The 288,358-nt window shown below is 45.6% G+C and overlaps 11 protein-coding genes, 1 long non-coding RNA gene and 8 pseudogenes across 29 annotated transcripts in view; 13 read left to right on the top strand and 7 right to left on the bottom strand.

Moving 5' to 3' along the window:
* LOC117192949 (putative nuclease HARBI1) overlaps positions 1-462 on the top strand; it is a 1,835-nt gene extending 1,373 nt beyond the window's left edge. For both annotated transcript variants that reach the window (XM_033397674.1, XM_033397673.1), the window contains exon 4: positions 1-462. This exon is cut by the window's left edge. In XM_033397674.1, the coding sequence (XP_033253565.1) occupies positions 1-10 (10 nt within the window). In that variant the 3' untranslated portion in view covers positions 11-462.
* LOC117192952 lies at positions 35-1,240 on the bottom strand. The gene is made up of 2 exons (XM_033397678.1): positions 568-1,240; positions 35-509 (listed from the first exon to the last, which is right to left on the bottom strand). The coding sequence occupies exons 1-2, from the start codon at positions 593-595 to the stop codon at positions 235-237; spliced, it is 303 nt and encodes a 100-aa protein (XP_033253569.1). The 5' UTR covers positions 596-1,240; the 3' UTR covers positions 35-234.
* Positions 1,241-1,564: 324 nt separating this feature from the next.
* LOC117192950 (putative nuclease HARBI1) lies at positions 1,565-4,129 on the top strand. 2 transcript variants are annotated; one of them, XM_033397676.1, is made up of 4 exons: positions 1,565-2,637; positions 2,700-3,099; positions 3,172-3,274; positions 3,362-4,129. In XM_033397676.1, exons 1-4 carry the CDS (start codon positions 2,452-2,454, stop codon positions 3,675-3,677), a joined length of 1,005 nt encoding a protein of 334 aa, XP_033253567.1. In that variant the 5' UTR covers positions 1,565-2,451; the 3' UTR covers positions 3,678-4,129. The 2 variants fall into 2 exon arrangements, with proteins under 2 accessions (XP_033253567.1, XP_033253566.1); XM_033397675.1 differs by having other exon boundaries at positions 1,566-2,637; positions 3,356-4,129.
* On the bottom strand, positions 3,878-4,580 carry LOC117192951. The gene is made up of 2 exons (XM_033397677.1): positions 4,235-4,580; positions 3,878-4,176 (listed from the first exon to the last, which is right to left on the bottom strand). Exons 1-2 carry the CDS (start codon positions 4,260-4,262, stop codon positions 3,902-3,904), a joined length of 303 nt encoding a protein of 100 aa, XP_033253568.1. The 5' UTR covers positions 4,263-4,580; the 3' UTR covers positions 3,878-3,901.
* Positions 4,581-25,741: 21,161 nt separating this feature from the next.
* LOC108160796 lies at positions 25,742-111,279 on the top strand. Of its 3 annotated transcripts, none has more exons than XM_017295013.2 (6): positions 25,742-25,825; positions 28,649-30,630; positions 54,851-55,669; positions 108,915-109,507; positions 109,591-109,748; positions 109,807-111,279. In XM_017295013.2, exons 2-6 carry the CDS (start codon positions 29,410-29,412, stop codon positions 110,985-110,987), a joined length of 3,972 nt encoding a protein of 1,323 aa, XP_017150502.2. In that variant the 5' UTR covers positions 25,742-25,825; positions 28,649-29,409; the 3' UTR covers positions 110,988-111,279. The 3 variants fall into 3 exon arrangements, with proteins under 3 accessions (XP_017150502.2, XP_033253784.1, XP_033253783.1); XM_033397893.1 differs by having other exon boundaries at positions 25,782-25,820; XM_033397892.1 differs by having other exon boundaries at positions 25,782-26,035.
* Positions 111,280-120,188: 8,909 nt separating this feature from the next.
* Positions 120,189-121,232, top strand: LOC117193394. The gene is made up of 3 exons (XM_033398143.1): positions 120,189-120,347; positions 120,406-120,586; positions 120,643-121,232. Coding segments are annotated over exons 1-3 (630 nt in total). The 5' UTR covers positions 120,189-120,345; the 3' UTR covers positions 121,090-121,232.
* Positions 121,233-122,540: 1,308 nt separating this feature from the next.
* Positions 122,541-123,907, bottom strand: LOC117193395. Its single transcript, XM_033398144.1, has 3 exons — positions 123,412-123,907; positions 123,173-123,353; positions 122,541-123,116 (listed from the first exon to the last, which is right to left on the bottom strand). Coding segments are annotated over exons 1-3 (408 nt in total). The 5' UTR covers positions 123,414-123,907; the 3' UTR covers positions 122,541-122,891.
* A 64-nt stretch (positions 123,908-123,971) lies between these two features.
* On the top strand, positions 123,972-125,797 carry LOC117193396 (annotated as a pseudogene).
* A 7,843-nt stretch (positions 125,798-133,640) lies between these two features.
* On the top strand, positions 133,641-180,453 carry LOC117185778 (matrix metalloproteinase-14-like). Of its 12 annotated transcripts, none has more exons than XR_004474456.1 (7): positions 151,179-151,612; positions 152,210-152,437; positions 175,277-175,680; positions 175,740-176,658; positions 176,736-176,814; positions 179,460-179,807; positions 180,087-180,179. XR_004474456.1 is itself a non-coding variant. In XM_033397570.1 (6 exons), exons 2-6 carry the CDS (start codon positions 152,264-152,266, stop codon positions 180,245-180,247), a joined length of 1,833 nt encoding a protein of 610 aa, XP_033253461.1. In that variant the 5' UTR covers positions 133,641-133,729; positions 152,210-152,263; the 3' UTR covers positions 180,248-180,453. The 12 variants fall into 12 exon arrangements, 10 of the variants coding, with proteins under 10 accessions (XP_033253461.1, XP_033253459.1, XP_033253458.1 ...); XR_004474455.1 differs by having other exon boundaries at positions 180,084-180,176; XM_033397570.1 differs by lacking the exons at positions 151,179-151,612; positions 179,460-179,807 and adding an exon at positions 133,641-133,729 and having other exon boundaries at positions 176,736-176,907; positions 180,084-180,453.
* Positions 134,341-134,917, bottom strand: LOC117192815. Its single transcript, XR_004474457.1, has 3 exons — positions 134,833-134,917; positions 134,561-134,676; positions 134,341-134,490 (listed from the first exon to the last, which is right to left on the bottom strand). It is a non-coding gene; the product is annotated as an uncharacterized LOC117192815 (long non-coding RNA).
* A 6,930-nt stretch (positions 180,454-187,383) lies between the features above and the next one.
* Positions 187,384-189,395, bottom strand: LOC108160138 (protein painting of fourth). Of its 3 annotated transcripts, none has more exons than XM_033398083.1 (4): positions 189,020-189,395; positions 188,058-188,957; positions 187,769-187,981; positions 187,384-187,679 (listed from the first exon to the last, which is right to left on the bottom strand). In XM_033398083.1, the coding sequence occupies exons 1-4, from the start codon at positions 189,300-189,302 to the stop codon at positions 187,543-187,545; spliced, it is 1,533 nt and encodes a 510-aa protein (XP_033253974.1). In that variant the 5' UTR covers positions 189,303-189,395; the 3' UTR covers positions 187,384-187,542. The 3 variants fall into 3 exon arrangements, with proteins under 3 accessions (XP_033253974.1, XP_033253973.1, XP_017149434.2); XM_033398082.1 differs by having other exon boundaries at positions 187,423-187,709; XM_017293945.2 differs by having other exon boundaries at positions 187,423-187,709; positions 187,769-187,978; positions 189,020-189,394.
* Positions 189,396-189,615: 220 nt separating this feature from the next.
* LOC117193365 lies at positions 189,616-191,847 on the top strand (annotated as a pseudogene).
* A 2,973-nt stretch (positions 191,848-194,820) lies between these two features.
* On the bottom strand, positions 194,821-196,356 carry LOC117193593 (annotated as a pseudogene).
* Positions 196,357-207,245: 10,889 nt separating this feature from the next.
* On the top strand, positions 207,246-208,621 carry LOC117192522 (annotated as a pseudogene).
* Positions 208,622-209,286: 665 nt separating this feature from the next.
* LOC117194123 lies at positions 209,287-211,258 on the top strand (annotated as a pseudogene).
* Positions 211,259-216,390: 5,132 nt separating this feature from the next.
* On the bottom strand, positions 216,391-228,399 carry LOC117193348 (CCR4-NOT transcription complex subunit 1-like). Its single transcript, XM_033398070.1, has 10 exons — positions 227,690-228,399; positions 226,128-226,334; positions 225,493-226,068; positions 224,938-225,421; positions 223,619-224,872; positions 222,701-223,477; positions 220,027-222,632; positions 218,762-219,933; positions 218,331-218,690; positions 216,391-217,915 (listed from the first exon to the last, which is right to left on the bottom strand). Exons 1-10 carry the CDS (start codon positions 227,789-227,791, stop codon positions 217,807-217,809), a joined length of 7,647 nt encoding a protein of 2,548 aa, XP_033253961.1. The 5' UTR covers positions 227,792-228,399; the 3' UTR covers positions 216,391-217,806.
* A 678-nt stretch (positions 228,400-229,077) lies between these two features.
* On the top strand, positions 229,078-231,386 carry LOC117193349 (annotated as a pseudogene).
* A 13,170-nt stretch (positions 231,387-244,556) lies between these two features.
* On the top strand, positions 244,557-249,843 carry LOC117193352 (cathepsin L). The gene is made up of 4 exons (XM_033398071.1): positions 244,557-244,665; positions 245,565-245,677; positions 248,795-249,009; positions 249,074-249,843. Exons 2-4 carry the CDS (start codon positions 245,579-245,581, stop codon positions 249,783-249,785), a joined length of 1,026 nt encoding a protein of 341 aa, XP_033253962.1. The 5' UTR covers positions 244,557-244,665; positions 245,565-245,578; the 3' UTR covers positions 249,786-249,843.
* Positions 249,844-252,876: 3,033 nt separating this feature from the next.
* On the top strand, positions 252,877-254,609 carry LOC117193351 (annotated as a pseudogene).
* Positions 254,610-258,389: 3,780 nt separating this feature from the next.
* On the top strand, positions 258,390-260,122 carry LOC117193350 (annotated as a pseudogene).
* The last annotated feature ends 28,236 nt before the right edge of the window (positions 260,123-288,358 follow it).

Raw genomic sequence — 288,358 nt, 5'->3', positions numbered from 1 at the left:
AAGGTCTTGATAGCCACCACAAAAATAATAGCGCCATAATAATGAGCTGTTGTATTTTACACAATATATTAAATATGCACAACAGCGCGATTAATGAAAATTGGGAGGTTGCAACAAATGAGCAGCGCGAACAGCACGATACCAGCAACAGTTCTGCTGACTTTAATCAGTCAGCAGAACAGATACGATCTGCAATCGCAAAATATTGTGTAGACCGTAATGAAAATTAAAAACTTATTTATTTTTATTTTTCAAAACTTCTAATAAGTCGTTCTGGAATTTTGTTTGGGTGCTAATCAAGTCCTGCACCATCTTCTCCTGCCTAACGTCGTGCTCCTCCTTCTTTCTGTGGTGGTCCTTTTGTTGTTCGAGACGCTCCTGGGCGATCTCTGCCAGCCACGAAATGTCGGTCTTTTTCTTTTTCTTTGGCGGACGCCCAGACAAGGTGCTGGAGCTACAAGATCCGTCCAGGTCCATCTCAATAATATCCGAAAAGTACTCATCCGGATCTGCAATGAACACCTTAAATGAAATATATTTTCTTAGCAATAAATTAATAAAACTTACTGTCGTTGTCCAATGTGCTCTGCTCCATGTTGTTTGCACTCAAGATGCCAAATCAGTGAACTTCAGTTCAGCGCCATGAATGTGACGGTCAACCGGCGGTAATCTGATATCTTGCACATGCCGCAAGATCAGCATTATCGCTTATGCCAAGTCGGCTTACCGACTGTAGCTTTGTAGCTCTAAGTACATATATTTTGGAGCTTTGCATTCTTTGGCAATTAAATACTTTTGATTCGGCTTATGCCCCAGCTTGCTGGTGGCTCCTAGTTTTAGTTCTGTTCTTATAACGAAAGCTAACGCTTGTTAATAAACCTTGCTCCGGCAACCAGCCGTAAACACTTTGAATTATTAATTCTATACCACTGTACCACAAGGCCAGTGATAAGAGAGACAGTTATCTCTCCAACATAATCTTCATAAAGGATTCTATACCACGGAACCCGCACCGGACCACCGCATCAAGCAGCTAAGGCTACTTGGACATACGGACAACTTAATTTACACATGTGAATTTTTGCGTGGTCCGCGCAAATCTTCAATTTTCTCCTTCCATATGTCAATCAGCAGGCTCTCAAGCGCGGCACTCCATTTCACCCTGCCGCCTGCTGTTGTTCTCTTGTTTGCTGCATTGTGTAATAATATTATATATTATAAACAATAAAAAACAAATATATCTATTCAACGTACCACTGTAGGAGTTTCTGGCACTAAATCCATTTTATTAATAAGTTTTTCGAAAATTTGGTCTGCTGTCCTTCCGAGCTGTTCTGTTGTTGTTTTTGTTTTTTGTTAATTTTGTCACAATCTTTGTTTACGTTTTCGCGTGAATACCATTTTTCCATTGTGAATGACAATTATTCAGAGTTGCATTTGAAAACCATCGGCTAACTATCGCATAGAAACGTGCGGTTTAGGAACATCCAAAATGGATGGTGGACTAACTGGGAAATTTTCGGAACGGCAAAACCTTACGAACCATCCCCGAAATGGATGGTGGATGGTGGATGGTCGTCAGTGTGAATAGCCTATTAGATTGTTGAATTGGTTTCTGTGTGTTTCTCTTTCGTCAATCAACAGTTCTGTTCTAGCAGTTTTATTGGCTACTTAATTTATGCAAATAATGTTGACAAATTACTTCTCTACGCGTGCAAAATTACAGTGAAATTATGCTGTCACGCCTTGAGGACACGTTCCGTGACACCAGCACGCACACACAGCACTGTTTGGTTGGCTGTAAATGATATTGAAATACACAGTTGATACTCGAGATTTACTCCAGAGACAAAGACATCGCCTTCGGCGGGACACATACAGGCCGACAGATAACCGCATAGGCCTGTCTTTTCCCAGACAGGACGGACACACAAACATCCCACCGCATACTTAGGGCTCAGTTTCACTTTCATCACTTCGAACCCGATTAAGCACCTCATTTTATGTCTTATTTATCTACTGATTGGATGATGATAAAACGCCCGGCAGACACTCGCAGTGGAGCCCAAGCGCAGACCTCCCTGCCGCCCAGATGGGTAATACTAGAACCTGGCCAGGAGTGTGCGGGTGCTGGTTGTGTATTGCGTATTTTGCAAAAATAAGCGTCTAAATGCCACAGCGGTAAGAAGTTTAGGGATTTCCAGAACCTTCGCACCACTGGAAATCATGGAAGGGTGGGTATAGAATCGTGTGGGTCGACTTCCATCGCAAGACCTCACGCCCGCGAGAGTTTGGAACACGCCAACGAAAGCCCCTAGTACTTTTTTGACAGATGTGAAACTCCGATTCACACTGCCACCATCCACCATCCACCATCCGTCAAAAACAGCTGATGCCAATAACAAGTTCATTAAATTTGCGCGGAAGATTTATTAATTCTTGGTTCTTATAATGGATGATGAAGATATAGCAATTATTTCGGCTGTGGTTCAACAGCAAAATATTTTCTTGCACCAACTAATAATGTTGCTGTCAATGAATAATGATGATGACGATGATGACTTTAACATTGACGAGGATGAGATGACCCAGATGACTGCCATAAAAACACAAAAGCCAGGAAGATTATGGTCGTTTGTGAGTACTTCTACTAACTTCAACCATAGTTTAAACTACAAGGACATATTTTATGGTTTTAGAAGCGGTTCGGGACATTTTGGGAGAAAGATGTACCAGAAAACAACGAGGCGTTTTTCAAAGAGAGTTTCCGAATGGAGAGGCCCTGCTTTGATATTTTAGTGAATCGGCTTGAAGTGCTGCGAAAGAAGGACACCAACTGCCGATCTGCAATTCCTTTGGAAAAGCGCATCGCCATTGCGCTATACACTTTGGGCTCGTCCTCTGAGTACCGAACAGTTGGCAGGCTTTTCGGTGTAGCTCCAAACAGTGTGTGTAATATCCTGCACGAGTTTTGCAGAGCACTTATCGACGAGTTTTCGAAGGAGTACATGTCGCCCAATTACCTAACTTCCGACAAAATTGATGAGTGCGTAAAGGGATTCGAGGCAATTGGGTTTCCTCAGTGCCTAGGTGCAATTGGTAGGAAATCAATAAGAACTTCAGCAATATGTTTACATATAAATTGGTTTTTAAACTTCCTTTTTATTCTAGATGGATGCCACATCGAAATAAAACCACCAGCACCTGAGGCAGTAGACCACCATAACTATAAGGGCTGGTATTCCACAGTCTTGTTTGCCCTAGTGGATTATAGGTATGCAAATATCTTGCACAAAAATATGTATTTAGCAAGTTGGTTTAATGTCCTAAATTATTTAAATCCGATTCTTTTTAGATACAGATTTACATATGTAAATATCGGCTCTGCAGGAAGGTGCAATAACTCGATGATATACCAGAAGTCAAGCCTTGCAAAACATATCGAAGCATCGGCATTACTCCAAGAGAAAGCCAAGGAAATAAGCGGAGTAAACGTCCCTGTAATGCTTATCGGGGACTCGGCATTTAGGTTTTCTAAAAAGCTGATGAAACCTTACCCGTTTTCCACAGTCGCCTCTTTGGAACAGCGCACGTTTAACTACAACCTTTCCAAAGCTAGGCGAGTGGTGGAAAATGCATTTAAAAGCCAGATTTCGAATAATCGGAAAAGGTCTTGATAGCCACCACAAAAATAATAGCGCCATAATAATGAGCTGTTGTATTTTACACAATATATTAAATATGCACAACAGCGCGATTAATGAAAATTGGGAGGTTGCAACAAATGAGCAGCGCGAACAGCACGATACCAGCAACAGTTCTGCTGACTTTAATCAGTCAGCAGAACAGATACGATCTGCAATCGCAAAATATTGTGTAGACCGTAATGAAAATTAAAAACTTATTTATTTTTATTTTTCAAAACTTCTAATAAGTCGTTCTGGAATTTTGTTTGGGTGCTAATCAAGTCCTGCACCATCTTCTCCTGCCTAACGTCGTGCTCCTCCTTCTTTCTGTGGTGGTCCTTTTGTTGTTCGAGACGCTCCTGGGCGATCTCTGCCAGCCACGAAATGTCGGTCTTTTTCTTTTTCTTTGGCGGACGCCCAGACAAGGTGCTGGAGCTACAAGATCCGTCCAGGTCCATCTCAATAATATCCGAAAAGTACTCATCCGGATCTGCAATGAACACCTTAAATGAAATATATTTTCTTAGCAATAAATTAATAAAACTTACTGTCGTTGTCCAATGTGCTCTGCTCCATGTTGTTTGCACTCAAGATGCCAAATCAGTGAACTTCAGTTCAGCGCCCTGAATGTGACGGTCAACCGGCGGTAATCTGATATCTTGCACATGCCGCAAGATCAGCATTATCGCTTATGCCAAGTCGGCTTACCGACTGTAGCTTTGTAGCTCTAAGTACATATATTTTGTAGCTTTGCATTCTTTGGCAATTAAATACTTTTGATTCGGCTTATGCCCCAGCTTGCTGGTGGCTCCTAGTTTTAGTTCTGTTCTTATAACGAAAGCTAACGCTTGTTAATAAACCTTGCTCCGGCAACCAGCCGGAGATAAGAGAGACAGTTATCTCTCCAACATAATCTTCATAAAGGATTATATACCACGGAACCCGCACGAGGACCACCGCATCAAGCAGCTAAGGCTACTTGGACATACGGACAACTTAATTTACACATGTGAATTTTTGCGTGGTCCGCGCAAATTTTCAATTTTCTCCTTCCATATGTCAATCAGCAGGCTCTCAAGCGCGGCACTCCATTTCACCCTGCCGCCTGCTGTTGTTCTCTTGTTTGCTGCATTGTGTAATAATATTATATATTATAAACAATAAAAAACAAATATATCTATTCAACGTACCACTGTAGGAGTTTTCTGGCACTAAATCCATTTTATTAATAAGTTTTTCGAAAATTTGGTCTGCTGTCCTTCCGAGCTGTTCTGTTGTTGTTTTTGTTTTTTGTTAATTTTGTCACAATCTTTGTTTACGTTTTCGCGTGAATACCATTTTTCCATTGTGAATGACAATTATTCAGAGTTGCATTTGAAAACCATCGGCTAACTATCGCATAGAAACGTGCGGTTTAGGAACATCAAAAATGGATGGTGGACTAACTGGGAAATTTTCGGAACGGCAAAACCTTACGAACCATCACCGAAATGGATGGTGGATGGTCGTCAGTGTGAATAGCCTATTAGATTGTTCAATTGGTTTCCGTGTGTTTCTCTTTCGTCAATCAACAGTTCTGTTCTAGCAGTTTTATTGGCTACTTAATTTATGCAAATAATGTTGACAAATTACTTCTCTACGCGTGCAAAATTACAGTGAAATTATGCTGTCACGCCTTGAGGACACGTTCCGTGACACCAGCACGCACACACAGCACTGTTTGGTTGGCTGTAAATGATATTGAAATACACAGTTGATACTCGAGATTTACTCCAGAGACAAAGACATCGCCTTCGGCGGGACACATACAGGCCGACAGATAACCGCATAGGCCTGTCTTTTCCCAGACAGGACGGACACACAAACATCCCACCGCATACTTAGGGCTCAGTTTCACTTTCATCACTTCGAACCCGATTAAGCACCTCATTTTATGTCTTATTTATCTACTGATTGGATGATGATAAAACGCCCGGCAGACACTCGCAGTGGAGCCCAAGCGCAGACCTCCCTGCCGCCCAGATGGGTAATACTAGAACCTGGCCAGGAGTGTGCGGGTGCTGGTTGTGTATTGCGTATTTTGCAAAAATAAGCGTCTAAATGCCACATAAAACAATACAAAGAATAATAGGCTACAATTTTTCACCCTCGGCCCCACAGCACAGCCCGCTACCACTCCCGGACCACACCCACAGCCCTCATCCTCTGCCTCTGCTTCTTCCGCATGCCCTCCTCCTCAGTCAGTCAGGCAGCCACTCAGTCGGCGACACCTGTCAGGCTCCTGTCCTCTACCCCCATGTCCTGTATGTGTATGTGCGTAGGCATAAAATAAATAAATAAAAAATTGACTACCAGACAAGGAGGGAAGTGAAATGCAGACTGGAGGACGGAGGCCGGAGGAGTGCTAACAGGGACACAGTGGGTGCCCTGGCCCTAGCTCTATATCACCACACCCGGACTAAGACCAAGACCTCGACCGAGACCGAGGAAATAATATTATGTCGACCCATTGAGACGAGCATGATGTAATTTTCTTTTCCGTTAAGTTTCATTCGCTTTCTCTGCTGCTGGCGAAAAAATGAAAGTGGTTTTCCCTTATTGGCAATGTGTGGAGTAGGCTTGTGCCAAGTGCTTTCCCTCTCGTGCCACAAATTTTGGCTGGGCTGGAGCCCGATGGTAGAGTAGGTGGTGCAGGGTAACCGAAGGTAATTTGCAATTGTAAATTGTATGCGACAGCAATTCGATGTGTGCGTTCTAAATGTATGTACATGCTCGTACATGCAGCTTGCCATAATTCGCGGATGGATTCAATTATACTGTCATATTACATAAGCCGATTACAGCGATGATAACAAAGCATTAAACTCATTAGGCGGCCACTCAAAAAAACGTCAAACGGTGATATCGACGGGGGAAGGAAACGAGTGCGATTAAGAGTGCGGAAGAGAAAGCCACTGTCTGGGTACGAGGTCCTTACCAACAGAAATATATAGCGCTAATAAAAGCTAGGTGCCGATGCTTGAGATACCCTTTCAGATAGATTTTTTTTTTCTCAGCCATATCATATGCGGAGATACTAAATCACATAGATCATGGTAGAATCTGATAGAAATTACATTTTGCTGAGTTGAGTTGCTGCGGAGACCGCAACTCTACATTTATACCCGATACTTAGTCAGTACGGCTCTCCTCCGGCAGACGCCACTAATATTAAAAGACACGATAAAGAGTGCGTGCGAGAGAGACAGAAAATCAGTCTGAGCGTGACGTCGGGCGCTGCGTAGCCACTGCAAATAGATTTGTTCCTTTTGGCTATAAAAATGATCCGATCTGATCCAGATTCAGCAATCTGATAGATATGGTTATTATGTATGATTCTGCGTTTTTAGTTTTCTCGTATCCTCAATATTGTGGATGAAACAGATTTTCGTTTTTTGTGGGGGCGGAAGGGGGTGTGGCGAAATTTTGAAACAAACTCGTCTCGGTCCGATATATTAGGAGAGCGGATACCAAATTTGGTTGCTCTAGCTTTTATAGTCTCTGAGATCTTGGCGCTAATGTTTTACTCTAAGCAAAGCCGGCTATGCTACGTGTGTGTTAGAGAGAGACAGGGCGAGAAAAAATGAATTTGTTTTCTTGATGTTGGCTATAATAATAATACGATACAATTAAGATTCTGCAGTCTAAAAGATATAGTCATTCTCTACGATTCTGCGTTTTTGGTTTTTTCGTATCTTTAAAATTGTGGATGCCACAGATTTTCGTCTTTTGTGGGGGCGGAAGTGGGCGGGGCGAAGTTTTGAAATATTCTTGTAGCAGTGACATATCACAGAAGTCTGGATCCAAAACATCGTTGCTCTAGCTCTTATAGTATTTGAGCACTAGGCGCTAATAGGGACGGACAGACGGACGGACGGACGGACGGACGGACGGACGGACGGACAGACGGACAGACGGACAGACAGACAGGGCTTAATCGACTCGGCTATTGATGCTGATCAAGAATATATATACTTTATGGGGTCGGAAACGATTCCTTCTGGACGTTACACACATCCACTTTTACCACAAACCTAATATACCCCAATACTCATTTTGAGTATCGGGTATAAAAAGAATAAATACTTTTTTCATCGTACTCTATCAAATTTGACTTAGTTATGTAGATGGGATATCATTAAAATAATCTTGGTTATTTATTTTTACTAAATTCACTTCAATGACAAATAAATTGTTTTACAACCGATAGCTCTAGATATTTCATATGTATAATATTCATATAAAAGCCAACATTTAAAAAAGAAAGTTGAGACAGATGTATAGTTCCTATGGAAACTGTACGGTGTATGGCATTTATGGAATTGGATATGGATGTTTATTAGGAGTCTAGAGAATCCATGGTGTATGAAATGATTCGTTCCCTGCGTTGTAAGTGTCTAGGAAAGCACATAATACCCTCTTAAAGAGTATCCAAATGAAAAGCAAGCTGTTGACGCCCCTTAATAGAATATAGAATTAAATTACTTTATAAAGATTAACAATTTGAATATTTGAATTAATATGTAAATATTACTAAAATTGTGAATTAATTTGAAGTTGGCGCGTTACATTATGTACATATAAAGAAGCGCAATCGATAGTATCAATAGTATCGAGCCAAAACGATGTGAATTATGATCACTAGATTTAAGAGACATACGAAATAAAACGAACGAGCAAGGAACTACATCGAGCGGATTAAGGAAGGTATTAATTGTGTAGACGGATTCCACTGGAAAACTGTTGGAGGGACTTAGCTCGTACATTTGGCGCCCGAGCAGGGACCTTTGGAGAAGGTTCAATTACCGGATGGAGTTCACGACTGGAACTCAATAAATATTTCACCCTGAGTCTGGCTGACGGCGAGTGCGACAGCGGCTTCGGTATCGAATTGTGAGTGTGAACTGCTTTGAGCATCTAATATTTCTTGCAGGCATGTTTAGTTCCAATTCGATGTGTGTGAATAATCTTAAAACAATACAATTGTTTTAGTGTCAAGTGGTCGCGGCTTTGAGACTTCTGCGCTTTAATTGTTCTGTAAGCGGGGTCTCGTGTAGAAAGCAGATTACAATTACAGTTAGCTTGAGCGCTTAGGTATCTGCATACACACATACAGCCTATTGCGTGCACTGCTATACGTTGAAGCAAGGCACATACATACTTGCATATATATGCAGTTACAAGCCGGCACCTAAAGAACAGTAATTGCTATTTGACATTGATTTAACTTTGTAGTCGTTTCTTCTTTGCCTGCCGGTTCGTTGGGGCGCAAGTACACATTTTGGTACAGTGGCGCACAGTGGTCAATTGTTGATCAATTATTGAATTGGGCAGTGTAGTGAGAATTTAAAGTTAGCCGATTATTGAATAGAGTGGCTAAACTTGGAACCGTGTTACTTACTCATGCCAATATTGAGTATTTTTTATTGTTAAATTGTTAAGGGTAACACCGGTGTAAATAGTCAGTGCAAATGGCGCCTAGAAAGGGTAAGGCTGCGGAGGTGCTCACTTCTCGAACGGCGTTAATGAATTCCTTTGTCCGTAACAAGGTCTATATCGAAAAAAATAGCGACTCCATGACGGCTGCGGAGCTGGAAGCCAGGTTAAGTCTAATTGAGACAAACTTTAATCAGTTCTGCAACATTCAGGCTAAAATTGAACACGATAGCGAGGACGCCAGCGAATATGAAAGCCGCTATGAAGCTGAGGAGGTTTATTGCGAATTAAAGGCCAAGTTACTAAGCTGTCTTGGAAATAGGGGACGGCGGCAGTCCAATGTAGGTGATCTTCTAAATAGCACACAGGTGTCTCGTTCATCGAGACTTCCCAACCTAAAGCTGCCTGAGTTCGCTGGAAAGTTTACGGAATGGACCAGCTGGTACAACACCTTTGCTACTCTAATAGAATCAGACTCTGAATTGGATGAGTTGTCTAAATTTATTCATTTGAGATCATCGTTAGGAGCTGGACCGTTAAGTGCGATTGAGGGTTTGGAATTAACAGGGCCTAATTATCGCAAGGCACTACGATTATTGAAAGATCGCTATGAAAATAAGGCAGTTATTCTGCAATCACATGTACAGGAGCTATTCAACTTAAGGCGGCTAAAAAGACCCGACTCAGAGGGACTGAGAGTGCTGGTAGACAATGTAAATGCCCAATTAGTAGCACTCAAGTCGTTAAGCGACGATAAGGAGATTCTGGATGCAGTAATTTTCCATCTGATTCGTACAAAGCTTGATGAAGATACAATGTATAGGTGGGAAGTTGAGTGGGATTGCCAAAAGTTACCGTCGTGGTCATTGTTATCGCAGTTTCTGATAAACAGAGGAGTCAATATGGCAAATAGGGAAGTTCGGCGAGGCAATGGAGCCCGACCCAGTGGTAAAGGTGAGATGAAAAATGCGACCTTAGCTGCAACAATAGGCAGCAATGCCTGCTACGTTTGTCCTGGGACCCATGGATTGAAAGGGTGTCAAAGGTTTAACGAACTATCACCAGTACAACGTTACCATGAGGCGAAGAAGCATTCGCTGTGCCTGATTTGTTTTAGCAAGCGACATACAACTAGAAACTGTAATGGTCCGCGATGTACGATTTGCAGCAAGCCGCATCATGAACTTCTGCATCGAGAGATACCTAATGTTGCCAATGAGCCGGGGCTCAAAGGGCAGGCGTTGCAAGAGCCAAAGTCACTGCATAGCTCCCTATTGTCTAGATCATCCACCAAATTTCTTGCGACCGCTGTAGTTCAAATCAAAGCTATAGACGGAGCATATCGCAATTGCAGGTGCGTGTTAGATTCCGGTAGTCAATTAAATTTTCTGACGGCTAGGATAGTCTCGGCCCTGGGCCTAGAAATGCGCGACTCAGTCATACAACTCAGTGGTATTGGAAATGCAACATCTCAAGTTATGGGAGAGGTGCAAGCGACTTTTAAATCTAGAGTCACCAGATATATGACTACCGAGGACTTCTGTGTGCTGAAGGAAATAACTCAGTATAACCCAACAAGCTCAGGAATTTGTTCGGAGTGGGTTCCACCCAAGGGAGTTACGCTGGCCGACCCTACATTTCAGTCCGGGGATGATATTGACATGCTAGTTGGAGTCATATTGTTTTTCAAGCTTATTGTAGCAGGGCAAATAAAACTAGGAGCACACCTTCCAAGGCTTCAAAAGTCTCTGTTAGGCTGGGTCGTCGTAGGGGAATTCACGAAATCTTCTGAAGTTGCACTGTTAGCAACTGACATTGAACGTAAGGTGTCGAAAAATGATCAGCTGCAAGAGCTCGTACAAAGGTTTTGGAAGTGTGAAGAAGTCCCTGAAACAGTAGATAAGTTCACTGAGGAAGAAAAACAATGCGAAGATTGTTTTGTGACGCATGTTAAGCAGGAGGCCTCAGGACATTTAGTGGTAGCTCTGCCCTTTAAGAATCCTAAAGTTGAGTTAGGCGAAACTTATCAAATCGCACTTACCAGGTTCTTGAATTTAGAGAAGAGGTTAAATCGTAGCCAAGCGCTGAAGGAACAATATGTTCAATTTATTGAAGAATATCGCCAGTTAGGGCATTTAAAGGCAATAGAGCCCGCCGTACAAGAAAAGGTCGAATACTTCATGCCACATCATCCGGTTATTCGCCCAGAGAGTTTGACGACCAAATACGAGTCGTATTTGATGCCTCATGTAGGTCTAGTAGCGGCAGGTCACTGAACGACGCAACCTTGGTTGGTCCAACGTTGCAGCCTGATCTGTTCGAGACTTTGACCAGGTTCCGTTTCTATAGATACGCCCTTACGGCCGACATAAAGAAAATGTACCGTCAAATATTGGTTGCGGAACCACATAGAAACTAACAATGCATTCTATGGCGATGCAACGTTTCGGATCCTATCCAGGTGCTACGCCTAAACACGGTCCCTTATGGAACAAATTCGGCGCCGTTCCTGGCAGTACGTTGCCTCTATTACTTGGTCGATAGGTACGCGGAAAAATTTCCGTTAGCTAGAGAGGCAGTAAAGCGAAGTTTCTATATGGATGATATGCTGTGTGGAGCCGAATCAAAAGAGGAACTGACAAAGTTGAAAGAACAAGTGACCGAGTTATTAGGGCTAGGAAAGTTCGAGCTGCACAAATGGCGCAGCAATTATCAAGGAATGGACAACAACACCAGCCTAGAGCCCCTGATGCTAAAAACAGAGGACGCAGCTAAAACTTTGGGGATATATTGGTCAAGTCTAGAGGACAAATTCCAATTTTGCTTTAACCTAAAGGTCTCCCCAATCGCCACGAAGCGATCAGTGCTGTCCGAATTGGCTCAGGTGTTTGATCCGTTAGGGTTCTTGAGTCCCTTGCTGATCTTGGGCAAGATCTTTGTTCAGGAACTTTGGCTTCTAAAGCAGGATTGGGACGAGGAGTTACCAGCAAGCTACGCAACTCCATGGCTTCGATATAGAGAAGAACTGAAACTAATTGACAAATTTTCAATTCCGCGATCCTCAATTCCAATTACGGCCGACCCATGCACTTTGCAACTGTTTGGTTTCTCTGACGCATCCAACAGAGCTTACGGCGGCGTAATTTATGCTCGTGTTAGGGATGAAGGGGGAGGAATTTCGGTGCGACTGGTAACGGCCAAGTCCAAAGTAGCCCCAGTTAGGGTAACATCATTGCCACGCTTAGAGTTACAAGGGGCATTGTTAGTGGCCAAGCTAATGGCAAAGGTATGCGCCTGTACCAGTAGAGAAGGTTAACTATTTCACGGACTCCACAATTGTGTTAAATTGGCTGTCGTCACATGCTAGTCGATGGACCACCTTCGTTGCCAATAGGGTGGCTCAAATACAAGAGCTCACACATGTACAGGATTGGTTCAAGGTCGACACCAAATCAAACCCTGCAGATATTGTATCTAGGGGATTATTGGTAACCGAATTGAGCAAGTCAACGATGTGGTGGAACGGTCCAGAATTTTTAATGGACGCAGCAGATGACTGGACCAAATTTAATTGGAGTGAGGAAATACAAACAGTTCCAGAGGAGAGGAAATGTAAGTTCTCGCTGACAGTTGGAAAGGTAGAAAGTAATGAGAAGTTAGATGTCGTGGGGAGATGCAAATTTGCAAATGATTTCCTCAAATTGCAGCGAGTTTTTAGCTATATTTTTCGCTGGCATAGAATATCGTTGAGATCAAACTCAAATGAAACAGGCAACCTTACTGCAGCTGAAATGGAGGGCGGATTGCGCTATATTGTATATAATGTGCAGCAGTTGAGCTTGCATGAGGAATTCATTAAGCTTAAAGAGGGAAAGGTGATCAAATCAGCGAGAATTCAGAGTTTAAGCACGTTTTTACAAGAGGAAGAGGGAATAACTATTATTCGAGTCGGCGGAAGGTTGTCCAATGCCGAATTGCCATTTGACACAAGGCATCCCATCTTAATGCCGAGCAACCATAAAGTGGTAGAGGCGCTTGTTGAACTCACACATCGAAAGAATTTACATGCCGGGGCACAATCGTTATGTGCCTTTTTGCGACAGAGATATTGGGTAATCAATTGCAGGAAACTTGCCCGCAGGGTGATCCGTGGCTGCATACCATGCTTTCGTCGTCGGCCGCTCGCTGCAACACAGCTGATGGGAGCGCTGCCAGCTAACCGAGTGCGAGGCAATGTCTACCCCTTCGAGCGCGCTGGACTGGACTTTGCTGGACCAATATGGATGCACTTTCACATGCGAGGAAAACGCCCAGTAAAGGTGTATCTGTGCATATTTGTATGCTTTGCAACAAAGGCCTGCCATATAGAGATCGTGTCGGACTTAAGCTCAAATGCGTTCATCGCGGCGCTAAAACGGTTCTTTGCAAGACGTGGATTGAGTTCTGACCTATATTGCGACAACGCCACCAATTTTGTAGGTGCGTCACGAGAGCTCAACAGAGCTTTCGACTCGCCAAGTCAGAAGCTCATTGACGACGAACGCAGCCAGCGAGGAGTCAGGTTTCACTTCATCCCCCCACGCTCCCCTCACTTTGGAGGATTATGGGAGAGCGCCGTGAAGGTGGCCAAACAGCTGCTGGTGAAATGCACCAACAGCACAGCACTTAACTACGAAGATCTTGCGACTGCCATCACACAAGTAGAAGCGGTGATGAATTCTAGACCTCTGCATCCCTTGTCATCGGACCCTAATGACTTCGAGGCGCTAACTCCCGGTCATTTCTTGGTTGGCCGACCCCTGAACGCGTTAGTAGAACCAGTAGACGACGCACTGTTGAAACTGTCGATGAGCAACCATTGGAAACGCATTCTAATGGTACACCACATGTTCTGGCACCGCTGGTCGTCGGAATATTTGACGTTGCTGCAGAAGCGGACAAAGTGGAGCACTGTAGCCAACAACATTCAACTTGGTACACTGGTCCTTATTGCGGAAGACAACGCTCCGCCCGGACAATGGGTGCTGGGAAGAGTTGCAGAGTTACACCCAGGAGCTGATGGTGCAGTTCGGGTTGTAACACTCCGGACCAAGACTGGATTATTTAAGCGCAACGTACATAAGCTCTGCCCGCTGCCTACAGATGCCGATGAACTTAATGTTGGAAGGAGCTTCCAAGGTGGGGAGAATGTTGACGCCCCTTAATAGAATATAGGATTAAATTACTTTATAAAGGTTAAAAATTTGAATTTTTGAATTAATATGTAAATATTACTAAAATTGTGAATTAATTTGAAGTTGGCGCGTTACATTATGTACATATAAAGAAGAGCAATCGATAGTATCAATAGTATCGAGCCAAAACGATCTGAATTATGATCACTAGATTTAAGAGACATACGAAATAAAACGAACGAGCAAGGAACTACATCGAGCGGATTAAGGAAGGTCTTAATTGTGTAGACGGATTCCACTGGAAAACTGTTGGAGGGACTTAGCTCGTACACAAGCAAAGAATAGCGGAAAAGTCGGAACAGAGAAATGTGCTCCACACCCCCCGCAGCGACAGCAATAGCAGCGGGGGTGGCGGAAGGGGGGCAAAACAAAAGAGAAAGACAATAAAGGCAAATAGAACATAAATTGAAGCAAGCCGCGCCAAATATCAACAAAGCTTGGACAGTGGGTGGGAAAAATACAGAAAAACAGAGAGAAAGGACGAGTGAGCGCGAGAGAAAGAGAGAGAGAGAGAGAGAGAGCGACAATAAAAAAGAGAGCGGTCGCAAAAAAAACGCTATCGCATATCAAGAAAAATCACAACGAATGACCCCAAAAAAAAAGAAAAACCGAATTAAATGTCCCCAGCGGACACACAAAGGAGAGAAGGATGCCTGGGATGGTGGGGACAGGGTAGGGAGGGGATGTGCGGAGCACAGCAGAGAATAAAAGAATGGGAAGCAGAGACAGGGTGGTTTACTGGGGGCTTACGGGGGTGTCTCAGGGCTGGAATGAAAAATGATTGACTTTTATGGTGTAGCGTATATTCGGTCTTTAACATAATATTTGTCATAAAATTAAGTGGAGCCCCAAGAAGAGAGAGAGAGAGACAGGAGCTCTGACATTGTCATAAAAAATTTGCCAAATGTTGATGCCGGCAGGAAAGAGAACGAGGGGGAACGTTGTGAGTTGCAGCGGACACCGCAACTCTACAGTTATACCCGATACTAAGTCAGTATGGCTCTCCTCCGGCAGACGCCGCTAATATTGAACGACACGTGCGAGAGAGACAGAAAGTCAGTCTGAGCGTGACGTCGGGGGCTGCGTAGCCAGTGCAAATTGATTTGTTTCTTTTGGCTATAAAAATGATCTGATCTGATCCAGATTCAGCAATCTGATAGATATGATCATTATCTATGATTCTGCGTTTTTAGTTTTCTCGTATCCTCAATATTGTGGATGCCACAGATTTTCGTCCTTTGTGGGGGCGGAAGTGGGCGGGGCGAAGTTTTGAAATATTTTTGTAGCAGTGACATATCACAGAAGTCTGGATCCAAAACATCGTTGCTCTAGCTCTTATAGTCTTTGAGCACTAGACGCTAATAGGAACGGACAGACGGACAGACGGACGGACGGACAGACGGACAGACAGACATGGCTCAATCGACTCGGCTATTGATGCTGATCAAGAATATATATACTTTATGGGGTCGGAAACGATTCCTTCTGGACGTTACCCACATCCACTTTTACCACAAATCTAATATATCCCAATACTCATTTTGAGTATCGGGTATCAAAAGGAAAAGTTCATGCAGTTCACGAAATTTCGCACACGTACGCAGGACACCCATCCGTGCACTCCCCCTACACGGACACACACACACTAACAATACAGCATACACATATGCGCACATTTCCGGTTAAAATAATAATGCCTCTTATTGAAGGGTGGGGAAGGGCGACGGGTAGGAAGGACGGTAGCTACCAACAAAAGCAATAATTATGGCAAACTAGTTTGCCTCGTCTTACGCCTTTTGTCGCCCATTTTCCTGCTTTGACATAAGCCTTAACCTACAAAGATGTCCTCCTACCCATATACACATACCCATTCACGCCCCCCCCACACACACAGTCGCACTCATACTGTGAGACACGCACACACACAGTAACGCTCACGCACAGAGCTTGTGCTGTCATGTACAAGCAACAAAAGCAATCGAAGCTACTACCCATTCTCCAGCTCCTCCTGTTCCTGCTGCTTCTCTGGCACTGCTGACTATTGTTGGCCAAGCCAACAGCTACCAATTCCCCGCTCTCCTCTCTGTCCCTGTCCCAATATCCCTCTTCTCTCACTCTCCCTGTGGGCCAGTCTCGATATCTCTTTCGCTTTGTGTGCAGGAAATTTCGTTTTATGCGTAAGACAAATCGCACCTTATTATGTGAGACGCTCATGTATGGGTGCGTGGGTGTTTGGGTGTTTGGGGCGTGTGCAGACATTCAATGCTTGGTCTGTGTGCTTGTACGAGTATGTGTGCATTTAGACTTTGCGACGAGCCATTATCCACACTCATGCACCCACGCTATATCTATATATCTATGGCTTTATCGCCCAACAACAGAAACACACACACACGCACTCAAAGGAATTTACATTTTATGTGCTGCATATACATACAAGTATGTTTGTGTGTATGTGTGTATGCGTTTGGCCAGTGCTACAATGCCACTATGATCCGAATGACCACTTTTGTTGGCCAAAACCTAATTTTTCAAAGTCAAAGCTGAAACCTGCTTTTGATCGCTCTGCATTCGAAAAAGATGGACCGTTAAAGCTGCGTACCAGGAATTTCCATAGATGGCGCCACATTCGCAAAATCAGCTGTGCAACCCAACTGTTTTTATACCCGATACTCAAAATGAGTATTGGGGTATATTAGATTTGTGGTAAAAGTGGATGTGTGTAACGTCCATAAGGAATCGTTTCCGACCCCATAAAGTATATATATTCTTGATCAGCATCAATAGCCGAGTCGATTGAGCGCTGTCTGTCTGTCCGTCCGTCCGTCTGTCCGTCTGTCCGTCCCCTTCAGCGCCTAGTGCTCAAAGACTATAAGAGCTAGAGCAACGATGTTTTGGATCCAGACTTCTGTGATATGTCACTGCTACAAAAATATTTCAAAACTTCGCACCGCCCACTTCCGCCCCCACAAAGGACGAAAATCTGTGGCATCCACAATTTTAAAGATATGAGAAAACCAAAAACGTAGAATTGTAGGGAATGACCATATCTTTAAGACTGCGGAATCTGAATTGGATCGTATCATTATTATAGCCAGCATCAAGAAAACAATTTCATTTTTTCTCGCCCTGTCTCTCTCTAACACACACGTAGCATAGGCGGCTTTGCTTAGAGTAAAACATTAGCGCCTAGATCTCAGAGACTACAAAAGCTAGAGCAACCAAATTTGGTATCCACACTCCTAATATATCGGACCGAGACGAGTTTGTTTCAAAATTTCGCCACACCCCCTTCCGCCCCCGCAAATATTCAAAAATCTCAGAGACTATTAAGGCTAGAGTAACCAAATTTGGTATCCGCACTCCTGTTAGATCTTACTATAAAACGTGTATCTCAAAATTTCGCCCCACCCCCTTCCGCCCACACAAAGGACGAAAATCTGTTGCATTCACAATATTGCACATTCGAGAAAACTAAAAACGCAGAATCATAGATAATGACCATATCTATCAGATTCCTGAATCTGGATCAGATCAGATCATTTTTATAGCCAATAGGAACAAATCAATTTGCAGTGGCTACGCAGCGCCCGACGTCACGCTCAGACTGATTTTCTGTCTCTCTCGCACGCACTCTTTGTCGTGTCGTTTAATATTAGCGGCGTCTGCCGGAGGAGAGCCATACTGACTTAGTATCGGGTATAACCGTAGAGTTGCGGTGTCCGCAGCAACTGACAACGTTCCCCCTCGTTATAGTAAAGCACGTGAAGGGAAAAAGTGCCAAATTAATAACCATTTTAGATCTCTCAAAAATTGAAAAACGCCAAGAAGTGATGAAATTTTTTTGATGAATCTTAATCTGTCGGGTTCTTACTACGTGTTTTGAGTTTTTAACTGTCTCTAGTAGTTATGATGTCTTCGTAATTGAAGGTTAAAGTGAGGCCTTCAACATGTGCCAACTTGTAATGAAAACTAATTTTTGAAAAGGTGTACAAAGTGAGTCCTACCTAGTCCCACCCTGAAACCTTTTGTGTGTCGTGGATTAATAAATTCTTTTTGAAATGTACATATATAGTAAGAAATGCCACTTTTCACCACAATTCTTTAAATTTGCATTAATAGATCATTACCTCAAATTCAAAAATGCAGAATTGTTTGCCTTATGGCATTCAGAAAAGGGTAAAAAAAGCAAAAAGGAAATTGTGGTACTGGAATTTTTAAAATCAGCACTTAATGGTGACATATCAGAAGAAATGACCACAGAATTTGTTAAAACCAGCAAAAAAATTTGTTATCGGTTGACAACAAAATGGAAAATATGCAGGTCAAATATAAAGATGTTTCAACGGAAATATGTGGATTGGCTTGATCAAAAAAACAAGTGTAGCCGTCCCAAAAGCCTTAAAGTCAGTGGGACGCCCTGCGACCAAAAAAGGTCGCAGAGCACAAAGAAGGCAGGCTGCAGATCTTGTTACATCAGAGAAAGGAAACATCAATTTATTGATTCAAGCGGCAAGCATTGCCGCACGAAAGCGAGGCAAACACGACCTCGCTTTTGTGCTAAAACTTCTCTCTGTATGCCCAGAGAAGGCCAAAATAGTTCGCAAGGCTGTGCAGGACCCAGTAGGAAAGCAGACCCCGATCTTCCCTGACGAGGCGTTAGCCCTGCTTCTCGACAAGGATCTTAGCAAAGAGCAGTACTGTGCAATAAGGGAGCAAACAAAACGGAAAAATTGCGACATATACCCTTCATATCACAAAATTTTGGACCAAAAGAAAGACTGTCGGCCGAATAACATTTCCACAGTGGAGACAAAAGCAGAGGTCCCGCTTCAAAGTCTTCTAGACCAAACTGCAAGTAGAATTGTTGCATTACAAGATGAAGTTATTTTAAATGTAATGGAAGAACAAGGCGTGAAGTTTTTGACTGCAGATTTGACTTTGAGTTATGGTTTCGATGGTAGCTCTGGACAATCAAATTACAACCAAGGTTATTCTGGAGGTGAAGCATTTGATATGGACTCCAGCATTTTAGCCACAACAGTTACACCATTAAGGCTAGTAGATTCATCCGGAAACATACTGTGGAACAACCGAACACCTCAATCTATTAGATTTTGTCGGCCCTTAAGACTAGCCTTTATGAAAGAGACCAAGGAGTGCATATTAAAAGAAAATTCAGACTTAAAAGAAGAGATAAAACACATGCAACCCTGCAAAATGATTATGGAAGACGGAAAATTTGTTTATATAAGTTTCAATTTACAACTAACAGCAATCGATGGCAAAGTGCTTAACGCCTTGACAGGCACAAAGTCAACACACGCCTGTCCAATATGTGGTGCATTACCTTCCGATTTTATTAATAATACAAATTTCCAATGTGAAAAGTTTTTGCCCGTTTTAAGTAATTTGAAATATGGATTAAGCCCTCTACACTGCTGGATTCGCATGTCTGAATTTATTTTACACGCTGGATACAAGTGCAATATTAACGAGGGGGAACGTTGTGAGTTGCTGCGGAGACCGCAACTCTACATTTATACCCGATACTTAGTCAGTATGGCTCTCCTCCGGCAGACGCCGCTAATATTAAACGACACGACAAAGAGTGAGTGCGAGAGAGACAGAAATCAGTCTGAGCGTGACGTCAGGCGCTGCGTAGCCACTGCAAATTGATTTCTTGCTTTTGGCTACAAAAATTATCCGATCTGATCCAGATTCAGCAATCTGAAAGATATGGTCATTATCTATAATTTTGCGTTTTTAGTTTTCTCGAATGTGCAATATTGTGGATGCAACAGATTTTCGTTCTTTGTGTGGGCGGAAGGGGGTGGGGCGAAGTTCTGAGATAAACGTTTTATAGTGAGATCTAACAGAAGTGCGGATACCAAATTTGGTTACTCTAGCCTTAATAGTCTCTGAGGTTTTTGGATGCCCCAGATTTTCGTCCTTTGCGGGGGCGGAAGGGGGTGTGGCGAAATTTGGACACGAAACGGTCAAGGTCCGATATCACAGGAGTGTGGATCCCAAATTTGGTTGCTATGGCTCTTATAGGTTCTGAGATCCTTGAACTCATATTTTGCAATTGGCAAAACAGACCATGAAACCTGTGTGTTAGAGAGAGACAGAGCGAGAAAGAATGTAATTGTTTTCTTTATTCTGGCTATAACAATTATACGATCTGGTTGAGATTTTACACTCTAGAAGATATAGTCATCCTCTGTGATTCTGCGTTTTTGGTTTTATCGTATCTTTAAAAATGTGGATGCCACAGATTTTCGTCTTTTGTGGGGGCGGAAGTGGGCGGGGCGAAGTTTTGAAATATTTTTGTAGCAGTGACATATCACAGAAGTCTGGATCCAAAAAATCGTTGCTCTAGCTCTTATAGTCTTTGAGCACTAGGCGCTGAAGGGGACGGACAGACGGACAGACGGACGGACGGACAGACGGACAGACGGACGGACGGACAGACAGACATGGCGCAATCGACTCGGCTATTGATGCTGATCAAGAATATATATACTTTATGGGGTCGGAAACGATTCCTTCTGGACGTTACACACATCCACTTTTACCACAAATCTAATATACCCCAATACTCATTTTGAGTATCGGGTATAAAAAGTGGAAAATATGCAATCAAAATAATAAAATGGAAGTCGATAAAAGAAAAAGGCATATTCAAGACCTGTTTTGGGTACAACTTTCTCTAAAAGTTGATAGACCGAAAACTGGCGGATTTGGCAGTACAAATGATGGAAATACAGCCCGCCGTGAATTTAGTGACCCAAAAATATTTTCGAAAATCACTGGCATTGATGAACAGCTTATTAGCAAGTTAAGGATTGTGTTGATATGTCTTTCATGCCAATTGCCAATAAATGTTTCAAAATTTAAACAGTTCTGCTATAAAACTGCGGAAATAATTATTGACAAATACCCTTGGTTACCAATGACTGCAACAGTTCACAAAATTCTGGTTCATTCAAGTGATATTATGGAAAGCACTGTTCTTCCTGTAGGATATTTTGGAGAGGAGGGCGCTGAGTCTAGAAATAAACTGTATAATTCTGATCGGTTACATCATGCACGGAAGTGCAGCCGAATGCATAATTTTACAGACGTGTTCCACCGAGCAATGGATACATCAGATCCTATTATTTCATCGTTAAATCTAGATAGACGTATTCAGAGACAAAACAGAATAAACCTTCCAACTGAAGTTTTGGAAATGTTATCAAGCGAAGGTAGCCCATTAGAAGACCACGGTCGGAATGAAGATGATTATGATGATAATTTTGGATTGCGATGGAGTAAGGAAGTGGAAAACGAAGAGCATGAGGCTTAAAAACATGTAGGTGTGTATAATCTGGTAAACTAACTAACAGCACAGTTAGAACAAATGTAAATCTTTTATATTTCAGAGCCCCTTGACAAAAGCAGCCTTTAAACAATTATTTTTTTGACTTAGATCACAATTTTTGTTTATATTTAAGTAAAAAAATTTCTTTTAGGCATCCAACGCCTCTTTTTTTAATAAAGATGTTGAAAATATGCTCAAGACTTGTTTTTCACTATAACTAATAATTTAAATATGCATTATTAAAAAAAGGGGCGGTGCCACACCCATTTTTTTTCTTAAATCCACTTCTTATTGATTATATAAATCCAATAAAAAAAAAATTAGATTAAAAAATCTTGTTCCGTTCGGGAGTTATTAATTTTGGCCAACAAAAGTGGTCATTCGGACCATAGTGCAATGCTACACGCTACACAGCAAAAGCGTTGCATAGTTTTGACATACATAAATTGATGCAAAAGTTAAGTGAAATATTTCCACGAATTGTCATTTGTAAACATCAAGCAATGGATCAGTTTTGTTCTAGTGTAACCTATCAGCAGGCCCTACCATTTCCGGTTGGCGTTTATGGCACGAATTTAACGGTATCTTCAGTGCCCACAGACGATTATCAGACGGCCAACCCCGAACCCCCAGCCCCCAGCCACCAGTCCCTTTGTGGGTCAACCAAAAGCGTCGCTGCCGCACAAAACAGAGCCAAAGGTGAATCGCGTCTGAGTCAGAGTTGAAATCGGAGCCTTCAACGTCTCTGCCGTAGTCATCGTCATCATCGATAAACATCGGGCATTAGTTTAGTTTCCCTTTTGCCTTCCAGCGATTCCAGGAAGGCAGCGGACACCACGCCCGCTACAAAACCAACAGCAGTACAAGTTGAAGAGAAAGAACCAAGCGGAACTCCAACAAAATCGGAGCTCTATTTTGTTGTATTTTTTGGCGGCATTGTTTGCTTTTGCTTTTTGGGAGCTCTCTGTGCATACGCTTGCCGCGTGACTTTCCCGAGGGAGTGCGAGACGTCCTGCCTGTCCTGCCTTGTCTCCCTGTATAGTACATTGTTGGGTCGCTTTGTGCCTGCGCGAAATTTCATTCACAAAACTCGTCTTTGCCTTTGCCCCTTGCTCGCGTCCCTGGTCTATGCCTCTGCTTTTGGCTCTGCCTTTGGCTTCTTCGTGGTGCGTGTTCCAAAAGAGTAGAATAACCTGGTCGCAAGGACTGAGGACTGAGGGCTGGGCATCCACAACTGCGCAAAATCCTAGCTGCTTCCTTTCGTTACCCAGTTTTGCTTCGCTTCGTTTCGACTCGTTTCGTTTGGTCATGCAGGCGGCGGCGGTGGCGGCGTCCTTGTAACGGTTATCTGAAAAGCTGTGCAAAGTCTGCGGCGCTACCTTGGCTCCAATTGTAGTATGTTGTATGCCAAATAGGCATATGCCCACCGTATTGTAGTGTATACAATATGTCAAGTGGTCATATGCCTAAAGTTAATGTAGAGTATCACGCTCATAAACATAAAGACACTTTGTCCCAATGTTTACGTAACACAACCACACTCAAGAGCCGTAATACGATCAGTCCCTTATATGTGGACTGGCCTGCAGCGTGAGAACTGCAGTGTCGGCAATATATTCCAAGTGGTCAAATGAGCATTCCAATGTATGTATATGCCTTCTGCATGTGCATTCATACAAAGATGCATACACCAATATACTTACACATAAATATAAGCCATAGATATAAGCATTGCATGTTTCGGGTTAGCTGAACCCAACATGAAATTATAAGAATCATTCGGAATAAAGTAACACTGCGGAGCAGACGCTCCAAGAATTGAAGTTATCTTATTATCACATTATTACTATTATTATCACACTTATTACACAATGCTCCAGATGAAACTGAAGCCGCAGCCGACAGAAAGCGGTTGCTGCCATGCGATGCGAGCCGATGTGATGCCCAACTTACAAGACTGTCAGATGGCGTGACGATAATGTCGAATTCGCCGTCTGCCCATCGAGACTGCTCTTTGGAGGTGGTCTGCTCCAAGCAGGCTCCCCCGCATGGCCTCCACACGTACTGGATACTCGGAAATCAGAAGGATTATGGCGCCTCTTAAGTAGAATGTGATATTAGGGGATCGATATGGCCAGTAGCAATTGGCACTTCTGCAATGTTTCTGGGTATAGATTATAATCGATAATTTATCTAAACTTTAGCGATAGAAAGTTAAGGGTATTCCCGACTCGTTCAGTGAAGGCAACTAACTTTCTTCTCCCAGTAGTTGGTGTAAGCATTTTTTTCTTATTTGTGCAGGAATTTGGGTTTTGTTTTCCACTCTTTCGCACTCTGTCTCTCTCGATTTTTCCCTCTTCTAGACACACACACACACACATACACAAGGCACTCGAGGGTTCTGAGCCGCAAGTTTTCTTTCTTTTCAATTTCAGCGAGCACACCGACACACAAAGAGCCACAGTGTGCGTGTGCCAGTGTGTCTGCATCTGTGTGGGTGGGTTGTGAGCTCACATAAGTTGACGACACAACAAGAACAAACTCAAGCACAAGCCAGCAACGGCAGTGGCCGTCCCCTTGCCGGGCAGGGCAACGGCAACGGCAACCTCTTCAGCATATCTTAGCACTTTCACTCTCTCGCTCGCCTTGTTGCTGGTACTGCTGGTGGTGCTTCTGGGTGGGTCCTTGTTGTCTTTGCTGATTGCATGTGTCACAGTTATTGATTGGAATGCGCATAAATTGAGGCAGACTGCTCTCCCAGCCAAATGATGTGGGATTTTCCCTAGTTTCCCCTAATTCCCTTTTTCCGCTTTGCCGTTCTCCGAGTTTTTGTTGTGCTCTTCCACTTCTCCCCCGATCGGATAGGGTGTGGCTAATGCTGGCACGAAGCCGGACCTCCCTCTGATTTGTAGTCGCGGCTACTTAAGTTAATTACCAAAAAAAAAGGCCAACTTAATAATTCAAGTGGCAGAGGCACCAACTGTCCAACCCTTGCCTCCACCTCCACCACCGCTCCGCCCATCCAACACTATTGAGTGAGTGGCTGCTGCCAGAGCTGTGGCTGCTGCTGCTGCTTCTTCTGGTTCTGCTGCTGTCGAGTGCCTGCTCGAAGGTCGGCCTGGCCTTGGCTTGCCCCAGTTGCCGCATTTGAACAGTCAACGAGCCAGCGCGAGTCATCCGCGTGGGTAGTGTCATATTGGATTACTTCTAATTGGCACAACAGTTTAAATAGCGAACGCCAGTGCCCGTGTCCGTGCCAGTGCCATAGAGGGTGCCTCATGATGCTCCACTTTCCCGATGCGATGCGATCTCCTGGGCCACCTGCCCAGGACCAATGGGTAATTACGATCCCATCCACTGGCCGACTTTCCCGTCAGCTGCCAGACCAAACTAAAACACGCTAAGTGGGATTAAACGACATTATAGGGTATTACACATTTAGGCCAAGTAAGACAACGACAAAACGCCGTAACGAAATGCCACAGAAAATACAACAAAATGGAAAGGGGAAAGAGCGAAAAACCAAAAGCAAAAGTACGAGTAAAGGTAAAGGCAAAAGCGAGGATGAGGACGGGGTGGGAGCGGAGCGGAGCACAGGCCGCAGGCGAGTGGAGTGGAACGGGTGGCTCCTGAGCGAGTTTTAGACTCCCTCTTTTAGGGTGCCTCTCTCTTTGGGGCAGTGTGATTGAGTGTCCTGCATCAAGTAATTTTTCTTACTTCAACTCGAACTGGCATCCGAATAGAGTTCGAAGGCGCTGCTGTTAGGGCACTGTTAGCCAACATCCTGTACAGCGCTGCCTGGAAGTTCGAAACAGCCGGAAAAAGAGCGCGAGAGCGAGAGAGCGCGCTGGCAGAAGAGAGAGTCGACACGACGCGGTCTGTCCGGCTCTCTCTTGTCAGCTGCTGCTGATTTCGCGGCCACCCACTCGTGCTCGTCCGCTCGCTCGTGGAGCTTTCGGGTTCGGTTCGCGGTTCGCGGCTCGCTCGGTATTCCAGTTAAACGCCATCTGCAATTGTGGCACAGTCAGTGCTTTGGGGCCATCAGCAAGAAGCAGGATTGTACGGTATATATCCTGCGTCGTCGCGTCCACCACTCACACAAAGAAAAAAAAAATCAAATCAAATCGAATCAAATAATACCAAACAAAAAAATAGAAAGAAAAGAAAAGAAAAGCACCCCAGAGGACCACATCAAATGTCTTCGTGTTAGCCGCAAGTGAAGAAATCAAAGTGCAAATCCCCCGGAATGTGTACGGGAAATGGAATAAAATATAGTATGACTCGAGAAATGCCAATCGGGCTAGTCTAGTTGGTGGGGTAAAAGGAAAAAGGGTGGAGGAGGAGCAGGGAAGCGGAGCAGGGCAGAGCAGAGCGAAAAGAAACGAAACGAAAGAAACCCAAGAAAATCTGCTAAGCCAAGCATAACTCTCGAGCACTGCCTACAACGCCCCCAACCTGCCGTGTCCCCGCCCACACGCGAACGAACCGTTACGGCAGTTGATGCTGCGCTCTCGGAAGAACACCCATACACACACACTGCCTTATATACACGACTATATAGGTACAAGCATAGGTACATCAGTATATAGTTAGTGTATTGTTCGGTGCGGGAACGGGCACGGGCACGGTAACGGTAACGGTAACTCGAGAGCCTTCCCCCAACTTTCCCCGGGGAACATTCACCCCCGTGAAACGGTCTAAAAACAACGAAAACCCCCCGATTGAGAAAATCAAACCTTAACCAATATTGTTCAGCATTTGTGCCTAAGTCGTTCAGACTATCCCGGGAATAGTATAGACCGATTCATCGGAATCGAGACAAATGCTTCAGAGTCTTGTGCTACGTTCCGGGCTTATATAAGCGGCTGTTGTACTGAATGAATCCAAAAGCACCAGCACCAGCAGCAGCACACGCACCACCAAAAAATAAAGAGAAATTCCCTGTACATATACACCTCCATATGGGTGTGTGCGTGTCTCTCAGTGTGTGTGTGTGCGCAGTGTCAACGCAGCAAATAAAACAAAAGTGAAAGTTAACACACAGAAAGCAGAAGAAGACACACTCCAGTTGGGAGCAACAAAATGAGGAGTGGAGCACAGGAAGCTCGGGGTCAGGGGACAAAGAAGAATTTAAATAATACAACCGTAATCAACAAAGAAAAGTGATTTCCTTTGTGATACACACGCAGGCGAAATCCTCCAAAAGATCTCAAGGATTCCATTGAAATTATCCTGAGCAAAATAAAATACCAAATGATTAACAAGAGAGGGAAAGATTTCAGATTCATGTGTTTTTTTTTTTTGTTTTTGTTAAATATGCTGCGCTTTGTACTTCTTGGACTTTAGCACCAACACTAATGCACACATACACACGAACAGAGAGAGCGGGGGAGACACATGGGCAATCTTACCACCAATACTAGGATAGAAGGGCTACAGTGACGACCCCAAATACGAGATGAGGGCTACTCGGCTTCTGCTTCTTTGCCTTGCCTTTGCCTTCTCCTTCTACTTCTCGCCCAACTTCTTCTTCGTCTTCTTCTACTAACAAAAATGGCATGCGGAGTGCTTGCCTGGCTGCCCTAAGTAACTACTCACACACATATGTACGCCTGCAAGCTCTCAGCGAGAGAGAAGCAGACGCTTACACGTACACCCACGAGTTCGTTCTCGTTCTCATTCTTATTCTCGTTGTGCTCGTGGTTGGGGATCCATCCATCCGCTGTTTTTGTGTTTGCAGCGCCAGCAGCAGAGAAACAGAGAAAAGCGAGCAGCAGCAGAGCAGCAGCAGAAACAGCAGCAGCCGCAGCCGCTGGCTGCGAATTATATAAATTTCTTTGCGCTCTGTGTCTCTATGTTTGTGTGAGAGTGTGTTAGATATACGAGAATTCAACGACAATTTTTTTCGGGTTTCTTTTGTGCGGTGTTCGCGTTGGCTGCTGGCTGGCTCGGGCCATGATGCAATTATACAAGGTGGTCTCGTCGGGAGCCGAAGTTCGTTCGTGTTGTCCCTTATCGTCAGTGAATGCTTGCTTGTTGATGATGAAGGTTGTTCACGGACGAATTCTTTGATATATTCTTAGCCCTTATGTCCCGACAACAACAAAATTATAAAAAGCATATAAAAAAAAACCACAGAATTAGAAGTAATCTTTATATATTAAGTAAAAGAACATTTTAATATAACTAAAAATGTTGAAGAAAAATTATTAATGGCTGCATAAAATTTAAATATTAATATATCAGTAAAATCATTTTATTTTAAAATTTTAAAACCACGGGCCTGTTAAGGGTTAATCAACATCAACATATACCGTCTCACTCACACTCACTATACTATGTGCCCTTCACTCGCACTTATTGCTAGCATACGTTAAGGGACTAACTTTTGCCGACGAGACCACCTTGTATAATTGCATCATGGCTCGGGCCAGAGCTTCGGGTAAACGAAGAGCTAGTCTCTCTCTCCATCGCATCGCTCCCGCTCCATTTCCTTCCAACTATTTCTATTCAGAAACAGTCGAAAACCCAAGAAATAAAAGCAGAATCTTGGCCAACTTTAGTTAAATATGTTCTGAAAATACGTAACAATTATTTTTCTCAAGCATTTTCCCAGGGGTTTTCCCAAAAATTAACAAAAAGTAGGAGTAAGAGGTAGAGAGAGCCAGGGCAGAGAGCAAAAAAGGAGAGCGCTTTTGGGGAGCTAAGAGCGTGAGCGCACAAACCATTTTTGAAACAATTATTCCTTTTTTTTTTAACTAGCCCAAAAATAACCCCAAAAGAATGGATAGGTTGTCAAAGCAAACAATATTCGATAATGTTTAGCCGCAAAATATAAATGGAACCCTAACAACAAATCTGTAACAACAATTTCTCTGTCTGTGCAGATTTCTAAATAATTATGTGAGCCCAAAACCAATTCAACGAAGCAACCGAATTTCCACAAATTTCCAATTTCAAGGTTAATGTGCAGCCCCAACAACAAAAATAACAACAATAACAACAACAACAACAACAAAAGCAACAATAACAACACCATCAATAACAGCTGCAATACCCATAACCCATAAGCTACATATCTAATGAAATTCCACAAATAGTCCACAGTCCCCAAAGTAAAATACAGTGCAAGAAAACGTGTGAAAAGTATATGAAAAGTTCCAAAATATATTTGTGTCAAACATGAGCCGAGGATACCCCCCATACCAAATAACCCCTGCAGCCGAGGTTAACTGAATGCGATCCAGCGGCCTGGAGAGCAGCGGGACTTAGCTTAGGGGTCACTGTTCGGGCAGTTCGGAGTCTTGAGGAGAGCTCAGCCAGGTCAGGATTCATGCCTCTAGCAGCAGCAGTCAGAGCCGAAGTAGCAGCAGCAGAAGAACCAGGTGCAGGAGCAGGAGCAGGAGCAAGGAGCAGATCTGTTCAGCAGGCACTGAAACTGGCGTCGGATCGGGATACGGATACGGATCAGGAGCAGCAGCAGCAGCAGCAGCAGCGGCCGCAGCTGGATCTGAGCACACCAAATCCGAATCCCACACTTCTGATGATGATGGGGCCATGAGCCCATCATTACTCGCATTGAATTGGAGTCGCAAGCGCGTCTCAAGCGGGCCTGCACCATGCTAGAACCGCCGAACCCGAGGTCAATATGCGGCCAGGACCCGGGCTGGTCGTGATGGCGCTTGCGTTTATTTCGGGGGCTCGGCGTGGCAGCAGCAGCAGTATCAGCTCAACGACGACGACGACGACAGCATCCACATCAATAGGAACAACATCAGCAGGAGCAGCGGGAGCAGGAGGAACTGGAGCAACTGCAGCAGGCACAGAAGCAGGTGGACCAGGTGGATGTGGACTGGGAGGAGGTCACAGAGGTGGAGGAGTTGGAACTGCGTTACCGTCCAGAGGCGAGTCGTCGTCATTCATTAGCAGCTCTGGCTCATATCTGCTGCCCATCTTTCGGCCCACGCCCCAGGCCATCTACCAGCTGCCACCCACTTACCAGCACGCCCACGACCACGACGATCCGCGTGCCCGCACCGAGGCCCTCAGCGCGAGGCTACAGCGTCGAAGGCGACGCGAGCGCAGCCTCAGTAGCGATATTGTTGGCAGGGCTGGAGGGACAGGGAGTGGAGCGAGAGCAGGAACGGGGACGGGCACGAGGACTGAGTCCAGCAACGAGGAGGAGGAGACCGAACAGGAGCCAGAGGACAGCGGTCTGCCAGTACAGTATTCATCCTCACAAGCGTTAGACGAGGACGAGGACATCTTTGCCCTTGTGGCCGATGACGATTTGCTTTTCGAAGAGTCCTTCGATCGCTTGATAAAGCTCAACGAGGACGTGGACGAGGAGGATAAGCTCACGGAAGAGGATTACAATATCCAGCAGCAGCCACATCAGCAGCAGCACGAGCCAGTCCAAGAGTTGGAGGCGGATACCGGGACCGGATACCAACAGCAGCGGGACGAGAGCAGCCTGATTGATGAGAGTGTCCTGCAGCACAGCGACAACAACAGCCCGAAGGAGTTTCCTTCCACCAACAGCAACAGTAAAAGCAACAGCAACAACAATAATAACAATAAGAGAGAAGCTACCGGCAACATCCTTGATGTCCAGGCGGCTCAGCTGATTGGTCACAAGGATAACAGCTGGTCCGGCGGCGCCTTTAGCGCCACCGCTGCAGTGGCCGTAGCCGGGTCAGCGGCAGCGGCAGCAGAAGCCAGAACAGCAGGAGGCGGGACAGCAAGATCCCTGCCAGACCCCGTGGAGCTGAAGAAGAGCATACTCGGCACTGCGTCCTCATTAACACGCCTTAATCCTTGGATATCAGCCTGTGATCTGGCACAGCCGGGCACAGGCACCGACTTGCAGGTGAGTCCCCACACCCCCAGGGACACTCTGTGAACTTTAATTTGCCCCTTATTCTACATTATTCCGTAGCCAGAAGCAGGGAAGTACAATTATACGGCATCCCTTTGGTCTTCTCTTCGGGATAATGGCCTTGAGCGCAAGCCTCAATCAATTCCGTACTTGGTGCGGGCATCGCGGCTATGTAGGCTGCCCTCCTCCCAACCGACAACAGGACAGGGATTGCTTGTCCTTGGTTCCCTGTTGCAGCCACACTCACTCAAACTGTCAAGAAATTGACAACAATGCACAGCATAAGTGCATACAAATACTCACCCACACTCAAACAGAGCGTGAGGAACAGGAGGGGGGGTGGCGGGTGAAACACCCACAAAGACGTACTCAAATACATGTACAAATTGTATGCATTTCAAGGGATTCCTATGGCGAAACGACTTGAAGGGGTCCCTCTGTCCCGACTCAGCAATATTGAAAGCTGTGTCAATTGTTGTTGTCCCTAAACCTTCGCTTTTATTTCCAAAGAAAGTTCAGCAGAACCAAAACCTGCGGAAACTGCTTCCAAGAGATTTAGACTTCTGCGAGAATTGCAAAGAGCATGCTCATAGATGCATTACTTGTATGGCTACCCGCTGCGAAATTAATTAAAAGTCATTGCCTACTTTTGCGAGCGATTCATCGATGAGAAAAAATTTGATTAAACCCTGGAATATGTATGCAATTTTTTAAGTTGTACTAAAATTGAAAAGCTATTATTATTATATTATGTAGATGTTAAGTTTAGCAGGCGGAAACTTTAACTTTTGCCGAGGGAAACGGAAACTCGAACAAAGGCGTTTTTTATACCATTATTATTAGGGGGGTTTCTCGCCATCGAGCCAGGCACTTTTATCTTGTTGGCTTGCCACTCAAACTGGCAAAGGAACAAGTGATTTTCGGTTTTTCTTCGTTATTTTCCTTATGACAATTGCGGGGCCCCCAGCTAGGACCACTTCAGATTCCACGACATTTTCATCATCATCGTCGTCATCATTGCCTGTGCTGGCAGCTGGCAAAAACGAGCTGCAAATCAACGAAAATGCCTTTGCGATTGTGGCAGAGTGAGACAGAGAGGTAGAGAGAGAGAGAGAGAAGAAGGATATAGAGTGATAGAGACCATCCATCGGGCCCTTTCAAATTGATTCTCTTTTCTTTTTGGTCTTATTCCTTTTTGGTTGTCTGCCAAAAATCCTTGCTTACCACTCACCTATGGAATGCAATTCCGCTGCTGTTCCACTTCCACCAGTCTCCACTTCACTTCGCTCCACACTCAATTTAATATTTATTAATGTATTCTTGCAACTGCCATTTGCCCAAATGCAAATTTAATTGAATTGAAATTGGCCAAACTTTCGTTTCTTTTTTTGTGTTTTTTCTTCTCAGGAGATGCCGCAATCGGATGAGGTTTTATTTGTTGCTCTGCTCCCCGACTGACAAACAATTAGCCCCAACCTCGAATTCCAATTACTTGGGACTATTGATTTTCCCGTCATCAGGTGGCAGGAGAGAAAGTTCTTTTCCTAGCCAAGTGTCTGTCATTCTGCCAGCCTGCCGGCAATTAAATAATTAAGTCAATCAGACCATTTGAAGGCATTTAAGTAGAACAGCCGCCAGAACTTGCCTGGGCACGTGGTTGGGCAAAGTGAAAAATAATTCAACTTATCGCATCTATTTGATGGCTTTCCACGAACTATGCAGCAGACTGGAGGAGCTCTCCTCCTCTTTACATTAGAAATCAAGTTTTTGTGGGGTATATTTTTTCCTTTTAAAGTCCGTGTGGAGATAATGTTTTTTATCCCCAATCGGCCGACTAATTATTTCGAATTAAATAAAACTCGGCGCAGAAATAAAATTACGATATGTTCTTTAATGCGTGACATCCAAATTGCAAGTGAGGCTTGCCTGCCCTTTACATTGCCGCTCCGATCGCTAAGCGCAGCTTCGCTCGGCCGACGTCGGTAGGCAGACGTAAAGCGGTGAAAGCGAAGAGCGAGCTGGCAGAGAGCGTTTAGCACTGCAAGCAAGCGCAGAGCTTTAACAAAAAAATGAGTGACATAGACATAAGTAACAAACAAAATAAGCGGCTGAGGGCCAAGAATTAGGTGCTATTTGGCAAGCAGCTAGTCGGCTGGGTTCTGCTCCGAACATTCACCCCCCTTTGGAAGGCAAAGGCTTTCAACAGATCAATCCTGAAGGGGCAGAACAGCTATTTTTCCAACGGCCCTCTTGAAAAGGCCTTTTTGAGTGCGGATGACGGCTACTCTGATGGTTCCATCCTTTCCTGGGATAACGCTCTCAATGCGGCCAAGCGGCCACCTTAATGGTGGCAGCGTTTCCTCCTTGATCATGACGAGCGCTCCTAGCTTGATGTTTGGAGACGATGACCGCCACTTGCTCCGCTCCTGAAGAATCGAAAGATACGCCGTGCTCCATTTTCTCCAAAACGCCTGCTTCATTTGACACAGCCGCTGCCATCGACTAAGTAGGTTGACCCGGAGATGCGCCACATCTGGCTCGTCGAATACAGCTTTCGGGGCTCCATTGAGAAAGTGGTTTGGCGTGAGCACATCTAGATCATCGGTCCCGACGATGCGATGAAAATGATATTTAGCTGCTTTAACAGCCGCCTCCCACAAACCCCCAAAATGAGGTGAGCGAGGGGGTATGAATTTCCAGTCGATTCCTCTAGAAACGCAGAGATGTGACACAGCCGACGTATGAGGATCGCTGAGGAACATTTGCCGAAGCTCCAAAAGCTCATTTTTTGCTCCTACAAAATTTGTAGCGTTGTCTGACCAGATGATTCGAGGTTTGGGACGTAGACTTATAAAACGCCTTAATGCTGCCAGAAAGGATTCTGTAGATAGATCCCGAACGACTTCCAAATGAGTTGCTTTGGTGCTAAAGCATACGAAGACAGCGATGTAACATTTGATAGGAGGCCTGCTTCTGACTTCCGACTTGTGATAAAAGGGTCCGCAAAAATCAACGCCCGTTGTGTGGAATGCTGGATTAGTCCTTACGCGATCCGCAGGCAAGTTTCCCATGATATGTTCCCTCAGAACTGGCTTCAAACGAAAGCATCTAACACATTTGCGAATGATTCCCGCAACATATTTGCGTCCACCAATAGGCCAGAATTTTTGCCGAAGCAGTCCGAGCAATCCTTGAGCTCCTGCGTGGAGAAACCTTTCGTGAAAGAAGATAATAATAGAGACAGTGACAGGATGTCCCTTAGGAAGCAGGATCGGGTGCTTCGCGTCGTAGTCCAATTCGGCATTTTGGAGGCGGCCTCCAACACGCAGCAATCCAAAGCTATCCATAAATGGATTCAGTGAGGCCATCGTGCTTTTTGGGGGTAGGGCCTGTTTGCTGGCGAGGGCCCTTATCTCTTCCGAAAATTATTGCTGCTGTATTGCCCTTATGAGCAAATGCGTACCATTTTTGATGTCGATTACGGTAAGTTGACCCTTCGACCGCGCTATGCCTTTGTCCTTGAGAATGTAGAATCGATATATGTAAGCAAAGACGCGCTGCATGGATCCGAATGAGTTTTGAAATTTGCAATCGTACGATACATCCCTTTCGTTTGAAACAACCAATGCTGCATGATGACGTTCTGGTACATCGGTCGGCAATTGCAAGCCTGCAGGCCACTCTGAGCTCTCAAGACGCAAGAATGGTGGTCCAGAAATCCAAAGGCTGCTATCCATTAGTTCAGCGGGGGTGGATCCACGTGATATGATGTCGGCAGGATTCAACTTTGTGGGCACGTGATGCCAAGTCATTCCAGCGGTGAGCTCCTGAATCCGCTGAACTCGATTAGAAACAAATATATTAAAATTCAATGGTGATTCTCGAATCCAGGCAAGGGCTATGGACGAATCCGACCAGCAATGTATTTGGCATGGAGCTGATAATCCCTTAACTATGGTGGACACTAGTTCGGCTAATACGAGGGCAGCGGACAGCTCAAGCTTGGGGATAGTCATACTTTTCAAGGGCGCGACTCTGGATTTAGAGCATAAGAGATGACTTTGCACAATGCCAAGAGCTTCCGAACGCATGTATACACAGGCGCCATATGCTGCTTGGCTCGCATCACAAAACGCGTGCATTTCTAATCTGGCTTGCTGCCGAAGCACGTAACGTGGAAACTTAAAGTTTTTAACCATCGACAACTGCGAAGTCAGCTCAATCCAAGTCGTATGTAGATCCTGGGGCAGGCTTTCGTCCCAATTCAACTTTAGGCTTTCGTTCCATAGCGACTGCATAAATATTTTAGCTTTTGTGATGATGGGAGAGATGAGCCCTAGAGGATCGTAGAACCTTGCTAGTGTAGACAGGACCGAACGCTTCGATATTGGGCCTGCAGCGGTTCCGACGTGAGCGAAGCTAAACAGAAGATTGTTCGTGGTGGCATCCCAAACTAGACCAAGCGCCTTGGTTACTTCAGTCCCGTCATGAAAGGTAAGGAACTTTTCGCGATCCGCCTCCGATACGCCTTCCAAAGCAGCGGGTTCATTGGAACACCATTTACGTATGGGAAAACATCCTTTCGAAAGTAGCTCCTTTACCTGCTGACGAATCTTGATGACAGAATCAATGCTGTCCCCTCAAGATATGAGATCATCGACATAGAAATCTCTTCGAACAACATCAGCGCCAAGCGGAAAACGCAACTCTTCATCATTTGCGGCAGGTTTGGTTCCGTAAGTAACAGTCTCCAACTTGAACACCTGAATCTCCTCCTTCGGGTCATTGCGCCATAGGATGCACTGCACGTGCGTATCGGGATGGGAAACGCGTACACAGCGGTACATTTTGCAGATATCGCCACACAAGGCGACTTTAAACGAGGGGGAACGTTGTGAGTTGCTGCGGACACCGCAACTCTACAGTTATACCCGATACTTAGTCAGTATGGCTCTCCTCCGGCGGACGCCGCTAATATTAAACGACACGACAAAGAGTGCGTGCGAGAGAGACAGAAAATCAGTCTGAGCGTGACGTCGGGCGCTGCGTAGCCAGTGCAAATTGATTTGTTCCTTTTGGGTATAAAAATGATCCGATCTGATCCAGATTCAGCAGTCTGATAGATATGGTCATTATCTATGATTCTGCGTTTTTAGTTTTCTCGAATCTGCAATATTGTGGATGCCCTAGATTTTCGTCCTTTGCGGGGGCGGAAGGGGGTGTGGCGAAATTTGGACACGAAACGGTCAAGGTCCGATATCATAGGAGTGTGGATACCAAATTTGGTTGCTCTGGCTCTTATAGGTTCTGAGATCCTTGAACTCATATTTTGCAATTGGCAAAACCGACCATGAAACCTGTGTGTTAGAGAGAGACAGAGCGAGAAAGAATGAAATTGTTTTCTTGATTCTGGCTATAATAATTATACGATCTGGTTCAGAATTTGCCCTCTAGAAGATATAGTCATCTTCTACGATTCTGCGTTTTTGGTTTTATCGTCCTTTGTGGGGGCGGAAGTGGGCGGGGCGAAGTTTTGAAATATTTTTGTAGCAGTGACATATCACAGAAGTCTAGATCCAAAACATCGTTGCTCTAGCTTTTATAGTCTTTGAGCACTAGGCGCTGAAGGGGACGGACAGACGGACGGACGGACAGACGGACAGACGGACGGACGGACAGACGGACAGACGGACAGACAGACATGGCTCAATCGACTCGGCTGTTGATGCTGATCAAGAATATATATACTTTATGGGGTCGGAAACGATTCCTTCTGGACGTTACACACATCCACTTTTACCACAAATCTAATATACCCCAATACTCATTTTGAGTATCGGGTATAAAAAGCGGAAACGAAGCAGAGTTATCAGAATTTTAGGTTGGATGGTGGGTCCAGCCATAAGCGCATCATTCAGTGATACTCCAGACGCTGTTTTGGCAGATCCATCGAACACTACGCGTAATTTGGTGGTTGTACTATCCTGCTTGTGGACGCAATGGTGTGGCAAGAAGTACTGCGGGAGGTCTGACTGCCGCGAAGCTGGCGACATGTGTCCTAAATCACGATATTCCTGAAGAAACTCCATATATTTTGCCTTAAGCTGTGCATTTTTTGCTAGCTTCCTCTCCAAATTGAGAAATCTACGTAGCGCTTGCTGATACGATTCTCCTAATTCCTCTAGACTGAATTTGGTTGTCAAACGCACGGAGTAAGCTCCGGACTCTAGGCGAATGCAGTTTGTGACGAAATGCTGTTTGCAATGAACATCTTCCTCCGAAATTGATGAGGGCGAATAATCTCCATCGACTTCCCAAAACCGCCTTACAATATCGCACAAATTAGTCTCGCAAGCGGAGATGACAGGGGGATCTACAACGGCTGCTAGCGCTGCACGGGCTTTCTCAGAGTTTTTAATACTTCCTGACACTATCCAGCCAAGTTTCGTCTTCTGCAATGTTGGCAATTGGTCTGACAGTCGAATCTGTCCAACGCACATTAATTCGAAGAACAAACCAGCACCTATCAACAGATCGACACGCTGGGGCTTGGCGAAATTAGGATCAGCCAGTTTTAGATTATTTGGCATTGGCCAATCCTTTGCGTCTAGGCCGAAGTTAGGCTGCATTCCTGTGATTGAGGCAGTGATAATTGCAGAGAGGAAACCGCGATAGCTTTCGTCTTGAGATTGCAGGACGATGTCCACAGCCTTGCTGGATGGTAGAATTGACTCTCCAATACCGGCGATTTGAACGTGAGACGGGTGAGGATCTAACTGCAGCTGATTGGCGAGTCTCGATGTTATAAAGTTAACCTGAGAAGCGGAATCTAAAATGGCACGACATGGAATAAGTGATCCAAAACGGCCCCTGACATATACGATTGCAGTAGCTAGCAGCACGTTTTGGCTAGGCAGAGATTTTTGACTCGAGGGGGGAGGGCTAATATATTTGCTTGCTACTAGGGCACTTGCAGGATCATGCTGGGTCGATTCCGTGCTCGGCGACGGCAACTCAGCGTCGGCGCCCGACTGCATGTGGAGCAGTGTGTGATGCTTGGCTTGGCAATTTCTACATGCCCCTGACTTGCAGCGTTGCAATGAATGGCCTTTGTTGAGGCAGTTTAGACATAAATGGCGCTTCTTCACCTCCTTGTATCGAGAAAAAACAGGGAGATCTATAAATGCCTGGCATCGGGATATGTAGTGATCGGAGGATTTGCAATACTTGCATGTTGAGCTATTATGATCGTTAATGGAGGGGATTAGGGTGTTATGTTTACTTTCTCCCACCTGCTGGCTAGGAATTGTTACCATAGCCAATCCCAAATTTTCCAGCATCCGACATCTTGCTTCCAAGAATGAGGCCATGCTTGACCATTGAGCCCATTTCTCCTTGGTCTTGTGGTCCAATTTCGTGCCTACGATGAAAATCAGCAACCCATCGGAAATCTCCTGCGGGGTCGCCAAGGTCTGAAGTGCATGCAAGTGCGAATAGATTTTATCGCTGAGTTTATTAGTTTATTATCGAATCGCAACACTAGTAAATTCAACGCCTTGTCGTAATTCTCCTCAGAAAGTTCCAAGGAACGAATCGTATCCAGCGCAGCACCATCTAGACATTGGAAGATATTGGAATTTTTCGATGATTGGTATACGATGGTCTTTGTGCACCATTGTCGAAAACATCGCGTGGAATTCTGGCCAATCCATGTAGCTCCCACCGAATCGCGGAAGCTGCAACTCGGGCATTCGAGAACGGCGAACAACGACGAATTCCCCTCGAGAGTATGCCGAGCCGTTGAATTGGCAACATTTACCGTGCGAGCAGCCATCAACTCCCGCGACAGCCTGGACCTAACCTTGACATAAACATTCGAAAAGTCCAGCCGGGCATCATGGGCTAACTGCAGGAAATCCAGCCTTTCAAGGCTCGTTTGAGCGGCATCGAAATCCGCATTCATTCGCTCGATCTGCTCTAAGCGAGCTTGAAGTTCTGCCTCATCTAACTCGGCAAGCTCTTCCTTGGTGAGAAAGCGATCCATGGCCTTTAGTTGGCGCGCGATGGACTCGGCCTTGTGCTTGTAGAAATCTACAACACTCGGCATTGCTGCGTTCGCGACATTGGTATGCTCAGGTGCTGCCATGTTGAGGTTTTAAAAGAGTCACTCAGCACGACCGAAAAAGACACCCTGTATACGTATAAACGTGGGAACCGAAAGCAAAGGGATTACAGCTAATGCCTTTAGCTGTGCGGCTGTGCGAGCTGTCCGATTCCGCTTTGTACTCCGCTTGTGTGTATTAGTGAGTTCGCTGCACTGCCTACCGCACTGCACTGACCGAATTGTCGCGACAGAGAAATTAATAGCCAGCAATGCGTGTATGTAGGTGTATGTAAGTGTGTTTTAGCACCGAATTGTGCTTAACCGCCGAAAATTTGCTAGGGCTAACGAATGTCGATCGCGAATGATTATTAATTGACACTGCAACTCAGAGATCACGTCGGGGTCACCAAATTTTATGTGGAGATAATGTTTTTTATCCCCAATCGGCCGACTAATTATTTCGAATTAAATAAAACTCGGCGCAGAAATAAAATTACGATATGTTCTTTAATGCGTGACATCCAAATTGCAAGTGAGGCTTGCCTGCCCTTTACATTGCCGCTCCGATCGCTAAGCGCAGCTTCGCTCGGCCGACGTCGGTAGGCAGACGTAAAGCGGAGATAGCGAAGAGCGAGCTGGCAGAGAGCGTTTAGCAGGGCAAGCAAGCGCAGAGCTTTAACAAACAAATGAGTGACATAGACATAAGTAACAAACAAAATAAGCGGCTGAGGGCCAAGAATTAGGTGCTATTTGGCAAGCAGCTAATCGGCTGGGTTCTGCTCCGAACAGTCCGCTTTTACGGAAAGAATTTCATCTTGAAGAAATATTTTTTTTTTTTTTTTTTTTTTTTTTTTTAGGGTTTAAGTTACCAGGCTACCCGTGAGTAGCGTGGGATTATTTGGCCGCCCGCCTTTTGAAGGTAAATATTTTTTTTAAATAACAAAATACTGTTTATTCAACTATAGGTTCATTTCCATTGCAAGTAGATACGAGAGGAGCTCTTTAATAGACAGGTCCGCCAGATTCAGCGCCTTCATCTCCGCTGCTGTCTTTTCCCCTTGACTGATTTTCTCTCAACAGTGTCATAGCCTCTAACAGAGTATGAAGCATGGGAAAGCAAAGAGCAAAGGTCTGATCTGGATCAAAGTACATCGCAAAGACCTGTTCACCAGCGAGTGACAGCAGCGATTTTCTCAAACAATTTAAATTTGGCCTTGACCCCGGGGCAATTCCGGCTGGTTTAGAGCTGCAAATTAGCAAACATTTCTCCAATTTCCATGTCAGGAGTGGACAAAGCCCTTTCCCTGCCATCACTCCCCCGTTCGACTGCCCCCTTTACTCCCTTTCGAGAATGTCCTGCCTCAGAGTGCTTTGCAAGAGCCAGTGCAGAATTTATGATGAGGCGAATGGCAAGTGGCAGCATTCAGGCTGTGGCCTGTTGATGTGTTGATGCCACTGCAGAGGCGGCGGCAGCAGCAGTGCCAGCCTGTCCTGTCCCCCACTCGTGTCGAGTGCTGGGCCAGGGCCTTAAAGGGCTTACGACGGAGGGAGTCTGTCCCGGTCCCTGCTGCGTGGCTGCAATGCATAGTGAGGCATGGCTGCTGTGGCACTCAGGACCTGCCACGAGTGCTTGCCAAGTGCGATTCGAATTGTGGCTCAGTTAGCCAGTGGAGTAGCAGGAGAGTGTGAAGGAAAAGCCATGTTCATCAGATCGCTGGAAAGTGGAAAGATCTCACTTCACGATACACTGGTTGTAAGATAGTTGTGCTTTGGTACAATTCAAAGCATTGCTTTCTCCATGTCGCGTAATCGCCTCTTTGTCCAGAGTAATCTCCATGTCGAGCATTTTGCTACCTTTTATTGCGCTCCGCTTTATGATCCACTGCTTTTGCTCTGCCTTTTTTTTTTTTGTAGCTCTGGAGTGTAGGATGGGAGTGGAAATTGCAACTCAGAAAACAGAAAATAGCAAACAAATTTGTATTGGTTTCATTCAACTCTTAGCTAGCTCCAATTTCAGTTTCAATCCCCTTCAATTCAATTAAAACAACCTCTGCCTTTGTTGAATTTAATACGAAGTTCTATGGAACACGCACACCTATGTGCATATGTTTGTGTGCAGTTGGCCCGACCGCCCTTATGTTGGTTAAACTACTGCAGGGACGGTTCCACAGCCCCCGGCCGTAGCATTGCAGGTCGGATCAGGGCGACTGTTTATTTGTGTCAAGGATGTGTACAAAATCAATTATTTTGTAAGCAGTTGACGGCTGTTGCTGGTACTTTTGGTGCTGTTAGTGCTGCCGGTGCTACTGCAAGTTGCTGCCTCCGATTACATCATGCCCAGCAACACCACCCAGCCAGACCAAGTCAGACACAAACAAAGCCGAAAACTGTCATAAACTGTCCGCCTTCGGGCAAATGGTTTCCAGAACTAAGGAACTGAGAAGTGCTGTCTGCCATCCAAAGAGAGCTCCCCTCCAAATGGTTTAATGTAACAGCGTGGATTTCCTTGTTTTAGCTTCATATATAAATGAATTAAATATAAATGGATTAAAATTACAATAAACAAATTCAACCAATCCATCGATTTCTCAGTAGCGTTTTCCACTTCTCCGAAAAGAATCGTCTATAAAGCTGGAGCTCAAATGGTGACACATTAGTCGGTGCCAGGGACCGGGACCGGGACCGGGACTTGGACGGGGACCGAGCTCAATTTGTTGGCAGCACAATTAGCCCGGCTAAGATGTCTGCTGCTGCTGCTGGTTGCGGCTCACAATCGCCTTCCAGTTGGTTCGTGCCTGAATCGCTTGTATGTTAATTGCCCGCAATTTGCATTTTGAGCCTGTCAAATGGCAAATGAGGCAGGAACTTTGTGCAAGTCGAGACGGCCAGAGTGAGAGGTGCATTGATTGGCCCATTAAGGAAAAAGAGGTAACAGAACGTTCGGTGTCCCTTTGTGATACTTGAATGCAATGTCCAGGCTAAATACACAAAACAATTAAATTAGCCCCCAAAGGGTGGCCCAAAGGTCGGGGCCTGCTAACGGGAGCCCCATCATCCAACACGGGGCTAATGCAATTATGCGCTGCGTCGACCCGGACTCTCGCTTTGACTCTGCCTCTGGCTCGGGGTTCTCTCAGCACGTCAAGTGCCAGGGGAATGGAGCACGCACTAAGTGGAGCACTGCAGTAGTGCATCCCCAACCACATTCCCAGTCCCCATCCCCATCCCAATCCCATTTCCTTCTATTTCATTTGGGTATCTCATTTCTGCCGGCGCTGAGCGTAAATTATTCAATGAGCATTGTTTGAGTAAAAGTTGCAAAATGAATTTTTTACTCAAGAATTTCATTACGAGTTCGAAAACAAGCAAGTACTGAATACAGAAGGGGATCTAGAGTGGTGAAAGATGGAGTGAACGAAAGGGAATATAGACAATGCCCAGGGTCCCCACCGGTGGGCCCAACACCTCCCCAGCCCCCTACTAGCCCAGGGCTTCTTTTTGTTGCCGCCTGTCCGCAGTTGTCCACATGTTTACATCTCATTTCATTAAATTCATTCAACTTATTGTTGTCATTAGAGAGGGTAAGGGGAAGTGATAGAGAGAATACCCCACACATACACAATACACCTCCTATACACATGCAAAGCGCCGGTGAACGTTTGACAAATTAATTTTGATAAAATTGTATGGAATAACGACAGGCGCCGGCCCTTTCTCTTGTGAGTGTGTGCGAGCGTGTGTTAGCCAAACAAATATGTGCGTCCCTGAATATCCCTTTTGATACCCCCCACACCCCACCCTTCACTCTACCATATTTTTTTCTGGGCGCGGTTTTTTCCCGAATTTTCGCCGTTGTTTGCCCGATAATGGGGGCCTTGTGGCCGTATGGATGGATTGATATATGCATAAATAATGAGTGATAAATACACGAGACGCTGTTTAAATATGATTAAATTGATGGGCGCCCGGCAGGTCTGCCCCTCTGACACCCCGTCACCCCGCCAAACCAGCCACCCCGCCAACCTCTTCAATCTACTGCCTGCCTGCTGCTCGAGTTGATCGATTGCCTTTGATAATGGGGCACAAAACATAATTTCTGCATTATTGCATTACCTTCAAAGCGTAATCAGGCATCTGTTCGAGCGTACCTGTGTGTGTGTGTGTTTGAAAAGGACATAAGATGCGTAAATATTTGCCCCGATAAGGAAGCGGCTTGAATGTGTAGAAGTTTAAACGTTCAAAGAAAACAAAACAAAGCAAAACACTGAAGTTGGTAATTGCCATCAAATCAGATCCAAGTCCATGGAAAATTGTCCCAAATCTCGGCAAAAAACACTCCATAAGGACCTGCACACTCCGACTCTCTGTTTAGCTGTCTTTAGTTGCGTGCTGAAACACTTTGTCTCATTCGAGTAGACCTTGGGGAGTATTCCCAGAATTATGCACGAACTGTAATTGTCCCGAGTGGAAGTGCTGACAAGACGCTCCGGCTCGCTCCTGCTCGGGATTCCCCATTTCATTTGTATTTCTTTCTTTCTTCTTCTACTCTCCCACATACACACTAATTTGACGGCTCACAAGTGCCAAGAGAGGACCAGCAAGAGTAGAGGTGCCTTGGTGTTGGTTGGGCAAACAATTTCCGCTTTATTTGCATTAGATTTCCGCTGGTGAAAACGTTGCTTTTCCCGTTTTCCCTTTTGCCTGCCAATTGCACATTGAAAATTGTTGCATAATTGTGGAGAAGACCCACTGAGTGGAGGGGTGCAGCGGTAGAGCTCCTGAGCTGCAGGATTACACTTGTTATGCAAAGCAATGCAGCTGGCAAATGCGTGCAGAGCAGATCGACTATGTGCAAAACAATGCTAAATGGCTGCCACTGCAACTGAATCTCAACGAGCAGGCGGCAACAGAGACTGAGAGGGAGAGAGAGACAGAGAGAGAGACGAAAGGCATGTGCCTACGAGTGGGTTGTGGGGGCGGTGTGGCCAGGCCTCGGCCTGGTGCCTGTTTATGATTTTGACAACAAAACGGCAACGAATCCAACGAGCATCAAGGTGAAATGACAAGGGAGGTTTGGGGAAGTACTAGCACTGCCATGTGACTAACAATTTGCCTACGCCCTATGTCTTCCCGGCACTCCGCCCCCCAGCCACGCCTGTCCCGTGCGGCCTGCCAGCCACGTCAACGCGGCCATGTGTCTGTGTCAGTGTCTGTGTCTGTGTCTGTGCCTTTGCCTGTCGTGTGTGGGTGTGTGTGCGTGCCCACTCTTTCTATCTCTCGCCCCCAGTATCCGTGTCGCCTGTCAAATTTTTACGCTTCTACACAACACATCTACACTTCTTGCGCTGACACTCTGCATAAATACGTAAGGGAACTGTCGGACTAAACGAATATTTGATACCTCCAAGGGACTGTTCACAGTTCTGACTGGCGGGGGGCTTGTTTGCCTCGCAACTCTCAACAGTAGATACAATCCAAATGCATGCCGATTTATCGATCATTAGCTGTTCGCATCGTATCGTAGCCGCTGAACATGAGCCAAAGGGACAATGATTCTCCAGCAAACAATGCAAAGCTGCTCTTTTTCCTCAAAGAATGTTATACCCTGCTAATGCAGGGTGTCTATCGCACACATTTGTATGCATGCATTTGAAATTTTGAGTGCTGCCTGCGACATGTTCTTGGCCTGTTGTTGTTTCCATTGGCGTTGCCGTTGCCGTTGCCGTTGCGTTGCGTTGCCGATGCAGTTGCATTCTTTTTTGCCCCAGCTTGAATTGTTGACAGGCGTTATGACACGTTGACACGCTCGTATGAGTGTGTGTGCGAGAGTACATTGTTTGAATTGCCCCTCGAGGTTAAGCTGTAACATTTAAAGTGTTGTCGGTTCCGTTTGTCGTTTGCCGTTTGCCGCTTGTTCTGGTTGCTCCACTCGCAGATGCTGTAAATGTTGCAGTTGTTGTAACAGTAACTATAGCTATAGCTGTGTAGCTGTTGGTGTTTAGCTGAAGTGCACTTTGGCCCCAGAAGTTGACGTTCCTGTTGTTGTTGCCGCGTGGAAAGCCGTGGACCGGCCAGATTTCTATTGCCTTCAAGCCAGCGCCTTTGCTTTGAATAATATTTTCCCTGGGCTGTGCAGCCCTTGTACACCTCTCCCTTCGGCGGAGTGTATACATATGTATGTATGTGTATTCCCTAATCAAGGCAGTACATGCTTAAGCCATGTAAGGGTGAAAGGATTGGTGGCCCAGAGGCAGCGACGGAGACACACATCCATCTGAATACATTTGTACGCTGATTGTCGCTTGGCCTAAACTGTCATGGGTCAAGTGGTACAGCCACATCTCCTCTTGCTGCAACAGATCAGGCCCCCATCCGACCCGTTCTTGCCTGCGGCTGACATCATTGTTAGGCCAGTCCGTTTTCATTGTCTAAGCATTTAGGAACTCGGGTCGGGCCGGGCCGGGCCGGGCCCCCTTCGTGGCTTATTAGACATTGTGGCCGCGCCTCTTACAACCTGCCACAAAGAATCACAGCCACAAAGGCCATGCTCAGCTATCTACACATATGTATGAGTGCCTCTGTGTGTCGTCCGTGTAGTGGTAGGCGTGGGCCATTAGCCATAATGCATACTCCATTATGCCAGGTCTTTGTTTAAGCTTTTTGCTCCTCCTACTCCTTCTCACTTTTTATTTGGTGTGTGCAATGTCCTACAGAGAAGAGACAGACCAGCAGGCGGGATTGGAAAAGCCTCTCATGCAACTTGTTGTTTCGGCTACAATGGCATCCCCCGGCTGTCCGTCATTTTCAGGTCCACAGCAAAGTTAATGACAACTTGAAAAGGAATACTTTGGCCCATGATAGAGAGTGAGGGAGAGAGAGTGATGGCCAAAGCCAAAACCAAAGGAGAGGACGAGAGAAATGCGCTGACCTGGACTCATGAATGTTTCATTCTGCGGCCATGTGCACTTTGCCATTCCTCTGCACCCGTCCAAGGCCCATGTCCATGTTCATGCTGTTCTCTGCTCTGCTCTGTATTGAAATTCCTGTTGCAATTTCAGTTATCCCCAGACCGGATATGAATATTTCATGTCCTCCTTACTGACATTCCAACTGCATTCAATATGCTCCACGTGTGTGACTGTGGGTTTGTTTGTGGGTCTCTCCGGGCTGCAGGACCAGTTGCATGAAACAATATATTAGGGCCTGCCTGAATAAATACTGATGATGATACTTACGAGTATGTTGGAGGGAATTCAAAATTCAGCAGACGCCCTTCAGCGGGCTCTTAGACTGCTCTGCACTTCCGAGAGATAAAACAATGCCAACTCAATCTATAAGTCCCCTCTTCTACAGAAATTATCTCAGCTTTCTCTTGTTTTTAAATGGAATATTCACAGCTTAATTATACCCGAAACTCAAAATGAGTATTGGGGTATATTAGATTTGTGGTAAAAGTGGATGTGTGTAACGTCCAGAAGGAATCGTTTCCGACCCCATAAAGTATATATATTCTTGATCAGCATCAATAGCCGAGTCGATTGAGCCCTGTCTGTCTGTCTGTCTGTCCGTCTGTCCGTCTGTCCGTCTGTCCGTCCCCTTCACCGCCTAGTGCTCAATGACTATAAGAGCTAGAGCAACGATGTTTTGGATCCAGACTTCTGTGATATGTCACTGCTACAAAAATATTTCAAAACTTCGCCCCGCCCACTTCCGCCCCCACAAAAGACGAAAACCTGTGGCATCCACAATTTTAAAGATACGATAAAACCAAAAACGCAGAATCGTAGAGGATGACTATATGTTCTAGAGTGTAAAATCTCAACCAGATCGTATAATTATTATAGCCAGAATCAAGAAAACAATTTCATTCTTTCTCGCTCTGTCTCTCTCTAACACACAGGTTTCATGGTCGGTTTTGCCAATTGCAAAATATGAGTTCAAGGATCTCAGAACCTATAAGAGCCAGAGCAAACAAATTTGGTATCCACACTCCTGTGATATCGGACCTTGACCGTTCCGTGTCCAAATTTCGCCACACCCCCTACCGACCCTGCAAAGGACGAAAATGTGGGGCATCCACAAATCTCAGAGACTATTAAGGCTAGAGTAACCAAATTTGGTATCCGCACTTCTGTTAGATCTCACTATAAAACTTATATCTCAGAATTTCGCCTCACCCCCTTCCGCCCCCACAAAGGACGAAAATCTGTTGCATCCACAATATTCGAGAAAACTAAAAACGCAGAATCATAGATAATGACCATATCTATCAGATTGCTGAATCTGGATCAGATCGTATCATTTTTGTAGCCAAGACGCTCAGACTGATTTTCTGTCTCTCTCGCACGCACTCTTTGTCGTGTCGTTTAATATTAGCGGCGTCTGCCGGAGGAGAGCCATACTGACTAAGTATCGGGTATAAATGTAGAGTTGCGGTGTCCGCAGCAACTCACAACGTTCCCCCTCGTTTTTAATCGGTTTTAGTGGAGCTTCAATTTGAAATGATTCTCATTACGAAGTTTTGCATAATGAAGTAGAAGAGAAAGTTTTAGAAAGTTTTCCAGAAGAGTGGGAACCGTCAAAAGAGAAGGGGCTGGACGCTGAGACGGGGTTCGCTGATAGGCTACGCTGCGCAACCTATGTCCATTCCCTGCCAGTGGCCTCTTCCGTCAGCCATCCGCCTATCCCCTTCATGGGGCCGCATTGTTGTACATTGGGCCACAGCTGGTCGGCCATTAAATCAACAATGGCTGCCTGTACTCGTGCTCCTCTCTCTGTCGCTCTTAATGTTTGCGTGAGTATGTATATGTGTGTGTTTTTTTTTTTTTTATGGGGAAAACAATATTAACAATAGTGGGTTGGGGGGGGGGGGGGGGGGTTATGGGTTGTTGGAATGGGAATGTTGAGGGTAGGTCCGCTCCCGCGGGACTGCCGCTAGGCATTACTTCGCGGTGCGGAGCTTGGTGTCTTCTATGGCTCTAGTTGGTTCGGCATCGCTCCAGCCTACGCAGCTCCCTTATGACGCTTGCTGCCATATTGGCAGCCGCGTGCCACGTCTGCTCGTCGGCTACCATCCGCTCGGTGAGGGTGTCTGCGCTTACTCCTGGGCTCGCCTCTCCTAGCATCTCTCGTTCCCGACGAAAGCGGGGACAGGAAAAGAAGACTTGCTCCGCGTCTTCATCTACTCCTGGCCCGCAGTAGCTGCAGTGCGGGTCATCGGCGTGCTTGAAGCGGTATAGGTATTTCTTGAAGCAGCCATGCCCCGTTAGCAGTTGTCCGAGGTAGTGGTCAATCTGGCCTCTCTTCCGCTGCATCCATGGTCTCAGCTGGGGGATTAGCCGTCTCGTCCATCTTCCATTCTCGGCTTGATCCCATCGCCGTTGCCAGCGTGCTATAGTGCCCTCGCGGCGTTCGCTACCGACTGCCATGCCGCTCTGCCGCTCGTCCGCCAGGAGGTCCAGCGGGACCATGCCTGCCACCACAAGTGCGGCGTCCTCTGACACCGTCCGGAAGCAGCATGCAACCCTGAGGGCGCAGCGTCTGTATGCGCCTCTGCTGTCCCTGCTGTATGGCGGCACCCTCATTGCTGGTGCCCACACAACCGATCCATATAGGATTATGGAGGTGACAACTCCGGCGATGAGCTGTCTGCTGCGTTGTCTTGGCCCTCCAGTGTTGGCCATCATCCTACTGATGGCCGCTGTTGCTGTGGCTGCCTTCGCGCTTGCGTACTCCAGGTGCGCCTTGAATGTAAGTCGCTGGTCGAGTACTACCCCTAAATATTTTAGGGCGGGCTTGGTCCTGATGGCAGTGCTGCCAACCATCACGCACGCCTGTTCGACCACCTTCCTGCTACTTATGAGCACAGCCTCCGTTTTCTTCTCCGCTAGGGACAGTCCGTTCGCTGTGAGCCATGATGTTATTTTTCCCACTGCTGCGTTGCATCTACAGAGCTTTCCCATGACCAGCTTGTACGCCCCTCCGAAGGGTTCTGCATCTGCCGCCTCACAGAGCTGCTGGAAGCATTTGGCCTTGCTGCTTCTAATGGCGTCTCTAAGGGCTCTCCGATTTGCCTTGAATGCCGCCCCTTTGATCCCAAACTGTGGTGTATCTCTAGATCGCTGGTACGCGCGTCGCGTTGCGCAGCACTCCCTCCTTGCTTGGGCGATGTGCTCGTTCCACCATGGTACTGGGCGGTGTCTACTTCCTCCTAGCTTCCTTCGCTGCATAGCTGCATCACATGCCGCTACGACGGTCCTGGAGATGGATCTCGCGCTTGTTTCGGCGTCCCCGGAGGCAGCTAGGTTCTCTGCTGCTGTTAGAAGCGCGTCTGTATCCAGCGTTGCTTCTTTGTAGCCAGTCAATTGCGCTCGTTGCCCCCTTGTTGCATTCCCGATGGCGGCTGTGTCGGTCATCACAGCCAGGTGGTCGCTGTGCGTGTACGTGCTCAGGACTTGCCACTTTGCGTGGCGAGCGATCTCCGGGCTTGCAAAGGTGAGGTCTGTGATAGACACTCGGCCTGCTTTGCTGTATGTCGGGGTGCTTCCTGCGTTCAGGAGACGGACGTTCAGGCTCGCGAATTCCTCCAATAGCGATGTCCCTCGGGGCGTGTTCCTGGCACTGCCCCAGGTCGTAGCCCAGGCGTTGAAATCGCCCGCTATTATGACCGGGGATCTGTCCTTGGCGTCGTTGGCTTTGTCCCTGATGACCGCCTCGTATTCGCTCTGTGTGAATCGGGGGGCTATGTAGCAGCTGTATAGGTACGTGCCATTATGTTTGGCTCTCGCATAACCCACCCTAGCCGCTCTATGTGTGAGCTGGCCTGGTTGGGGGCCACAGCTCCAGATTGCCGCACCGCCGTCTGTGCTTTGGTGCCAGATCGCTTCGCTTCTTTCCTTATAGGGCTCACTGAGGAGCGCTACATCGATCTGCTGCTCCAGCACCGTTTGCGTTAGCAAGTCCTGGGCAGCTTGGCAGTGGTTGAGGTTCAGCTGGAGTAGCTTAACCATCTAGCAGCTGGGAAAGGGCTTTCTTATACTCGGGACAGCTGCGGCTGAGGACCGAGTGGGCTGTTGAGCGAGCGTCTCCGTTGTTGCCCACGCACAGTAGGCACTTTAGGGGGTTGGTGCATTTGTTTTGTACATGCCCCTCTCCGCCACACCTGAAGCAGGTATCCTTCGCCACTGTACGTTGGCTTCTGCATCTCGCTGCCGTGTGGCCGTAGGCCATACACTTGAAGCAGCGTGTTGGCGCGATCCGTCTTCGCATGCGGCACACCACCCAGCCGATTCGCACCTTGCCAAGCTCCAGGAGCTTCTGTGCAAGGGAGGGCTGGAGGTTTAGTGTAGCCACCTGCGTGGCACCATCGCTTTCCGCATCGTCGGCTTTGTTGCTTGTGTCAAGTCCAGGTCGGTCGCTGCTGTAATTGCTTCCAATACCTCATCGCCTGTCGTGAGCTCGTCTATGTCGAGCACTTCGACCGCGACTGTCTCCTGAATGGCCTTTACAGCTGCCATCTCTCCTATCGCTGCCTGTATTGCCTTCTGCAGTTCCTGTGTGGCAGGGTCAGATGGTTGTTGCATCCTGAGGAGCAGCTCGCCCGAGGCAGTCTTCCTTATGGCCTGGACCTTGCTCTTCAGGGCCTGGAGCGTTGGCGCTGCCTTCACCACCTTCAGGATGTCGGCATATGACTTTCCCTCGGTGCACTTCACCAGTACCGCGTCCGGCCGGGCTGTCGGCTTGCGCTTCGCCCGTCGCCCTCTGACCTCGTTCCACTTCTGCGCGGGGTCAGTGTTTTGCGTGCTGGTCGTCGGCTTCTTTGTCGCATCTTGCCGGTTGGCACCGTTGTTTTGCGCTGTCCGGGGCTTACGGCTTGCGCTTTCCTCCTTCATACTGGGTGTTGTCCCCTTCCTGCGAACTCCTGGCGTCGTCTGCGTCTCCTTTGTCGATGTGGTCTTCGCATCGCCTGGGTGGGGGTTAACTAGCCTGGGGGTAGGTTCTGCGGTGTGGCAGTGGCATTGACATTCACCCATCGCTACCTTTCCTTCCGCTGGCGCCTTCAGCTGGGACCTTACCTCCAGCTGCAGCTCCTTCATGCGCGCCATCATCTTTTTGATGGCCATGTTAATGGACCTCTGTCCCTTCTCGTTCATCTGGTACAAAAGATCGTCCAGAATTGCGCCAATCTCATCGATGTCCTGCACGCTGGTCCTGCTTCTCTTGGGCGGCGTTTTCCTTCCGCTACTCGATGGGGTAGGGGGTCACGCTCCCTCTTTGGGGTGTCGGAATCTCTGTTGCCATCCTGTGACGGCCCGCTGGCAACGCCGTGTATTTTGCTCTGTTTCATGTGCAGGGCTGGGGCTGCTGGCTGCTGTGGCGGTGTTCTTGCCACTTTCGAGGCTTTTTGGAAAGCCGTTGCTTCGATGCTTGTAGTCATACTTGCTTCGCCGGCCAAGTGTGCCACCGGCGTAGCAAAGTTGGGGAAATGCTTCTTGGGGCCTCCAGAATCCGTGCCCCTTCCGCGGGATTGCTCCGCGCGGGTGGATTTCCACCTTGTGGGCTTCCACCTGGAGTAGTTATGTTTTTCGAGTACATTTCTTTCCATTTCATGCGCATTTTATACCTACTGCCAGGTTGTTTGCATTTTATACCTTCTGCCAGGTTATTTAACTGCCGATCACTGTGATACAGACGCAGACCAAGCAGCCGCCCACTGTGGGTCAGACGCTGCTTGGGTTTGGTTGGATTGTAGGCCCTTTGGGGCGTCCATCGGTGGTCAAGAAGGGAAGTGGTTTCTTTCCTTCTTTCTAGTGCGGGCCCCGTTTTGGGGTGCGCCGCCTAGACGGTGGGGGTGTCTGTTGGCCTGCTCCATGACCTTTGACCCCTATTGTTCCGTGTGTTCCGCTAGGTGTAGGGAGCCTTTGAGACTTTGGCACGGGCCTTGCCCTGCACCGTAGTGTCTGCTGGCGCCATCTGTTGGTCAGGTTGCTGCGGGCGATCGGGCTTTCGCCCTCTACCGGAGCTTCCCTGTGGTACCTTTCGGGTTTCTCCGCTGCCTAACTCTGTTAAGCAGCTGATATCTAGATCAGCTGGCATGACAAGTGCATTTGCAGGGAGAGTGGAGCCGGGAGAGCGACCCTAAGTTACAGCAATTGTAAATGCAACAAGAAAGAAGAAGGCACGGATAGTGGGAGCGCAGAGGGCACTCTCAGAGGGGAAATTTCTCACCCCTCACCCCTGGCCTTGGTCATCGTTCTGCATCAAGGGCCTCCGGAGCTCGTGGATGTGGCAACTCCTATGCTTAGGCATTCTCCTGGGTATGTACGGACTCCAGTGTTGTTGTAGTTACCCATCTGGTTTCGTTCCCCTGCAGATGTCGCAGCTATAGGCTGCCCGCCCGGGAGCACCAAGGAAACGCGTCCGCACTTGTTCACACTTATATGTGTGTGTGTGTGTGTGTTTTTTTTTTTTTTCCATGGATACGCCACGGCGGGTGAGAATCTCTAAGAGACGCGACCGGCCCGTACCAGTCAACGAACTGGACTACCCCTTCGGGGCTTCCCAGCTAAACTCACCACCACGCACAGCTGCACACCTCATTCCCCGCGGGATCACCGCAAAGTATTACTTCGCGGGGATGGGGTGCCTACGTTAGGCATTCTCCTCTACGCGTCGCTCCCTTTCGCATCTTCTCAGATCGCTCTGGATGGCTATTAGGGTGTTTCTAACGCGCTGCCAGTTCTCGTCGGACTCCGTCATGAACGCCATTAGCTCCTCTGGTCGTGGGAAATACTCTGCACTTGAGCGGTACCTCGTGCAGTGGTAGATCACATGCTCCGGATCCTCGCTCTCATTCGAACACTCAGGACACTCGGGAGAATCCTCGTGTTTGAACCTATGTAGATACATCCTGTATCCTCCGTGACCCGTCAGGAATTGGGTGAGGTGGTAGTTCATCTCTCCGCTTCTCCGCCCTATCCATGACTCAATGTCCGGGATTAGTCTATGGGTCCACCGTCCATTTGTGGCCGTGTCCCATCTTGCCTGCCATTTTTCTATCGACGCCCGCCTTTCCGACGCACGGATGGTCTCTAGCGATGCATTAGTTCGCATCCCTGCGCGCGCTTCATATACATGCGTCATCTCGAGCGCTAGTATATCCACCGGTATCATGGCCGCGAGGACCAGGGCTACGTTATCCGACACCGTCCTATATCCCGACACTACTCGAAGAGCGCAGAGCCGATATGGCACTGACATCTTTCTTCTTAGACTCATGTTGCCGGATAGGGTTGAAGACCACACCGGCGCAGCGTACAGTAGGATCGAGGCCACTACTCTCGCCAGGAGTATGGGTCCACCAATATTGGGGAGCATCCTTGCGAGTGCTGCCTGCATCCGGAAGGCTTTTTGACTCACGTACTCGATGTGGGCCCGGTAGTTCAATCGGTTATCCAGCATCACACCTAGGTACCGGATTGACTCCTGCGACTTAATAGTCGTATTACCCACGCGAAACGTCGCGTACTCCCCCTTCTTCCGACTCGTGATGAGTACAGCCTCCGTTTTGTGGCCAGCCAGGTCCAATCCCGCGTTTTCCATCCAGTTGGATACGATCCGGATTGCCTCGTTGGCCGTCGCCTCGACATCTCGGAGCTCTTTGGCTACCACGACCAGGGCGAGATCGTCAGCGAAACCGACAAGCGTGCATCCCTGCGGGAGCTGGAGTCTCAGGACGTCGTCGTCAGAGCATTCCCAGTGACCGAAGGAGCAGAGTTGATGCTGAACAAGCGGCTTTCGTTGCTCCGAAATTCTTCATCTATACACATCAATTTTGAGTGAATGGATTTCGTTTCCTTATAAGGAATACCACTATTTTATTCTTTCCCGCCAGAGGTTATTGCATGCTTGATTTTAATTGTCTAAAAGCAGTACTGTGTCCATGGGCTCGTTGAGAGTTGAGTAAATTGTAAATAAATTGGGTAATCCGGATAATTTCCAGGCCATCAGCCTGCTGTCATCATACATACATAAGGATGCAACAAATTCCTGGGATTACAAACTTCGCCCCTCCCCCACTTCCCACCCCCACCCCCTTGGGCTCATAAATATGCATGACCCGGTGAGGTAGCAGTTTAAATCGGAAAAAAACTTGTAAGCTCCTTCTGCTGCAAGCAGCTCCTTCGCATCCTTCTGCTGTCTGTTGCCTTTCAATATTGATAGTAAATGCCGTAAAGTATTTTACGAAAATTCTTCTATGGCTCCTGCCTCCTCCCCCCTTTTATGCAAGGCTGTGGAAAATTCCAGCGAAGTGCGGTCATTTTAATAACGAAAAACATCAGCTCTTTATGCACTCATTGCTCCTCCTCTCCTCTGCTCTCCCCTCCTGTCCTGTTGTGCCTTTTTGTTGTTTCGTTCCTTGCCGTGCCCTCCCTTCCCAGCTTTAGCTTCTATTTCCCATTGTTGTTGCTCTCCCCCTTTGTTGTTGCACTTTATGACTTTCGCTGTTGTTGTTAGTCGTGCAAAAGTTTTTCAATATACCAGAGTACTTTTTGTTTTTGCTGCTGCTTTTGTTTTGCTCTTACTGTACCGCCCAGTGCCTGGGGGATTCCCCCCCCATAGTGAGTGGGTGTGTCTGTGTGAGTGTACATATCACAGTTGGATGGTTTAATTTGAAAATCACACAAAAACAGTTAATTTTGGACGTGGATGCCAGGCTGCAGTAATTGGCACGAAACTGCGAAATAAATGGGAAAATTCGACAGAAATTTATGCAAATATTGTAATTATCTGCTTGGACAATCGAATCAATATCGTACAAACAAGAAATGCCAGAACAGAGGCAGCTAGAAGGCTCCATTCATTACGAAATTTTCAAGAAATCTCAGCATGCAGATTGTCCTGCTGATCTTTCGACATTATTTCCTGGAAATGCCATAACATCACGAGACTCGTTCGACAGACTAAAGAGTTTTATGAGTAATGAAAATCGGACTCCTTCATTTAAAAATATTCTCTGAATAATGTACTTTGAGGAAGGCTTTCATTGAGTGCACTTTTGTAATTTTTCAAAATCGTTAAAACTCCATTTGTTTTGCTTCTTTGCAGGGTCAGTGCTCGGCTGGCACACTGCCCATGGCCTGGGTCGATGAGGGACCTGGGCCCCCAACGTGTCCGCGTTCCTGCGCCGAGCAGCAGCAGTCCCCACAGAAACGGACCGCAGCGCGAGAGGGCTTCATGTCGAAGAGGAGCGTCACCAGTAACAATAAAGCCAAGTATTTCGTAAACTATAAGACATCCCAGATGCGCTTGGGTCACAGCAGTCGAGTCATGTCGCGTGTGCGCAGGGAGCGGTATCGCAGCGAAGGGGATCCTCCGGTCACGGACATCCCCACCACAACAGAGGCCGACCAGGACCTGGAGCTTGAGCTGGGGGAGAGTGCAGCTGCTTTCTCCACCATGGCCAGCCCCAGCACCGAGGACATGGATGCGGCGGCAGCGCCAACGTTGTCCTACAGCCACCTCCATGCCCAGCCACAGATTCACCTCGACGCAGCGGACCAGTCGGAGCAGGGGCACGCTGGAGCTGGAGCTGAGGATGAGCAACAACAGTGCCTTGATTATCTGGGCGATGCCGCCGAGTCGAGTCCGCAGCATCTGTGCGGCCTGGAGTCACCCGCGGAGCTGCTGAAGCGGCTGCGGACGCTGCGCCTTCGAAACTGCTGCGAGAGGAGTGTGTTCAGCGCTCTGCACACGCTGGCCCTCAACGCCACCCTGTCGGACCGAGGCGAGTGCGTCCGCATCCTCAGCGACCTGCTGGACGTGGATGCCCTGGCCAATCGCATCACCTGCGAGCTGGCCGAGATCCTCTTCCGCTTCGACTGTCGGCAGGTCTACTCGTTGATCAACCAGTGCGACGACTGCAAGGTGAGTTCCCTTTTCTAATTAAATGGTGGCCAGCGACCTCTCAAAGAGTGAGTTGGCCCCGTTGACCCAGCCCCAACCCCAATCACCTTCTATAGTCATTCTCGGCCAGGCCGGAACATTTCCGCACCGCGTGACATTTGCGTGGTTGCTCATTAATTATTAAAGTTGAGCCACCAGAAAGAGGAAAAAACCCCTAAAACAGTAATCTGCACTGAGAGAAATGGAAACGGCCAAGTATACATTCGGAGTGTTCCGATTTCGTTGCCCCTTGCCTTTCGCCCAGTGCACAGACACTGGTACTGGCACTGGCTCGGGCTCATTGAGAGCTCGTTCTGCAGAGCCAGGACTCGCTTGTCCAGGGTTTCGCATTTCAGAAGCGTAATTATGAGGATGCCAGGGAGGACAGGCAGGGCCAGTGCCAGCAACCGCAAAGTGTGAGCAAGGCGGAGACGGACCAGGAGCAGGAGATTGCGGTTAATTTGTGGCACTTAAGACTGGCTGCAGCTGTCGCATGCTGTGAGCGAGAGAGAGAAAGGGGGAGGGAAATTTCGGCTGCATATTTGATGTCTGGACCATATAATTGGTAATTATTTGTCAAGTGCTGGCCAAAGATTCCTTGCCTTAACCTGAAAACGTGAAAATGCCGAATGGGGAGGCGGTGTAGATGTGGGTGTGGGTGCGGGTGCGGGGCCCAGGCCAGAAACAATGACTACGCTAATGAGGGTGTCTGTACGCAAAGGAAAAACCTTTTGAATACTGCAAAATCTAAGAGAGAGAGAGAGAGAGAGAGAGAGAGAGAGAGCAGGACGAGAAGGAGGTGCCGAGGGCATGATAAAACGAGGGGGAACGTTGTGAGTTGCTGCGGACACCGCAACTCTACGGTTATACCCGATACTAAGTCAGTATGGCTCACCTCCGGCAGACGCCGCTAATATTAAACACGACAAAGAGTGCGTGCGAGAGAGACAGAAAATCAGTCTGAGCGTGACGTCGGGCGCTGCGTAGCCACTGCAAATTGATTTGTTCCTATTGGCTATAAAAATGATCTGATCTGAATCAGATTCAGCAATCTGATAGATATGGTCATTATCTATGATTCTGCGTTTTTAGTTTTCTCGAATGTGCAATATTGTGGATGCAACAGATTTTCGTTCTTTGTGTGGGCGGAAGGGGGTGGGGCGAAATTTTGAGATACACGTTTTATAGTAAGATCTAACAGGAGTGCGGATACCAAATTTGGTTACTCTAGCCTTAATAGTCTCTGAGATTTTTGAATATCCCCAGATTTTCGTCCTTTGCGGGGGCGGAAGGGGGTGTGGCGAAATTTTGAAACAAACTCGTCTCGGTCCGATATATTAGGAGTGTGGATACCAAATTTGGTTGCTCTAGCTTTTGTAGTCTCTGAGATCTAGGCGCTAATGTTTTATTCTAAGCAAAGCCGCCTATGCTACGTGTGTGTTAGAGAGAGACAGGGCGAGAAAAAATGAAATTGTTTTCTTGATGCTGGCTATAATAATGATACGATCCAATTCAGATTCCGCAGTCTTAAAGATATGGTCAGTCTCTACAATTCTACGTTTTTGGTTTTCTCATATCTTTAAAATTGTGGATGCCACAGATTTTCGTCCTTTGTGGAGGCGGAAGTGGGCGGGGCGAAGTTTTGAAATATTTTTGTAGCAGTGACATATCACAGAAGTCTGGATCCAAAACATCGTTGCTCTAGCTCTTATAGTCTTTGAGCACTAGGCGCTGAAGGGGACGGACAGACGGACAGACGGACGGACGGACAGACAGACAGGGCTCAATCGACTCGGCTATTGGTGCTGATCAAGAATATATATACTTTATGGGGTCGGAAACGATTCCTTCTGGACGTTACACACATCCACTTTTACCACAAATCTAATACACCCCAATACTCATTTTGAGTATCGGGTATAAAAAAGAAATGTGAATTGCGCTGATTAACAAAACTTGAGGCAAATGCTAAGCAGACAGCAGCAACAACAACGTTTCAGGCCAAAAATACACATGATGACGGCGTGGAGAATTGCAGCGGGGGGGCAGTAACAGGCAATGGTTAGCTGACTGTGGGATGTGGGTTGGTTGCAAGTGCTGGCAGAAGCAGACATATGTACACACACAAATTTAAATTTAAACGAGGGGGAACGTTGTGAGTTGCTGCGGAGACCGCAACTCTAAATTTATACCCGATACTAAGTCAGTACGGCTGTCCTCCGGCAGACGCCGCTAATATTAAACGACACAAGGAGTGCGTGCGAGAGAGACAGAAAATCAGTTTGAGCGTGACGTCGGGGGCTGCGTAGCCAGTGCAAATTGATTTGTTCCTTTTGGCTATAAAAATTATCTGATCTGATCCAGATTCAGCAATCTGATAGATATGGTCATTATCTATGATTCTGCGTTTTTAGTTTTCTCGAATGTGCAATATTGTGGATGCAACAGATTTTCGTTCTTTGTGGGGGCGGAAAAGGGTGGGGCGAAATTCTGAGATATAAGTTTTATAGTGAGATCTAACAGAAGTGCGGATACCAAATTTGGTTACTCTAGCCTTAATTGTCTCTGAGATTTGTGGATGCCCCAGATTTTCGTCCTTTGCGGGGGCGGAAGGGGGTGTGGCGAAATTTGGACACAAAACGGTCAAGGTCCGATATCACAGGAGTGTGGATACCAAATTTGGTTGCTCTGGCTCTTATAGGTTCTGAGATCCTTGAACTCATATTTTGCAATTGGCAAAACCGACCATGAAACCTGTGTGTTAGAGAGAGACAGAGCGAGAAAGAATGAAATTGTTTTCTTGATTCTGGCTATAATCATTATTCGATCTGGTTCAGATTTTGCACTGTAGAAGATATGGTCATCCTCACCGATTCTGCGTTTTTGGTTTTATCGTATCTTTAAAAATGTGGATGCCACAGATTTTCGTCCTTTGTGGGGGCGGCAGTGGGCGGGGCGAAGTTTTGAAATATTTTTGTAGCAGTGACATATCACAGAAGTCTGGATCCAAAACATCGTTGCTCTAGCTCTTATAGTCTTTGAGCTCTAGGCGCTGAAGGGGACGGACGGACGGACGGACAGACAGACAGGGCTCAATCGACTCGGCTATTGATGCTGATCAAGAATATATATACTTTATGTGGTCGGAAACGATTCCTTCTGGACGTTACACACATCCACTTTTACCACAAATCTAATATACCCCAATACTCATTTTGAGGAGAGCCATACTGACTTAGTATCGGGTATAACGAGGGGGAACGTTGTGAGTTGCTGCGGAGACCGCAACTCTACAGTTATACCCGATACTAAGTCAGTATGGCTCTCCTCCGGCAGACGCCGCTAATATTAAGCGACACGACAAGGAGTGCGTGCGAGAGAGACAGAAAATCAGTCTGAGCGTGACGTCGGGCGCTGCGTAGCCACTGCAAATTGATTTGTTCCTTTTGGCTATAAAAATGATCTGATCTGATCCAGATTCAGCAATCTGATATATATGATCATTATCTATGATTCTGCGTTTTTAGTTTTCTCAAATGTGCAATATTGTGGATGCAACACATTTTCGTCCTTTGTGGGGCGGAAGGGGGTGGGGCGAAGTTTTGAGATAAACGTTTTATAGTAAGATCTAACAGGAGTGCGGATACCAAATTTGGTTACTCTAGCCTTAATAGTCTCTGAGATTTGTGAATATCCCCAGATTTTCATCCTTTGCGGGGGCGGAAGGGGGTGTGGCGAAATTTTGAAACAAACTCCGATATATTAGAAGTGTGGATACCAAATTTGGTTGCTCTAGCTTTTATAGTCTCTGAGATCTAGGCGCTAATGTTTTACTCTAAGCAAAGCCGGCTATGCTACGTGTGTGTTAGAGAGAGACAGGGCGAGAAAAAATGAAATTGTTTTCTTGACTCTGGCTATAATAATTATACGATCTGGTTCAGATTTTGCACTCTAGAAGATATAGTCATCTTCTACGATTCTGCGTTTTTAGTTTTCTAGTATCCTCAATATTGTGGATGCAACAGATTTTCGTTCTTTGTGGGGCGGAAAAGGGTGGGGCGAAATTCTGAGATATACGTTTTATAGTGAGATCTAACAGGAGTGCGGATACCAAATTTGGTTACTCTAGCCTTAATAGTCTCTGAGATTTGTGAATATCCCCAGATTTTCATCCTTTGCGGGGGCGGAAGGGGGTGTGGCGAAATTTTGAAACAAACTCGTCTCGGTCCGATATATTAGGAGTGTGGATACCAAATTTGGTTGCTCTAGCTTTTGTAGTCTCTGAGATCTAGGCGCTAATGTTTTACTCTAAGCAAAGCCGGCTATGCTACGTGTGTGTTAGAGAGAGACAGGGCGAGAAAAAATGAAATTGTTTTCTTGACTCTGGCTATAATAATTATACGATCTGGTTCAGATTTTGCACTCTAGAAGATATAGTCATCTTCTACGATTCTGCGTTTTTAGTTTTCTCGTATCGTCGAAATTGTGGATGCCACAGATTTTCGCCCTTTGTGGGGGCGGAAGTGGGCGGGGCAAAGTTTTAAAATATTCTTGTAGCAGTGACATATCACAGAAGTCTGGATCCAAAACATCGTTGCTCTCGCTCTTATAGTCTTTGAGCACTAGGCGCTGAAGGGGACGGACAGACGGACAGACGGACGGACGGACAGACGGACAGACAGACATGGCTCAATCGACTCGGCTATTGATGCTGATCAAGAATATATATACTTTATGCGGTCGAAAACGATTCCTTTTGGACGTTACACACATCCACTTTTACCACAAATCTAATATACCCTAATACTCATTTTGAGTATCGGGTATAACGAGGGGGAACGTTGTGAGTTGCTGCGGACACCGCAACTCTACAGTTATACCCGATACTAAGTCAGTATGGCTCTCCTCTGGCAGACGCCGCTAATATTAAACGACACGACAAAGAGTGCGTGCGAGAGAGACAGAAAATCAGTCTGAGCGTGACGTCGGGCGCTGCGTAGCCACTGCAAATTGCTTTGTTCCTATTGGCTATAAAAATAATTTGATCTGATCCAGATTCAGCAATCTGATAGATATGGTCATTATCTATGATTCTGCGTTTTTAGTTTTCTCGAATGTGCAATATTGTGGATGCAACAGATTTTCGTCCTTTGTGTGGCCGGAAGGGGGTGGGGCGAAATTTTGAGATACACGTTTTATAGTGAGATCTAACAGGAGTGCGGATACCAAATTTGGTTACTCTAGCCTTAATAGTCTCTGAGATTTGTGAATATCCCCAGATTTTCATCCTTTGCGGGGGCGGAAGGGGGTGTGGCGAAATTTTGAAACAAACTCGTCTCGGTCCGATATATTAGGAGTGTGGATACCAAATTTGGTTGCTCTAGCTTTTATAGTCTCTGAGATCTAGGCGCTAATGTTTTACTCTAAGCAAAGCCGCCTATGCTACGTGTGTGTTAGAGAGAGAGGGCGAGAAAAAATGAAATTGTTTTCTTGATGCTGGCTACAATAATAATACGATCCAATTCAGATTCCGCAGTTTTAAAGATATGGTCATTCTCTACAATTCTACGTTTTTGGTTTTCTCATATCTTTAAAATTGTGGATGCCACAGATTTTCGTCCTTTGTTTTGAAATATTTTTGTAGCAGTGACATATCACAGAAGTCTGGATCCAAAACAACGTTGCTCTAGCTCTTATAGTCTTTGAGCACTAGGCGCTGAAGGGGACGGACAGACGGACAGACGGACGGACGGACAGACGGACAGACGGACAGACAGACATGGCTCAATCGACTCGGCTATTGATGCTGATCAAGAATATATATACTTTATTGGGTCGGAAACGATTCCTTTTGGACGTTACACACATCCACTTTTACCACAAATCTAATATACCCCAATACTCATTTTGAGTATCGGGTATAACGAGGGGGAACGTTGTGAGTTGCTGCGGAGACCGCAACTCTACAGTTATACCCGATACTAAGTCAGTATGGCTCTCCTCCGGCAGACGCCGCTAATATTAAACGACACGACAAGGAGTGCGTGCGAGAGAGACAGAAAATCAGTCTTAGCGTGACGTCGGGGGCTGCGTAGGCAGTGCAAATTGATTTGTTCCTTTTGCCTATCAAAATGATCTGATCTGATCCAGATTCAGCAATCTGATAGATATGGTCATTGTCTATGATTCTGCGTTTTTAGTTTTCTCAAATGTGCAATATTGTGGATGCAACAGATTTTCGTCCTTTGTGGGGGCGGAAAAGGGTGGGGCGAAATTCTGAGATATACGTTTTATAGTGAGATCTAACAGAAGTGCGGGTACCAAATTTGGTTACTCTAGCCTTAATAGTCTCTGAGATTTGTGGATGCCCCAGATTTTCATCCTTTGCGGGGTCGGAAGGGGGTGTGGCGAAATTTGGACACGAAACGGTCAAGGTCCGATATCACAGGAGTGTGGATACCAAATTTGGTTGCTCTGGCTCTTATAGGTTCTGAGATCCTTGAACTCATATTTTGCAATTGGCAAAGCCGACCATGAAACCTGTGTGTTAGAGAGAGACAGAGCGAGACAGAAGGAAATTTTTTTCTTGATTCTGGCTATAATAATTATACGATCTGGTTCAGATTTTACACTCTAGAACATATAGTCATCCCCTACGATTCTGCGTTTTTGGTTTTATCGTATCTTTAAAAATGTGGATGCCACAGATTTTCGTCCTTTGTGGGGGCGGAAGTGGGCGGGGCGAAGTTTTGAAATATTTTTGTAGCAGTGACATATCACAGAAGTCTGGATCTAAAACATCGTTGCTCTAGATCTTATAGTCTTTGAGCACTAGGCGCTGAAGGGGACGGACAGACGGACGGACGGACAGACGGACAGACCGACATGGCTCAATCGACTCGGCTATTGATGCTGATCAAGAATATATATACTTTATGGGGTCGGAAACGATTCCTTTTGGACGTTACACACATCCACTTTTACCACAAATCTAATATCCCCCAATCCTCATTTTGAGTATCGGGTATAACGAGGGGGAACGTTGTGAGTTGCTGCGGAGACCGCAACTCTACAGTTATACCCGATACTAAGTCAGTATGGCTCTCCTCCGGCAGACGCCGCTAATATTAAACGACACGACAAGGAGTGCGGGCGAGAGAGACAGAAAATCAGTCTGAGCGTGACGTCGGGCGCTGCGTAGCCACTGCAAATTGATTTGTTCCTTTTGGCTATAAAAATGATCTGATCTGATCCAGATTCAGCAATCTGATATATATGATCATTATCTATGATTCTGCGTTTTTAGTTTTCTCAAATGTGCAATATTGTGGATGCAACAGATTTTCGTCCTTTGTGAGGGCGGAAGGGGGTGGGGCGAAATTTTGAGATAAACGTTTTATAGTAAGATCTAACAGGAGTGCGGATACCAAATTTGGTTACTCTAGCCTTAATAGTCTCTGAGATTTGTGAATATCTTCAGATTTTCATCCTTTGCGGGGGCGGCAGGGGGTGTGGCGAAATTTTGAAACAAACTCGTCTCGGTCCGATATATTAGGAGTGTGGATACCAAATTTGGTTGCTCTAGCTTTTGTAGTCTCTGAGATCTAGGCGCTAATGTTTTACTCTAAGCAAAGCCGGCTATGCTACGTGTGTGTTAGAGAGAGACAGGGCGAGAAAAAATTAAATTGTTTTCTTGACTCTGGCTATAATAATTATACGATCTGGTTCAGATTTTGCACTCTAGAAGATATAGTCATCTTCTACGATTCTGCGTTTTTAGTTTTCTCGTATCGTCGAAATTGTAGATGCCACAGATTTTCGCCCTTTGTGGGGGCGGAAGTGGGCGGGGCAAAGTTTTGAAATATTCTTGTAGCAGTGACATATCACAGAAGTCTGGATCCAAAAAATCGTTGCTCTCGCTCTTATAGTCTTTGAGCACTAGGCGCTGAAGGGGACGGACAGACGGACAGACGGACGGACGGACAGACGGACAGACAGACATGGCTCAATCGACTCGGCTATTGATGCTGATCAAGAATATATATACTTTATGCGGTCGGAAACGATTCCTTTTGGACGTTACACACATCCACTTTTACCACAAATCTAATATACCCTAATACTCATTTTGAGTATCGGGTATAACGAGGGGGAACGTTGTGAGTTGCTGCGGACACCGCAACTCTACAGTTATACCCGATACTAAGTCAGTATGGCTCTCCTCCGGCAGACGCCGCTAATATTAAACGACACGACAAAGAGTGCGTGCGAGAGAGACAGAAAATCAGTCTGAGCGTGACGTCGGGCGCTGCGTAGCCACTGCAAATTGATTTGTTCGTTTTGCCTATCAAAATGATCTGATCTGATCCAGATTCAGCAATCTGGTAGATATGGTCATTATCTATGATTCTGCGTTTTTAGTTTTCTCGAATGTGCAATATTGTGGATGCAACAGATTTTCGTCCTTTGTGTGGGCGGAAGGGGGTGGGGTGAAATTTTGAGATACACGTTTTATAGTTAGATCTAACAGGAGTGCGGATACCAAATTTGGTTACTCTAGCCTTAATAGTCTCTGAGATTTGTGAATATCCCCAGATTTTCATCCTTTGCGGAGGCGGAAGGGGGTGTGGCGAAATTTTGAAACAAACTCGTCTCGGTCCGATATATTAGGAGTGTGGATACCAAATTTGGTTGCTCTAGCTTTTATAGTCTCTGAGATCTAGGCGCTAATGTTTTACTCTAAGCAAAGCCGCCTATGCTACGTGTGTGTTAGAGAGAGAGGGCGAGAAAAAATGAAATTGTTTTCTTGATGCTGGCTACGCAGTTTTAAAGATATGGTCATTCTCTACAATTCTACGTTTTTGGTTTTCTCATATCTTTAAAATTGTGGATGCCACAGATTTTCGTCCTTTGTTTTGAAATATTTTTGTAGCAGTGACATATCACAGAAGTCTGGATCCAAAACAACGTTGCTCTAGCTCTTATAGTCTTTGAGCACTAGGCGCTGAAGGGGACGGACAGACGGACAGACGGACGGACGGACAGACGGACAGACGGACAGACAGACATGGCTCAATCGACTCGGCTATTGATGCTGATCAAGAATATATATACTTTATGGGGTCGTATACTTTATACCCCAATTTTGAGTATCGGGTATAATTACGCATACGCCTGGGGGCACACATTTAATGCGCTGTGCAGCCACAACAGCAACAACAAGCATCAGGGTAGGGCTTTAATGTATAGGTCAGAGGGGGCTGGGTGGATAAGGGTACGGACGCAGAGTGAAAGGGAGGGCAGTCTTAACATGATTCTAGTTCGAAACATTTCTGTCTCTAGCTCTCTCTTGGCTCTTGGCTGGAGTGCAAATCAGGTGAAAGCAGAGAGCCACAGATGGAGCAGATTTTCCAGCAGTGGCTGTGGAAAGAGCGGCTCTCTTTCTCTCAGTGTCAGCTGTCAGCAGAGCTCTCTCACTCTCTCATAAATATGACTGAAGGCTCTTGAATATTCTGCAAACTTTTCCGTAGTTTATATAAGTTTCGAAAAGTGCACTGATTCGGTTTAATTTCCGACAAAATCCGCAGCATTTAGTCAGGTTTATGCAATGAAATTTGCATTTTGTACAATTTATGCACTAACCAAAACGAAACGAGGGGGAACGTTGTGAGTTGCAGCGGACACCGCAACTGTACAGTTATACCCGATACTAAGTCAGTATGGCTCTCCTCCGGCAGACGCCGCTAATATTAAACGACACGACAAAGAGTGCGTGCGAGAGAGACAGAAAATCAGTCTGAGCGTGACGTCGGGCGCTGCGTAGCCACTGCAAATTGATTTGTTCCTTTTGGCTATAAAAATAATCTGATCTGATCCAGATTCAGCAATCTGATAGATATGATCATTGTCTATGATTCTGCGTTTTTAGTTTTCTCGTATCCTCAATATTGTGGATGCAACAGATTTTCGTTCTTTGTGGGGGCGGAAAAGGCTGGGGCGAAATTTTGAGATATACGTTTTATAGTGAGATCTAACAGGAGTGCGGATACCAAATTTGGTTACTCTAGCCTTAATAGTCGCTGAGATTTGTGAATATCCCCAGATTTTCATCCTTTGCGGGGGCGGAAGGGGGTGTGGCGAAATTTTGAAACAAACTCGTCTCGGTCCGATATATTAGGAGTGTGGACACCAAATTTGGTTGCTCTAGCTTTTATAGTCTCTGAGATCTAGGCGCTAATGTTTTACTCTAAGCAAAGCCAGCTATGCTACGTGTGTGTTAGAGAGAGACAGGGCGAGAAAAAATGAAATTGTTTTCTTGATGCTGGCTATAATAATAATACGATCTTATTCAAATTCTGCAGTCTAAAAGATATGGTCATTTTCTACGATTCTGCGTTTTTGGTTTTCTCGTATCCGTAAAATTGTGGATACCACAGATTTTCGTCCTTTGTGGGGGCGGAGTGGGCGGGGCGAAGTTTTGAAATATTTTTGTAGCAGTGACATATCACAGAAGTCTGGATCCAAAACATCGTTGCTCTAGCTCTTATAGTCTTTGAGCACTAGGCGCTGAAGGGGACGGACAGACGGACAGACGGACGGACGGACAGACGGACAAACAGACATGGCTCAATCGACTCGGCTATTGATGCTGATCAAGAATATATATACTTTATGGGGTCGGAAACGATTCCTTCTGGACGTTACACACATCCACTTTTACCACAAATCTAATATACCCCAATACTCATTTTGAGTATCGGGTATAAAAACTGATTAAATTTATTTTATTTTTATTGATTTCATTTTGGAGCTCCTGTGCCAAAAGTTTGATAAACGAACCGATTCTGATTTCCAGCCGAAATTTATTTCAAATACTTCAACTGCGCGCGCTTCTCTCCTCTCTCTCGCTCTCGCTCTCTGGCCATTCAGCAAGAGCATTAACTTCCAAGTTGTAGCCAGCCTCGGGCCGCAAACAGATTCCAGCTTGCTCCTTCGGCCCGAAACACGTTTTCGCATATGGCCAGCAGACCATGCTGAGACTCCTGGGCAGTGTCAGAATCAGGACTCGAATCAGATGCCGATCAAGCAGTAGTTGATTTAAATTAATTAGGTTGACTGTTCCCAGAGATGGCCATAAGAGCTGGGCCTCAAGATTGGCCCATGCACATAAATAGCCGCACTTATTTATTATGATTTATGTGATATAACCACAACTTTGTCTAATTAGTCGCAAAAGGCTTGACATTGTGGCCAACCGCAAAGGGAATCTATCTGTTCCGGACCTCACCACAAGGCCACGTTTGTCTTGCTTGCGGTCGGGAAATCATTTTCTGTGGAAAGAGGCTCTGCCCGAAATAAGGCTCCTCACGACCCAAGGCCCTTTTGATGGTCTCATAAATGCGGTCATTCGATTATCCTGGACGGGACATATTCCAGTAAATTTCAATCATTTTCATTGCACCACAGAATGGAGTGGCAGAAATTCATTTCCGAATTTGTCTCCTAAGGGCAGATTCTGAGAAGGCCTAGCACGACAGAACTAATTCGCATAAAATCTGGCTTGAGGCTGGGAAAGACTGGAAAACGGGTAAGAATTACAGCAAATAGCTGGGAATGGCAGGTGGAGGAGAATAATAATTAGCCCGAAAAGGATGCAACAAAAAACAGATACAGAATTCAAAGAAAACATAGAAACCATTATTTTGATAGTGACTTATTGTTAGGTATTATATTAATATCTATATACGGTCACACCATCCAAGGGATATAGAATAAAAGAGAATCTTGAAGACAACGCGTGCTTAAGTCTGAGTGTCAATACACTACATAATTGGCGACGAGGATAAAATAAAACGTATTAATATACATACACATGTTAAAAGTCATATAATATATGAATAGCAACATGACGAAAAATGAAGCACCAACATTCTATCAAATGGCAACAATTGCTGAGTTTTCGCCACACCAAGAAACGTTCTGCATTTGGAAGGAAAAATTCGACATACATTTGTGCGAATTGAATGAGAAAGAGAAAAACACAAAAAAGGCAGTTTTGTTGAAGTCGATCGGTACAGCGGCTTACACTGTACTACATAGTTTGTGCAATCCGGTATCACCCGTATCAAAAGCATACAAAGAATTATGTGAAATTTTAAAAACACACTACACACCACCTACACTCATATTCAGAGAAAGAAAAAAATTTCACATGTCCACAAAAAGTGAGGATGAGACTGTAGCGGAGTGGTATGCTCGAGTTAAACAATTGGCATTGGAATGCAAATTTGGCTCAAATCTGGAAGCGTTTGTATTAAACCAATTTGTGATGAGCCTTCCCACCCCTATATATGAAAGAATATGTGAAGAAGACGAAAATCTAACTCTGGCTGATGCACTCAAGAAGGCGATGATCATGGAGACGAAGATCAGCACAAGGAAGACAGAACACAACGTCAACTACATGCATCAAAAGAACGGGACTAGTCAATGGCAGAGGCAAAGAGGCGAGAACAGAGATCAAGCAAAGAGCAACGGCAGAAGTCATTTCAAGGGCAACCGAAACGTGAGTTACAGAGGCGGCAGAAGCGACGGTGACGGCGACGGCGAAAACGACTGCGACGCTGGCAGAGAAAAGAAGCAGCAGCCATGCACACACTGTGGCTGGCGAAATCATAACTCAAACAATTGCAAGTATAAGGCATGCAAATGTCACAGCTGTGGAAAAATAGGTCACTTGGCGAGCATTTGTAAAAATAAATCAAAAAAATCCGTAAATTATGTATCTCAAACAAAACATGACACCTATTCTGATAATAATTTTGATAATGATAATTATAACTTTTCTATCTATAGAGTTGATACAACCTCAACTAGTGGAGTATATTATTTACCTGTAAAAATTGATGGAAACATAACGAAAATTGCTTGCGACACTGGTGCACCGTGCACATTGGTTCCAAAAACATTTTACGAAAGCTTAAATACCAGCAGACCACTTAGAAAATGTCTAGTTCCATATGTAGATTACAATGGAGATTTAATCAAAGTTATTGGTGAGTACGATGCAACGATCGAATATCGAGGTCTAAAAAAACAAATTGTTGTTGTTGTAACCAATGCAGTGAGTCCACCTTTGCTAGGTAGAACATTTTTGAGAGCTTTTAATTTTGAGTTAATGCAGGTGAACAATGTGTACGTAAATGAACCAAATTCTGTAATTACAGAACAGATTAAATCGGAGTTTGCTGAAGTTTTTGAGCCTCGTTTAGGTTCATATACTACGAATACGATATCGTTACTATTAAAAGAAGATGCAAAACCAATATTTTTCAAGCCTAGGTCAGTACCATTAGCATGGAAAGAAAAGATTGAAGTGCAGTTACGAAAATTCATAGATGATGGAATTTTAGAGCAAGTTGTTAGTTCTGAATGGGCAACACCTTTGGTACCGATTTTAAAACCAAACGCTGACATACGAATTTGTGGTGACTATAAGGTTACATTAAACCGGTCTTTAGTCGACGTAAAGTATCCACTACCTCGAATAGACGACATTTTTGCAGCGCTTGAAGGGGGTACACTGTATTCAAAACTTGACCTGTCAAATGCTTACAATCAGCTAAATTTAGATGAGCAATCTCAAAATTTGTGTACTTGGAGCACACATATTGGACTATTGAAAGTTAAACGCTTACCATTTGGTATAAAAACTGCAGCAGCTATTTTTCAAAAAACAATGGAAGGGTTGTTTCAGGGTATGCGAGGAGTTGTGGTTTATCAAGATGACATAACAGTTACAGGACGAGATCTTCAAGAACATATTTCAAACCTAAAAGCTGTACTTAGAAAACTGAAATCAGTTGGACTTAAATTAAATGACAAGAAATGTGAGTTCTTTAAATCCAAAATTTGTTACCTAGGATTTTCAATTGACAGGATAGGACTGAGCAAAAACAATGATAGAGTTGCGAGTGTATTGTTTGCACCGGCTCCGGAAAACGTATCACAGCTTAGAGCTTTCATAGGAATGGTAAATTATTATTCAAAGTTTATCAATAATTTCGCTCAGATAATGAGTCCTTTATATGCATTATTAAAGAAAAATACAAAATTTAATTGGACACGCGAATGTCAGAGTGCATATGAAGTGGTAAAGAAAGAAGTAACTTCTGAACAAGTTTTAGTTCACTACAACCCAGATCAACCGTTAGTATTAACGACTGATGCTAGCAGTCATGCAGTTTCAGGTGTTTTATCACATAAATGCAATGAAGATATCAAACCAATAGCATTTGTATCAAGAGCATTATCCAAAAGCGAGCATAATTACAGTACAATCGAGAAAGAGGCCCTGGCTATAGTGTTCTGTGTGAGTAAATTAAGACAGTATCTTTTAGGAAACAAGTTCATCCTTCGAACAGATCACAAACCATTACTAAGCATATTTGGAGACCTGAAAGGACTTCCATTGATGGCCTCTGCACGAATGCAAAGATGGGCACTGACTTTGTCAGGTTTTCAATATACAGTTGAACACATAAAGGGGACCTTAAATATAGCAGATGGACTCTCAAGAATGCCTCAATGGGAAACGGCTGTACCAAACGAAGACTATAATTACATACATTTTATACAGTCCGAAAAGGTGTTCAAAATTAGCTTCAAAGAAATAGCTCGTGAAACACGACGTGACCCAATATTATCAAAAGTTTTTGAGGCAATTAACACTGGTTCGAAGACAAGATTAAAAGGCAGCGAGTTTTCTGCCTACATCTCTAAAACAAATGAACTTTCAGTGGAATATGATTGTATCTTATGGGGACACAGAGTAGTAATTCCAACCAAACTGAGACAAGCTATTTTAGCAGAATTTCATGCATCGCATTTGGGAATAGTAAAAACCAAAATGTTAGCACGTTCTTATGTGTGGTGGCCTTGCATGGATTCTGAAATTGAGAAATTAATTCGAGATTGTATTCCTTGTCAGGAACTACAATCAAGTCCAGAAAAGAGTCTGTTAATACCGTGGAAATCCACAGGAAAGGCTTGGAGTCGAGTACACATAGACTTTGCAGTACCAATTAGAGGTTTTCATTTATTGGTTATTATAGATTCTTATACAAAATGGGCAGAAGTATTCAAAACTAAGGAAATAACTTCATTGTTTACTATCAACAAGCTTAGAGAAGTATTTTGTCGATATGGTTTACCAGACGTGTTAGTTAGTGACAATGGACGACAGTTTACTTCTGATGATTTTAAAACGTTTATGAAAAACAATGGTGTTAATCACATTTTTACTGCTCCAGGACATCCAGCGACTAATGGTCAAGCAGAAAATTTTGTAAAGACTGTTAAGAAATCACTATATGCAAACATATAGGCTAATGAAAGACAAGATTTTAATACAATTTTAAATAGATTTTTGATCGATTACCGAAATACGATTCATTGTACTACGGGCGAATCTCCTGCTAAATTATTTTTTGGTCGTACACTAAAAACAAGATTTTCGTTGTTAAAACCACCTACGGTCGAAAGCATAATAAATAAAAAACAGACTGAGTGTGTTGTAAATCACAAAGGTAGACGAAGCACAGAATTTTTAAAGGGTCAAAAAGTTATGGTTAGGGACTACAAAAATCCTAACAAAGCAAGCTGGACTCAGGCAACTGTAAAACAACAACTGGGCCCGCGTTCGTATTGTTGTATTTTGGCGAACAATAACAGAGAAATAAAACGGCACCTGGATCAAATTAGAAACCAAAGCACTAACAATCATACATCGCCTAATGCGAAAACACCTGATGTCGAAAGCAATTGTTCAGTAGATGACAATTCCAAAACCAACAATGAACAAATAGTTTCTCAACCAACACCCACCAGGAGAGAGTTGAGACCACGTGAGGCAGGGAAGGTAGTAAAGCGTATTTAACAATAAAATAAGATAAAGAAAGGAATTATGAAATCAAATTATGTACAAATTAAACACTGAAACAAATACTAAACAGATTAAGAAGAAAGAAAAATACGAAATCACATAAATTTTATATACGCTAATTAGATTAAGTACACAAATCAAATTGTTATAAGAAAATAGATTTGTAAATGACATGTATATTAAACATCTAAGGAGAGGCGTGTTAGGTATTATATTAATATCTATATACGGTCACACCATCCAAGGGATATAGAATAAAAGAGAATCTTGAAGACAACGCGTGCTTAAGTCTGAGTGTCAATACACTACACTTATAGTTCTAGAGGACAGACAGTTGATGGTACACCCATATAGGCTTCTAACCTGATCAATTCCGTTCGGATACCATTTACATAGATACGTATCTACTCCCTATTAAATTCCAGTTTGTGAAACTTCAAGCTTTAGTTCCTGTTTGTTGTTGGCCCCCAGGCAACATTTATACACCTCCGCCTATATTTATACTCATACATACAATACATCCAATACATCCATATGTAGAGAAGTATTAGTAAGCGCTTCAACCACGAGACAGAGGACTGGTGCCCCGAGTGTGGCACAGGCATAGAGGAGGACGCTCGCCACGTCCTCTTCGACTGCCACAGGTTTGACCTCGAGCGTCAGACATTGGAGACAGCAGCAGGGTCTAGGGTCAGCACCGAGACTCTGGTGCCGCTGATGCTGGCAGACCCGAAGGTGTGGGAAGCGGCCGCGGAGTTCGCCTCTAGCTTGATGCGAACGCTTAGGTCCTTGGAGAGAAGGCGGAAGGAGCAGACGGAGTAGGTGTCCACGCCACTGCGAAGCAATGCTTTGCGGCAGTACCGCAGTCCGCGGGGCCCCTAGTCCCAACATACTCCTGTCCGTTAAATTAAGTTTAATATAAATTGTATAGTATATATTATAGAGCAAATAAATAAGTATATGAATATAAAAAAAAAAAAACTCACAGCCAGACGCTACGAGTACAGGGTCACCACCAGCCGGTTTACTGGTGGAACCAGCAGATTAAGGATTCGCGACGGAAATGCCTGCAGGCCCGCAGGCAGTACCAGAGAGCGCGTGGCCGGGCAAATTATACGCAACTCCAGGGCGAATACACAGCTGCCCGCAGGGACCTGAACCTAGCCATCCGGGATAGCAAGCGGAAGTGCTTTCTGGAACTCTGCGACTCAGCGGAGCATGACATCTGGGGAAGGGCCTACAAGGTGATAATAAAACAAATGAATGCCCTGAAACCGAAGGCACCGGTTGAAGCAGAGAAAATGAAGAATATCGTGGAGACTCTGTTCCCCCGTATGTCTCAGGAGGGCATCCCACCAAGGCAGGAGTATGCGGAGAACCAAAGTGAGCTAGAGCAAATTAGCGATGCAGAGGTCAAGGCCGCAGCTAGGAGTATCCCAGTTGCTAAGGCTCCGGGCCCAGATGGTATCCCAAACAGAGCACTAAAGACGGCCATTATGCTCCACCCGGAAATGTTCGCAAGGATGTTCAGCAGATGCTGGGCGGAAGGAATCTTCCCGGAGCGGTGGAAGCTACAGAAGCTAGTGCTGATCCCGAAGCCAGACAAACCGCTAGACGAGCCCTCGTCCTACAGGCCGATATGCCTATTGGACACCGCGGGGAAAATCCTCGAGAAGATCATGTGCACAAGGCTAGAGCGAGCCAACCAGCGAGGGGGCGACCTGTCTCCAATGCAATTTGGCTTCCGCAGGGGCCACTCCACACTAGACGCGCTATCAACGGTGGCAGACATTGCAGCAAAGGCAATCGAAGGCACCCGTTGGAAGGGCGGTGCCAAAAAATACTGTATAGTGGTGACACTAGACGTACGAAACGCGGCCGTAGCAAAAAATCTCAAGGATGCGGAAGGCAAATGTGACGCCTCAATAAGGAGAATCAGAGAGTGGCTGGGCTCCGCTGGGCTACAACTGGCCGACCACAAAACGGAAGTAGTCCTGATCAGCAGCCGAAAAAAAACCGAAACATCGCTGGTGAACGTGGGATCTTGCAGGATAGAGTCCGTGAGAGCCATACGGTACCTGGGAGTGATGCTTGACACACGGCTATGCTTCCGTGAGCACCTCAGCCAGGTGAGCATAAGAGCTGCGGCACTGGGCAGGGCACTAAACAAAATAATGCTCAACACGAGGGGCCCGAAGCAAGGACTGCGGCTCCTACTACACAACGTGCTAAAGGCTACAATACTATACGGTGCAGCGGTCTGGGCGAAGGCGGCCAACACAAAAGCCTATATGAGGAAGATTCAGGCAACATATCGGCTGGGAGCCCTGCGAGTATGCAGTGCTTTCCGCACGGTATCCGACGACGCGGCTCTGATCATTGCTGGGACGGCACCAATCGACCTTTTAGCAAGGGAGGCGGCCAAAATATACTCGCAGCGAAGAGATATAGCGCCGGCGGAGCCAAATAGGGACGCAATCGGACAACGGGAGCGGCAGCAAACAATGGCCGAGTGGCAGCGCAGATGGACGGAGTCAACGAAGGGGAGATGGACGCACACCCTAATCCCAAGAGTCGAAGAGTGGTGCAAGCGAAGTCACGGGAGTGTAAACTTCTACCTGACGCAACTTTTAAGCGGCCACGGTTGCTTTAAAGAATACCTGCATAGGTTTGGCCACGAAACAGACGGAGAGTGTCCTGCCTGCGACGGAACGCCAGAGGACGCGGAGCACATACTCTTCAACTGCGCGAGATTCGCAGCGGAGAGAGAGAGTATGGAGGACTGCTGTGGAGAAAGGCTGACAAAGGAAACACTGGTGAGAGCGATGCTGGAAGACACGCGCAAATGGGAGGCTGTATGCAACTTTGCGTGCGTAGTAATGCGTAAGCTACGCGAGGCCGAGCGCGCCAGAAGACGGCAGACAGGAGGGGCATAGAGTGCCCGCCCGGGCCCTGCGACGCAATACTTGACGGTCGTCCCGCAGGAGCACCTGGCAAACCAAACCTACCTACTTAAACACCTTATACATCTTTCTATACTACTAATTCTATCCTGCTGTATATATCATGTAAAAGCTTTTCCCTTCCGTTTTTCACTACCTAATAAAATATGGAATTAAAAAAAAAAAAAAAAAACACTCACACCCACGCAGGGCTTTAGTGTGTGTAAATTTGCATTTGACATATACAGACACACACACACACACACATATCACATAGACGGGACATAGGGACATAGACGAAGTGTCCACCCAAGAGGAAGTCCTAGCGGAACTCAAAGCGCAGGCAGGGGTGGAAATCTGCGAGGCCGCAGCCATCTCCATCAGACCAGCCTATAGGAGCACGCAGACCCTGACTCTGAAAGTTCCACCGGCTATAGCAAAGCCCCTCCTGGAGAAAGGAAGAATTCGCCTGGGGTGGGGGTATTGCAGAATACGACCCAAGTCAACTCCCCGAAGATGCTACAAGTGCATGGAATTTGGCCACATCGCGCCTAATTGTAAGAGCAGCCAAGACTTCACGAAGTGCTGCTACAATTGCGCAGGAGCCGACCACCAGGCCAAAGATTGCAAAGACGAACCAAGTTGCATTCTTTGCAAGCGCCCCCGGGTGAAGGACCCGAAGCACCAAACGACGAGTTCGAGGTGCCCGCAGTACCAAAAGGCGATGCAGCAAATGAAGGATAGATGAAAATCATCCAACTAAACCTCAACCACTGCGAGATGGCACAGCAGCTGCTGGACCAGACCATAAGGGAGCACCGTATTGATGTAGCAGTCATAAGCGAGCAATACCGGAATCGCAACTCGGGAGAGTGGATTGCTGACTCGAGCAAGAAGGCAGCGATATGGAGCTGTGCGAGTCCCACACAGCAACTACTGCAAACATACGTCGGAGACGGATTCGCCAGAGCCCGGATAAATGGAGTGCACATATATAGCTGCTACCTACCCCGAGCCTCAGCCTACAGCAGGCGACGCAGGCACTGGAAAGGATTGCTGAAGATGCGCGGGAGAAACACCCTACGCTCATAGCCGGCGATTTCAACGCTTGGGCGACGGAGTGGGGATGCCCGAGAACGAACCCAAGGGGACAGGCGCTCTTAGAATGCTTTGCGACGTTGGATGCCGTACTGCTGAACACAGGCACACAGCAGACGTTCGGCAGAGCTGGAACGGGGTCTATAATAGACCTTACGTTCGTGAGCAGCAGCCTCAGCCGCAGGACAACGTGGGAAGTTAGTGGCTTATACACCGGGAGTGACCACCAAGCCCTCATATGTGAAATCCAGGAAACGGGCGCACCTAACCCGTTCATTGGTAAGCAGATCGGTTATAAGACCGAAACGCTAGAGCCGGATATAGTCCGGGCCATGTTTGAGGACTACGAGACCAACGGTACGGCTGACGAGAGAGCACGCCAACTGGCTATACATACGCTGGAAGCATGTGATGCCTCCATGCTAAGGAAAAGAAGAAGCCTGAACAACCGCAGGCCAACGTATTGGTGGAACGCTGCAATAGGTAGCGCCAGGCAGGAGTGCCAGCGGAAAAGACGACTATACCAGCGTTCGAGAGGTTCCCCGGAATTCGAGAGGCTCCAAGGAGAATATAAGGAAAGCAGACGCTGCTTGAAAAGGCAGATCAAGGATGCCAAGCGCAAATGCTTCGAAAAGCTCTGCGATGACGCAGATGCGAACCCTTGGGGCTACGCATACAGGCTGGTAATGAAGAGACTGCGAGTGTTCAGTCCCCCGCCGCCAATGTGTGCAGATCTGCTGGTTAACATAGTAGAAACCCTATTTCCAGAGAAAGTGGCAGCCCAGAGGGTGATGGATAGAATACCGCCACCGGAAATAGAAGCCACCACGGGAGCAGAAGGCCTCGAAGCTCTACAACGGATCAAGAACGGCAAAGCACCAGGACCTGATGGGGTCCCAAATGCCGTTCTCCGCACGGCTATTGAGACCAATCCACAAATGTACGTGGATTTATTCAATGCGTGCATGTCCGAAGGGACCTTCCCCAGACCATGGAAGCGACAGCGGCTAGTCCTCTTACCCAAGGGGAACAAGCCGACCGAGGAGCCATCATCCTATAGACCACTCTGCATGCTCGACACAGTGGGTAAGATCCTCGAGCGCATAATCCACACCAGGCTGGAGAAGGCAGTAACGCGTCAGCTCTCACCGAGACAGCACGGGTTTCGCAAAGGCAGGTCCACGGTGGACGCAATCGGCGAGGTATGTGAGATAGCAAAGCGAGCTATCGATGGCACCCGATGGATGTACGGGACCAAAGAGTATTGCATAGTGGCAACACTCGATGTCCAAAATGCATTCAACTCTGCCAATTGGGATCACATACTAGAAGAATTGAGAAACTTTCAAATACCGCCGTATCTGCAGAATATCATCGCGGACTACCTAAGAGACCGAGTGCTCATATATGAGACGGATAAAGGGACACGTGAGCACCAAATCACGGGAGGAGTTCCCCAAGGATCGGTCCTCGGCCCGCTGCTGTGGAACATCATGTATGATGGAATCCTCAAGATGGATATGCCAATGGGCGCTACGGTGATAGGCTTTGCCGACGACATAGCAATAGTCGTAGTGGCAAAACAGAAAGAAGCGGCGGAAGAAATCTGCAACGACGCGGTAGAGAGAGCCAGAACATGGCTATCAGGGAGGGATCTCTCATTAGCCACCCACAAAACGGAGGCGGTGCTCATAAGCAGCAGGAAAGTAGTGGAGACGGTCACGATCCGAGTAGGAGACTGCACTATTAGCTCCAGTCCAAGCCTGAAGTACCTGGGGGTCATGATTGACCACAGACTCAGCTTCAAGCATCACATGGCGTATGCAAGCAGCAAGGCAGGAAAGACGGCAGTGGCCCTATCCCGCATCATGGCCAACACCGGAGGCCCGAAACAGCCAAGGCGAAAGCTACTAGCGAGCGTAGTTGGCTCAACGCTAATGTACGCTGCACCAATATGGGTTGATGCAATGAAGCATAAAACATATGCCCGAGAATGCAACGCAGTCCAGAGGCTGTGTGCCCTGAGGGTGTGTTGCGCATTCAGAACGGTATCCCAAGACGCCGCACTTGTGGTCGCAGGAATGATTCCCATCCATCTGCTGGCAAGAGAAGCCGCAGGAATCAGGGCACAGCGAACCCTGGGGACTACGGACCAGGACACCAGAGGTGCCTTAAGGCAGCGCACAATCCTGCAATGGCAAGATTCGTGGGATAACAGCAGCAAAGGGCGATGGACCCATAGGCTAATCCCAGACCTGAAGAGTTGGCTGAACCGTAGCCATGGACAAGTGGAGTATCACCTGACACAACTGCTGACAGGACACGGTTGCTTTAAAGCCTACCTGCATAGGTTTAAGCACGAGGACGACCCCTTCTGCGTGGTCTGCGCAGGGGTCATCGAAGACGCAGAGCACTGCTTCTTCGAATGTCCAAGATTTCGGCAAGAACGAGAGGATCTAAGCAACAAGCTTGGAAGAATGCCAGCGGTGTCAAACCTGGCAGAATGCCTGCTGGAGTCGGAAGGAAACTGGGCCTCGATTAGATTCATGGCCGTAACTATGGCTACCAAACTGCGTCGCGAAGAAAGAGCACGCAATGCAAGGAGATAAAGGATAAAGGAGATTATTAAGAGAAGAGCCCTACGGGCATCTCCCCCGGCGAAGTAATATCTCGCGACAGTACCGCCGGGATCCGGGCTAGGTGTGGTTGGGTTTAGAGCGGTTAGAGTCCCTCACTTCGGCTTCGGCTGAGTCGGCATGAAGCTTTCCTGTAGTCACACAACAAAAAAAAAAAAAAAAAAAAAAAAAAAAAAAAAAAAAAAAAAAAAAAAAACACACATATCACATAACCTTACGTCATCGGGGAAGTGAGTGGGAGTGGATGTTATTGGTGAGGGGAGGAGCGTTTGTCGTTGAAAGAAAATTGTCAAAAGCGGAAGTAGCGTAATTTCATAAATGATTGATTACACAGACCTTACACGCATTCTCACTTATGTACAACACCCTCACACAGGGACACCCACACATGCACACACTAGAACACACACTCTTCAATCTCATATTTGCTTAGGTGTTTGGGCCATAAACGCTTTGCTGCTGCCGCTGCTGTTGTCGACTGGCGACAGCTGACAACACCGAGCTATATAACACTACAGCGACGTTTTGTTGGCTCCACTTTCCACTCTTCAAGCCCCACTCCTTGCTACTTGTCCTCGCCGTCGCCATCCCCGCCAACCATTCACATTCTGCGGCTGGACACATGTGCGAGACGACACAGCCAGAAACAACAGCAACAGCAGAAAAAACATGGAAAAAGAAGGAAAAAACTTTCCGGTATTCCAATAATATTTTTTATACCCGATACTCAAAATGAGTATTGGGGTATATTAGATTTGTGGTAAAAGTGGATGTGTGTAACGTCCAGAAGGAATCGTTTCCGACCCCATAAAGTATATATATTCTTGATCAGCATCAATAGCCGAGTCGATTGGGCCCTGTCTGTCTGTCTGTCTGTCCGTCTGTCCGTCTGTCCGTCCCCTTCAGCGCCTAGTGCTCAAAGACTATAAGAGCTAGAGCAACGATGTTTTGGATCCAGACTTCTGTGATATGTCACTGCTACAAAAATATTTCAAAACTTCGCCCCGCCCACTTCCGCCCCCACAAAGGATGAAAATCTGTGGCATCCACAATTTTAAAGATATGAAAAAACCAAAAACGTAGAATTGTAGAGAATGACCATATCTTTAAGACTGCAGAATCTGAATTGGATCGTATTATTATTATAACCAGCATCAAGAAAACAATTTCATTTTTTCTCGCCCTGTCTCTCTTTAACACACACGTAGCATAGGCGGCTTTGCTTAGAGTAAAACATTAGCGCCTAGATCTCAGAGACTACAAAAGCTAGAGCAACCAAATTTGGTATCCACACTCCTAATATATCGGACCGAGACGAGTTTGTTTCAAAATTTCGCCACACCCCCTTCCGCCCCGCAAATATTCAAAAATCTCAGAGACTATTAAGGCTAGAGTAACCAAATTTGGTATCCGCACTCCTGTTAGATCTTACTATAAAACGTGTATCTCAAAATTTCGCCCCACCCCCTTCCGCCCACACAAAGGACGAAAATCTGTTGCATTCCCAACATTGCACATTCGAGAAAACTAAAAACGCAGAATCATAGATAATGACCATATCTATCAGGTTGCTGAATCTGGATCAGATCAGATCATTTTTATAGCCAATAGGAACAAATCAATTTGCAGTGGCTACGCAGCGCCCGACGTCACGCTCAGACTGATTTTCTGTCTCTCTCGCACGCACTCTTTGTCGTGTCGTTTAATATTAGCGGCGTCTGCCGGAGGAGAGCCATACTGACTTAGTATCGGGTATAACCGTAGAGTTGCGGTGTCCGCAGCAACTCACAACGTTCCCCCTCGTTTTGTTTGTATTCTTTTTCCCTTTTGGTAAGCTCAACTTTGGTTTCCACCTTTTTATACCCGATACTCAAATTGAGTATTGGGGTATATTAGATTTGTGGTAAAAGTGGATATGTGTAACGTCCAGAAGGAATCGTTTCCGACCCCATAAAGTATATATATTCTTGATCAGCATCAATAGCCGAGTCGATTGAGCCCTGTCTGTCTGTCCGTCCGTCCGTCTGTCCGTCCCCTTCAGCGCCTAGTGCTCAAAGACTATAAGAGCTAGAGCAACGTTGTTTTGGATCCAGACTTCTGTGATATGTCACTGCTACAAAAATATTTCAAAACTTCGCCCCGCCCACTTCCGCCCCCACAAAAGACGAAAATCTGTGGCATCCACATTTTTAAAGATACGATAAAACCAAAAACGCAGAATCGTAGCGGATGACTATATGTTCTAGAGTGTAAAATCTCAACCAGATCGTATAATTATTATAGCCAGAATCAAGAAAACAATTTCATTCTGTCTCGCTCTGTCTCTCTCTAACACACAGGTTTCATGGTCGGCTTTGCCAATTGCAAAATATGAGTTCAAGGATCTCAGAACCTATAAGAGCCAGAGCAACCAAATTTGGTATCCACACTCCTGTGATATTGGACCTTGACCGTTTCGTGTCCAAATTTCGCCACACCCCCTTCCGCCCCCGCAAAGGACAAAAATCTGGGGCATCCACAAATCTCAGAGACTATTAAGGCTAGAGTAACCAAATTTTGCATCCGCACTTCTGTTAGATCTCACTATAAAACGTATATCTCAAAATTTCGCCCCACCCCCTTCCGCCCACACAAAGGACGAAAATCTGTTGCATTCACAACATTGCACATTCGAGAAAACTAAAAACGCAGAATCATAGATAATAACCATATCTATCAGATTTCTGAATCTGGATCAGATCAGATCATTTTTATAGCCAATAGGTACAAATCAATTTGCAGTGGCTACGCAGCGCCCGACGTCACGCTCAGACTGATTTTCTGTCTCTCTCGCACGCACTCTTTGTCGTGTCGTTTAATATTAGCGGCGTCTGCCGGAGGAGAGCCATACTGACTTAGTATCGGGTATAACCGTAGAGTTGCGGTGTCCGCAGCAACTCACAACGTTCCCCTCGTTTTGTTTGTATTCTTTTTCCCTTTTGGAAAGCTCAACTTTGGTTTCCACCTTTTTATACCCGATACTCAAATTGAGTATTGGGGTATATTAGATTTGTGGTAAAAGTGGATGTGTGTAACGTCCAGAAGGAATCGTTTCTGACCCCATAAAGTATATATATTCTTGATCAGCATCAATAGCCGAGTCGATTGAGCCCTGTCTGTCTGTCCGTCCGTCCGTCTGTCCGTCTGTCCGTCCCCTTCAGCGCCTAGTGCTCAAAGACTATAAGAGCTAGAGCAACGTTGTTTTGGATCCAGACTTCTGTGATATGTCACTGCTACAAAAATATTTCAAAACTTCGCCCCGCCCACTTCCGCCCCCACAAAAGACGAAAATCTGTGGCATCCACATTTTTAAAGATACGATAAAACCAAAAACGGAGAATCGTAGAGGATGACTATATGTTCTAGAGTGTAAAATCTCAACCAGATCGTATAATTATTATAGCCAGAATCAAGAAAACAATTTCATTCTTTCTCGATCTGTCTCTCTCTAACACACAGGTTTCATGGTCGGCTTTGCCAATTGCAAAATATGAGTTCAAGGATCTCAGAACCTATAAGAGCCAGAGCAACCAAATTTGGTATCCACACTCCTGTGATATCGGACCTTGACCGTTTCGTGTCCAAATTTCGCCACACCCCCTTCCGCCCCCGCAAAGGACGAAAATCTGGGGCATCCACAAATCTGAGAGACTATTAAGGCTAGAGTAACCAAATTTGGTATCCGCACTTCTGTTAGATCTCACTATAAAACGTATATCTCAGAATTTCCCCCACCCACACAAAGGACGAAAATCTGTTGCATCCACAATATTGCAGATTCGAGAATCATAGATAATGACGATATCTATCAGACTGCTGAATCTGGATCAGATCGGATCATTTTTATACTCAAAAGGAACAAATAAATTTGCACTGGCTACGCAGCGCCCGACGTCACGCTCAGACTGATTTTCTGTCTCTCTCGCACGCGCTCTTTGTCGTGTCGTTTAATATTAGCGGCGTCTGCCGGAGGAGAGCCATACTGACTAAGTATCGGGTATAACTGTAGAGTTGCGGTGTCTGCAGCAACTCACAACGTTCCCCCTCGTTTTCCATTGCCTTTTTCCGCTTGCACGTTTTTGTACTCTTCTCATTTCGTTTGCTTTCATTTTCAATCTAATAATTTATCGACTTTTGTGTGGGTGCTGGATCCTTCAGATAATCCCGAGAAAGGTGGAAGCATCTGGCGACAGATTCCAGATTGATGGAATCTACTTAGGATCAGGGGGATTAAAGATGGGTTGACTCTCCATACATACATAAATAGATGCGGATAAGTGTTGTGGTTCATGCCACAAGTACAACACGGTACTCGTAGAAAAGGCCGAAAGGATTCTGTATTCTTTGCCCGAAGGTGGAAAGGTTGTATATCTGGAATCTATAAATATTTTTGAGGCATTTCAGACTGATTGCTTGGACGTAGTTGATCGATGTTCACAGGACTTTCAGGAGATTCCAAATGGTAGAAAGATTCTCCATTCTCGTAGTGTACACACTGTTTCAATCAGTTCAATCACATACATACACTACACCGTAGTTGAGCAGGAAAGATCTCGGAGTATTACAACGGAGCACAGATGATGGCATTCGCCATCTATTTGCTTGGGAAAGGAAACTATCGATTCGTAATTGAATCGTTTTCCCGGAAGCCCCTAAAACAGCCCCCAACCCGAACAGACATCATCTGGGTCCCCCTTTTCTGACCTCAAAGTTTCACCCCTCTCCTACCCTCTCCTTTCATTCAAAGAAACTTTCTTTCTCTTCCACCCTCCAATAAAAATTGCGTATCCGCTGCGAGGGCAGTGGAGAAAGTTCCTGTTAAAGCCCACAAAATGGATGGAGCAATGCAGCGCAAAATTGGCCAATTGGTTGAAGAAGAAGTACTCCTTGCACAGCATAAAGAACAGGGGGCAAAAAGAAGAAGAAGTGGTCGAAGAGGCGCTAATGTGACCAAAAGCAGAACAAGAAGCAGCAGCAGTTGGCAAAGTAGCAGCAAACGATTAATCAATAAAACGAAGCGCCTGATGAGCAGGGCCCAGACGGTCGGTTGGACGGACGTACAAACAGTAGGAGTGAGAGAGAGAGACAGAGAGAGAGAGAGAGAGAAAAAGAGAGTTCTTAGATAAAGGGTAGCAGGGGCAGCAGCTGCTTCTGGGGGACTCCTACCTCCTTCTGCGTTTACTGACAATTCTTTGTCCAAACAGACGCACCATCACAGATATACACACACACACACACACACAGAGAGAAAGAGAGGGTCGAAGAGTCTCGTTGCTGACACAATATGAAAAATGTTTTTTTTCCCTCATTTCAGGGATCTGTGGCGGGAGGGGGACGAGGTTGAGGGTGAGCAGCCAGCGGTACCAGCATGGGGATAGAGGATAGCCATGCTCGTAATCCACAATCGACAAAGATAAATCGCTTTTAGTGTGCTTCAAAGCATTTATTTAAATTTAAGCTCTGTCTCGTTCGCTCTCTTCATCTCTCTCTCTCTCTCTCTCTCTCTCTCTCTGTATCCTCTCTCTATTCTATCCTTCTCTCTTTTTTCCTTTCCTTTGTCTGCGCTCTGGCAAAAGTGAAAATCGAACCCAAAAACTGAACCCCAAACGAGACAAAGGCAAATGAATTATCTATCTGCTGCATAGGCTGACGTCATAGATACACGCCACACCAAGCACTGCCCTCTCCACCCCCACCGACTCCACTCCACTCCAGTACCCCGCTGGCATCTCTGGCTACATTCGGTTGGGTCTCTTCTCTTCTTTTGGCGGCCAGCATGTGAGATGCCACAAAAATTATGCCACACCCACTCTTCGGGTCTTTAATGAGCTGCCAATGACTCAGCCTCGGTCGCAGCTTAACGAGCAAATTAGTTGGTTTTAGCATCGTTCCGCCTATGGCTTTCTCTCCTGATGGTGGCCATATTCCAAAACTATTCACGGACTATTTTGTATAAGTTATTAAACATATTATCACATCTTTAAAGCAGAGAGTGTTAGCATGGCCATACAAATGTACACGAAAGCATATGTTGAGCTGCTCAAGGATGTGAATACCTGACCACTGCCGGTGTAGTGGTAACACTTTCCATCTCGAACATCTTCCCAGAAAAATGAACATTTGAATGTACCTGGGAAGCTCTGCCGGTGGACATGGTTGATTGGTTCAAGTTCCCATTTAATGTTCACATGTTGCATTTCGGGTTGCCACTATATATTCCTCCCTGCCCGCTAAGTACATGGACATTGTTCGATGGGAAATGGCGCGACTTGTTTTTAATTAAACTTTCGATTAATATGTTCCGTCACTTAAGCGGCTTTCAAGGAATTGCGGACGCTGCATAACTGAAACGTGAAGCAAGGCCCTGCCGCCATCCAACATGGCTGAATTGAATGTCTTTTAGTCCATTGAAAGAGCTGGGCTGGCCTGGCTGCATTCTAATGGGGTAAGAGGAAAATGTTGCAGACGTGGCTGCCACACAGCCTCACAGCCACACACACACACGCAGGGACAGCCATAGACATACAGGAATTGACTTCCAGGCCAGGACATCGCATTTGTGTATTTACTTGTATGTATGTGCCACTGGCATGCATTGTATTTGAATTGTCAAATCAGTAAAAGGGGGCCCACTGGATGGGCTGCAGAGGCAGCAGACGTCGCCGGCGATGGCAATGGGAAGTGCGCAGACAACCAGGCGGATCCGACTCGGCTCTGCCTCGTGCTACGCCCCTGCCCCTGTCCGTGTGTGTGCATCAGTACAGTCAACGCCTGACTGACTCGACCGGACGGAAGCTGCAAAATAAACTAAACATTGCATTTAGCTAGGATACTGGGGGACGGGGCTCCTGTCCTTGGGGTAGTGGACAGGGCGCAAAAACTAGCATCGAAGAAAGATTAAATCTGAAAAGATCTCCCTAATACGTGGGTATCTCTGGAATGCCAGAGCTTGCGTAATTAGTCATAATCTCCCAGACAAATGGAGACCCTCTAATTAAGTGCTAACTAATGTGTGGACCCCCAGCTGAGCCGAGGTCCAGCTCGGTTATGGACCAACGCTCGGATCGTAAAGGAGAGACTAAGTGCTAATTAGAAAATGTTTTGAAATGAAAATGCTTTTGAGATGCCCCGTGCACTGCGCCAAAGGAAAAATAAAAAAAAACACACGCTCGTATGTTTTTTCTCCTGAAAATGGAAGCCAAACCAAGTGGGTGTGGACACACAGAATTCCAGTACCTTTGAACAGCCAAACCTAAAACCGCAGAGAGAGATGATCTTGAAATGTCATAATTAAATATTCGAATTTTGAAGACAATTCAATAGACTCAACTTTGATTTAAATATAATTAATTAAATTGGTAGGAAACAAATTTAATTTTAATTTGATAATAGTTAATTTATTTATAAAATATATTTAAATCAAATATTTTCATATTAATTTCAAAATTTAAGTGAAATTCTTCGATTCGATAGCATTCATATTTTAATCTAAGTATAAATATTCGGTAATCAGTTCTGTTCTGCCCGAACAGTATCTGGAAACTAGATTTGAAAAGCCCATGCCAAGAGACCTTTTTATTTCCCTCAGTGTACACGAATGCGGGACTAGATGTGTGCGTATGTTTGTGTTTGGCTTGTCTGTGTCTGTGTACATAAATTTCAACACTTGTCAGCCAACATATCCGTCATAAACATTCCACATCAGCCACAACATAAATTTCACTTAAATATGCAAATTTTCCTCACCCGCCCACCAGCCCTTTCCCACGACAAAGACCGAGCGGCCTGGACAGATTGGACACTTTCGCGTTGCATAAAAAAGTATAAACCAAAATTAAAGGAGTAAAGTCGACAGCCACGGGCTCAAAGCAAACATGTTAATTGAAAAATTTACCCACAATCTGTGGAAAAATGGTGTAAAAAATAGATGTATACATATGTGTACCTACCTCATATATTGCATGCACAATGCGAAATAAATGCTTTTGGCGAGCCTTGACAGGCAATTAAAAATTCACTAGGGCGGCATTTTGTTGCCCAATTAGCCAGACACAAAAAGGGATGGAACGAGGCGGAGAAAAAGAGCCGCCGATAGATGAACAGCAATATACAGTAGTGGACAATAGACAATTATGAGGGCATAGCAGGACAGCGGACAGCAGCAAGCAAATGTGCCACAAATGTTTATGATTATTTCCACTGACACCCTTTTTGAACAACTCTCTCTCTCTCTGTATCTCTTAGCCCTGTTAAAGCGCCAACAGCTTTTGACATTTTGTTATAGGATTTTGTGGTGTGAAGGCATAAGCCTCCACAAAAGAGAACCAACACGAAAGAGAGACGCATACTACGCAGCAAAGAGAGCCAGCAGGGAAGAGAGCGAAGCGGCAGAGAAGCCGTCGATCGGTCTTACGCCCACGCAGCCGAGGGAGAGAGCCGAGGCCGGCAGCCGAAAGCTGCTCAGCAGAGAAGCTGCAAAAAAAAGAAATGCAGAGGCCTGGCACGGTCCAGCGCGGGCCAGGCTCGGGAGTGATCTCCGAGGGCTGAACCAGAACGGTTGGGAAAAATAAACAGTGCCCCGACCCGCGAGAAGTGAAAAAAAGTATAAGTCGTGACCACCGTGACGAGGACCGGCCGCCGGACCCAAGGAAGGGAAAACAAGGGTGAGCCACCTCACGTATGTGAGCTCTGGGGGGATAGATCGGTGCAGTATGCAGGGTGTAAGCTGAGGAGTAGAAGTTTCCCAAAATGTTAAATGCGTATCGATATCCACATGGTAGCTATTAAATTTTTGTCGTTTATTCCCCCACAATAAAGACACCCACCTCAACCCACCGGTTTCAGAACTTTCGCCCGTATGAGTCCCTCAGCCCCTCCCCCTCTCTTCACTATTCCCTGGGGCCCGGCGAAGTGGATGTGAGTCGTGGATCATGCGGCATCCACCAAGCTGGGCTTCCCTTTCCCATACCTTTCTCCCCTGGGGACCCGGCGACGCAGATGTGAGTCGTGGATCATGCGGCATCTGCTAAGCTGGGCTCCCCTCTCCCCTACCCTTCCGACCCCTGACACAAACCCCCCCCTCCCGCCACGCATGACGCCCAACGCACGTCTCTGCAGCTCTCCAAGCACGGGTTCACCCACGCCTCGATCCACCCCACGGGTGCGCTTTCGCGGCGAACGGCTCTCCCCTTATTTTGCTGTGGGGAAGGACCGGGCCCTGGACAGACTGAGAAGCTGTACCTCGGCCTGAGAACTTCCTTACAGATGGCGCCCGAGCAGGGACACACGAGGGGAGAGTCCGTGAGCATAGGGGAGAAGTGAAAAGCAGTGAAAAGTGAAAAGGGGACTAAGCAGCAGCAGAAAACTTCAAATCAGGGATTAGCAGCCCAAAATCAGAGCCCCGGCGAATAGCCAGCACCAATCTTTGATCCCTCGACTTGTGTACAGCTGAGGCTGGTTTACCTAATACCCCCCCAAACAACAGCCGCCGGCACGTGTCCCAGACGAGCCGGCGAAAACCACGCGGAAAACCACGCAGCCAGCCACCTACGCAGTAGAAGGAGACGGGGAGAGACGCCGAAAACACTGCGTGCCGGGAGAAAATGGCCGCGGACGGCGCGCGACGGCGACAAAGCGGCACCAGCGACAGAGCAGCAAAGCAGCAGCGACGGAACAGCGAGACAGCGGCGGAGCGGAGAAGAGCAGCAAAGCAGCCGCGACAGAGCAGCGAGCCAGCGGCAGAGCGGAGAAGAGCAGCAAAGCAGCAGCGACAGAGCAGCGAGACAGCGGCGGAGCGGAGAAGTGCAGGAAAGCAGCGGCAGCGGCGCAGCGACAGAGCAGCAAAGCAGCAGCGGCGTCCCAGCGACAGAGCAGCGAGGCAGCGGCAGAGCGGAGAAGGCGCCGCGACAGAGCAGCGGGACAGTGACAGAGAAGCCAAGCAGCGAAGCAGCGGTAGAACAACGGAGCAGCGAGGGACAGCCGGCGAACGCAGAGGAGCCCTCGGTCACAAAGGGATGGCCACGGCCAATATAAGGCGGAGTAGGAACACGAGTCAGGGAGTCACTACCGAGCAGTCAGGGAGTTACCACCGGACAGTCAGGCAGTTAATACCGAGCAGTCAGAGGGAGATTACCGACCTTCCACAGGGAACCGTTCCCTGTACCGTGCCATGTATCCTTCGACAGGATCATCCAACCCAGTGCTGTGTATCCTTGTACAGGATCACCAATCGAGTACCGTGCCGCGTGTCCTTCGAACAGGACCCCCCACCTCAGTGCCGTGTATCCTAGTACAGGAGCCCTGACCCAGTACCGTGCTGATAACGACTCACACCGGTGCCCCGATTAGTGGAACAGGATCAGGATGAACATCCGCTGGATAGCGTCCCGCAGGAAGGACGAGCTGCAGAGCCTGGCTAAGGAGTTTGGACTGGGAGAAACCGGGACGGTGGAGGATCTACGGAGCCGGATCACCGCATTCATCGCACGCCCTGGGCACCCCGAAGCCGTGCAGGCAAGGCTGGATGAACTGGCTACGCACTTTGGGAACATACCGAGCCCCAGGGACCACCGGAGCCCAGCCACGTCACCCTGGCCAGGGAGCCGGACGAAGATGGAAGACAGCAAGGAGTGACCAAAACTGCGATTGATTATACCCGAGCTGCCCAGCACGAGCCAAGGATCCACCCACGGATACCGCGAGACAGCAACCGAGACACCGGCCGCCCAGGACGAGCAACCACAACGAGCTACCCAAGGACCACTCCAAGGAACCAGACCAGAGGCGTCCAGCAAGAACCACGAGCCAGGACCCACTACCACTGGACCCCTGGCCACGCCTAGCCACCAGACAACCACGGAAGGAGAACAGCCACGTTTTCCTCAGGGACATCGGGTCTCACGCCCCGGAGGGGGTGAGATCTCGTACTCGTTACTGGCGGACAAACTCCGAAAATGGGGATTTACTTTCGACCACTAGCATTCATCGAAAGGCTCGAGGAGCGAGTGGAATCATACGGCGGGAGCCCCGAGCAGTTGCCGCGAGACATCTCCGGTCTCCTTACAGGTAAGGCCGAAGGATGGTTCCGAACTTTTCAGATGCAGGGACAGAATTGGACAGACTTTCGGAAAGAATTCATAGAATTCTTCCTGCCCCCCAGATACTTCCAGCGGCTGGAAGACACCATACGAAGTCGGGAACAGAAGCCCAAGGAATCCTTCCGGGATTACCTTATCGAATTACGTCTGATGATGCAGCGAGCCCAGTACACTCGGGAACAGGAACTCGAGCGGATCTACGAAAATCTCCGCCCGGAGTATCAAATGTACATGCGCAGACAGGATTTCCGATCCCTCACAGAATTGACCCAGCTCGTCTCTGCCTACGAAACCGCTCGGGACCGAGAAGCACTCCGCAGCATCGGGACTGCACAGAACCATCGACCCCGTGCCGCCTTTACCGGCAATGGAACCAACCCCCAACGGGGCAACACACACGAGACACCCGGGAAAACCGAGATCGCCAACCGAGGAATCGGCCAGGAGGAAGAGCAAGCGATCGATGTACAACGAGCCTGCCGGAACTGCGGGGAAAACGGCCATTTCAGTGGTGTGTGCACAAACCGACAGAAGCTGTTCTGTTGGGAATGTGGCCTCCGAGGGGTCCGGACCGTCAACTGCTGCCGGAAACCCGCGTCGGGAAACGGATCGGGTCAGGAACAGGAGAAACCCACCCATTAAGCATGACCGGAGGAAGGATCGCTGTGGTGGACATCAATGGGAGAGCATTTGCTGCCATCCTCGACACTGGAGCCACACGATCCTTCATCAGTGAGCGGCTGGCGAAGGTGATAGGGACGACCAAGAACAGGCGAGAGGTGAGGACCAGGATCCGTCTGGCAGATGGAACCAGGAAGGAGATCAACCAAGCGATAGAAGTCACCGTGCGCCTGGATCAACAAGAAACACAGGTGTCTCTTCTTATACTCCCCACGGTATTAGACGACTTCATCTTGGGACTCGACTTCCTCTGTGGACGGGCATATCTCCAGCTGAAGTTGCAGCAGAAACCCGCCGGGACGATACCATCATGCACCGCCCAGCCACGCCCACGGGCCGTCACGTTTGCGGACTCCACTGCCATCCGAGACCAGCCCCAGACCAACACCCCACAGCCAACCACGAACCATCCAACCGCCGCGACAACAAGACCTTACCAGACAAGATCAAGCAACAACCCCAGGACTACGCCACCACAACAGGACACGAAGAAAGATACGACGGAAAGAACTGCGCACCGATGGATCCAACCATGGCGAGTTCCCCGGCACGAGTCCCGACACCAACAGGACAACGCACTGGATCAATCCAGGGCCAGCTCGTCGAACCAGGAGTCACCAACAGGACACAGCAGGAAGCAAGGGACTTTGGCAGAGACAGCTACGGCTCCACTGGATCAATCCAGGGCCAGCTCGTCGAACCAGGAGTCACCAACAGGACACAGCAGGAAGCAAAGGACTTTGGCAAAGACAGCTACGGCTCCACTGGATCAATCCAGGGCCAGCTCGTCGAACCAGGAGTCACCAACAGGACACAGCAGGAAGCAAAGGACTTTGGCAGAGACAGCTACGGCTTCGCTGGATCAATCCAGGGCCAACTCGTCGAACCAGGAGTCACCAAAAGGACACCGCAGAAAGCAGAAGACTTCGGCAGAGATAGCTGCGGTTCCGCTGGACCAACCCAGGGCCAGCTCATCGAACCGGGAGTCAGCAACAGGACCCAGGAATCACCAGGATACTCCAGCAAAGATAGCTGCGGCCCCGGGGGATCAATCCAGGGCCAGCTCACCGAACCGTGAGTCACCACGTAGTAACCCAACACGACAGACATCACGCAAGCCACGAACCCCGATACCACAGGACGAGATCACAGAAACCCCGACGACGGACTACCAACTGGAGCCATTAGCCGACGCCGAGATAGCTCGGGAACGCAACCCGTTTCGCCCAGCCGACTCGGATGACTGCGAGGACGTGACCTTGGCCACCATTACCGCCCTGGAACTGGAGGACCTATCGCCGTGGCAGCAAGCCCTATACCCCACAACAAAACCCCACGGAACGAGCCAACAGGACGATCAAAACCATGATCGCCCAGTACATCGATGTCGCTTTATTTTCACCACACTTTCTGTGGTGCAATGTGGATGGATTACTTCTATACATATTGGACGGTTTTCTAAGGGTTAAACTACAAAGAGAGTGAGAGCGCTCTAACTGCTATTGCCCACTCGGAGAACGGCGTCGTTTCATGCTAGGGCGGCGTAACCTCGTCTCCGATCACCATGAAGAGTCTTCGTTTGCGTGTCGACGAAATCACAACGACAATTAGGAGTTGCAGCCGAGTTGCAGCCAACAGCCGCTATCTCTCGCACGAAGCAGGGACAAAGAAGACCAGACGATAGCTCTGCGCCTGGACAGTAGCACACAACAACAACACAAGCCGACGGTTAGACAGCAGCCTCTCTCTCGTGCAAAGCAGAGACCAAGAGACCAACGAGCGTTCTGTTGCTGCACATCATCTCTAGACACAAGGCCTCAACTCAACGCTCACAGTAGCACAGTTTCTGCTCTCCGCTCGGACAACACCAACAACAACGACTCGCAAGTTCTCTTAAGCTACGCTTTAAGCAAAGAGAAGCACTCCCGAGTACCAGAGTAAGTGTTTCGTTGTGGGTATTTTGTACAAGGTCAAAGAGAGTGCAACTAAGGGTGAGAAAGGTACATACACATATAACAGCAACATGTCAACAGCCGAGTCCCACGACCTCGAAGCCGATCCTCAGGTGGAGATCGACAATCTCAGTGTTATTCAGACAAATCTCATTGCGAGGGTTAATCAAACGGTGCGTAATTTCAGAAAGGATGGCACAGATCGGAAAACAAAAGCTTATTTTCAAACGCGCTTACAAACTTTGCAACGGTTCTTAGGTGAATTTGAGCAAAATCATCAACGTTTACTAATACTTCGGTGTCCAAGTACGCATAGTTATGTGTCCAGCGAAGTGGCCTTTCGCTTTGATGAAGACTATACAACGGCATTCAGCATCATATCAGAGGCCTACGAAAATGTATGTCCAAGAGCACCACCGGTACAGCAGAATTTGGAGCCAGCAAATCCATCTGTATCATCAGTGCAATTGCCCAAGCTACCTGTACCGACATTTACAGGCAAGTTTGTGGATTGGCCGGCATTTCACGATGCATTTGTTCAACTCATCCATAACAACCAGAAACTGTCCGACGTCCAAAGGTTTCATTTCCTGAAGCAAGCTCTTTCCTCGGATCGCGACGAGGATATTCAGCAGATGGCGCTTGCGGGAAATAACTATGCAACAGCTTGGAGTCTCGTCCTCAAGCGATACGACAACAAACGGCTGCAGTTTATGTACCATATGAACGGTTTGTATGACTTGCCACAGTTGACAAAGGAGCAGTCTGCTGATATAAAACATATGCTTAATGTTGCGACGGTTTGTCTCAATGCTTTCAAGAATCTAGATGTTCACCATTGGATGGCTCATCATCTCACTTCCAGACTGCAATGCACGACACTGCAAGCTTGGGAGCTCCATCTCGGTAGCTCTGCCGAACTTGCCACATTTTCTCAGCTACAATCATTTCTCAACGACCGTCTCGTCAGCATCGATGTGTTCGAAAATCGAGGCCACTCCACGACGCGGACACCTGTGCCGCAGCCTGTCAATCAAAGGCACCCGAAGAAGTCAGTTGGCAACGTAACATACAAGGGCAACAGTTTCCACGTCAAGACTGCGGTTGCCGAACACACTCGCTGCCCTCACTGTAGCGACAGTCACAATCTTCGGCATTGCCCGGACCTTTTGTCCAAGGACTGCTTTGCAAGGAAAGCCATCGTCGATCATGCAAATGCATGCCTCAACTGCCTTTGCCGTTCCCATGCACTTTCAAAAAGTACCAGTAAAAGGAACTGCACGCAGTGTGGTCAAAGACACCATACACTGCTGCACTTCCCAACTCCTGCTCAGGTGGCCACACAGCCTCACGCAGCCTCCCATAGCGCTCGTTCCGGTAACTCCTGGCAGTATACAACGAGCGACTCATCTGGCAGGGCTACACCTACGCAACTCTACGCTAGGACCCCACTTCCTACTCAGAGCACTGCACAGGCTCTCCCAGTTGTTCCCAACACTAGTTCCGGTGGTCATCCACAGTCTGCAGCGACCGACTCGTCTGTGAGAACACACTCTGCGCAACTAGTCTCCGCTACGGCAACGCATCACGGACCCAGCACTGTCCTTCTGCCCTGGTCACAATCCACAACCCCCACACTGGCCAATCAGCTGTGGTACGTGCGTTAGTGGATTCAGGCTCGGAAGGAACCCTCATTACAGAGCACACAGTGCAGGCTCTCAACCTCAAGCGGCATACAGTTTCGGCAGAAATTGCTGGAGTTGGGACCACCTCCAAGAACAGGTGTACCTACACTACAGAATTGTACTTCGCAGTTTTGTACTACCATTGATACTGCGTTTATACTTAAAACGCTTACATCGCAATTACCTTCAAAATCCATCAAATTGCAGCAATATCCTCATTTGAACGGAATAGAACTCGCCGATCCCAGGTTCTACAAATCACAACGGATTGATCTTCTGCTGGGAGCGGACGTAATCCCACAGATCCTGCTTTCAGATATCCGCAGAGGAAAGGAGAACCAACCAATTGCACAGCACACCCAGCTTGGCTGGATAGTCTTTGGTCGAGCCACTTCCACACGCTTACACGCTGTCACCATTAGATGTCACCACAACAGGCTAGAGAATCTCGTCCAGAAATTCTTCGAAATGGAGCATCTCGGTTCTGCAAAACAGCTCACACCAGAAGAGCGATGGTGCGAGGAGCATTTTAAACGAACTCACATCCGTCAACGAAACGGCAAGTATTTGGTACGGTTACCACTTAAGCGTATGTTTGACCCTTCGCAGGGGCTAGGCAAATCACGTCAAATCGCGATTAATCGATTCCAAATGCTTCAACGAAGATTCCAAAGGCAGCCGGAGCTGCAAGCCAAATATTCGGAAGTCATGAAGGAGTACTTTCAACTAGGCCAGGTGACCAAAGTAACAACCAAGGAGCAGCAGCATTGCATCATTAGCAAGGAGAATGGAATCGAGTCCACATGTTGCACCTTGCCTCATCACGCAGTATTCAAAGAGGAAAGTGTCACTACTAAGGTTAGAGTAGTATATGACGCCTCCTGTAAAACGTCAAACGGAAAATCGCTCAATGACGTCCTATGCACCGGACCAGCGCTCCAAAACGATCTAGCCGGCGTGGTCCTGAATTGGCGTTTCCATCGTTTTGTTTTTGCTGCCGACATTCAAAAGATGTATAGATGCATTGACATGAATGCAGAGGATTCGCAATATCAACGCATCTTGTGGCATGACGAACACAACCAAGTAGCTGAGTATTATCTCAACACAGTTACGTTTGGAACCGCTTCAGCTCCTTACACAGCCATTCGCGTCATACATCAACTGGCGCAGGATGAACGCGACCGATACCCACTCGCGGAAAGGGTCCTTCGACACGAAATATACGTTGACGACGTACAAAGCGGAGCTTCCACTCGCGAAGGAGCATTAGAAAGTCAAAATCAATTGATCGGAGCCTTACGATCAGCAGGAATGGAACTTCGAAAGTGGTCTGCGAATGACGCTTCTCTGCTACAAGACATACCTCCAGACCATTTATCTCATAAGACATTATTAGAGTTTGAGTACCAAGATCCCGTTAAAACCTTAGGCCTCTATTGGCATCCACATCAAGACTATTTTGGGTTCAAGATAAATTTTGAAATCAGTCACGCACATACTAAACGTTCTTTACTTTCCACAGTCGCCCGACTGTACGACCCATTAGGTTTCATCACGCCCTGTGTCATGACCGCGAAGGCGATACTCAAGGACTCATGGATGGCCCGCATCAAACGCAACGATGGCAGCCTAGCACAACTGGACTGGGATGAACCGCTGCCAACCGAACTGCTTGATAGATGGCAGGGATTCATACAGAACTTGCCATATGTCGAGCAAATTCAAGTACCACGATGGCTGCGCTTCAACATCCACGAGCTTGCGTCATTACAGCTACATGTTTTCTGCGATGGATCATCACTGGCGTATGCAGCATGTGCATATATTCGTGCAGAGCTACCAAACGGAATGATTCAAACTCATTTGCTAGCTGCACGCAGTCGAGTCACACCCACGAAACCGATCACAATTCCACGAGTCGAACTTTCGGGTGCGGTGCTGGCAGTTAAACTGGCAAAATGGATCCGGGACCAACTTCGCACTGCAGGACCACCTATGGCAACCTTCTATTGGTCAGATGCTACTATCGTTTTGTTTTGGATAAATGGAGATCCCCACCTTTGTGTCAAATCGCGTTGGACAGATTTTGGAGCATAGTACATCAACTCAGTGGAGACATGTACCTTCTGCGGTAAACCCAGCGGACTGCGCAACTCGTGGCTTAACACCACAAGAGTTAGCAGTACATCCATTATGGTGGTCTGGACCATCATGGCTACAGCAGCCGGAAAGCCAATGGCCGGCAAACGGAGTTCCCAGTCAGGACATCGACAGGACTATAATCGAGGAGAAACCATCAGTTTTGTTCCAAAATGCTGTGCAAGTCTCGGAGGCTCCAGAAGCCTTCATCCAAAACTCGTCCTCATACGACAGGTTAATATCAGTCATGGCATATGTTCTACGGTTTATACATAACATTCAAGCCAAAGAGGACAAACTGTCTGGACCACTGAGTGTGCAGGAGCTCGACAACGCTTTAATTCATCTCGTTCGCAGCATTCAACAGGAGGTCTACGCGACAGAAATATTGAGGTTGAAGGGAAACAAGGCACTATCGGGCACACACAAGCTGTGTCAATTATCCCCATTTCTAGATGACCAACAAATTCTACGAGTCAGAGGTCGACTGCGAAATGCAATGCACCTTCCAATAAGCCAGCGACAACCAATGATCATTCCCAATCATCATCATTTTACCGATCTCGTCGTGCGTAATGCCCACCGTCTCGCACTCCACGGCGGCACCGAATTAACGCTGGCCACTATTCGACACAAATTCTGGATAGTCAACGGAAAACAAACTGTCAAACGCATTCTTCGACAATGCGTCCGATGTTTTCGTCACCGACCGAAACCAGCAGCACAATTGATGGCCGATCTTCCCCTACATAGAGTCAATCCGCCAACTCGTGCATTCATCGCCACCGGAGTGGACTATACAGGCGCGTTCGAAATTCAAGCATCCAGATTCCGTGGACACACAAACTACAAGGCGTATATCGCAGTTTTCATCTGTTTGGCTACAAAGGCAATTCATCTTGAAGCGGTCACGGGCTTAACCACCGAACACTTTCTCATGCTACTGTCAACACATGTATAGCGACTGCGGCACGAACTTCATTGGTGCCGACCGGGCTCTTCAAACCTGGCAAATACATTTGAAACGAGAGCTACCGACAACTGTAATACCTGCTTTAGCGGCCCAAAACGTCGAATGGCATTTTAATCCACCGCATAGTCCTAATTTCGGAGGCCTTTGGGAGGCAAATGTAAAGTCTGTCAAAACACATCTCTATCGAGCCTTTTCAGGATATAAAATGACCTACGAACAACTTGCTACCGTGCTAACACAAATTGAAGCCTGTTTAAATTCCAGGCCATTATGTCCACTAAGCGAGGAGCCGGAGGACCTAGCTGTCCTCACCCCGGCCCATTTTCTTATTGGAGATTCATTATTAGCTCCGCCGGATGTAACGACAAGGGATGTTCCACTCACAGTCCAATTTCTGGAAGGACAGAAAATGATCCGGCAATTTTGGAAGCGTTGGAGTTCGGATTGGCTATCACATCTTCAAGCCCGTCCAAAGTGGCGACATGAAACCGACAATCTACAAGTCAGCGATCTAGTAATTGTCAAGGATGACCGACTGCCACCCAACGAGTGGAAACTGAGAAGGATAATAGTTCACCCTGGAGCTGACAGTTTAGTCAGAGTCGCAACTGTTAAAACAGCATCAGGCGTATACAAACGATCGGTCTCTAAACTATGTCGGCTACCGTTGCCACAGACCTCAGAATAATCCTACCACCGTTGCTAGCTCCATTCGACCATACATGTACCATAACGAACACTTTATTTATTCACAGAGCATTCACATGTGACATCCTTTGGTTTCTAATACTGGTCCCAGTATTGGGGGCGGCATGGACGGTTTTCTAAGGGTTGAACTACAAAGAGAGTGAGAGCGCTCTAACTGCGATTGCCCACTCGGAGAACGGCGTCGTTTCATGCTAGGGCGGCGTAACCTCGTCTCCGATCACCATGAATAGTCTTCGTTTGCGTGTCGACGAAATCACAACGACAATTAGCAGTTGCAGCCGGCCGCGCTTAAACCCGTATTACCCATTACATTGTACTCTATACGCGATTACGATTAAAGTTTAAGTTGATTGAAGTCCAAATGAATAAATCTCGAATTGTCTATATCGTGTAGTACATTATTAAACGCAAAGATTCCCCAGAGCATTTCTGCTCAACATTGAAATCTCGTATCGAGGATTTCACAACACATATTTATGATTATTTTTTCGTGTCTGTGTTATTTCTTTGGTTCAACGGCTTATGAAAATATGATAATAAAAACATACGACGGCAAAAACAGCAACCAGCCATTTGAAAACTCGTAAATCAAGCCCCACGCAATGTCTGCTCCGTTTGGCAAATATAAAAGATATTTTTCTTTCTTTTCTACTCCCCTTTGAAAAATAAAGCAAAAAAAAAATTCAATTATTTGCCATATCAAACGGTCATTGACTGACCGATGACTGGTCAGTGGCAGGGTCTTCTCTGGCCTTTTCTTTGTCGAGTATGACATGACCCCATCCCTGGCCAATCTCCACTTTTTCCTGCATGACCTTAACCCTTGGGTTAGCTATTAATGTTTACGAGTGACGACGGGGGAGACTTGGGTCGAAAAACGTTGGATAGTTGGACGACTTCGGAGTAGTGTTGGGTAAACATTGCTCATTTTGGTGACCATGTTCACTTGTTCTTTTTTAGTAAGTGAGTCAACTCACTCATATTGCTCACTTGCTCTCTTAGATTGCTCAGTTACTCACTTGCTCAGTTGCTCACTTGCTCAGTTGCTCACTTGCTCACTCAGTTGTTCACTTGCTCACTCAGTTGTTCACTATTCATGCACAGATGGTTCCAAATTTCAATATACTTTCGAATTAGCGACATACTGAATTTTTGAAAGAGTAAACAGCTTTGCCGGTAATACAAAAAGTGTGAAGTAAACGCAAATATGAGCAAAAGCTGCCAGATCGCAATATGCCCTTTGAGGAGCAAAATTGCCCAAAAAGTGAGTAGAGAACAAGTGAACAACAAAGAACAAGTGAGCAAAAAAGAACAAGTGAACAACAAAGAAGAAGTGAACAACAAGAAACAGCTTGGAAGGAACATGTTCAGTTGCTCACTTAAGTGAACACTCATGAGCAACACAACACTACTTCGGAGGTACCATAAACATTATTCTTATTGATTTGGAGGGCCGTTAAAATGGCAAATATTTGATGAACTCTTTCGCTCTCTCTCTGAGAAAATCGCCGGAATTTGAATGGAATATAAAAAGCCACTGCCCTGTCCGAAAAATGTACTCATATTCCAATTAAACCATTTTTGACTGGACCAGCCCACGCACTTGCCTGCCTTCCCTCATTATCACATATTGAGTTTCCCAATTTCAGAGCCACAATCCCGCACACAGCCAGAGGGAGAGGGCAATACCACGCGGTGGCGCAAATGCCGGTGACACATACGATGAGGAAGGGACGCGCGAAGGTTTCACATCGATGGACAGGCATAGCTCTGCGTATTTGCTGGCCTCATATGTCGCACTCTGCCGGTTTCATCCTGCCCCCACATACCTACATAGATACGTACACATGTATGTCTGTCCATCCCACATCCCGGACCAATCAATGCTGCAGGCTGCATGCTGATGCTGATGCTGATGCTGACGGTGATGGTGATGGTGTCATGTAGGAGTAATGGATGAAAACGACGAAAATCGGGATTTCGTGGGTGTGGAATGACTTTTGCGCCTCGCATTTAAATGAAGGCAGGCTTAACCGGATTTCGCTGTGTGGCCAGAGGAGCTGTTGGGAATGATTTTAAATCCACTTTCCTCAGGTACCTTCTTCTCCTTCGTCCATGGGGATTGGCTGGTTTTTGACTTCGGTTTGGAAGTTGGTTTTGCGGATACCATAGACGGTGGCTATACATGGCCTCGTGGCGACTCACTCAACAGGCTCCAATTAACTTTCTTCAAATACGTTAGCAGCTGCGTCCTCTAATTGGGTTCACTTTTACTGCATTTTTCCTATTCCAGTGTCGTTGGTGCAGCTGTACTCCACGTGCCTGGACAGGGTGCTCCAGGACAGGGAGCGCCCCACGATGGTGTCCCATTAATGAAAAATACTTTTTGTAATGTATATATCTACTATGTGGATATTTGTGTATTGTGTTTGTGTATGTGTTTATGGTTTAATGTCATTCGCTCGCTGAGTTTATGGGGTCGTTGTCGTTCAGGGCCAAAATAAAATGAGTATAGTTCTTGATGAACTACTTACAAATGTCGAGGCAATTCCATATACCCATAGCGAGGGGAAAGTACGGGTATGTAGACGTAGACCTAAATGACTACTAAATAAGTACATATGTGGGTACAGGCACGTTGGATTGGAATTATTTTGCCAGTTCAATAGCACAAAGTGAGTTGTTGGCTTTTCCTTTTGTTTGTTGAAAAGGCAAAAAGTCGAGAGCCAAATAAAATCTACGATATATTAAGGTTTACCTCTCAATCCATCCATTAAGAAAAGGCTGATGGGCCTCTCTAAGAAGTCTGATATCTAAAATTGACTTTGTATTTGCCTAATTTCGCCGCCTAAGTAGTGGGCGCTGGGCATAAGTATCCACGTCTTTTGGACCCAGCGGCAAACAGAAATATGTAATTAACATGGCCAATTCAGGTGGTGGTGGTGGGTATGTTGCTGTCGTCAATTGCATTCGGCCGCAGGGCAGCGTTGTGTATACGTAATTTATAAATGAATTTCATGCCTTTGCGGTTATCACGGCGTAGCCAAACCCAAGGAGTATTATAACCAAAAGGCAGACAGGGCGTGGAAGGATGTGGAAGTAGAGGTTAATTCAATTAGTGTTGTGTTTGCATTGGCCTTTGCCATGCTGTGCTTTGTATTGCGGCACATGCCACACTCTCCACCGCACACGCTCGCATCTACACATACAATTGATATAATTGATTGAAGCAATCAATGCACTTTGCTGCACTTTACCTTGAGGCAATCAAGAGCCTGTATAAATGCATATAAATCCAGAATGCATACATCGAGAAGCTGCTCTGCCTTTTGGAATGGTCACTGGTTACGGCCAATATTTTTCAGCACTAGAAATTACATACATATAGTTAAATATCCGCAACTCGATTTTAAGTTTTTTAAAAAAGACTTTTATTTTACAACTTAAATATCTTTATGTCACAAGATTTAAATGAATTCCCCGACTTGACTTTGGGTCTGCTTGTCTCAAACGGAACTGATCTCTCTGCTGCTGGCTAGTTTCCATGAGCCCTTCTCTTGGAACTCCCGACTCTGGCTTCGCGCGTTGCTTTCCTCGGCTGCATCTTCGTGTCGGTGGCGTACGTGCCTGGATCGATATTTGGGGATGCGTCGGCTTTGATGGAAGGCATCCACTGCTGGCGATCGGTGTTGCATTACATGACGGAGCTAGGAATGTGATACTCCTTGGTTTTATGTCTAGCTTTGATTGGTCCTCATGAGTGGCGTGATTCTAAAGAATGGATTTCTCGAGAGTGGCGTGATTCTAATGTTGATGAAACAATGTGGTCCATTGTTTATATTATGGGGGGCCCTAGCTTGGAGTATGGGAAGAAACAGTTATTGATTCTTGAGTGGGGTCCTGTTACTTGTGTGGATGGGGTGGATGAATTGTACATAAACATAATGTGTATGGGATGTGGGGAATTATGGATATGTCACTCCCCCAACGTTTGTTATTAGCCTGTCCCTAGGCGATTACCCTCGGTTATAGTGACGGGGTGTCAAGTGCGGTGGCTGAGGTTGGTTCCTCTTCTGCTTCTATTATAGGGTTAATACATTTAACCGTGACTCTTTTAGAAGTTTTCTTAAATTTAACAGCTACATAACTTAGTAGTACTAATATAATTATGACAAATGAAATTAGTAGACTTATTTGTAATAGGTTACTATATTTGGTGTATTGCATAATTATTTCATTAGTTTGGACATACGACAGTGGTTTTATTTTAGTTATGTTGTTGTTGACATAAACATTCTGGGCAAAATCTAACTATGTGTTTGATATTATAAATTCATTTAATTGGATTGAACAGTTGTAGATTTTTATAATGGTTTTTTCCTTCCGCTTTGATTTCTTGGTTTACACAATTCTGGTTTAGCGTTGTTTTTGGAAGATTCCATGTGATTAGTATATTGGGTTCAATAAAGTTTATTTGAAAGTTTTGAAAAGTTTTGGAATATGGACATTTAGTGGGAATTTGCATTAAAATTCCTTTTATACAATGGTCATTGGTTTTCAATCTAGTTTCTTTAACAAATACTTCTTCATTTTTTATGTAGTACTTGTCGTATGTCATATCTGTTAACATGTTATTTAATTCGTCTGGATACGGAACGATTTTATAGATTGGTACTTTTGTAATGTCTTTGGGAATGTTGGAAATTATTAGAATTTCGTTGGTATCGGATTTTAGCCATGTGGAGGTTTTTATATTTAGTATTTTCTCAGAATTTATTTGTTCCAGGTAGTCTTGTTTTAATAATTTTGGATTAAATATACCGAGCCTAGTTAATTGCATACCTAGTTCTATATCTTCGATATATTCTGTGAAATGTTGTAGATTGAATATCAAAATTTCTATTTGTTGATTCCTGTCTTTTTCTTCATTTAGTTTGTTTATAACGTTTATTCCGCTATTAACTGCATCTATTACCAAATTTAGTTCATTCATTTGAATGCTATGGCTGGCTAAATTTTCTATTTTTTGTTCCAAATCGACTTTATCTTCCTGATCTAGTGTTCCAAAGAGATATTTGTAGGCTGTTCCTACTATATTGATTAGGCCTCTTTTATTTCTTTTGCTTATTTTTAGCCCGTTCATTTCTCTTTGCAATTTGTCTACTAGATATTTTATTTGGATTATGTCCTGGAATTTAGTGGCTTGCATTAATAAATTTTGGTATAGTTCTTCGGTTTTAGTTACATTAACAGTTAGATAATGGTATTCGTAATTGATAGGTATGTTAATCGATCCAGTTTTGAATATCATATATCCGTTTTGGGATTTTATAGGATTTATTTCTATGTTTTGGCCCTGTGCCATTACGATGTTAATTATGAGGAAGATGAGGATTTTAATTGTGTTTAAGTTCGCCGATTCCATTAACTTCCTCGGTTTCTCTGGAATTATTATATTTGCTTCTATTAGATTTCTTCTTTTTCTTGAATTTTGATTTATAATGAGTTATTTTCCTACCCCTATTCTTTTCTTCATAATGTTTTTCGTCTACCTGTCTAATTTCGCCCGTCCTTTTGAAAGGATTTGTTACCTTAGACTTAACTAAAGGTGATAGTTTATAGCGGGTATCTACTTCATACTCTATGCGGTTTTTATTTAATTGAGTGATTTTATTCACTTTAATTAGTTGGGTGTCATAATCAGGTGAGCCTGCATAAATGAATATATCAGCTGGTGTCCTATTTGTGGTATTATGTTTGGTTTTATGATTATAAGTATAAAGAATTAATTCAAACTTCGTGAATCTATCTTCTGGGTTATCCTCGCTAGATATTATTCTTAATTTTTCATTTACTGTTTTATGAAATCTTTCTACGTCAGATATCCCATTTTTGCTGGAAGTGATCTCTATTTTGACGTTTTCCGCATTCAGCCATGCTTGCAATGCTGTGCACATAAAAGCTGAATCTTTATCGGCTTTGATTTCAATTGGTTTGCCCATCTCGTTAAAAACTTTCATGATGGCTCTTTTTGCTTCTAACCAGTCACGACTTTTTACTTCTATAAGAGTGGCAAACTTCGAGTATACGTCAATACATGATAGGAACTGTTGGTTACCAACCATATATAAATCTATGACGTATTTCTCTCTGATGTTCAGTATTTCCGGTGTAGTTTCGAATGCCAACTTCGTATTTCTATGCTCTGTTTTGGCAATATTACAAGTAGGACATTCGTTTATGATGTTTTGGATTAGTTTTTGATAATCCGGGTAATAGTATTTTCCCCTAAACCAATTGACGGTTTTCTCTATCCCTGGATGGAGTAAGCCTTTATGATTCTTTAATATGGTTTCTTTAAATTCAGCGTAATTCTGAATATCTAGGAGTTTCGTGCTTGATTTAATAGCTTTGGTTATATTGTTAGAATTAATGATTTCTAAATAGGCTTTTTGGAATGGAGGAAAATCTATTTCGTTATGGAAATATAATGCGCTCTTTTTGGTGCATAGATATTCCTTTATTATATCCTTCGCTAAGGTGTTAGTCATTTCCTTATACGTGATCTTGATGATTAGCTTGTGAAAATAACGAATTGTTTCTACCTTATCTTCATTGCCTTTTATTAGCTCAATTTGCCGATTGTAATAGTTAATTGGTCTTTCCGTGATAGCAATGTGATTTAGATTGTCTTCCTGTGCGCTATGTACAGTTGCACCAACGCTATTGGAAGCTTCTCCAAGGAGATTTTCATTAATCTTTACCCTTGATAAGGCATCAGCTACATGATTTTCTTTGCCTGGTAGATATTTCATTTTAAAATCAAACTCATTCAGTTTTATTTTCACCTTTGTAATTTCATATTTGGCTACTTGAGGTTGTTCAACCAAATCAAGGGTTTATGATGGCTTTGTATCTCGAATGTTCTACCGAACAGGAATGAACGGAAATACTTGGTTGCCCATACGATCGCTAATAATTCCTTTTCGATGGCTGAATAGTTTATTTCATGTTCATTTAGGGTTCTGCTAGCGTAGCAGATCGGTTTGTGTTCTTGTGACAAAACCGCTCCCAATGCTATGTTACTAGCGTCGGTTGTTACCGTGAACATTTTGTCAAAGTCTGGGAACGCAAGGATAGGGTCTGATGTGATGAGTACTTTTAGTCTCTCAAATGCCTCGACGTACTTTTCTTCCTTGGGGTCTATGACAGCTCCTTTCTTTAGTTTGAGTGTCATGGGTTTTGCTATGTTTGCAAAATTAGGAATGAATTTCCTGTAGACAATGCCAGAGATTTTGCCTGGATTTGGTACTATTCCTTCAGTAGTGACTACATGACCTAGGAATTCAGTTTCCTTTTTCATGAATTCACATTTATCCATTTGTAGCTTCAAGTTGGCGTCTCTCAACTTTCCAAATACTCTCCTTAGTGACAACAAGTGTTCTTCCAATGAAGTGGAAAATATAATGATGTCATCTAAGTATACAAAGCAATCTTTGAAGATTAACTCATCTAGCAGATTGTTCATACATCTTTGGAAGGTAGCTGGGGCAGTGGTTAGCCCAAAGGGCATACGAGTGAACTCGTAATGTCCATGCTTAGTGGAGAACGCAGTTTTGGGGATTGAGCTAGGTTCCATGGGTATTTGATGGAAACCTTTTTCTAAATCGATTGTCGTAAAATACTGACATTTACCTAGTTTGTCTAGGATTTCATCCATTCGTGGAGTTGGGAATTTGTCCTTAACTGTTATTTCATTTAGACTTCTATAGTCTACTACCATTCCATATTTTTGCTTTCCTGAAGCATCTATCTTCTTCGGAATCATAGATATGGGCGAGCAGTAAGGAGAATTCGACTTTCGAATTATTCCCTGCCTGATCATATCTTTGATTTGCTGGTTTACCTCCTGATCATGTATCTGGGCATATTTGTATGGTCGTCTGTAGACCGGGTCTTCATGTTGAGTTTTGATCTCGTGCTTGATTGTACTTGTGAAAGTCAAATTGTCACCTTCTCTGTACTGCACATCCTTAAACTCATATAAGACCTTCTTTTACTCTTCCCTCTCTTCGTCGTTAAAGTGTTCAAATCTTAATTGATTACATTCCCTTAATTCACTGTCTAGAGCGGAAGCGAAGTATTGATCTCCCTCTGGAGATGGGTCAAGGCACTTAGGTGCGATCTTCTCTTCTTTTGTAGAGGGATCAGTGCACTTCTGTGCGGTCTTGCCGGCTTCAATAACTTCTCCACTCTGAATGATTGGGTACGACCTAGCTCCTAGTGTTACAGTGTAATTTCTGTAATCGATGACGGCTTTACTTGCCATCAAGTATTCTCTTCCTAATAAAATATCATAATTTTCGGAAAAGTTATGTATGTAGAACTTTTGTTCGGACGGACATGTTTTGTTCGCATTCCTCATTATACTCTTAGTTAAACGGACAGGTCTATTGATGGTATGGACCGTAAGGTTATCGTCTTTTATCTCGGAATCTGTATAATTGTCTTTCATGATGTTGATCGATGATCCCGAGTCAGCGATACACCTTAATATTCTTTTATTAATGGTAATGTTTATATAGGGTCCTCCTCGGTTTCTTCCGAGGCGGCTTGATGAAAATTTACGTCCATCTTCGTTTGGCCACTCTGGCTCTCCCTCCCTCTTTTAGTAGGTTGGTTGGGTCCACTCCCACTAGCTTGGTTTTGAGATATTTGCTGATTGAATGGATTCTGAGCCCTACCTTGATTCAAGGAATTTTTGAACTCATTGTATAATCCAGGATTTTGGGAATTTTGATTTTGATTTGTTCGATTAGTCTGACCTGTTCCAAATGAACTCTGAGTTTGGTTGTGATAGTTAGTAGTATTATAATTTGGATAATAGTTTCCAACATTGTTTCGATTTGATTGAGACGATTTCGATTGATCTTTATTTGTACCTGAATCTGTTGTACTAGCTTCGTACAATCCTTCTTCTTGTGCTGCCTTCTTAAGATTAGACAATGTGGTAATATCTTTTCTTGCTAAGGTCATGAACATTCTGTCAGGAAGTTTTCGAGTAATGACATCTTTAATTGTGTTGTTCAAAGCGTTTTTATAAATGACATTATTTTCTGGTATCTTTTCTAAGTTTAGCTTATTGTTTATTAATAATGCTTTTATCTCTAATTCTTCTATAAACTTACGAAGACTGCCGTTGAATCTGGTGGTGTATAGTTGTCGTAAGAGTTCTTCATATGGTGTGTGATTTTTGAACTCGTTGATCAGCGCCGTCTTCAGTTCGAGCCACGTGTTGGGTTGTATCATTTGCGATATGCGTTGTGCCTCTCCTGACAGTTGGATCTCGGTCGCTCCAAATAGGATCCTTTGTTGGCGAAGATCTTCAGTTGGATATAATCCGCATACATATTCGATTCGTTTGATAAATGAGCTTAGCTGTCCAGATGAACCGTCATAGGCAGGTATTTGTCTGATCGACAGCTGTGCCTGGTTCAAGTGGATTTCGCTCAATGATGGTGGTGGTAACGCCATGTTGTTGGTGTTGATTGGGTTTTGTTTTGTTTTCAGTATTTTTTAACTTTATTTTGGTTCACTTGTAAGTTTTTTGTTTTTGTATTTAGTGTTTCACTGTTCTTGGTGGATCACTATCTCCGCTTACTTCAGTTCACTTAATTTTAGTTTTGCAAATCGTATGTGCTCGTAACACATAGGTTCTTTGGCGGATTTCACAATTTTATTAACGATTCCGGGATTACGTGATCACCGTAATTAGAAATTACACAAGCTGACCATTACCGAAATATAGGAGTTAATTTTAAACGAAATCCTACCGACTGCGCCAGTTAAATATCCGCAACTCGATTTTAAGTTTTTTAAAAAAGACTTTTATTTTACAACTTAAATATCTTTATGTCACAAGATTTAAATGAATTCCCCGACTTGACTTTGGGTCTGCTTGTCTCAAACGGAACTGATCTCTCTGCTGCTGGCTAGTTTCCATGAGCCCTTCTCTTGGAACTCCCGACTCTGGCTTCGGGCGTTGCTTTCCTCGGCTGCATCTTCATGTCGGTGGCGTACGTGCCTGGATCGATATTTGGGGATGCGTCGGCTTTGATGGAAGGCATCCACTGCTGGCGATCGGTGTTGCATTACATGACGGAGCTAGGAATGTGATACTCCTTGGTTTTATGGCTAGCTTTGATTGGTCCTCATGAGTGGCGTGATTCTAAAGAATCGATTTCTCGAGAGTGGCGTGATTCTAATGTTGATGAAACAATGTGGTCCATTGTTTATATTATGGGGGGCCCTAGCTTGGAGTATGGGAAGAAACAGTTATTGATTCTTGAGTGGGGTCCTGTTACTTGTGTGGATGGGGTGGATGAATTGTACATAAACATAATGTGTATGGGATGTGGGGAATTATGGATATGTCACTATATGTATGTACGACTGTGTATATACTGGTGCATTTGTAAACCTCACTGATAGTGGGGTCCAGAGTTCATTCAGGCAAATGTAATGGCAGTCCCATACACATGATAGCCACAGAAATGTTGGAAAATATCTTAAATTTCATCCAAAAGCCAAAAAATCTGTACAGGCCTGCAGAACAGAGTTGTTTGTTTGGTATTTGCCTTTGACCAACAGTTATGGTGTTCCGGATATTAGGTGTGGGTGTGGGTGTGGGCTTAGAGCAGAGCTGACCAGAAAATTCCTGAGCAAAACAGCTGCAGTACACATAGTTTGGGGCAAATTGAAAAATCACAAAAACCAACAACCACAACTACAGCAGCATCCAGCGCGAAACAACCAGAATCGACATCAGCAAAGTATAAGCCAAAATATATTTTCCTACCTGGCAACAAATTGGCAGCTAAATGAAAAACATTCGGGGATGATTGAAGGGCGAGGAAAGGAAGGGGGAGCAAAACGATGGACAGTTTCAGAACTAATATGGAGGAGTGGGTTGTGATTCCACTAGTTCAAGGGAAATTTCCGAATTAATTGTTGGGCTACAAGCAAAAGTATGCAAAACATTTGTCTGGTGGGGGATGAAACCACATCGATCGATACTCCATTACCGAAAGAGAAAGAAAGAAAAAAACCTATAAATCTGTAGCATGGATAAGCCACATATGATCCCCCCTCCCCCATCTCTCATCTAGCCAGTCCAAAAAACATGTGAAAATACAATACCTATATAATTAATTTCATCAGCATAAATGCCCACAATTCCCCATCTTGATCGACATAATAAGTATAAACGTGACCGGGGGAATTTCCATTATTGATGTACATTTTTAACTGTTTTTTTTTTGTTTTTCTGCAGGAAGCATATCGTCGCTGGGTGTGCAGCACGCTGGTGCCATATTTTGCCGAGCCAAAGGACGTTGCGCCACTCGGGAATGAGCAGAGTCGCAATGCGAAAACCCCGGGCAAAAACAAGCGTTCGGCGTGGAGTGCAACCTGGACTGAGGGAGGGGGAGCTGGTGGAGCTGGAGGAGCTGGAGGAGCTGGAGGAGTGAACGGAATCAAGCATAAATCTCTGAAATTAATCAGCAATAACAATAAATCAAATAACGGCAATAACATGAACGAGCGTCAGATTAATCAGAAGACTGACAAGAGCTCGACGGCGAATGGGAACGAGGAAAACGCGAACGCGATCGCAAACGTGAACGGGGACAATGACCGCAATGTGGAGGATGCGATTGGCAGGGAACTGGCTCAGACATTCTATGATGTTGTTGGCATGTCTAATCCCCACCAGAGCCAGGTGGCGGCGGGAGTGGAGGATGGAGGCGAGGGGCCGGTTGCCGTGGCCGCGGCTGAGGCTGAAACACAATCCAATAATTTTATATCGACTGCCAATAATGCGGATCCCAGAGCCTTGGATCCAGTGATATCAAAACTTCAAAAGAGGTATGTAAGTCGTCCCGGAAAATTCCCCCCCCCCCGGAAAGACCCATGAAAGATAATTCGTTGCCATCTCCCTACCACCGCAGATCAACACGCAAGACAGAGTTCCGCAAGCGACGACGCATCCGGCCCTGCCTGAGCGTCTGCCAAACTGTGGAACAAAAGTGCCCCTATCTGCTGCCCGCCGACCGCGCCCCTGCGCTGCCCACCCAATATGCCGGCGAGCCGACATTTCTCTGCCTAGGTAAGCCCCTAAAATATTCCCTCTCAATATACAACACCTCATGCTGATTCCGCTGCAGATCAAAATATACCCGAAACTGGGGAGCAGCTGAAGAAGTCCAGCTACGGCCCCAACGACTGCTGCTACAGTTACTGCAATGGAGCCGCGAGCGGAGTGTGCACCGTGTGTCGGGACTTTGCCCCGCCCCTGCCCCGACCGATGCCCAGCGATGTGGCAGCAAATTCCACCCGCCGAGTCCACAACATAACACTCACGCTAAGCTCTCCCCCCGGCGAGCATGCCCGGGCCAAGAGCGTGGCTCTGGCCTTGAGGAACGTGACAAAGGAGCGCGACAGCGAGCAGGACGCCATGGAGTCGCTGATGGAGCGGCTGCCGTACTATGCACGCCTCGACAGCATCTACTACTACGACGAGGACGGAGAGATGCCCAAGGCGCCGGTGTCCGGAAACTGTGCCCCCGTGCCAGCCGTCACCACTCGCTGCACATTCCCGTACTATGCCTCAGGCACAGAGGCCGCGGCACCACCCACGCAGTTGCTCGTCTGGCTGAGTGCGTTGCTCGGCCTTCTCAGCAGCTGTGGGGCGGCCCGCAACCGCTGGAGCTGCAGCTGGAGCTGGAGCGGCGTCTGTGGGCAGCGCGGCCGTGGTCGCCAGTGCGTCAACTGCGAGGCCAGCTGCCACGAGCAGGAGCTAATCACCAGCACCAGCAGCGGCAACAGCGCTGGAAGTGCCAGTAGTTGCAACAGGAACAGGAGCAGCCAGCAAAGCGTCGATGGAAAATGCATGGAAAAGGCTCCCCAATCAGAAGCCGAGGCTGAGGCCAACGCTGAGGCTGGAGCTGCTTCCGGGTCGAATGCTTGGATGTGGGCGTGGTCGGTGAGACCACTAAATACTCATAGGCAAGTGTGTAGCAAAGTACGGTACTTTAGCAGCCGGAGTAAGTTTAAATGCGAGTCGAGAGGTATTGGTGGTCGTATAACCATGCCTAACTATAGAGACTTAGATCCAGTACGATTACGAGTCAGGATCAGGATCAGAATCAGGTGGAGTTGGAGCTGGCCAGGCGGGGACGGGCGGAGGTGGGGGATGTCAGCGTCGCAGACGAGGGAGGGGTGCACTAGGACTATTAACTATCGCTATTTCTACTATTACAACTACAACATCAACGATTGGTGGCGGAGATGGTGGCTCTGGCAGCGGGAGGGGGAGTGGCGGACTGTGGGCAGCGGCCCCTTATAGTGCCTGCAAAACGATGGAAAAGGCGATGGAAAACCAATGGCTGCCCTGCTCGTACTGCCCTCTCTATATAGGAAAATCTAACGATAGTTAAACCCGAAATGATAAATAATACAAGTTGAGAGGTAACAGCAGCTCATAGAGACCAGCAAAAAACGAGTAAAAAATTGCGGGAAAAGCGAATTAAACGAGACGTAAAACCAAAGCAAAGGAAAACCACATAAATATTTATGGTCCTCTTTCAAGTGAAATAAAAACCAACATGAATTATAAATCTCCATTGAAAACAAAAACAAACAAAAACGAGGGGGAACGTTGTGAGTTGCTGCGGACACCGCAACTCTACGGTTATACCCGATACTAAGTCAGTATGGCTCTCCTCCGGCAGATGTTGCTCTAGCTCTTATAGTCTTTGAGCACTAGGCGCTGAAGGGGACGGACAGACGGACAGACAGACAGACGGACGGACGGACAGACGGACAGACAGACATGGCTCAATCGACTCGGCTATTGATGCTGATCAAGAATATATATACTTTATGGGGTCGGAAACGATTCCTTCTGGACGTTACACACATCCACTTTTACCACAAATCTAATATACCCCAATACTCATTTTGAGTATCGGGTATAAAAAAACAAAATAGCATATTTTATTACAACTAGAACAAAGAATATTAATATTTTATTAAACAAAAAGCAACTGCCACAAGAATAGGTTTTTAGATAAATGATAACAGAGATACAGAAACAAACGAGGTGGAACGTTGTGAGTTGCTGCGGACACCGCAACTCTACAGTTATCCCCGATACTAAGTCAGTATGGCTCTCCTGCGGCAGACGCCGCTAATATTGAACCACACGACAAAAAGTGCGTGCGAGAGAGACAGAAAATCAGTCTGAGCGTGACGTCGGGCGCTGCGTAGCCACTAAAAATTGATTTCTTGCTTTTGGCTACAAAAATGATCCGATCTGATCCAGATTCAGCAATCTGATAGATATGGTCATTATCTATGATTCTGCGTTTTTAGTTTTCTCGAATGTGCAATATTGTGGATGCAACAGATTTTCGTCTTTTGTGGGGGCGGAAAGGGGTGGGGTGAAATTCTGAGATATACGTTTTATAGTGAGATCTAACAGAAGTGCGGATATCAAATTTGGTTACTCTAGTTTTAATAGTCTCTGAGATTTGTGGATGCCCCAGATTTTCGTTCTTTGCGGGGGCGGAAGGGGGTGTGGCGAAATTTTGACACGAAACGGTCAAGGTCCGATATCACAGGAGTGTGGATACCAAATTTGGTTGCTCTGGCTCTTATAGGTTCTGAGATCCTTGAACTCATATTTTGCAATTGACAAAACCGACCATGAAACCTGTGTGTTAGAGAGAGACAGAGCGAGAAAGAATGAAATTGTTTTTTTGGTTCTGGCTATAATATTTATACGATCTGGTTGAGATCTTACATTCTAAGACATATAGTCATCCTCTACGATTCTGCGTTTTTGGTTTTATCGTATCTTTAAAAATGTGGATGCCACAGATTTTCGTCCTTTGTGGGGGCGGAAGTGGGCGGGGCGAAGTTTTGAAATATTTTTGTAGCAGTGACATATCACAGAAGTCTGGATCCAAAACATCGTTGCTCTAGCTCTTATAGTCTTTGAGCACTAGGCGCTGAAGGGGACGGACGGGCGGACGGACAGACGGACGGACGGACGGACGGACGGACGGACGGACAGACGGACAGACAGACAGGGCTCAATCGACTCGGCTATTGATGCTGATCAAGAATATATATACTTTATGGGGTCGGAAACGATTCCTTCTGGACGTTACACACATCCACTTTTACCACAAATCTAATATACCCCAATACTCATTTTGAGTATCGGGTATAAAAACAACAACATTTAACAGGAGCATGGAACTATATGATTTATACATATGTATATACATGTATGTATGTATGTACGAGTATAACAGACGGAACCGAAACGAAGCGAAACAAAAACGAGGGGGAACGTTGTGAGTTGCTGCGGACACCGCAACTCTACAGTTATACCCGATACTAAGTCAGTATGGCTCTCCTCCGGCAGACGCAGCTAATATTAAACGATACGACAAAGAGTGCGTGCGAGAGAGACAGAAAATCAGTCTGAGCGTGACGTCGGGCGCTGCGAAGCCAGTGCAAATTGATTTGTTCCTTTTGGCTATAAAAATTATCTGATCTGGTCCAGATTCAGCAATCTGATAGATATGGTCATTGTCTATGATTCTGCGTTTTTAGTTTTCTCAAATGTGCAATATTGTGGATGCAACAGATTTTCGTCCTTTGTGGGGGCGGAAGGGGGTGGGCCAAATTCTGAGATATACGTTTTATAGTGAGATCTAACAGAAGTGCGGATACCAAATTTGGTTACTCTAGCCTTAATAGTCTCTGAGATTTGTGGATGCCCCAGATTTTCGTCCTTTGCGGGGGCGGAAGGGGGTGTGGCGAAATTTTGACACGAAACGGTCAAGGTCCGATATCACAGGAGTGTGGATACCAAATTTGGTTGCTCTGGCTCTTATAGGTTCTGAGATCCTTGAACTCATATTTTTCAATTGGCAAAACCGACCATGAAACCTGTGTGTTAGAGAGAGACAGAGCGAGAAAGAATGAAATTGTTTTTTTGGTTCTGGCTATAATAATTATACGATCTGGTTGAGATCTTACATTCTAAGACATATAGTCATCCTCTACGATTCTGCGTTTTTGGTTTTATCGTTTCTTTAAAAATGTGGATGCCACAGATTTTCGTCCTTTGTGGGGGCGGAAGTGGGCGGGACGAAGTTTTGAAATATTTTTGTAGCAGTGACATATCACAGAAGTCTGGATCCAAAACATCGTTGCTCTAGCTCTTATAGTCTTTGAGCACTAGGCGCTGAAGGGGACGGACAGACGGACGGACGGACAGACGGACAGACAGACAGGGCTCAATCGACTCGGCTATTGATGCTGATCAAGAATATATATACTTTATGGGGTCGGAAACGATTCCTTCTGGACGTTACACACATCCACTTTTACCACAAATCTAATATACCCCAATACTCATTTTGAGTATCGGGTATAAATAGTTATTCATTTAATTACTGGCGAACAACAAATACGAAAATTTTAGGTTAGCTAAAAATGAAACAAATAACGGAAACGGAAAACGGAATAATTTACAACTAGAATAACAAAGAAATTTTGAAAATAAAGAAAAAAAAACAACGGCATAACTAAACTAATTAGCGGAAAAACCCACGACGACAGCCAAAAAAGAAGAAGGGAGAAAATACAATTTCACTAATAAATTGATGTATAGGCCGCGTATCAACCACCTTTCAAAGAAAACCAAAAACGAAACGTGAACTTTGAACTATGAACTATGAAATACTATAGTCGAGAAAGGATCAGAGATGTGGGTTGGGAGCGATTAATTAACGAATTAATTAATCAATTAACGAGACGAAAATAACAAGAATAACAACCGCAAACGTGTCTAAGAATTGTCTTTATTTAGTTTTAAAACAGAAGCAGATGTGGTTCACGATTCGATTTGAAAACCCAAGGGAACCGAATCGTAACGGAAATAAAACCAGGGAGGACGAAAGAGGCATGCAAAGCGCACAGTAAAACGTATCTTTAAGGTTCATTAAAGGATTCGGACACATACGGAAGCATTACCAGCATATAGAGCCATGATCCATGCGCCCCATTTACGTATATATGTTTATATATACGATAGGAATAGAGAGGAAAATATGCAACGCAAACAGCAACATTAGAGAGGCAGGAGAAAAATACCTTCTATATGAATAATAATAGTAATGAATAATAATAATTTTTGTAATAAAGTGAACTCTATGTAGCGTATACATATGTAATACATTTGCGAGGTATATATTTATAAATTATCAATTTATCGTACATAACTTGCAGAAATAGAAAACTATAGGAAAAACGAAAAACGAAAAAAAAATAGAAGAAAACCAAAATTAAGCCCTTAAGAAATATTCAAATAAATAGTCGTATTTGGTATTAACTAATTAACTATGAAGCTAAGTACGAAACAGTATGAGAAAGTCCCTCTGATAGAGCACACTCGACAAAAAAAAAACACATACACACATACATATACCTTAAGCACTCTTATACAATATAATTAGTTTAGTTAGTTTCTACTCACCGCATCATCGCTAAACGCTTTGGAGATTTCCCAAATTCATTCCGAGATCTGTTAACGAAAGGTTTAATATTAGCCCACTGCAGGCAGTGGCAGAGAAACCGAAAATTCTTTTCAGTCTACCACTAGTGATGTTCCTCAACTTTCAGCCTGAATTCTGTTACTCTTCCGTTCCGTTTTCGAATTTCTTTCAACACTGACGCATTACTTTAGGAAGAGATAATGTTGTTGTAGAAACCTAAAGGATATTACAAACAGAAGTAGTAGCATTCATCAAAGACCTCTCATCCATTTGATTTCTTTGATTTGCCCCCATATCAATGAATATTTGTAAATAGAAAAGAACTATGAACAATTCGCCTCATGTCCTTTAACGGCCTCATGTCCTGGAAACTGGGGTGCTTTTGCTATGTGAGTTTCTGTCCTACATGAATTTTCGTTTACAAGATTTTCCCCAATTGTTGACCCCGCCTGTGTAAAACTCTTTCCGCAACTCAATGAAGAGCACGAAATTTATGAATTTACATTAGCAACCAAACTTTTCGCTTATCTCGTTCCGTCGTCAGCGAGATAACTGTACATTGAGGCGAATGCAACCCATTTCTAAGAGAAGCGAGACGGACGACAGAAGGAGACAACAAGAGGCCAAGCACCGTTATCGGGGGGCGAAACAAACAGAGCAGAAAGAGAGAGCCGCTGGCACAAATTGCGCGCATATTGAAATGCAAATTGTTATGAATTATTGTGTACTTTTGTAAAACTTTTTGATATATATAAAAAAGTTAACATGAATAGATGCCTAAATAATAATAAATTAAATGTTAATTTATTTAAATGTAAACAATAAATGGACGAGAAAGTAGAAGGAGGTCTGTGGACGGTAGACGGTGGACGGTGGACGGAGGCGGGCAATCCCAATCCAGTTCCACGTCTCCCTTAGAGTATGTATGTATTTAATAAATTGTACACGTTGGACGGTTGGCGAGAGTGTGTGTCCAGAGCGAGACAATTTTCATTGTGCAAGGAAAACAACTAGTTGAATTGAATTGTGTGAGTAACGGGGGTAGCGTAGCTCCGATCAAGCGACGATTATACTATATCGCGAACATTACTTTACCGCAGCGAACAGGCAAACAGGCAGCAGTAGTCGCATTGAAACCATCTCATCTGCGATCCAAACACAATAACGAGTTCCAGTCCCCATCCGAATCAATAACAAGTTAGCACGAATTATACAAGAATTTTTGTAATTGATTAGCAGCTGCCACAACAAACAAAAACCAAAAAATAATGATACCAATAATGAAACAAAAAACTCCGTTGCAGCAACAAAATGTATGGCAAACGGTAGCAATTATTTTCTACAAAAACCAAAAAAAAAACAATTTAAAATATGTAAAAAAAAAATCAAACAACAAAAGAGAATTTTAAAAACGAAAACCAAAATTCTTTTTTAGGTCAGAACGAAATTATATAATTGTGTGCCATGGCAAAAAGGAACGAAAAATATTAAATGTATTTGATATCAACAAAAGAAAACACAGAAAACCAAACAAATACGAAACCGAGAAGTCGAGAAGTCGAGGAGTCGAGGAGTAGAGAAGTCGAAAAGTCGAGGAGGAAGCGTAATAATACATGAAAATTCATAGCGTCAAGTCAAGACAAATTTAATTTAATTAAAAGAAAGCAAAACAAATAAAAAAGGAAGCAAAGCTGCTAGACAACAAAAAAAAAACAAAAAACAATATCCATTGAAAACGATCCATCGAAACGTTTGCAGCCACCCCTCCCAAATAACACTATCCTAGAAGAAACTGATAAAAACAAGTAAAAATCTAACATCTAACATCCCACATGAGACAGCTAACAACTTTAACAAAAATAAACTGAAATCTTCTGTACTTGTTGTTAAAAAGAATGCAAACCAAAATGCGTAATAAAAAACCGAAAATAGAAAACAAACAAAAAGAACGAAAAAAACCGCAAAAAAAAAATAAAACACGGAGAACGAAATTTTCATAGTCCTTAAGCTAAAATCTAAATACGCAAACAATGGAAATTCCCCAGCCAAACTATCTAAAGTAATGAAATTGAATTCTGACTATCGAGAGATGGAAAATAGTAATACTATGTAATAATAATGGCAACTGGCATAATTATGGTAATTGTAAAATAATTAAACAATGACGTAAAAGTAAAACCAAAGCAGAAAACAAAAGGAATATAATAAAAAAAATTGTTGTTATTGAATGTATTTGTATAGAAAAATTATTATGATTATGACGATGAATAATAAATGATTACAAAAATAATAATTATTGTTCAAGCCGAAAAAGCAAAAAAAAACGAGGGGGAACGTTGTGAGTTGCTGCGGACACCGCAACTCTACAGTTATACCCGATACTAAGTCAGTATGGCTCTCCTCCGGCAGACGCCGCTAATATTGAACGACACGACAAAGAGTGCGTGCGAGAGACACAGAAAATCAGTCTAAGCGTGACGTCGGGGGCTGCGTAGCCAGTGCAAATTGATTTGTTCCTTTCGGCTATGAAAATTATCTGATCTGGTCCAGATTCAGCAATCTGATAGATATGGTCATTATCTATGATTCTGCGTTTTTAGTTTTCTCGAATGTGCAATATTGTGGATGCAACAGATTTTCGTCTTTTGTGGGGGCGAAAGGGGGTGGGGCGAAATTCTGAGATAAACGTTTTATAGTGAGATCTAACAGAAATGCGGATACCAAATTTGGTTACTCTAGCCTTAATAGTCTCTGAGATTTGTGGATGCCCCAGATTTTCGTCCTTTGCGGGGGCGGAAGGGGGTGTGGCGAAATTTGGACACAAAACGGTCAAGGTCCGATATCACAGGAGTGTGGATACCAAATTTGGTTGCTCTGGCTCTTATAGGTTCTGAGATCCTTGAACTCATATTTTGCTATTGGCAAAACCGACCATGAAACCTGTGTGTTAGAGAGAGACAGAGCGAGAAAGAATGAAATTGTTTTCTTGATTCTGGCTATAATAATTATACGATCTGGTTGAGATTTTACATTCTAAAACATATAGTCATCTTCTACGATTCTGCGCTTTTGGTTTTATCGTATCTTTAAAAATGTGGATGCCACAGATTTTCGTCCTTTGTGGGGGCGGAAGTGGGCGGGACGAAGTTCTGAAATATTTTTGTAGCAGTGACATATCACAGAAGTCTGGATTCAAAACATCGTTGCTCTAGCTCTTATAGTCTTTGAGCACTAGGCGCTGAAGGGGACGGACAGACGGACGGACGGACAGACGGACATGGCTCAATCGACTCGGCTATTGATGTTAATCAAGAATATATATACTTTATGGGGTCGGAAACGATTCCTTCTGGACGTTACACACATCCACTTTTACCACAAATCTAATATACCCCAATACTCATTTTGAGTATCGGGTATAAAAACACATAAGAAAACAAATATATATACATATATATGAGAACACGCTTTTGACTTCCTTCTGGTACGGCGGAGGATCACAACAAGGCTGGGCGGCTGTAGACGAGGGCGACCTCCACGCAGGCCCTTAATGACAACCCCGAGAATTTTCCAGGACAGCAAGGAAAAACCAGCCAAGGTTCAACTGACTTTAGCAGACTTTTTTCACATTTTAACATATAGAAATAGTAAAGTGTTCCTTCGCTCCAGGAAAAACTAAGAAAACGCTCTGTAAGGGTGTAGAAATGATGGCTCATCTGTTGAACAGCGTGATCGCACTGCCTGCAAAAATCTCTCACGGATTTGCCTTTGAAGTGCCAAGGCTTGTGGGGGGCCGCAAAGGACTATAGGTTTTATGTAACTTTCACTTTTCGCGCCCGCTCCCAACGCAGGTGCTTATCGGCTCTGGCAAAAGGCAGTAACAGCAACAGTAACAGAAGCAACAACACTCTAATTAAGCTAAGCCGAAGGAAAAACTCAGCACAGGAGGAGAAGCCCGAGGAGACCGCGGAGCCGAAGGGAGCAAGAAAGATCCGACAAGTAGCATCGGGATGCCGCCACCAGTGCCGAAGCTGGCTCATCTCTCGGCTCGTCGGGTCATCGGTTCGGCTAGCTGGCTGGCTGGCTGGCTGCCTGGCCGGGAAACGGACTTCAGATTGGTTTCGACTGGCGAAAGGGAAAGTTCGAGCAAAGTTTTGCGATCTTTTGCGCGTGCTGCCAGTGAACGCACTTTTGGCGGCTAGTGTATACGAGTATGTAGCTTTTCAGGTGTGCGTTCGCGTGTTTGTGCTTGCCTCTGGCAAAATATTTGCCAGCCATTAAAGTGCGGCGCTGCCCAACGGTTAACGGTCAACACAACCTGTCCCCAAGTATTGTTTGTGCTTCCACTCGCTTCTCCCCCCCACTGTGTAATTTGCATGTGCGGTTTTGTATTGCATGCTTTTTGGCACCAGCCGACCAGAAACTTTCGAAAATGAGGCGAAAAAGATCACAAATCAGTCCATTCGAATTATGGTTAACAAATCTGCTGGCGGAATTGACAGCTACATGGTTTTCTACTCAGATGAATTGTGAATGGCTAGAAGTTCAAAGGTGACTCTAGCAGTTCTGCAACAATACCAGCATTAACATGGCTTTTCACTTTATTGATTATAACAATCGGCCAGGCTCCGTTTTTCACTTTCACAAAAGTTTTCCGATTTACTTTTGAAATCACATAAATTGGGGCTCTCTTTTTCCCATTCCGCAAGATTTCTTCGTTTTCAAAACGAAAACATTTTCGTTGACGAAATGAAAAGTAAACGGCTTTTTATACAACAAAACGAACCCTAATTGCAAAAGGAAAAAAATAGATGACTTATTGATGCATTAACATAAACTTGATACCTATATCAGGGTAATTTAACTTGTGCTTTTTTTATAAATAATTTTATTTTAACCCAACCTAAAATCTGGTTCGGACAAAATTGGCCTCAGCAACAACAAATTTCGTTTTGGTGTAAGCAGCTGACGCATTCCGATTTGGTTATCGGAACGTTGGCAAGTAATCAATTTTTGCGTATAACAGCACAAATGTGCATGTAACAGCTCAGACTGTGCTTGTAACATGCGCTTAACAGAACATCTGGGTGAGCACAGCTGTTTCCCGCCCAATTTAATTCGGACTTCAAAATGTAAGTGCAGCAGATTAATTTTTTATTTCAAAATTACCGCTTTGTTCTTTATATCCAGGGGAAAGCATAAATCATCTCTTCAAGATGAAATCCTGGTGGGTTTTATGAAAGACAACCCGGACTTGGCAAAAGGATTTGTGAAGGGCGACCTAGTTGTTGTCGATGCCAAGTGGGCAGAGCTTTGCGGCGCTCTCAATGCTGTTGGGCCGCCAATCAAGGACGCATTGGGTTGGAAAAAGGTATGTGTTGCACAACAAAAGGTAGCACACTACTATATTCAATTCTACAATTTCAGGTTTGGGCAGATTGGAAAACAAACATCCGCAAGAAGATGGCGAAAAGTAAATCAGAAACTCGAGCTACAGGTGGAAGGCCCTTCGCTCAGCAATCGCTTGGGGAATTGGAGGAGGAAGTGGCCAAGCTATGTGGCCTCTACGAAATGGTGGAAGGAGTAGGTGGGCCAGCGTATGGACTTCCCCCCCGTACGACCAAGGAGGCCGACACTGGGGTTAAGTGCGTGATGGAAGACCCCATTGAGGAGGAACCCTCAGAGAAGGACGAACCCTCAGAGAAGGAGGAGCCCATGCCGAAGCGCCGTCGAACTAGACCAGCGCAGACCATGGACCTCAACGATCTCTGCGCTGCTCAGCTGGATGAAATGTCGGCAATTTCCAAGAAAATTTCGGAACATTTCGAACGAATGGAATCGTTAGAGAAGGAGAAGCTCGAGGTCCAAACGTAATCCGCAAAAGTAAATGAAAAACGGAGCCTGCCTGATTATATTAAAATGGTTTGCACATATTGCGCTCATTTCACAGGAGTAGATTTATATGGATTTATTTATTTGTTGAAAATTTACTGAATTAAAAACGTTTTCTCTGATAACATCGGCCATATAATTAGTATATTCAGGCAGGCTCCGTTTTTCATTTACTTTTGCGGATTACGTTTTCAGCCAAAACGTTTCGATTTCGTTTTAAGGTGCTCCAGTTTTCACATATTTTTTTTATTGATATGTTTCTTTTTTCATCGTTTCTGGCAAACAAAAACAGCTGACCTGTCTGCTTTGTAAAAATACGGCGTGATTAAAATGCCTTTTATTTTTTCAATTGCTTGTTTTGAAGCAAAACGATTGCAGAAATTACGTGATCTAAGAAGATCTAGACATCTTAGATGCAACACTTGTGTATTTAACATGTCTGACGAACTGTGAGTAACAGCATGCGTATTGAAAATTAAATTGCTAATGGTAAAGCTTTCAGATTTGTGAAGTCATTTCGGATCGACAAAGAAACTTTCAAAATGATTTTGGAGAAAGTTCAACCCCATTAAGGTGTTACCAGGAAGTTATCTCCCTCTACGCAATTGGCTTCAGTAATGTGATATCTCGCCACTGGCTGCTACCAGTGGGCAGTTGCCAAAGACCACCATATAAACATTGGACGCAGTACATTTGGAAAGATTCTTCACAAACTTATTCCGTTGATGGACAGGCTGTTATGTATTGAGTTCATTTCGTTGTAGATGAATAATCATCAATTGCAACAATCATATGAATATTTCTATCGGAACTTTAAATTGCCTCGAATTGGTGCCTGTGTGGATGGAACTCACATCAGAATACTAAAGCCTGTACAAAACCACTCCGTGTTCTATAATAGGAAATGATTTTATAGCATGAATGCCATGGTGGTGTGTAACTACAACATGGAGATAATTGCTATTGATGCCACGCACCCTGGTTCCTGCCATGACTCCATCATTTGGAATCACTCCCCTGCTAGGGAATATTTATCCACGACCATTAATGGGTTTGTTTTGGCTGATTCGGGCTACGCTCTAGAGAGTTTTGTTCTGACTCCTTATAGGAGCGCGGAGATAGCCACCTATCAGCTTAGATTCAACATAAAGCATACTGGAGCACGAAATATTATAGAACGCACCATTGGAGTCCTTAAAAGCCGTTTCCGTTGCTTGCAACGCACTTTAAATTACCCACCAATATTTTGTTGCCAAATTATAAATGTATGCTGTGCCCTGCACAATATTTGTAGAAGACGTAATGTCTTAATCGAGGAGGATGTTCGATTTGACGACCCTTAAGACACTGAAAATGAATTCGACGACACTGAAAATAATGGATCATCTATACGCGATGAAATAGCTCAGGCCATTCCTTATTAAAATGCAAAATTTTTCATGTTTTCTTCTTTATGTCATTCGATATTCTTTATAACTAATAAAGCTAAGTTTCACAAAAAAACTAATAGGAAACTAATTATTTCGCAAATTTGTCCAAAATTTGGCTAAATTTGTCTACAAGCGCCTTTTGGACCTCGAGCTTCTCCTTCTCTAACGATTCCATTCGTTCGAAATGTTCCGAAATTTTCTTGGAAATTGCCGACATTTCATCCAGCTGAGCAGCGCAGAGATCGTTGAGGTCCATGGTCTGCGCTGGTCTAGTTCGACGGCGCTTCGGCATGGGCTCCTCCTTCTCTGAGGGTTCGTCCTTCTCTGAGGGTTCCTCCTCAATGGGGTCTTCCATCACGCACTTAACCCCAGTGTCGGCCTCCTTGGTCGTACGGGGGGAAGTCCATACGCTGGCCCACCTACTCCTTCCACCATTTCGTAGAGGCCACATAGCTTGGCCACTTCCTCCTCCAATTCCCCAAGCGATTGCTGAGCGAAGGGCCTTCCACCTGTAGCTCGAGTTTCTGATTTGTTTTTCGCCATCTTCTTGCGGATGTTTGTTTTCCAATCTGCCCAAACCTGAAATTGTAGAATTGAATATAGTAGTGTGCTACCTTTTGTTGTGCAACACATACCTTTTTCCAACCCAATGCGTCCTTGATTGGCGGCCCAACAGCATTGAGAGCGCCGCAAAGCTCTGCCCACTTGGCATCGACAACAACTAGGTCGCCCTTCACAAATCCTTTTGCCAAGTCCGGGTTGTCTTTCATAAAACCCACCAGGATTTCATCTTGAAGAGATGATTTATGCTTTCCCCTGGATATAAAGAACAAAGCGGTAATTTTGAAATAAAAAATTAATCTGCTGCACTTACATTTTGAAGTCCGAATTAAATTGGGCGGGAAACAGCTGTGCTCACCCAGACGTTCTGTTAAGCGCATGTTACAAGCACAGTCTGAGCTGTTACATGCACATTTGTGCTGTTATACGCAAAAATTGATTACTTGCCAACGTTCCGATAACCAAATCGGAATGCGTCAGCTGCTTACACCAAAACGAAATTTGTTGTTGCTGTGGCCAATTTTGTCCGAACCAAATTTGAGGTTGGGTTAAAATAAAATTATTTATAAAAAAAGCACAAGTTAAATTACCCTGATATAGGTATCAAGTTTATGTTAATGCATCAATAAGTCATCTATTTTTTTCCTTTTGCAATTAGGGTTCGTTTTGTTGTATAAAAAGCCGTTTACTTTTCATTTCGTCAACGAAAATGTTTTCGTTTTGAAAACGAAGAAATCTTGCGGAATGGGAAAAAGAGAGCCCCAATTTATGTGATTTCAAAAGTAAATCGGAAAACTTTTGTGAAAGTGAAAAACGGAGCCTGGCTGAATACTTAATTCTTCTACAGCTCCAGACTTCTCCACTTAAATATTAATTGAGAACACTGCCGAAAGGGGTATTATTTGTGGAAAATGTGGCAAGTGAAACGCGCATTGTCGGGTCAGTGTCAGACCCTACTCGGTGTCCTCCTTCTGAGCGCCGCGTTAATAATTCACAGCGCACAAATCGGAAGAGCCGCGAAAGCTCAGCCGAGACTCGAACCCGACGTGGGTGAGGTGAATAGCGCCGAGGCGGTGAAAGCGTTTGCGCAAAGTAATTGCGAAAATGGTTGTATTCTCCCCCAGAAAACGGACGTGGAAATGTGTCGAGGCGACTGCCGCGGAGTGTGTTCCATGTGCGATGGAATCCCAACGAAAAGTTCGTTGTGGAGAGTCGCGAGAGTCCGGCCATCAACTCCTCCAAGCTGGCGCCCCATCCGCGGCTGAAGGTCTCCAAGAACACGAAGCTGACGCTCAGCCCCAAGCTGTACCTGTGCCACGACAATTACTTGGAGCTGTGCCACAACAAGACGCAGCAGTTACGGCAGCGCATCGTCCAGACCTTCGAGAAGTCCATGAGCGAGTCCTTCAACGACTCCCAGCCCAATCCCTACCACGTCGACTACAAGCCCGTGTTCGGGGACAGCTTCGAGGAGCAGTACTATCCCTCCACCTGCCTGGTCATGGAGGTGGGCGTGCGGGTTCTACCCCGCAAAGACAAACCCTTTGATAAGGTTCCCTTCGGCCGCCTCTTTCCGCGCCAGAAGCTCTTTCGCAACATCAAGAACATCAAGACGTGTGCGATTGTCTCCAGCGCGGCACGCATGCACAATGAGTCGGAAGAACCGCTCATGATCATGATCAGTTTGATGATTTACCCGTCTACTCCAATTTCGTTTTGCTTTATTTCCATTCGATTCGTTCCCAGACACGCACGACATTGTGATGCGATTCAATCATGCGCCTACGCAAGGACACGAGGTGGATGTTGGCAGCAAAACCACAATTCGTGTGGTGAATTCTCAAGTAGGTGGCACCGAACCCGAACTTGCACCACAACCCAGTTCCGCACTCGCACTGCGTTTGCATTTCCCGTGCTCTCCCCCCACAACTGTGCTCCTCTGCTCCCCTCTGTTCTTAGGTGGTCACCAAGCCCGAATTTGACTTCGCCCACGCTCCCATCTTTCGCAATGTGACGATCGCCGCCTGGGATCCAGGCAAGTACAACGGGACTTTGGAGGACTGGCTCACCAGCGCGGACTATGACCTGTTCAGCAATTACGAGATCTATAGGCGTCGCTATCCCAAGTCGCGGGCCTTCCTTATTAATCCCCACTCCGTGTGGCGACTGTGGCAGACACTGAAGATGTTTGCCGGAAACCGTTCTATCAGGCGTAATCCACCCAGCTCGGGTTTCATCGGTGAGCATTTTGATGGCTTCTGGGCACTTTTAATATTGCATCTGCATTGATATATGTATTTTCAGGTCTGGCCCTGCTTTTGCCCCATTGTCCTCAGGTGGAGTTTGTGGAGTACATTCCCTCCACGCGGCTCAATGGACGCTGTCACTACTACAGCAAGGAGGTAGACCACCCACGCTCTATGCTTCTCCCAGCAGTGTTTCGATTCAATTATTTCGCTTGTATTCAGATGAATGCCGCCTGTACATTCGGCTCTTGGCATCCCCTGGCCGCCGAGAAGCTGATGACATTGGACATGAATACGGCGGATGATATGTCTGTCTTCCAGTTTGGCATATTGCGTATACGCAGGCCGGACAAACTGCTCTGCGGCTTCAACTTCTTTGGCTATTGAGGAAGGCGAGCCAGCAGCGGAAGCGGAGCTGACGGACAATCGACGTGCATTTAATCAGAGGTTTTCACCAAGTGCAATAAACAATTCAACTTTGCAATGAATATAAACTGAAGTATTATTTACCAATACTTGGATCGCTTGTCCCCTTGTCTCTCTGGGGAATGACGCCCACGCCTGCAATGGAGCCAGAGCCTGAGGCAGAGCCTCAAGTGGCTGAGCAGTTGATTCTTTTGGCTTTTGATTGCTTTTCCTGTTCGCTTGCAATGGGAATGGGAGCCCCGAGGTGGTGGGGGAGGAATTATGACTGGATTCATGGATCCATGTTTTTCTACCCATTAAATGCCATAACTGTTTGTCTACACGGGCGACCTGAGTGCAATAAGTATTATTTCAGCCCCAAGGATGCCAGCAGCGTGTGGGTGTGGGTGGGTGTGGCTGCTGAGAGGTGCTGAGAGGGTGGAGGGGGACAGCACTCATTAATACGTGATGCGGCATGCTGAACGTGCAGCGACTGCCAAACAGGAGCCGCCGACGCAACAACAGGCGACAGCCGAGAGTCAGAAATATGATGGCAATTTTCTGGTCGCTTTCCGCCGTTGTTGTCCCGCTGCTATATGCGGCGTATGCGCAATTAAATAGGTTAGGTTAGGTTAGGTAGAGACGGCCGCCAAGCTCGCTCGGAACCCAGCACACTTAGGCCGGTTTCGGCCCGTTGTGATACCGCTTGGGATCATTCCCTCCCTGCAGATGAGACTTCATGTCAACAGTTGTCCCATCCAGATGCCCTTATAAACTTGACGATCTTTCTGGGACATAGCGTGGACATCTCCGAGATGTCGTTCAGAAAGGCAGAGCCCAAGTGATTCAGCCTCCTTCTGCTGAGAGCTGGACAGGAACAGAACAGGTGTTCCACTGTTTCCTCCTCGTCCTCGTCTCTGCAGCTGCGGCAGAAATCCTTGTATGGGGCACCCAGCCTGTTTGCGTTGGTGCCTACTAGCCAGTGTCCTGTGAGGGAACGTATGACTGCGCTGCACCTTTCCCTGCCTAGTTTGCAGAGCTCTGAGGTGCGCTTCTTATCTATGGTCGGCCATGTTTGCCGAGCTGTGCGACAACGTGGCCATATTTGCCACTTGTTGTCTATCAGTCGCGTGTACTGCTCGTTTATGATGAGCTTGCAGGTGGCCATAGGCATACAAATATCCTCCTTATCTTGGAGAAGGGGGGTTGTAGTGCCAGATCTGGCCAGCTCGTCCGCTATGCAGTTGCCCTCGATATCCCGGTGGCCCGGGACCCATATAAGGCTGATAGCAAATTGCTGAGCCATCTCGTGAAGAGATCTGCGGCACTTCGCCACAGTAGCCGAGTTCGAGGAGATCGCGTTAAGTGCGGCGTATGCGCAATTAAATAAAATATAGCCAAAATAAATATTGGGGTTCCATTGAACCAGGAAAGGGACATGCATCGAAAGTAATGGCCGCCTCAACGCAAAGGAAACAATGCAAGGAATTGATTTTGGAATGCCCGCCATGCAGATTTTACTTTAACCCGAATTTAAGAAAGGATTTTTCTATTTTACTCAAACCCAGCGGCCACGTGAACCTTTCTTGAAGCCTTGCTTTTCCTCCCTTCCTTTTGACAGCCCCGACAGAAAGTTCACCTAACTCGGCTTGAACACAAAAGAACTGTAGTCCGAATTCTTGATTTAAGCTTCTGTGTAGATAATGTTTTTTATCCCCAATCGGCCGACTAATTATTTCGAATTAAATAAAACTCGGCGCAGAAATAAAATTACGATATGTTCTTTAATGCGTGACATCCAAATTGCAAGTGTGGCTTGCCTGCCCTTTACATTGCCGCTCCGATCGCTAAGCGCAGCTTCGCTTGGCCGACGTCGGTAGGCAGACGCAAAGCGGAGATAGCGAAGAGCGAGTTGGCAGAGAGCGTTTAGCAGGGCAAGCAAGCGCAAAGCTTTAACAAACAAATGAGTGACATAGACATAAGTAACAAACAAAATAAGCGGCTGAGGGCCAAGAATTAGGTGCTATTTGGCAAGCAGCTAATCGGCTGGGTTCTGCTCCTAACATTCACCCCCCGTTGGAAGGCAAAGGCTTTCAACAGATCCATCCTGAAGGGGCAGAACCGCTATTTTTCCAACGGCCCTCTTTAAGATGCTTGCTTGGGCGCAGCTGGCGGCTACGCTGGGATGATCGTCGAACGCAGCAATCGGCGCTTCTTTACGAAGGCGGCTTGTCGTGATTACGTCTTGATCATCGGGAACCTCTGTAATTGCATAGAATGGCAGGATATTTGGCAATGTAGAAACTGTTGAAAGTTGAATTTCATTTGGCGTGGATATGTAGGTTTTTAATATATGGAAAAGTTCGCGCTGCAGTTCCTGATTCTCCGATCGCAGTTTTTCCACTTGCACCTGGCACTCGAGCAGCTGCTTCCTGCATTGCTGCTCAAAGTTTTGGTACTCCAGCGTTGTGGGTCGAAAATCGTCAATAGAGATGCACGAGGAATTTTCAAAAGCGGTTAAGGCTGCACGCTTATTCTCCGAGCTATCAGTGCTTCCTGATACTATCCAACCAAGTTTTGTCTCCTGCAATGTTGGCAATTGGGCTGATAGTCGAATCTGTCCGACGCACATTAAATCGAAGAACAAACCAGAACCTATCAACAGATCGATACGTTAGGGCTTGGAGAAATTAGGATCAGCTAGTTTTAGATTATTCGGCATTGGCCAATCCTTTGCGTCTACGCCGAAGTTAGGCTGCATTTCCGTAATTGAGTTGGTGACAATTGCAGCGAAGGAAGCTCGATAGCTTGCGTCCTGGGATTGTACAACTATATGTACAGACTTGCTCGAAGGTAGAATGTAATCTCCGATTCCAGAGATGTGAACATAAGACGAGCGATGATCCAACTGCAACTGATCAGCAAGTCTAGATGTTACAAAGTTTGCCTGTGATGCAGAATCCAAAATGGCACGACATGGGATAAGTGCTCCATAACGATCTGTTACATGGACGAGGGCAGTAGGTAGCAACACGTTCTGGCTAGGCTGAGATTTCTGGATCGAGGGGGGAGGGCTAGAACACCCGCTTGCTAGAAGCACAGTCGCGGCCTCTTGCTAGATCGATTCCTCGGCCGGCGAAGAGGAAGATGAAGCACCAGTTCCCGATGGAATGTGGAGTAGCGTGTGATTTTTGGCCTGGCAATGCCTGCAAAGTCCTGACCTGACCCTCTGCAATTCATGGCCTTTGTTGAGGCAGTTCAAACACATGCGGCTCTTCTTTGCTTCTTTGTATCGTTCAAACGCAGAGAGATTCAGGAATGCCTGACATCTAGATATGTAATGCTCGGAGGAATTGCAATGGTTACATATGGGGTTAGGATGGTCGTTACTGGAGGTGATAAGGGTGACAGGTTTGTCTTCTCCCACCTGTTGACTAAGACTTGTTGCCATGGCTGATCCCAAATTCTCCAGCATCCGACATCTCGCTTCCAAAAATGAGGCCATGCTTGACCACCGAGGCAATCCTGACGTCGGCAAGTTCTCTTCCCATTTCTCCTTTGTTTTGTGGTCCAGTTTCGTGCCTATGATGAAGATCAGCAACCCATCCGAAATCTCCTGCGGGGTCGCCAAGGTCTGAAGTGCACGCAAGTGCGAATTGATTTTGTCGCTGAGCGCGCGCAAGCCGATAGCTGAGCCCTTCTCCACCCCTTGCAGCCCGAAAATAGCCTAGACATGTGCCTGAAAATGTAACAGTTTATTATCGAATCGCACCATTAGCAAATTCAACGCCTTGTCGTGATTCTCCTCAGAAAGTTCCAAGGAACGAATCGTATCCAGCGCAGCACCATCTAGACATCCACGAAGATATTGGAATTTTTCGATGATTGGTATACGATGGTCTTTGTGCACCATTGTCGAGAACATCGAGTGGAATTCTGGCCAATCCATGTAGTTCCCCCCGAATCGCGGAAGCTGCAACTCGGGCATTCGAGAACGGCCTATACTATTATAGGCGAACAACGACGAATTCCCCTCGAGAGTATGCCGAGCCGTTGAATTGGTAACATTTACCGTGCGAGCAGCCATCAACTCCCGCGACAGCCTGGACCTAACCTTGACATAAACATTCGAAAAGTCCAGCCGGGCATCATGGGCTAACTGCAGGAAATCCAGCCTTTCAAGGCTCGTTTGAGCGGCATCGAAATCCGCATTCATTCGCTGGATCTGCTCTAAGCGAGCTTGAAGTTCTGCCTCATCTAACTCGGCAAGCTCTTCCTTGGTGAGAAAGCGATCCATGGCCTTTAGTTGGCGCGCGATGGACTCGGCCTTGTGCTTGTAGAAATCTACATCACTCGGCATTGCTGCGTTCGCGACATTGGTAGGCTCAGGTGCTGCCATGTTGAGGTTTTAAAAGAGTCACTCAGCACGACCGAAAAAGACACCCTGTATACGTATAAACGTGGGAACCGAAAGCAAAGGGATTACAGCTAATGCCTTTAGCTGTGCGGCTGTGCGAGCTGTCCGATTCCGCTTTGTACTCCGCTTGTGTGTATTAGTGAGTTCGCTGCACTGCCTACCGCACTGCACTGACCGAATTGTCGCGACAGAGAAATAAATAGCCAGCAAAGCGTGTATGTAGGTGTATGTAAGTGTGTTTTAGCACCGAATTGTGCTTAACCGCCGAAAATTTGCTAGGGCTAACAAATGTCGATCGCGAATGATTATTAATTGACACTGCAACTCAGAGATCACGTCGGGGTCACCAAATTTTATGTGGAGATAATGTTTTTTATCCCCAATCGGCCGACTAATTATTTCGAATTAAATAAAACTCGGCGCAGAAATAAAATTACGATATGTTCTTTAATGCGTGACATCCAAATTGCAAATGTGGCTTGCCTGCCCTTTGCATTGCCGCTCCGATCGCTAAGCGCAGCTTCGCTCGGCCGACGTCGGTAGGCAGACGCAAAGCGGAGATAGCGAAGAGCGAGCTGGCAGAGAGCGTTTAGCAGGGCAAGCAAGCGCAAAGCTTTAACAAACAAATGAGTGACATAGACATAAGTAACAAACAAAATAAGCGGCTGAGGGCCAAGAATTAGGTGCTATTTGGCAAGCAGCTAATCGGCTGGGTTCTGCTCCGAACAGCTTCCAATTTTTTATTGTTGTTTGCCAAATGCAAATAGCCAGACAGCTCACGTGTTTACGCTTATGTTTGCCTCCTGCCAACTCTTTGTTTTGGTAATTGTGCAGCGCCCAAGCCCGGCTCGCACTGGCCTGGGACCACTGACCACTGACCATTGGCCGTTGGACGTCGTCCACTGTTCGCTGGCGTTTAGTCGACGATTTTTTGGATATTTTTGATTTTGTTTATTTTATTATATTCTTTGTATTTTTTGCTGATGTTAAAGCTCTTTGCGCAGTCGCGTTCGTTGCCCTCGTGTGAACGTGTTTGCAATGCTTAAATTTAACGAAACAGAATTATGAATTTTATAGCTAAAAGTCATAAAATGATTGCTGATTGTGTAAAGGTCTTTGGTAAGGGTGGAACTAGTAAAGGGGCTGTGGAGGTAAGTTTTATGTCAGATTTTGATGGTTTCAGTTGGTGTTAGATTTCAGAGAGGGATTATCATTTATCATCACTGTCATATTAAATATCCCTAATGAAAATTTTACATATTTTCATGACCATTTGCCTTGAGGGAACTTTCCTTAAGTTTCAATAAAAAATCTATCTTTAGCTGTTTGTCACATTTCGAATGTATTTCCTCTTAGTTGGGGCCCCCTTCTCCCTTCCGCCTTGTGCCACACTGCTCCATAGATGCGCCCCTAGTTCGGACTGCAGCTTTTACGAGTACGTAGCATGCAAATTAAAAAATGTTGCCTTTTTATTGGATTTTTATCAACTGGTTAATAACAGCCCCGGTCGCCAGAGAGGGTCAGTAGCAACGAGCATCGGGCTTGACATGGACATGGACATCTGCTTTGAGAATAAAATTCGTATTCTGTCTGGTTGCCCCGCCCGCCCTTCTGGCATGTCGATTCGGACGAGCTTCTGTATTGTGGTAATTGAAATGAAATGTATGTCCATCTATCCTTTCTCTCCGGATGAATGTATTCGATTCGATAGAGGGCTGCTGGAATCCAAGCGAAAACTCATGAGTCAGTGGACAAAACTCGAGTGAAAATAAAGAAGAAATAAAAATATTATAATATGTGTTTCTTCGCTCGGTTTATTCATTTGCATTGCACGTTTGCTTAGCCGTAGCTGGCAGTGGTCTGCTTTTGTTTTGAAATTTTATTTTCGGTTGATAGCATTACTCAAGAGATTTCTTAGAACTGCGGGGATAGTCAGGCCACAGATGCCGAAACACAATACAAGCCATAATTTCCATTGATGAAAGGGTTAACTCAGACAGGGGGTGGACGAGTGTGTTTACGAGTGTGTGTGCCCAGGGTGAGGGTGAGACATCAGGGCGTGCCCTACGACCACAACACGTAGACAACTGCAGTCCGATCCAGCCAAGATTCAGACAAAAGATGGCTGGAAAAGCCAGGTTGAGAGGAGTCAAGGTCGGGATACAACATTATTTGTCTTTCATTATCTTCTGAGACAGATGCGTAAGCTATATATTTATGTCTAGCAAACAGTAAAGAGTATCTTTAATTACGAGCTAAACCTGCTTTTGTCGTGCCAGTCGGCCATTCTTATGTACATTTCGTTCAGATATAGACCGTATCTCAAAGCTCTCACATGAAAGTCTGTTGGGGTTACAATTTCGTCCTCTAATAAAACACAGAAAATGCCTATGGAATAAATTCTATATTTAATGGACATTTAATTTGAAGGATATCTTTTGATATGCTGATAAGGAGTGCCAGGCAACCAACCAATTCATCCATCAGTCAATCAATCAGACTTCCTGCTTGCAATTGTATCTGTCTTTCTTTTGTATCTAAAATCGTTAGTTTATTTGTTCGAGAGGCGACATTTTCAAAACATTTAATGGCAGTACAAAAGAAGACATTATGGCATCAAGAGCTCGTCAAGGGAGGGATGGATCGAAGGTGGCAGGCGGTAAAGGAAGAGAGCGAGTGCGAGTGCGAGAAGACGGCATTCCAGCACGTTTGTGTGCGTATAAATCAAAATATAAGAACAATATAAAACGAAATTTAGCATCGCAGCGCTGGCAAGCAAACGAATCAGAATGAATCGAAACAAAGGAAAGTGGAGGAAGGCGGCGGCGTGCATTTCAAATGATTCAGCTTGAACTTCGCACAGAAGATACAAACCAGAAGAGAAACAGATACAGAGGCTTACTTACGCAATTCATGGGCCTTAAGAAGAAGACGAGGGCTTATCGCTTAGGCCCAACTCAGTCTCTGTTCTCGCCAGGGCGGGAGGGTGACTCATGCCGCATTGATAAAACGGGATCACGGAGAAATGCGTGAGCTTCCCGTTATAATTATCGCTCCATGCGCACTAAACGAGGAAGATCCCACTATGCTCAAGCACCGGATCGGGGCATGGGATGCATGTTGACAGGGAAGGACGCGAGCGTCAAACTGAGCGACTGTCGTATCGGCCCGGGTCGGATCGTCTCGTACTGATCGCCTTGCGCCCGGCCGTATAAAAGAATCTAAGCCGAGCGCTCTGGACCTCAGTCTAGCACAAACAAAAAACGCATAACCAACTTGCAGTTACAGCAGCAGGTGACGCTGCAGCAAGGCATATCATTAAACGAATTCTAAAACATACGAATTTAATTCAATCAATTTCAAATCGAAAAACGTCTGTTTGTTTGTGCTACCGCTACGCGCAGAGCTTTTCGCTAGACAAATCGCGAGAGAAGACAGAGAGAGCGCGAACCGGGCTGCGCCCTCGAGTGAATCACCATCGGTAAAATTCGGCTAACAGTCGGCTAACAGCTAGACAACAGTGCGTGCTAACAGTCAGCGGAAGGAAGGACTGCAAGCTCGAGGTGAGTTCTGTTCTGTTCTGCTTTCGGCTAGAAGGAGAGCTTTTGTCGCCGCTCCGCTTGCTCCTGTTGCTTTTTAATCGTATGCAAGGGCTGGCCGCCTGGCTAATATTTTCAACCACCAAAACTAGGATTCATGGGGGTTCGTGTGTGTGTGTGGCAGTACTTTATTATTGCTATTCGCGTGACCAGTAAATAAGAAGCCACACAGACACCTCCACACGGGGCATAGACACGTACGAGTATAGGTTAAGGTACAGGTTTAGTTACCCTCTAGTACCAGGCAACTAGTTCCGCACTGGTGCCGCACTAGCTACCATTCTCACCTCCCTGGTTCCAGATCGATTACCCGCAATGTATTTCAGCGGAGAATTTAACACATGCATGTCCTAGGGCGGAACCACCCCTGGTTTCCGCTCGATTACCCTTCAATTGCTCAGGAGGTAGTTCCGAACTAGTTACCAGTAGAAAGCCAGCAACTAGTTCCCCACTTGACTACCCTTCGATTACCTGTAGCTAGCTCTGACCTAGTTACCAGTAACTAGTTCCGAACTGACTATTGGTAGTAGTCAATCTGGCAGTCTGGAATAATACAAAAATAAAAACACAATGTCTTTCATTATAACGAATAATTTTTAATTATATGATGCTTAGCCTACTCCTGGTTTTTGGCAAGACACTTCTTCTTAGACACCCTTTTCTTCATCCTTTGCATTGCCTTCCGCACAGTGTTTTCGGGGGCTCATCGCCAGGCGGAATACATTCTGTAATTAATATTTGTTTTAATTTATATGAAAAATTTTTAAATCTCTAGAAGTGTAAATGGTATTTTACCTAGCAAAGCTGCAAAAAATTCTTTGTGGGTCCTAAGGGCCTTCTTCCCTTACGTTATAGGCTAGAACAATTTCCTCACTCAAAATAAAGTTTAAGCCGCTCAAAACGCCAGCTGGCTGGAAAATCGATTTCATTGCTGTTATCTGTTATCTTTCCTGCACAACGCTAACTTTGCAATGTTAGCTTCCCTTACGGACTCTTACGGAGTCTACGCAAATGCCTCATTTGAGGCATCATTTTATTTGAAATATATAATATATATTTGCACGTACCTGTTTATATTAATTTGATTTATTTATTAATTCTTTTCAACTTTTTTAATAAATGTTTACACAAAAGACTCTTCCAGCGATTAGATGTTGTACAGAAGTGAACAAAATCAACGCATAAAGCAAACGAGGAAAACAAATGCATTTTGTTTGTGTAAATTCTTGTCTCTTTCATTCCACGAGCGCAACTACAGTAAAATATCACGATTAACTTACCATTTCGGTGCTTATTGCATGTCGTGGCTCGGTAAAAACTAGCTGAGTGGGCACTGTAACTCCACGGAATTGCGGTTATTTGCCGCCTTCAAAAACAAACCGAAGGCGGCTTCGTTTTTCGGTTCTTTTTCGACTGGTCCGCGTTCGCTTCCCGCGTAACTAGTTGCGTAACTAGTTCGAGAGCGGTCAATTGACCCCTTTGGTTCTACAGGGTATAACCATTAGACACACACGAACACACCCATGGCACACACAGCGGCAGAAGCAGACATATTTTCGCTGCCACAACAGCCACAGGCACAGAAGTAGAAGTAGCGCCCAGCCCCAGTGAGTCGTATACGGAACGTGCTTTGAAACGGTCGCGCCGCTCGTCCTCTGCCAACGTCTTGGGACTAACCGTTTGAGTCGGGCGAATATTCCGCAACCGTAGCCCCTGCGAGCGAGTGTGAGTGAGTGAATGAGAGTATGAGTGCACGACTACGATTGCCTCTTATCTAACTACCCGCAAGATCTAATCGCCATCGGAGCAAGATAACAGGTGATAAAGTTTAAGACAAAAAACAAAAACTTTCTGTGCAATATTTGTGTAGACGACCCGTGCAGGCGACTTGATTATTTATGCAAATTGTGTGTTTACTCAATTAACGAAAGTTTCTTGAGTGTATTTTGTGGTAAGTGGTGAGTCACTCACTCACTCACTCTTGGGGGAGCTACACCGCCATGCGATCTGCAATATTGAACTCTGGGAAATATTTCGATCTGTTTTGTCTGCCATTTGACATTGGCCTTTTGCCTGTTTCGCTGCTATTCAAGCCCCAACAGTCATCACGTAGACAGACGCATTGTAAAATTCTAATTCATAGGCTATACAAAACAGAGATAAATATTGTCATACATACATATAGTGAAATATCCATAATTCCCACATCCCATACACATTATGTTTATGTACAATTCATCCACCCCATGCACACAAGTAACAGGACCCCACTCAAGAATCAATAACTGTTTCTTCCCATACTCCAAGCTAGGGCCCCCCATACTATAAACAATGGACCACATTGTTTCATCAACATTCAAAGCTAGACATAAAACCAAGGAGTATCACATTCCTAGCTCCGTCATGTAATGCAACACCGATCGCCAGCAGTGGATGCCTTTCATCAAAGCCGACGCATCCCCAAATATCGATCCAGGCACGTACGCCACCGACACGAAGATGCAGCCGAGGAAAGCAACGCCCGAAGCCAGAGTCGGGAGTTCCAAGAGAAGGGCTCATGGAAACTAGCCAGCAGCAGAGAGATCAGTTCCGTTTGAGACAAGCAGACCCAAAGTCAAGTCGGGGAATTCATTTAAATCTTGTGTCATAAAGATATTTAAGTTGTAAAATAAAAGTCTTTTTTAAAAACTTAAAATCGAGTTGCGGATATTTAACTGGCGCAGTCGGTAGGATTTCGTTTAAAATTAACTCCTATATTTCGGTAATGGTCAGCTTGTGTAATTTTTAATTACTGTGATCACGTAATCCCGGAATCGTTAATAAAATTGTGAAATCCGCCAAAGAACCTATGTGTTACGAGCACATACGATTTGCAAAACTAAAATTAAGTGAACTGAAGTAAGCGGAGATAGTGATTCACCAAGAACAGTGAAACACTAAATACAAAATCAAAAAGCTTACAAGTGAACCAAAATAAAGTTAAAAACTACTGAAAACAAAACAAAACCCAATCAACACCAACAACATGGCGTTACCACCACTATCATTGAGCGAAATCCACTTGAACCAGGCACTGCTGTCGATCAGACAAATACCTGCCTATGACGGTTCATCTGGACAGCTAAGCTCATTTATCAAACGAATCGAATATGTATGCGGATTATATCCAACTGAAGATCTTCGCCAACAAAGGATCCTATTTGGAGCGACCGAGATCCAACTGTCAGGAGAGGCAACGCATATCGCAAATGATACAACCCAACACGTGGCTCGGACTGAAGACGGCGCTGATCAACGAGTTCAAAAATCACACACCATATGAAGAACTCCTACGACAACTATACACCACCAGATTCAACGGCAGTCTTCGTAAGTTTATAGAAGAATTAGAGATAAAAGCATTATTAATAAACAATAAGCTAAACTTAGAAAACATACCAGAAAATAATGTCATTTATAAAAACGCTTTGAACAACACAATTAAAGATGTCATTACTCGAAAACTTCCTGACAGAATGTTCATGACCTTAGCAAGAAAAGATATTACCACATTGTCTAATCTTAAGAAGGCAGCACAAGAGAAGGATTGTACGAAGCTAGTACAACAGATTCAGGTACAAATAAAGATCAATCGAAATCGTCTCAATCAAATCGAAACAATGTGGGAAACTATAATCCAAATTATAATACTACTAACTATCACAATCAAACTCAGAGTTCACTTGGAACAGGTCAGACTAATCGAACAAATCAAAATCAAAATTCCCAAAATCCTGGATTATACAATGAGTTCAAAAATTCCTTGAATCAAGGTAGGGCTCAGAATCCATTCAATCAGCAAATATCTCAAAACCAAGCTAGTGGGAGTAGACCCAACCAACATACTAAAAGAGGGAGGGAGAGCCAGAGTGGCCAAACGAAGATGGACGTAAATTTTCATCAAGCCGCCTCGGAAGAAACCGAGGAGGACCCTATATAAACATTACCATTAATAAAAGAATATTAAGGTGTATCGCTGACTCGGGATCATCGATCAACATCATGAAAGAAAATTATACAGATTCCGAGATAAAAGACGATAACCTTACGGTCCATACCATCAATAGACCTGTCCGTTTAACTAAGAGTATAATGAGGAATGCGAACAAAACATGTCCGTCCGAACAAAAGTTCTACATACATAACTTTTCCGAAAATTATGATATTTTATTAGGAAGAGAATACTTGATGGCAAGTAAAGCCGTCATCGATTACAGAAATGACACTGTAACACTAGGAGCTAGGTCGTACCCAATCATTCAGAGTGGAGAAGTTATTGAAGCCGGCAAGACCGCACAGAAGTGCACTGATCCCTCTACAAAAGAAGAGAAGATCGCACCTAAGTGCCTTGACCCATCTCCAGAGGGAGATCAATACTTCGCTTCCGCTCTAGACAGTGAATTAAGGGAATGTAATCAATTAAGATTTGAACACTTAAATGACGAAGAGAGGGAAGAGTAAAAGAAGGTCTTATATGAGTTTAAGGATGTGCAGTACAGAGAAGGTGACAATTTGACTTTCACAAGTACAATCAAGCACGAGATCAAAACTCAACATGAAGACCCGGTCTACAGACGACCATACAAATATGCCCAGATACATGATCAGGAGGTAAACCAGCAAATCAAAGATATGATCAGGCAGGGAATAATTCGAAAGTCGAATTCTCCTTACTGCTCGCCCATATCTATGATTCCGAAGAAGATAGATGATTCAGGAAAGCAAAAATATGGAATGGTAGTAGACTATAGAAGTCTAAATGAAATAACAGTTAAGGACAAATTCCCAACGAATTCCACGAATGGATGAAATCCTAGACAAACTAGGTAAATGTTAGTATTTCACGACCATCGATTTAGCAAAAGGTTTCCATCAAATACCCATGGAACCTAGCTCAATCCCCAAAACTGCGTTCTCCACTAAGCATGGACATTACGAGTTCACTCGTATGCCCTTTGGGCTAACCACTGCCCCAGCTACCTTTCAAAGATGTATGAACAATCTGCTAGAAGAGTTAATCTTCAAAGATTGCTTTGTATACTTAGATGACATCATTATATTTTCCACTTCATTGGGAGAACACTTGTTGTCACTAAGGAGAGTATTTGGAAAGTTGAGAGACGCCAACTTGAAGCTACAAATGGATAAATGTGAATTCATGAAAAAGGAAACTGAATTCCTAGGTCATGTAGTCACTACTGAAGGAATAGTACCAAATCCAGGCAAAATCTCTGCCATTGTCAAATTTCCAATACCAGAAACGACTAAACAAATAAAGTCATTCTTAGGTCTGTGCGGGTTCTACAGGAAATTCATTCAGAATTTTGCAAACATAGCAAAACCCATGACACTCAAACTAAAGAAAGGAGCTGTCATAGACCCCAAGGAAGAAAGGTACGTCGAGGCATTTGAGAGACTAAAAGTACTCATCACCTCAGACCCTATCCTTGCGTTCCAAGACTTTGACAAAATGTTCACGGTAACAACCGACGCTAGTAACATAGCATTGGGAGCGGTTTTGTCACAAGAACACAAACCGATCTGCTACGCTAGCAGAACCCTAAATGAACATGAAATAAACTATTCAGCCATCGAAAAGGAATTATTAGCGATCGTATGGGCAACCAAGTATTTCCGTTCATACCTGTTCGGTAGAACATTCGAGATACAAAGCGATCATAATCCCTTGATTTGGTTGAACAACCTCAAGGAGCCAAATATGAAATTACAAAGGTGGAAAATAAAACTGAATGAGTTTGATTTTAAAATGAAATATCTACCAGGCAAAGAAAATCATGTAGCTGATGCCTTATCAAGGGTAAAGATTAATGAAAATCTCCTTGGAGAAGCTTCCAATAGCGTTGGTGCAACTGTACATAGCGCACAGGAAGACAATCTAAATCACATTGCTATCACGGAAAGACCAATTAACTATTGCAACCCGCAAATTGAGCTAATAAAAGGCAATGAAGATAAGGTAGAAACAATTCGTTATTTTCACAAGCTAATCATCAAGATCACGTATAAGGAAATGACTAACACCTTAGCGAAGGATATAATAAAAGAATATCTATGCACCAAAAAAGAGCGCATTATATTTCCATAACGAAATAGATTTTCCTCCATTCCAAAAAGCCTATTTAGAAATCATTAATTCTAACAATATAACCAAAGCTATTAAATCAAGCACGAAACTCCTAGATGTTCAGAATTACGCTGAATTTAAAGAAACCATATTAAAGAATCATAGAGGCTTACTCCATCCAGGGATAGAGAAAACCGTCAATTGGTTTAGCGGAAAATACTATTACCCGGATTATCAAAAACTAATCCAAAACATCATAAACGAATGTCCTACTTGTAATATTGCCAAAACAGAGCATAGAAATACGAAGTTGGCATTCGAAACTACACCGGAAATACTGAACATCAGAGAGAAATACGTCATAGATTTCTATATGGTTGGTAACCAACAGTTCCTATCATGTATTGACGTATACTCGAAGTTTGCCACTCTTGTAGAAGTAAAAAGTCGTGACTGGTTAGAAGCAAAAAGAGCCATCATGAAAGTTTTTAACGAGATGGGCAAACCAATTGAAATCAAAGCCGATAAATATTCAGCTTTTATGTGCACAGCATTGCAAGCATGGCTGAATGCGGAAAACGTCAAAATAGAGATCACTTCCAGCAAAAATGGAATATCTGACGTAGAAAGATTTCATAAAACATTAAATGAAAAATTAAGAATAATATCTAGCGAGGATAACCCAGAAGATAGATTCACGAAGTTTGAATTAATTCTTTATACTTATAATCATAAAACCAAACATAATACCACAAATAGGACACCAGCTGATATATTCATTTATGCAGGCTCACCTGATTATGACACCCAACTAAATAAAGTGAATAAAATCACTCAATTAAATAAAAACCGCATAGAGTATGAAGTAGATACCCGCTATAAACTATCACCTCTAGTTAATTCTAAGGTAACAAATCCTTTCAAAAGGACGGGCGAAATTAGACAGGTAGACGAAAAACATTATGAAGAAAAGAATAGGGGTAGGAAAATAACTCATTATAAATCAAAATTCAAGAAAAAGAAGAAATCTAATAGAAGCAAATATAATAATTCCAGAGAAACCGAGGAAGTTAATGGAATCGGCGAACTTCAACACAATTAAAATCCTCATCTTCCTCATAATTACCATCGTAATGGCACAGGGCCAAAACATAGAAATAAATCCTATAAAATCCCAAAACGGATATATGATATTCAAAACTGGATCGATTAACATACCTATCAATTACGAATGCCATTATCTAACTGTTAATGTAACTAAAACCGAAGAACTATACCAAAATTTATTAATGCAAGCCACTAAATTCCAGGACATAATCCAAATAAAATATCTAGTAGACAAATTGCAAAGAGAAATGAACGGGCTAAAAATAAGCAAAAGAAATAAAAGAGGCCTAATCAATATAGTAAGAACAGCCTACAAATATCTCTTTGGAACACTAGATCAGGAAGATAAAGTCGATTTGGAACAAAAAATAGAAAATTTAGCCAGCCATAGCATTCAAATGAATGAACTAAATTTGGTAATAGATGCAGTTAATAGCGGAATAAACGTTATAAACAAACTAAATGAAGAAAAAGACAGGAATCAACAAATAGAAATTTTGATATTCAACTACAACTTTTCACAGAATATACCGAAGATATAGAACTAGGTATACAATTAACTAGGCTCGGTATATTTAATCCAAAATTATTAAAACAAGACTACCTGGAACAAATAAATTCTGAGAAAATACTAAATATAAAAACCTCCACATGGCTAAAATCCGATACCAACGAAATTCTAATAATTTCCAACATTCCCAAAGACATTACAAAAGTACCAATCTATAAAATCGTTCCGTATCCAGACGAATTAAATAACATGTTAACAGATATGAAATACGACAAGTACTACATAAAAAATGAAGAAGTATTTGTTAAAGAAACTAGATTGAAAACCAATGACCATTGTATAAAATGAATTTTAATGCATATTCCCACTAAATGTCCATATTCCAAAACTTTTCAAAACTTTCAAATAAACTTTATTGAACCCAATATACTAATCACATGGAATCTTCCAAAAACAACGCTAAACCAGAATTGTGTAAACCAAGAAATCATAGCGGAAGGAAATACCATTATAAAAATCTACAACTGTTCAATCCAATTAAATGAATTTACAATATCAAACACAATGTTAGATTTTGCCCAGAATGTTTATGTCAACAACAACATAACTAAAATAAAACCACTGTCGTATGTCCAAACTAATGAAATAATTATGCAATACACCAAATATAGTAACCTATTACAAATAAGTCTACTAATTTCATTTATCATAATTATATTAGTACTACTAAGTTATGTAGCTGTTAAATTTAAGAAAACTTCTAAAAGAGTCACGGTTAAATGTATTAACCCTATAATAGAAGCAGAAGAGGAACCAACCCCAGCCACCGCACTTGACACCACCGTCACTATACCCGAGGGTAATCGCCTAGGGACAGGCTAATAACAAACGTTGGGGGAGTGACATATCCATAATTCCCCACATCCCATACACATTATGTTTATGTACAATTCATCCACCCCATCCACACAAGTAACAGGACCCCACTCAAGAATCAATAACTGTTTATTCCCATACTCCAAGCTAGGGCCCCCCATAATATAAACAATGGACCACATTGTTTCATCAACATTAGAATCACGCCACTCTCGAGAAATCGATTCTTTAGAATCACGCCACTCATGAGGACCAATCAAAGCTAGACATAAAACCAAGGAGTATCACATTCCTAGCTCCGTCATGTAATGCAACACCGATCGCCAGCAGTGGATGCCTTTCATCAAAGCCGACGCATCCCCAAATATCGATCCAGGCACGTACGCCACCGACACGAAGATGCAGCCGAGGAAAGCAACGCCCGAAGCCAGAGTCGGGAGTTCCAAGAGAAGGGCTCATGGAAACTAGCCAGCAGCAGAGAGATCAGTTCCGTTTGAGACAAGCAGACCCAAAGTCAAGTCGGGAATTCATTTAAATCTTGTGTCATAAAGATATTTAAGTTGTAAAATAAAAGTCTTTTTTAAAAACTTAAAATCGAGTTGCGGATATTTAACTGGCGCAGTCGGTAGGATTTCGTTTAAAATTAACTCCTATATTTCGGTAATGGTCAGCTTGTGTAATTTTTAATTACTGTGATCACGTAATCCCGGAATCGTTAATAAAATTGTGAAATCCGCCAAAGAACCTATGTGTTACGAGCACATACGATTTGCAAAACTAAAATTAAGTGAACTGAAGTAAGCGGAGATAGTGATTCACCAAGAACAGTGAAACACTAAATACAAAATCAAAAAGCTTACAAGTGAACCAAAATAAAGTTAAAAACTACTGAAAACAAAACAAAACCCAATCAACACCAACAACATGGCGTTACCACCACTATCATTGAGCGAAATCCACTTGAACCAGGCACTGCTGTCGATCAGACAAATACCTGCCTATGACGGTTCATCTGGACAGCTAAGCTCATTTATCAAACGAATCGAATATGTATGCGGATTATATCCAACTGAAGATCTTCGCCAACAAAGGATCCTATTTGGAGCGACCGAGATCCAACTGTCAGGAGAGGCAACGCATATCGCAAATGATACAACCCAACACGTGGCTCGAACTGAAGACGGCGCTGATCAACGAGTTAAAAAATCACACACCATATGAAGAACTCCTACGACAACTATACACCACCAGATTCAACGGCAGTCTTCGTAAGTTTATAGAAGAATTAGAGATAAAAGCATTATTAATAAACAATAAGCTAAACTTAGAAAACATACCAGAAAATAATGTCATTTATAAAAACGCTTTGAACAACACAATTAAAGATGTCATTACTCGAAAACTTCCTGACAGAATGTTCATGACCTTAGCAAGAAAAGATATTACCACATTGTCTAATCTTAAGAAGGCAGCACAAGAAGAAGGATTGTACGAAGCTAGTACAACAGATTCAGGTACAAATAAAGATCAATCGAAATCGTCTCAATCAAATCGAAACAATGTGGGAAACTATTATCCAAATTATAATACTACTAACTATCACAATCAAACTCAGAGTTCATTTGGAACAGGTCAGACTAATCGAACAAATCAAAATCAAAATTCCCAAAATCCTGGATTATACAATGAGTTCAAAAATTCCTTGAATCAAGGTAGGGCTCAGAATCCATTCAATCAGCAAATATCTCAAAACCAAGCTAGTGGGAGTAGACCCAACCAACCTACTAAAAGAGGGAGGGAGAGCCAGAGTGGCCAAACGAAGATGGACGTAAATTTTCATCAAGCCGCCTCGGAAGAAACCGAGGAGGACCCTATATAAACATTACCATTAATAAAAGAATATTAAGGTGTATCGCTGACTCGGGATCATCGATCAACATCATGAAAGAAAATTATACAGATTCCGAGATAAAAGACGATAACCATACGGTCCATACCATCAATAGACCTGTCCGTTTAACTAAGAGTATAATGAGGAATGCGAACAAAACATGTCCGTCCGAACAAAAGTTCTACATACATAACTTTTCCGAAAATTATGATATTTTATTAGGAAGAGAATACTTGATGGCAAGTAAAGCCGTCATCGATTACAGAAATGACACTGTAACACTAGGAGCTAGGTCGTACCCAATCATTCAGAGTGGAGAAGTTATTGAAGCCGGCAAGACCGCACAGAAGTGCACTGATCCCTCTACAAAAGAAGAGAAGATCGCACCTAAGTGCCTTGACCCATCTCCAGAGGGAGATCAATACTTCGCTTCCGCTCTAGACAGTGAATTAAGGGAATGTAATCAATTAAGATTTGAACACTTAAATGACGAAGAGAGGGAAGAGTAAAAGAAGGTCTTATATGAGTTTAAGGATGTGCAGTACAGAGAAGGTGACAATTTGACTTTCACAAGTACAATCAAGCACGAGATCAAAACTCAACATGAAGACCCGGTCTACAGACGACCATACAAATATGCCCAGATACATGATCAGGAGGTAAACCAGCAAATCAAAGATATGATCAGGCAGGGAATAATTCGAAAGTCGAATTCTCCTTACTGCTCGCCCATATCTATGATTCCGAAGAAGATAGATGCTTCAGGAAAGCAAAAATATGGAATGGTAGTAGACTATAGAAGTCTAAATGAAATAACAGTTAAGGACAAATTCCCAACGAATTCCACGAATGGATGAAATCCTAGACAAACTAGGTAAATGTTAGTATTTCACGACCATCGATTTAGCAAAAGGTTTCCATCAAATACCCATGGAACCTAGCTCAATCCCCAAAACTGCGTTCTCCACTAAGCATGGACATTACGAGTTCACTCGTATGCCCTTTGGGCTAACCACTGCCCCAGCTACCTTTCAAAGATGTATGAACAATCTGCTAGAAGAGTTAATCTTCAAAGATTGCTTTGTATACTTAGATGACATCATTATATTTTCCACTTCATTGGGAGAACACTTGTTGTCACTAAGGAGAGTATTTGGAAAGTTGAGAGACGCCAACTTGAAGCTACAAATGGATAAATGTGAATTCATGAAAAAGGAAACTGAATTCCTAGGTCATGTAGTCACTACTGAAGGAATAGTACCAAATCCAGGCAAAATCTCTGCCATTGTCAAATTTCCAATACCAGAAACGACTAAACAAATAAAGTCATTCTTAGGTCTGTGCGGGTTCTACAGGAAATTCATTCCGAATTTTGCAAACATAGCAAAACCCATGACACTCAAACTAAAGAAAGGAGCTGTCATAGACCCCAAGGAAGAAAGGTACGTCGAGGCATTTGAGAGACTAAAAGTACTCATCACCTCAGACCCTATCCTTGCGTTCCAAGACTTTGACAAAATGTTCACGGTAACAACCGACGCTAGTAACATAGCATTGGGAGCGGTTTTGTCACAAGAACACAAACCGATCTGCTACGCTAGCAGAACCCTAAATGAACATGAAATAAACTATTCAGCCATCGAAAAGGAATTATTAGCGATCGTATGGGCAACCAAGTATTTCCGTTCATACCTGTTCGGTAGAACATTCGAGATACAAAGCGATCATAATCCCTTGATTTGGTTGAACAACCTCAAGGAGCCAAATATGAAATTACAAAGGTGGAAAATAAAACTGAATGAGTTTGATTTTAAAATGAAATATCTACCAGGCAAAGAAAATCATGTAGCTGATGCCTTATCAAGGGTAAAGATTAATGAAAATCTCCTTGGAGAAGCTTCCAATAGCGTTGGTGCAACTGTACATAGCGCACAGGAAGACAATCTAAATCACATTGCTATCACGGAAAGACCAATTAACTATTACAATCGGCAAATTGAGCTAATAAAAGGCAATGAAGATAAGGTAGAAACAATTCGTTATTTTCACAAGCTAATCATCAAGATCACGTATAAGGAAATGACTAACACCTTAGCGAAGGATATAATAAAAGAATATCTATGCACCAAAAAAGAGCGCATTATATTTCCATAACGAAATAGATTTTCCTCCATTCCAAAAAGCCTATTTAGAAATCATTAATTCTAACAATATAACCAAAGCTATTAAATCAAGCACGAAACTCCTAGATATTCAGAATTACGCTGAATTTAAAGAAACCATATTAAAGAATCATAAAGGCTTACTCCATCCAGGGATAGAGAAAACCGTCAATTGGTTTAGCGGAAAATACTATTACCCGGATTATCAAAAACTAATCCAAAACATCATAAACGAATGTCCTACTTGTAATATTGCCAAAACAGAGCATAGAAATACGAAGTTGGCATTCGAAACTACACCGGAAATACTGAACATCAGAGAGAAATACGTCATAGATTTCTATATGGTTGGTAACCAACAGTTCCTATCATGTATTGACGTATACTCGAAGTTTGCCACTCTTGTAGAAGTAAAAAGTCGTGACTGGTTAGAAGCAAAAAGAGCCATCATGAAAGTTTTTAACGAGATGGGCAAACCAATTGAAATCAAAGCCGATAATGATTCAGCTTTTATGTGCACAGCATTGCAAGCATGGCTGAATGCGGAAAACGTCAAAATAGAGATCACTTCCAGCAAAAATGTAATATCTCACGTAGAAAGATTTCATAAAACAGTAAATGAAAAATTAAGAATAATATCTAGCGAGGATAACCCAGAAGATAGATTCACGAAGTTTGAATTAATTCTTTATACTTATAATCATAAAACCAAACATAATACCACAAATAGGACACCAGCTGATATATTCATTTATGCAGGCTCACCTGATTATGACACCCAACTAAATAAAGTGAATAAAATCACTCAATTAAATAAAAACCGCATAGAGTATGAAGTAGATACCCGCTATAAACTATCACCTCTAGTTAATTCTAAGGTAACAAATCCTTTCAAAAGGACGGGCGAAATTAGACAGGTAGACGAAAAACATTATGAAGAAAAGAATAGGGGTAGGAAAATAACTCATTATAAATCAAAATTCAAGAAAAAGAAGAAATCTAATAGAAGCAAATATAATAATTCCAGAGAAACCGAGGAAGTTAATGGAATCGGCGAACTTCAACACAATTAAAATCCTCATCTTCCTCATAATTACCATCGTAATGGCACAGGGCCAAAACATAGAAATAAATCCTATAAAATCCCAAAACGGATATATGATATTCAAAACTGGATCGATTAACATCCCTATCAATTACGAATGCCATTATCTAACTGTTAATGTAACTAAAACCGAAGAACTATACCAAAATTTATTAATGCAAGCCACTAAATTCCAGGACATAATCCAAATAAAATATCTAGTAGACAAATTGCAAAGAGAAATGAACGGGCTAAAAATAAGCAAAAGAAAGAAAAGAGGCCTAATCAATATAGTAGGAACAGCCTACAAATATCTCTTTGGAACACTAGATCAGGAAGATAAAGTCGATTTGGAACAAAAAATAGAAAATTTAGCCAGCCATAGCATTCAAATGAATGAACTAAATTTGGTAATAGATGCAGTTAATAGCGGAATAAACGTTATAAACAAACTAAATGAAGAAAAAGACAGGAATCAACAAATAGAAATTTTGATATTCAATCTACAACTTTTCACAGAATATATCGAAGATATAGAACTAGGTATGCAATTAACTAGGCTCGGTATATTTAATCCAAAATTATTAAAACAAGACTACCTGGAACAAATAAATTCTGAGAAAATACTAAATATAAAAACCTCCACATGGCTAAAATCCGATACCAACGAAATTCTAATAATTTCCAACATTCCCAAAGACATTACAAAAGTACCAATCTATAAAATCGTTCCGTATCCAGACGAATTAAATAACATGTTAACAGATATGAAATACGACAAGTACTACATAAAAAATGAAGAAGTATTTGTTAAAGAAACTAGATTGAAAACCAATGACCATTGTATAAAATGAATTTTAATGCAAATTCCCACTAAATGTCCATATTCCAAAACTTTCAAATAAACTTTATTGAACCCAATATACTAATCACATGGAATCTTCCAAAAACAACGCTAAACCAGAATTGTGTAAACCAAGAAATCATAGCGGAAGGAAATACCATTATAAAAATCTACAACTGTTCAATCCAATTAAATGAATTTACAATATCAAACACAATGTTAGATTTTGCCCAGAATGTTTATGTCAACAACAACATAACTAAAATAAAACCACTGTCGTATGTCCAAACTAATGAAATAATTATGCAATACACCAAATATAGTAACCTATTACAAATAAGTCTACTAATTTCATTTATCATAATTATATTAGTACTACTAAGTTATGTAGCTGTTAAATTTAAGAAAACTTCTAAAAGAGTCACGGTTAAATGTATTAACCCTATAATAGAAGCAGAAGAGGAACCAACCCCAGCCACCGCACTTGACACCCCGTCACTATACCCGAGGGTAATCGCCTAGGGACAGGCTAATAACAAACGTTGGGGGAGTGACATATCCATAATTCCCCACATCCCATACACATTATGTTTATGTACAATTCATCCACCCCATCCACACAAGTAACAGGACCCCACTCAAGAATCAATAACTGTTTATTCCCATACTCCAAGCTAGGGCCCCCCATAATATAAACAATGGACCACATTGTTTCATCAACATTAGAATCACGCCACTCTCGAGAAATCGATTCTTTAGAATCACGCCACTCATGAGGACCAATCAAAGCTAGACATAAAACCAAGGAGTATCACATTACTAGCTCCGTCATGTAATGCAACACCGATCGCCAGCAGTGGATGCCTTTCATCAAAGCCGACGCATCCCCAAATATCGATCCAGGCACGTACGCCACCGACACGAAGATGCAGCCGAGGAAAGCACGGCCCGAAGACAGAGTCGGGAGTTCCAAGAGAAGGGCTCATGGAAACTAGCCAGCAGCAGAGAGATCAGTTCCGTTTGAGACAAGCAGACCCAAAGTCAAGTCGGAGAATTCATTTAAATCTTGTGACATAAAGATATTTAAGTTGTAAAATAAAAGTCTTTTTTAAAAACTTAAAATCGAGTTGCGAATATTTAACTATATGTATGTCGGTATGTACATATGTATATAATTATGTGTATATGAAATATTTCATATATCGCTTGCCAAACGAGTATCCAAGCCTGACCGTGACGTGATTAAGTTTTAGAAATAGTTTTTCGCACTGTTCAGATGCATAAGCGAGTACATACAATATTCCACAGTTCAAAGGCAGTTTTCAATGCAAAAATTTGGTTCGAAAAAGTTCATTTATCTTTCGGTCGAAGCCAACAAACTCGATGCGCGTAGTGCTGAGGGGAGAGTGGTCTAAAAATACAATAAATAGTTGTCATTAAAGGCAGAAGAAGCCCATAAATATTTCATTGTTCCTATGAAGACAGACTGCGGCGGACGGGAGGACAGCAACTGGAAACTGCATCACAGCAGGCGGGGACAACAACTTGTCCATGGCAATAACAGCAGGCAAGATACGATATGGTGTTGTGGGTATAGAGAGCCCAGAACCCAGAAAAGAGGCGGAGGAGTGGCGGTTGGGGGTCGGAGACCAGGCCAGTTCCAGTGGGTCCATGAACAAATGGCAGAATCAGCCCAGGCTGTGTGTCGCTTCCCGTCTTGTCGTGAATCGTTAAGAACCAAGAAAGATGCGCTGGCATTGTGGCGCGACTCTTCAGATACCCTTGTGGGATATCAACGATCGTAGAACTAGTATACAGCAGTTCTGGCATATTATTATTCATCATACCCACTGCAAGGGTACAAAAACTGTCAATTATTAAACGAGTGTATACAATTTACAAGTCAGTTGCTCTTTTTCAGTCAGCTCCAAGGTCCAACTGAACCTTCGGTCTGTAAACGATCGTCACATAAGAGATTAATAGATCTTTTTTGCGCTTAGGTACCAATTTACGAGCCTCTGAGTCACTGAAATTGCACACAATTGCTGGTAATGGGAGGATGGAATAGTACTACACGAACTTTTATCATGGGTTCTGGGAACACATTCGAATAGATCTTATTGGCAGACGTGTGCCACGGATTGGGTTAATTAGCGCCCCGGAAAGTTTATTTGCTTACGCATTACTCACTCGACTCGTTCGTTCATTCATTGAGAAATCGATTGGCGACGGGGGATACCAAAGCGCAGATTTATTCATAAATTTCTGAATAGGCGCTACCCGTTTGAAGGGGCGTGGCCACCACAACGACCACAACGGAAATTCAACAGATTCAAAAAGTCTTAAGTTTTACAGTTTACTTTAGCCAGCGGTGGGTGTCTCAAGGGGGAAACGCTAAACTTCTAGATAAACTGTCAATCTCCACTGTGGAGGCTTCTGCTGCCTCTGTGTGCTGGACCCGACCGGGCGACGTATGACATTGATGATTCGAAGAAAACGCGTTACTAATTCCCCCTCCCGCAGAGACAGAGCGGCAGGGAGCGGCTAAGGCTTAGGCTGAGGGCAAAGGGGGTTAGCAACTTCGATTATTGGCAACAGGTTTATCGCCTCCCCCCAGCAACGGAATCCCCACACTCAGCTGTTAGCATAGCTCTGCGAACAGCTCTGCCCTGCTCTGCTAAGGCGTACGCCAAAGAGCTTTCCGCAGAGCTTCAAAAGCTCACCCGACCGATCGGGCGGAGCAGAGCAGAGCAGTCGTTGTCGTTGGCCCCCGCCGCTGGCCGAAGATCACTTGTTTTTTGCGCGGTGCCCAGAGCGGATGTGTTGTGTGTTTAGCGGCGAGAGACCGAAACGAAGTTCGAGTTCAAGAATCCAACCAACGAAAGTATTGAAAAGATTTGGAAATATTTTAAGGAACAAGATCGGAGACCGTACCGGAGTCGAAAAGTGAACCATTTCGCAGTTCAGTTTTGAGTTTTGAGTTTTGATTTCGCGGTAATACAATAGCCGGAAAATGTCAGCGAGCAATTAGTGCAGTTTCTCGTCCAGATCCAGAGCCACAGTCAGACATAAAGAGACAAGAGTAGAGACAAAAGGATTGGCTGACTGGCGTAATAAATAATAAACAACGACACATCCAGAGCTGATGAAAACACCCACAGTGGAATACGCAACAACAGCAACAGAAACAGAAACAACGATTTCAGTTTGTTGTCCCCAAAAGAAAGACCATTATTCAAATCGTAAAAGTGAGGGTGGAAATAATCATAAATATAACTACGAGTATAAACTAATTGGTGATAGAGTCTGTTGATCGGATAGAGACCTCATATCATACAGATATCATCTGAATGTTCAGTTCCTCTATTCTCCTTTCGAGAGGGTATCTGGTTTTATTTTCTCCATGTCAAGAGCGTCATAAGTGGCCTGCCAGGGCACGAGTAGAAATACTCAGGTTTTACTACTTTTTAATACGACTTTTAGTACTATAAAGAGCCTTCGTCTTCGTCTGCTCCCTCTACTATCCCCGGCCATGCGCTGCTTGCAACGCCGGCAACTTCCGTTTGTCGTTCCCCCTGCCACAGAGAATGTGTGCCACATTCAACCTGTTGGCACTTGGCAGGGGGAAATCTGCTGGCACGAGTTGGACACGACTTCCGTTCGCCCTTTTGCACTTGTACTTGGCCTGGTCTGGTCTGTTCTGGTCCGCTCTGGTCTTCTCTGGCGAGGACCGGTGTGGACATCGGACTGTCTGTGCCTGGTGCTTTATTACTCTCCTTTGCTTTATGAAATATTAATTGACCTTTTCTCCACCTTCTCGTTTCTCATTGTTCCCCATTTTGCAGTGATATAAAGTTCAAAGTGCGCCCCCAGCACGAGTGCAAGTGGAACTTTTGTACATGTACACGACAATTAGAAGGAGAACTACAACTACCAACAGCGAAAGCAAAAGCAACAGCAACAGCAACAAAATGTCCAACTGCCAAAGTTCAGTGTTCATAGCCGTAGGCACCCTGCTCTCCATTTTGGCGGCAGTGCAGGCGGCGCCAGTATCCACCACCACACAGGCCGAGGTGAGTAAATAATTCATTAAATCCATAATTCCATAACTAGAAAATCAATTTCTGCTGAATAATTCCCATCAAATTGTAAAATTAAATCGAACGTTTTTCCAACTCATTTACAATTCATATAAAGGAAAAAACGGTATATAATGAATCTATTTCCTTCTTGAAAACCATTAAATGGGAGGCATGCAATCCAGAAATAAACGAGGGGGAACGTTGTGAGTTGCTGCGGAGACCGCATTTCTACAGTTATACCCGATACTAAGTCAGTATGGCTCTCCTCCGGCAGACGCCGCTAATATTTAACGACACGACAAGGAGTGCGTGCGAGAGAGACAGAAAATCAGTCTGAGCGTGACGTCGGGCGTTGCGTAGCCAGTGCAAATTGATTTGTTCCTTTTGGCTATAAAAATGATCTGATCTGATCCACATTCAGCAATCTGATATATATGATCATTATCTATGATTCTGCGTTTTTAGTTTTCTCGTATCCTCAATATTGTGGGTGCAACAAATTTTCGTTCTTTGTGGGGGCGGAAGAGGGTGGGGCGAAATTTTGAGATACACGTTTTATAGTAAGATCTAATAGCAGTGCGGATACCAAATTTGGTTACTCTACCCTTAATAGTCTCTGAGATTTGTGAATATCCCCAGATTTTCATCCTTTGCGGGGGCGAAAGGGGGTGTGGCGAAATTTTGAAACAAACTCGTCTCGGTCTGATATATTAGGAGTGTGGATACCAAATTTGGTTGCTCTAGCTTTTATACTCTCTGAGATCTAGGCGCTAATGTTTTACTCTAAGCAAAGCCGGCTATGCTACGTGTGTGTTAGAGAGAGACAGGGCGAGAAAAAATGAAATTGTTTTCTTGATTCTGGCTATAATAATTATACGATCTGGTTCAGATTTTGCACTCTAGAAGATATAGTCATCTTCTACGATTCTGCGTTTTTAGTTTTCTCGTATCGTCGAAATTGTGGATGCCACAGATTTTCGCCCTTTGTGGGGGCGGAAGTGGGCGGGGCAAGGTTTTGAAACACAGAAGTCTGGATCCAAAACATCGTTGCTCTCGCTTTTATAGTCTTTGAGCACTAGGCGCTGAAGGGGACGGACAGACGGACAGACGGACGGACGGACAGACGGACAGACAGACATGGCTCAATCGACTCGGCTATTGATGCTGATCAAGAATATATATACTTTATGGGGTCGGAAACGATTCCTTTTGGACGTTACACACATCCACTTTTACCACAAATCTAATATACCCCAATACTCATTTTGAGTATCGGGTATAAAAATTAAATGAAAAACGAAAACATAGGAAGGGCGCAAAGGGCGCCGGGCACAACAAAAAATTGATCAGGAAAAATATATATACGCTGCCGAGTAATGAATCATTTTTTGTGATAAAAGACCAGGACAGAGGGGTCTTAGGCGGGGGTTTGTTGCACTTGTGAGGTGACAGTTAACTGCACGGGACACCCGCTTTGTCCGGCTCTCTCTCTCACTCTTCCTGTATCTCTATAAAGCGTAGGCATATATATAGTTAAATATCCGCAACTCGATTTTAAGTTTTTTAAAAAAGGCTTTTATTTTACAACTTAAATATCTTTATGTCACAAGATTTAAATGAATTACCCGACTTGACTTTGGGTCTGCTTGTCTCAAACGGAACTGATCTCTCTGCTGCTGGCTAGTTTCCATGAGCCCTTCTCTTGGAACTCCCGACTCTGGCTTCGGGCGTTGCTTTCCTCGGCTGCATCTTCGTGTCGGTGGCGTACGTGCCTGGATCGATATTTGGGGATGCGTCGGCTTTGATGAAAGGCATCCACTGCTGGCGATCGGTGTTGCATTACATGACGGAGCTAGGAATGTGATACTCCTTGGTTTTATGTCTAGCTCTGATTGGTCCTCATGAGTGGCGTGATTCTAAAGAATCGATTTCTCGAGAGTGGCGTGATTCTCTAATGTTGATGAAACAATGTGGTCCATTGTTTATATTATGGGGGGCCCTAGCTTGTAGTATGGGAAGAAAGTTATTGATTCTTGAGTGGCTTCCTGTTACTTGTGTGGATGGGGTGGATGAATTGTACATAAACATAATGTGTATGGGATGTGGGCAATTATGGATATGTCACTCCCCCAACGTTTGTTATTAGACTGTCCCTAGGCGATTACCCTCGGGTATAGTGACGGGGTGTCAAGTGCGGTGGCTGAGGTTGGTTCCTCTTCTGCTTCTATTATAGGGTTAATACATTTAACCGTGACTCTTTTAGAAGTTTTCTTAAATTTAACAGCTGCATAACTTAGTAGTACTAATATAATTATGACAAATGAAATTAGTAGACTTATTTGTAATAGGTTACTATATTTGGTGTATTGCATAATTATTTCATTAGTTTGGACATACGACAGTGGTTTTATTTTAGTTATGTTGTTGTTGACATAAACATTCTGGGCAAAATCTAACATTGTGTTTGATATTATAAATTCATTTAATTGGATTGAACAGTTGTAGATTTTTATAATGGTATTTCCTTCCGCTATGATTTCTTGGTTTACACAATTCTGGTTTAGCGTTGTTTTTGGAAGATTCCATGTGATTAGTATATTGGGTTCAATAAAGTTTATTTGAAAGTTTTGAAAAGTTTTGGAATATGGACACATAGTGGGAATTTGCATTAAAATTCCTTTTATACAATTGTCATTGGTTTTCAATCTAGTTTCTTTAACAAATACTTCTTCATATTTTATGTAGTACTTGTCGTATGTCAATCTGTTAACATGTTATTTAATTCGTCTGGATACGGAACGATTTTATGGATTGGTACTTTTGTAATGTCTTTGGGAATGTTGGAAATTATTAGAATTTCGTTGGTATCGGATTTTAGCCATGTGGAGGTTTTTATATTTAGTATTTTCTCAGAATTTATTTGTTCCAGGTAGTCTTGTTTTAATAATTTTGGATTGAATATACCGAGCCTAGTTAATTTCATACCTAGTTCTATATCTTCGATATATTCTGTGAAATGTTGTAGATTGAATATCAAAATTTCTATTTGTTGATTCCTGTCTTTTTCTTCATTTAGTTTGTTTATAACTTTTATTCCGCTATTAACTGCATCTATTACCAAATTTAGTTCATTCATTTGAATGCTATGGCTGGCTAAATTTTCTATTTTTTGTTCCAAATCGACTTTATCTTCCTGATCTAGTGTTCCAAAGAGATATTTGTAGGCTGTTCCTACTATATTGATTAGGCCTCTTTTATTTCTTTTGGTTATTTTTAGCCCGTTCATTTCTCTTTGCAATTTGTCTACTAGATATTTTATTTGGATTATGTCCTGGAATTTAGTGGCTTGCATTAATAAATTTTGGTATAGTTCTTCGGTTTTTGTTTCATTAACAGTTAGATAATGGTATTCGTAATTGATAGGTATGTTAATCGATCCAGTTTTGAATATCATATATCCGTTTTGGGATTTTATAGGATTTATTTCTATGTTTTGGCCCTGTGCCATTACGATGGTAATTATGAGGAAGATGAGGATTTTAATTGTGTTGAAGTTCGCCGATTCCATTAACTTCCTCGGTTTCTCTGGAATTATTATATTTGCTTCTATTAGATTTCTTCTTTTTCTTGAATTTTGATTTATAATGAGTTATTTTCCTACCCCTATTCTTTTCTTCATAATGTTTTTTGTCTACCTGTCTAATTTCGCCCGTCCTTTTGAAAGGATTTGTTACCTTAGACATAACTAGAGGTGATAGTTTATAGCGGGTATCTACTTCATACTCTATGCGGTTTTTATTTAATTGAGTGATTTTATTCACTTTATTTAGTTGGGTGTCATAATCAGGTGAGCCTGCATAAATGAATATATCAGCTGGTGTCCTATTTGTGGTATTATGTTTGGTTTTATGATTATAAGTGTGGAGATAATGTTTTTTATCCCCAATCGGCCGACTAATTATTTCGAATTAAACAAAACTCGGCGCAGAAATAAAATTACGATATGTTCTTTAATGCGTGACATCCAAATTGCAAGTGTGGCTTGCCTGCCCTTTACATTGCCGCTCCGATCGCTAAGCGCAGCTTCGCTCGGCCGACGTCGGTAGGCAGACGCAAAGCGGAGATAGCGAAGAGCGAGCTGGCAGAGAGCGTTTAGCAGGGCAAGCAAGCGCAAAGCTTTAACAAACAAATGAGTGACATAGACATAAGTAACAAACAAAATAAGCGGCTGAGGGCCAAGAATTAGGTGCTATTTGGCAAGCAGCTAATCGGCTGGGTTCTGCTCCGAACATTCACCCCCCGTTGGAAGGCAAAGGCTTTCAACAGATCCATCCTGAAGGGGCAGAACCGCTATTTTTCCAACGGCCCTCTTGAAGATGCTTGCTTGGGCGCAGCTGGCGGCTACGCTGGGATGATCGTCGAACGCAGCAATCGGCGCTTCTTTACGAAGGCGGCTTGTCGTGATTACGTCTTGATCATCGGGAACCTCTGTAATTGTATAGAATGGCAGGAAATTTGGCAATGTAGAAATTGTTGAAAGTTGAATTTCATTTAGCGTGGATATGTAGGTTTTTAATATATGGAAAAGTTCGCGCTGCAGTTCCTGATTCTCCGATCGCAGTTTTTCCACTTGCACCTGGCACTCGAGCAGCTGCTTCCTGCATTGCTGCTCTAAGTTTTGGTACTCCAGCGTTGTGGGTCGAAAATCGTCAATAGAGATGCACGAGGAATTTTCAAAAGCGGCTAAAGCTGCACGCTTATTCTCCGAGCTATCAATGCTTCCTGATACTATCCAACCAAGTTTTGTCTCCTGCAATGTTGGCAATTGGGCTGATAGTCGAATCTGTCCGACGCACATTAAATCGAAGAACAAACCAGAACCTATCAACAGATCGATACGTTGGGGCTTGGAGAAATTAGGATCAGCTAGTTTTAGATTATTCGGCATTGGCCAATCCTTTGCGTCTACGCCGAAGTTAGGCTGCATTTCCGTAATTGAGTTGGTGACAATTGCAGCGAAGGAAGCTCGATAGCTTGCGTCCTGGGATTGTACAACTATATGTACAGACTTGCTCGAAGGTAGAATGGAATCTCCGATTCCAGAGATGTGAACATAAGACGAGCGATGATCCAACTGCAACTGATCAGCAAGTCTAGATGTTACAAAGTTTGCCTGTGATGCAGAATCCAAAATGGCACGACATGGCATAAGTGCTCGATAACGATCTGTTACATGGACGAGGGCAGTAGGTAGCAACACGTTCTGGCTAGGCTGAGATTTCTGGATCGAGGGGGAGGGCTAGAACACCCGCTTGCTAGAAGCACAGTCGCGGCCTCTTGCTGGATCGATTCCTCGGCCGGTGAAGAGGAAGATGAAGCACCAGTTCCCGATGGAATGTGGAGTAGCGTGTGATGTTTGGCCTGGCAATGCCTGCAAAGTCCTGACCTGCACCTCTGCAATTCATGGCCTTTGTTGACGCAGTTCAAACACAAGCGGCTCTTCTTTGCTTCTTTGTATCGTTCAAACGCAGAGAGATTCAGGAATGCCTGACATCTAGATATGTAATGCTCGGAGGAATTGCAATGGTTACATATGGGGTTAGGATGGTCGTTACTGGAGGTGATAAGGGTGACAGGTTTGTCTTCTCCCACCTGTTGACTAGGACTTGTTGCCATGGCTGATCCCAAATTCTCCAGCATCCGACATCTCGCTTCCAAAAATGAGGCCATGCTTGACCACCGAGGCAATCCTGACGTCGGCAAGTTCTCTTCCCATTTCTCCTTTGTTTTGTGGTCCAGTTTCGTGCCTATGATGAAGATCAGCAACCCATCGGATATCTCCTGCGGGGTCGCCAAGGACTGAAGTGCACGCAAGTGCGAATTGATTTTGTCGCTGAGCGCGCGCAAGCCGATAGCTGAGCCCTTCTCCACCCCTTGCAGCCCGAAAATAGCCTTGACGTGTGCCTGAAAATGTAACAGTTTATTATCGAATCGCAACATTAGTAAATTCAACGCCTTGTCGTAATTCTCCTCAGAAAGTTCCAAGGAACGAATCGTATCCAGCGCAGCACCATCTAGACATCCACGAAGATATTGGAATTTTTCGATGATTGGTATACGATGGTCTTTGTGCACCATTGTCGAGAACATCGAGTGGAATTCTGGCCAATCCATGTAGTTCCCACCGAATCGCGGAAGCTGCAACTCGGGCATTCGAGAACGGCCTATACTATTATAGGCGAACAACGACGAATTCCCCTCGAGAGTATGCCGAGCCGTTGAATTGGCAACATTTACCGTGCGAGCAGCCATCAACTCCCGCGTCAGCCTGGACCTAACCTTCACATAAACATTCGAAAAGTCCAGTCGGGCATCATGGGCTAACTGCAGGAAATCCAGCCTTTCAAGGCTCGTTTGAGCGGCATCGAAATCCGCATTCATTCGCTCGATTTGCTCTAAGCGAGCTTGAAGTTCTGCCTCATCTAACTCGGCAAGCTCTTCCTTGGTGAGAAAGCGATCCATGGCCTTTAGTTGGCGCGCGATGGACTCGGCCTTGTGCTTGTAGAAATCTACATCACTCGGCATTGCTGCGTTCGCGACATTGGTAGGCTCAGGTGCTGCCATGTTGAGGTTTTAAAAGAGTCACTCAGCACGACCGAAAAAGACACCCTGTATACGTATAAACGTGGGAACCGAAAGCAAAGGGATTACAGCTAATGCCTTTAGCTGTGCGGCTGTGCGAGCTGTCCGATTCCGCTTTGTACTCCGCTTGTGTGTATTAGTGAGTTCGCTGCACTGCACTGACCGAATTGTCGCGACAGAGAAATTAATAGCCAGCAATGCGTGTATGTAGGTGTATGTAAGTATGTTTTAGTACCGAATTGTGCTTAACCGCCGAAAATTTGCTAAGGCTAACGAATGTCGATCGCGAATGATTATTAATTGACTCTGCAACTCAGAGATCACGTCGGGGTCACCAAATTTTATGGGGGGATAATGTTTTTTATCCCCAATCGGCCGACTAATTATTTCGAATTAAAAAAAACTCGGCGCAGAAATAAAATTACGATATGTTCTTTAATGCGTGACATCCAAATTGCAAGTGTGGCTTGCCTGCCCTTTACATTGCCGCTCCGATCGCTAAGCGCAGCTTCGCTCGGCCGACGTCGGTAGGCAGACGCAAAGCGGAGATAGCGAAGAGCGAGCTGGCAGAGAGCGTTTAGCAGGGCAAGCAAGCGCAAAGCTTTAACAAACAAATGAGTGACATAGGCATAAGTAACAAACAAAATAAGCGGCTGAGGGCCAAGAATTAGGTGCTATTTGGCAAGCAGCTAATCGGCTGGGTTCTGCTCCGAACAATAAGTATAAAGAATTAATTCAAACTTCGTGAATCTATCTTCTGGGTTATCCTCGCTAGATATTATTCTTAATTTTTCATTTACTGTTTTATGAAAACTTTCTGCGTCAGATATTCCATTTTTGCTGGAAGTGATCTCTATGTTGACGTTTTCCGTATTCAGCCATGCTTGCAATGCTGTGCACATAAAAGCTGAATCTTTATCGGCTTTGATTATAATTGGTTTGCCCATCTCGTTAAAAACTTTCATGATGGCTCTTTTTGCTTCTAACCAGTCACGACTTTTTACTTCTACAAGAGTGGCAAACTTCGAGTATACGTCAATACATGATAGGAACTGTTGGTTACCAACCATATAGAAATCTATGACGTATTTCTCTCTGATGTTCAGTATTTCCGGTGTAGTTTCGAATGCCAACTTCGTATTTCTATGCTCTGCTTTGGCAATATTACAAGTAGGACATTCGTTTATGATGTTTTGGATTAGTTTTTGATAATCCGGGTAATAGTATTTTCCCCTAAACCAATTGACGGTTTTCTCTATCTCTGGATGGAGTAAGCCTTTATGATTCTTTAATATGGTTTCTTTAAATTCAGCGTAATTCTGAATATCTAGGAGTTTGGTGCTTGATTTAATAGCTTTGGTTATATTGTTAGAATTAATGATTTCTAAATAGGCTTTTTGGAATGGAGGAAAATCTATTTCGTTATGGAAATATAATGCGCTCTTTTTTGGTGCATAGATATTCCTTTATTATATCCTTCGCTAAGGTGTTAGTCATTTCCTTATACGTGATCTTGATGATTAGCTTGTGAAAATAACGAATTGTTTCTACCTTATCTTCATTGCCTTTTATTAGCTCAATTTGTCGATTGTAATAGTTAATTGGTCTTTCCGTGATAGCAATGTGATTTAGATTGTCTTCCTGTGCGCTATGTACAGTTGCACCAACGCTATTGGAAGCTTCTCCAAGGAGATTTTCATTAATCTTTACCCTTGATAAGGCATCAGCTACATGATTTTCTTTGCCTGGTAGATATTTCATTTTAAAATCAAACTCATTCAGTTTTATTTTCCACCTTTGTAATTTCATATTTGGCTCCTTGAGGTTGTTCAACCAAATCAAGGGTTTATGATCGCTTTGTATCCCGAATGTTCTACCGAACAGGTATGAACGGAAATACTTGGTTGCCCATACGATCGCTAATAATTCCTTTTCGATGGCTGAATAGTTTATTTCATGTTCATTTAGGGTTCTGCTAGCGTAGCAGATCGGTTTGTGTTCTTGTGACAAAACCGCTCCCAATGCTATGTTACTAGCGTCGGTTGTTACCGCGAACATTTTGTCAAAGTCTGGGAACGCAAGGATAGGGTCTGAGGTGATGAGTACTTTTAGTCTCTCAAATGCCTCGACGTACTTTTCTTCCTTGGGGTCTACAACAGCTCCTTTCTTTAGTTTGAGTGTCATGGGTTTTGCTATGTTTGCAAAATTAGGCATGAATTTCCTGTAGAACCCGCACAGACCTAAGAATGACTTTATTTGTTTAGTCGTTTCTGGTATTGGAAATTTGACAATGGCAGAGATTTTGCCTGGATTTGGTACTATTCCTTCAGTAGTGACTACATGACCTAGGAATTCAGTTTCCTTTTTCATGAATTCACATATATCCATTTGTAGCTTCAAGTTGGCGTCTCTCAACTTTCCAAATACTCTCCTTAGTGACAACAAGTGTTCTTCCAATGAAGTGGAAAATATAATGATGTCATCTAAGTATACAACGCAATCTTTGAAGATTAACTCTTCTAGCAGATTGTTCATACATCTTTGGAAGGTAGCTGGGGCAGTGGTTAGCCCAAAGGGCATTCGAGTGAACTCGTAATGTCCATGCTTAGTGGAGAACGCAGTTTTGGGGATTGAGCTAGGTTCCATGGGTATTTGATGGAAACCTTCTGCTAAATCGATTGTCGTAAAATACTGACATTTACCTAGTTATTCTAGGATTTCATTCATTCGTGGAGTTGGGAATTTGTCCTTAACTGTTATTTCATTTAGACTTCTATAGTCTACTACCATTCCATATTTTTGCTTTCCTGAAGCATCTATCTTCTTCGGAATCATAGATATGGGCGAGCAGTAAGGAGAATTCGACTTTCGAATTATTCCCTGCCTGATCATATCTTTGATTTGCTGGTTTACCTCCTGATCATGTATCTGGGCATATTTGTATGGTCGTCTGTAGACCGGGTCTTCATGTTGAGTTTTGATCTCGTGCTTGATTGTACTTGTGAAAGTCAAATTGTCACCTTCTCTGTACTGCACATCCTTAAACTCATATAAGACCTTCTTTAACTCTTCCCTCTCTTCGTCGTTTAAGTGTTCAAATCTTAATTGATTACATTCCCTTAATTCACTGTCTAGAGCGGAAGCGAAGTATTGATCTCCCTCTGGAGATGGGTCAAGGCACTTAGGTGCGATCTTCTTTTCTTTTGTAGAGGGATCAGTTCACTTCTGTGCGGTCTTGCCGGCTTCAATAGCTTCTCCACTCTGAATGATTGGGTACGACCTAGCTCCTAGTGTTACAGTGTCATTTCTGTAATCGATGACGGCTTTACTTGCCATCAAGTATTCTCTTCCTAATAAAATATCATAATTTTCGGAAAAGTTATGTATGTAGAACTTTTGTTCGGACGGACATGTTTTGTTTGCAATCCTCATTATACTCTTAGTTAAACGGACAGGTCCATTGATGGTATGGACCGTAAGGTTATCGTCTTTTATCTCAGAATCTGTATAATTTTCTTTCATGATGTTGATCGATGATCCCGAGTCAGCGATACACCTTAATATTCTTTTATTAATGGTAATGTTTATATAGGGTCCTCCTCGGTTTCTTCCGAGGCGGCTTGATGAAAATTTACGTCCATCTTCGTTTGGCCACTCTGGCTCTCCCTCCCTCTTTTAGTAGGTTGGTTGGGTCCACTCCCACTAGCTTGGTTTTGAGATATTTGCTGATTGAATGGATTCTGAGCCCTACCTTGATTCAATGAATTTTTGAACTCATTGTATAATCCAGGATTTTGGGAATTTTGATTTTGATTTGTTCGATTAGTCTGACCTGTTCGAGATGAACTCTGAGTTTGATTGTGATAGTTAGTAGTATTATAATTTGGATAATAGTTTCCAACATTCTTTCGATTTGATTGAGACGATTTCGATTGATCTTTATTAGTACCTGAATCTGTTGTACTAGCTTCGTACAATCCTTCTTCTTGTGCTGCCTTCTTAAGATTAGACAATGTGGTAATATCTTTTCTTGCTAAGGTCATGAACATTCTGTCAGGAAGTTTTCGAGTAATGACATCTTTAATTGTGTTGTTCAAAGCGTTTTTATAAATGACATTATTTTCTGGTATGTTTTCTAAGTTTAGCTTATTGTTTATTAATAATGCTTTTATCTCTAATTCTTCTATAAACTTACGAAGACTGCCGTTGAATCTGGTGGTGTATAGTTGTCGTAAGAGTTCTTCATATGGTGTGTGATTTTTGAACTCGTTGATCAGCGCCGTCTTCAGTTCGAGCCACGTGTTTGTTGGGTTGTATCATTTGCGATATGCGTTGTGCCTCTCCTGACAGTTGGATCTCGGTCGCTCCAAATAGGATCCTTTGTTGGCGAAGATCTTCAGTTGGATATAATCCGCATACATATTCGATTCGTTTGATAAATGAGCTTAGCTGTTCAGATGAACCGTCATAGGCAGGTATTTGTCTGATCGACAGCAGTGCCTGGTTCAAGTGGATTTCGCTCAATGATAGTTGAATAAATTAAATGAATCTGTTGATGTAGATTCACTTGATTGTCAATATGACAATCGTATGCTGAAAATGTAAATTTGTATGCTACCGGTTCATGTACCAGTAACAAATGGTCGCCGCAATCGGTACTTGAACAAATTGGGCTTCGGAGATGTGAATACGTCAGAGTTTTCTTTCGTACTGATTTTATTTGGTAAAATGCAAGGTTTATATACAATTTCTATGAGTATGATTGTTTACTTAGGATCTTAGGTAAGGTTAATTAGCTCTGAGTATCATATTGCTAGGGAAATGTGTTATCTCTATTTAGGACTAAGCAATTACTACAAATCCAACAGTGGAATATTTCAAGGGTCATATTTATGACGGTCACAATGGTTATCATGCAGATGGTGTGTGATTTGACCACATGCAGGTCATCCAGAATGTGTTTTATGATAGTGCCGTAAATATCTTAACAGTGTATGTACACAAATGCATGCAGCTGTCCGTTGTATATTTATTTAGGTCAGTAGTGCATGTCACATATTTATATTTAGAGCATATTATCGTTTATTTCTTTAGGTGGCTGGGAAATCTTAACCTATTTATGGTTAGCTATTTGTCTAGGTCTAATCGTACAATTTTGTACTTTCGTTGAAATCGTACATCCTCCCGGCCGTTGAACATAGTATGCTCAACCATCATCAATATTGATTGTGAACGGATGCCTTGGTGCGTTTTCTTCACTAGCTGATGAGCTAAGTGTATGTCTCTGCTGAGAAGGGAGTCTTGTTGTGTACCACCTTTTAACCAGATGAATCATTACAATGATCATGATGAAGAGCAGTGCAATGTAGATGGCAATATGATGATGATCAATGGTTTCAAGATTGTGGGGTAACTTGAAACTTTTAGGTGGTAGCAGATTCGTTTCCATTTGATACAGCTCCTCGTAGTTCAGTTTTTCATTGTTCCTTGAAACCTTCTTTGTAGAACGTTCAGTTGATGTTTCGTTGAGATCACTATCTCCAAACCGAGCGTATGATAACTGCAGAGTAGTTTCCAATGTGCTCTGACTTGTGACAGTCATTAGCGAATTCCGAATGATGCATCCAGGTTCGGCGATCAATATTCCTGAGTGTTGTAGCTTAATATCCGAAATGCCATCTGCACATACCGCTGATAGCTTTAATGATGACTTTGTTGCAAAAATCCATCGATTTCTTTTATGCATGCTCAACCATAAAAATGATTTTTTTGTGTTGACTAGGTGACATGATGAGTCCGTTTTGTTGTGAAACATTTGTAATTCACAACTTGTTTCGGCTGAGAACATTGTTTGTTTATTATAGCAAACAAAGTCATTGTTTGCTCTTTGATGACAGGTTTTGAATTCAGTCTCTGATAGTTCAACGAATTCGTCTCGGTGACTATTGATTGCCATATATGGTGTTTTTATTTCAAACATGCTTATCTCATTTTTATTTGGCACCGGAATCGCTGTCAATTTGTATATTTCCAGTTCGTTTACTGAGACTAATGGAAATGTAACCTTGATAATTGCATGATCCTCTATTATAGTGCCTTCTGCTTTCATCATCTGGTACACCATGAGCATATTGTCGGGAGTTACTGGAAGTGCTTGTCCTGGCCTTAAATGATCCCGTATCTGCTCCAGTTGTTCCTTAAGTTGTCGGGGGGATATTAGCATAGGGCTAATTGTATTGTGTCGGATATCTGTCAAGACATTGATGATCTCTGCTTGCATTCGTTGAAGATTTGCAGATAATAGAGTCAACTGAGTAGACAACGTAGTGTACCATTGAAAGGCGCTAAAATGATCAGCCCTTCCCTTTGACTCGGTGATGAAATCCTCAATTCGACTTAATCGTTTGGAATTTGAGATTTCATCCCGTTTTATCACATTGATTGTAGAGTCAATCAATGATGTTTGATTTTTAAGCAAGGTTAATAGGTGATCTTCGTTATCCTTAACCTTTGCTATAGTTTCCGACATTTCTCGGGCATATGTTGAATCTAATACGCCAAATAGACTGCTTGCGATGTTTCCAATGATGTCCAGCGGTGCCCTTTGCCTCCGTGTTCTTGCTATTAGTGTATTTTCAGCTTGCAGGTCCTCTTCTATATGTTTGAAGTGCTGATACATACTGGTGCATGCGTCTACTAGTTGAAGTTGTGTGCATAGATGTCCAATTTTTGTAGTCCCCATGGTGAATGTGTTCATGTCTTTCCAATAGGGCTTTAAATTGTAATAGACAATGATGGTCCAATCAGTTGTCGCAAGTTGGCTGGTTCCTACTCTTTCAAAGTATATACCCGGTTTTGATCCAAACTGGGTTATGTTGATTGACTGTGCCATCGCTAACGGTACCAGCAACAACATTACAAACATTGTCATGGTTAACGACAATTTATTCGGCTGTTTCCTTTTCCTAGGCTGTCTGTCCTCGGATGATTCTTCGTTTTCTGATGGATCATCTATCGGATGTTTATGTGTGGGTTCCTCTTCGTTGAATAGTGGAGCTACATGTTGGATCTCTCATTTGAAAATCCCCTTTGCCGTTTTTACTTCCACCACTCGTACAAAATTGTCCTTGCCATGAAACAATCGAATGATTCTTCCTAGTGGCCATTGTAATACTGGTGTATTGTCTTCCTTTAGTATTACTAATGTTCCTTCCTTAATGTTAGCCGAAGACTTCCTCCACTTTTGACGCTGTTGCAACTGCTGAAGATATTCATTGGACCATTGTGTCCAGAATGAGTGCTTCAACTTTGACACTGCTTGCCATCGATTTCTCACCTTAAATCCAGAATTTTGTAGGAGTTGGTTAAGTTCCTTCTGTTTCTGGAGGGCCTCTGGTATGGAATCTGCTCCTGTTAAGCAATCATCCACATAGAAATCCTTTTCTAGTGCATCAGCTCCAGCCGGGTATTCTCTCTTGCCCTTTTGAGCAAGATATTGTAGGCATTTTGTGGCTAAATATGGAGCTGCCTTAGTTCCGTATGTTACAGTTTTGAGTCTGTAATATCTCAGATATTCTGATGGATCATTTCGCCATACAATTGTTTGATAGTACTGGTCCTCAGGATTGACCCAGATCTAACGATACATTTTTTCGATGTCTGCCGTAAATACATATTTGTGCATCCGGAATCGAAGCAATATTGAAAATATCGAACTTTGCACAGTCGGACCTTTATGCATCAAATCGTTGAGTGATTTGCCGGACGACGTAACAGCAGAAGCATCAAAGACAACTCTCAATTTTGTTGTAGAGCTGTCAGGTTTCATCACACAGTGATGTGGAATAAAATAACGTGATCGTGCTATTTCCTTAGTGTGCATTTCCTTCATATGCCCAAGTGCCTCATATTCTTTCATGAATTGCACATAGCTTGCCTTGGTTTCCGGATCTCGTGACAGTCGTTTTTCCAGGCAAAAAAGTCGACGTGTAGCCAAATCACGGCTCTCCCCTAGGGAAGAAGCATCTTCCAAAAATGGAAGTCTGACAATGAATTTCTTGTCACATGCCATTTGAATATTTTGAGAAAAATATTGCTCACATCGCTTCTCTAGAGGGGATAAGCATGGTGTGTTGCTCGGGAATGAATCCAATTCCCAAAACTTGGAGATTTGCTGATCCACCTTGTCCTCCTCAGTCAAAACTGCACACGTGCTTTGGCTCTTTGACTCCTGTCTTAGCTTGCCAGCCACTATCCAGCCTAGTTTCGTTTCCTGTAGCCTGGGCAATCCTTTTCCAATTGATACATGCTTGTCTTGCATGATTTCGAAGTAATGTTCTGCTCCCAATAGTATGTCTATTCTTCTAGTCTTGTCAAAGTTGGGATCCGCCAAAGTGATATTTTTCGGAAGCTTCCAACGAGACGTATCAATTGACAGTGCTGGTTGATCTGCCACTATGTGTGTCAATACTATTGCTTCTAGTCTTGTATTAAACTTGTTATCTTGTGAAGTAAGCATAACATTGACTCTTGCTTTTGACGTTTGTGTTCGTCCGCCAATTCCATTTATTTGTAGTTCTGATTTTGTGACTTTCAGATCTAATATTTTCAATGCTCTTTCAGAAATCACATTGACTTGAGAGCCTGAATCAAGTAGGGCTCTAAATTCACCCATTTGTCCATTGTTGCCTTTTATTGTAACAAGAGCAGTAGCTAGTAATACATAAGTGTTTTGACTACTATTTGCTGATGCTGCAGTTTTGGCTTCAGACTTGATTTCCAAATGTAGTAGAGTGTTGTGTCCTTTATTGCACTTAACACAATCTCTTCTTTGGCAATTCTTTGCAGTGTGATCGCGTTTGAAACATTTGACGCAAAGTTGGTTCTTTTGAACCCAATTTAACCTCTCTGCGACAGTTTTTTTTTCAAACTGCGTGCATTTGTAAATAGCGTGATTTGGCTTTTCACAAAAATAGCAGACATACTGACTTTCAGTTCCTGCTGAGGCACATGTGATGGGTTTCTTTGTTTTTTCCCATCCAATGGCTTCCAAGGTAAGGAACCTTTGTTCGAGAAATTTCATTAATTCGCTCAAAGGCTGTAATTTCTTTGTACTTTGTATGGATTGTTCATACAAAGTGTGAGTCTGACGATCTAACTTTTTTGTCAAAATACATAGAAGAATCGGATCCCATCCAGCTGTCTCTATATTTATGTTATTGAGTGCTGATAATGTTTCCTTTACATTATCGTGCAAAGCCTTAATGGACTTTGCATCATTGGAAGTGCTTGGTCCAATAATTTTTGAATTAATGCGTTACTAAGCACTCTTTTGTTGCTGAAACGCTCTTGAAGCATGTTCCATGCCGTTGTGTAATTATTTTCTGTTAGCGAAAGATGGCGTATTAAATTTTCCGCTTCTCCCGTAACATTGGTTTTTAAATACCACATCTTCTGAATGACGGGTACCGATGCTTCATGAATCATTTGCTTAAAAATGTCATGAAATTGTTGCCATTTTAAGTAGTCACCATCAAATTTAGGGATAGCAACCTTAGGCAGGGGTAATGTATTATGCATATGTGGAGCAGCGATAATTTGTTGAACAGCGTCTGCTGCAGTCATTGTTTGGACTGTTAATACTGCATCTTCAGCTGCAATGTAATTGTTAATGTTATATCCCATTTTCACAGGATCAATGCATTTTTTATAAATTTGAATATGGATCGCTCTAATCTCATCCCAATATTTGATTATTATTGGTTTGAAGTCCTTTCGCGTCTCATTCGTCATTCTGTTCATGATGCGCTCTAGACTTTCAAGCAGCACCTTTTGTTCTCGGATCATGGGCTCTATTTCAGGCTCACTCTCCATAGATGTAATGGACCCTGTATCTATATCCATTTCTAGTGCAGCTAACTGCTTTGTAAATTCGTCTTTATATCTGACGACCAACTCTTTTGTGTGTTTGAAATATTCGTTAGAGAAATAACTGTGCTCAATTTTTGAGTTTTGAGTTATTTTTTGGATATTACATTCCTCCATTGAAAATGCGTCCCAGAGCTTTGATATGTTCTCAATGCGGGATTTAAAATATTCTGGTTTCTGCTTCCTTTCAGCAGAATCCTTTTTATAATTTCGTACCAGGCTCTGAATCTCTTCGCCTGTGGCAAGCTGCCTGTCTAGCATAACATTAATGCTTGATGATGCCATTTTATTTTATTTATTTTAATACTTTGACCCGATGGAGGTAATTTGTTTGTCACTATGACTGGTTGTGCCTCTACTCACAACCACGAAGATGGTCAAAGTATCTCAATAAATATTTATGACACTGGAATTCTTATTTCCAATTCAACCTTAGTCGCCAAGTTGACTGTGATGGTTGAGTTAGATCCAAATAACTCCAATTACGTTTTCCTTCACCGAAGGTTTTAAATCACAACTGTGAGTGTTGTTGTATGTATGTAAATTGGTCGCTAAGTTGACCAATTATGTAGGATTTTCCAACTAAATCCAAGTTCCAAATCGGGAACAAAATCCAGATGAACGGTTAAGTGTCCAAAAGTCGGGGGTCACCAAATGATTAAATCAAATGAATCTGTTTATGTAGATTCACTTGATTTTGTGGTGAATGTCAATTCATCACGTCGGGGTCACCAAATGAACAAATCAAATGAATCTGTTGATGTAGATTCACTTGATTCTGGTGATTGTCAATATGACAATCGTATGCTGAAAATGTACAAATCAAATGAATCTGTTGATGTAGATTCACTTGATTTTGTGGTGAATGTCAATTCATCACGTCGGGGTCACCAAATGAGTAAATCAAATGAATCTATTGATGTAGATTCACTTGATTCTGGTGATTGTCAATATGACAATCGTATGCTGAAAATGTAAATTTGTATGCTACCGGTTCATGTACCAGTAACAAATGGTCGCCGCAATCGGTACTTGAACAGAGTTTTCGTCAGAGTTTTCTTTCGTACTGATTTTATTTGGTAAAATGCAAGGTTTATATACAATTTCTATGAGTATGATTGTTTACTTAGGATCTTAGGTATGTTTAATTAGCTCTGAGTATCATATTGCTAGGGAAATGTGTTATCTCTATTTAGGACTAAGCAATTACTACAAATCCAACAGTGGAATATTCCAAGGGTCATATTTATGACGGTCACAATGGTTATCATGCAGATGGTGTGTGATTTGACCACATGCAGGTCATCCAGAATGTGTTTTATGATAGTGCCGTAAATATCTTAACAGTGTATGTACACAAATGCATGCAGCTGTCCGTTGTATATTTATTTAGGTCAGTAGTGCATGTCACATATTTATATTTAGAGCATATTATCGTTTATTTCTTTAGGTGGCTGGGAAATCTTAACCTATTTATGGTTAGCTATTTGTCTAGGTATAATCGTACAATTTTGTACTTTCGTTGAAATCGTACAATAGTGGTGGTAACGCCATGTTGTTGGTGTTGATTGGGTTTTGTTTTGTTTTCAGTAGTTTTTAACTTTATTTTGGTTCACCTGTAAGTTTTTTGATTTTGTATTTAGTGTTTCACTGTTCTTGGTGGATCACTACCTCCGCTTACTTCAGTTCACTTAATTTTAGTTTTGCAAATCGTATGTGCTCGTAACACATAGGTTCTTTGGCGGATTTCACAATTTTATTAACGATTCCGGGATTACGTGATCACAGTAATTAGAAATTACACAAGCTGACCATTACCGAAATATAGGAGTTAATTTTAAACGAAATCCTACCGACTGCGCCAGTTAAATATCCGCAACTCGATTTTAAGTTTTTTAAAAAAGACTTTTATTTTACAACTTAAATATCTTTATGTCACAAGATTTAAATGAATTCCCCGACTTGACTTTGGGTCTGCTTGTCTCAAACGGAACTGAACTCTCGGCTGCTGGCTACTTTCCATGAGCCCTTCTCTTGGAACTCCCGACTCTGGCTTCGGGCGTTGCTTTCCTCGGCTGCATCTTCGTGTCGGTGGCGTACGTGCCTGGATCGATATTTGGGGATGCGTCGGCTTTGATGAAAGGCATCCACTGCTGGCGATCGGTGTTGCATTACATGACGGAGCTAGGAATGTGATACTCCTTGGTTTTATGTCTAGCTTTGATTGGTCCTCATGAGTGGCGTGATTCTAAAGAATCGATTTCTCGAGAGTGGCGTGATTCTAATGTTGATGAAACAATGTGGTCCATTGTTTATATTATGGGGGGGCCCTAGCTTGGAGTATGGGAGAAACAGTTAATGATTCTTGAGTGGGGTCCTGTTACTTGTGTGGATGGGGTGGATGAATTGTACATAAACATAATGTGTATAGGATGTGGGGAATTATGGATATGTCACTATATATTATTTTATATAATTTGCAACTTTACTTCCGATTTGCATGACAAACGTGCCAGGCGCTCAGAGCTCAGGCGAGCGTTGATTTTCGGGGTTGGCTGCATTCGGAAATTATACTTAATTTTACACTAAGCTGAACAAGACTCCATATATGCGCATATACCTATATATATATATGTGATACGTACATATGTGATATATGGCTGTGTGTGACTGTGCAACAGGCTCACGCGCATCGCATGTCAACACAAATTTGTATTCCACTCACATGTTGGTCTGGCTGGGGGACTGGGTCTGCCTCTGATTCTGGCTCTGACTCTGGCCTTAGCCTTTGTTGGTTTTCAGAAAATGCATGCACATTGGCTAATTGCAGTCCGTTTATCGTTATCGTTATCGTTCGTGACATTGGTCTATGGAAAACGTGGACTTGTGCACCGCTGCACTTCCCCCCAAGGGAAAATCTCACGCCATTGACTGGGCCCCACCGCCCCCGGCACTAATCGATTCCAATGCATTCCGTTCAATTCAATGGGCGAATCCCTCTAGGGAGAGGCATTCCCCAGAAAACACTGATACTTAAGCTATTAATTACGATTGGATTTCAACTCTGAACATTCAAACATGAATGAATGTCGAATGTGTTTCAGTTGAGGCAAACTCCACCCGAAACTCCTCTCCAAAGAATTGTAGGAACTGGGTATAGAATTCCCGCTCTCTTGGATCTTCTTTCCCCGAAAAACTTGTTTTCCAAGCTAATTATTAGCCCAATGGGGGCTGGCCAGGGGTCTGTTTAGTGGATAATGATGTAATCGTTATGTAAAAAACAGTTAAAACAAGTTAAGCCCGTTTGCCCGTTGGACTGCGAATACTAGGCCGGGAATCAACTGCAATTGCTGTGGGAAAAGGAAAAACCTCATCCATTGGCCTGTAATTGTCGGCGACACTCTCGCTTATGCACGTGGTTGCCCCAATTGCCCCCCGGAAATATTTGTGCAACTAGGTCTAGGTTTTTTGGTGGTGTGCGGGGGCAGAGGGGGAAAGGTGAAAGGCGAAATTCAACGACCTGAATGACCCACATTCGGAACGTAAACTGGGCACGCACACACCCCCGAAAAACGGAAAGCGTGGGCCACCAAGAAATTTTCCCTCGAACAAGCTATAATTTTCCCATCAATTTGTAGTCGTTCCTGTACTTGTATACACGACTCGTACACCGATTCTGTTTATAATTTATGCATGTCCTAGTCTTGTTTCTGCCGGAAGTGTACAAGGCGGCGAAGACGCCTACAATCCCAGGGAAGAACTGTTCGAATCGAATCGAAAGTTCATTGACTCCCAGTAGCTACACATTCATGGGCCATTCTCCAACCTCCTCCACTGTGTTCCACTCCCATTTGCCTTTCGAAATCGAATTAAGTTGGAAACTTTGCGCCAGCAAATTGTGTTAAATATTTGAAGGTTGTACTGCAGTTGTATTTGTGCCTTAAGTTTCATGCTTGGAGTCCTACTTCAGTGTAGCATACATTACAGAGCCCACACAGCCACACACACACACACACACACACACACAGCCCAGTTGCAAGCCCCCTTTGGGGCATTTCCTCCTGCAAGTTCAGCTCTCTGTCCAAGTAAGCCAGGCAAGCAGGTCAAACCATACGACTATACTACTGAATAGACACACGGGTCAGGTATCCACAGCGACGGTGGATATACGCACACTGATATACTCGTATGCAGAGTGTGATGGGGCGTGGTTGGAGCCGTTCTGTGTTGACATTTTGGCCAGCATTGAAATGCTTGTTATTATCAAAAGCAGCACAAAAAATTTGTGTCAATATCCAATAATAAATTGAAGTGCAATTTCAACGCCCTCTGAAACGTGACCCGCAACAGCTCGTGGCCCCAGGCCCCAGGCCCCCCCCCCCCCCCCCCCCTTGGAAACCTGTATAATTTTGATTGATGATTTGCATGGTCATGGAGCACACGATGAATCCCAGAACGGTGTCTCCCCCAGTGATCACATGCAAATGCACGTAAATCTCAATCGATATGCATGCGGATGCATCTAATGAGCTAATCGGCAGATGCGGGGGTAGGGTCGAACTGTATCGATGACTCCCAAAAAAAAATACCGTAAAAAATCGAGCCATTTCCGTTCTATCCCCGACTTCCGCTTGCCCTGTGACGCACATACTGCGAATCCACAAAACCTGTCCAGCCAGAGAGAGAGATAGAGAGAGAGAGAAAGAGAGAGCCTAAGAACAATGCGTCACGAAATGAGTCAATTTCTGACTGACAGATGGGAGGCATTGAGTGTCTTTTGTTTGTTGCCAAATGAAGTTATCTTATCGATGGACAGAGAGGTAGTCGGTAGTGGGGGGTGGGTATTGGGGCCCGAAAGAGCTCTCGTTTGAGCCCAGAACAATGCCTTGCAATCGCCCTCCAGCTGGATCGGGCTGTTTGCTCTATGACAAAAGGTGCATCGGAGTCACGCAACAGACATAACGCTTTTCCCCACAATTGAGAGCCGCACACAAGTTCTGTAATCAAGCGAAGCGTGCCTGCCCCGGAGGAAGGTGTTCAGCATTCTGTGGGCTCGCCACAGAAGTCAAGCGAATAATTATGTTAATTACATAAAGAGGCATTCCAAAGGTCATTCCGGGAGATGAGTCAATCCCAGCTCGAGTGCCAGTCCTAAATGTGCCAGTTTGCTCGATTCCCAAGCGGGATGGGACTTGCATTGTCTTTCCACTTGAACCCTGCGTTTGTTTACCACAGACCCAGGAAAGTTCGTTTACCTTTAGGCGAGACCCGGGCCCGGGGCGGACTGTTGTCAGCTGATCAGTGGATTACCCACCCAGAAGACCACAAGATTATTGAGCGCGAGGTTCTGGCAGAGCAGAGCTGGGCAGAGCACTGAGACCCGGCTATGCATACTTATGCGATAAACACAATGTTTACTTCCTCGGAATGAATATACGCGTATAATTAAATTAACAGTCAGCTGGCATTATGCAAGATTCGGCCAATCATTATACAGTACATATGGCGGTGGCGGTGTCATTAAGAATGTGCGACACATAAACGGAGTGGAGACCTGATCCACATGCCAAATTGTACACACAATGTTTTTGTCCGTTTCGGTTCTCGATTCTGGCCGACAGACAGACCCCGTCTCCGTCGGACCGACTGCTTGTAAGACAATTTGCCGTTGTAATTGGTCAGACAACTACAGCGAATAAAATAAAATTAGACAAATCGTAATATGTATTATATAAAGAGATAACTGTTAAGATAACCTCGCATTGTTCTCCACGGTGTTCCGTGCACTTCCCTGATAGGCAAACAAACGGCTGCTTTTTAAATACGATTTCTCAATGTTACAATTCTCAATTAGTCAGCCAGAGGTTGTAATTGAAACGCTTCCTTAATGCTGGATACTCGATGCTCGATGCTCCGATGGAGATCGATTAAGAAGTTTTCACACCTCCGCCAATCACGTCGCAATGTAGTTTCCATATACGTTTCCATATACTCGAATGCCCGACCCCTCCTCCCCACTGCCCCGCTCTGTTCCGCTCTCCGTCTTATATAAATTATTAGCAAGTGTGGCAGTAATAAATTATGCAAGTCAGAAAGCCAGTGCCAAGGCAGAAATAGAAGCCGCAGCGGGATAATCGGATGGCCATAAATCAAGACGGCCGCCCTGGTGGGGCGCCGCAACCCATTGATCTTCGCTTGCAGCCAGAGTGTCAGCCAGCCCGTCACTCAACCGTTGTGTCCCCTTTTTTTCCTTTCTTGCAGATGTATCTCTCCCAGTTCGGCTATCTGCCTGCCTCTGCCGGCAATCCTGCCAACAGTGGACTCCAGGACAAGTCAAAATGGCTGAATGCCATCCAGGAGTTCCAGAACTTTGCCGGCCTCAACATTACCGGCGAGCTGGACGACGAGACCCTGAAGCTGATGTCCCTGCCCCGTTGCGGAGTGAGGGATCGCGTCGGCACGGGCGACAGTCGTTCGAAGCGCTATGCCCTGCAGGGCAGTCGCTGGCGGGTAAAGAACCTTACCTACAAGGTCTCCAAATACCCCAAGCGGTTGAAGCGCGTGGATGTCGATGCTGAGATTGGCCGCGGCTTTGCCGTTTGGTCCGAGGACACCGATCTTACCTTCACGAAGAAGACCACCGGCCCCGTGCACATCGAAATCAAGTGAGTGTCCTACACAGATTTCCGTTTCAGACCGGTTTCTCAATGGATTCTCCACACAGGTTCGTAGAGAGCGAGCATGGCGATGGCGATACCTTCGATGGACAGGGCGGCACCTTGGCCCACGCCTTCTTCCCCGTTTTCGGAGGCGATGCGCACTTTGACGACGCAGAGCTGTGGACCATTGGCTCGCCCCGCGGCACTAATCTGTTCCAGGTGGCGGCTCACGAATTTGGACACTCCCTCGGCCTGTCGCACTCCGACCAGAGCTCGGCTCTAATGGCGCCCTTCTACCGCGGCTTCGAGCCTGTGTTCAGGCTGGACGATGACGACAAAGCGGCCATCCAGTCGCTGTATGGCAAGAAGACGAACCAGCTGAAGCCCACCAATACTTACCCGCCCAGCACGCAACGTCCCTCGTTTACGCCGCCAAAGGTGCCGCTGGACGACAGCATCTGCAAGAACTCCAAGATCGACACGCTCTTCAACTCGGCCCAGGGCGAGACGTACGCCTTCAAGGGCGACAAGTACTACAAGCTGACCACGGACTCCGTGGAGGAGGGCTACCCCCAGCTCATCTCCAAGGGATGGCCGGGACTGCCGGGCAAAATCGATGCCGCCTTCACGTACAAGAACGGAAAGACGTACTTCTTCAAGGGCACCCAGTACTGGCGCTACCAGGGACGACAGATGGACGGCGTCTATCCCAAGGAGATCAGCGAGGGATTCACCGGCATTCCCGATCATCTGGATGCGGCTATGGTCTGGGGAGGCAATGGCAAGATCTACTTCTTCAAGGGCAGCAAGTTCTGGCGCTTCGATCCCGCCAAGCGGCCGCCCGTCAAGGCCAGCTACCCCAAGCCCATCTCCAACTGGGAGGGGGTGCCCAACAACCTGGACGCGGCGCTCAAGTACACCAACGGCTATACGTACTTCTTCAAGGGCGACAAGTACTATCGATTCCACGATGCTCGCTTTGCGGTAAGCATACCATTCTCCGTCCCCTAGTGGATCTCATCATCTAATGATTTGTACCATTCCATCCATTCCGTACGCAGGTGGACACTGCCACGCCCGCCTTCCCCAGACCGACGGCACATTGGTGGTTCGGCTGCAAGAATACGCCCTCGTCCACAGGTAATATTGTCGAGGGCTCGGACTCTGAGTACGAACAGCACTCGATGGTATCGCATGCCGATGATGGTAATAGTGATTTTGATTTGGACGCAGGTGAGTGGGACCGACGCGGCGCTAGTTTTGTTTGAGCCCCAAAATCGATACAGAATCGATATAGAATTCGATACAGAGATCAAGATTGAAATCCCAAACTCTGTAAAGTCAAAAAGATCTCATAGCAATCTTGTGTGAGTTGTTACTTAGCGTGAAGCAATTATGGAGTCAAGAAATGATTATAAGGAATGACCGAATTACGTTTATAAATCCTATCTATATGGTATGTTTAATTAAGTTTATATCTATGTAGTGAAATTAGTCTATTACTCAAGTTGAATGTGTTTGTTTTTGTTGCCTATGGAAGAAATACATTATAATTCTTATTGAAGAAAAAAACAAAAAAACAAATTGTTAAACTGTCTGTGTCTAATGTCTTTCTCTCTCTCTCTCCCTATCTCTCTGAGTCTATATATATATATCAAGTATATATATGTATTCTTGTATATTTTATTATATTTTTCTCTTATATTTTGTGGTGTTTTACTTTAGTTTTGTTTCGGTGTTCTCAAGCTGAACTTTCCCTCAAACTCTGTACATTTCTAACCAATTTTAACTAACATTAACTGACCTTCATTCAAACATTTTTAATTTTAATCGTTTTGGTAGTCGGTAATAATTATTTTTTTAACCAAAAAACTAAAACTAACACCCAAAATGTATTATTAACATTGAAATTAATGTAATTTTTCCATTAACAAAACCTAACCAACTTTTGTCTGTCTTCTTTCGGTATTTGGATTGGAGTTTAAGCATACCATGTAAAAAAAAATTTTTTAGACTAAGGAAAAGCCGGAAATAATCCAATATCTTGCTTACAGTTTGAAAACCCAAAGATAAAACCAAGAACAAGAAAAAACAGCAACTGCAACAAACTACTGGCCAGTCGGTCTCACTAACCGGGATCTCAGATCAAAGCCACCAAAAAAACAATTAAAACCATCTTCCTAGCTTATAAGCCGCAACATTCAACGCCTCTCCAACGATCCTATCCTAGCATGTGCACCACACTATAACTATCTTGATTAATCTATAGAACCTATATATAGCAGCCTCGGTTACTAACACTCTTAACGCAAACACTTTAACAACACTATTCTGTTAAACACCACAATGAGCCCCCAACCACCTTCCTATCTATGGTCTAAGCGTATGTATGTAGTTCTGTAGCACTAAGTATTTATCTAGATATGGTACTATTAATTATTAATATTCTTTATCCACTCTGGCCCCAGACTAAAATCGTTATCCTGTAGTTTATGGTATTTTGCAACACTTTTTGCGTAAACCGAAATGAAGTGTAACTGTTTCCTTATTTTGGCACCCCACCGGCACAAAATTCAAAATGGCTACGGCTTGGTTGAAACAACTCCTCCAACCCCCCCACCACCCCCGTTCCGCCTGTGATCAAATTGAACACTGCCCCCACACTTACACCCCCACAACACACACATATACATATACATATACATATACATATGCATATACATATACATATAAATATACATATATTTCTTGCAGGCTTTAAGAGACGCGGAAAACAAGAACCAGTAACCACCAACAGCACACAGATATAACAACAACTGAACGAACCACAGATACAGATACAAATACAGATTCAGATACACTCCCACACAGGCACATCACAACAGAAGAATTACAAAGTGAATGTGCCGCCCCACTCTCTCTGACTCTCTCTGTCTCTCTGCTACTGCTTCTCCTTCTGTTTCTGTTTCCTCCTTTGTGTGCGTTTTTATACCCGATACTCAAAATGAGTATTGGGGTATATTAGATTTGTGGTAAAAGTGGATGTGTGTAACGTCCAGAAGGAATCGTTTCCGACCCCATAAAGTATATATATTCTTGATCAGCATCAATAGCCGAGTCGATTGAGCCCTGTCTGTCTGTCCGTCCGTCCGTCTGTCCGTCCCCTTCAGCGCCTAGTGCTCAAAGACTATAAGAGCTAGAGCAACGATGTTTTGGATCCAGACTTCTGTGATATGTCACTGCTACAAAAATATTTCAAAACTTCGCCCCGCCCACTTCCGCCCCCACAAAGGACGAAAATCTGTGGCATCCACAATATTGCACATTTGAGAAAACTAAAAACGCAGAATCATAGATAATGACCATATCTATCAGATTGCTGAATCTGGATCAGATCAGATCATTTTTATAGCCAATAGGAACAAATCAATTTGCAGTGGCTACGCAGCGCCCGACGTCACGCTCAGACTGATTTTCTGTCTCTCTCGCACGCACTCTTTGTCGTGTCGTTTAATATTAGCGGCGTCTGCCGGAGGAGAGCCATACTGACTTAGTATCGGGTATAACCGTAGAGTTGCGGTGTCCGCAGCAACTCACAACGTTTCCCCTCGTTTTGTGTGTGTAGTTGTAGTCGCCATGCTGCTCCTCATATTATTCTTATTATGTACTCCACTTACTCTCTTTCCAAACAAAACTGTGCATTCATGATGGGGGAAACCCACCAAAAACAAACAAAAACAATACATTTTTAATTCCTTGCGGTTCCTATGAAACCATTTAAGTAGTGCCGCAAGTTACGAATCAGAGTGTGCTGCCCGGCTGGATGTGGAGCCTAACGAACAGGTTCTTCTAGAGGATCATACCATATCCTCGTGCTCAGCCCCTGCTCTGTCCATCGTCAATGTGTAGCCTGTCCAAGTGTGATTTGTCCAGCATTCAGCTGTACTGTACAGTGTACACCATTTGTACATCCATCGCTTGAGTGATCTCTGTCTGAATAAAACCGAACAAACAAACAAAAATAAACATATAAAACATGCCACGCCCAAGACCTGCGCCGCTGCCGAAACGACAAGCCAAGCCAAATAAATGAAACGAACTCAAATCCGTTTGCGCACAGAGTGAAGTGAAGAGTATGTTGTATCAATTATTATTTATTTTCCCCCCCTCCCCCATTAAGTTGCTTAAGTTACATTTATTTTCCCACTCCGTTTTCCTAAGTTGAGCTTCAACTTTCAAAATCGCACAAACTTCTGAAAAAAACCACCAAAAAAAAAAAAAAACACCTAATCCAACAACATCTTTAGCTTTGATGTAAGTCCACTATGCAATGCACCTAAGAACGATTAATTTTAGCCTATTTATTCGCTTAACTAACTTGAATTTGGAAATTGCCCCGTTTTTCATAGCAGTTGGCGATCACCAAAGCAACGACGAGCCCATCGGACCGGAAGTGGCCGAGCGTACGGGTTCCGGAGCCATGTCCGTTTCGCAGCTGACAAGCAGCTCGGCAGTAAACACTGTGATCTCCACCATCCTGTTGTGCTTCATCTCCAAACTGATTGCTAGCTAAAAGAGCCAGGCAGAGCATTTTCCGAAAAATAAACACTTAGGAACTTAGGAAAACTGAACTAAATGAAAGCCGAAACAACTCAAGTAAAATTTCTAAAATTTTACCGCACGTTGGACACCGAAAATGCTTGAAATTCAAATGCGTAACATCATATCGAATACAATGAGAGGAAATGCAAATCAAAATAGTCCCAACAAAAATTGAAATCAAACAGAATATCAATTGTAAATTGAGCGACCAGCATGTGAAACAGGTGCCTTATCAAATATCTTTGTTGTTGTGTACATAAAATCAGCCTTAAATATAATAAAATAGTTGATAACATTCCGCATTCTAAACGACAAAAACCAATCAGGAGTCATGCCATAGCAGACGTTCTTATTGTATTCTACTGTTTTGGTAATGACAAATTGCGATATTAAACTTAACGAGCCATATGCCAGGAATTCAAGAGAAAACCAAACGTTAAAACATCAAATGAACGATTCGACCTATGTTAAATGTAATTTAGTTTAGATATAATTGTTAATGTCTGCACGTGGAACACGGAATACTAAGAAGCCCGAGCTTCAGTTCTTAAAGTTCTTAAAGCTGTGTAACAACATTACTGCAAACTATAGTATCAGTGTTTTAAGTTTTTGATTGAACAAAAAGTGACTTGAATCGACTTGACTCGACTTGACTGGATATACATTTGAATATTTTATAAGTGATATTTAAGCCAGTCCGTTAAGCGATATTTGTTCGGGTTTAATATTTAAAACCGAAATATTATTTAATTTACGTATTATTATGTGTAATATTTTTAAATGTACGCTGGAAATAAGAGTCAAACAAAAACGAAAAAATTACAAATAAAACAAAAACTAATAAATAATAGTGTTTGAGATGCCAAGCTTTTTTGGCACCTATGTGTTTCAAAAATGAAAAGAGATTTCGGGTTAAACTTTATAATTCGTATTTAATCTTGGTGGCTTAGCGGAAGCCGATTGCTTGCTATTGCCAGATAAACCTTATGCGAGATCGATATGCAACCAATGCGCAGAGGGGTTAGCATAGAACTAAACTATAGACGACGGCGTTAGATCAAAGTGATTGCCGAAGTGGCGGCAGCAGATCAAAGTAGTTGCCGAAGTGGCGGCGGCAGAGAGCCCCTTTAGCGGGAGAGCGCAGCAGCTCTGCAGAACGTCAACGTTTTACAACATAGGCGGCTCTCTCTGCTCATACAATAATAATGTTAAAGTTACGGTTATTCTTCAGCGGCTGGCCCGAACATACCATGGCGGTTGGGAGCTAGTCTCTCAACAGATTCCTTAAGGGGCAGCAAACATAGCCGAGTGACGGCCCTCCTGATGTTTCCTGAGGATGTCTTCAGGTCAGCGACGCGACACACTCCGTCCTTGCCCAAAACGACATCGACCACTCTAGCCAGTGGCCAACGCATTGGAGGAAGATTTTCGTCCTTCACCAGAACGAGGTCGTTCTTGCAGATGTTTTGCGCGGGGTTACGCCACTTCGCGCGCTCTTCCAAAAGAGTGAGATACTCTTCGCGCCAACGGCTCCAAAATATTTGCTGTAGTTGGTTGACCCGCTGCCAGCCATCCAGACGATTGTAGTTCAGCTTCGTTAGGTCAGGCTCGAGGATTTGCTCATGGGGCCGCCTAAAAGCAGATGAGCAGGAGTCAAAACGTCTAAATCATCAGGATTTTCTGAAAGCGAGAGCAAAGGGCGAGAGTTAACAATTGCAGTGTTCTGACAGATCAGAGTGCGCAGCTCGTCGAAGCTAAGCACAGATGGTCCAACTGAGCGGTACAGGTGATATTTTGCGGTTTTCACGGCCGCTTCCCACAACCCGCCAAAATGCGGAGAGCGAGGTGGGATGAAACGCCAGTCGATCGAGTCAGCCAAGCAGGACTCGTGGACCTCCTTCATATGCGGTTCGCTCAGACAAAGCTTCTTTAGCTCCAGAAGCTCGTTCTTGGCCCCAACGAAGTTTGTCGCATTGTCCGACCAAATTTGACTTGGCCTTCCTCGAGTGGAAGTAAAACGCTTTAGTGCGCCTAGAAACGATGCGGTGGTCAAATCCTTTACGAGCTCCATGTGTATAGCCTTAGAAGTGAAACAGATGAATACGCTAATGTAGCACTTGATCGGAGGCCTCGTGCGGATTTCTGATCGGTAGAAAAAAGGTCCACAGTAATCTACTCCAGTGACTTCAAAAGCTCGAGATCCTTCCAAACGTTCCTTAGGTAGGTCTCCCATGATGTGTTCGACCATGCGCGGCCTAGTCCTGAAGCATCTCACACATCTGCTGACGACCCTTGACACTGCCTTAACACCTCCAATGGCCCAATATTCCAGCCGAATTTTGGATAGCAAGGCGCGAGGTCCGGCATGGAGGTTTCTTTCATGATAATATCTTATCAGCGCAATGGTAATGGAATGTCCCTTTGGCAGAATGAGCGGGTGCTGAGCGTCAAATCCTAGCGATGAGTTGCCAAGACGACCTCCAACTCTAAGTAGTCCAGAATGATCGATGAACAGGTTGAGCGAACTAATAGAACTGGATTTCATGACTTGACCATTGCGCCGAATCTCCTTTATGTCCATCCACAAATTTGCCAGCTGAATGTGTCGAATTAGAAGATGCGTTCCTTGCCGAATATCAGAAACGGTGAGTCCTGGATGCCTAAGACGATGTATAAATTTATGCATGTAGGCGAATGTGCGCTGCATGCGAAAGAATGAATTCGCAAATTTGCATCCGGACGTGAGATCGGCATGTGGAGACGTATTAGCAATCCTCTCTTGCGAAGCTCCAAAGTTGCTATGTTGTTAGATGGAGATACAGGCCACTTATCCTTGGAGCCTAGCAAAAAGGATGGGCCGTGAAACCATAGCTCTGACTGGATAAAATGGTTGGGAAGCGAGCCTCTCGAGAGAATATCAGAAGGATTTAAAGATGTGGGAACATAGCGCCATTCCATGGCTGCCGTCAACTCCTGAATTGATGCCACTCGATTTGCCACGAAAACTTGAAATTTAGCTGGCTCGTCCCTAATCCAAGATAATGCTGTTGACGAATCCGACCAGCAATAGAACCTACCAGTAAAGATTCCCATGTCCTTTACATTCTGCATGATTTTCGCAAGCAAATGGGCTCCACTTAATTCCAGCTTAGGAATCGATATAGTCTTTAGCGGCGCCACTCGCGACTTTGAGCACAAAACGTGGCTCAAAGACTGGGCTTCCCTGGACACGACATACACGCAAACGCCATATGCTTCTAAGCTGGCATCACAGAATCCGTGAACTTCCGTAGCCACACTAGAACGAAGAACCAAGCGAGGAAATGAGATCCGAGAAATGCTTGCCAAACTATTTCTCAAGTCCATCCAAGTTGAATGCAACGCTGAGGGTAGGCTTTCATCCCAATCAAAATTTTCTCTCCAAAGCTGCTGAAGGAAGATTTTGCACCTGACAATGACTGGATTTATCAATCCAAGAGGGTCGTAGAACCGCGCAATCGTAGATAAAACCGACCGCTTTGATGGCTTTGAGTTTGTGTCCAGTGCGGACAAGGCAAAAAGCAGCTGATCCGAAGCAGGGTCCCACGCTAAGCCGAGAGTTTTGGCAATGTCGCTTCCATCATTAAACTTTAGGAACTTCTCTATGTCATCTTCAGGGGTTCCCTCAAGTACTTCCTGGTGACTGGAGCACCATTTCCTAAGTCTAAAATTACCACGGGACAGTAAAGCTGATGTTTGGTGCATCTTGTCCATGACCTGTGCGACCGAATTACCGCCCGAAATAAGGTCATCCCCGTAAAACTCCTGCCGCAGAGCAGCTGAGCCAAGAGGGTAGGACTTACCCTCGTCGATGGCCAGCTGATGCAGCCCTCGTCCCGTATGTGACGGTGTCTAATGTGTAGACTTGAACCTCGGACACTGATACAAATTGTCGGGTGGAGACACTCGTACGCAGCGGTAAATTTTACAAATGTCCCCAGTGAGAGCGACTGGATATGTTCGAAAGCGAATCAATATGTTAAACAATGCAGGCTGAATAACAGGGCCTGTCATCATCACATCATTTAGAGAATATCCAGTTGATGTAGCTGCGGATCCGTCGAAAACGACACGGAGTTTTGTCGTCGTACTGTCCTCCTTTAGGACACAGTGATGAGGCAAGAAATATTTGCAGAGACTATGGGAATCAGGGTTGACTTGGTGCATATGATGCAAATCAATGTACTCCCTCATAAAGGCGGAATACCGCTCCTTGAGTGTTGGATTACGCTCCAGTTTTCGCTCCAGACTGATGAACCGTCGATAAGCCTGAGCATAAGATTCTCCTAAACGATCAGTATTGTTATTTAGCGGCAGGCGAACTGCATACTCCCCGGATGGCAACCGTGAAAGGTGGCTTACGAAATGTGCTTCACAATCGTCTTCTTCTTTGGTATTCAAACCAGCCTCCACACAATTCTCGACTTCCCAAAACATACGAAGAGTTTTATCCAACCTTGCTTCCATCTCAGCTATCGAATCTGGACAATTGTGCGTAGCCAAAAACGCCTAGCTTGATACCTTCTGTCCACCGCCAGATCCGATCCACCCAAGCCGGGTCTTCTGCAGAAGAGGCAGTCCATCGGTGAGTTTGATTTGCCCTACGCAGAGGAGATCATAAAAAACGCTCGCACCAATGAGAAGATCAACCCGTTGAGGATTGAAAAATGCAGGATCAGCAAGCTGAATGTTAGATGGAATACGCCATTCGGATACATTTACTGTCATACTTGGTTGAGAATCGGTAATCGTGGGGGCGATGAGAGCAGTAAGTGTAGTTGTGTAAGCAGAGGTGCGAGAATGCATACAAATGCTTATGGTGGATCCCTCAGTAGAAACGCTGGTATCGCCCAGCCCAGACACAAGTGCAGACGATTGAGTTCTCCTAAGCTGAAGCTGCTGGGCGAACCTGGATGTGACGAGATGCAGCTGCGATCCTGAATCTAAGATGGCACGACAAGGAACTAAAACGCCAGACCGATTATTTACGAGAACCACGGCTGTAGCCACAAGCACGACATCAGAGTGAAGACCTTGGGCAGCAAGAGAGGTAGACGAAGGTAGAGACGAGCTGCTAGCAGAATTTTGAGCAACGGAAAGAGTGTCCGGTTGAACGGCCAGATCGGGAGGAGTAACACCTGGGCAGCCTTGTGTTGTGGGCTGTATACTATCGAAGTGCAACAAACTATGATGCCTACCGCCGCATACTCGACATTTTCCACTATTGCATGCGCGGGTCCGGTGCCCCGGCTTTAGGCAATTGAAGCATAGGGAAAGCTTCTTCACTTCTTTGTGGCGCAGCAACGGTGAGAGATTTCCGAATATCTTGCACGAGTATATTCCATGGCCCGCTGAGTGGCAAAAGACGCATACAGACGGGTCGGCGGAAGAGTTGGAAGCTACAAACGTTTTCTTAGCCTGCGTATAGGAATGGTTTTTTCCCACCTGATCGCTACTAGCGTGTGTCGCTGTAGCATATTCCAACCGCTCCATTTTCTGGCAGCGTTGCTGCAAGAATTCGAAGAATTCCTCATCCGACGATGTGTGCTCCTCCCATTTGGTTTGCGTCTTCGAATCCAACTTCTGCAGCAGCATGGTGATGACTATGAATCCTGAAATCTCCTCAGCAGTTCCCAATGTCTGCAACGCTCGCAGACTGTAAATTGACTGCATCCGAAAACTCCCGAAGCCTTTTAGCAGAAGGCGAGTCTACCCTCCTTAGCCCAAGAATCTTCTTGATGTGTGCCTGGAAAACAAGTCTTTTGTTATTAAAGCGTTTATTAAGTATATCCAGAGCCGCACGATAATTGGCACTGGAGAGCTCTAACGATCGAACCGAATCCAAAGCCGCATCAGCGAGGCAAGAGCGAAGGTGCTGGAATTTCTCGATGTCACTGAGATCCGCATCCGCTTCAATCACCGATTTGAACATTGCCATAAAATCCGAGAACTCGACGTATCCACCAGAAAATTTAGGCACCTTCAGCTCAGGAAGTCGCTGCTTGTGAGCCATGATGATGGTACTATGTCCGGAATGGCTTGGCAGAGTCGTAGAATGGGCAGCGGCGTGTGACTGGCTTACTTTAACAGCAGCCAGCAACTCAGCTTTCAACGATATGAAAAGAGTATCGAAGATTTCGCGCAGCTCACTCCCAATCTCGTTTTGATCGAGAGCCTCCAACTCATTATGGGCCTTGTTAAATTCCTCTCGAATTTCTGCCAACATATCAAGGCGCACCTCGACTTCCGCGGCGGTCAGCTTATCGATTTTATTCCCCGCGAAGGATTCGCCAAGCCTGTGCAATCGATCATATAATGACTGACTTTTACGCTTATACAGACTCAGTCTGGAATCAGCCAACACAATATTTCCGCCCGCGCCTGAATTCGGATCGTTGTCCATGTTAACCGTTGTGCAATTCGACACAACGGAAAATGAAATACCGCTTAAGCGACGATGTATAGACGCGAGAGCGAGAATGCAAGACACGAAAAGTCAAGAACCGCGGCTGCAGCTGCGCAGAGAATGAGAGATTCGACGCTTAAAGTACCGGAATTTGTCTATAAATATTCCAGCCGCACTCTCACTGAATTTGAACTTTAAACTGTTTTTCAACGTGCACCCAAATGTATTTGTTGGTAGTTAAACTACCCAACAACAAAATATTGTATAAATAATAAGTGTTTTAACGGAACGCGATTAAGCAATGGTTTTATATCACGTCGGGGGGTCACCAATGTTTGAGATGCCAAGCTTTTTTGGCCCCTATGTGTTTCAAAAATGAAAAGAGATTTCGGGTTAAACTTTATAATTCGTATTTAATCTTGGTGGCTTAGCGGAAGCCGATTGCTTGCTATTGCCAGATAAACCTTATGCGAGATCGATATGCAACCAATGCGCAGAGGGGTTAGCATAGAACTAAACTATAGACGACGGCGTTAGATCAAAGCGATTGCCGAAGTGGCGGCAGCAGATCAAAGTAGTTGCCGAAGTGGCGGCGGCAGAGAGCCCCTTTAGCGGGAGAGCGCAGCAGCTCTGCAGAACGTCAACGTTTTACAACATAGGCGGCTCTCTCTGCTCATACAATAATAATGTTAAAGTTACGGTTATTCTTCAGCGGCTGGCCCGAACAAATAGTATATGTACAATACAATTGTTATTCACAATGGGTGAAATTGTTGCACAGCACGAAAAATTTTTAAGAGACCCGCACACCTAATGAGAAATTAGGTATCGATGTCGGTTTCCAACTGAGCGTAAAGCTCCTCCAGTCGTGCGTCCTTTTCCGGGGAGGCTTGGGTAGCCTTTGAAGCTGTGGTCTTCTCGTCGGCCGGTTTTGGGCTTTTGGCGAGTCTGGCAAGACCTGAAAGCATCCGGCCAAGAAAAAATGATTCTAAGTAGGATGAGAGGAGTGGCATAACAATATTAGGCTATAGGTCCGCTTCATTTTACTTTTTGGCTTTTTAGGATCATCATCCTGGCCAGGCTTGTCTATAGGTAACGTCGTAGGGCGAAAAGCAGGTTCGGGCTCTGCGGTGACCTCTGGTAGACCCAAATAGGCACACTCCGCTTTGATGTCTTGTATCAGGTGGACGGGAGTAGGACCCTTTGCATACCTGCACATTTCCGGATATGAGCTAGGCTCCAATTTTGGCGACAAATCTGCTGAAATTCAACAAAACAGACACACAAAAAAGTAATCGTAATGGAACACAATGCATCACACAACCTGTCTACCTACCTGAAATATCTTGTCTGGCCTGCAAGCTCTTTATGATGGCACCATATTCAGCCATTTGTAGCTTCAGTTTTTGGATCTCCATCTCGTGCTCACTCATTTTGCTCTTGCGCTTGGCCTTTTCTTTGGTGGCACCATTCGAATCAGAGCAGTTTCCATCGCTGTCGCTGATTGTGATTGACTCAACAGGTGGAGGGGAGATAACTTTGCAGTCGGCGTCAGCCGCATCGTCATCGTCAGTGGCCAGTGTGTTTATTGTGAGGTTCGATGGGTTGGGCTGCAATTTGAACTGGCTGGGTCGCTTTTTAATACGCCGAAAGCGAACAGTTAGTGTGCGATTGGACAGACAAGGTCTCCTGGACAACTCCCTAAATGCCTCTCTGGCTAGTTCGGTTGTAGCGTAGCGGACAAAGGCGTAGCGGGCACGCTTCTCCGTCCTGAGGACGCCAACATCCACTCGCATGGATCTTACAAAGAATCCCTTAATGGCCGATGTGGTCATGTGGAAGGGTATATTAGACACATACAGACTGCAGGGGTCGATTAATTTTGCCTCCTCTTCATCGGAAAATTCTTTGCGCTCTGCCACCAGAAAGCCGTTGCCAAATCGCACCTGATTGATCTCGCTTATTGTCGAGTCCACGTCCGCTCCTATCTTCAGGTGAACCATGCAGTAGCGCGGCTCCAAGCGACTGGGCACACCTACATCACTGACTGCCGGGGATAGTCCAGCCACCATGGCTGTGGATATTTCAGGGTCAGGAAAACGAATAACCAGTACAACAGAGGCGGTATATTCGCAAGACTTCGAGCCCAACTCGCGCTCCATCTCCAAACACTTGAGCGACTCCATTCGACGTACCCTTGCCATCTCCCGCCGCGACAGTTTGTTCCCGTGAATATCTGAGCCAACAAAATGTTTTATTACACGCAATAAAGCATACGTAAGATCTGTGACAGCGTACCTTTCTTCCATAGAGAATTCCTATCAAATTCCGAAAGCGGGCCTGTGTCGCAATCAGAATTGATAGACTCTGCTTGCCATGAGCCGGGCTGCGCTCCAACGGCGGTCTTCGGAGATACATGTGACTCAGGTAAGGAAACGGAGCAGTTGTCGGGGCTGCACGGCGGCAAATTTGGTGGATTCCCATCGCCCGGTATCTCGATGCCCTTATCCTGGATGTTCTTCTTGGGTCGTTTGGAATCTGCTCCGATGCCAATTGCCGGGGGGCAGCGTTTTAAATCCATAACTTAAAGAAAACTGTATTTTGAAATAAATTTTGTCTCTCTTGATTTTTGTTTTGTTTATTTATCACAAAAAATTTGACTTATCGACCCTCAGAAATATACCAAAATATACCATAAATACACTGACAAATTATTCAAGTTCCCTCATAGAAATTCCTCGTTTTTGATATTTCGTCGAATATTTCTAGCTTAATAGTAGTTTTATTCGATTAATGAATGAATTAATTAGTTTCTACTTGACTGTCTTATTTTAAATACTTGCTTTTATTGGATCTTGTCTAAAAGAAGCGAAAGTAAAATATACTGTTTAAAATACTCCCTTTTATTAGAGGTGGCAACGCTGAACAGCTGTTTAAGCAACTTAAAAAAAAACAAATGTGTGCTGCTATCTTAAAATTTGTTAAATTAGGACCCAGCGCAGCCACAAGGCTCCACAGAAGCCTGAAGTAAGTACTATCTTATAATTTAGCTGAACAATGTACATTTTATTTTCTTTCAGAACAAGTTCCCTGCGATGCAAGTTGCGGAATGCGGCGCCGGCCCCCGATGTGGAAAGAAAGCTTCTGTTTAATGACCGGTTGCCGGATACGTATAGATTAATCTATCGTGCACCCATAGAAAATTATGTAAGCTGGACCAATAATGTGTCTACGGCGACGGTTTCTATGCTTGGCCTGGTGGCCGCCTTTCACTTTGCCACGAACATGAATTTGGAAAACATCACTCAAAAAATCAACATATCTTTGCTGGTGTCCCATGAATCAGATTTGTATTACTTCTTGGCAGGATTTGTGCTAATCAACCTGGCACATTTGTGGCCTAATATCCCCTCAGGATTTATAAGAGTGCCGATAAGTATGTTTTCAATATGTGGCTCTATATCTACAGTCAAGGAAAAAAGTCAACATACAGCACCGATTTTTCAATATTTCGGGTTATCGCAATGAAAATTAAAAAAGTTGGTATGCCATTATTTAGGACACTTAAAGTTATTATTATTTCAGAAAAAAAACTTAAACAAAAATTATGTATACTAAAGTTACAACGAAAAAACATAAAATGTTCACGGAAAAAAGTGTACATACAGCCTCTATGCTTTTGTATTATAGTCTCAAAGTCATCTTAATATTAATACTTTTTATACTTTTAATATTTGGTTGGTCCACCATTGGCATCTATTACAGCCTGTAGTCGTCGGGGCATCGATGCCACCAAATTTTCGGTTGTTGTGGGCGGAACTTCGGCCCAAGCTCGAATGAGGGCGGCTTTGAGGCCAATTTGATGCCAATTTTTTGCACAAGGATGGTTTCAAGAGCCGAGTTCCACGAAAGAAACCATTGATTTCAGAAAAGAATCGGATTTTGCGCCTGGAATTCGCCAAAGCGCACTTAAATAAGGATCCAAACTTTTGGAAAAGCGTTTTATTTACAGATGAAAGTAAATACAATATTTTCGGAAGTGATGGCCGTTCCAGAGTTTGGAGAAAGGCAAACACCGCTCTTGACCCTATAAACATAATACCCACCGTCAAGCATGGAGGTGGTAGTGTAATGGTTTGGGGCGCTATGGCGTCGCCTGGAGTAGGTAATTTGGTGTTTGTGGAAGGGAATATGGATCGCTTCCAGTATAAGAAGATATTGGAAGAAAATTTGGAAACATCGGTGAATTCATTGAGCCTGGGAAGCAGTTGGATCTTCCAACAGGACAACGATCCAAAGCACACCGCACATGTTGTGAGTGATTGGTTGCTGTATTATGCCCCAAGACAGCTTCGTTCACCACCCCAATCGCCAGACCTTAACCCAATCGAACATCTTTGGGACATTTTAGAAAGATTGGTACGGAAGTATAACAGCAGTCGGGAAAGCCTCAAAGCCGCCCTCATTCGAGCTTGGGCCGAAGTTCCGCCCACAACAACCGAAAATTTGGTGGCATCGATGCCCCGACGACTACAGGCTGTAATAGATGGCAATGGTGGACCAACCAAATATTAAAAGTATAAAAAGTATTAATATTAAGATGACTTTGAGACTATAATACAAAAGCATAGAGGCTGTATGTACACTTTTTTCCGTGAACATTTTATGTTTTTTCGTTGTAACTTTAGTATACATAATTTTTGTTTAAGTTTTTTTTCTGAAATAATAATAACTTTAAGAGTCCTAAATAATGGCATACCAACTTTTTTAATTTTCATTGCGAAAACCCGAAATATTGAAAAATCGGTGCTGTATGTTGACTTTTTTCCTTGACTGTATGTAAATCCTGCATTATATCTTTCAGATATGGTGCTGTTTATGGATCGCAGCTTCCGTTGGGAACTGTGAAGCATTATTTCGAAAGGGGACAGATTGCTGAATACATGAACGTACTGAATCCTGGGAGCCACATTATGTACAGGCTGGGGAACCGCTCTTCCATGCTACTGAACGACTACTTTAAGACGCCGTCAGAGTTTCACCAGCTTTTTGCGGAAAAATGAATGCGTTTTCTTTTGATTTATACTTGAGTTTGGAATATTGATTATATAGATTTATACAGCGATCCACACACTTTAACATCTGTATTCGGGTGATGACTACCATCCAGCCTATCACCTGGAGTACCCTCTGGCCCGATCTCAATTAGCCCCTGAAGCTGGAGCAGGAGCCTTGAAGACAGTCCAACTCTGATATTTATAATCGCTCCTTGTGCCAAAGGTAGAATCACTGCCTTTTCACTCGAAAGGAAACCACGATTCGAATCTGGCGGGAAGGCCACCGCTTAGCATTTATCTGGCAGCGCGCATTAATATTTTTCATCGGTCTGGCAGCACCTATTAAAATCATGCCAAATGTGTGTATATTACATGAATTTTACATCAGCGATAAAATTTACATTCTACATGTAGCATTACCGAAATTTTTTTGATTTTAACGGATGCTGCCAGACCTATGAAAAGTGTTAATGAGCGCTGCCAGATCGCGGATAAAATGTTTAATTTAATTTAGTCTATTGATTAAAGTATAAAAATTTGCAATTTCATTACATCTATATTATTTTCTGTAACAAGAATTAACTGAAATAGATGAAAAACATGTCCTCAATTCTATAATATCTCTTATAGATAATAACCGAATTTCATTGAATTGATATCATTTACTGGCTTTTTGCTACGATATTTCGAATTACTGGCCTTAATCTAATAAGTCGTCGAAAAAAGTACTGAACTTTTACATATTTGAATGAATCTCCCCAAAACTTCGTTTTATGTGGCTGTAAATGTGCCATGTGGAGCACAGTAACAGCTGCCCTATAAAATATTTAGAGTCAAAGAGGGAGCCAAGTGCGAGTGGTTCTTTCGCGTGATGTAATTTCATATTGCTGAATATATGTAACGCAATGAGTAAATATGTGTACATATACATATCTACATTAACAATTTGGTACGAATTTCTCAGAATCTGACGATGGAAAAAGCTCCTTGGGCGCCACAAAGCAACCCCCAGACGCCAATCCAATCCTCATCACACACCCTCTCCCTACAATTTGGCGCATGTGATAGATTCCTTCCGCAGCTGCTGGTGCTGCCACTGCCACTGCCACTGCTCCACTGTTTCCTCTTTTATCGATTGACCTACTTACATATATATGTACATAGAGTACATAGTGGGGCTGTTTTTTATCTCCCGCCATTTGCTAGCCTGCGCCATTTGCAGGGCTGCGTATAATTTTATCTGCGCCCCCGCACAGTGCCTTCCAGTGCCTTGTTTTCCTTGTCCTTACAACGTCCTTTCCAAAACGGGAAGGAAAATGTCAGCGACAGCTGCTCTCTCACTCTTCCTAAGCCTTGAAGAGGATACCGAAGCCCCCCACGTCTTGAAACTCTTTTAATTTATCATCTCTCAGAAAGATAAACAAGAACAACGTCCGCCCCACAGCGCGATTTGGCCTAGAAACGAAAGATAAAAGAAAAGAAATCGTGGAGAACATACATAGCTCAGTAGTAAGCTTTTTTCGATGAACAACGCTGGCTGGATGATTATGCTGCCTAAGCATAAAACGTCTACATATATACACAGAGTGTACATACACATGCACACGACACGTGTAATTGACCTACTTTCCCCACTCGAAAAAGAAACTCATATATACTAAAACAAACATACATATGTACATATTTACATAAAATATATGTACATACAAGTCTAGCTGTGTATGTGTGTGGGCTGCTTGTCCAGACATTTCAATTCCATAGCAAAAGCATTGGAAATAACAAAAAGAGGGAGACGAGAGAAGCAAAAGCAAAGCCAGAAAAATCAACACACAGACACCTAGATAAGATAAATGAACGTGTTATAAGTACATACATACATACATACATATGTACACGTGCACATTTATAGTGTATAAGAATTTCCCCGTTTCCAAAAACCAAAACTTTATGGATGTTTCAAGCTTATCTTTTCCAGCAACTGAACAACTTATGTATGGTATGTACATATGTATGTACATGTATGTATGTCAATGCAACTAAAACTGAACAATTTAACAGCTGTGCTGTAGAACAATTAACAAACTTTGATCAGCATTATTAATTCAAAATGTGTTCGTTTGCAAGCGAACAATTAAAATACTATGTACATATGTACATACATTGTTTCGCTTTTACAGAAAAAACAAATACATAAGCGCGAGAGCTTTTACAGCTTATCGAAACTTGAACACGAACACAGCCATATGTACATATGTACATATATACAATATGTACATTTCGTGTAGCTTTCGCTGGGGTAGAGCAACAACTAAACTAGTTTGTAGCTCGTGTGTTAGTTTGTAGCTCTGCAGCTTTGTCGCCTGTTGCGAGCGACCTATTTACTAGCTACATATGGACTTGCCCACATCTGTACACATGACAGATACATGCACAGACCAAATGGAATGGATGAGAAAACATATAACAGAGTAATATCTATTGGAATGCAGAATGAACAATGCAGAAAATGTGAAAATGAATCGCCCACCGAAAAGCAATTACCATGCAGCCCCCCGCCTGATAACACAGCCTGGGGCATTTTAGATAGTTTCGTTTGCTCTGTGTCGCGACTCGCGACACTGATAAAGTCAATTAGCACTGAACATGAAACGAGAAAATGAGAACCGCAAAAAAACGCAAGGGGAAGAAAAGCGAGCAACTTAATTAATTAGTTTCATGTGAAACGCCCCTAAACACTCCCTCCGCAGACAGTCAGAGGCCACATCATCATCATGATGAGTGGATTTAATTGACGATACGAAAACTAGAACCAGGAAAATAGTGTACTTATGGCCGCATTTTACAGCTAGTCAGCAAATTGCTCGACGATTGTTAACACGGCCGCTGGCTATTTTTACATTGCTGATGTAATCACTTTTTCTCTCACCATCACCGTTTACCGCGCAGTGTTGCAACTATCCTAAGGTTCACCAGGACGAACCCTAAAAAGCCGAGCCAGCAGATGTGGAGACGGAGGAAAAAGTTCTTCTCTTCTCTTTCCAAAATTTTTGATTTAATTTCCTCAGTCAGCGGGATCGGGTCGACCCGCAAATATCCTACACAGATTAGAGAGCATACAAAATAAAAATATACATATACATAGAAATAAATATTTACAAGGAGAGCTCTTTTGGGTGGACACCTCCAGATAATTTGGTGCCAATCTATGTACACATCCAATCTCTTGGCACTGTGGTGGCCGCTCAAGAGAACCCTCACTGTATCACACACGAGATAGATTCAGCTTAGAAATAATCAACTTAGATCGGAATATGGGTGTTTTCAATCGGATCTCTCGGGACTGAATACGTTGTCGGCCGGAAAGGTCTGGCCCTTGTGCACGATATCAGTGGCATAGACGTGGGCCGCCGGCTTGAGCAGATCTTCGCGCCTTCGCTTCAGCTCCTGGCGGGAAGAGTTAACCCTCTTGTTTCGCTTCATGTTGGTGAACCGCACATATATCTTGCCACGCCGTTCGGTTCGGTAGTATTGCAGTTGTTCCTTCGGGAACAGTTGGAGAATCTCGCGCTCCAGCAGGTGGCTGCGTTGCAACGTCAGATGCAGCTGATTGTCCTCATAGTAGCTGCATATCATCTGGATGAGCAGCAGCCGCCGCACAGCATCCAGCGCCTCCTGCTGACCCAGGCGGTCGAGCAGGGACTGGCTTTTCATCCCGCCAGCTTGCAGGATGCCCAGCACTGTAACAACTCGATCCTCACCCGTCACCTGCTCCCCGCTGCCCTCCTCCTGACTAGCGTCGTACTCAGGATCTCGCTGGGCTCCAACTGGGGCTGCATAGGGATATGAAAGGTGGCTTGTACCGTCTCTCTGGGATCAGTGAGGGAGACCAGTGGCTCTGCCGGCAGTGTCTTGGCGAGATCATCGGACTTGCCACTGTCCCCGGCGCTGTCCGACTGCCCGCCCATCTGGGGATGGCAGATAATGGACGGGGCCGCCGACTCCGCACACCTACAGCCCTGGCAGTGCGTCTGACTCTGCCCCTGAACGCCCTGGAGGGGCACGTTCAGCCAGCGTCGCCAACGTTCCAGTTGATGCTCGAAGCGTATGCGGGTGCCGAACCGAAAGTTGCTCAGAAGCAGTTCATCCACGTTGATGGCTTCGTCTGTGAATGGGAGAGAGAGGCGGCCAAATGCCGTTACAGTTAAAGTCGTTCTTCTGCTCTCCAGTAAGCACTCACCTTGCAAGTGTGGGAGGAGATCGGCAACATCCCATGACTGGAGCAGCTCGCGCAGCTTCTCGTATTCTTGCTCCTTGGCCATGTCCAACTGTAAGGTTGTGGGTGCTGTGGGGACGGCTGCGAGCGTGGGCCTTGCACAAGGAATGTACGGATGTAGATTCATACGGGCTACAGCCGGGCGTACATCCTTTCGTCACGAATGAGAGCGCCAGAATGAATTTTGCAACAGGCGCGTCTGTACCTCTCCACCTTGTGCCGGGGCCATAGAGCAAACACTCACACACACACGCACATTCTCGTTCGTCGCTAGCACACGTATTGTGTGTACGTGTGTGTTCATGTACTGTATGTACAGTCAGTTTCATCGTTTCGTTGTTTTCGCGTTTTATTCTTCATCTTTTGTTTCGTCGTTTCGTAGTCGCTCGTCAGCTGCGCGGCGCTGCTTGCCAACCAACTCAACTCAAACGTACGTACCTATTATGTACATATGTACATATGTACATGTATGTAGGCATGCATGTATGTATTTATGTAAATGTTTGCACAATATGTATTCGTAGTGTTTTGTTGTTGCCGTTACATGCCTTATATGAACATACATATGTACGTATATGTACATATACTTGCTATTTATTGATAAATATTCGCACTAACTAAGCGGGGCGGACGCGCATCAATAAACCGGACAACGTCGATCGCTTTGTACCCTACTTCCCATTGCTTGAATTGTTGTGGGTGGAAGGGAGATTGCATTCCACTTCTACGTTGATCAGTTTCTACCTCTTCTACTCTTACTGATCGAATGTTTCTTGCACTTCTTTGACCTATAATTATTATTCAACGTACATAAGTATGTACATATGTAAGTAGATGTAACGTATGTATGTACAATGTTTGGTTAAGTGCGTGAGCAGCAACATCTAATATTTTTGTTCATTTCGTGGAAGGGGTAGACACATACATACATACGACAGACATCCGACACTGAAGTTGAAGTTGACATTTTTTTCTTTTTGGTTTGTTTGGTAGTCTCTTGTCTTGCCTCTCCCGTTGTTCGCGGTGGTCGACAATTTAACCTCAAGACGTCATCAACATCCATGGCATACTTCGTCTTCATTGCTGCGCTGCCGTCGCCGTCTTTCGTAAGTAGCCACCAACGCTAGGCGGGTTCAATGGACTCTCTTTTGTAAATGTTTTCCTTTCTCCGCCGCCTCATTCTCTACATCTCTCTTTCTTTCTCCTTCCCTTTTTGTTTACTTGCCGCTGTTCCATTTCATTTTTTCTTTCTCTCTGTCTTTTTTCGGGCTACGACTTTCCGGAGTGGAGTGTAAGTTTCTTTCGGGTTTCCTTTCAAGAGGGACTGCAACTTGTTTAGCTCAAAATGCCTTCATTAACAACCATCATTAAACCAACACTCAGTAGAAGTGGAGGGGTAGAGGAGTTGAGTAGGAGAATCTCTCAGCCAAATGGAAATTTCATGTTGTGGCGCGGATATAGATATGGCATGTGGGTGAGCGAGGGGAGGAGAGCGCAAATGTCCGCAAACGACCTTCTTCTCCAACATCCCTACACACCGTTTCGGTTTACAGTTTTCGCAATCCCTACCTGGACATGATCCCCAACCACATTTCCCAAACCCACCGAGCGGTGGGTTCCCCAAACCGAAACCCAAATCCGAAAGACCTTCTAATTATCATCAGGTATCTGATTTTCAATTAGACGCAAATTGTTTTTCTTTGGTGGAGTGAAGTGAAGGGAAGGTGGAGTGTCAGGAAAAATACACCAATTAATGGAATTGAAAAATGATAAGCAAAAATCAAAATGGGTACAGTGATTACGCTCGTAAGCGTAAAAGGAGTCCGCTTTTGCGAACATAAATAGCTCATATATCGCTCTGTTCCTCTATAACTGTCTCCTTTAAACAGACAGAAGAGTAATTAGTAGAATCAAGGGTCTCCGCTCTGTAGAACATTACCTACGGAACGATCAAGTAGCAGACTATTTGATCCATTTGTAGCGTTCCTTTGAGTTCCAGACAAGAGGTATTTACATATGCATATGCCAGACAGTTCAGTTTTCCATTTGCAATTGAATGTGAGAAGGAGCGAATGGAACCATATCAAAACACCCTATTCCAGCAAAAGTTATAATTCTAATGAATAATTCCGTCACCGCCCAGGTAAGAAAATGAAAGAAGGAAACAATGAAACTTTCCCCCTCGTATGCAGGACGAAAAGGTCCGGTCCGACTTCTAGGCAGGGTTTCAGGCGGGAAAAAGCCCATATAACGAGGGTTGCTTGTACAGAGGGGCGCATATGTTTCGGCATTCGTTTGACAAAAACCCAGCTCGGTTCCAGGGAACGACTGATAAAGGCAGTCAGGGCCTCCCAATCAATTCCATTGCGGAAGTATGAAGTAGGAGAAAAATTCTCTTAACTGGAAGTGAGTGCTTCTTCTTCTCTTTCTCGTTCTTATCAACGCTGCGCAGTCAGCAGTAGTAGGCCCGTTCTGACTTTCCTGCGCACTTCTGCCTCCCTCCCGCACCCCCTCCATCTGGCCAGGAGCTGAAACGCATTTGGAAGCGACATCAGAGGATCTCTCTCCCCATTTGTATCCCTCCATCCCATTTTTTAACGATACTTCTGCTGTTGCAGACATTTTGTGGGCGGACTTGAACGATGCGCAGCAAAAACCCTTACGGCATCGCTGACGTCGAAGCTGTTTGACCTACACAAACACCACCCCCACCACCCCCGCACAGAATGCATATGCATGAAATAGTATATGAAAAAGCTTAGTCACAAAGTTTTATATACGGTTTCTATGAGCGCAGTGCCGTGACTATGTGTCTGTGGCTGTGTGTGTTTGCGTGTACATTGAAACAATTTTCGATGAAACTGCGCCAGAGCAGAAGCAGAGCAGCAGAGACAGAAACTAAACCCGAAGTGGAGTCATTCGCCAATCTTTATTCGCTGTTCGCTGGCAGTAGACGCGTTAGTTTCTTGCACCTAGCCTAGTACTCTCCATATGTCTCAGTGTTACTTGGAGAGAGAAAGAGCGCGCGAAATTTCTTATCAAACAAATCGGGATCGACAGTTGCTGGGGATTCTCTAATATGTAAGTAACGAAAAATACTATGGCGAAAGGTGCCGGGCTTCCTGCTGACAGCAGCTTTATGAATGTTCAAAGTACACTTTTGAGCGATGCCAGATGATGCCTTTAATCGGGCCCATTAAATATTAATGGTCATGCGAAAGCTTGGGTTATTCAAGGTTTTACAGTTTTTCTCCGATGTATTGGAATTCAAAAGCTCAACTTGCAAGGCGGACCAGACCAGCCTCTATTCAAAAGTGATTTGGTTTCAAGGCATCAAACATATTTGGGACTAGAGTGGAACCAAAAATTAGAGAATTGGAGTGCATAGGAAGATTAAAGTCAAGTTATTAAATTAAATGGGAGATATTCTTCTTCCTCACAATTTCTTTCAGCGGTATCAAAAGCATATTGTAGCCAGAGGAAAGTTTTGAGTCCATCAAGACTAATACCATTTGAGCGTGTAGATTTTAATTGAACGATAGTCTGGTCAAAAGCCATACAGATGGGGAAGTACCCCAAGATTCGTGCCTGGAGCGCATTAACTTTTAACCCAAAAAAGAGAAGAATACGTTTTCTGTTTCTGTTTTGTGGTAAACGTAAACAGAAAAGAGCAAGACGAAAATTAAATGAAATCACATGCAACACACGTTCCACTCGAAAGAGAGAGGGAGACTAGGTGACAGAGACAGACACAGACCTCGTCGAAGAAAAAGAGATCAAAGCAAAGAAAAGAGGAGTGTAGGAAGCTTTGGTCAGTTGTGCGCTGCGCTGCGTCTCTCTTGTTAGCTTTCTTTTGGCTTACGATCATGTTCGTGTGTGGCTATTAATTCCCAAGCATAAAACATAAAACGCAATAAGAGAAACAGCAACAAAGAAGCAGCCAGAGCAGCTGTGGCGTCATCGCCAAAAATTTGTTTCGCTTTCGAACTGGTTTGGTTTTCTTTTGATGTCGTCATCAGCATATCAGCACCGCCGCAGAAAGCAAACACGAAATTAGTCATTTGCTGCAATTTCCAACCCATCTTCCCTCTGCCCCTACCCAGCGTTGCTAGGCAACAAATACAAGCAGCAAAAGCAGGCAGCCAAGGTGAATTTATAATATGTAGGTAAGGCATGGAAAATGGGGAACTTGTGAGAATGCTAAGGCCCGCACCCCACAAACAGACAACTTGGCTGCTGCTGCAGGTTCGCGTGCCAAGTGGAACTGCAGCAAGAAAGGGAGAATGTGATCAATGAAGTGGAGTGGGGGAGAGAGATGAAGATTCGCGCGCGCATTTGCGCCAATAACCCAGTTTTCTGTTTCTAGTTGGCACTCGTCGAAGCATACAAGAAACGCTGTCGTTGTAGTTGTGTGTTGCTTGGAAAAAAAAGGAGAAAAGAACAAGAAGTGCAGCGGCTGTTTTTGTAAATATGTACATATGTACATATATATGCATATAAGTATATACATGTACATGTGTGTGTATAACAAGTTTTCTAGATGTGCAAAGTGATGACACAATTTTTCACAGAAGTATATAAATATGTACATATGTACATACATACATATGTACATATGTATAGTATGTATATACATACATATGTAAAGAAAACTGCCTTGCAACAAAAACTAATCAAATAGTTTTTAGCCAACTGATTTCTAATGAGATTTGTGATTGTTTTTGAGTTAAATACCCACCCCCGCAAGGTAACCTTATCTTTTGTAATTTATCTAGGCAGTTAGCGGTTTTACATGGTTACGTGCCTGAAAAATCATTGTGTTTCGTTGGAAAAACATCGAAAGACAGAAAATTGTATCCAAAGTGCGCCGCGCCACAAAGCTGCAATACTACAGACACCACATTTATGTGGAAAAGGAAACGACGGCAAAAAAAAAGTGAACAGCAACTTGAATGTGTGTCAGCGACAAAGCACACTCACACACAGCCAAACCGAGACGGCCATGTACAATTGCAAAAGCTTCAACGCGCTCCCTCACACTCACACAACAGGCAGCGCAAGCATATGTATATGTATAGGCTCTTATATATAGTGTTCTTGCGCGCGCGGGTCTATATAAAACTGGTTTTGTGGCCGCGTCGCGCACAAAGCACTTTACACGCGTTTTTCTATTCGGTGTTTTATTCGTGCGTCGGCCGTTGCGCAGTGCGGTTCGCTCAACGGTTCAACGCTTGTGCTCTTCTGGTCCCATCCCATCCATCCCCCAAGTGAAACGGAAAAGCAACCGAAGGAGAACACACATAAAAGAGAGACCGAAAAAGCAAGAATAAAACACGCTGTTGCTAACGTCGAAAATAGTCGTCAAACAGTGGCGAGACGGGGACCGGACCGTTTGTTGGTGGTGGTTTTCCCCCAGTGAACTTTGCCTGGAACAATAAATCATGTGAGAAAGCCAGAAAATAAAAACGCGGAACGGAATTTCAAAAAAGAAAAGAAATGAAAAACGCGGATTACGTAAACAGCGTTAAAATAAAATGTATTGAAAAAAGAGGGAGACGGAAGCAGGAACTAGCCACAATTACGCGGCGACTGGATGACACATTTCTCCTTCTTTTCGCCTATTACGCAACTTCTAAGTAGCGAAAAATTATAGCGAAAATGCGATGCTGTCCTGCTCTAGCAATCCCCTGTTTCTAGTGGGAATGTTTGTATGCGTGAGTGTGCTTTTTAGTGTCGAAAGACATGCGGCAAGTCTGAAAAAAATACAAATGTCTACATACTTTTTTCACCCAAATTCATCGAGTGAGAGCGGAAAAGAGCGAGAGAGAAAAAGCTCTGCCAACGACATATTTTTTATGGAACACCAACACATTTGCGCATAGACACACGAACGCACACACGTATACAAAGGCGCGCGCGCGAATCTAACTAAACGAACGAAAACGCTTTCGCGTTCGTTGAGTTTGCTTTGTCGTCGTTAAGTTTCAGTCGGCATTTTGCTGCTTTCGTTCATTTGCAGCTGCACAACGAGCCGAATTGGCCGCGTTTTCTCCGCTGCCGTGGCCGCGACACCGACGACACCAAATCTAATGGAATTTTTTCCGTTCGCGTCTCTCGCGCTTGTGCAATTGTTTTACAAGTTTTTACACGCCTCTGAGGTGTGCGCGGCGGGTTTAGGTTCAACTCTCTATCAACGTACTGCATTCATGTGGGAGCGAGACGGGGACTCACTGTGCTTTTGAAGTAGTCAGTCTTTTTCTCTCTCCTATACAAATTGCGGGCGTATCAACATGTTGAACCGACCAAAGTGCCGTCCCTCCCATATTTAATAATAGTTGTTAATACAGAGTGCCTATTCATAAGCTGCTGTTTGTATGTAATTCAAATAAATAAATGCTCTCTTCCAACAGCTCTCAATAGGAAAAGAAAACGTTCGTTTATTCTGCTTCTTTCCAGTGAGCTGTGCTACGCTTCTCCTGCTACATGACTTCATTACACGTTTTATCGTTTCATTCCGCACGCATCGCTCATATTTCTATCTCTGTCGCACGCACACGCACAATTTTCGAAGCTCCCTCAAATGTTTCGTTGTGTGCTTTGTTCTTCCACGAAATATCACAGGAAAGGACGCAGCGGGGACGGACATGAAACCGTTACGACTGTTGTTCTTGCTGGCTGTTGCTAAGTCAGTCAATGATATGTACGGGGCTGAAAGAAATGGAACGAGAGAAACGGAGAGACACGAAATGAAACTGTACAATGAATGAAAAAGAGAAATAGGACGAGGAAATACAACAAAAGCGAAACTTACGTAAACACACATGAGGAGAGGTCTGAATGCGTGTGTGGAACTTGAAGAAATCAAGTTTGTCCTCTATCGCATGATTCACTATGGGAACTGGAAAGAGAATTGGACTTTCAAATGGCCAGCCATTTTAAATTTGCATGAGTGAAACGGCAATCGTCGTGTGTCATGGGACTTTTTCCCATTCGCATTCGTCAAAAAATATAATTAAGATGAAATGACTAAGAGATGCTAAAGGCTAAAATAAAAACTGCAATTGCCGCTGGTGATGCAACTTTTTCCGTCGGAAAAATTATATAAATGAGTTTTTCTAAGCGTGTAGGAGGATGGGCTCAGGTGAGCGTCCCTGGCGCTGCCCCTGCTCATTACCCGAGGCATTCGGCTGGAAACATTTGCATAGCCGCCGAGCGGGAGGGAGAGGGACGAGCGGCCGGACAGTGTGTCATTCCAGTTAGAATGTGGCATGTTCACAATGAGTGTCATCGGATTATATTATATTATAGATATGAGAAGAAAATATCAAGTAATTGCGTTCACTGCCTTGAAACTCCAATGCCGACAGCACAACCACAGTCGCGGGCAATACGAACAAAGCACTGAATAATACGTTTGCATTCAAAACTTTGACTTTGCTCGGTTTGGAGTTTGTTTCTAACGCCTGCAACAGAAGATGACCTTGGGAGCCAAGAGCACAGGCAGACAACAACTCTCAAGCAAACGTCTGTACAGATATGTACATATGTATGCATGTACATATGTATGTATTGTATGCTATGTGGTCTAAGCAGACTTGTTACTCATTAGCAGAAGCATTCCCTCCGGCTGCTCCGCTCTACCGTTTTACGCCATCTTGCATTTGGTGGCAATCGAAGCTAGTTTTACATGCGATATTTGTACATACATATATGTATGTATATACGACTTTGACGTTGCCACTGAAGCATCGGCACATGTGGCTCCCGCACCCGCTCCAGCGCCTCGTCACCCATATTGATGGTTTGAGAGCAGAGCCCCTCATCCTAATGGCTGTCGCATTTGATCTTTGGAAGAGCTGTAATTACGAATATACATAATCCTGCCGCTTCTTGCCACTTTTTGTTGTAGTTGCGGCTGCTTGGGCTCGCTTCTTGGCATTTAATAAGAAGTTAGCCTTGAAGGCAGCGAGTTTCGAATTTGGATTCAGCTTAAGTCTCGGATTCAGAACCCGAGCACAGAGCCGGCGACGAGCCGCACTCCAAAGTCTCATTCTAGTGTTCTTCTAACTGTGTGAGTGTGTGATGAATGTTTGTTTTTATTGTGAGAGAAACCTTCGGTTGGCTTTGTTTGACTCGCACTCTTTTTGAGATTTTTAGTTTTTTGTACAATACGAGTTGATCCATACTGGAATTAGCCAGAGACTCTATATAAGGAGGCTTGCAGAGCGATCGTTTCTATGATAAAACTTTTATGTCTGTGAATATCTAAATAACAAAGGGACTAGTTGTCCCAGAAACATATAGAGCCAAAAATATACTCATTTACTCTGTACTTTACAGTCCCATGAATGGATATAATAGATCTAATTGCTGTCAGGGGATGTCATCACTATTCATGACTTTGCGAGTGGCACAGGCGTGGGAAGGTGTTTTGACGAAATATACTAAATGATTGATTCTGTAAATAGCCCTGCTGCCCCTCAACCCCAATTGATTGGGTGGAAATGTTTGCTAATGCCTCATCGTGTTGCAAATGTATTGCCATTAATCAGATGCGTCTGACAGAAGTGGGGGTTCTTTCCCGCTTTCCTCTCAGATGACTGTCATCGTATGTGTAACTTTTGACCGCACTGGCTGGTTTGTGCCGCAGTCCATTAGTTTAAAGATCTCTGGCTAAGCTAACCACGTTCCTCGACCGCACGGCTGCGAGTATGCCACATGGTTTGCGACATGCCAAGCGGTTTCAATTTATCCTCAGCCCAGCAGAGCAGTGAGAAGGCGATTCAACAAAATTTAAAACAATTTAGCTTGTGTCACGTCTGTCCAAAGGCTAGAACGTGGGGAGGGGCGGTTGGGGTTCTGGGGCGTGTAGCCTGTGGCCTGGGATAAGGTGGGGCTAGAAGCGAAGAGTTTCGAGCGCTTAGAACAAAGCGCCACAAATTGTATTGTGTCACGCTCGATCTGTGGCCATGTGAACGGGGATATATACAACACATATGTGCACTTAAATATATATGTACATGGTACTTGTTCGCAGGCATATAGATACAGATATGGCTGCTATATAGACATATGTACATGCTTAGTAGTTTGCTTCTTTTTAATTATAATTAACGCCGCTTTGTGAATTAACAAAGGCTAGGAAAAAGCAGCCAATGGATAGATAGATAACCACGGAAAGAATGCCGACACAGTGGATACACTATGGGAATGCCATAACGCGAAGATCCAGCTGTTATCCTTATAGTTCCTGGTACTAAAGAGTGCTTCCTGGAAATATCTACTTAAACTCTTCCTTGATGGGAAGTCTATCTATCTATCTCTTATGCAAACACTAACGAGGTTTCTGAACCATCATTTCTTGATTTCTTGAAGCCTGCCCATTGAGATGCCATGATGTCCCTTGTGCTTTTCATTCGAATCGGAGATGAATAGCAAATACAATTCAGTGTGGACATCCTGAGCAAGTTGTCAGGAAGCAGGCCGAGTGGTGCTTTAATAATTAATCAGGCGCCGGGCGCCCCCCGCTGACAATGATGGCAATAATGATGTCGAGATGCACAGCCTGTCCATATCCCCGACCATCCAACTGGGCCATGACGTGCGGCAAACGCATCGGAGCCGAAAACCTCCGACCGGGGGCAGGAAGCGTGTGAAATCCCATTTGGCTAATGGCCAACAGCGTCAGCAGGAAAATCAACCTGTTTCACAGAGCTCCAACCAGCTCTGCTCCCTCTGGCCCGCTGCACCTTTCACCCGGCTGGAGGGAGGGGAGGAGAGGGGCCCATCGAAACTGGGAAAACTCGAATCCATTTTCCACAACGACACCCGAAAGTGGGGCACAAGCACAGAGCGCCATGGTGCTCGTCGGTGTGTGCCTGTGTTGAGTGGTAAAACGGGTTTTTTCGGTCGGGTTCTGCAACTGTTTTTGGCGACTCGGTGACACGATGGCCTCCTTTCCTCGCTTCCAGCTGGCACTCCTTGATTTTCCACTTGCTGTGGCTACCCCTCCTCGGACCCCCATGCAGGATCAGGTTCCACTCCAACAGAGAAAGAGAAGAAGTGCGAAAAGAAAATGTTCTCCCTGGCTTAGGGCTTCTAGTGAAAAGCTTTCAGTTTCCCTTGGCTCTGCTCTCCTTACTGCGGGGTTGCTTACCCCAACAACAGGGTGTGTCGGGGTCACCTTTGTTGCCTTGCTGCTTGGGGGTGGTTACCCTTCCCCCCACTGCTGTTGCTGCTTCTTTTTTTGGGAGTTTGGGGATGGATGCGATGATATCAGCCTGGGCGCCATTTCAGGGTACATGTTTCCACTGGGAGAGGGGGGGTCGGTCGGCGCTGCAGAGGATGAACTTAAATGAGCTTCCAATTTAAACTCCCACCCCTGCTCCATCCAGCTGCTTGCCAAAATGTAATCAAAACTTCTGCCATGGAAATCAATGCAAACTGAATGCCGAGGCACACTCTGATTGCTCATACGCACCGTGATCCCATAGTATAACTCAATTAAAAGCGATATATCCATCCGAGTTGCATGCATCAACATAAATCTGTGGCAAACCATATGGAAATGGCTTGCCGGAGAAGAATGTTTTATGTGGATCTGGCTTGACCCACATCGCGGAGCTGATTTGAAATTCGAATGCGGTGCCCCGAGTTCATCGGGAGTTCAACAAACTTCCCCTAAAGAAGAATACGGAATACAGAAATGTAGGGGAATTTATGCTGAAAAGAAAAAAGGTATCAAGATTTAACTGGAAGACGAATACTGGCGAATACTTTGCCAACCATTTATGCTGAACGATATACGAATGCTACGAATACTACACTGATAGTTCAAGGAAACGAATAAATATTTGTAATTTAATTTTAGGCTTTATAGGATAATAGGATCATAAATGCAAAACCCATTTACTCGCTGGGAAAAAGCGACACTGACAAAAGCAATTACCACCATTCAATCGGTCACTGTTGTCTCAGCCCTATAATGATATACATATGTAATTGCTGGAGGCGTGTGGGGTCTGTCGCCCACTCAATTGAAGGCTCTATAAAGGGTAATCCTGTTATTAAACACGGGCCAGCTGGCCCGGTGTCGTCTTCTCAAAACAATAATTAAGCAATTAGCGTAACGTAACCAAATCGAAGGGTATAAAGGAGGGCTGCTCTGGCAGGACATTGCATAGAGCCTAGAGTCATGTATCCGCGATTCCTAGACCGCAACTATCCGCTGGAGAAGCACTTGTTCTTCGTGACCAGGTACTCGTTTGGCCTCCTGGGTCTCATATTCGGAGAGGCGAAGTCGCAGTCTTGGATCTCCTTGGCCTGGCTGGTGTTCAACTTTGTGAACCTGGCCCACTGCTGCCAGGCGGAGCTCGTGTTCGGCTGGCACTATCTACGGATCAGTCCCGTGGACGCGATGGATGCCTTCTGCCTGCTGGCCTGCAGCCTGACGACCCTCTTCAAGCTGGGCTGCTTACCGATTGCTTACCGAGGAGCAGGCTGGACGAGGCAATGGCCGATCAAATGGGGCGCGAAGGAGCTACCACCTCATGGCCACTCGCTTTGGGATGCTCGTCTTCACCCTGGGCAGTATCACGACCTATGCCTTCGTTCTGCGCTCCCTGTGGGAGATGTGGGCGCGGGGCCTGGCTGACTTTAAGTTTGATATGCCCTTCCGCATGCTGTGGGTACTCCCAACCCCCCAGGGATTCGGAGTACTAATCCTTCAATCTGCGATTCCTTAGGTTCCCGGAATTCGCCCATCGGATGCCCTGGTTTCCGCTGTTCTATCTGTACTCCACCTGGAGCGGACAGGTGACCGTCTACGCCTTCGCCGGCACCGATGGCTTCTTCTTCGGTTATACCCTCTATATAGCCTTCCTACTGCGGGTCCTCCAATTGGACGTGAGCGATTCCCTTCAGTTTGTTAAAAGTGGGTATAATCGTAAGACCAAAAATTTCCATAGACCACACTTGACGCCCCCAGATCCCAGCCCCAGGGACTGCGATCTGTGCTGTCGGCGCCTGGCCAACATTGTCGATCGACATAATGAGATTGCACTGATTGTCCGCCGCTTCTAAGGGATCATGGCGGCCCCGGCCTTTGTGCACTTTGTTTCGGCCAGCTTTGTGATAGCCACCAGTGTCATAGACATACTCCTAGTGAGCTTACCCCACTCGTTTCTTTATGTATCTGTCGAACCGTAAGCGATCTTTTAGTATTCCGGCTACAATATCATCCGCTATGTGGTGTACATGTTCACGGTCTGCTCGGCCATTTTCCTCTACTGCTATGGCGGCACTGAGGTGTCCACTGAGGTGAGTGGGCACCAATTTTAGCTGCGATTTCATCGATAATTCTTTGCAGATCCTCTCCGTGGGCGAGGCGGGATCGGGCTACGTGCCCAGCGACCCATCACCGTTGCAGTGCCCTTCTTTACGCCTTGCCTGCCGGTCTTTACTGCGGTGGGTATTACAGTTCGCTGTTTGTTTCCTCATCTGTGCCCCAAACCTTTGCAGGTCATCAAATTTACGGGCTCCATTGTGGCGCTGGCCAAGACCATCTTGTAGCTGAATCAAAATTGTACCCATTTGGCAATAAAATGAATGCGAATTTGTTGGTTTCGTTTCGGTTTTAAATTGATTCCCAAAAGTATGCAACTCACAGAATTATTTCATACACATGTACATATTTCTTGTGTGTGTTTGCGTGCATCTTGTGTGGCAAATAAGCCCCAAGTCAATCATTTGGCAGAGGTCAGGGAAAAGGCAGCTTTCTGCCACTGCCACTGCCACTACCACTTCCACTCTTGGGTAGGAAGGAGCTGCCGCAGATGCAGAGGTAAACTTTTATCCAAAGAAAGTTTCTCCGACAATTTGCAGAAATGCTTCCCCATACACGAGTATTTATTATGGAACTAGAGAAGTCCTTGAAGGTGTAGAAAATTTATCGAAGAAGTGCAGAAAATAATGCAGAGAACTGTCAGTTACAAGGACTCTTTACGTAACCATCTCTGTGGTTATGAGATTGCGATTCAGACAAAGACGGAGAGTCGGACGAGGCACGTGAGTGGTTGTGGTCGTGTTATTGGACCGCTCTATCGTATTCAGAGAATTTCTTGGCCAGCCATAAATGATGACTTGATTTAGACGTTAGATTACTTTTGGTTCAGCTGATTAGATTTACGTTTCCAATTGGGCGATACGGCTCACAGCGGCCTGACCAATGTTGGTTTGCTTCTGGCCATCACTTTTAGTCGAATGCCAAATTCTGGCCTCCACACAAGTCCAAGAAAGTGCGGCTTTTAGGTAACTCGGATTAGCGGAATGGACAAACGATTGATTCTACTGCTTGTCGGTGTCGCTGTCTGGCTGAGCGGAAGTGCCAGTGGCCAGAGAGGTAAGATTTTAGACGGGGTGTCCTTGGACTAGCATACTCTGATCACAGGTCCAAAGGAGCAGCTATCAACCCATTCGGAGTGATAAGAACGTACTACTAATCCCCCTGATATGTCATCAGGATTTATTGTGCCTTCCATTGGGGAAATCGAAAATCAGCGATCCTATAGCTCTTTTCCTTTTTGTAGATCATCCACGAAAATCGGGCAGCGGTGAGCCGCATCCCATCAAATATGTGGAGGAGCAGAAGACCGCGTACTGGGTGGAGAAGGCCCAGGAAACCCTGCACGCCAAGCTGGCCGAGACGCAGGCGGCCCACACAAACGCGGCCAAGAATGTGATCATGTTCCTGGGCGACGGCATGTCCGTGCACACTTTAACCGCCACAAGGAACCTGCTCGGCGACAGTGCCGAAAAGGTCTACTTCGAGCAGTTCCCCTACACAGGCCTGTCCAAGACGTACTGCGTCAATCGCCAGGTGGCGGATTCGGCCTGCATTGCCACCGCCTATCTGGGTGGGGTCAAGGGCAACTACGGCACCATCGGCATCAATGCGAACGTAGTGCGCTTCAGCTGCGACGGCGCCGCCATGGAGGAGAACCAGGTGGAGAGCATCGCCCAGTGGGCGCAGTAGGCGGGAAAGGATGCGGGCCTCGTGACCACGGCCAGGGTGACACACGCTTCTCCAGCGGGCGTCTATGCCCACATCGCTGACCGCAACTGGGAGAACGACTGGGAGGTGACGAACAGGCAGTGCAACTCCGAGCAGACCCCGGACATAGCTCGTCAACTGGTGGAGGGGCAGGTGGGCAAGGCACTGAAGGTGATCCTCGGCGGCGGACGCCAGCAGTTCATCAAAACCACGGTGAACGACGAGGAAGGCTATCCCGGCTACCGTATCGACGGACGGCACCTCATCAAGGACTGGCTGGCGGACAAGCAGGCGGCCAATGCCTCGGCCAACTATGTCTGGAGTCGGAAGGGTCTCAGCCTCGTGGATCTCGACAAGACCGAGTATCTGCTGGGTCTCTTTGCCACCTCTCATCTGCCCTATGACGGCGACCGGGCACGCAATCGCAGCCAGCTGGCGGATCCATCGCTGACCGAGCTGACGGAGGCGGCCATCCGGGTGCTGCAGCGCAACGAGAAGGGATTCTTTCTGTTCGTGGAGGGAGCCCGCATCGACATGGCCCACCACGATACCTATGCCAGGCGCTCCCTCGAGGACACGGCCGAGTTCGCGCGGGCTGTGCAGAAGGCGCGCGAGATGACCTCCGACGAGGATACTCTAATCGTGGTCACCGCGGATCACGCACATACCATGTCCATCAACGGGTATCCGGTGAGTGTTTGTCTCTTTGTAACAGAGTTACGGGAGCTCCGTCTAACACAATCCTCTCCTGTCTGTACCCCTGTATAGTATCGCGACCAGGAGATCTTCGGCCTGACCGATGACGATACCGACGATGATCTGCCCTATGCGATCCTTTCCTATGCCAATGGTCCCGGCTACAAGAGCGCCTTCAATCTGGCTGACGGCAGGGCTCGCCTCACCGAGAAGCTGACGGATAAAACGGACTTCCAGTTTCCCAGCATGGTGCCGCTCGATTCTGAGTCACACGGTGGCGAGGATGTGGCAGTCTATGCCTCTGGTCCTTTAGCTCAGTACTTTAGCGGCAACTACGAGCAGACCAATATTGCCGCTATGATGGCCCGGGCCGCAGGTATGCCAACATCCAGCCATAGGTGTTGCAGAAAGAAATTAAATTAAAATGCAACAGAGTTAAATGAGTTTTGTAACTGGGATTGGTAGGGGGAGTGTCGGAGGGGAGTACATGATGGGTAGTTCGATTCCTTCTAATCGAATGCCAATCGGCTGTTATGCTCCACATGCATCGAGCTACCCAGCAGCGCAGTTTCCTGCTGAAGCTGAGGCTCTGTTTATGGCTCTGGCTCTGGCTGGGGGTGCCACCTGAAAGCGAATTCAATTAACGGCAAACTGGCAGTCAACCTCAATCAGTCAATCACTTAGTCACCCAGTCACTCACTCACTCACTCAACGACAGAACCAATTGGTCAGATGGGAAAACCAACCTGGAGGAGGTGTCTGCGTCTGTGCCTGACTGGTGGAAAACCCACCATCTGTGCATCTTTATTTCGTTATTAATCTAAGGAAATTTATGCTTGTCTATGCCAAAGGAACGAACCCCCATCCCAAACCCCCACACTCCAGTGTGCCACATTCGGATACATAAATGTGCTCCAGTTTTTGCTGTTGCCAAGCTAGTTACCATCGCATTTTGCCTGGTCCTTCGCCTCGCAGCTAGCCCCCTTTCCGTTCCTGTGCGCTTCTCAAATGCAATTGGGTTGGAATAACAACAAGAACAGCAGCTGCGCGGCGCATCTTAAATTAGACATTTGTGCAGCCCCAGCGTGGCTTCACCCTAGAGCAGCCCGTGCCTGGATGATTGAATTATGCTTTCCATCAAGCGACATCAGCCAAGCAGCTTTGAAGATTCCCCATGCAGCGCTTAGCTAATGCTAATGTGTGCTGCGGTCGCCGACAGTAGGTACTCGTAAGGAAAACCTTGCAATGCAACGATTATAGAGTGCTCTTAGGGCGGAAGAGAAAGTGTGCGTCGGGGTCACCAGAAGCAGACCATTCAGCAAGGCATAATCTGGCAGCGACAGTGCTTGACCAATTCATTTTATTTCCGATTTCACTTAGTGTCGCCATGGGTTTTTTTTCTGTTTGGTTTAATTTCCGTTGCCTTTTTAATTTAACGAGATTTAGTTTAAATTTTCTGAGCCGAGAGCAGGCTGGTCCCGGCCCAAACTGGACATAATCAGAGGGTTTGGCTAGTGGAAGACTCACTGCAGAAGCAGTACATACACTGCATTCGAGCTGTGTGAAAGCAGAAAGCCAAGAGCGCCCGATAACAAGACGGTTGGGTTGGTGTCGGTGCAGGCCTAGAAAACTAGGTCACAACTATATCTTTGTGTGTGTGTGTGTTGGTTCTGGAGGAAGTGCAACTTAAAAGAAGCGAAAAAGAAATCTAGTTGTGGTTGAGCGGAGCGTTGGGGTCTGGTTCTTGGTCTGCGCAAACATTTCAGAAGCGACAAATCGAACAGGGAGGCTAAACGAAGAGTTATGTATAGTACAACTCTTTTTTGAGCAGTGTATGTGTGTCCGTGGCCGTGTGTGTGTGTATCTGAGGGGCTACAAAAATCAGAGAAGAAGCAGAAAAACCAAATATGCTCCAACTAATGGCGCTGCTGCTGACTCTGACTCAGCCGCAAAAAGAAGCTTTTAAATATACACGCACACGCTAGCCCACACACATGCAGCGGCAGCAGATACAACAGGCCGAACACGTGACTGTGTTGGACCGAGAGCTTTTTAACGAAACCCGGCTCTCTCTCTTCGCGCGCGCGCGCACTACTAAGCACGTTCAAATGGCCATGTACACGGCAGGCTTAGTCTTTGTAGCTGTAGCTGTTGTAGCCTTGTAGCCAGGCCAGGCAGCAGGGGCGTTTGGCGTTGGCGTTTGCGTCAGCTTCTGCGCTGCGCTTAAGTGTGCCAAATTAATATTTTTCGTGCCTCTGCCGTTGCCCCCCGTGCGCCCTTGCCATAGTGGTTGCCAAACGGTAACACAGCTACAAACGAGGGGGAGCGTTGTGAGTTGCTGCGGACACCACAACTCTACGGTTATACCCGATACTAAGTCAGTATGGCTCTCCTCAGTAGACGCCGCTAATATTAAACGACACGACAAAGAGTGCGTGCGAGAGAGCCAGAAAATCAGTCTGAGCGTGAAGTCGTGCGCTGCGTAGCCACTGCAAATTGATTTGTTCCTATTGGCTATAAAAATGATCTGATCTGATCCAGATTCAGCAATCTGATAGATATGGTCATTATCTATGATTCTGCGTTTTTAGTTTTTTCGAATGTGCAATATTGTGGATGCAACAGATTTTCGTCCTTTGTGTGGGCGGAAGGGGGTGGGGCGAAATTTTGAGATACACGTTTTATAGTAAGATCTAACAGGAGTGCGGATACCAAATTTGGTTACTCTAGCCTTAATAGTCTCTGAGATTTTTGAATATCCCCAGATTTTCGTCCTTTGCGGGGGCGGAAGGGGGTGTGGCGAAATTTTGAAACAAACTCGTCTCGGTCCGATATATGAGGAGTGTGGATACCAAATTTGGTTGCTCTAGCTTTTGTAGTCTCTGAGATCTAGGCGCTAATGTTTTACTCTAAGCAAAGCCGCCTATGCTACGTGTGTGTTAGAGAGAGACAGGGCGAGAAAAAATGAAATTGTTTTCTTGATGCTGGCTATAATAATGATACGATCCAATTCAGATTCCGCAGTCTTAAAGATATGGTCGTTCTCTACAATTCTACGTTTTTGGTTTTCTCATATCTTTAAAATTGTGGATGCCACAGATTTTCGTCCTTTGTGGGGGCGGAAGTGGGCGGGGCGAAGTTTTGAAATATTTTTGTAGCAGTGACATATCACAGAAGTCTGGATCCAAAACATCGTTGCTCTAGCTCTTATAGTCTTTGAGCACTAGGCGCTGAAGGGGACGGACAGACGGACAGACGGACGGACGGACAGACAGACAGGGCTCAATCGACTCGGCTATTGATGCTGATCAAGAATATATATACTTTATGGGGTCGGAAACGATTCCTTCTGGACGTTACACACATCCACTTTTACCACAAATCTAATATACCCCAATACTCATTTTGAGTATCGGGTATAAAAACTCAACTCTTTGGTCATTTTTATACCCGATACTCAAAATGAGTATTGGGGTATATTAGATTTGTGGTAAAAGTGGATGTGTGTAACGTCCAGAAGGAATCGTTTCCGACCCCATAAAGTATATGAATACATATATTCTTGATCAGCATCAATAGCCGAGTCGATTGAGCCATGTCTGTCTGTCCGTCTGTCCGTCCCTATTAGCGCCTAGTGCTCAAAGACTATAAGCGCTAGAGCAATGATGTTTTGGATCCAGACTTCTGTGATATGTCACTGCTACAAAAATATTTCAAAACTTCGCCCCGCCCACTTCCGCCCTCACAAAGGACGAAAATCTGTGGCATCCACAATTTTAAAGATACGAGAAAACCAAAAACGCAGAATCATAGAGAATGACCATATCTTTTAGACTGCAGAATTTGAATAAGATCGTATTATTATTATAGCCAGCATCAAGAAAACAATTTCATTTTTTCTCGCCCTGTCTCTCTCTAACACACACGTAGCATAGGCGGCTTTGCTTAGAGTAAAACATTAGCGCCTAGATCTCAGAGACTATAAAAGCTAGAGCAACCAAATTTGGTATCCACACTCCTCATATATCGGACCGACACGAGTTAGTTTCAAAATTTCGCCACACCCCCTTCCGCCACCGCAAAGGATGAAAATCTGGGGATATTCACAAATCCCAGAGACTATTAAGGCTAGAGTAACCAAATTTGGTATCCGCACTCCTGTTAGTTCTCACTTTAAAACGTATATCTCAAAATTTCGCCCCACCCCCTTCCGCCCCCACAAAGAACGAAAATCTGTTGCATCCACAATATTGAGGATACGAGAAAACTAAAAGCGCAGAATCATAGATAATGATCATATCTATCAGATTGCTGAATCTGGATCAGATCAGATCAGATCATTTTTATAGCCAAAAGGAACAAATCAATTTGCACTGGCTACGCAGCCCCCGACGTCATGCTCAGACTGATTTTCTGTCTCTCTCGCACGCACTCTTTGTCGTGTCGTTCAATATTAGCGGCGTCTGCCGGAGGAGACCCATACTGACTTAGTATCGGGTATAACTGTAGAGTTGCGGTGTCCGCTGCAACTCCCAACGTTCCCCCTCGTTTATTTTTCACTTGGCTTTCTTCTCTTTTATCAGCCTTATGACAAATTCATGTGAATTGGCAGCCAAAACAAGACAAGGCGGGGGTAATAATGGGGAAAACGACTGCGATGACTGCAGCATTTCAGTTAATGTTAAATTCGTGTCAAACACATAGTATATACATACAACACAATAGATAGCCTTCTGCAAAGGCATATGTACATATATGTACATATTTACATACATACATACATACATATATAAACAGACACATTTTAGTTTTTCGCTCTCTGTGTAGCTGGCTCTCTCGCTCGTGTACGGTCTGTGCATTTACCGACATTTCGTTGTGGCTCTGTTTACTTAACCCAAATGCTCCCCACCACCAACAGATGCCCCTCGAGCGATGACTTGTTCTTCGAGAAGGGGGTGTATGTACATATGTATATGGGGGCCAGCTTATGTAAGCCTGCGGGTGCGGAAATGGACTACATATGTACAAGGTATAGTGGGTGGAGAAGGGTCCCCGGACGCCCTTTTGCTCCTACAAATGAGCTTTTTTAAATGGGGGCCGCCAGCACCTCACCATGCACACCACACACAGATACAGATGCAGATACACACACAAATGGTACCTCATTGGTAACGGTGAAAAGCTTAAGCATAGGGGAAGATTTCTCAAACGCATGATTGGATTTTTTATAATTTTACAGTTTATACATTTTTATTCATTTATATATATGTACGTATATATATATCAATGTATATATGAATATTCTTAATTGATAATGTTACTTATTTCAATTTTAGTGGATTCGGATATCAATATTTCTTGTGTCGCAGTTTTGTTAATGAATATGCGTGTGTGTGCACAGCTAAATAAATACATACATACATCATATATGTACATCAGAATCGAATTCCGTAGCATGTTCATAATCATATCCGTTTTAGCCTATAACTTGGGGCTGCCTCCGCCTCCCGCCCTGATCCTCAACGAGTATGGTATGTCCTTCCATTATTATCAGCCTGGTTTGCTTTCCTTTAGATCAGATCCCCGTCCCGTCTCGAATGATGCTTCAATTCAGTTTAATTCAAAATACAATTTAACGTGCGTAAATACAATGAATGTTCTGGTTGCTATTTATGTGTATATATATATAATGTATGTATAATATAAACTAATAAAGTTGGGATTTGCTCGCTGCTGCAGTGGGTGCGTGAGAGAGAGGGGCGACAGTACTGCTGCAATAACCTTCAAGATAGTCCTAACTGGCGCTGTTCACTATCTTCCACTGCCTCCATCCGCTCCAGTTGCACTCCGACGGCCACAATCAACACCGATTTGATTTACAAATTACGTATTTATATTTAGAAATACAATTTTTATATATTTATATATAGATAATTGCTACGACTCTTTGCCACACTCTCTACTGCATACTGCATACTCTGATCTCACACCATTATCTCTATCTCTACAAGGGATGACGATTACAGGGCTGACAATCTTAGGTTGGAGTTGGAGTCCAATGCATATTCCCATTTTAGTAAATAATTGTAAAAATATTAAAAAACAAGAACGTAGTGTAGTAGTATACGTTGAATATAAGATCAGGCATGGATTGATTTTTGTGGCTTTGTCGGCACATTTTAAAAATTAAAGTACAGTAAACGATGAGAACTAACTGAAGAACCTCTTGTTGTAGATTTAGGTTTAGATGTGACAAAACAATATATATCATAGAGTTAAGGGACTTGACAATTTTACAATTATTCTTCCTCTACTTCGATTTATGTCTATCAGTATCCCGCCCGTTTGAGAGTGGGCGCCATAGGGTATATCATCTATGTGTGGTTGTTCATGAATGAATTTGTATGTATACATATATAAAATGTTGTTGTTGCTACCGTCTCTTTATGGATTTTCCTCTGATTGTTCTTATTAAGTCTATAGCAACAACCATCTACATATTTACTTCGCATTTTTTAGTTTTTTCACATTTTCATTGTACGTTTTTGCAATTTTTTTGTTGAAAATATTTTTCATTTCATTTCATTTTGTTTTTCTTTTTTGATTACTTTACAACAGTTTTTTTTTTTACATTTCTATTAAAAATTTATAACTTTCTCTTACTTTTGTTTTTGTTTGTGAAGAGGTGCATTTAAAATTTTACAATCGTTTCCTCTTGCTCGAGTTTCGGGGTTTCGTTTCTTATCGACGACCACAGCAGTTAGGCCTGGCCTGCTGTTCTTATTGTTTCGGTTTCTGGTTCTGTTTTTGTGGCTTATGATGTTTTTTCTGCGTAATTTGACTGTTTCCTTAAAAACGATTTACTAACAACCAAACAGAATAATAAATGGTAGAATTCAATTAACGGCTGCTTGCAGTGGGATGGGGCATGGGGCTCTGGGGGCTACTGCCTGCGTCTGCCTCTAAGGGCACAGACCTGCTGGCAGAAGCGGCGAACCGTAGCGTTTTCTCAGTTAATGTTGCCCACCTCCTGACTCTCTCCATCGATGATGGCCATGTTCAGCTGTTGGGTGACGTTCGACTTGGCCAGGCAGGAGCGAGCCACAGATTCGAAGAGCCTGGAAAAGAGAGATTCGATTCATGTTTAAATATCAAACCAACATATCCTCCAAGTACTGTATCTTACATATATTTACAAATATTTAATGCTGTTTTTAAAAAAAAAAAAAAATTAATAAACATAAATTGAAGAAAGATAACATGCAAGGGCTTGGTGCTCGTATGAATTAGTTTGCTTTTAGTCAGGAATCTTGCTACTTATTGATTGCAGAACCGCACCTTTCAGGTGAAGAAATCCCTAAATGAGAAGCAAACATTCACAATAAAATCTGAAAACAGAGTTGGCGAATAGAACAGAACATGAATAAGATGGGATGGGGGTGGAACTAAGATGTGGCATACGGCGTACGATAAATCTACACAAAGTACTACAAAAGCTACAACAAATCAAAGCACAGTGTTCCAACAACTTACTTGGTTATCTCCGGAGCACAGTGCACAAAATCGTGATCCCAGAACTTGTAGATGGGGTTCTTGATCAGCTCAATGAAGGTGATGAGCAGACCCCACGGATGCGGCCGGTTCACAATCAAACGCTCGAGTAGAACACGCGTGATTTGCTCCTGGATCGCCTCCGAGTTTGCCTCGGCAAACAAGTGCAAGACGGCACAGCTAAAGTAGTGCGTGTGGCTGTTGGGATACCGCAACTGATTGGCAATCGCATTGAGGAACAGATAGCGACCCTCGGTGTCCAAGTCAACGGCCAGATTCTGGAAGATATCCATGTGCGCGCTGTGTGCAATATTGGAAGTGTTGGGCACAAAGTTTTTGTTCCTGCAACGAGACATTATTTTGCTTCATTAGTTCCGACAATCAAATGTGGAATGCTCTTTAAAACCTCCTACCTGATGAGTGCAATCGCCTGTGTGCCCACATACATGACCAGGGCATTCATCAGTGTCATGTTGTAGCGGGTGCCCGGCTCACTGGTCACCTGCAGATGGCCGCGCAGCTCCGAGAGGAAGGTGACTGGGGCGCGTGCCTTGAGGTAAGAGTCGAGGTCCTTCTTGAAGTTCGGCGGCTTGATGTTCACGATGTAGCTGCTGAGCACCTTGGGGGCATTGCTGCTGTCCGAGAGCATGTCCACCTTGAGGTTGGGCGTGAAGGGGTCGGGCAGGCGCATGTTGCGCGGGAATGCCGACAGGATGATGTTGCGCATCTGAACACAGTTGGGCGGTATGGTGTCGCAGAACCCGAAATGATAGTCGCACAGGAACTCTGGAAAGTCGTGCAGCAGCACCAGCAGGACGCGCAAGGTGCCCTTGTAGAGGAGCTGCACGGGTTTGCCCAGCTCCGTGTTGCGCAAGAATGGGGCCAGATATTTGAAAAGATCCTGCAGCAGCTGGGCGTACAGTGGCCAGCCCTTCTGGCCGGGTATCTGAACGAGTATCCGGCCGAGGAAGACGCGGTGTGAAATGAGCTCCAGCCAGGCAAAGCAGAAGCCGGGCGCCACACTGGGTTTGAGCTGGTGGTATGTGTAGGCAAAGGCCGACACAATGCTGTGCATCAGCGAGTCCAGGTTGACATCGGCCGAGCACAGCTCCATGAAGAGCATCATAAAGAACCGGTGGTAGCCCACCTGCTGGAAGCTAACGCCACGCCTCTCGTGATCCTTGAGCAGTGTGCCCAGCACAATGCCCAGCACCTTGTTCAGCAGGTTGATCTTGGTTGTGGGGTTACCCGGTTCGCCAGAGTGTCGCACGAGCATCGCAATCAGATGCACAAACGCATCGATCCACTGGAATATCTTGTTCTTCGCCTGGTTAATGGGCATGCTCGAATCCGCAAACATGCGGTACACCACATCCGTGCAGATGTTCGTCGCCTGCCGAAAGAAGCTTGTGATCAAATCGTCTGTCTTTAGTATCCCATAGGTGTTCATCTTCTGGACAAAGGCACCAAAGTTCCGGGCATCGCGCGTCGTCTGTTGGGTCTGCTGTGCGTAGAGGGCCACCCAGTCCTTGAGCAAGAACTCGGTCTTCTCCTGCAAGCCTGGCGGATCGTCTGTGTCGCATGACTGTTTGGAACAAAAGATATTAACAAAAAGGTTTAGTTTTTCGTCGAAAGGAGATAGGGAGAGTGAGAGTAAGACTGAGAGGGAAGGACTTACCCTAACGTGAAGCATGCCGGAGTGTATGTACTGGGAGGCACCGGCCAGAGAACGCTCGTTGGCATTGAACGGACTGTAGTCAGCGGTGGAGTTGAAGTTGCCGGACCACAGTGTATCGATGGCATTGACAATGCACTCGGGATACCGATGGCGATGTTGGGTGAGGCGGCCGAGCAGCTCGACGGTGGCCATGAACTCGTTGTCGGACACAATGTTAATGGCCCGATCCTCCACAATAAGGCGCTCGAGCAGACCAATTCCAAACGAGATGGCCATGTAATTGTTGCCATTGTCCATGCAGTCGCGCAGCATGCCATCGAACTGATTGAGGTTGACAAAGTGCGCAGTGATCAGGGCACGGGCGGCCTCCACGTTGAAGCGGGCTTCCTCGCGGATTTCGAAGAAGCACTTGGTCACCGCTCTCTCGGTGTTGGGGGCCCCAAAGCTGTTGTGCAGCAGACTGAGGATGCGCAGGTGAATGTCGCGATAGAGCTTCATCTGCTCCAAGTGCTCCTGGACGTTGATGAGTCCCTCGGTGAGACCCTCGACGGCGCGGGTCAGCAGAATGAACGCAGACTCCTGATCGCGCAGACGACGCGTAGACATCAGGGCGTTGAGGAGCATGTGCATTTTGCCGGCCTGCAGTTGCAGCGTCGGCACATTAATAGCCGTGTTCATAAAGGCCTCCATTTTGGCGGCCACTTCGGCGTACACCATGCTGCTGTCATCGTTGGCGAACACATTCGGCGGTGGCAGGTCCTGCGGCTTGGGAGCGAACAGGGCAATGTCCCTGTCGCTCATCTGCTGGAATCCCGGAATGGTGCGAGCAAACTCCGAGTAGACCGCATACAGTGTGGCCGGGGCAGCGCCCACCTTGATGCGCACAGCCTCCGGCAGTCGCTCCTGCTGATAGCTCAAGATCTGGGCATCCACAAAGCGATTTCCCTCCTCGCGGGCAATCTTCCGCGTCTCGATGTCGGTGGAAAGGCGCCGATCGATCTCGAGGACCGCCTTCTCGGCCGATGTCTTCTGGATGAAGGCGCACACCAGCTCCACATTCTCGCTGGCCAGCTGCATGGAGGCGGCCTGAATTTCCGAGAGGCTGGGCATGCCCGTCAGAGCCGACACAAAGGCTTTGTGTAGATTCTGGCTAATGGCGCGCGCGATCTCGTCTTTGCCGGTAATCATGGCCATGCTGGCAGCCAGATTGCGCACCATTTGGTGGGCAGCAGTGCGCATGCGGTTCTCATCCGCATCCAGGGCAAAGTCCTTACGTATGATCTGCTCCGTGGTGGCGCAGGCGATGCGGATGCTGCGATCCACGACGGGCTGCAGCCAATCGGTAATGGTGCGCTCCACGGCATTGATGACGATGTGCTTGGTGCCCGGATTGGCGTGCAGGAGGGGTATGTTGGGTGGCAGCACCAGCTGCTGGGCTATTAGCTGGAAGTTGGTCACGTTGACCTCCACGTAGGAGTAGCGTGGCTCTGGAGGTGGCAGGGACACCTGACTGGGATCGATGGGCAGACTGGGCGAGGTAACCGATCCTGATGCGTTGTTCGAGCCTCCTCCAGCAGCGTTCATCATCATGGCTGCCGCCTGGGCGGCATCCACCTCCGCTGGAGGCGGTGGAGGAGGTTGTTGCTGCTGCTGTTGTTGCTGTGGTGGCGGCTGCTGTTGTTGTTGTTGTTGCTGCTGCTGCTGCGGCGGCGGCGGTGGCTGTTGGATCGCTTGGATTGCTGCCGGCGAAGGCACAGATTCCGTCTGCTTGGGCTTCGGCTGGGACATTTGATGCTCGATGTGCAGGGCCCGTGTGGGATCCTTCAGGTAGATGACTGGCCGCAACTTGGCCAACTCCAGATTGAGCGTTTTGCAGAGAACTTCGATTTCGAACTTGAGGTTCAGCTTGAGATCCGGCTCCTGATGCAGTTCCCCCAGCACATACATGATGCCCATTGTCCAGGGATTGGGGTAACGGAAGATTTTCGACTTTGCCGACGATTCCAAGATCTTTGCCACAAAAGGCACAACGAACAGTAGCTCCTGCTGCCCCTTGTGATAGGCCTCGGCCAGTAGCGACTTGAGGTCGAGGTCAAGCTGCAGAATAGGTCGGTTGCGACCCAGGGTCATCATGCCCAGCCAGTGGCCGAGATTCTTCAGCAGACTGCGGTCCGAGAAGTTGATCACACCCTTGTCGGAGCGCAGTAGCACCTTGATGTTGCGCAGCGTCTCCTTGGTCACAAAACGATTGATCTCGCCGTTCTTGAGTGCATCCAGAAAGTTGTAGTAGAGCGTGTGAAAGTTGAACTCCATGGAGGCTCGCTTGAGGACTAGATACTGGGCCAGCCATGGCCAATACTCCTGGGTCATAATCTCCTTAATCTCATCGCACTTTTGCGGTATGTTCAGCTGACTGAGATTGTTGAATATAAAGGCCGTCTTGTCCTGCACCGGTTCCGGCGGCACCGTCACCTTCTCCTCCTGATTGGCCACCAGCAGAGTGTCGATATTCGTCGCATTGGCAATGGACTTCATGCGCGTGGCATGCGACACAGCCACAGTGGTCTTCTGGCCGGAGCTGGGAGCTGCAGTTGCCGGCACATGGCCTAAGAGTCGAAAGAAAATACAAACGTTAGCTATTTTGCAGCGTTCAGTCCGCTACTGATTGGCTCACCTTGCATGGCACTGGTGCGATAGAGCGGTTCCGTCGGGGGTCCTGTGGCCAGGGCCGAGATTGTGTTGCTCAGGCCCACCAGCTTATGCGGCGGCGGCTCCTGGCCGTGCATCCCATATTCCACATACTGGATGAGGTGCTGCGGAAAGTCCGAGAAGTGCGGAATGGAGCGGATGTGCTCGCAGTACTTGTTGTATGTGTGGAGTCGTGTCTTGAACCGATCGAGGGCCGTCACTCCAAAGTAATAGAGCTTGGAGCCGTCTGGCTTGCGCAGGGCATCCAGGACGCAGCGCAGCGAGAGACCGAGCGCCACGAAAGTGGGCACCAGGTTGCGGTCTATGATGCCGCCAAACAGTTGAGCGGTGATCTGTAGCTCCTTTTCCGGATACTGGCAGAAGAAGCGATACTCCTCGAACAGGTTTCGCAGCATGCACAGGAAGACCTCCTGCTCCCGTCGATTGCTGGACTCCTTGAAGCGCTGCAGTATGTCCAGCACTTCGTCAATCGAGAGCGTCGGATTGGGCTGATGGTTGTATATGCGTTGGAAATACGAGTTAACCTCCTCTTCCACCTCCTTGGACACGGGTATCTGCAGGTCAGCCATCACCGGATTGTTGGGATTGGGTGCCGATGATGGTGTTGGCGGCTGTTGCGGTCCCCCGGGTAGCATGCGACCAAGATTTCCGACATTCGGTGGCGGCGGTAGAGGCTGCGGCATCTGCATGGGATTCAGAGGATAGGGGCTGCCTCCGGGACCCATCAGGCGGGACGGAGATGCTGGAATAGTAGAAACCATGTTATCTATAGGTAATGTAAATCCAATTACACATACAGGCTACACGCACACCCACACACAGAGAGATACAGGGAGAGAGGATCACAGAACAGGAAGGGAGAAAAAAAACTGCTTTCACTTACTTAACATATTTCCAAAGTTGAAGGCTCCATTCGGTCCACTCAGATTGAGGCCTGACAGATTGTTCGACATAGTGGTGAGTGGATCCATGCCGGGGCCGAACATTTGCTGGGCATTGAGGCTGCCGGAGAAGGGCTGCTGCTGTTGCTGCTGCTGCTGCGGTGATGGGGAAACAATGCCACCGGGTAGATCCATCCCGCGATGACGCAGAATACTCGGCGGCGGTGGCGGCACCAGACCGGGCTGCTGTTGTTGTTGCTGCTGCTGCTGTTGGGCACGTGCCTTATTCGCCATAATGGCCACATTGGCGGTCATCTGCATGATCATCTCGACCATCTCGGGCTGCATGCAACTGTTGATGCACGTCTGGAGGCAATTGATCATCGTGGTTACCGTCTCGGGCAGCAGCTGGGCCTGTTTCGGTGGCAACTGTTCCTCGGGCACCTTGGCATTGGCCACCTGTGGGCAGCGCCGCAGCAGCACCTTTATCATAGCCTGCATGAAGGGCTCACCATGATCGCGGATCTTATCGGTCAGCCATTTCTCCAGCTTCAAGTACTCCCGCCTGGAGGCCAGGCAAGCCAGATCGATGATGAACAGAAAGGAGCGTGCATTCAGGAGCGACGAGAGCGCCTTCAGGTCCTGCGCGAGATCGAGAATGCGCGACAGCTTGACCTGATCAAAGTCGCTGCTGCGCAGATACCACTCGGACATGGCGTTCATAATGGTCGGCCGCAGCGAAAAGTTGGTCGAGCTCCAGGCGCTGGCCAGGATCACATTCGAGTTGGGATGATTGTTGAGGAAAGTCGGTATCAGCAATTTGAACAAGTCCTGCCGCAGCGGTGTCAGTGGTGGATTTATGTGCAGAAGTGCCAAAAACAGGACGTCCGGGCAGTTCTGTGCAGGGAACTTGAACAGCTCATGGACCTGCGTGTAGTAGCCCTTGTCCGCAAGAGAGAGCAGGACCTCGACAAGGTGGAGGGACTTCCAGGCCGAAATCTCCTTGTTGTCCGCATCCGGAGCCGTCTTCAGAACATCCAGCGTTGGCTGACTGAACACAAAGTCGGCAAAGGAGAACAGATCCGGATTCTTTAGCAGCGTAGAGATCAGCGACAGCTGACCCTCCGTGTTGGCCCAGTGGCGGTAAATGCATTCTGGATGTGGAAAGATGTTCGACTGTGTGGCCAGTCGCAGAATTGTCAACAGCAGGTCCAAGCCGATGCGATCCTTCAGCACAAACTCGGAATGATCGAGCTCTGAAATATTCGAAAGCGTCATTGAATGGCAGATATTGCTTACGCTTGCTAGTCCCTAGCCTCACCAATGCAGACGTCCTTCCAGTTGAGCTGTGGCACCAGTTCCTTGAGTGCCTGCACAAAGACATCCGGCTTCCATGTCTGTGTGGCATCTGTCGTCTCCTTCTTGTCCTTCTTATCACTGGACGAGCTGCCTCCACCGTCGCTGGCACCATCGTTGTTGTTACTGTTGCTGCTTGAGTTCTGTCCCTGCTGCGCTGGGGTGGCCTGTGCTTGGGACGAGCCCCCGCTACTGTTGCTGCCACCGCCTTGACCCTGTCTAGGCCAGAAATTAGCTGGCGTCGGTAGATTTACATTACAATCGAGCAAAGACGAGTGCCGCCGGCACATGAGACCAACGATTTTGGCAACATCTTTTGGCTGGAGTTCGGTGCGCTCTCGTTCGCGAGAGCACAGGTGATTTTTACACTCTTCGACGCTCGATGTAAATTCGTAACCGATTTCAAGGATTAGATTAATCCAAGATGTGTCCATAATATTATTTTTACCCTGCATAAATGTATCCGAATATTTGATTATGGCATGGGATGGAACAAAGTACCTTCTATTCTTGTACCCACCTGGTTTGTGAATATTATTTCGCTTAAATTATCATAGATATCCTCGATTCCAACCTCATTCAAGGCATCCGTGCCGCAACTGTTGCTGCTAGTGCTGGGGCTGATGCTGCTGCTGGCCGTCTCTGTCTCTGTCGTTGTCGTTGCCTCAGCCTCTGCATCAGTTTCGCTGGCGTTGGCCCCAACTGTATTCGAGGTCGCCACCGTCGTTGAGCCGTAAAGGAACGGAGCCAAAATCAAAGGCACCGCCTGCCGCGGAAACTCCTCACGTAGTTTGATCAAAAATTGCTCGTGCCGCTTCGGCGTCACGTATTTCTTGAGGCAGCACAGCAAATACTGCAGAAGATCGATCGATATATCTTGCAGCCCACTGGTAGCTGAGGAGCTGTTGTTGTTCCCCAAATAGGAATCGAGCAGCTCGGTTATGGAGCCTCGCAAGCAGTCTCTGGCCGATTCTCGAAGCTCTGGATGCGTCGAGTGGGTCACCGCCAAGGCAAATACGCACTCGCAGAGCTTGTTTAGGCCGGTCAGTCTGCACACCTGGCCAATGAGCTCTGCTGTCTCAGACGGCTTGAGAGACTGATCGAAGAGAGGGATCAAGAATCCATTTCGCAATAGAAAATTGTATGCTTACTTACCTTTTGGCTGTTGGCAAAGTGCTGGTCAAACGCGAAGCAGATGTTGGACACAAACGAGGAGCTTTGCAACTGCCGCTGCAACTGGCCACCGAGTAATTTGGCTTGCAACTGGACGGTGACGGTCGGCGATGGGTCACTGAAGTTGATCGCAGTGAACAGATAGCGCAGACTGCTACGATCAGCTTCCAGGCCGTGGTCTTTGATAAACTGCAAGGAGAGTGGAAGAGGGGACAGAGAATGGCATTGGTAATTAAAGCGGAACACAGGATTAGGTAGGACCTGCGCCCGCACTGCTGCTCCAGGAGCAGCACCTTCTTGCAATTGCAGAGTCATATTTATAAAATATTGAGAGTGGCCGATTTTTATTGAAAACTTTTCGAATTTTGACGGGCACTAAGACCTGTCGTGTCCATTTAATAACAAAACTTGATTTAAAGCTCCAGGCTCCTTTAAGGGCTGTTTTGTTTCAAACTTTACGTTTGCTCGAACGGTGGCGGTGGGGGGGACGGAAACCCAAGGTTTCGTTTCAGTTCAGATTTGCTTTGAAGGTGTGCGCAGAAGCGAGACAACAGCTGTGACCGTGTGTCGTCGCAGCTGCTGCAAAAAAATTACACACAAAAGTACTCGACACTCACATTCGCTCAACTTTCAACGTTACATGGAAAAAGAGACGGAACGGATGAAGGTGCGGGAGAGAAGAGAAGCTGAAGAAAAAAGACTGCCAGCAGATTGTATTTTCAGCAAAAAGAAAGTGGCCTGGTCGCAAATATTATACACCTTAACTATATAATAAACTTACAACTTCCAATGGCTTGGTCAACTATGCGTCCAATAAAAGGAAAAAAGGGGAGTGAGGGTAAAAACCCTTTGGCTTGGGCTATAGTTTCCCTTTTCGTTGTTCGTTTTTGCAGCTCGGTTCAGTAAAATTTTGGTTCAAATTTTCACAGCTCCCACTCCGTGCAGCAGGCCGCATTCACGTACGCGGTAAATTGTAACTAATTCATATAAATTTATACATTTTAAATAACTTTTAACTTAAACAAATCGGGAAGAAATCGCACAACGCTGTGCAGAGAAATTTTTTCTGCCTACTTCCACAAAAAACTGTAATGGCGTCGGCAAAAATGCACGAGCGAGTGAAATGGCAATATATTGCCACTGAGTCAATTGGCAGCACTGGCCATGGTCCGATATGTGCTAACCAGTGTTGCCATTTTAGCTTATTTCAAGCTAGAATTTACAAAATGCCAAGTATTTTATAAACAAAATTTCCATGAAAATGTCTATGAATTTAAGTAGGGGCTACGCAACTGACCCCACAAAAGCGTACTGCTGCTTTTGTAAGGCAACAATTATCCATTATATTGATGTGTTTTATTCTTATTCTAGCTTATTTTTTTCTTCAATCTAGCTTATGGTGACTCTCAAAATCTGGCAGCACTGTTGCTAACCTTCGCAACACTTGAAATCGGTTTTTCTTGTTGTTTTTGTTGACAAATTGTTTTCTTTCTATCCCAAAATTGGTATTGAGCCGAGAAAAATATGAATAAATCTGAACGTACCTGGTTTATTTGCTCGCTGGTTTCATTAAAATTTCGCTTGTTCACGTGTTTAACCAAATTACGAAGCTGCGTTGGCGGTGTTTTCAAGTTCTCTACGTTCATAATTCAACGTAGCAATTGTCAATTCTTGAACGGATGTCGGGGGAGCTGTTGTTGTTTGTGGGGCAGCCAGAAATTTCGAATACGCGACACATCCAATGCCACTGTATTGGTGATATTTGACGTATGTTTGTTGCTTCTTCTTGCTGCCGATTTTCTTTTCAATTGCGGCGTAAAAGGCTATCTAGTATACCGACTGTTTTCTTTTTTTGACGTAGTTTTGTTATATGTATGTATTAATTCTTATTGCATGGCTATGGCTGGGCCCCCGGGTGGGAAGGGGGCCTTCAGCAGCTCTACATCACAAAGAGCATTTATTCACACACTTTGAACGATAAAAAGAGCTGGATGTAGAATCGGCCTTCGTTCGTTAACTAAAACTGCCTCGTCCTTGTCTTGTCGAAATATTGGCACTGGCTCACGTAATAAAATAATATGAATCAATCCGCACACCTACAGCAAAAACAGAAATGAACTCCCGCACACACAAGCACAAAGAGATATATTTCTTGGCTCCGGTTCGTCAGGTCCTCAGGCGAGCCTCGCTGTCCACGTTACACTTTTTACTTTTATATTCTTTTAAATTCGAAATTCGATCGACAAACCACTGGGAACTCCCAAAACAGTTGTTTGCACTCCTCGTTGATTTTGTAAATGATTTCCAGTTTTCCCTCAGAAATATACCAAAAATACGTCACAAAATTCAAAATATACCGTAAATATACTGATTGTATTCAAGCTCCATCATATTCCTCGTTTTCGATATTCGGTTTAGGATTACTAGCTAGCTAGAACCCTCAGCTCAGAACTCATAATTTATCCGATTGATAAATCAATTTCCTATCAGACTGGCTAATTAAGGTAATCATATTTATGGCGAACGATCAGGAATTTCAATTCGATGCTGATCACGAAATTTTATTTCATGTGGGCCTCTTAAAATATACTAGAAAATAAAGAGTATAAAATTTGCATGAGCCACACATGGTGGTCAAACTAAAATAAGGTTTAAACAAAACAGAAGTGCGGTATAAAACGTGAGAGTATGGAATGTAGGGCAAGTTTTGCGATGAAAACGGGAAATGTGCCACAAAATATAGTTAATTTTACAGTAGAATTCATTTTGGGAAAATGAACCATTGAAATCGATAACAGCGATAGGTGGTTTCGTGCGTTTCCACTACGATTGGAATCCCTTCCACATCCCGCAATTCCGCGCTCCAGCTAATACCGAAAAGGCGAACTTGGATGTAGCATTATTTGTGCCAAAAACAGTGTATAAATAGTATGGCCTTCTGCTTTGCCACCAATTCAATTGCAAATCCAAAGAGGAGCACTCTCTTTCCATAACGTTCTTATAACTGCTCTCAAAGCCTTTCAATTGAAGTGCAGTGGAAAACGACTATTATCAGGAATCAAAAAGCAGTGCTGGCTTCCGTTTGCGCCACATATGTTATCGGTGCCCCCACGCATTCTGATCAGAATCATTGGTCCCCCCACAGTAGTGTACATAACAACTGGACTTAATTAACAAACAATTTAAATGTGTACTGCAGCTGGTCCAGTATTCAGCGCCGTATTGAGACAAAATGTGCACCTGCGTAACGTGTACGCGGTCAGGTCGATATCAGAACCGAGATCCCAATCACAATGCCGCGGCCTGAGCACGGATTCTGGAGCAGCCGTTACAAGGGCTTCTCCTGGAGCGACAGGAGCTCCAAACAGTGTAGCCACAGCTCTAGCTCAATTTTCAAATCCCAAAACAGTGAGTGATTTCCAAGAGCTTTACAAATCCACAAAAAAGAAGTTTCAATGTAAGCCTTAACCTGTCGTAGCGTGGGAATATGCAGTTCGTGTGCACAATTCTATAAATAGTCCTCCCCCAGTATAGTGCGCCTACTTGACATCCAAACGCTTTGACCTTTTCAGCCAAAAAGCTACCCGTGGACGTGCATCCAGATGCTGTGTTCGCCTGCAACGAGCTCGATCTCAGCGAGGTGCACCCTGCTGGTGAAGCGTTTCAGATACCCCGAAGATATTATGGATCTGGAATACGAGCCGAACTTCGCTGTGCGTGGCCTGCACTATGATGTGGAAAAGGGATTGTTGGTCAAGTTGGACTCATTCCTTCAGCTGCAGCTAGGCTCCGTCTACCGGGGGCGAACAAAGCTCGGGGCCGACGAGGTGCTCAAGCTATATCACAACCGGCTGCTGCCCATTGCCTATGTTGAAGGACCGAATAACAGCTACCGGGTGAGAATCCACTTCGATCTGTACCAAGCAGTAGTACTTATCCCTTTTGCTTTGGCAGCATAATACCAGCTCGAAAATGGTTCAGTTGGCGGATCTGTTTTCTGTACCAGAAATGTGCCTCCTGTGCAATATAATCGAATATTTCGAACGGAATCGCATCGACTACAACCCGGAGATCGTTTTCCATGACACAAGAACGGCCATGGGCTCCTGCCATCCCATCATGCACGGCAAAGTGATGGTAAACACCGCCAAGTATATTGAACGCAATCCCAAGCTGGTCAATTTCTTTGAGAAACTTCAGAATGCGGGAAAGAATCTCTTTTTGGTCACCAACAGTCCGTTCTCCTTTGTGTGAGTTCTAGTACCTTCTTTTAATGTAGTTCCCACAAAATGATGTGATACAGGAACTGCGGCATGACGTTTCTGGTGGTAGCAAATTGGAGAGATTTCTTTGATGTGGTTATCGTACAGGCGCGCAAGCCAAAGTTCTTTACTGATGAGAAGACGAGATCCCACCTCTGGGATCGGGTATCTAAGTTGAAGAAGGGATAAATAAACTACGAGGGATCCGTGCGACAGCTGCAGGAATAAAAGGGCTGGCGCGGTCATTCGGTGCTTTATTTTGTCGATCATCCATACAGTGACCTGGCTGATGTCACGCTGAAGCACAGCTGGCGGACAGGGGCAATCATCAGTGAGCTAGCGGTGGGTGTACAACCAGTGTATTCGTGATGATGTTACTCAAGTAAATCATTTGTAGCATGAAATTAAGACCCTTAACCGAAAGGACTTTAAGATGAGCGCCAACTGGCTGCAGATGCTGACGCAGCTCATCGAGGACACACAGGACGACGAGAGTGACCCAGCCCAGGCTTGCCTGCGCGAATGGATGGAGGAGCGGGATCAGTTGCGGTATGAACAACGATACAAATTTTAATTCCCAGCCATCAATATTGATCGTTTTTTTGCAGTAACAAGACGAAGAATGTTTTCACTGCAGAGAACTGCTCGTTCGGAAGTGTTTTCCGCACGTATCACAACCCAACTTACTTCTCGAGGCGGCTTTTCCGCTTTGCGGACATCTACACCAGTGACATAACCAACTTGCTCAAGTTCTCGACCACGCATACGTTTTATCCGCGGCGTGGAGTGATGCCGCACGAATATGCCTCGCACTTTATTTAGACAGAGGCCCAGGTAGGCAGGAAGTTTAGTTTACGTAGTCGTAGTACAAAAAGTGCCAGTGCCCAAAAATGCTTGTAGCTCGAAACTAGTGGAATTTATATTGTGTATTGCGTTATTTACATTGTTGCTCAATAAAATCGTTGTAATAGTTCTCGAAGATCTGCCTTTGCTTACCGGCCAGGTACTTCACCTTACCCCTCATCCCTTGTCTGATTGTAGCAATTGTATTTTCTCAATGCCCATACATCCCACAGATAGGCCAACTGGCTGAGGTACTTCAGTGCCTTTCAGGAATTCCAGTTCCCACTAAGGAATAAATTATTACCATTATCTTGAAATGGGTCAGGCAGCTATGTTATTATCTTACCGTCCATTTCAGCGATGTATGGTTCAATGATCAGTCCCATCATCAGTCCCAGGCCATCGAATGCCTTGTACATGGCTCGCCTTGCTTTGGCCTCACAACAAAAGTCGATGAGAGACAAATATTATTGTACCGGAAGCCCCACTGCATTCATGGGCTGCATTGAGGTTGTTCTGGTGGGGCAGTAGCTTTAGTATAAATGCTTGAAAACAGGTTGGATTTTATAGCGATGTCAATGGAACTTAAGCCGAGGGCTGGGATTGGATTATTTCATTGTTGAATCAAAGTAGAAAAATTCATTATATTTACGTAGTCCTGGTCTGGATCCGTTCGGGAATAGTTCTCACAGCTGCAATCAAATTTTTGATCTTGATGCAACGGCTGCGACTTCTGACGGATAATGCTCTTCTTGTAGTCCATCGTTTAGCAGTTGGAGATATCGTTTTATTTTGTAAGTAAAGATGGAGAATATGATGGATCTACAAGAATTCTTCTTATTATTATTAGCATTATTTTTCGCGGTTTAAATCCAGTTGTTATCCTGTTTAAGTAAAGGGGGCTTAAGTAGTATCAAAGACTATACAATACCAAGATGTCGCATGAGCGACCAAAAAGCTGTTCTATGGCGGGTCCTAACTTTAGGACCCAAAAGGCACGAGGGTGCGCGCGGGGTTTCAATTCCCTTTTCGCCTGTACTTCGTCTCTACCGCGACCCAGCTGCCCATCGGTTTCGTCTGTTCGGCAACAGCACCGTCGAAGCGGTGGTCGCGGATCGCCGATGTCTTTGGAGCGGCACAGTGGGACCTTTGGCCGTCTCAGCTTGCTAAACTAGTTAGTTAGTCAATAAATATTTGCACACTGAAAAAATGTTAAACTTTTAGTGCTTATATCTCCTAAACTAAAACTATCTTGAAAATTCGATTGGAAAATTCTCTATTAGATGCTGTAACGAACCTGCTTCTTGGTTCGCTTGAGTTTGCTGGGCTCGCTCAGCGGTCGGCCGATTCGTCGCAACGTATTTTTATTGTTGCCCCCAACGACAAATGATAAGACCTTCCTTTTCTTTAATCGAATTTCTCTTTATTCGTAATTATATTAGGACTTAGGGCTAGATGCTACAATTCAGCTTATCTATGGATCTCCACCACGCGTGGGCTCTCGTCGGGTGTGGCAGCGTTGAGGCTAATGATTGGGGCAGTTTGACCTCCGCTATTGCTTTGGCCCGCCACGCAAATCCGCACTCTACGTCTCGCAATCCCCTCTTAGCTTCCGCCGGCAACTGTGGATCACCTCTTAACTTAGACTCACTCTGGGGGCAGGCGGGGCCTGTCTTCCTGTTGCTTTTCACTTCACTGCACTTCTTCGAAGTGTACCGGGTATCACTCTTACGTTTCGGCGGGGTTTCAACGTGCGCGCGCGATCACTTCTCCACGGAAAAAGAGACCCGCTTCGTTGCCGCAGCCTCCTTTTATAGCCCCTTGACGGGCCCCGGCTCGGCGTTGGTAGTTTTCCATCGCCGTCTCCTGGTTTCCACGGCCTTCGTAACGGGGCCTGGCCGGTGGCGTGATCCCATGCCCATATTTGGTCATGCGTCGGATCGCTCCCGTCGCTCCCGCCGTCTCCTCTGCCTCTCGCGTTTCTCTCGCGCCGAGAGCGGGACACTTCTCCTCTTGGGGCCTTGGCCTCTTCGCCGCATCCGGATATCCGTGGGTATCTGGGCTGACCTTCGCCTTATCCAGCCAGCCATCAGCCTTTATCCGACCGTCCCGCCGCCTTTATCCGGCTATGCTTTGGTCGAATTCGGCCTGTGGGAACCGCGGTTCCTCACACCCCCCTCTTTCTTCCCGCAGCGGAATACTCCCGTTTTCCGCGACCTTGCGACGGAGTGTGCTTTCCCCATTCAAACGGCCCCATTTTACGCGCGCTCCTTACTGCATCTGGGATCACGGGCGCCCTGGCGCCCTCGGGCGGCGCTGCCAGCCCTTGCAATTTTCTGGCTGGGGCCGAATCCCCGCCTATCGATAAGGTGTAGGGGCTTTTAGGCGATCCACTCGATATCTCTCCCCAGTAAGTATGTATTCCACTTTTCTCTTTTTCGTCTTCTCTTTATTCATTTTCTTCCCGCGTGTTTCGCCCTTGTTTTTTTTCCTTTTTTTTTCGTCCCCTTTTGCTCTTTTTTTCCTTTTCCCTTTTTTTCCCCTTACTTTTGCTCGCGGAACACCTCCGTGCCAGTGGCCGACATCGCAATGCGGTACCGGGTACCCCGCTCGCTCACCAGCTTCTTCACCCTCCTACCCACGAGGCGAATCTGGGTCTGCGCGCGGACCACCGCCGCCGGCCACTCCTCCCGCGGGATCGCCGTCCAGTGCCGTTGCAGGACCGGTCGCTTCGGTCCTGCACAGGGCTCCGGGCAGGAGGCCTGCCGCTTCAGAGCCGGGCGCTCGGCCGCCGTCGACCTCTCCGGTGCGGGCCACACCCACGGTCCGCGCTCCCACGCCTCGAGTTCCACCTCCGTCGGTGCTGTCGCCGCCGTCGCTGCTGCCTCGGCCGTTGCTGTCTGGGCCGCCGTCGCCGTTTCCGCGGTCCGTGTCTCTGCTTCTGCCGCTGCCTCGGCCGTCGCCGTCTGGGCCGCCGTCGCCGTTTCCGCGGTCTGCGTCCCGGCTGCCGTCGTCGCCGCCTCTGCCATTCGCGTCGCCGCCTCTGCCGTTCGCGTCGCCGCCTCCGCCGTCTCCGTCTGGACCGCCGTCGCCGTCTGGGCCGCCGTCGCCGTCTGGGCCGCCGTCGCCATTTCCGCGGCCTGCGTCTCTGCTGTCACCTTCGCCGCTTCTGCAGTCCGCGTCGCTGCCTCCGCCGTCGCCATTGCTGCCGCTGAGGTCGTGGGGGCGGGTCCGGGGTCCCTCCTCCACGGGTCCCTGTTGTTGCTGCCGCGTGGACTCTCCTCCCACACCCGTGGGAGGCGCCGGCCTCTGGCTGGGCTTCGCTCGGGGCGGGCCCCGAGGCCCACGTGATGTGCAGGGTCTGGTGGTGCCACACCATCCCCTGGCGCACGGCGGTCCGCACCTCCTGCGATACGTACGGTCCCATTACGGCCGCCTCCGGTCCCCTCCACTGTGGTTGCTGCTGCCACTGCTCCTGCCCCTGCTGCTGGTGATGCGGCTGCTGGTTCTGCTGGTGCTGCTGCTGCTGGTGCTGCTGGTGCTGCTCCTCCTTGGCCTGCGGCTGCCGCCTCTCGGGGCCCTCGTCATCCTCGGCCGGTGGCGTAGGCTGCCACAGCTCGCCCTCCTCCTCCTCGGCCTGCTGCAGCCGCCGCTGCCACTCGGCCTCGGGGTTCGTAGCCTGCTTGCCCGTGGCCTGGGGCTGCGTTCCCTCGGTCTCCGCCTCGTCGGTCCGGGGCTGCATCGGCGGCAGCACCACCCGGAATGGTGGGGGTGGCGGCGCCTCGTCGCTCTCTTGGCCGTGCTCCTCCGTACTGGCGGCTCTTTCCGCCTGTCGCCGCCGCGCCTCCATCCGCTCGTCCCTCCGCCGCCTGAGCGCCCGCGCCCTCTCCAGCACTTGGTGCATCCGGCGCTTCTCCTCCGGCGTCGCCTCCTGAAACCTCCGCCTCACCGCCTCGATTTTGTCGCGCAGGGTCAGCGGCCTTCCATTCCTCGTCTCCGGCTCCGCCCCTTGCTGCCGTCTCCACCTTGCTGGCCTTCTCTTGAGCGGTTGGCGCGCGCGGGCCGTCGGTGCATAGGACCTCGTCGTCGCCCTCCTCGGCGCCCTCATCCGATGACACCGTCGGCGACACCGAGTCGTGCCCCGATGGCGCCGGTGACACCAACGGCGAGGCCAGCAGTTGAAGGAACTGGGAGCAATCGCACCAATCCTCCTCGTCGCTACGCGAGAGCAGAGACGCCCGTCGCTGACGAGAAGTACCGGCGCGATAGCCCCCTTCTCCCACGATCGCCTGTTGCTCCTCCAGGAAGGCCCTAATATCCTCCATCTTCTTCCTGCCATCCTCGTGGTTGAGCCCGCGTTTCATCTCCATTTTTTTATTCTTGCTACTTTTTCTTGCGTTCTTTCTGGTGATAATTACCTTCAAGTGTTCGCTGTTCCGTTTTCCACCCGCCTATATACACGCGTTGCATTGCCAATCGTTCCCTCTACCGGTGCCGGTGCTCCGTGTTTCGGTCTCTCTTGCCTGGTTCTAACGGTTGTTGCGTTTGTACTCATGGCCCTCAGCCTCGTCTCTCTGACGGCCGCGCTCTCTAACGGCATCTTTCCCCTGGTTGTGTGAGTGCCGTCGCGCTCTCCGCTCTCTATCCGATTTCGCCTTATCCCTTTTTTTTTTGGATACTGTTGTGTTCTCGCCGCGTTTCTCTGTTGGCTCATGGATAACACTTTTCCATCTTTGATGGACCCACCCCCTTCCCGTTCATGATTATTTTGCTTTTTATTCCACCATTTTATTTTTGCTTATTCACAATTTTTATTTAGCCCTTTATTCTTGTTTATTTTAATTGCTATTTAATGGATTAATGGATTGCTCATTATTTACTTTTAATTGTTATAAAAATTGCTATTTATTCTTACATGCCACCGCCGACCTGTCTTCTTCATCCCGTGCTGCTCGGACCCTCCTTGGCCTGGGTGAGTTCTCCCGACCCGGATGACTTTTACTCAACCCTTTCTCCCTTTCCAGCTCGCCCTCTGCCCTTAATGCGGGCCGCTTGCCGCGATTCCGCTCGTGAACAATGGTTCCTCCGACCCTCCGCCCGGGCTGGAATCTTGGGCTCACATCCCAGGGCAACTCCTATGCGCCACCGGCCGCACTCTTTTGACAGGTGTCTCCCTCACACAGTGGCTCGGACCCGAGGATCATCCGACTCCTCGCCCGGTAGTCCACGCATGAGCGGCACCCGTCGTTCCGGCCCGACGCTCGTAGCTGCCCCGTGAGTCCGCGTTGAGGCGTGAGCCTGGCCCCTGAGTTTTTCCTGGTCATCCGCTGTCTGAGATTACACTCCCCGACCCTGGATTCGCCTCCCAGCTTTGGGTGACGCGTTGCCTGTTCAGGTTTGCTGAGCTTTTCCTCTTCTTGTTTTATTTTCCTTTCTTTTTACTAATTTTCGCTTTTTTTTTCCCCAGATTTCTCCAACCACAGTCTTCCTGTTCCCCTTTTTTTTATACCCGATACTCAAAATGAGTATTGGGCTATATTAGATTTGTGGTAAAAGTGGATGTGTGTAACGTCCAAAAGGAATCGTTTCCGACCCCATAAAGTATATATATTCTTGATCAGCATCAATAGCCGAGTCGATTGAGCCATGTCTGTCTGTCCGTCTGTCCGTCAGTCCGTCTGTCCGTCCCCTTCAGCGCCTAGTGCTCAAAGACTATAAGAGCGAGAGCAACGATGTTTTGGATCCAGACTTCTGTGATATGTCACTGCTACAAGAATATTTCAAAACTTTGCCCCGCCCACTTCCGCCCCCACAAAGGGCGAAAATCTGTGGCATCCACAACTTCGACGATACGAGAAACTAAAAACGCAGAATCGTAGAAGATGACTATATCTTCTAGAGTGCAAAATCTGATTCAGATCGTATAATTATTATAGCCAGCATCAAGAAAACAATTTCATTTTTTCTCGCCCTGTCTCTCTCTAACACACACGTAGCATAGGCGGCTTTGCTTAGAGTAAAACATTAGCGCCTAGATCCCAGAGACTACAAAAGCTAGAGCAACCAAATTTGGTATCCACACTCCTAATATATCGGACCGAGACGAGTTTGTTTCAAAATTTCGCCACACCCCCTTCCGCCCCCACAAAGGATGAAAATCTGGGGATATTCACAAATCTCAGAGACTATTAAGGCTAGAGTAACCAAATTTGGTATCCGCACTCCTGTTAGATCTGACTATAAAACGTATATCTTAAAATTTCGCCCCACCCCCTTCCGCCCCCACAAAGGACGAAAATCTGTTGCATCCACAATATTGAGGATACGAGAAAACTAAAAACGCAGAATCATAGATAATGATCATATATATCAGATTGCTGAATCTGGATCAGATCAGATCATTTGTATAGCCAAAAGGAACAAATCAATTTGCACTGGCTACGCAGCACCCGACGTCACGCTCAGACTGATTTTCTGTCTCTCTCGCACGCATTCCTTGTCGTGTCGGTTAATATTAGCGGCGTCTGCCGGAGGAGAGCCATACTGACTTAGTATCGGGTATAACTGTAGAGTTGCGGTGTCCGCAGCAACTCACAACGTTCCCCCTCGTTTTTTTAAAATCTAAGTGCACAAGTCCATCACCCTGCGTGCTGACGAGTCTCGTGCGTGTCCTGCGCGGCACCCTTCCCCAGTGTCCTGCGTGGCACTCTACCGTTCCTGGTCCTGCGTGACCCTTTAGGGCGACCTATTACAGCCATTCTCCTTCACCCCTGTGTCTCTCGCTCCTCCGGTTGGGGTTTCAGATCTCGTATGTGTGCCGTTCTCTTCTTCCTGTCGCCCTCCTTTCTTAGGTTGCAGATAACCGGGGATATAAAGTCCTCTATCTCGTATGGCTCATCGTACCTTGGTGCCAGCTTCGCGGCGAATCCCTCCGCTGCATTGGAAAGGTGGTGCTGTTTGGCCCACACGACCTCTCCCACTTTGGGTCTCCACGGTCTTCTTCTCAGGTTGTAATGCCTGGCCTGATCCTGGGCTGCCCTTTCCAAGTTGCGTCGAACCAACTGAAACAGCTTTAATTTCTTCGCATTTTCATCCGGCGTCTCTGTGCCTTGTCCCGTGCCTACCGTCTCCTCGTCATATAGGGTCTTTGGCAGCCGGGGTTCCCTTCCTTGCACCACGAACGCCAGTGAATATCCCGTTGTATCCGACACTCCCGAATTATGGCCAGCATTAGCTCCGGCCATTTTTCATCCCAACACCTTTGATCACCCTCGGTGAACTGAGCTATCATGGTCTTTACCGTTCTGTTCGTTCGCTCTGTCGGATTCTCTTGCGGCGTGTATGGCGCCGTAAACTGGTGGCGAACTCCTAGCTGCTCCAGGAATCTTGTAAATGCCCTGCTTGCAAACTGCACCCCATTGTCCGTAATGAAGACTTTGGGCGTGCCAAAACGGGCTATTATGCGCTCTCGACAGGCCTTTATTAGTGCCTCTGCTGTGGCCTTCCTCAGCGGCACCAACTCGGTCCACTTGAAGAATCGATCCACCAGCACCAACAGCATCGAGTTCCCATGTTTCGACCTCGGCAGAGGACCCACAAAGTCCGCGCATACCGTTGCCCATGATTCTTCCGGAACCTGTGTCAACATTTCTCCTGCCGCTTGTAGCTGACTTGGCTTAAAACGAAGACATAGTTCGCACTTCCGCACGTAGGCCCTCACGTACCTGTACATCCCTGGCCAGTAATATCTTGCCGCCACCCGTGTCGCGGTTCTCCTTCCGCCGGCGTGGCCTGCTTCCGGGCTATCGTGGCTTTCCTTTAAAACCCTTTCTCGGGCATATTTCGGCACACATAACTTCCACCAGGCGACTTCTTCGCTCCCTGCCCGGTGAGGAATGTGCCGGTACAAGTTTCCCCCTTCTCCACATAGTCGGGGTACTTCGGGGATTCTTTTCTGATCTTTTCTACCATGCCCTCTAACCACTTGCAGGGCGGCTCGCCTACTGGTTGTGTTCCCTCCTCATTTCTTATCCGACGGCCTCGCTCCTCCACCGGTTGTCGGGAGAGTGCGTCGGCCTCAACCGGCGGATGGCCCATACAATGGCCAGACATTCTTTCTCGGTCGCCGAATAGTTCCTTTCGGGTCCATTTAGCGTCCTGCTAGCATATGATATTACCCGTTCGCCCCTTTCCGTCTCCTGCGTGAGAATCGCACCCAGCCCGTAATCACTGGCGTCTGTCTGCAGAATGAACTTCTTCGAGAAGTCGGGGCACGCCAGCACGGGGTCCGCCACTAGTCGTCTTTTCACCTCCTCGAACGCTTCTTGCCGTTCTTGTGTCCAGACCCATTCCGTCTTCTTCTTGAGGAGCCCGGTCAGGGGCTGCACGAGGGTGGCGAAGTCGGGCACGAACCTCCGGTACCATGAGGCCACTCCCAAGTACTGTCTCAGCTCCTTGACATTTGTCGGCGGTTTCAATTCGGCTATGGCTTCGACTTTCTCGGGGTCTGTACATATCCCCTGCCGGTCACCTTGTGGCCTAGATACCGCAGCTCTTTCCTAAAGAACTCGCACTTGTCTGCGTTCAGCCGCAGGTTAGCCAAGCGCAGCCGTCGAAACACCTCTTTCAGGTTTCTTCGGTGTTCTTCCTCTGTTCGCCCGATGACCACTATGTCATCCTGGTACGCGAACGCGTGCGGCATCATTTCTGGCCCAATCACTTGGTCTAACGCCCGTTGAAAGGTGGCCGACGCGGAGTGTAACCCAAACGGCATCACCTTCCATTGGTATAGCCCCTTTCCGGGCACCGTGAACGCCGTGATCGGCCGGGTGCTCTCGGCCAGGGGGATCTGCCAATATCCATCCTTCAGATCTAGGCTACTTATGAATTTCGCTTCACGCAGTTGATCGAGGATGTAATCGATCCTGGGCATTGGGTACGCGTCCTTTACTGATCTCGCGTTAACTTGACGAAAGTCCACGCACAATCTCCATTTGCCATTTTTCTTCTTTACCATCACTATAGGCGAACTGTAGGGGCTCTTTGACGGCTCTATGCATCCCATTTCTAATAGTTCGTCCACTTTCTGGTTAATCTCGGCCTGCATTTTGGGGTTCTTCGGGTAATATCTTTGCTTAATCGGTTGCGGGTCACTCATGGTGATTGTGTGCACCGCCACATTAGACACCCCCTCGATCTTGGAAAATGCCTCTAACTCTCGGGCTAAGAAGTCCTCCACTGGCTCTTCCCTCGCCCCCTCATTCTGCATCATGCCCGCTGACACCCCTCTGGCGGCCACTCTTAGGGTCGTGTCCGTTTCGTTGTCGGACTCCGGAGCCGTGACTCCAGCTTCGGCCTTCGCCACGGACAGTCTTTCCTCCTGGTCTCCTCGTTCCCGATCATGGGCAGGGATCACCACCCTGTGCCCTGCACAGGTCACCACTGCCCCGACCGCGCGGAGAAAATCCCATCCCAACACTAACTCATCAATCACACCCGGCAATACGAGTAGCACCATTGGGATCTCCTTGTTCCCAAAGCATACCTTCGTTTCAATCTGGCACGTGACCTCCTGGCTATGGCCATCCGCCAACCTCACCCTTTTCCTTGCCGCCGCCTCCCGGCCTTCACCCTTTAGTCAATCCGCCAGCTCGCGGCTCACGAAACTGCTGGTAGCTCCTGTATCCACCGTGGCTTGCAGCTCCATGCCCGCGACCTCCACTACTGCGGATAACTGTTCCTCCTCGCTGGTCAGCCTGCCGACTAGGCTTGAGGGACCGTTTCTTGCGACCCTGGCACGGCCCTCCGCGGCGTGAGTCGCGGGGCGTTTCCCGTCTTCCTGCAGCACTGCCATGCCGAGATGCCCACTTTTCCGCATCTCCAGCAGTAGGTGAGAGGTCGGCCGTTGCACTCCCGGCTCCAATGATCCGCGCTCCCACACCTTCGGCACGCCTGGGCCGGATTCTTGACATATCCGTTCTCGATATTGCCGTTGGTCGGTGTCGGCATAAGGACACGCGCTCCCCTTTCCTCCCGTGCCGCTCCGTCCAGCGGGCCGTCTTTGCATCGCCGACATGCCGTCGTGTCGGCTGGCTTGTGGAAGGGATTCGCTGCCCGGGCTTTCACGGTTGGATTCTCCCGTTGGAACTCTAGGCGGTCCCTCTCCAACGCCTCGAACTCGTCTGCCAGTTCCATCATGGTGTCGAGGTCCTTGCACCGGTGCGGCCTCATATACGCTCTCAGATCGGGCATGCTATTCTCACGAATCAGCTCCGTTTGCTCCTCTTGGGGACATTTCAGGGGTCGCATAAGTGTCTGCATCACTACCATATACTCTTTGAATGGCTCGCCCCATTTCTGTTTCCGCATACTCACTTCCTGCAGCAACGTCTCAAAATATCCCCGCGGCAGAAAGTAAGCCTGGAAGCTGAACGAGAACTCTTTCCACGTTCTCCACTGTCGATTGTTCGCCAAGAACCACATCAGCGCCCGCCCTTTTAGCAGCTCCGGCATCGCCCTTGGGATCAGATCCGGATCCAGACCGTACGTCTCGGCGGACCACTCGACCTGCTCCAAGAACTCGAGAGGCTTCGTCGTCCCGTCGAACCGGAACGACCACTCTCTCACCTGTTTCTCGTAGTCCAGGTGTGCTGGCCGTATGGTGGCTGGTTCGGTTCTCCCTCTTTCGGTCTCTCGGCTTCGATCCCTTCCTTGGTGGCGGCGCCTGCTAGGCGTCCCTGTGTGCGAGCGTTCCGGTATTGGCACTGAGAGACTCGCGATCAATTCTCTCTGTATGTCGACTGGGGACCTCCACAGCGCGTACGCGCCTTGTTTGTCGTCCGCCCGGGGTGTCGGCGAGGACCTGTCCGCCCGACACTCCCATACCTCAATCAGATCGGCCCACTCCGACTCATCCTCGTGTTCCCTCATCCACTCCTTAAATGTTCTTCTCATTTCGTCCACTGTGCCCTCCAGCCGCCCGCCGAAGGCGTGGCCGCATTGGACAAGCTCCTCCTTTCTCAACCGGTGGATCCATTGTCCCTTCCCCATTCTCTCGTCTATATTTCTCCTCCCTTTGTCCTACTATTTGTCGTTGTAGGCCCCACGTTGGGCGCCAGTTGTAACGAACCTGCTTCTTGGTTCGCTTGAGTTTGCTGGGCTCGCTAAGCGGTCGGCCGATTCGTCGCAACGTATTTTTATTGTTGCCCCCAACGACAAATGATAAGACCTTCCTTTTCTTTAATCGAATTTCTCTTTATTCGTAATTATATTAGGACTTAGGGCTAGATGCTACAATTCAGCTTATCTATGGATCTCCACCACGCGTGGGCTCTCGTCGGGTGTGGCCGCGTTGAGGCTAATGATTGGGGCAGTTTGACCTCCGCTATTGCTTTGGCCCGCCACGCAAATCCGCACTCTACGTCTCGCACTCCCCTCTTAGCTTCCGCCGGCAACTGTGGATCACCTCTTAACTTAGACTCACTCTGGGGGCAGGCGGGGCCTGTCTTCCTGTTGCTATTCACTTCACTGCACTTCTTCGAACCGTACCGGGTATCACTCTTACGTTTCGGCGGGGTTTCAACGTGCGCGCGCGATCACTTCTCCACGGAAAAAGAGACCCGCTTCGTTGCCGCAGCCTTCTTTTATAGCCCCTTGACGGGCCCCGGCTCGGCGTTGGTAGTTTTCCATCGCCGTCTCCTGGTTTCCACGGCCTTCGTAACGGGGCCTGGCCGGTGGCGTGATCCCATGCCCATATTTGGTCATGCGTCGGATCGCTGCCGGCCCGCTCCCGCCGTCTCCTCTGCCTCTCGCGTTTCTCTCGCTCCGAGAGCGGGACACTTCTCCTCTCGGGGCCCTTGGCCTCTTCGCCGCATCCGGATATCCGTGGGTATCTGGGCTGACCTTCGCCTTATCCAGCCAGCCATCAGCCTTTATCCGACCGTCCCACCGCCTTTATCCGGCTATGCTTTGGTCGAATTCGGCCTGTGGGAACCGCGGTTCCTCACAATGCGTACATTAAATTCATCTAAAGCACTCATGCAATTTTTTGACTATTTCGGCTGAGACCCACGGTGCCGCGCCAAAGACATCAGCGACCACGCTGCCCTACGGTTTCGGCACGCAGACACCGACATGCTTCCAGTGCGCTTGTGTGTGAAGCTAAAAGCCGTATATGCTGCGGGCGAAACCGGTTTATGGCCGTGCCGACCTAGGACATACACACATATACACAACTACAAGCATATTTCTGGGTTGGCTCGAGCTCGTGCTGACCGAGGCATTGACGAAGCCGAGTAGCACTTCGGAGGCGAAGGTAGCGTAAAAGAGAATTGAAGTACTAGCCCCGCGCGATCGTACCATGAAGCGTCAAACGAAAATTGAAAAAGCATTTGTTCCTCATGCGACATCTTGGTATTGTATAGTCTTTGGTAGTATATTTTATCGATAAGGTGCAGCACTGGTCAAACGCTATATTTTATATATTCGGAGCAACAATTTCTGCTGACATTTATTAAACCACGAAAAGTCTTCGGCAGTGCCAATCAAATCAAGTAGAAAATTGATTCATCAATCGTATAAAATGAAGTGGGCATGGCTAAATGTTCTATATAGCTGGGAACATTCGACGGAAGAAAAAAAACGAGTATTTATTGGTGAATAACCGGTTGACAATAATAAATACCGGCAACACTAATTCCCATACCCTAGGGAAAAGGATGTTATAGAATTGAGAAAAGTTTTGTCATCCAAGGCTCCGTAGGTATCAGGATCGAGATAAATATATACAAGATACTAATAATACAAATGAATATGTCTAACACATATCAATTTGAGAAAAGGTCTTTATAAATTACGTTTTATCTTCATTTAAAATTTCCGAAATAGGGTATAAAAGTGCCTATACACGCATCATGTCTTCAAATACCAGCCACATTGCGACTGTTTTTTTGTTGAACTATTTTGTTTAAGCCTTGTTTTAGTCAAAATACAATAAAAACTAGGACTAAAAACTAACCAATTGTGTAGAAAATTTATTCATCAATGGGTTAAAATTATGTGGGCATGGCTAAATGTTCTCTATAGCTGGTAATATTCGACGGAAGATCAAAAACGAGGAATATGTAAAATGGAACTTGAGCTCGTCAGTATATATGCGGTATATTTGTAAAGTAAGACGGTATTTCTGAGGGTCGTGCAGCATTGGTCAAACGCTATAATTTATTCTTCAAAGCAACAATTTCTGGTGACATTTATTAAACAACGAAAAGTCTTCGGGTGCAGAGCTATTGCGACTTGGAATAGTAAAGAAACGACTTAAATATTTGAATAATTGCATTTACAGTACATTGTGATTGTAGCTTATAAAAACAATAATAACAGTGCTTTGTGGCGGTTTTAGCGGCGTAGTTCGAGTGGTAACTGAAATTTATAAATCACGTCCAGAGTCAGCAAATTAACAGCATCGCATTAGGGAAATTGCTAAAACAAATTGCGTCATGCTCTTTTTGTCCCTCACGTCCCTTTGGTATATTTATGTTTGTGTATGTCAATAACTGATTGGAACAAATAATGCATTCCAGCAGCATCGCAGCGTCAGCTGCTTTGTTGTTTCTATTCTTTTCCGCATCCCGCATATTCTGATGCGCTGCTGTTTAGCTCTTCTTTGTTTGGTGTTTATTGCGCTGGCGGCCATTTCTTCGTATCAGCAAACAGACGCACTTTGCTTTCCCTCCCCTTTGTGTTGACCTATTTTCATTTTTCATTTGTTTTCTGTTTGCTTTATCTACCGTTCGATTATTTGCAACACCTGTGTTAGGGTAGATGATTCACCTTGAAATCAGTTTCAAAACCAGTTTGTAGCCCTCGAACTTGGCACAAATGATTGCACCAATAATAACATTTTTATCAAATGCCTCTCACGTATTCGAAATGAGCCACAAGATCGCAAAAACAATTGCAGCAAATATGGCAGACCAGACTATTAAACACCACACACACACACACAGCATATACACACACGAAGATAGAAAAGAGCGGCACAAAGTGGAATGGCCGATTAGATAGCGGGTATTGTTCGAATTCGAAAACTAAACTAACAAAACAAAGCAAAAACTCCCTCGTTGGCTCGCGATCCGCCCCCTGTATTAGTCAGCATACAATTAAAATGTTATTAGCCAAATCCCGTAAAAGCCCCTGCATCAATCAATGTTTTCGGAATCTCGTGAAATGTGTCTGCTTGCTCCATAGCCAGCTGGACAACTTCACGTGATTGAATGATGCTAAGTTTATTTACTAATTGTGTGAAATTTTACAGATTTAATACAAAAAATGCGGACAGCATTGATTCTTCCCCTCCTCGCCCTGGTGGCAGTGGCGCAGGCCGTCTCCTTTGCCGAGGTCATCCAGGAGGAATGGCACACCTTCAAGGTAAGTACTGTTTCTGATCGAGATTTGTCACCCAGGAAATCCGAGCTAAGCAAGTGTTTTGTGACAGAAGGCAGGGGGCTTTGTGACGATGATTAATATCTTTTTGATGTTTTGTTTTGCATAGTTGGACTGTTTTTTCATTGTCTTTCGCTGCATATGATGTTTTCGCCGATTGGGCTTGCCTTTCGGGGGCGTGCTGAATCACGAGTGAATGCACTGCACTGGGCTGCATTATCTATATAAAGCCCAGCAGATAAGTCCAGGCTAGTCTTGGACTCAGTCAGTCACATGCTTGCTCACATGTCCGCCGATTAGCCCATCCGCAAAACGTTGTCATCTGACAGACGAACGTTTTTCCGCCTACTTTTACTCAGTACGGTGCCGACGCGGGTCAGCCCGGAGCGATAAGCTGCGGCTTGAGCTGAGACTGGGCCACTGATAAGCCGGCCATGCATTACTTTTTTCGCAATAATTTCTTAATATAATTATAAATAACTTTTACAGATATAGTGTGATAGGGTATGTAATTGCCATGGATGTTTTTCCTTTACACAAATCTATCTATAATTTTATAATTTCATTTCAGTATTAGTTTGAATTTTAAATATTCCCGCCATTTATATATTATTGTGTCACTTTGTGTTTGTTGTTAAACCAAACGGCTGTTTTGCTTGGTTCTCTGCATCGTATGGTCACACTCCTAAAACAGTGCTACCCATGATTGAGAAATAAAAGGCCGCGCAATTCAAATTAAAACTACATTGCTTCAGTTTTTAGCATAGCTCGCAAACGACGGTCAACACTTTTTCCCTTTGCTGTCTCGTCACTGACAAAACCGAAAAAGACCACGAAGACACGGTCTCTCACTGAGCAGAACACTTTTTGTCTCTTCGCTTGTGTTATGTGTTTCGGGTTTTCGTCTGAGTAAAGTGTCTTTAGTTTTTTTTTCGTGTATATGTTTATTTATTCATGTTTTCCGCATCTTTTGGGCTATTGTATTGTAATATGTATATTTATTTGCAAAATTGGCAAACGAACATTTTCGTTTTGCTTTTCACGATTCATTTTAAGCTCCAATAGTAAAACCGTATAGAATTCACAAAAATTGATAGTTGCCATAAGCATCACACGTACAAGCACGCATAAATACGCAAAAGACACTTTGTTCGTTCACTCGCGACAAGATGCTCAGTGAAAAACAGGAACAAAAGAGAACTGGAAAAATCGGTCTTTGCTTGAGCGAAGAGCGAGTTGAGCAAAAACAGATTTGATCGGGTCTTTTCAGTCCATTTTCTCAATGTGTCCGTCAATGAGAGGTTTTTATCAGACACACCGAAAGTGTCAACAGTTATTTGCGAGCTATGGTTTTTAGTCATGTCCCAGTGGAACTTTAATCGCTGTACAGTCTTATGTTACAGAGTCTGTGGCTTGCAAATTTACATACATATATACAGTTGCAAAGCTGCCATGTTGTCTCTGATAAGCTTACACTTACCACGAACCACAATAACTAATCTAATGGGAGCGATGTGGGGGATAACACTGTAGTGACGTGTGACGCACGCCTCCGCTTATCAAATTGGCACTTTGTTTTCGTTTGTGTTAGGGAGCACAGAGCAACAGAGCTTTTGGCTCTCCTCTCACTGAAAAACAAGAGCATGCGAAAGAAAGACAAAAAGCACCGTACCGAAAATCGACAAGTAGCAAATATTTTGCGGACTTGCAAAAACAGCAATGTTAATGATATTAGTACCTGTGCATGTTTTGTCAACTTCGCAGTTGGATATATACATACATACATACATAGGTGCTCCAACCGGTTAGATTGGCCAATGTTTGCATACATTTTATGAAATGAAATCCTTAAGCTCATCTTTTTCGTCATTAATTTTTCTACAAAATATACAATAAAAATGTGTGAATTTTGCTATACAAATCGAGACTCGTATATTAGAATGTCTGTGTCCGAAAAAACAAAACAAAAAAATCGATGGACGGTTAACGATTTATGCTGTGAAAAGGTTTCCCCACTTGAACTCGATGGAATGGATAGATGGAAGCGATGGGGGCTGCTTGTCTGAAATTCGTATCAATTATGTCAATTATACGAGTCAAGCCATCCGAAACACGCACTGACATGGACATGGGACCATCCGGCTGGCCGCATTTCGGGGCGACAATTGTTGCCTGGTCCCATGGTGATGGTGAAGCTGTCTGTTATGATTATGCCTGGTTCCCACTGTAATTTACTTGTTGTCTGTTCTGAGAACACAAGACTCTCTGGGCTTTGTGCGCCCCTAACTAACAGTCATTATTTGTTTTTTATTTTAAATGGATTTTCCGCTATCTAAATATACATTTATGATCTGTCGCGTTCGTTCCACTGCAAACAAAGCTGTTTTGTGTCGTCTGTAATGTACTATATCTACAGTTCGAGTTCTATTGCAATAGTATGCTCTTTGACACTATCATTTGTGGAACTCTCGTTCTATTTCCGTTGTGAAAAAGACATGCGGGCTAGAGAACAAACAACCGCCGAAACCAATCCTATGGGGCGACCAATGCAGCGATAGTTTGAACAGATACAAAAACGCATTCTTGTTCATGCCAAAGTTCTTCCCTAGAAACGGCTGCTCTGTGTTTGTTTACTACCCGGAACATTAACACCATTTGGCAGTTTCTGTGGATGTTTTAGTGCGGCAATCGTAAAGAATTTTATGGCGATGTTGAGTTTATGGACGCTGCTACTGTTGTTGGCTATCCACAGACAGTTTGGACAGCTCGTGCCAGGTTAGTTGGTCCGTGATAAGGTTATCTTAAGATTGGAAACTATTTAATAGCTGAGAGATGGGAGGGGGATCGTAAATACAATTTACGTAAATGCCAGATTTTATACATTTTCCACATTTTCGACTAGACCCAACAGTCCAAATGCATTCTACTCGAGAGCTGTAGGCAACGTCGTATCTAATCGTACTACCATAGCGTGACTTGAATATTGATTTATTAAAACATTGTCTCGATAAGAAGGGAAACCTGGCGATAAGGGCCATACCGGGACTACTACTACACATGCTATATGTATGTATATTCAATTATGTGTGTTGCCATCCACAGCTGGAGCACCGCAAGAACTACCAGGACGAGACTGAGGAGCGCTTCCGGCTGAAGATCTTCAATGAGAATAAGCACAAGATCGCCAAGCATAACCAGCTATGGGCCACCGGCGCGGTGAGTTTCAAGATGGCCGTCAACAAGTATGCAGATATGCTGCACCACGAGTTCTACTCCACAATGAACGGCTTCAACTACACCCTGCACAAGCAGCTGCGGTAAGTGTTTCGTACCCCCTCGAAAGAAAGACTAAGGAGCTTATGTATATATATATTATTGCAGTAACGCCGATGAGAGCTTCAAGGGTGTGACCTTTATCTCGCCGGAACATGTGACCCTGCCAAAGCAAGTGGACTGGAGCACCAAGGGCGCTGTCACCGATGTCAAGGATCAGGGTCACTGCGGCAACTGCTGGGCCTTCTCCAGCACCGGTGCCTTGGAGGGACAGCATTACCGCAAGTCGGGCGTGCTGGTGTCTCTATCCGAGCAGAATCTGGTTGACTGCTCGACGAAGTATGGCAACAACGGCTGCAATGGCGGTCTCATGGACAACGCCTTCCGATACATCAAGGACAACGGCGGCATCGACACCGAGAAGTCCTATCCCTATGAGGCCATCGATGACTCTTGCCACTTCAACAAGGGCACGATCGGAGCCACAGATCGCGGATTCGTTGACATTCCCCAGGGCAATGAGAAGAAGATGGCGGAGGCAGTGGCCACCATTGGACCCGTCGCCGTTGCCATCGATGCCTCTCACGAGTCGTTCCAGTTCTACTCCGAGGGCGTCTACAACGAACCCGCGTGCGATGCCCAGAACTTGGATCACGGAGTTCTGGTTGTGGGCTTTGGCACCGATGAGTCTGGCGAGGACTACTGGCTGGTGAAGAACACTTGGGGAACCACCTGGGGCGACAAGGGCTTCATCAAGATGTTGCGCAACAAGGAGAACCAGTGCGGCATTGCCTCTGCATCCAGCTATCCTCTGGTCTAGTCGGGCCCCGATGTACTCCCCCAGAAACACATCCCCTTTATGATACACACAAAAAAAACGAGGTGGAACGTTGTGAGTTGCTGTTGCACCGCAACTCTACAGTTATACCCGATACTAAGTCAGTATGGCTCTCCTGCGGCAGACGCCGCTAATATTGAACCACACGACAAAGAGTGCGTGCGAGAGAGACAGAAAATCAGTCTGAGCGTGACGTCGGGCGCTGCGTAGCCACTGAAAATTGATTTCTTGCTTTTGGCTACAAAAATGATCCGATCTGATCCAGATTCAGCAATCTGATAGATATGGTCATTATCTATGATTCTGCGTTTTTAGTTTTCTCGAATGTGCAATATTGTGGATGCAACAGATTTTCGTCTTTTGTGGGGGCGGAAGGGGGTGGGGCGAAATTCTGAGATATACGTTTTATAGTGAGATCTAACAGAAGTGCGGATACCAAATTTGGTTACTCTAGCCTTAATAGTCTCTGAGATTTGTGGATGCCCCAGATTTTCATCCTTTGCGGGGGCGGAAGGGGGTGTGGCGAAATTTGGACACGAAACGGTCAAGGTCCGATATCACAGGAGTGTGGATACCAAATTTGGTTGCTCTGGCTCTTATAGGTTCTGAGATCCTTGAACTCATATTTTGCAATTGACAAAACCGACCATGAAACCTGTGTGTTAGAGAGATACAGAGCGAGAAAGAATGAAATTGTTTTCTTGATTCTGGCTATAATCATTATACGATCTGGTTCAGATTTTGCACTGTAGAAGATGTGGTCATCCTCACCGATTCTGCGTTTTTGGTTTTTTCGTATCTTTAAAAATGTGGATGCCACAGATTTTCGTCCTTTGTGGGGGCGGAAGTGGGCGGGGCGAAGTTTTGAAATATTTTTGTAGCAGTGACATATCACAGAAGTCTGGATCCAAAACCTCGTTGCTCTAGCTCTTATAGTCTTTGAACACTAGGCGCTGAAGGGGACGGACGGACGGACAGACAGACAGGGCTCAATCGACTCGGCTATTGATGCTGATCAAGTATGGGGTCGGAAACGATTCCTTCTGGACGTTACACACATCCACTTTTACCACAAATCTAATATACCCCAATACTCATTTTGAGTATCGGGTATAAAAAGTATGCAGTTTCTTTTCGGCACATTCCTTACTAGAAGAGCAAATATTTCCCACAACAACAACATAAGACCCTTTCGGTAAATCTCGATTCAAGCATCAATGTGCCTCGTCATGCACATGCTGTGTATGTTGTTTTTGAAATGTGAGCGTCAATGACCTGCTCTGTTTAGACTAGTGGTACCTCTGTAGTCCAAAACGAGGGGGAACGTTGTGAGTTGCTGCAGACACCGCAACTCTACAGTTATACCCGATACTAAGTCAGTATGGCTCTCCTCCGGCAGACGCCGCTAATATTAAACTACACGACAAGGAGTGCGTGCGAGAGAGACAGAAAATCAGTCTGAGCGTGACGTCGGGTGCTGCGTAGCCAGTGCAAATTGATTTGTTCTTTTTGGCTATAAAAATGATCTGATCTGATCCAGATTCAGCAATCTGATATATATGATCATTATCTATGATTCTGCGTTTTTAGTTTTCTCGTATCCTCAATATTGTGGATGCAACAGATTTTCGTCCTTTGTGGGGGCGGAAGGGGGTGTGGCGAAATTTTGAAACAAATTCGTCTCGGTCCGATATATTAGGAGTGTGGATACCAAATTTGGTTGCTCTAGCTTTTGTAGTCTCTGAGATCTAGGCGCTAATGTTTTACTCTAAGCAGAGCCGCCAATGCTACGTGTGTGTTAGAGAGAGACAGGGCGAGAAAAAATGAAATTGTTTTCTTGATGCTGGCTATAATAATAATACGATCCAATTCAGATTCCGCAGTCTTAAAGATATGGTCATTCTCTACAATTCTACGTTTTTGGTTTTCTCATATCTTTAAAATTGTGGATGCCACAGATTTTCGTCCTTTGTGGGGGCGGAAGTGGGCGGGGCGAAGTTTTGAAATATTTTTGTAGCAGTGACATATCACAGAAGTCTGGGTCCAAAACATCGTTGCTCTAGCTCTTATAGTCTTTGAGCACTAGGCGCTGAAGGGGACGGACAGACGGACGGACGGACAGACGGAAAGACAGACAGGGCTCAATCGACTCGGCTATTAATGCTTATTAAGAATATATATACTTTATGGGGTCGGAAACGATTCCTTCTGGACGTTACACACATCCACTTTTACTACAAATCTAATATACCCCAATACTCATTTTGAGGATCGGGTATAAAAATAACGTACATAGTTATATTGAGACGAGTGTCGGAACTGGTGAAGGTTTTTGTCCATCGATCGGTGAAGTGGAAGGACGTGGAGGTGCTAGCCTCACACAGCCAATTTCCAGTGTGTGTATAGAAATAGTTTCACGGCAAGAATACGCCAAAGTACGAGGCGCAGGTCGGCGGAAACTCAACCAAGACATCTTCACCGAGCTAAGGAACGAGCGCTAGTCGCTGAAGGAAGCTACAGGAGAAGTGGATAGCCACAGGATTCACGACCAGCAAGGGGATCATATCGACCGCTTTCTTAAAGGAGTAGTTAGGCTGGCAACAACTTACTGCTATTCAGTACATATTCCGATTGTTTTGAGTATTATGTTAGTTTTGATTCCGATCTTAGGACTTTTCCAACTTTCCCTGAAGTGCGAAGAATTAATTCTATTGCAAAACGGGGGGATGCACTTACGTGCATCATTTATTCAAATGGATTGCATTTAAATCCTTGTAGCTCATTCACTTTCAAACAATTTCCAATTGGTGCGCACCACTAGGCATTTTTCGCTCTCTTTGAATCGGGTATGAATCGGTAATAAAAGCAAGTGTTTAAAATAAACCAGACAATTAGAAAATTGATTCATTAATCAGATAAAATTATGTGGGCATGGCTAAATATTCTATATAGCTAATAAAACTCGACGGAATATCAAAAACGAGGAATATGTTTAATAGAACTTGTATTCGTCAGTATATTTTTGGTATTTTTAAAAAATGGGATGGTATATTTTGGTATATTTCTGTGGGTCGATATTTTAACGATAAATCCGATAAACACACTGCAAGGCACATGTGTTTCTGTGTCTGTTGACAAAAAATTTAATAAAAACAATCTAAAATGGTGAGTTTGGCTCGAGCCCCTACTCAATACATACTACTTAATTAATAACTGTGTTTACGTCTTTTAAGTAAAGGGAAAGAAACCATACATTGACCGCAAGAAGGCGGTTACCTTCCATTTGGTCCACCGCAGTCAGCATGATCCACTTGTCACAGACGAAAATGCGCCGCAGCGTGTGCTCTTGGAGGCTGCTGCGAGGCAGCGACAGTCCCAGACCAAATCGCAGGACGAGGCACCAGTAGATCCCGCAAAGCGTCAGGAGGAGCAAAAGAAATTCGGCATTCACTTTGATGACGACTACGACTACTTGCAGCACATGATGAAACGTGAGAACGATGTGGGCTGGGAGTACATGGAGAATCCAAACCATGCCAAGAAGCGCCAGGAGGACGATAAGCCGTCGACAGCTCCCAAACTAGTGTTGCCCAGTTCGGTTTTTGCCAGCGAGTTTGAAGAGACCGAGGGAATGCTGAAAAAGGCAGCTCCCCAATAATTGCGCTTGGACTGGGATCCAGATGTAGTGGCGGCACTGGATAGCGATTGCGAAAATGAAGAACTGGAGGATGATTTTGTTATGCAGGCGATGGGCGACGGTGATGAAGATGACGAGGACGATTGCACTGACGAAGAGGAGGGCGACGATGAGGACATGGACTTTGATTCAGATAATATGAATGAAGACGAAGATGAGGATGAGCTAATGGATCGCCTGGCTCCTTTGATGCGAGAACGTCGTTTCGATGACGAGGAAGTCAAGTCTCGTTTCACAGAATATTCCATGTCGTCCAGTGTCATTTGTCGTAATGAGCAGCTCTCCTTGTTGGACGACCGCTTCGAAAAGTTCTATGCCAGCTATGAGGATCCCGAGCTGGGTGACCTGGCCCTGGAAGATATCGAAGGCAATTGGCGACAAAAGCACCCGGTCGTCATGCAATGCTTCCAGGAATTCAAAAAGAAGAAACAATCGACTACAACAAAGATTGGGATCGTGAGCGCATTGAAAAGTACAGGCACGTGGTTGAGGGCGAAGAGGACCCCACCGAGGAGCTAGTCGAATACGAAGTGGACGATCCCAAGCAAAAGAAATGGGACTGTGAGTCTATTCTATCAACATACTCAAATATCTACAATCATCCAAAGCTGATTAATGAGCCACGGCGCAGTCGTCGCTCCAGTGCCAGTTCAAACCCAGCTGCCATTCAGATCGATCCCAAAACTGGATTGCCCGCCAATGTTTTGCGTGGCGGCGTTGATGGCCAGCTCACAGCCAAAGCTTTGGCCAATCTGGGTGATGACTCGAACGCTCCAACGGGCCCAAAGTCGCTGTGCGCCAAGTCGGTGCTGCCGACGCTAAGCGTTCTGTCTATACGCCCCAAGGACGAGTCCGCCGAGGAGAAGGAGAGGAAAGGTCTGCTAAAAGACTACCGAAACGAACGACGCATCGAGAAGAAGGCCAACACAGAGGCCTTCAGGGAGGAGAAGAAGCGGCAAACTCACGTCAAGATCAACCAGCGATCCAATCAGCAGGGCGCCACAATTGTCTAACTTAAGTTCCCAGCTCTGTTCTTTAGGTTTAAATGTGAATTGTATACACAAGGCGTATGTATAAAGTGATATCTATATGAGGAGTATAAACACTGACACGCGTTTCTCTTTCGATCCCTCCGCCAACTGGTCGCTAGTCCTTTATGCCAATGGCTCTCGAAAACTGTTGGGTCCAATGACCCAATAATGGAAAATTGTACGAATTATATGCTGATGCATGGATATAGCTGATATACGAACCACTATACTAAGCCGTGATGCCCTGAAAGGATATGCCGCACAGTTGGCTTTCTCCTGTCACCGCACGGACGTACAACCAGATATACAGATAACAAGAGACTTGACTTGGCCTGCCATGCAACAATTAGCTCAGCTCTAAAACAGTCTCACCGACTGCTTACGATTCGCGAATCGCTAGCTATGTACAAGAGCTCGACTGCCGAACATAAAACGAAATCAACAACAAGACAATCGAAATGAAAATAAAATAAAGTTCATTTCATTGTCAGTTTTTGGTGAATGTTGCCAAAACAGCAACAATAATGTCATAACAAAATGTTCCTTTTACCTTGCCCCTTGACTGATGTAGTCTCCATACAGTACATCTGTATGGTGGGTATATCCCATATATGTACGGTATCCACACTCTACTATACTATTCTGTATGTACTCATGAGTGTAATTGTCTTTGTATATTATAGTTAGTCCTACAAACGCGATTTGTATTTACATTGTGGTAGGAACCGTGGTTCCTACAGGCCGAATTCGACCAAAGCATAGCCGGATAAAGGCGGTGGGACGGTCGGATAAAGGCTGATGGCTGGCTGGATAAGGCGAAGGTCAGCCCAGATACCCACGGATATCCGGATGCGGCGAAGAGGCCAAGGGCCCCGAGAGGAGAAGTGTCCCGCTCTCGGAGCAAGAGAAACGCGAAAGGCAGAGGAGACGGCGGGATCGGGCCGGCAGCGATCCGACGCATGACCAAATATGGGCATGGGATCACGCCACCGGCCAGGCCCCGTTACGAAGGCCGTGGAAACCAGGAGACGGCGATGGAAAACTACCAACGCCGAGCCGGGGCCCGTCAAGGGGCTATAAAAGGAGGCTGCGGCAACGAAGAGGGTCTCTTTTTCCGTGGAGAAGTGATCGCGCGCGCACTTTGTAACCCCGCCGAAACGTAAGAGTAATACCCGGTACGGTTCGAAGAAGTGCAGTGAAGTGAATAGCAACAGGAAGACAGGCCCCGCCTGCCCCCAGAGTGAGTCTAAGTTAAGAGGTGATCCACAGTTGCCGGCGGAAGCTAAGAGGGGAGTGCGAGACGTAGAGTGCGGATTTGCGTGGCGGGCCAAAGCAATAGCGGAGGTCAAACTGCCCCAATCAATAGCCTCAACGCTGCCACACCCGACGAGAGCCCACGCGTGGTGGAGATCCATAGATAAGCTGAATTGTAGCATCTAGCCCTAAGTCCTAATATAAGCACGAATAAAGAGAGATTCGATTAAAGAAAAGGAAGGTCTTATCATTTGTCGTTGGGGGCAACAATAAAAATACGTTGCGACGAATCGGCCGACCGCTGAGCGAGCCCAGCAAACTCAAGCGAACCAAGAAGCAGGTCCGTTACAACTGGCGCCCAACGTGGGGCCTACAACGACAAATAGTAGGACAAAGGGAGGAGAAATATAGACGAGAGAATGGGGAAGGGACAATGGATCCACCGGTTGAGAAAGGAGGAGCTTGTCCAATGCGGCCACGCCTTCGGCGTGCGGCTGGAGGGCACAGTGGACGAAATGCGAAGAACATTTAAGGAGTGGATGAGGGAACACGAAGATGAGTCGGAGTGGGCCGATCTGATTGAGGTATGGGAGTGTCGGGCGGACAGGTCCTCGCCGACACCCCGGGCGGACGACAAACAAGCCGCGTACGAGCACCTGGCACCCCCACCCGGCGCAACCGCGGCGGCGCTGTGGAGGTCCCCAGTCGACATACAGAGAGAATTGATAGCGAGTCTCTCAGTGCCAATACCGGAACGCTCGCACACGGGGACGCCTAGCAGGCCCCGCCACCAAGGAAGGGATCGAAGCCGAGAGACCGAAAGAGGGAGAACCGAACCAGCCACAATACGGCCAGCACACCTGGACTACGCTAGAGTGGCGAAACAGGTGAGAGAGTGGTCGTTCCGGTTCGACGGGACGACGAAGCCTCTCGAGTTCTTGGAGCAGGTCGAGTGGTCCGCCGAGACGTACGGTCTGGATCCGGATCTGATCCCAAGGGCGATGCCGGAGCTGCTAAAAGGGCGGGCGCTGATGTGGTTCGTGGCGAACAATCGACAGTGGAGAACGTGGAAAGAGTTCTCGTCGAGCTTCCAGGCTTACTTTCTGCCGCGGGGATACTTTGAGAAGTTGCTGCAGGAAGTGAGGATGCGGAAACAGAAATGGGGCGAGCCATTCAAAGAGTATATGGTAGAGATGCAGACACTTATGCGACCCCTGAAATGTCCCCAAGAGGAGCAGACGGAGCTGATTCGTGAGAATAGCATGCCCGATCTGAGAGCGTATATGAGGCCGCACCGGTGCAAGGACCTCGACACCATGATGGAACTGGCAGACGAGTTCGAGGCGTTGGAGAGGGACCGCTTAGAGTTCCAACGGGAGAATCCAACCGTGAAAGCCCGGGCAGCGAATCCCTTCCACAAGCCAGCCGAGACGACGGCATGTCGGCGATGCAAGGACGGCCCGCTGGACGGAGCGGCACGGGAGGAGAGGGGAGCGCGTGTCATTATGCCGACACCGACCAACGGCAATATCGAGAACGGATATGTCAAGAATCCGGCCCAGGCGTGCCGAAGGCGTGCCCACCTACTGCTGGAGATGCGGAAAAGTGGGCATCTCGGCATGGCAATGCTGCAGGAAGACGGGAAACGCCCCGCGACCCGCAAGAAACGGTCCCTCAAGCCTAGTCGACAGGCTGACCAGCGAGGAGGAACAGTTATCCGCAGTAGTGGAGGTCGCGGGCATGGAGCTGCAAGCCACGGCGGATACAGGGGCTACCAGCAGTTTCGTGAGCCGCGAGCTGGCGGACCGATTAAAGGGTGAAGGCCGGGAGGCGGCGGCAAGGAAAAGGGTGAGGTTGGCGGATGGCCATAGCCAGGAGGTCACGTGCCAGATTGAAACGAAGGTATGCTTTGGGAACAAGGAGATCCCAATGGTGCTACTCGTATTGCCGGGTGTGATTGCCGGGTGTGTTGGGATGGGATTTTCTCCGCGCGGTCGGGGCAGTGCTCACCGAGCTAAGGAACGAGCGCTAGTCGCTGAAGGAAGCTACAGGAGAAGTGGATAGCCACAGGATTCACGACCAGCAAGGGGATCATATCGACCGCTTTCTTAAAGGAGTAGTTAGGCTGGCAACAACTTACTGCGATTCAGTACATATTCCGATTGTTTTGAGTATTATGTTAGTTTTGATTCCGATCTTAGGACTTTTCCAACTTTCCCTGAAGTGCGAAGAATTAATTCTATTGCAAAACGGGGGGATGCACTTACGTGCATCATTTATTCAAATGGATTGCATTTAAATCCTTGTAGCTCATTCACTTTCAAACAATTTCCAATTGGTGCGCACCACTAGGCATTTTTCGCTCTCTTTGAATCGGGTATGAATCGGTAATAAAAGCAAGTGTTTAAAATAAACCAGACAATTAGAAAATTGATTCATTAATCAGATAAAATTATGTGGGCATGGCTAAATATTCTATATAGCTAATAAAACTCGACGGAATATCAAAAACGAGGAATATGTTTAATAGAACTTGTATTCGTCAGTATATTTTTGGTATTTTTAAAAAATGGGATGGTATATTTTGGTATATTTCTGTGGGTCGATATTTTAACGATAAATCCGATAAACACACTGCAAGGCACATGTGTTTCTGTGTCTGTTGACAAAAAATTTAATAAAAACAATCTAAAATGGTGAGTTTGGCTCGAGCCCCTACTCAATACATACTACTTAATTAATAACTGTGTTTACGTCTTTTAAGTAAAGGGAAAGAAACCATACATTGACCGCAAGAAGGCGGTTACCTTCCATTTGGTCCACCGCAGTCAGCATGATCCACTTGTCACAGACGAAAATGCGCCGCAGCGTGTGCTCTTGGAGGCTGCTGCGAGGCAGCGACAGTCCCAGACCAAATCGCAGGACGAGGCACCAGTAGATCCCGCAAAGCGTCAGGAGGAGCAAAAGAAATTCGGCATTCACTTTGATGACGACTACGACTACTTGCAGCACATGATGAAACGTGAGAACGATGTGGGCTGGGAGTACATGGAGAATCCAAACCATGCCAAGAAGCGCCAGGAGGACGATAAGCCGTCGACAGCTCCCAAACTAGTGTTGCCCAGTTCGGTTTTTGCCAGCGAGTTTGAAGAGACCGAGGGAATGCTGAAAAAGGCAGCTCCCCAATAATTGCGCTTGGACTGGGATCCAGATGTAGTGGCGGCACTGGATAGCGATTGCGAAAATGAAGAACTGGAGGATGATTTTGTTATGCAGGCGATGGGCGACGGTGATGAAGATGACGAGGACGATTGCACTGACGAAGAGGAGGGCGACGATGAGGACATGGACTTTGATTCAGATAATATGAATGAAGACGAAGATGAGGATGAGCTAATGGATCGCCTGGCTCCTTTGATGCGAGAACGTCGTTTCGATGACGAGGAAGTCAAGTCTCGTTTCACAGAATATTCCATGTCGTCCAGTGTCATTTGTCGTAATGAGCAGCTCTCCTTGTTGGACGACCGCTTCGAAAAGTTCTATGCCAGCTATGAGGATCCCGAGCTGGGTGACCTGGCCCTGGAAGATATCGAAGGCAATTGGCGACAAAAGCACCCGGTCGTCATGCAATGCTTCCAGGAATTCAAAAAGAAGAAACAATCGACTACAACAAAGATTGGGATCGTGAGCGCATTGAAAAGTACAGGCACGTGGTTGAGGGCGAAGAGGACCCCACCGAGGAGCTAGTCGAATACGAAGTGGACGATCCCAAGCAAAAGAAATGGGACTGTGAGTCTATTCTATCAACATACTCAAATATCTACAATCATCCAAAGCTGATTAATGAGCCACGGCGCAGTCGTCGCTCCAGTGCCAGTTCAAACCCAGCTGCCATTCAGATCGATCCCAAAACTGGATTGCCCGCCAATGTTTTGCGTGGCGGCGTTGATGGCCAGCTCACAGCCAAAGCTTTGGCCAATCTGGGTGATGACTCGAACGCTCCAACGGGCCCAAAGTCGCTGTGCGCCAAGTCGGTGCTGCCGACGCTAAGCGTTCTGTCTATACGCCCCAAGGACGAGTCCGCCGAGGAGAAGGAGAGGAAAGGTCTGCTAAAAGACTACCGAAACGAACGACGCATCGAGAAGAAGGCCAACACAGAGGCCTTCAGGGAGGAGAAGAAGCGGCAAACTCACGTCAAGATCAACCAGCGATCCAATCAGCAGGGCGCCACAATTGTCTAACTTAAGTTCCCAGCTCTGTTCTTTAGGTTTAAATGTGAATTGTATACACAAGGCGTATGTATAAAGTGATATCTATATGAGGAGTATAAACACTGACACGCGTTTCTCTTTCGATCCCTCCGCCAACTGGTCGCTAGTCCTTTATGCCAATGGCTCTCGAAAACTGTTGGGTCCAATGACCCAATAATGGAAAATTGTACGAATTATATGCTGATGCATGGATATAGCTGATATACGAACCACTATACTAAGCCGTGATGCCCTGAAAGGATATGCCGCACAGTTGGCTTTCTCCTGTCACCGCACGGACGTACAACCAGATATACAGATAACAAGAGACTTGACTTGGCCTGCCATGCAACAATTAGCTCAGCTCTAAAACAGTCTCACCGACTGCTTACGATTCGCGAATCGCTAGCTATGTACAAGAGCTCGACTGCCGAACATAAAACGAAATCAACAACAAGACAATCGAAATGAAAATAAAATAAAGTTCATTTCATTGTCAGTTTTTGGTGAATGTTGCCAAAACAGCAACAATAATGTCATAACAAAATGTTCCTTTTACCTTGCCCCTTGACTGATGTAGTCTCCATACAGTACATCTGTATGGTGGGTATATCCCATATATGTACGGTATCCACACTCTACTATACTATTCTGTATGTACTCATGAGTGTAATTGTCTTTGTATATTATAGTTAGTCCTACAAACGCGATTTGTATTTACATTGTGGTAGGAACCGTGGTTCCTACAGGCCGAATTCGACCAAAGCATAGCCGGATAAAGGCGGTGGGACGGTCGGATAAAGGCTGATGGCTGGCTGGATAAGGCGAAGGTCAGCCCAGATACCCACGGATATCCGGATGCGGCGAAGAGGCCAAGGGCCCCGAGAGGAGAAGTGTCCCGCTCTCGGAGCAAGAGAAACGCGAAAGGCAGAGGAGACGGCGGGATCGGGCCGGCAGCGATCCGACGCATGACCAAATATGGGCATGGGATCACGCCACCGGCCAGGCCCCGTTACGAAGGCCGTGGAAACCAGGAGACGGCGATGGAAAACTACCAACGCCGAGCCGGGGCCCGTCAAGGGGCTATAAAAGGAGGCTGCGGCAACGAAGAGGGTCTCTTTTTCCGTGGAGAAGTGATCGCGCGCGCACTTTGTAACCCCGCCGAAACGTAAGAGTAATACCCGGTACGGTTCGAAGAAGTGCAGTGAAGTGAATAGCAACAGGAAGACAGGCCCCGCCTGCCCCCAGAGTGAGTCTAAGTTAAGAGGTGATCCACAGTTGCCGGCGGAAGCTAAGAGGGGAGTGCGAGACGTAGAGTGCGGATTTGCGTGGCGGGCCAAAGCAATAGCGGAGGTCAAACTGCCCCAATCAATAGCCTCAACGCTGCCACACCCGACGAGAGCCCACGCGTGGTGGAGATCCATAGATAAGCTGAATTGTAGCATCTAGCCCTAAGTCCTAATATAAGCACGAATAAAGAGAGATTCGATTAAAGAAAAGGAAGGTCTTATCATTTGTCGTTGGGGGCAACAATAAAAATACGTTGCGACGAATCGGCCGACCGCTGAGCGAGCCCAGCAAACTCAAGCGAACCAAGAAGCAGGTCCGTTACAACTGGCGCCCAACGTGGGGCCTACAACGACAAATAGTAGGACAAAGGGAGGAGAAATATAGACGAGAGAATGGGGAAGGGACAATGGATCCACCGGTTGAGAAAGGAGGAGCTTGTCCAATGCGGCCACGCCTTCGGCGTGCGGCTGGAGGGCACAGTGGACGAAATGCGAAGAACATTTAAGGAGTGGATGAGGGAACACGAAGATGAGTCGGAGTGGGCCGATCTGATTGAGGTATGGGAGTGTCGGGCGGACAGGTCCTCGCCGACACCCCGGGCGGACGACAAACAAGCCGCGTACGAGCACCTGGCACCCCCACCCGGCGCAACCGCGGCGGCGCTGTGGAGGTCCCCAGTCGACATACAGAGAGAATTGATAGCGAGTCTCTCAGTGCCAATACCGGAACGCTCGCACACGGGGACGCCTAGCAGGCCCCGCCACCAAGGAAGGGATCGAAGCCGAGAGACCGAAAGAGGGAGAACCGAACCAGCCACAATACGGCCAGCACACCTGGACTACGCTAGAGTGGCGAAACAGGTGAGAGAGTGGTCGTTCCGGTTCGACGGGACGACGAAGCCTCTCGAGTTCTTGGAGCAGGTCGAGTGGTCCGCCGAGACGTACGGTCTGGATCCGGATCTGATCCCAAGGGCGATGCCGGAGCTGCTAAAAGGGCGGGCGCTGATGTGGTTCGTGGCGAACAATCGACAGTGGAGAACGTGGAAAGAGTTCTCGTCGAGCTTCCAGGCTTACTTTCTGCCGCGGGGATACTTTGAGAAGTTGCTGCAGGAAGTGAGGATGCGGAAACAGAAATGGGGCGAGCCATTCAAAGAGTATATGGTAGAGATGCAGACACTTATGCGACCCCTGAAATGTCCCCAAGAGGAGCAGACGGAGCTGATTCGTGAGAATAGCATGCCCGATCTGAGAGCGTATATGAGGCCGCACCGGTGCAAGGACCTCGACACCATGATGGAACTGGCAGACGAGTTCGAGGCGTTGGAGAGGGACCGCTTAGAGTTCCAACGGGAGAATCCAACCGTGAAAGCCCGGGCAGCGAATCCCTTCCACAAGCCAGCCGAGACGACGGCATGTCGGCGATGCAAGGACGGCCCGCTGGACGGAGCGGCACGGGAGGAGAGGGGAGCGCGTGTCATTATGCCGACACCGACCAACGGCAATATCGAGAACGGATATGTCAAGAATCCGGCCCAGGCGTGCCGAAGGCGTGCCCACCTACTGCTGGAGATGCGGAAAAGTGGGCATCTCGGCATGGCAATGCTGCAGGAAGACGGGAAACGCCCCGCGACCCGCAAGAAACGGTCCCTCAAGCCTAGTCGACAGGCTGACCAGCGAGGAGGAACAGTTATCCGCAGTAGTGGAGGTCGCGGGCATGGAGCTGCAAGCCACGGTGGATACAGGGGCTACCAGCAGTTTCGTGAGCCGCGAGCTGGCGGACCGATTAAAGGGTGAAGGCCGGGAGGCGGCGGCAAGGAAAAGGGTGAGGTTGGCGGATGGCCATAGCCAGGAGGTCACGTGCCAGATTGAAACGAAGGTATGCTTTGGGAACAAGGAGATCCCAATGGTGCTACTCGTATTGCCGGGTGTGATTGCCGGGTGTGTTGGGATGGGATTTTCTCCGCGCGGTCGGGGCAGTGGTGACCTGTGCAGGGCACAGGGTGGTGATCCCTGCCCAAGATCGGGAACGAGGAGACCAGGAGGAAAGACTGTCCGTGGCGAAGGCCGAAGCTGGAGACACGGCTCCGGAGTCCGACAACGAAACGGACACGACCCTAAGAGTGGCCGCCAGAGGGGTGTCAGCGGGCATGAGGCAGAATGAGGGGGCGAGGGAAGAGCCAGTGGAGGAATTCTTAGCCCGAGAGTTAGAGGCATTTTCCAAGATCGAGGGGGTGTCTAATGTGGCGGTGCACACAATCACCATGAGTGACCCGCAACCGATTAAGCAAAGATATTACCCGAAGAACCCCAAAATGCAGGCCGAGATTAACCAGAAAGTGGACGAATTATTAGAAATGGGATGCATAGAGCCGTCAAAGAGCCCCTACAGTTCGCCTATATTGATGGTAAAGAAGAAAAATGGCAAATGGAGATTGTGCGTGGACTTTCGTCAAGTTAACGGGAGATCAGTAAAGGACGCGTACCCAATGCCCAGGATCGATAACATCCTCGATCAACTGCGGGAAGCGAAATTCATAAGTAGCCTAGATCTGAAGGATGGATATTGGCAGATCCCCCTGGCCGAGAGCAGCCGGCCGATCACGGCGTTCACGGTGCCCGGAAAGGGGCTATACCAATGGAAGGTGATGCCGTTTGGGTTACACTCCGCGTCGGCCACCTTTCAACGGGCGTTAGACCAAGTGATTGGGCCAGAAATGATGCCGCACGCGTTCGCGTACCAGGATGACATAGTGGTCATCGGGCGAACAGAGGAAGAACACCGAAGAAACCTGAAAGAGGTGTTTCGACGGCTGCGCTGGGCGAACCTGCGGCTGAACGCAGACAAGTGCGAGTTCTTTAGGAAAGAGCTGCGGTATCTAGGCCACAAGGTGACCGGCGAGGGGATATGTACAGACCCCGAGAAAGTCGCAGCCATAGCCGAATTGAAACCGCCGACAAATGTCAAGGAGCTGAGACAGTACTTGGGAGTGGCCTCATGGTACCGGAGGTTCGTGCCCGACTTCGCCACCCTCGTGCAGCCCCTGACCGGGCTCCTCAAGAAGAAGACGGAATGGGTCTGGACACAAGAACGGCAAGAAGCGTTCGAGGAGGTGAAAAGACAACTAGTGGCGGACCCCGTGCTGGCGTGCCCCGACTTCTCGAAGAAGTTCATTCTGCAGACAGACGCCAGTGATTACGGGCTGGGTGCGATTCTCACGCAGGAGACGGAAAGGGGCGAACGGGTAATATCATATGCTAGCAGGACGCTGAATGGACCCGAAAGGAACTATTCGGCGACCGAGAAAGAATGTCTGGCCATTGTATGGGCCATCCGCCGGTTGAGGCCATACTTGGAAGGATATCGCTTCAAGGTGGTCACGGACCACATGGCTCTGAAATGGCTAAATAGCATAGAAAGTCCGTCGGGAAGAGTGGCGAGATGGGCATTAGAGCTACAGCAGTTCGACTTTGAAGTCGCGTACAGGAAAGGCCAGCTCAACGTGGTAGCCGACGCACTCTCCCGACAACCGGTGGAGGAGCGAGGCCGTCGGATAAGAAGTGAGGAGGGAACACAACCAGTAGGCGAGCCGCCCTGCAAGTGGTTAGAGGGCATGGTAGAAAAGATCAGAAAAGAATCCCCGAAGTACCCCGACTATGTGGAGAAGGGGGGAAACTTGTACCGGCACATTCCTCACCGGGCAGGGAGCGAAGAAGTCGCCTCGTGGAAGTTATGTGTGCCGAAATATGCCCGAGAAAGGGTCTTAAAGGAAAGCCACGATAGCCCGGAAGCAGGCCACGCCGGCGGAAGGAGAACCGCGGCACGGGTGGCGGCAAGATATTACTGGCCAGGGATGTACAGGGACGTGAGGGCCTACGTGCGGAAGTGCGAACTATGTCTTCGCTTTAAGCCAAGTCAGCTACAAGCGGCAGGAGAAATGTTGACACAGGTGGCGGAAGAACCATGGGCAACGGTATGCGCGGACTTTGTGGGTCCTCTGCCGAGGTCGAAACATGAAAACTCGATGTTGTTGGTGCTGGTGGATCGATTCTCCAAGTGGACCGAGTTGGTGCCGCTGAGGAAGGCCACAGCAGAGGCACTAATAAAGGCCTGTCGAGAGCGCATAATAGCCCGTTTTGGCACGCCCAAAGTCTTCATTACGGACAATGGGGTGCAGTTTGCAAGCAGGGCATTTACAAGATTCCTGGAGCAGCTAGGAGTTCGCCACCAGTTTACGGCGCCATACACGCCGCAAGAGAATCCGACAGAGCGAACGAACAGAACGGTAAAGACCATGATAGCTCAGTTCACCGAGGGTGATCAAAGGTGTTGGGATGAAAAATGGCCGGAGCTGATGCTGGCCATGAATTCGGGAGTGTCGGATACAACGGGATATTCACCGGCGTTCGTGGTGCAAGGAAGGGAACCCCGGCTGCCAAAGACCCTATATGACGAGGAGACGGTAGGCACGGGACAAGGCACAGAGACGCCGGATGAAAATGCGAAGAAATTAAAGGAGCTGTTTCAGTTGGTTCGACGCAACTTGGAAAGGGCAGCCCAGGATCAGGCCAGGCATTACAACCTGAGAAGAAGACCGTGGAGACCCAAAGTGGGAGAGGTCGTGTGGGCCAAACAGCACCACCTTTCCAATGCAGCTGAGGGATTCGCCGCGAAGCTGGCACCAAGGTACGATGGGCCATACCAGATAGAGGACTTTATATCCCCGGTTATCTGCAACCTAAGAAAGGAGGGCGACAGGAAGAAGAGAAAGGAACACATACGAGATCTGAAACCCCAACCCGAGGAGCGAGAGACACAGGGGTGAAGGAGAATGGCTGTAATAGGTCGCCCTAAAGGGTCACGCAGGACCAGGAACGGTAGAGTGCCACGCAGGACACTGGGGAAGGGTGCCGCGCAGGACACGCACGAGACTCGTCAGCACGCAGGGTGATGGACTTGTGCACTTAGATTAAAAAAAAAAAAGGCGAACAGGAAGACTGTGGTTGGAGAAATCTGAAAAAAAAAGCGAAAATTAGTAAAAAGAAAGGAAAAGAAAACGAGAAGAGGAAAAGCTCAGCAAACCTTAACAGGAAACGCGTCACCCAAAGCTGGGAGGCGAATCCAGGGTCGGGGAGTGTAATCTCAGACTGCGGATGACCAGGGAAAACCCAGGGGCCAGGCTCACGCCTCAACGCGGACTCACGGGGCAACTACGAGCGTCGGGCCGGAACGACGGGTGCCGCTCATGCGTGGACTACCGGGCGAGGAGTCGGATGATACTCGGGTCCGAGCCACGGTGTGAGGGAGACACCTGTCAAAAGAGTCCGGCCGGTGGCGCATAGGAGTTGCCCTGGGATGTGAGCCCAAGATTCCAGCCCGGGCGGAGGGTCGGAACCCATTGTTCACGAGCGGAATCGCGGCAAGCGGCCCGCATTGAGGGCAGAGGGCGAGCTGGAAAGGGAGAAAGGATGGAGTAAAAGTCATCCGGGTCGGGAGAACTCACCCAGGCCAAGGAGGGTCCAAGCAGCACGGGAAGAAGAAGACAGGTCGGCGGTGGCATGTAAGAATAAATAGCAATTTTTTATAACAATTAAAAGTAAATAATTAGCAATCCATCAATCCATTAAATAGCAATTAAAATAAACAAGAATAAAGGGCTAAATAAAAGTTGTGAATAAGCAAAAATAAAATGGGGGAATAAAAAGCAAAATAATCATGAACGGGAAGGGCGTGGGTCCATCAAAGATGGAAAAGTTTTATCCATGAGCCAACAGAGAAACGCGGCGAGAACACAACAGTATCAAAAAAAAAGGGATAAGGCGAAATCGGATAGAGAGCGGAGAGCGCGACGGCACTCACACAACCAGGGGAAAGATGCCGTTAGAGAGCGCGGCCGGCAGAGAGACGAGGCTGAGGGCCATGAGTACAAACGCCACAACCGTTAGAACCAGGCGGGAGAGACCGAACCACGGAGCCCCGGCACCGGTAGAGGGAACGATTGGCAATGCAACGCGTGTATATAGGCGGGTGGAGAACGGAACAGCGAACACTTGAAGGTAATTATCACCAGAAAGAACGCAAGAAAAGCAGCAAGAAAAAAAAATGGAGATGAAACGCGGGCTCAACCACGAGGATGGCAGGAAGAAGATGGATGATATGAGGGCCTTCCTGGAGGAGCAACAGGCGATCATGGGAGAAGGGGGCTATCGCGCCGGTACTTCTCGTCAGCGACGGGCGTCTCTGCTCTCGCGTAGCGACGAGGAGGATTGGTGCGATGGCTCCCAGTTCCTTCAACTGCTGGCCTCGCCGTTGGTGTCACTGGCGCCATCGGGGCACGACTCGGTGTCGCCGACGGTGTCATCGGATGAGGAGGAGGAGGACGACGACGAGGTCATATGCACCGACGGCCCGCGCGCGCCAACCGCTCAGGAGAAGGCCAGATGGAGACGGCAGCAAAGGGCGGAGCCGGAGACGAGGGATGGAAGGCCGCTGACCCTGCGCGACAAAATCGAGGCGGTGAGGCGGAGGTTTCAGGAGGCGACGCCGGAGGAGAAGCGCCGGATGCACCAAGTGCTGGAGAGGGCGCGGGCGATCAGGCGGCGGAGGGACGAGCGGATGGAGGCGCGGCGGCGACAGGCGGAAAGAGCCGCCAGTACGGAGGAGCACGGCCAAGAGAGCGACGAGGCGCCGCCACCCCCACCATTCCGGGTGGTGCTGCCGCCGATGCAGCCCCGGACCGACGAGGCGGAGACCGAGGGAACGCCGCCCCAGGCCACGGGCAAGCAGGCTACGAGCCCAGAGGCCGAGTGGCAGCGGCGGCTGCAGCAGGCCGAGGAGGAGGAAGGCGAGCTGTGGCAACCTACGCCACCGGCCGAGGATGACGAGGGCCCCGAGAGGCGGCAGCCGCAGGCCGAGGATGAGCAGCACCAGCACCAGCACCAGCAGCAGCAGCACCAGCAGCACCAGCAGCAGCAGCTCCAGCAGCAGCAGCAACAGCAGCACCAGCAGCAGCAGCACCAGCAGCAGCAGCACCAGCAGCACCAGCAGCCGCATGACCAGCAGCAGGGGCAGGAGCAGTGGCAGCAGCAACCACAGTGGAGGGGACCGGAGGCGGCCGTAATGGGTCCGTATGTATCGCAGGAGGTGCGGACCGCCGTGCGCCAGGGGATGGTGTGGCACCACCAGACCCTGCACATCACGTGGGCCTCGGGGCCCGCCCCGAGCGAAGCCCAGCCAGAGGCCGGCGCCCGGGTGTGGGAGGAGAGTCCACGCGGCAGCAACAACAGGGACTCGCGGAGGAGGGACCCCGGACCCGCCCCCACGACCTCAGCGGCAGCAATGGCGACGGCGGAGGCAGCGATGCGGACTGCAGAAGCGGCGAAGGTGACAGCAGAGACGCAGGCCGCGGAAATGGCGACGGCGGCCCAGACGGCGACGGCGGTCCCGACGGCGGCGGCCGAAGCAGCGGCAGCCGAAGCAGCGGCAGCCGCGGCGACGGCGGAGGCGGCGATGCGAACGGCAGTGGAGGCGACGACGGCAGCAGGGACGCAGACCGCGGAAACGGCGACGGCGGTCCAGACAGCGACGGCCGAGGCAGCGGCAGAGGCGGCGACGGCGGCAGCAGGGACGCAGACCGCGGAAACGGTACGGCGGCCCAGACGGCGACGGCCGAGGCAGCGGCAGAAGCAGAGACGCGGGCCGCGGAAACGGCGACGGCGGCGACAGCACCGACGGAGGTGGAACTCGAGGAGTGGGAGCGCGGACCGTGGGTGTGGCCCGCACCGGAGAGGTCGACGGCGGCCGAGCGCCCGGCTCTGAAGCGGCAGGCCTCCTGCCAGGAGCCCTGTGCAGGACCGAAGCGACCGGCCCTGCAACGGCAGAGCTCGGCACCAGCAGCCACGGTCCACTGGACGGCGATCCCGCGGGAGGAGTGGCCGGCGGCGGTGGTCCGCGCGCAGACCCAGATTCGCCTCGTGGGTAGGAGGGTGAAGAAGCTGGTGAGCGAGCGGGGTACCCGGTACCGCATTGCGATGTCGGCCACACGCACGGAGGTGTTCCGCGAACAGAAGTAAGAAAAAAAAAGGGGAAAGGGAAAAAAAGAGCAAAAGGAAAAAAAGGAAGGAAAAAATCAAGGGCGAAACACGCGGGAAGAAAATGAATAAAGAGAGACGAAAAAGAGAAAAGTGGAATACTCACTGGGGAGAGATATCGAGTGGATCGCCTAAACGCCCCTACACCTTATCGATAGGCGGGGGTTCGGCCCCAGCCAGAAAATTGCAAGGGCTGGCAGCGCCGCCCGAGCAAAGGCGCCAGAGGGCGCCAGGGCGCCCGTGATCCCAGATGCCGTAAGGAGCGCGCGTAAAATGGGGCCGTTTGAATGAGGAAAGCACACTCCGTCGCAAGGTCGCGGAATACGGGAGTATTCCGCTGCGGGAAGAAAGAGGGGGGTGTGAGGAACCGTGGTTCCTACAGGCCGAATTCGACCAAAGCATAGCCGGATAAAGGCGGTGGGACGGTCGGATAAAGGCTGATGGCTGGATAAGGCGAAGGTCAGCCCAGATACCCACGGATATCCGGATGCGGCGAAGAGGCCAAGGGCCCCGAGAGGAGAAGTGTTCCGCTCTCGGAGCAAGAGAAACGCGAAAGGCAGAGGAGACGGCGGGATCGGGCCGGCAGCGATCCGACGCATGACCAAATATGGGCATGGGATCACGCCACCGGCCAGGCCCCGTTACGAAGGCCGTGAAAACCAGGAGACGGCGATGGAAAACTACCAACGCCGAGCCGGGGCCCGTCAAGGGGCTATAAAAGGAGGCTGCGGCAACGAAGCGGGTCTCTTTTTCCGTGGAGAAGTGATCGCGCGCGCACGTTGAAACCCCGCCGAAACGTAAGAGTAATACCCGGTACGGTTCGAAGAAGTGCAGTGAAGTGAATAGCAACAGGAAGACAGGCCCCGCCTGCCCCCAGAGGTGATCCACAGTTGCCGGCGGAAGCTAAGAGGGGAGTGCGAGACGTAGAGTGCGGGTTTGCGTGGCGGGCCAAAGCAATAGCGGAGGTCAAACTGCCCCAATCAATAGCCTCAACGCTGCCACACCCGACGAGAGCCCACGCGTGGTGGAGATCCATAGATAAGCTGAATTGTACCATCTAGCCCTAAGTCCTAATATAAGCACGAATAAAGAGAGATTCGATTAAAGAAAAGGAAGGTCTTATCATTTGTCGTTGGGGGCAACAATAAAAATACGTTGCGACGAATCGGCCGACCGCTGAGCGAGCCCAGCAAACTCAAGCGAACCAAGAAGCAGGTCCGTTACAATTGCCATATAGAAATTTCCCACGAGAGGGCCTGGGGGCCAGCGAAGGAAGGCCTTGTTTCCAGCCTTTTAACGCTCGGCTGTTACCATAGTTAGTGGAAGGTTGCCTAGCCCAGACGCCGCCTGTGCCAGTGGCAGTGGCAGTTGTGTAGTGTTTTGGTTATTTTGTGGAAAACGTCAAGTCAAATCGCATGCACTTCATTGGAAAAACCAACGTCAGTCAGGATCCGTTTCTCGGTTGGTGTGCATATGTATGTACATATGTTCCCACTCGTATGTGGACAATTAAAAGAAAAATTTACACAGTTGATCCCTTCACCAATACATCATATAAGTAATGTAATGGAGATTGGAAATTTCCAAATACATTTCCATGAGAATCCAACACCAATTTGCAACCGAACTGCACTCGTGCTCATGCTCCTTTCCGCCATTCCTCTTGTCCGCCTGTCCGTCCCCGACAAGCCAAATTCCTTGTAAATGGAAACCCGTTACAGTTGGTTGTCGTGCCTGAGTCTCCATTGAACGGTCGAGCGGCGTTGGGGGATGTTGGTTTTTATACCCGATACTCAAAATGAGTATTGGGGTATATTAGATTTGTGGTAAAAGTGGATGTGTGTAACGTCCAGAAGGAATCGTTTCCGACCCCATAAAGTATATATATTCTTGATCAGCATCAATAGCCGAGTCGATTGAGCCCTGTCCTTCTGTCCGTCTGTCCGTCCGTCCCCTTCAGCGCCTAGTGCTCAAAGACTATAAGAGCTAGAGCAACGATGTTTTGGATCCAGACTTCTGTGATATGTCACTGCTACAAAAATATTTCAAAACTTCGCCCCGCCCACTTCCGCCCCCACAAAGGACGAAAATCTGTGGCATCCACATTTTTAAAGATACGATAAAACCAAAAACGCAGAATCGGTGAGGATGACCATATCTTCTACAGTGCAAAATCTGAACCAGATCGTATAATGATTATAGCCAGAATCAAGAAAACAATTTCATTCTTTCTCGCTCTGTCTCTCTCTAACACACAGGTTTCATGGTCGGTTTTGTCAATTGCAAAATATGAGTTCAAGGATCTCAGAACATATAAGAGCCAGAGCAACCAAATTTGGTATCCACACTCCTGTGATATCGGACCTTGACCGTTTCGTGTCCAAATTTCGCCACACCCCCTTCCGCCCCCGCAAAGGACGAAAATCTGGGCATCCACAAATCTCAGAGACCATTAAGGCTAGAGTAACCAAATTTGGTATCCGCACTTCTGTTAGATCTCACTATAAAACGTATATCTCAGAATTTCGCCCCACCCCCTTCCGCCCCCACAAAGGACGAAAATCTGTTGCATCCACAATATTGCAGATTCGAGAAAACTAAACGCAGAATCATAGATAATGACCATATCTATCAGATTGCTGAATCTGGATCAGATCAGATCATTTTTAAAGCCAATAGGAACAAATCAATTTGCAGTGGCTACGCAGCGCCCGACGTCACGCTCAGACTGATTTTCTGTCTCTCTCGCACGCACTCTTTGTCGTGTGGTTCAATATTAGCGGCGTCTGCCGCAGGAGAGCCATACTGACTTAGTATCGGGTATAACAGTAGAGTTGCGGTGTCCGCAGCAACTCACAACGTTCCACCTCGTTTGTTTAGTTGTTGTTGGTGTTGTTGTATTTCGTATTAAAGCTGGCAAGGAAAGCGGCAAGAAATTCGCGTACGTTTTTTGTCCGTTGAGTTCAGTTTTAGTTCCTGAGCGGAGGCGAACGGATTCGGGCGCGCGTCGTTCCCGTAACGCGGTAATTTCCCTATAATATTTAGATTTTGATTGGATGGAACGGAGTTGAGTGGAGTGGATATGGCGGTGGAAGGCCGGGGCTCGCGTGAGGCAAGCGTTTAACTAGTGTAATTGCAGGCGGTTCTGGGAATGAAACCGCAAACAGAACACATTCATAAATGTCACTAACTACAAAATTTCCTGCCTGCCTGCCAAGACTAGGCAGTTATTCTTTTATATAATCAGGCAAGAGTTCAAAAATTAAAATTAAAAATTCATTTGTTTAAATTTTGTGTGGGTCTTTCAACCGAGCCGAACAGCTCAACGAGTGCGAATAAAAATGGAAATAAATGATTTTTGTTGATTTAATTAGTGGCAGTAACAAATCAAATCAAACCAACCTCATCCCAAATATTTATATAAATATGTACCTACATAATAAAATAACTAATTGTCAAAAAGAATGGAATACGTATACGTGTTATATACATACCTAGTGCAAATGACTTAAACACTCCCATCTAAGATCTATATCTGACAAAAAAAAGTGTCGCATCTGAGTCTGTGCCTGCGTCTGCGTCTGCGTCTGCCTACACCTACACCTACAGCTAGACCATTTGCGTTGGGCTTAGCCGGATGCTGTTCATCTGACGATATACATACTACGACTGGTATGCATGCTCTCAGATCTGGAAGTGGAATTTTTAATTTGCGAAAAATACTTGAGCACACGACCATGCCATTGCCAGTGTCAATGTCACAGAACAGGAGAACAAGAGCTGAGTGAGAAACAGAAAGTAATTTATAGGAAATGGAAGTCCAGTCCACACCAGTCCAGGCAATTATGTGAGCTTCAACCAGTCACACAAGCCAGGAAGTGTGTAATTGATCAGGAATCTCTCACTGGCCCTCCTTAACCTTAAGGTACCTTTTTAAGGTACATATTTGATATCTGGATGCGTACTTTATACGATACGACCATCAATCGGATGCATAAGTAGTGGCATAGATTGAGCTGTTATATATCGTATCGCATCGCCAGGCGGATAGCAAAATGTACCGGACTTAAGTAAAATTGGCACGCGATTCAATTGAATCTTGGCGCGAAGTGTGCTAGTTCTCGGCCCCAGTGCTGGGGCAATTACACGACCAATGCCTTGACCGCTGGCGTTGCTTTTGCTTCTCCTCCGTCAAACAACACGACACAGAACACAAACCACACATAGAACATCTCACTGGGTATCAGCTTACGGCCGCTATCCGCAATCGCAATCGCCATACGCCGCTGGTTGACTGCTAACAGTAACATCCAGCCAGCCCACACACAGAGCCCCTCGCTTGAGGAATCTACATATCATGGATGCAGACACACATTAGTATCCGTATGGTATGTAGATACACACATAGACACTGGCATACATATCTGGATCAGCACACTTTCGCGACCAAAGCTCGACTGTCTTCGACTGTGAGATTCTTTGTTTGTTTGAGTTTAGAACGAACCGAGCTGGAGGCAAGACTGCGGGACCACAAGTCTGGACTCAGCTACGATCTTCCCTACCCTTCTCTTGTTTTGTTCAGTGATCGTTCGTGTTCGTGTCCTGCTGCAAGTGCAATTATGTACAAGTTAACGTACCCAATTCTATTGAGCTCTTATACGAGTTGTAAACAATCTTTGGCTTTCTAAAACGAAAACAATTTCAATCTTGGGCCTCCGCCTAATTGATTTCTAAGATGTACAATCTCAATGGCTCCCGCCACAATCCCAATCTTTGACACTCGCCTAAATGGAAAAACAATGTTTGCCTACACCCGGCTTCCCATAAACAATCTCACACCCGGCTTTCTGCAGATCCTGCACTTTGGCCATTTTACAGTTCTCTCTTTGGATGACGAAATCCAATACTCGGGATGGCGAAATCAATTGAGATGTTTATATAAAAACTATTCCCGAAAGGGATCGACGATGCAAAGATCAAAAAGTTCAAGTCAGTCTTGATCCAGAAGCGACACCGAAAAGTCGAGCTAAAAACTAAGATCGCGCAAACCCTTTGTCCGGAATCCTTTGTGACCCTCAACTTAAATCTATATCGGTAAACTTAGAAGTTAAATAAAAACTTTTTAAAAACGCAATCCGCTACCGCAGTTATTTAACTGGCGCCCAACGTGGGGCGACGTTGTATAAAAAGCACCGAATAATAAAAGTGTTGCGTCGTGCCGAAACCCGAAGGACAATTAATTAATGGAATAAATCCTTCAATATAAAAACGCGGAGTTACTGTGAGATATTAGATAAGAAAAAGTGAGATAAAAAGGAAACGAACCGGAGCTTAGGGTGTGCAAAAATAAATACAAAACGGGGGGGGAACGTTGTGAGTTGCTGCGGACACCGCAACTCTACAGTTATACCCGATACTAAGTCAGTATGGCTCTCCTCCGGCAGACGCCGCTAATATTAAACGACACGACAAAGAGTGCGAGCGAGAGAGACAGAAAATCAGTCTGAGCGTGACGTCGGGCGCTGCGTAGCCCCTGCAAATTGATTTGTTCCTTTTGGCTACAAAAATGATCCGATCTTATCCAGATTCAGCAATCTGATAGATATGGTCATTATCTATGATTCTGCGTTTTTAGTTTTCTCGAATGTGCAATATTGTGGATGGAACAGATTTTCGTCCTTTGTGGGGGCGGAAGGGGGTGGGGCGAAATTCTGAGATATACGTTTTATAGTGAGATCTAACAGAAGTGCAGATACCAAATTTGGTTACTCTAGCCTTAATAGTCTCTGAGATTTGTGGATGCCCCAGATTTTCGTCCTTTGCGTGGGCGGAAGGGGTGTGGCGAAATTTGGACACGAAACGGTCAAGGTCCGATATCACAGGAGTGTGGATACCAAATTTGGTTGCTCTGGCTCTTATAGGTTCTGAGATCCTTGAACTCATATTTTGCAATTGGCAAAACCGACCATGAAACCTGTGTGTTAGAGAGAGACAGAGCGAGAAAGAATGAAATTGTTTTCTTGATACTAGCTATATTAATTATACGATCTGGTTGAAATTTTACATTCTAGAACAAATAGTCATTCTCTACGATTCTGCGTTTTTGGTTTAATCGTATCTTCAAAAATGTGGATGCCACAGATTTTCGTCTTTTGTGGGGGCGGAAGTGGGCGGGGCGAAGTTTTGAAATATCACAGAAGTCTGGATCCAAAACATCGTTGCTCTAGCTCTTATAGTCTTTGAGCACTAGGCGCTGAAGGGGACGGACAGACGGACGGACGGACGGACGGACGGACGGACGGACAGACGGACAGACAGACAGACTCAATCGACTCGGCTATTGATGCTGATCAGGAATATGTATACTTTATGGGGTCGGAAACGATTCCTTCTGGACGTTACACACATCCACTTTTACCACAAATCTAATATACCCCAATACTCATTTTGAGTATCGGGTATAAAAAGCTAATCAAGACAATTCAAAAATACAAAAAAAAAAAAACCTTTAAACAAAAGAAATCAAAACAAAACACAAAGAAAGTGAAACTACCAGCTAAACCAGATAAGGAAGACCCCCAGAAGACCCAGTTAAACAACAAAGAAATTTACGAAGGAAGACCCGTTCGAAGAATTGTCAGCCAAACCAAGAAGGAAGAGCCTAAGAAGGACGACCCCTACCGGATAGTTAGTGAGCGAAAGTTGTAGTACTAAATATATAAGTTCAATTAGGTTTAAGCCCAGCGGTGGTCAAGAATATAAAAACAAACATATAAGAAAAATTTAAGGTGGATCAACTAACTAAAGTTAGTCACTGCAGATCTGGTCAAACAATTGATAGCACTTCAAATTTCACAAGTAAAGGAGCAAATAGTAAATTTAAAACAACAAATAGAATCTAAATCCGATCAGGTTTCAGATTATCAGGCAGAAACAATAGATGAGACAATCAAAGATGACTGTTCGGAGCAGAACCCAGCCGATTAGCTGCTTGCCAAATAGCACCTAATTCTTGGCCCTCAGCCGCTTATTTTGTTTGTTACTTATGTCTATGTCACTCATTTGTTTGTTAAAGCTTTGCGCTTGCTTGCCCTGCTAAACGCTCTCTGCCAGCTCGCTCTTCGCTATCTCCGCTTTGCGTCTGCCTACCGACGTCGGCCGAGCGAAGCTGCGCTTAGCGATCGGAGCGGCAATGTAAAGGGCAGGCAAGCCACACTTGCAATTTGGATGTCACGCATTAAAGAACATATCGTAATTTTATTTCTGCGCCGAGTTTTATTTAATTCGAAATAATTAGTCGGCCGATTGGGGATAAAAAACATTATCTCCACATAAAATTTGGTGACCCCGACGTGATCTCTGAGTTGCAGTGTCAATTAATAATCATTCGCGATCGACATTCGTTAGCCTTAGCCAATTTTCGGCGGTTAAGCACAATTCGGTGCTAAAACATACTTACATACACCTACATACACGCATTGCTGGCTATTAATTTCTCTGACGCGACAATTCGGTCAGTGCAGTGCAGCGAACTCACTAATACACACAAGCGGAGTACAAAGCGGAATCGGACAGCTCGCACAGCCGCACAGCTAAAGGCATTAGCTGTAATCCCTTTGCTTTCGGTTCCCACGTTTATACGTATACAGGGTGTCTTTTTCGGTCGTGCTGAGTGACTCTTTTAAAACCTCAACATGGCAGCACCTGAGCCTACCAATGTCGCGAACGCAGCAATGCCGAGTGATGTAGATTTCTACAAGCACAAGGCCGAGTCCATCGCGCGCCAACTAAAGGCCATGGATCGCTTTCTCACCAAGGAAGAGCTTGCCGAGTTAGATGAGGCAGAACTTCAAGCTCGCTTAGAGCAAATCGAGCGAATGAATGCGGATTTCGATGCCGCTCAAACGAGCCTTGAAAGGCTAGATTTCCTGCATCATGGGCTAATGCCCGACTGGACTTTTCGAATGTTTATGTGAAGGTTAGGTCCAGGCTGTCGCGGGAGTTGATGGCTGCTCGCACGGTAAATGTTGCCAATTCAACGGCTCGGCATACTCTCGAGGGGAATTCGTCGTTGTTCGCCTATAATAGTATAGGCCGTTCTCGAATGCCCGAGTTGCAGCTTCCGCGATTCGGGGGGAACTACATGGATTGGCCAGAATTCCACTCGATGTTCTCGACAATGGTGCACAAAGACCATCGTATACCAATCATCGAAAAATTCCAATATCTTCGTGGATGTCTAGATGGTGCTGCGCTGGATACGATTCGTTCCTTGGAACTTTCTGAGGAGAATTACGACAAGGCGTTGAATTTGCTAATGCTGCGATTCGATAATAAACTGTTACATTTTCAGGCACACGTCAAGGCTATTTTCGGGCTGCAAGGGGTGGAGAAGGGCTCAGCTATCGGCTTGCGCGCGCTCAGCGACAAAATCAATTCGCACTTGCGTGCACTTCAGACCTTGGCGACCCCGCAGTAGATTTCGGATGGGTTGCTGATCTTCATCATAGGCACGAAACTGGACCACAAAACAAAGGAGAAATGGGAAGAGAACTTGCCGACGTCAGGATTGCCTCGGTGGTCAAGCATGGCCTCATTTTTGGAAGCGAGATGTCGGATGCTGGAGAATTTGGGATCAGCCATGGAAACAAGTCCTAGTCAACAGGTGGGAGAAGACAAACCTGTCACCCTTATCACCTCCAGTAACGACCATCCTAACCCCATATGTAACCATTGCAATTCCTCCGAGCATTACATATCTAGATGTCAGGCATTCCTGAATCTCTCTGCGTTTGAACGATACAAAGAAGCAAAGAAGAGCCGCTTGTGTTTGAACTGCCTCAACAAAGGCCATGAATTGCAGAGGTGCAGGTCAGGACTTTGCAGGCATTGCCAGGCCAAACATCACACGCTACTCCACATTCCATCGGGAACTGGAGCTTCATCTTCCTCTTCACCGGCCGAGGAATCGATCCAGCAAGAGGCCGCGACTGTGCTTCTAGCAAGCGGGTGTTCTAGCCCTCCCCCCTCGATCCAGAAATCTCAGCCTAGCCAGAACGTGTTGCTACCTACTGCCCTCGTCCATGTAACAGATCGTTATGGAGCACTTATCCCATGTCGTGCCATTTTGGATTCTGCATCACAGGCAAACTTTGTAACATCTAGACTTGCTGATCAGTTGCAGTTGGATCATCGCTCGTCTTATGTTCACATCTCTGGAATCGGAGATTCCATTCTACCTTCGAGCAAGTCTGTACATATAGTTGTACAATCCCAGGACGCAAGCTATCGAGCTTCCTTCGCTGCAATTGTCACCAACTCAATTACGGAAATGCAGCCTAACTTCGGCGTAGACGCAAAGGATTGGCCAATGCCGAATAATCTAAAACTAGCTGATCCTAATTTCTCCAAGCCCCAACGTATCGATCTGTTGATAGGTTCTGGTTTGTTCTTCGATTTAATGTGCGTCGGACAGATTCGACTATCAGCCCAATTGCCAACATTGCAGGAGACAAAACTTGGTTGGATAGTATCAGGAAGCATTGATAGCTCGGAGAATAAGCGTGCAGCTTTAACCGCTTTTGAAAATTCCTCGTGCATCTCTATTGACGATTTTCGACCCACAACGCTGGAGTACCAAAACTTAGAGCAGCAATGCAGGAAGCAGCTGCTCGAGTGCCAGGTGCAAGTGGAAAAACTGCGATCGGAGAATCAGGAACTGCAGCGCGAACTTTTCCATATATTAAAAACCTACATATCCACGCCAAATGAAATTCAACTTTCAACAGTTTCTACATTGCCAAATTTCCTGCCATTCTATGCAATTACAGAGGTTCCCGATGATCAAGACGTAATCACGACAAGCCGCCTTCGTAAAGAAGCGCCGATTGCTGCGTTCGACGATCATCCCAGCGTAGCCGCCAGCTGCGCCCAAGCAAGCATCTTCAAGAGGGCCGTTGGAAAAATAGCGGTTCTGCCCCTTCAGGATGGATCTGTTGAAAGCCTTTGCCTTCCAACGGGGGGAGAATGTTCGGAGCAGAACCCAGCCGATTAGCTGCTTGCCAAATAGCACCTAATACTTGGCCCTCAGCCGCTTATTTTGTTTGTTACTTATGTCTATGTCACTCATTTGTTTGTTAAAGCTTTGCGCTTGCTTGCCCTGCTAAACGCTCTCTGCCAGCTCGCTCTTCGCTATCTCCGCTTTGCGTCTGCCTACCGACGTCGGCCGAGCGAAGCTGCGCTTAGCGATCGGAGCGGCAATGTAAAGACCAGGCAAGCCACACTTGCAATTTGGATGTCACGCATTAAAGAACATATCGTAATTTTATTTCTGCGCCGAGTTTTATTTAATTCGAAATAATTAGTCGGCCGATTGGGGATAAAAAACATTATCTCCACAATGACACCAATTTTCAATGGTGGATTAAAGCAGTACGTAGGATGGAGGGAAGCTGCAGAAACTGCAGTGAAATTATATAAAAAAGGAAGTAAGCAATATTATATTGCCTTAACAATTTTAAGAAACAAAATAACAGGACCAGCACATGACGCACTGACCAACCACGGGACAGTTTTAAATTTCGATGCCATACTTTCACGACTTGACTTTGTTTACAGTGACAAGAGATCAATTTATATAATAGAACAGGAGCTAAGCGTTCTCCGATAATGGAACCTTTCAATAATAGATTTCTATAACGAGGTTAACAAGAAAATGACCTTGTTAATAAATAAGACAATAATGACTCACGGAAAGGACAGTGAAATTACAAAAGAATCAAATAAAAAAATTAGAGCATTTTTGTCACTGGCCTAAACGGCGGTATTGCAGAAATCCTATTCTCATTGAATCCTCCAGATTTACCGAATGCCTTGGCAAAGGTACAGGAATTGCAATCAAATAACATACGGGCCCAATTTGCCTACCAATTCAGTGGCCCCAGAAATTCAGTGAAAAATAATTTCAATACATTAAGATTCAACCAACGGCAACCAAGGATTAATAGTTCACCATTCGACCAAAAAAGGGATTTTCAGAGGAATAACATGTCATGGGGACAACCCTATTTCTTGGGTAATAGACAACAAAATCAGGCCCAAGAACCAATGGATGTAGACGAATCAATACAAATCCAGAACCGACAGAACAGCACTCAATACAGGGGAAATAATAATAATAATAATAATAGATATTATCGGGAGAATACTAATGGTTATTATCGGAGAAATAATAACAATTATAACCAAGCTCAGCAATTTAGAGCAAACGTAGTACCAAATAATCAATCTAACGCAAATCCAGCGCAGAAACGAAAACCAAATGAAACGTCGGAACAACCGGCTAATTAAGCATTTTTTAGATCAGCCCCCGAAGTAGGTCTGCCCTACCTAAAAAGAGTAGATAAAAAATTAAACAAAGAATTAAAAGTTTTGATAAATACTGTAATGTGCCAGAAATTCATATTCGTAGAGGTGTGAGATTGTATGTACGGATGGAGGTTGTACATACTTTTTTTGACGGTCAGACACCAATAGTATAGCAGGATTTCGGAACGTGTACCTCTAGCTAGGCTCTAACTAGCTCGCCGGAATGTCGTGGGATCTTTCCTACTCTCCTATCTGCTATACGAACACATTCGCAAAGATGTTTTAGGTACACTTGATTTAATGTTCAAAAGGAACTCTACAAAAGAAATCAAAAAGAAAAGAATGTGAATTTTAACTAACTGGTTAATCGACTACCGACAAATAGTCAGGCTATATTCCGTCGCTCTTGGGGAACTCAGATGACTTTGACCCCTTCTCTACCCTCCATACCTTTGTATGCCGTTTAATGGACAGCATAACCCTAATCGAGCGCATCTCTTTTTGATCATCGGACTTCCTCAGGCTCTACTCAGGACAAACACGAAAGGTTTAATGTTCCATTATTATCTACTATTTATTATTTAATAATTCAAAATTTAAGGGTTTGGACTTCATGGTTTTCCAGACAAGTATAAACTTAGCATAAAGTAATTAAATAAAGAAGGAGGAAATAGTAGCAGGTTATACCTAGTTATATGTGTATATGTATATAGGACTTACGTGTAGAGAATATGGCGTAAAAGAAATTAAATTGGAAAGAAGAGAAAAATATGATAATTATATAACTAGAAGGCAACCGTGAAAGAAAAATTAGTAGCCGATCCGCTTTAATTATGGCACGGCTATGGTTGTTTTATATACCGGAATAGAAGTTTTATAAGACAGATATATATTTCGGAAATACTCGAGAATTCCGTTTAAGGAAGTTCGTAACTCACTCATACTTTATACGAATTATCCAGCGTATCCGTTGAGCTCAAGGGGCGACGTAGGAACATATTCTGAGGAAGGGAGAAAAATTATGAATTTACAGGTCTTCACTTCTAATTCGGATGAAACACCGATTTTCTTTCCATTTCCATACCCGTGCGACGACGATTTGCCACTCAACGGCTGATCTTAAAAAAATGTGGTTTTCAGTTGCGCTAATTTCTAATTATGGGTTCTAATTATACATTATTGGTTTTTTTTTCTTTTTAAATCTATACAATACAAAAATAGTTAGTGCGTAGCCTAATCTTTAATGAATGGAAAATCTCATGACGAGACTCAAAACTAATACTTTGGTACATTTTAACACGACGACTATTAAACGACAGTGTGGATCGCCGCAGAATAATGTTTTATTTTCACAGTTTGAGAACCACTCCACACACTGCGAAGAACTACATGCGAAAGCCTTAGCCGCGCGCTTAATTCATAAGCGAGAAGGGTGACGAGTGCGGCATATTAGTTTCTCCGAATTCGCAAGAAAACCATTCTTCTCGTCTTACTCCAAAATGTACTTCAGCTCAAGTATGCATCCACATAACTTCGGGTTTCACTCTAGTATATCTTCGGACGGCTCTTTCTGGTTTAGTTGGTTGTAGTTATCGTTGGTTTATGTAGATGCTGGTTCCTGGGAAATCCGAGGTCTTTCCCAGATCTACTAAGAAATCGATGGACTTTGACGACCTCGTTCTTGGAGGGGGGTCAATTGGTTTTTCTTTCCCAGTGTCGAACGTAGTAAGATTTTCAGCCCTATGATACGAGACTGTTAAAGCTGTGTCACTATTGTAAGGTCCAAATACCTTTTATTTTTCTTAATCCAAAAGGAATAATGCAGTCCACCAGAACTTCAATTTACTTGGCACGTGTTTGATTGCACAACGTTTTCAAATTCACTTGGATATATATATTTGTATAAAAAGACACATCCGAATTCGCACAGCTTCACTATAGCAATGATCTAGCCAGAAGTTCTATTACTTGCATTAGCCCTTACGATCGGAACTTTACCTTCCACAACCAACGGGGTAATCGTACGATTTTAGACAAAGCTTACACCTTGCTTCCCTAGATAACGGAGTAATGGTACGATGCTAAGCAAAGCTTACACCTAGCTTCCACGACTAACGGAGTAATCGTATGATTTCTTGTAAAGCTTTAAAACATAACTCCCACAGATCCACGCTGCTTCTCTAAATTAGACATTAAGCTCTTCAATGGAAGCTTTAACTACTGCTCTCTTGTAATTGATCTCTTATCTTGTTTTTGTAAAGAGCAGAGTTAATGTTAAACGCGAGGGCCGTACTTCCCAAGCTGTTCTCTGGAGTTTTAGAGTCACAACTGGCCACTACACCACAGTTGAGGAAGCGCTAGTTTTAACTGGCGAAGCCTAAACGGAAAAAGGACAGTTGCCTAGTGTTTCACTTGTATGTCTTTGAGGTGAAACATTCCTAAGTTTTTACCCTGTTCGTTCTTCAGTTGATAATAGGATGAGCCAACTCGTCTAGATACCACGGCTGAAATAAAAACCGGCGCTAACTTTGCATTGAACTTTTTAATAGCATTGCTTTGGCAGAAATTGCGGGCAAGTACTGGCTCTCCAACCTTAAACTCTACTTTCGACAGCGTAGACTATATCGCCTAGCATTTTGTTCATGTGACTCTTTCACCTTTTTCTTTGCCGATTCGCGAATAATTTGTAGTGCTTCCGGATAACTAATGCGGCTATCCTCCGATAAGAGTCTTAAGCGGCGAAGCAACTCATAGTCTTTGCCATTCAGAATCATATTTTGTCCAAAGGTTAGGAAATAGGGCGAGTACCCGGTGCTTTGGTGAATGTTGGATCTGAGAGCAGCACTGATTTCCGGTAATTTGGTATCCCAAGTGGAATGATTTCGGCTTATGTAAGCTCTTATAGCTGCTAACACCGATCTATTGAGTCTCTCACTGGCATTCGCCTGTGGTGAATATATCGCCGTACGAATATGTTGTATCCCAAAGCGGGTTAGAAAAGCCTGAAAGGCTCCAGAAACGAATTGAGATCCGCTATCTGTTAATATCACCTCGGGGACTCCAAATGTACAGAACAAATAATTTTCGAGGTAATCGCACACCCGATTGGAAGTAAACACCCTAAGGGGGCATAGGAAATGAAATTTTGTGAAGTGATCTACGATAATAAGTAAACCAATATGCCCTTTCTTGGATCGGGGATATGGACCCAGCAAATCCATATAAAGCTTTTGAAACGGACGATCAGACCCCATTGGTTTTCCCATGGGTGGTTTCAACACGGTGTTCGGGTGTTTGGTGTGACGACACACTTCACAATGAGTTACATACTCACGTATTTGCTTGTTCATTTTTGGCCAAAACAAATATCTTTTAATCTTTTCGATGGTTTTCCCTACTCCACTGTGAGCGGCATTGGGCGGATCAGGGGCCTGCGAGATTACACCTTGGATGAGTTCCCTAGGAATCCACAATTTCCAAGATAGATTATCTACACCATTATTTCCCAAAAGTCAACTCCTAAATAAACATCTTGCTTTAAATCTGGTATGATAAAGAACTCTACTTCCTTAACTATTTTACGGAATTCAATCGGAACCACCAATTTGGACACTACGGTACAAGCTTCGTTGCTGGCAGTGCGTATGGTTCCCAAACACTTCTGAGATTGTGGGTGATGTGCTAAAAAGGTTGCTGCTCTCCCACCCAAACAACTAATGGTTGCTCCTGAATCCAGCAAAGCCTTATAAGTTTGCCCTTCGATCATTACCTCCTTGTACAATCGGTTATCTGAACTCAGAATAACTGCTGAGACTAAACGTTTTCGAACAGATTGGACCTTTTTCCAGAACGCTCGTCTCCGGACCGTCGATCGTTTGGGCTTAACTATCAATTTAAACCACGTATTCACATTTTCTGAATCTAACTCTTTGCTCTCCATCGTTTGAGTCGCTACATCTATACCTGTACAAATTTGGTGTAGTATCATATCCGGTTTTACGTCAACTACCCCTTCGATTCATTTTAAGCTCCAATAGTCAAACCGTATAGAATTCACAAAAATTGATAATTGCCATAAGCATCACACGTACAAGCACGCATAAATACGCAAAAGACACTTTGTTCGTTCACTCGCGACAAGATGCTCAGTGAAAAACAGGAACAAAAGAGAAGTGGAAAAATCGGTCTTTGCTTGAGCGAAGAGCGAGTTGAGCAAAAACAGATTTGATCGGGTCTTTTCAGTCCATTTTCTCAATGTGTCCGTCAATGAGAGGTTTTTATCAGACACGCCGAAAGTGTCAACAGTTATTTGCGAGCTATGGTTTTTAGTCATGTCCCAGTGGAACTTTAATCGCTGTACAGTCTTATGTTACAGAGTCTGTGGCTTGCAAATTTAAATACATATACAGTTGCAAAGCTGCCATGTTGTCTCTGATAAGCTTACACTTACCACGAACCACAATAACTAATCTAATGGGAGCGATATGGGGGATAACACTGTAGTGACGTGTGACGCACGGCTCCGCTTATCAAATTGGCACTTTGTTTTCGTTTGTGTTAGGGAGCACAGAAGGGAGCTCTCCTCTCACTGAAAAACAAGAGCATGCGAAAGAAAGACAAAAAGCACCGTACCGAAAATCGACAAGTAGCAAATATTTTGCGGACTTGCAAAAAACAGCAATGTTAATGATATTAGTACCTGTGCATGTTTTGTCAACTTCGCAGTTGGATATATACATACAAATTAAATAACTGCGGTAGCGGATTGTGTTTTTAAAAAGTTTTTATTTTACTTCTAACTTCACTGATATAGATTTAAGTAGAGGGTCACAAAGGATTCCGGGCAAAGGGTTTGCGCGATCTTAATTATACCCGATACTCTTTTTTTTTTTTTTTTTCATGTGGAAAATTTGTATTTTATTGTAAACAAGTTTACTGCTACCTTTCGTGGCAACTTAATCTAGTTTTACATTTAAGGGGAAAAACAATTGATCACAGGAGATACATACTTAAACTTAATGTTACATATATGGAGTAGGTACATACATTATTTAGAATATTTACAAAAAGTTAATGAGATGTTATAGGAGGGATCTAGTAGGGAGATCCAGTGGATGACTCCTTTTGAGTCTTCTTTTCCTTGGCGGGTTAATTAGACGTCTGGCTAGCGCATTAGGGTGACCACCAAGTCGTTGCAAGTACCTTGCTGCATGTAATTGTATAACATCGCCCACTTTGGGAACCTTTAGGTCCCTCGCGATGTCGCTGTTTCGTATGTACCATGGAGCATTGCATATTCGTCGTAGAATTTTTGACTGAGCAACTCTAATTTTATTTAAGTTGGTTTTTGACGCGATGCCGTAAACTTGAAGTGCGTATTTCCATATGGGGCTGAGGATGGACTTGTATATCGTGACTTTGCTGTACAGCGATAGCTTATTTCTTGGTGCAAGTAGCCACGCCATCTTTCCCGCTTTCGCCATCACAGACTGTCGAACCATGGTAGTATGGGTTTTGAAATTTAGTGACCTGTCGAGTACAACACCCAGGTATTTGTACGAGCTCTTGTGCGTAAGTGTGGAGCCCAGCATATTAATGCCTCCGCAAGAAAGTGTTCTCGTAGCAAAAGTAACATTAGCACATTTGCTGCTGTTGATGCCTATGTTCCATTTCTGAGCCCAGACCTCAAAGCTGCTCACATATTGTTGCAGAGCTTCCGTAGCTAGATTTATGCTTGGACTTCTGGTCAGCACTGCAGTGTCATCCGCGTAGGTTGCTATCAACACATCGTCCTCGTCCAACCCAGTTATTACCCTTGAGGAAGGCATATCGGCTGTATATAGGGTATATAACGTTGGTCCAAGAACGCTGCCTTGTGGGACGCCTGCACAGATTGGGCGCTTCGATGATTTTGCTCCATTTACAACAACTCTAAAACTTCTGTCCATTAGAAAGCTACTCACCAGCTGGAATAGCTGCGGCGGCAATATGTTTCTCAGCTTAAAGAGGAGGCCATCATGCCACACCCTGTCAAACGCTTGTTGAATGTCCATAAACACAGCTACCGAATACATTTTTTGCTCCATTGCATCAAGCGCGAAGTTGACCACTCGATGAAGTTGTTCTGGCGTGCCGTGACCTTGTCTAAATCCAAACTGCCACTTTGGAATTCTTTTCTTTACAGGTTCAAGCTGCATGATGCGGCTCAGTATCATTCTTTCCGCCATCTTCCCTAGCGCTGAGAGCAGGCTAATTGGTCTGTAGCCATCGACTTCTGTGTGTTGTTTTTCTGGCTTAGGTACCATGGAGATTAGCGCCATCTTCCAGCAGGTAGGAAAGTGTCCTATCCTAAGAATGCTGTTGAGGAGCAGCACTATAAATAGCAGCGCTTTTTTAGGCAGAAGTTTTAAAGTCATGTTGTCCAGCAGGTCCTCACCAGGGGATTTTTTGGCCTTCAGATTCTTAATTTGCTGCACCACCTCTTGAAATGTGACTGGGCTTGCTGGCAAGGACATTTGAAATGGCATTTCCAATTGTAGCTCGACGGCCCTTCGTGTAACAGCAGACGTAAGATTAAATGGCTTAAATCTTTGCTCTAAACTGTCTGCGAAGATATCAGCCTTTTGCTGACTGGAGTAGCACCAACCGCCTGCTGGATTTTTAATTGGCGATTTAGGCATGACTACTCTTTTAAATCGGCTTGTAAGCTTCCAGAGAGTATAGTTGAAAGATGCATCGGGGCCAGCTTTTTCTAAAATGTTATCAATGCTCGTCTGCTTGACTTTTGCAAGTACCTTTTGCAAACGGTTTGATAGTCTCAAGTAGATTTGATGAACTCGAGTATCACCCGTTCTCGCATACTCTCTTCTTACTCTTCTTTTCAGGCGCAGGAGAGCTACGGCACTTGGGGGAAGAGTATCTTGTCGTCGTTGGCTTGGTGAACATTGGTTTACAGGCGCAGCAGAAGATGCAGCCAATATTACGTTTCTCATAAATATCGAGATTGCATCTTCTATATCATCGGGACTTTTTATTTCCGTGTTGAGGTTGATTCTACTATCTAGTTCGGCTTGAAATACTTCAACGCAAGAGCCTCGAGGGAGAATTTGTTGCTTCATAGTTTTGATTTGAGGAGAATGATGCACTGATGCTACAATTGGCAGGTGATCCGAGGAGAGTTCATATTTAGTTTCGACTGACAGCTTGTTTTGCGCAATCCCGTTGACAATGAAAAAGTCGAGAGCAGAAGGTGTAAGGCGAGTGTTGTATGAGAAGAAAGTTGCCTCGCCAGTGGCAAGGATTTCGCATGTGCTACTGACGATGGCCTCTTGCAATCGCTTCCCTCGACAGCATGATCTGACGTTACCCCACCATGGGTGCTTTGCGTTAAAGTCACCGCCTGCGATGAATCTGTTCCCCAGGCTAAGAAAAAGTTGCTCAAAATCAGTTGTACTCCAAGGTTGGTTGGGTGGCAGGTATATTGAGGAGATCTTGATGCATCCAACATTAGTCGGCACACTCACGCTGGCAACTTGTATGTTTATCCTGGACATAGGTTCGTTCTGAGTATGGGCAATGG

Source organism: Drosophila miranda (genome assembly GCF_003369915.1).
Source record: "Drosophila miranda strain MSH22 chromosome Y unlocalized genomic scaffold, D.miranda_PacBio2.1 Contig_Y2_pilon, whole genome shotgun sequence".
NCBI lineage: Eukaryota > Metazoa > Arthropoda > Insecta > Diptera > Drosophilidae > Drosophila > Drosophila miranda.
Note: the sequence above shows the minus strand (reverse complement) of the source record. Positions and strands in the feature narration are given on the sequence as shown.

Excerpts from the sequence above, each read along its gene's own strand:
- LOC117193395 (XM_033398144.1), bottom strand. Across the intron at positions 123,117-123,172 it reads ACGCATTGGGTTGGAAAAAG|GTTTGGGCAGATTGGAAAAC; the intron begins GTATGTGTTGCA and ends CTACAATTTCAG.
- LOC108160796 (XM_017295013.2), top strand. The coding sequence starts at position 29,410 with ATGCGGCCAGGACCCGGGCTGGTCGTGATGGCGCTTGCGTTTATTTCG. Across the intron at positions 55,670-108,914 it reads ACCAGTGCGACGACTGCAAG|GAAGCATATCGTCGCTGGGT; the intron begins GTGAGTTCCCTT and ends GTTTTTCTGCAG. Across the intron at positions 109,508-109,590 it reads ATATCAAAACTTCAAAAGAG|ATCAACACGCAAGACAGAGT; the intron begins GTATGTAAGTCG and ends CTACCACCGCAG.
- LOC117192950 (XM_033397675.1), top strand. The coding sequence starts at position 2,452 with ATGGATGATGAAGATATAGCAATTATTTCGGCTGTGGTTCAACAGCAA. Across the intron at positions 3,100-3,171 it reads TCAGTGCCTAGGTGCAATTG|ATGGATGCCACATCGAAATA; the intron begins GTAGGAAATCAA and ends TTTTTATTCTAG. Across the intron at positions 3,275-3,355 it reads TTTGCCCTAGTGGATTATAG|ATACAGATTTACATATGTAA; the intron begins GTATGCAAATAT and ends GATTCTTTTTAG.
- LOC108160138 (XM_033398082.1), bottom strand. The coding sequence starts at position 189,302 with ATGGATTTAAAACGCTGCCCCCCGGCAATTGGCATCGGAGCAGATTCC. Across the intron at positions 187,982-188,057 it reads GGCCAGACAAGATATTTCAG|CAGATTTGTCGCCAAAATTG; the intron begins GTAGGTAGACAG and ends GTTGAATTTCAG. Across the intron at positions 187,710-187,768 it reads TGATCCTAAAAAGCCAAAAA|AATCATTTTTTCTTGGCCGG; the intron begins GTAAAATGAAGC and ends CATCCTACTTAG.
- LOC117193352 (XM_033398071.1), top strand. The coding sequence starts at position 245,579 with ATGCGGACAGCATTGATTCTTCCCCTCCTCGCCCTGGTGGCAGTGGCG. Across the intron at positions 245,678-248,794 it reads AGGAATGGCACACCTTCAAG|CTGGAGCACCGCAAGAACTA; the intron begins GTAAGTACTGTT and ends TGCCATCCACAG. Across the intron at positions 249,010-249,073 it reads ACCCTGCACAAGCAGCTGCG|TAACGCCGATGAGAGCTTCA; the intron begins GTAAGTGTTTCG and ends ATATTATTGCAG.
- LOC117185778 (XM_033397570.1), top strand. The coding sequence starts at position 152,264 with ATGTACACGACAATTAGAAGGAGAACTACAACTACCAACAGCGAAAGC. Across the intron at positions 175,681-175,739 it reads CCCGTGCACATCGAAATCAA|GTTCGTAGAGAGCGAGCATG; the intron begins GTGAGTGTCCTA and ends TTCTCCACACAG. Across the intron at positions 176,908-180,083 it reads TGATTTTGATTTGGACGCAG|CAGTTGGCGATCACCAAAGC; the intron begins GTGAGTGGGACC and ends CGTTTTTCATAG.
- LOC117192951 (XM_033397677.1), bottom strand. The coding sequence starts at position 4,262 with ATGGAGCAGAGCACATTGGACAACGACA. Across the intron at positions 4,177-4,234 it reads GAGCACATTGGACAACGACA|ATCCGGATGAGTACTTTTCG; the intron begins GTAAGTTTTATT and ends TGTTCATTGCAG.
- LOC117192952 (XM_033397678.1), bottom strand. The coding sequence starts at position 595 with ATGGAGCAGAGCACATTGGACAACGACA. Across the intron at positions 510-567 it reads GAGCACATTGGACAACGACA|ATCCGGATGAGTACTTTTCG; the intron begins GTAAGTTTTATT and ends TGTTCATTGCAG.
- LOC117193394 (XM_033398143.1), top strand. Across the intron at positions 120,587-120,642 it reads ACGCATTGGGTTGGAAAAAG|GTTTGGGCAGATTGGAAAAC; the intron begins GTATGTGTTGCA and ends CTACAATTTCAG.
- LOC117193348 (XM_033398070.1), bottom strand. The coding sequence starts at position 227,791 with ATGAACGTAGAGAACTTGAAAACACCGCCAACGCAGCTTCGTAATTTG. Across the intron at positions 225,422-225,492 it reads AAATAATATTCACAAACCAG|GGTAAAAATAATATTATGGA; the intron begins GTGGGTACAAGA and ends ACATTTATGCAG. Across the intron at positions 223,478-223,618 it reads CAACTTTGGAAATATGTTAA|CATCTCCGTCCCGCCTGATG; the intron begins GTAAGTGAAAGC and ends CTACTATTCCAG.